The sequence below is a fragment of the Phocoena phocoena genome, chromosome 2 (genome assembly GCF_963924675.1).
Source record: "Phocoena phocoena chromosome 2, mPhoPho1.1, whole genome shotgun sequence".
Taxonomy (NCBI): domain Eukaryota; kingdom Metazoa; phylum Chordata; class Mammalia; order Artiodactyla; family Phocoenidae; genus Phocoena; species Phocoena phocoena.
Window position 1 is genome coordinate 45,714,026 of NC_089220.1, and position 288,358 is coordinate 46,002,383.

At 43.2% G+C, this 288,358-nt stretch overlaps 2 protein-coding genes across 4 annotated transcripts; both read right to left on the reverse strand.

Moving 5' to 3' along the window:
* Positions 1–2,102: 2,102 nt before the first annotated feature.
* On the reverse strand, positions 2,103–231,116 carry SAMD4A (sterile alpha motif domain containing 4A). Of its 3 annotated transcripts, XM_065871207.1 has the most exons (12): positions 230,921–231,116; positions 81,783–82,301; positions 51,576–51,839; positions 40,383–40,492; positions 37,214–37,300; positions 28,888–29,221; positions 26,559–26,644; positions 21,553–21,671; positions 17,025–17,226; positions 15,547–15,673; positions 7,788–7,871; positions 2,103–2,131 (listed from the first exon to the last, which is right to left on the reverse strand). In XM_065871207.1, the coding sequence occupies exons 1-12, from the start codon at positions 231,114–231,116 to the stop codon at positions 2,103–2,105; spliced, it is 2,157 nt and encodes a 718-aa protein (XP_065727279.1). The 3 variants fall into 3 exon arrangements, with proteins under 3 accessions (XP_065727279.1, XP_065727280.1, XP_065727282.1); XM_065871208.1 differs by lacking the exon at positions 51,576–51,839; XM_065871210.1 differs by lacking the exons at positions 37,214–37,300; positions 40,383–40,492; positions 51,576–51,839; positions 81,783–82,301; positions 230,921–231,116 and adding exons at positions 7,976–8,088; positions 9,128–9,137; positions 34,657–34,713.
* A 23,029-nt stretch (positions 231,117–254,145) lies between these two features.
* CGRRF1 (cell growth regulator with ring finger domain 1) lies at positions 254,146–282,828 on the reverse strand. Its single transcript, XM_065872466.1, has 6 exons — positions 282,636–282,828; positions 270,831–270,970; positions 261,633–261,810; positions 261,333–261,480; positions 255,039–255,146; positions 254,146–254,812 (listed from the first exon to the last, which is right to left on the reverse strand). The coding sequence occupies exons 1-6, from the start codon at positions 282,737–282,739 to the stop codon at positions 254,492–254,494; spliced, it is 999 nt and encodes a 332-aa protein (XP_065728538.1). The 5' UTR covers positions 282,740–282,828; the 3' UTR covers positions 254,146–254,491.
* Positions 282,829–288,358: the final 5,530 nt, after the last annotated feature.

Below are 288,358 nucleotides of genomic sequence, written 5' to 3' on the forward strand. Positions count from 1 at the left end.
AAAGTGCTGCCTCTTTCTGCAAATGAATTTGCATCTTTAGAACGTGGTCACCCATGGAGAGCCCCCCCCTTTTTATAAAATGCAGTGCAGGATGTTGTGGATTCAATGTTCTTTGCTTGCTAAAGGCTCTCTGTGGTTAAGATGTTCCCACATTTTAGACCTTAAGAAGACTTTGCAAGCTTCACAACATCCAAGGCTGTGCTGGGTGTACATTTTCAATCTTGAAGGTAGAAGAAAGCTGTTTGGATTTCATTAAGGCCTTTTAAATTGTATTTACTTCGTTATTTTAAAACATAACCCCAAGCAAACGCAGTGATTTTCATGGTCTGATCTCTTTAATTTCGACTCTGACTTTGCTAAAAAAACAAACCCCCAAAATGGTACCAGACACCCATTCAATAAACAGGCCTCCTACCATCTCCCTGATCTCGCCTCTGGCTGAGCTGTCACACTATCATTTACACAACCCAATTTTCCAGCGCAGAGCACAGCTCCTCTTGGATTTCCTCTAATACCCTCTATTGCATCAAATTCCAAACGTAGTCTTTCTTGCCCTTAAGAAATAGAGCTATTACTTTTTGGTAGCGTAGTTTGTTAATCTCTCACCATGTTAAGTAGTAGTTTTGTCTCCCTTCCATGCGGGTGGATAAATCAGCCGACAACACAGCAAATCCCTGACGTACGTGATAGAATCATCATTTCCATCATGAAATCGACCTTTCTCACATCTTCTTCCACTGCCCACCTGGGACGTCTCCCCGCAGCTCTCTCTGCCACTTGCTGACGGACCGTTTATACACTGTTGCCGGACCTTGCTCTTTTCCTCCTCTTCCTCAGCGGTGAGCGAGCCAAGGGGCTGCAGCCCCCAGGCTGGGGTTCCTGCCAGCAACCCCCCCAAAAGCGGCCTTTTGAGCTTATTATCTGGGTATTAAGGCCTCTTGCTAGGGAAAAATATCCATCCTTGCCTTTTCTCCTCCAGTGAAACTTGTACCCACGTGTGTGTGTGTGTGTGTGTGTGTGTGTGTGTGTGTGTGTGTGTGTGTGTGTGTGTGTGTGTAGCGAGGCCAGGAGTGATAGGATGACACCCTATGGTAGGGTGGGGAGAAAGAGGTTCTCCGGGTGAGAAGCAAATCCAGCGTAGAAAGGGCAGCAGGATTCCTTTAGACTCCCTAGGTGACTGCGCGCAATCCCATAACCGATCACATGGTGGCGCCCTGCCCAGTGCTCCGCCCACTCCAGCCACATCCTCAACTCCACCTACACACTTCTCCTACCCACAGGTGGGAGACACAACTCAGGCCTACGCGACAGCTCCGTCTTCCCGAGAAGCAGAGCTTGGCAGCCATTTAAAAAGACAACCCTGCTGCTATTATAAAAATAGAGGGAAAAAATGAATCCATAGCAACAAATCCTTTACAAAAACCATAGTATGAAGAAAAGTTCTATCCCAACTCTTTACACATTATGTACCCTTTAAAATTGTTATGTAAACAATACACAAATCAAAGTTTATCTGAAATTTTGTTGGAGGGAATTTCTCCCTTCCTGCCCCCGTTGCCATGTGGACTTCTTCTGCGGCTGGATTTCAAGCAGGGGCCTCAGGGAATCCAATCAGGGGAGACATAAAAGAGCGAGCCGCCGTTGTGCTTTGGTCGCAGGCATCCGTGCTTTCCTCCCGGGGCCTGACTCTGAAGGCAGGCTTCTGAGAAGGCTCCCAAGGGCTGGGGCTTCTGCCTCCCTCCCAAGTCTCTCATCTCTTTCCAAGCGGTACCCTCTTTTTTTTTCCCCCTCATTTCCATCCAAGAAGCCACTTGCATTCCCTCCACCCGTTCCCAGTCCTATGTTTCCCTTAGAGATCCCTCCCCGTGCCCCACACCAAGCCATCCCACGACAGAAACAAATGACGAAATAACCAGTCCCAGGTCTACTGATAAGTTTACAAGGACGACCTACGCTCTCACAAAATCAAAATGGGAGAGGGACCAGGGGAAAAGAAATGGCTGCAAAGTATCTTGGAGGATTCTGTGCAACCCTGAAGACGGCTGACACTGGACCCACAGCAGTCGGTTTCACGGCCAGCGCGGTCACTGTCATCTTCAACTCTAGATTGTGGAGGTCCGGTCAGCCCCGTCTGGGAGAGAAAGGAGGACACAATGGGCACAGGTGAGCAAAGCAATTCCATTCATGCCCGCCGATTCCAGCGTCATGCATGTCGGACCTCCCGGTCTCTGAGGACAGATAAGGGTTAAATTCATCCATCCATCCATTCACTCATTCTTCACATACCCACCCACTCAACATAGCTATTTTTGCCAGGAGCCATACTGAGCCTGGAAACCAAGATGAAAAGACCTAATCCTCACACTTAGTCCAAGTATATACATATCCTAGATAGGACACGGACATGTAAACTGACAATGACACATGAGGGATGGTTGCTGTAATGGAGTATGCACCAGGCACAGCAGGAACAAGGGGGAAGGAGTGTTTAGGTTGCCCTTGGAAGTCAAGGATGGTTTCACAGAGAAAGAAAATGACTTTGTAGATGGTCTGGTAGGAGAAGAAAGGAGGAGGCAGGAGAGTATTAGGGTGGGGAGGGCACACAGCTCATGTACAGGCGTGACGCTGCTCATCAAATGGTGGGCCTGGGGGCGGGCTGGAGGTTTAGGATGAAGGACAGGAGGAGAGGCAGGAGATACGGCAGAGAGCCAGCTAGGTTTTGCAATACACATGCAGGTGGACCTGTCCAGCTCATGTCCCTTTCTTTGGGAGCATCTCCCTTTCCCCCTGAGTCCCTGCTGAAAGGCCAGGGATGAGTGGTGGTGACTGTGATCTCTGATCACAGCTGAGCAGACCAGGGGGATGCAGCTGACCCAAACTGATCCAGATTCTCTGTCTCAAGAATCTGATCGGGGGCAGAGACACCAGGGTGAGATTTTTTTTTGGCACCTGGAACTGAAAGATCCAGTGGACATGGAAGAGTGCTGAGGCCAGCCAGCACATGCCATGTCGGTGTTATGGAGAATCGGTGAAACCAGGCTATAAAGAAAGTGGGGGACATGACTGTCAGAGAGGAGAGGCCATGAGTAAGCCAGACCACAGAGGGAGCCGACGGCTGCCCAACCCCTTTTCACATGGGACTGTGGGAGAGTCCCCAGAATCAGACCATAAGGGCCTTGTGTACTATTAACAGGAGCTTGGACATAAGTAACTGGGGAGTTATTAGTGGTAGAGTAACCAGATTTGACTTCAGAATGGTGAATCAGTTAAGAGGTCCCTACAATGGTCCATGCTAGAGTTTCTCCCGTGAGCAGAGAGAGGCATGGATTAGTCATAGGAGGTAGAAATGACTATGTTCAGTGACCCCTAAATGAAGGCCAGGATGGGATGCAGGATGCCTCCCTGGTTTCGCTGACGTCCACATGTCAGTAGATGTGTCTTGGTCTAAACCTCCACATCACAAGGCCCGTCTAGCAGAGGTGCGTCTAGATGCAGTGGGGCAGAGCTCAGGTGGCCAACTGTTCCAGGGAAAGCTGGAGGACCTAAGTGATACAGGGGAGCACTGAGCCCACTGCAGGGGTCTCCTGGCCACCTCGTGGGTGGTGCCAGGCTGGCATCTTGCCAGCAGGGACTTGGAGGGAGAATGTTTCTTTCATTCAGATTTTTAATGAGATCACTGTCGGTCCACATAAGAAAGAGCACCCTGTTTCTGAGTTTGCCCCTAAGGTAACATTTTGCAAAAGTATAGTATAGTATTACCACCAAGATAGTGACATTCATGTAATCTACCCATCTTACAGACTTTCCCAGTTTTACTTGTACTCGTGTGTGTGTGTGTGTGTGTGTGTGTGTGTAAAGTTCTACATGATTTTTTGAGAGATTTTATAGAAGGGAAGCAAATGGCCCCTGAGAGCATCTGTTGTTTCAGATTATCAATCCTAGAGGTCCCCAGATGTGAACGAATCACCTCTTCCCGCCTTCCACGCATGTCAACCGTAGCCTCTTGAGTGGTGGCTCAGCAGTGGTAACTGGCTGTGGGAGAACAGTGAGTGTGTGTATGTGTGCACACACACGTGTGGGTGGGGTGAGGGTGCAGAGGCCACCCCCTCGTCTGTAGAAGCGCAGTGCACACTCTTGCTGGGCCTCAACTCGTCCATTCATTAATGTCAACCTTTCATAGTTGTTGAAGTGAGGAGCTGAAAACAAGAAAATCTCAACTAACCCAAGCCCCAAGTTGCATTTTCACAGAATTCTCACCCTATACCTCATCCTCCAAGGGTGATGGTCGGTATTCACCTGCAGGGAAATGACCAGTAGGTTAAGTCCAGACGCACCATTTACCGTTGTGCGGGTCGTGCACTGCACAACTCAAAGGGGCACCATTCACCTGCAACCATCATAGGTTTTATAATTACTATGGCAAATTTCAAATGAAAGGCAGAATAATGTCTTGAGAAAGTGGAACCTTTTCCCGATTTGCACTTGTATCGGCTATAAGTGGAGCTTTAAGTCCCAAGAAGAAGTGAGGAGAGAAGGTGAGAAAGAATGACGACGGGATCAGGTGAAGCACAAACCCCAGAACATCCGAGGATGGACCGTGCATTCCTCTTTATGGTTTGATTCACTATGGACGCCATTCTGCTGGGCGGAGCCTCACAGACTCATTCTGCTGGCACTGAGTCTCCCTGAACACCTGGGGCCACCAGTCAGGAGAAAGCCCAGCAGAGCCGGATGAAAGTCTTAAATAAAGACTCACAAACCAAGATGGCAGAGGCGACCCACCCCCTGGGCTTCCTCACCGGTTCTGTCGGAGGGGCCTGGGGAGAGAAAAGAAGAGATGGATAGGGAAGGCTAGGATAGGAAGATGGATGGGAAAAGTAGCTTCGACCAACACCCAGAGGGTAGCAGTTACTGGAGGAGACTGAAAGAGCAGAGATGCCAGCACAAAAGGATGGGCCCCAAGGCTTGGGGCCCGGGGAGCAGCCCCTTTAGAATGGCCATCCTGGGATGTGGTGTCCTAGGAACTTGGACACCTCTCCCCCTCTTTTCTTTTTTTGTTTTTCGGTACACGGGCCTCTCACTGTTGTGGCCTCTCCCGTTGCGGAGCACAGGCTCTGGACGCGCAGGCTCAGCGGCCATGGCTCACGGGCCCAGCCGCTCCGCGGCATGTGGGATCCTCCCGGACCGGGGCACGAACCCGAGTCCCCTGCATCGGCAGGCGGACTCTCAACCACTGCACCACCAGGGAAGCCCTCCCCCTCTTTCCTTGAGATACAAGCAGAGGAGCATCTTTTCCTACTCTGCTTTCCTCTCCCTGGTCATTCGTCCTCGTGTAAGATAACTTCCCTCACTGGCAGAAGTTCTGTTCCCAGCAAAGTCATCTGGCACCTGGCGGGGGTCGGCCAGCAGAAAGGTCCTGTCACAGTGGGAGGGCACACCGCTGCCACCGCACCCAACTGGGCCACCCTGAACCTAATTTGCCTTCCCTGCTCAGGAAACTGCTTATGAGGCCTCCCACCAAAGAGGATTATTGAGAAAAAACACAGCAATAAAAAGGCTTAGGAGATTAACAAGATGAAAACATTAGCAAAAAAACCAGTTCACAGATGTTTCCTGTAAAAAATAGAAGAACAGGCTAAAAATGAAGTCTTTCAATGAAGACCTCCCTTTAATAAAGAGCATTTGGCATTACTGCTCTTAATGATGACGATGATGTTAGCACTTAGCAGGTTGATAAGAGCTTCCAACACACCAATTACCTGAGATCTGTCAAGCCCGGGGGGGAGGTCAGTCCTCCTGGCTGACTCTCACAGGCAATGCAGGACTCAGTGGAGTCACCCTGCAAGCCAGCGCCTGTCAGGTGTCAGGTGGGAGGGCACCTGGGCTGCCTACAGGGGGCTGAGCGCTCAGGTCCGGAGGCCTTCCATTTAGGACAAAATTGAGATATAATTTGCACACCACAAATGTCACCCTTTTAAAGTGTACAGTTCGGTGGTTTCGAGCATATTCACAAGGGCTGAGGAGCCATCACCACCATCGAGTTCCAGACTATTTTGTCACCCCCGAAAGGAATCTGGTGCCCATTAGCAGCCACTCTCCATTCCCACCGCCCTCCAAACCCTGGCAGCCGCTGATCTGCCTTCTGTCTCTGTAGGTTTGCCTATTCTGGACGTGTCACATTAAGGGAATCATACACGGTGTGGCGTTTTGTGTCTGGCTTTTTCACCCATTAGCATAATGCTTTCACAGATCAGCCATGTAACAGTACTTCATTCCTTTCCAAGGCTGAATGACATTCCACTGTGTGGCGATAGTGCATCTTGTCCATCCATATTCATCTGCTGATGGACCTTTGGGCTGTTTCCCATTACTCCTCAGGGGATGTCAGGGTGCTGACCCAATCGCCTCGGTTACCTGGAGAAGAGGAGCTGGTGGCACCACACGCGGAGGTACCAGGAGTGAACCAGTGGTGCTGCAAAGCTTCTAAGATCTGAACTGAATGCCCAAGGGAGAGAGTGGTGTTTGCAAATGGGGTTCCCCGGAACCCCCACGGGGGGTCACGGAGGGAGCTGTGCACCCCACCATCTGTCTGCTCAGCAGCCCTGGGAGGCCTTCAGCTAGCTCCCTTCTGATACGGAGCGGAGGCTTTCTCCAGGCTATGGAGAACCTTGCATGGGTGAGGTCAGGTGGGTGCAGTCCCGGCCTGTACTCTGCTCCACACAGAGCATTTACCTTTGTCCTATTTGGTTTCAGGATAAGCCTGTGTTTGTAGAGACTGAAAATCTAAACACCCCTGGTCAGGAGGACAAAGCTCTCTGGAGCAGTGGCTTATGACAGCATTTCTTTCTGCTGCTGCTGGGCTAGCACAAATTGTGCCTCTCCGTGTACCCGTCTCTGGCTCTGCGGTGGGTGAGCACGTCCAGACCGGACAGGGCTGTCGGGAAGGGTCACGGGAGGCCTGTCTCAATCTCCATGACTCACAGCCTCCCTGGAGGTTGGCAGGAAGGGGCGGACGTCTCTCCTCTGTCTGCCAAACATCCCCAGGGCTGGCAGTGAGTCCAGGCCAGAGGAAGGCACCCGCTTAGTACCAGGAGGGCACTGAAGGCCTCCCAGGGCTGTTGTGACGATGCAGGGCTGCAGACCAAACACACAGTGGGACGACCCAGCTGCTTCTGGGAGCTCCTCCAGGGGCTGCAGCCCTGCACACCACTGGCGCATCCAACTAGACCGTCCCTGTCACACTGCGAAGGACGCCTCGGACTGCTTGGGGCTCTGGGCGTCGTGGAAGCCATTGGAACGGGGAGATGTAAAAACAAGGAGGGATTTTGGTTTCAGAAATTCTATTTTTAGAGCAAGTTGGGATACGCTTGGACCGGACTGGGGGATCTAGTGCCGAGAAGGAAGGAATCCAGTGCTGTGGGGGAATGTTTCCACTAAAAGCCACGTCTTGTGTTCCTGGCTCCTCCAGCGCCCGCACTGGGCTAGGACAGCTGCGGGTCTGGGATTCCAGTGTGCCCTGGGGGGTGGAGCCTCTGGGGAAAGAGGGCAGCCTCAGTCTCCGGGGCCCCGAGGCACCTCCCAGAGAAGGAGGAGCAAGGGCGCTGGCGGACACTGTGTATGGCGAGGCTTGACGAGGGTTCGACAGCACCCTGCAGCCACTCTCCCTCTCCCTCCCTGTCCCCTGCCTCCTCGGCCTGCGCCCTTCCCTCTCTCCCGAGCTGTGGAGGATGGCACGTGGCTGGGGGTTCTCCCGGGTGTGCAGTGCCATGCGGGAAGGATGCACTCACCTCCCAGGGCGTGCTCGGTCATACTGAGGCACAAGGACTCCAGCCTGTTGTTGATGTCAGGTTCAGTCACGGGAAGCTGGAATTCTGCAAGGGACAAAGGGTTCCGTTGGTGACAGGGGCTCTGAGAGCAAGGAGGAAGTAGGCATGGTGTCGCTGGCTCCACCTGCCAGGGTGAGGGTTTGGAGTGCCTCCCTGGGAGGACTCGGGGAGCGGGAGAGACCAACAGGGCCGGCGTGGAGGGTGAGCTGGACTCGGGTTCAACCAACCTCTGAGTCTGTTAGACACACTGAGTCCACTGCAGCTGGAAAAAAATTGGTGACTAAAAATAGCTGTCATGGTCACAGTCTGCCAGGCCTCTGCTCAGACCCCTCCAGCGGCTTCCCATCGGAGTAAAAGCCAACCCCTTGCCATGGCCTGCAAGGCCCCGAAGACCTAGCCTCGTGTTACCTCTCTGCCTTCGTACAGCAACCCCTTCCTTCACTCCCTACCAGGCCCTTTTCTACCCCAGGGCCTTTGCACTGCTGTTCCCTCTGCCCAGAATGCTGGTCCCTGGACATTTCCATGGCTCACTCTCTGCCTGCTGTCACGTCTCTGGCTCTACCGTCTCCTTGGAAAGGACTTTCTGTTCATTGTATGTGAACAGAATTTTTCCACCCCATCCCTTTTCTCTGCTTTATTTTTCTTCATCGCCATCACCAACACCTGACATGTGTGTATTTGTCAGCTCCTCCCGGTTGAGTGTTTGCTTCATTGGAGCAGGACTTGGCTTTGCTCCCTGTGCCTAGAACTGGGGCCTGATGCATTTCTGCTTCATTACAAGGAGCAGGAAAGGGAAACCACAGCCTGGCAAGAGCCTCTTCTGAGTCCAAGACCCTGCTGGGTGTCCAGTTCTCAAGTGGGGCTCCCAGAGGCTAAGTGACTTGTCAAGTCTAGCCAGCTGACACGGAGCTGGGACAGGAAGCCACATGGGTCTCACCCAGAGCTGCTGCTCCACTGCATACTGCATGCCTGCCATGCCTGTCAACACTCTCCAACTCCAAGCACTGGGAAGCAAGGGCTGAGACGTCTGTTCTGAGGGTTCCCGCTACCCAGGACAAAACTGTGCATTCTAACCACAAAGCCCCCTCTACCATGTGGACCCTCCCAATCTCTCCTCCAAGGGGGAGGCACCCCTGAGCCTCCTCTGTCGTGCTAGGGCTCACCGTCAGCACCTCCCCCAACCTCCCTATCCCGTGGAACTCTTGAACATCCTTAACTAGTTTGGAAGTGCCTTGCAGACAGCGACGATGCTCTCAGATTTCTCTGACTCTCCCATGATACCCAGCCATGGCCTTCTGCACACCTCATTACCTGTCTATGGAGTGATGAAAAAGATGGAAATAGAAGGAAACTGACAGCTACTGTGAAACTCGGACAGAACTGTGAAATCCTATGGGAGAGGGCAGAAAAAATCAGCAGTGGGGTATGTTCTGAGTGCCTGGGGGAGTCTCAGCGTTGCCACTGCCTTCCTGTGTGACCCTGGGAAGCTGTTCCCTTCTTTGGGCCTTAGCTCTTCTATCTGTAAAGTGGGGAAAGGATCCTGAGGCCCAAAGTGCTGGCCATTTCCTGGCTCCTTCGCATCTCCACTAGGGGGCGCTTGGGGCCGGAGCGGGGGTAGGGAATGAAAAATGAGGTTGATGGTTTGGTGGGAGGGGAAGTTGAAACGAATGGCTGAACCAAAGTATTTGTTTTCCTCGAGGAGCTATATATTTCAGCCTTCCCTGCAATCTGTGTTCCCCATCACCAGCTAATTCTGAGGCAGATGTCGTTTCCGTTATTTAAAATTCTCAAAGAGAAGGCTGGCAAAAGAGATCGATATGAACACTGGGGAGCAGATAAGGTTCTTTCTGACACCAGTTCCAGCATCGCTGGGTCTGAAAGACAACTGTGCCAGTTCATGAGCAGACAGAGGACAACTGGGCTTCTAGGGAAGCTGGTTTCCCCACACCCCCATCCACCACTGCTCTGAGTAGGGTCGGGCAATTAAACAACCCAGAGGGAAGAGTATTTTAGTATTTTCATCCATTCATGTGAAAATCATATGCATGCAAAAATTAGCAGCCTTCAGGGTGTGAAATCTATAAAATAGAAACACAATTTTATATATAGCCAGTTAGCAAATAAAAAAAAAAAAAAACCCCAGCAGTTACAGCCATCCATATGCTCATTGTAAAATTTAGTTTACTCTCTAGCACTCCCCTTTAAACAAACACTGTGGAGAGATTTGGATAAATAAAGATGCTCGACATTTGGAGAGAAGTGTTTCAGCTGCAGGATTTCTTGCCAACACGCAGCAAAATGGCATTTTCCAAGCCTGGGATTGCGTGTTCCAAAAAAAGGGGGGCTGAGAAATGTGGGGCTCTCTGCTCCAGAATCTCCAAACCCTAGTGGCTGCTCTTTTAGGTTGAAAGTCGGCACGCTTGCTTTTTATCCTCCAGCTCTTCCCTCTGTTGCACGGGGGAGTCGTGACTCCTAACCACTCTCAGAGCAGCTTTGAAAAATTCTAAGTCTTGGGAGAAGCCCGTATGTTCACACTCCAGAGTTTCCTAATAGTGTGACTTTTTAATTGTGTATTTGATAAAAACAGGTCCGTGGCATCTCCCTGCACACAGGAGACAGAGGGACACCAGACGGGTGAAGAGCAGCTTCCATCTCAGCTGTAAGCCCTCAGCCACGGGTGGCTTGGTGGGCAGAGCTCTCCATGCCCCGACTAAGCGTGTGGGCAGCTCCTGCCCACAGGTCCACTTGGACCACAGACCAACTCTTGTCCTTGCTTCTGCTCAGCCTGGGGGCTCATCGCGTTTATCCTGGGCCCCCAGCTGTAACAGACCAGGCAGGTGTAGTTTCGAGTCTTCGGGAGGGCAAAAAGGATAGACTCTGAGCCTTCTGTCCTGTTGCCTGAGCAGGGCTGTTTCCTTAGCTCAGATGGCATCTCTGAGTACGAGGGATTCTTCCCCTCCCCATCAGACCCTTCCAGTATTTAGGATGTATTTGAGGATCCCCAGTTCTAGGATGCCCAAAGTCTAGGCTGATGTGGGACTTTCAAATTGTGCCTTTTCAGAAGTCCCACAAGAACAGGGACTGCTGTTCAGGCCCAGGGTCAAGAGGATTCCGGAAGGAAGCAGCGCCCATCCCTAAGGAGGTGTTGCTGCAGGGTCCACCTGGCCTGAAGTGTCCTTCTGCCTCTCTCTCCAAGTCCCTGAGGCTGAGGTAAAGAGGCCAGTGTTCTTAGGACTTTAGAATAAGCAGCAGGTTGGGGCATTCTAGGAAAAACCTTGAGAATCCCACTTTGCCAATGACAGCTGAGGCCACTCTGCTGAGTAAACCAGGAGGGCTTTGAGTCTGGTTGAGTGAGAAGTGGGTTGCTGGAAGGCGAGAAATGAGGAAAGTCAGTCTCTTGAGGAAGGGGCAGGGAATGCAGAAGTGGGAGCTACACAACTGTGATGAGGGGAGGAAGGAAGATAAAGGGAAGGCGGGAACCAAGAGGAAAGGGGGAGAATGGTGTCAAAAGGAAAAGAGATCAGTGCGGGCAGGGAAATGGGCCAATGCGGCCGTGCAGAGCTGGTAGTGGTGGGCAGGCGGCAGGGAACACAGGTACGCAGTCGCTCCCTGAATCTGCTGTGGGGAACGGAGCTCTTCTCTGGGGACCTCACTCCTAGACCTGCAGAACTAAGCGCTGCGGAAATCCTATGGGACCCACATTTTCACAAAAAATGATGAGCAGACTATGGTACACGACACTATTGTACCATCTTGCCTCAAGTCGGTCTCTCTGAATTTGGCTCTCAGAAGCAGTGGGGCACAGACCCAGCTGGGTTCTTGGCTGTGATAGAACTGATTCATTTGCCCATCTCCCTGCCCATCCTCTGTCAGTCCTGAGCAGGGCTGTTTGCCTTGGATTACTAGAAGGAGGGAGCAAATGTTGATCAGGTACTCTAAGTGGGTCCCTGCTCTGGCCTCTGCTTCTGCAGGGCAGCCCCTTCCGTCCCCTCAGCAGAGCCAGTGCACTGACGGCACTCCCCCTCTCCCCTCTTTCTAAAGGCAGTTCTCTGGAAGCAGTCTGAAACTCACTCACACTAAGGAGAAAGCAATGATAACAGCTTTGTGCACTATGCTCCCAGGTATTCTAATGATGGAAGGACAGTTATGAGCCGCTGCATAGGGGAGGTTTGCGATGGAGAACAGATATGTCACATCATGAAATGCTGCCAGGTAAGGCACTGCCTTACCCATCTCACATCTGGGTGGTCCAGCACCAAAGGTAGTTTGCACATGGTTTTGTGCATGGGAAGGATGAGGTCCCCTGTGAGGCTGCCCCATCTACCTTTCTCCATGCTTTTCCTTTGAAGTCAGCTGCTGGCCCCCTCTGCCCTTTCCCGTCAGGCCCTCTAGGTGGCGAGGAGCTTCCGTGGCCTCCTAGTGTCACGCCAGGGCTGCTCTGAGATCCTCTCTGATCCCAAGGGTGGCGGAGCCCAGGTCAGCAGGGTCTGCTTCCAAGATAAGGTGTCATTCTGCGAGCAGTTTCCAAACTAATTTTCCAGTTGGGAAAACACCCTACCTCTCGGAGAAACATGACCCCTCTCTCCAGGCGCCACCCTGATTTTGAGCTTGTCACTCCCTGGTGATGGTATCAGACCCTGTCCTCCTCTCCGGGAGGACCAGCTTCATGTTTCTTACTCATCCCACAGGCCAGCAAGAGGCAACAATCACCAATGGCTCTCCTGGCTTGTCCTGGGAAACATTTTAAATCTGTCCACATGGGAATGAAGTGGAGAACCACCCCTCCTGCCCTGGCCTCCAAGGGGCCCACGGATTCTGTAGGTCCAGGAAAGAAAGAAGTGTCTCGCAAATTCAAGCAAGGTGACTGATGAATTGATATACAACTTGGAGGCTGGTTCTAGCCCCCAGGCTTTTCTTTATTCTTTGGAGACATTCCATCATCTTGATGGGATTATTTGAAGTTTATAGAATCCAAACTTCCTTATTGTAGTCTTCAAGATTTGCTCAGATGGGTCAAAATGGGTGCTTTGAAGACATCTAATGGCCAGGAGGAAACCACTATGTTGGAATGTAGCACAGTTTTCTGAGTATCTAATTTTGGGTTGGTCGCACATCTCTATTCCGCTTTGCCTTCACAATTACTACTGCTTGTGTAAAGATGAAAGCCGCTTTCTGCCGTCCTGATTTCTGCCTACCTGATGTGAGGCTTATGGTCTAGTCCCAGCCCCTGGCCCTCAGGCCCTAGATGCAAAGGCTGAGGAGGAACTTTCTGCGCCCATGCGGGGACTTTCTGCAGCCTGCTTTCCCTTTAGCCAGGGATCCTGGGTCACAGCTATGCCCTGCCTTGCCCTTCATGGCCATGTCTCAGGAATAGCCACCCCACGTGGGCCAAGGGTGCCGGGCAGGACTTAGGAGTGGCTTCTGCTGAGCCCTAACCAGGGTATTTGCAGTCAGGAAATATGGAGCAGTCCTGTCCCCGGGCCGTGGTTACCAGAAATGCCTTGCCTCATCAGGGCCTTGCTGGAAGTGGGTTTGTCATGCTCGGGTGAGAGGTTAATTAAAACAGCAACAATAACCCAAGGGTTCTAAGTCCAGTATGTGAAGAACATTATTGAGAGACTTGCAGATAACTACCAGGAAAACTGAAAACAGTTGGAAGTGCTGCTTCTGGAGATGGGACTGTGGGCTGGGAGGGGAGGGCAAGGGGGAGTCATCTTCTCTTATAAGCTGTTTGGTAGTATTTGATTCTTTAACTATGGGAACAAGAGGCTTCACGGGAAGAGGGTAGAGACAATCTCAGGGTCATAGCTGACCTGAGCATAAGCCAACTGTTCAGCGTTGCTGTATAAGAGCAGAGGGGAAACAGTGCAGGTGGAGGATTCAGACCAACAGACCCAAATGGTTCTTCTCCCAGGGATGGCCCAGCTCTTCCTGGTGGGCCTGGTCTGCCCAATTAAGATGGGGGACAAAGAGGGTGACTGAGGACTTGGAAGAGAGCTGCAGGGAGGAAAAAAGAGGTAGGAAACAATGGAGAAGTCTACAGGTATGTTAGGATTGGAAGAGAGTGGTCGGCTACGCGAGGGCTCCCGTGAGGTTGCACGGTGGCTGGGCTGCAGTCCTGGGGCTGAGGTCAGGGTGAACTATTTATTTAAGGTGAAAGGTCTCGTGCCCAGGATGTCTTCAAGTCTTGTCCAGATTCTCTTTTTACTGGGAATGGATTATACATAATTCTACATGAAAACAGAGGCTGGGACTAAATGACCCAGGGAGAAGGCCTTCACAACCCCCGAATTTTTATCAAGTATTTCTTCCTGGGAAGAAAGACAGCAAGTATCAAAATGAAGAAAAGGAGCTTTAAAACAGAAGTGCCTCTCCCGTTGGGGAGCACAGGCTCCGGACGCACAGGCTCAGCGGCCATGGCTCACGGGCCCAGCCGCTCCGCGGCACGTGGGATCTTCCCGGACCGGGGCACGAACCCATGTCCGCTAGCATCGGCAGGTGGACTCTCAACCACTGCGTCACCAGGGAAGCCCGTCAAGAAGCAACTTTAAACCAGCATCTGGACTCTGTGGACGTCCCGTCCTTTCCTGACATACCTTATGCCCTGGTGGCTCCCTGCTATCGGCACCCGCCCTTCTCCTTGGTGGCCTCTCCTCCTCCAGCCTGCCTTCCCTTCACTCCTCCATGCTTAGCCCTGTCTGACGCCCCTGCTCAAAATCTTTTACCGATTCCTCACTGAGAGCAGCTGGAGTCTGAGCTCCTCGGCCTTGGATTCAGCATCCCACCTTTGGCTGCAGTCTTTCCAGCTCCCTTGGTCTACTTGCCGCTACTTCAGCCTAACCCCTCTGCCGAGCCGCCGTGGGACTCGATACCCTTGCAGTCTTGCTCTCTTAGCTCCTTCTGCTTGCAACTCCACGCTCCTCTTTCCATCTTTTCACCCTCTGCTCCCTGAAGCTCACCTATGACTCTAAGAAGCTTCCTTGCCCACCCAGGCCACAGTGACATTTCCCCTCAAACTCCTGTAAGACATGGTACAGAGCACGTCTACCCAGGGTGAGGACCTTCTTCCAGGTGCGACCCATGTAGTAATTGCTTGCGGGGCTTTGCATTACTCATGGAGTCTAAGAGGTCACTGTCTGCACAGAAGAAGGTGCAGGCATCTGTTGGCTGCATGTAATTCTGGCTACTCTGTTTGAGGAGGAGTGGGCAAAGGCGAAATTGACATGAGGTGCACCAAGCTGCTCTTTAACCAAGTAAAGGGAAGATGGCTGGATCAGCGGTCACGTGTGCAAGGAACTCCCAAACCAGGCGGAGGTCTCTCAGCATCTGCACTGTCAAGTTTTCTTTCTCTGTCTCACTATCTGCACATCCCCCCACGTATATACCAACGGCACACACACTACGCATGAAACCCCTCCCAACTCCCCCCTGAAAACCCCCCAGTAATATCCCCGGGTTCATCAATCTAGAAATATAACTAGGATCAAAAATACCCCCAACAGATCACAACCAACTCGAGCTCCGTGTGCTGGCTCCCCGCCAACCAGCCGCTATTCATGCTGGCAAGACACGGTTTAAAAAAGGAAAGGCTTCTATAAGCTCAAAAGAATGCACGGTGACAGTTGAGGCTAAGCACTTTCTGCCTGGGTTCACTGGGGCATCTATTTTGGCGACCTGACCTCCCCGAGAGGAGAGCGAGGGATGGAGGGCCGGGCCCTACCTGGCTGCTGGAACATCAGCATATTCTGTGGTGAAGTGTGCACAGGCAGCGAGCGGGTCCTTTGGACTGAGCTGTGGGTGCGGCTTGGCATGCTGTTGCTGCCCCCGGGGTTGGCGAACCAGAGGTTCTAGGGAGAAACACGAAAGCAGAACCCATTAGTCCGGACACCTGGGGTGGGGGGGCCCAGCCAGAATCCAGGAGGCAAGTACCCTGGGAGGACTCTCTGCTAACTTCTGGGAAAGGGCTTATAGGCCAGCGCAATCCATCTGCTTATTCAGAGAGAGGGGCTTTAGATTCCGTTCAGTCCCCCCCTTCCCCCCCACCCCCCGGCGAAACGTCCTCAGCCCCAGGCTCCTCTCTAAGCCTCAACTTAATCTGGACACCAATCTCCCTTGCTAGCTCCAAAACTCTTTTTATCCCTTCTGTTGCCTTTGCTTTTCCTATCACTTTTCTAGGAAATGGGGGGAGTTCTATAAATGTCTGCCACGAAGAGCACAAACTATTTCAGGGCTCTCAGTTGATTTTCTCTCTGAGATTCTTACAATTTACTACAAAGCAAGGAGGAGAAAAAAGAACCTCTCAGCTGGCAAAGAGCTGGCACAACTCAGCTTGTGTGTTTATTATTACGCGGGTGTCCTAGCAGTGATTTCCTCTTGCACCCATCTGGGGGCTTCCCACAATGGTCAGAGAGTGGGGCTTTTTCCTACCCTGTGCTGTTTCCCTAGGGGGAGTGAATCCTGCCTGTCTTGCCAGGAACTGTTTCCTGTTTTGTAAATCAAGCTCTCATCCCTTAGTTTCTCATGACAACCCAGAACCTCAGACTCACTTGGTGTCCCTCTAAACCCAGCCCCGACCTGCAGAGTCCCCACAAAGCAGGGGCTACACAGGTGGGAGGCGCTGGGTGGGAGGGTGGGAGTACTGGGACGAGGACCCAGGGGACAGAGGTTGTGGCTCTATATCCCACGGCGAGAATCTCTGGGCAGCCTGGCCTTGACCGCCTGAGAATGTTTCAATTCTCCCTCTGACAGCCTTTCTCAGGCTCCTTCCTGTGGGTTCTCCGCCACAGCTGGGACCACGACAAAGGAGCTATTTGCCTCAGATAAAAAGGCTAAGAAAGCCCTCAGATGCTCTGGAAGCCAAATTTGGAAGGCAGTGGGATCTGCTGGGGCAGGTCAAGGATCAAGGCAAAGAAGAAATAGGTCTTGCATTTCTTCCTAAAGGCCCCCCGTGTGCAGGGCCCCCAAGGTTAAAGCGGTCGTGGGGCAGCCTAAACAAAATCCCCACGGAGCCAGTTGCTGCCGTGGCCTCGCTTTGTCTTCCCGAGAAACAGTGCAAACAATCTCTGAGCCACGGGGACAACTGTCCTCAGTCTAGCCCCCCTGGGCCTCTCCTCTCGCCTTGGGGTTGTCTGGGGGGACGTCCGGAGCCTCAGGCCCCGAGCTGGGCCTGCCCACCCTCCTCCCCGGAGCCGAGCAGACCTGTCTTCCTTGTTTCATGATGGCGGGGTTGGCTGCGGTGTTGCGCTGGGTGGAGCTGACGAATCCGCTGGTGCCCAGGAGGCCAAGGCGGGCGGAAGGGACGTTCCGGGAGGGGATCTGGTACTGGCGTGGGTTCCGCCTGCCCATGCCACCGCCCACAGAGCTAGCCGTCGGGAGGGAGTTGGACTGCCCGAAGCCGCGGCTGTGAGAGCCAAGAGGGAAGAACAGAGGCCATCAGTCACCCTCAGTCCTTCCCAACCCCCGGGGCTGCCAGCAGGATGCCTCCTTGGGGTCTGCTCACATTTTGACCGTTATGAGATCTACGGGGGTCAGGGTTCTATGACTAAATGACAGCTAACATCTGAGAGCTAACATCACGTGCACCGCCCTGGGACTTTGATGTTGATTCTTCAATCCTCACGACAATCCTATGAGGTAGGCACTCTATCTCCATTTACAGCTGGAGAAGTAAAACAGAGAGCTTAATAATTTCTCAAAGGTCACACAGCCATTGGGGGGCAGTGCTGGACTCTGAGCCCAGGAGGTTAACCCGTGTGCTCTACAGCCTTCTTCCACTGTGTCACGGGCCCTAAGCACTCACGTTCCCGTCAAGAGGCCACACGGTAAGAAAGCGGCAGAGCCAGGATCTGTGCCCCTTCCTTCAGACCACAGTCCGGTTCTGATGTCTGTCTGTACAGCAGACTTGCAAGGAGTGGCCTCTGAGCCCCAATAGGACGTAAGCTCCATGAGAAAAAAGATGGTGTCTGTCCTCATCAACCCTGCAGGTCCCTCCTGCCTGGATCAGCCCCTGGCGGTAAATGCAGGCTGAGTGAACGAATGAGTGAGTCTCTGGCATTATAATCAACCTCTCCAAATAGGAGAGCTGACCCCATGTCTGGGGCTCTGACTCCAGGTGAAGAGGAGGGATATGAGAATGAAGATGATGATGTTTGCAATCGCTCTGGACCTAGGACACCGACTGTTCCCCACTCCTCAGGCCCTCCCCAGAGAAAGACCCGGAGGTCACAGGCTTCGCCTGGGTCCACGCAGGGAGGCAGCCGCGGACCCGTGGCATCCTGCTCGGACACCGTGCTCCCATTGGTCTGGTGACCTCAGTGCTGAAGAACTCGTCCTCTCCAGCAGGCCTCAAGTTCTGGGAGGGTGCACAGCAGCCAGCAGGGTTTCAGGAACCAGCACATTCTTTCCAAGAAGAGTCAGCTTTAGTCATTCACTGATGTTTCAGTCAAAATGCTTTACCTCCGATGGCCACAAGATGGAATAGACTTGCTTTCCCAGCCACACAGGGGAGGTTTATACCAAGCCTGTGTGGAGACTCCAGGAGACAGAGCTGACGTAGTTTAACCAGATGATGGGGAGGGGAGGTGCTGCAAAACAGTTATTTCCTGAGGGAGAGAGAGGGGTGTGTGTGTGTGTGTGTGTGTGTGTGTGTGTGTGTGTGTGTGTGTGTGTGTGTGTGTGGTGGGGTGGAGCATCTAAGTCATCAGCACAGTTGATCTCAGAAAGTGTTTCTTCCTTAGAATTCCTAAATTTCCTGGGGGTGGGGGGCGGGAGCAGGGAAGAGAATGCCATGGTGAGCTGGTGGCAACTGATTTCTGGGCTGTGTTTTTCCACTTCTAGGCTTTTGTGACCCAAAAGAATGGTTCCCGATTCCAGTCAGAGGCTCATGTACACGTGGTGAGAAGGACACTCACGGGTTCTAGGTCTCTTGGTTTATCTCATTCTTTCTCCCATTCTCCCCCTTTCTTCCTTCTTTTACTAAGGTTTAAAATGTTTGGTTTGAAAGAAGAAATTCAGGCCCAGAGGAGCAGAAGTCATCTCAAGTGATGGAAGAGACCTCCTCTGGAGTATGGACAACATGTGACAGGTGGAGACAAGGATCAAGTGGCTGTTTTTTTGGGGGGGGGGGGGGCGTTGTTTTCGTTTTTTAAACTATGAAAACTAGTCCTTTGGTTTTTGGAGCCAGAATTTTGGCCACCTGGTATGATGATTTAGTATTCTCCTAAGATTTTTCCTTATTTAGTGCAGACAGCTTTTTTGCTCATCTTCCTTTTTGGTTGGATTTTTAAAAAGTTATTTCATATGCAAAACAGAGCAGTCAGCGAGTGATGCTAAAATGATTTGTGCTTCCAGGCAGGCAAGACTGTATTCTTAAGCCATATATGTAGGCAGAGGATTCTGTAATGGGACATTTAGTCACGGGAGAAACGTGGACTCCTAAAGCTAGCATTCGCAGAGCTGGTAGAGCCCAGAACATTTTGGGGATAGGCTGGATGGAGGGGAGAATTTGGTTAGGCCGTCGAATGACGGTGGATCTCACCGTGGTGTCCTAAACTTGGTTATTACAAAGTCAGGCTTACTGAGGGTTGCCACTGCTGGTAACCAGAGTGAAAGCTTAAGTCACTTCAGATCACTAGGCTTAATGAAATAATCATTCTTTCTAGGGAGAGAACAAAGTGACAAACGTCAGTTTTCATTTCTCATTCTCTTGCTCTGCCCATCTGTGTCTTTCTGTGCTTTCCTACATCTAACCAACCGAGTTCATTTCCTTGAAATGCATGAAACGACTGATAAAATAACATTAATAAGAACCAATTAATTTGGGATTTGTGATCATTCAAGGAGGGGCTGGGCTGTAGTTACCTTTGTATTATGGGAAAAACAGGTCTTCAAAGCAAATTAATAGCATAAAAAGATCCCAGAGGTAATATTTACGAGAATGAATTATTTCTGGAGCTTCAGCAACTTCCAGTTGAACATCCATAACTGATGGGTGAATTCATTCTGATCTAATCAATAAAAGGAGGACCAATCTGGCAAACCTTGGGTTAGCCCAATTCAAGCGTCACTTAATAACACTGTAGAGGAGTCAAGGTTAAGGGGAACAGTGATGTGGACCAAGGACAGAGCAGGGCAGACGGAAGCAGCGGATGGCACTTTGGGGCGGAAGACAAAAGAGCTTGAAAGCTCTGTTTTCATCTTCAACTTCTGAATTCCTTCTTCCTCTTGGAACTTGTCTCCCAAGGGCCTGGTGTTGCAAGAGGGGTCCGGATCTTCCTCCCCTTTCTTGGGGGTCAAGAAGAGGGAGAGCCTGGGAAGGGGGCAGCCCCAGGGAAGAAGGCTAAGGAGCAGGCCTCGCCTTTCATCTGGGCCCCCAGGAATCCTCAGGGTGCACAGGTGGTCCAGCCCAGTCCACCAGGGAGGCTTGGGGCCAAGGAGCTGGCAATAGAGTATTGTTTTGTCTGACTCTCTTTTCTGCACATCATCCGGGGACCAGGAGAGCTGCCCGGCAACCGCAGTGGTTAAGAGCACTGACTCTGGAGCTGACGCTGGCCTGCCTGGTCCAAATCCCGGATGCCACTGCCCCCCAACTCTTCCGTAAATTGGGGTTGATAATAAGCACCTCTACCTCATATGGCTGTTGCAAGGATTAAATGTATTAATATTCTTAAGTGCTTGGATACCCACTTGGCACAAAGTACATGCTAAATGTTTGTTTAATAAATAACTGTGTTATCTATGCTGGAATATGATAACACTTCAATTTTTACATTAATCTTCAATGAAGACTTTTCGCAAGTTCCAACTGGCCTTATCTCCCTGAAGTAATTTATAAAACAGTGACGTTCCAAGGCACACTTATGCAAATAAAGGCCCAACATTTTAACCCAGACAGAGCTTCTACATATGCACTGAGAGATGAATTCAGAACTTGCTAGGTGCAAGTGAAAAAAATGAGTATTTATCTGCTCATGTTGAAAAAAGTAAAACAGAATGTTGATTTTTCAGCATATCTGCATAATCGTCATTCCCTTGTCTCCCCAAAACTCCCTGTCATTGTTCAAGGCTTCCCTCTACCCCTCCCCGTGATTCCTCCCCCAGATTGTCACTGTAATTCACCTTTAACATGCAACTAGATTCCTCAATTTAAAACCAGATTAAGGTAATGGGTTCTAAAGTACAACGAGGCTTATTTTTAACTGCATCCAAGAAGCTGAAGTACTATGAAAAATCAAGAATGGCACTGCTCCACTCTTAGATTGCAGCTCAGACCAAAATAGACTAGCACTGGGCTCTTCACCCTGCCACCAACTATAATTAGCTTGTCTGCAGCCAGAAGGGAGAAAAAATTACACTACCACTTAAGGTGTGGAGAGAACAACCCGTTTTTGTCCTTTCAGAGCCCCCCTGTTGTGGCTAAACCACCAAGTGTTTTGTGGACATTCCTTAAATCGTACCCACTCCCCACTTGATGCCCATCCAGACTAATACCGTCATTTTGACCATGTAAATTGAGTTGCCCAAGATCACATTCAGCTCTTCCTCTGGGAATTCTTTCCCTCTACAGCTTTTTCCCAACCCCACCTGTTTAAGGAATGCGATCTGGACTTGTCACAGGGCGCCCTGATAAACAAGGAATGATGCCCTGTGTAGTCCTGCCCCTGGAACCTAAGCAGACAGTGAGGTACTGGAACCACCATGCAGTACAAAGACTGAAATCCCAACATACTTTCTTTGCTGTCGATATCCTGATATGTCTAGAAGGGTTTTCCGAGGGAAAGACCGAAAGAGCTTCTGCACCTGCTGTTTCCATGACAACAATCGTTTTTTCTGTGTCTCTGTAAATGCCTGCAAAACAAACAGGACTTTTTAATGGGTGACGCAGCCTGGCATTAGAGGGAGAAACACGCGATTAATCGGGGAAACATCGGAGTCCTGCAGCTGCCTTTTCTTCACCTTGTTTCCAACCTGCTCCAAACAGCAGTCAGTTTTATTGGGGAGCTGCCTGTACTGAAAATTCAAGTTATTTGACATTGGAGGTGCCCGGTAAGGTACATGCATTAAGCTTTTGACAACCCTCGATTTTGGTTGCATTTCTGGCAGATCCATACCCTCTTTCCACTTTCCCCTGACTCCACTCTGGACTCTGTTTATTAACCAAGAATGAATTGCAAAATTGATTGTTGACTACTCGGGCTTTTACAGGCATTTTCATAATCCATGGAAATGCTAAACCACTCCAAAAAATCAATCTGCTTGACGGTGTGTGTTCACCCTGGAGTGGTCTGTGGGGCTTCAGAAAAGGGAATGTACTCTCGGCGTGTCTGGCCTCTGCTGAAAAATCTCCCGTTAAAGGGCCCCATGCTCTACACAACCCCAGTGCGCCATTCCTCACCTAAATTTTGTCTAAGGTTTAGGAAAATGGGTAGATCTGATGCCTTCTCAAGTCTTTTCTAGTAAAATTGGTGTTTGGGGATGCTTTGCCTACTGCCCCATACGTAACGCACTCTCACCTATATCATGTGTCTTTGTGTGTACAGCCTTATGTACTCAAGCGTAGCCCAGGGAAGGACTTCACAGGGGCTATGAGACCCCAAGGCAGGGACTCTCAAATTCATGATATATTAGGATCCCCCCAGGAGACTGTTAAAATGCAGATTTCTGAACCCCTTCTCCCCACCAGAGCCTGATTTCATAGATATGGAGAGGAGTCTAGGGGGTTTGTGTTTGCAGCAAGTGCCCTGGGAATTCTGCTGCAGATAAGCCATGGCCATGCAGTGTTCTAGACGGTGAGGACCACACATGCAATATAGGAAACCCCTGTCAAGTGCCTAGAACTGTGGTCCACGCACTGTCATAAATCCACTGGATCTGACTGACTAGCAGTAACAGTGATGGAGATACCATACCCAAGTAGTTTTGTCAATAAAGCATGAAATACTTTAAGTAGAAATAAATGAATACTTAGGGTAACAGACTATATGCCTGTTTCCCGTAAAGGAAACAGATTCCTTAAACAGACAGAAAAAAATGACAGTTTTATTTTCTTCCAATGACATTTCATCTTTAAGGACCTGAACACAGGAGAGCTATGTGAACAAAAGCAAGAAGACGTGAGTCATATTGTGGAAAAGGTACTGACGACTTGCAAACCCCTTCCTCCTGGCTGACCTTAGCCAGATGCCACTGAGCACAGTCATCAAGGTGGACTTCCCCAGCAGGCACTCAGTGCCCCGTTAGAGAAAAATGTGCTGACACGCCTTAAGGTGCATGGTGGATGGTCTCACGGCTAAAAGGTGAGGACGTGGTTCTCCTCTGTGGTCCCTCTCATTTGCTGGTGATGTTCAGCGAGTGTCCAGCTATACAGGAATAGCTTCAAAAACTGCAAAAGGCAAGCATTTCTGCTAGACTAATAAAGGGATGGGTAGGTTCTGCCTCTGACCAGCTTATTCAGCCAAATGTTGAGCGAGGACACAAGATGCAGGTGCGCTGGTCAAGATGACTTGGGGAGGAGAGGAGAGTCCAGCCCAGTGGGTCAGTGGAAGCCTCTGGATGCAAATGGGCAGGGCTTGAATCCCTGCACATCTTTATGCAAGTTCCTCTACCTGAGACTCAGCTCCTTCTAAAAACTCAGGTTAATAATACCTCATCAAAGGGATCTTGTAAGGATTAAATGAAATTCACACACGAAGGGCACTTAGGATACTCAGAACATGCCTGGCTCTTCGTCGTGGTTCACTGTGTGCTACCCACAGACCCTGACTAGGTTTTTCGGTTGCACGGACCAGCCCTTTGGTGGCAGCATATGAAAGTCCATCACATTCATAAGCTTTGGTATTCAACCCTGGCCTTAAACTCCAACCAATGTCTTCGAGGTCTCAAAACTACAACACCGAGCTGGTCTGGAGCCCACCTGAGTTTCCAAGCGACAAAGGAGTAAATGGCTCACTTTACAGACGTGCATTCAAAGTGCTTCCAGGGACACCGGTTCATATGTGACATCTCCCATGGCGGCAAGGAGCACCCAAGAAGGTGGAAATGTTTATGCCCCTCAGAGAGGTCAGCTCATCCACTCAGCAGCGGGGCAACAGGCTCACGAAGTTGGGGCTGCAGGTGGGAACGGGCCCCTCAGGAGTGCTCAGTGTGTAGCTGTTCTCAGTCCTGGGAGCTGCGGCTGGGAGGCTTGGAGAGGAGCTAGACCGTGGCTGGTAATGAGTGATTTCTGAGAGCTGCTTCCCGTGTGTGCCTGCAAATAGCACTCAGTTGTGGGAGCTCTGCTATCAGCTGGGATGCCAGCGCCTCATCTCAGCCGGCTCCAGACAGCTCTGGGTTGTGCTGGCAGCAGCCTCCTCGGGGGCTGGAGGGGAAGGAAGACTCCAGACTCCAGAATGCCCAGACGCAGCCGGTCAGCCACTTCTGAGTTCTCTGTCCCTGTCAGGCCCAGACCCGTATGTCTGTCTGGATGAAGATGTGTCCTACAGCTCTTGTGGCTGGATTACAAGGGTCATAAAGGGGGCAAGAGCTCGTCTTCCCAGAACCTTCTCAAGACGGAAAGGAGGCAAGAAGCCTGGGCTTATAATCCAGGAGATGAAGTGACTGGTCTCAGAAATAAGATTCAGAACTTTCCTGTCCTTTTACTCCTCTAGGGAGTTGGCTCCTTTGTCCCTGGGGAGGAAGGAAGGTGTCTCGGCAGTCAACACCCTCCCATCCACTGGCTAAAGAACAGCAAGATCGGGCTGTGAAAGGGAGCCCTGTGTCTCGGAGCCCCGGCGAGTCTTCAGCCCGGATGGAGACTGTGCCTTGACAGGGCCTCGCGGGGAGGGTGGGTTCTGCACACACAGAATAACCCGAGGCTGTGGAAAATTATTCAAACGTGTTCCTTCTACTCAAACTGAAATCATAAAAAGCCTCAAACACCATTTTCCCTCCCGAAGCAGAGAGCAGGCCCCTCCATCCTGACACGAATGCAGGCAAGCAGACAGGGCACAAGCTCCTTTCTGCCCGTGACTCCCGTCAGTGACGCGCCCCCCTCCACTGCAGTCAGGGGAGATGAGCCCACACGGGGCCACCCTGGCACCTGTCCCTTGGAGCTCCAGGGAGGAAAAGGGGAAAGACACAGAAAGGAGAGCTGGGATGCCCAGGGAGGGCATGCAGGATGGCAGGAAAGGGAGAAGCACCAGGCCACAGTGTCGGGGCTGGTGTGGACCAATTAGGAAGCTAGTGCACCATCCAACGGAGGCAGCTGGAGGACTGGTTACTTTGTCTCCTGGGCTCAGCAGACTGGAGGCGAGGTGGGAGGGAACTTATCCTGCAGTATCTTCAAGGCTCAGTGCTGAGTGTGGGCGTGGGAGAGGAAGCAGGGTTCTGGTTTGCTTTTTCAGAAATGTAAATGCTCCCCTGATCAGACCCCGCTGAAGCCTACTCCAAGCATCCTCCGCCCCTCCGAGCGCTGCTCCCTCTGCTGGACTGCTCTCTTCCGCTTCCTCACGGACCAAGACTTTCCCACTAAGATTCTGCTCGCCTTTCAGGTCTAGCTTGGACGGAGTGCCTCTGGGCTCTGGGTAGGTACCCGCCACACCTCCTGGGCTCCAGTTCCTCGGAGGTGGCCTTATTGTCATATGTGTGATGACCTGTTTTCCTTTTGTCTCACCCACTCCCCTCCCACAGGAAGCTCCCTAGCCAGGGGCAGGACCTAGGTACTTAATAAATATCTACAGAATGAATGAGCTCTAAAATCCATCCCCTGTTCTTGCCTTCTCTCCTTCCTATTGTTTTTTTGCTGGCCCAAATGAGAGCAGTGTGAGGATTGGACATTGAAAAGGGTGAGTGGGAGTTTGGGTGGAGGCTACCTAGAGATTGTCACACGGAGTGAAGTAAGTCAGAGAGAGAAAGACAAATATCATATGTTATCACTTATATGTGGAATCTAAAAAAATGGTACAGATGAACTTATTTACAAAACAGAAACAGTCACAGATGTAAAAAAAAACAAAAACTTACGGTTACCAAGGGGGAAAGCGGGGTGGGGGGAGGGATAAATTGGGAGATATTGGGATAGACATAGACACACTGCTTTATATAAAATAGATAACTAATAAGGACCTGCTGCATAGCACAGGGAACTCTACGCAAATGACCTCTATGGGAAAAGAATCTAAAAAAGAGTGGATATATGTATACATATAGCTGATTCACTTTGCTGTACAGCAGAAACTAATGCAACATTGCAAATCAGCTCTACTCCAATAAAAATTAAAAGAAAATAAAACCAATTCTTATAAGAATCACAAGTCAAAATACAGCAGAATAACCACCAAACAACATACACACAGACACACGTTATTTCTTCTGAACGCTCTCCTTTTCTCCCCGCCCTCCTCCAATTTTCCTGAGCTCAGAGGGGAAATGTTTCCACACCCCCAGGGCTAGGTGGCAGGACTGTGGTTGGCCTCCCCAGGCTCGGTCCCTCGGGCAGGCTTCCGGAGCCGGACGTTTCTCTCAGGCATTTGCCCCCAAGTCAGAGCTCAGTCCAGGTGAATCTTTGGACCCCAGAGTAATACGCAAGCTGCGTTTAGGTTTGAAGCCACCACAGCCAAGTTCTGCCCGAGCTATTATTAATGACCCCCCGACTCAAACACAAGGTGTTGGAGACCCAAATGATCACACCACAGAAACTCTGAGAACCACTTTTAAGCAATGAGAAAAAGCAGTTTTGTGAAACCTGTCACTACTCACCTCATGGATTAGACACTTGTCTATGAGCTGTAAATAGGAACTTATATTCTCCTCGTCGGGTCTGGAGACCAAGAGCTGTGTGCACACTGGGAATTAAAAAAATAAAAAAGGGAAGGTGAATGAGAGAAATGTACACCCATCCTAACCTCTGAGATCTGCCTCTGATTTCCTTTCAGGACCAATATTTTGAGAGGTATGTGTGACTGTGGCTTTATGTCACGTTCACAAAAAAAGGCCAGGAGGCTCCTCATTCCACTGAAGTCAAAGGCTTGGTTACCACAGGAGCCCTTGCCTCCAGAAGCCCCTTTGGTTAATTCCACGCATACCATTCTATATTAAGCCTTCTGCAACCCTGCCCACTCTGGGAGAGGAAGAATGCAGCAGCGTCAGGAGCCCTGTCTTTGAAAGAGGTTCCTTTTGAGAGGGAGTTCAAAGGCATTAAAGACCATCAGCCCTTATCAGAGAGCAAGAGCCATAATTTTATGAATGAGCCGCACATCTCATTTGGAGGAGCGAGGCTGGCACATCTTTTAGGATGTGAGGTGTGTGGGCACGCACATGAGCAGGGAGCCTGCTACTCAATCACAGGAGGGTGATTTTCTCAAAGCGATACCCACATTTATACATGCACAGGCTCACATTCACCGACACACTCAAGGAAGTTCTCGCAGAGACAGAGCAGACCTAGTCTGCAGGTGGAGGACACAACCCCCCTGGACAGGTCATGGCCACGCTAGTGTAGCCCATTCTATTCTCATCCTAGAGGTCCTGATGCTCTGGTTTTGATGGGAATGTTTAGAAGGCCAGGTGGAGATGGTTTGACAAAGACGTCAGTGAGAAGTAAAAATGCCTCGCCATGAAGCTTGAAACCGGGCGTCAGGATTCCTTTCTCTCCCTAATCCTGCATAACCAATCTGTCATAGAATCCCATTTATACCATTTCACGTAGATTTTCAGTATAGCACTGTTGGTAATAACAAAACATGGAAACCATCTCAATGCCCATTAATTGTGGCCCTGTTAAATTACGGTTTATGCACACAGGGGAATAGTATGCAGCCTTTAAAAAAGAATGGGGTGGTGCTTTTGTATTGCTAGAAATACTGAAAGCATATAATGTAAAAGAAACAAGCTGCAGAGAAACATGTAAGCAAGACCCGTGTGTGTGTAAAAAGGATGCTCATGAGCTTGTATATGATTATAATGTTTCTGAAGGGATATTCCGCACCGTTTAGAGCGGTAAGATGGCAGGGCCTGGGGTGGAGGTGGGCGTATTTTTCACCTTTCACTATTTTGTTTAGCTTTGATTTTTTTATGTAGAGCATGAATTAATTTTATAATTTATTTGAAAGTAGTTAAAATTTAAAAAGACACCACGTCAGAGGACTGTGAGTCCCCTGAGGGCAGAGCCCACATGGGTCTTGTCACAGGGAAGGGGGGTGATGTACCACACTCTCAGGTAACCACGCCCACCTGTACCTCCACCCATGGGGCCATCTGCTCTAATCCACACAGCAAAGAGCCCACTTGGGGGTGGGGGAGAGTGAGAAGGTGGTGGGACCTACCCTGACCAGGAAGCTACCAGCATTTCAGCTCCAAGGGATGCTACAAACCATCTCCTCTGAGCCAGATTTCTACAGATTTCAGTCTTTTTAAGGACGTGTACCATAGGGAGTGTCTCACTGCGCCTGTAAGATTCAGCTGTCCTTTTCGTTAGAACCCAGTTTTAAATGGTCTGAAATATTGCACAATGGAAGAGAAAAGACTTGTTTCCCCTTCCCAAAGGAAAGGTACTGGTATTCACTACATTTTTTAAATAATCGAGATTTTTTGAGAAATACCCCATCAAGCACGAATTATTCTAGTGTCAGACAGGGTCAAGGATATGTGCACAAGGGCCGGGCACAGGGCAGTCGCAGGCAGAAGGGGCGCTCTTACCCGAAGGACCACGTGGGAATTCTATGCTGCCCTACAGACACACACAGTGTGGCTGTGGTACCTTCTGTGGCCCGTGGGAACGCTGCCTTCCGCCTGAGCGTCCAAAGGCCCAATGAGCGCTCCGCCAGCAGGGCCCAGGAGGCCCTGGTCTGAGGAAGTGGGAGAGAAGGGAGCCAGGGTGAAGGAAGACGTCTTTGGGGATCAGAGAGCTTGAAGTTCAGATCCAAATACCTTAACCTCTCTGGGCCACACTTTCCTCATCTGTAAAATGGGCTAATGACATGTACTCTGGTAGTTCGCCTAGCACCCTGGGGAAGGTTCTCGGGAACTGGGAGCTCTGGTCAGTGGTGTCGAGAAGAGGAAAGGGGGAGGCGGGAGAATCGGGTCCTACCTTTCCCCATGACACGTGTGAACTGCCCAGGGAGATCCCCCTCTGGCAGGGGGGTGACAGCCAGCTCCCCGTCACAGCTGCTCAGCTGGTGCGGTTGGAGCCCGCCACTGGCCCCAGCCGAGGCAGTGGCCGTGGCTCCCACGGCCGTGGCGCTCTCCTTGCAGTCGGGGCTCTGGCTCTCCGGGCCCATCAGCGAAGGAGGGTGTGAGGCCTGGGACTCCCGGCGGCGAGCCTCGGGGGTGGCGCTTGGGGAGCTGTAGGCCTTGATGGGAGTCAGGATCATTTGGTGCAGCTCCTGGAGGGGGATGCGCAGGTTGCCCCCCTCGATGATGTCCTGGATGGTCGGAGGGAGAAGACCTCCATGAGGGTCAGGAACTGGGTGACCCTCCTCCATGCCACCCCACCTCTTCCCCGAGCTGTTCCCATGCAGGGCTCAGGGCTGCTGACCCCCTTCATTAGAATGTTCTTTGGAAGGGCAACCATTTAAAACTGAATCATTCTATTGTTAGCCCAGGCAGAAAACTTGGAAAATACATACAGGTATGGCAAGGAAAATATGATCACTTTAAAATCCCACTATCTAGTGATGATCACTAAGATGATTTTGGTACATTTCCTCCCCTGGCTTCCTTAATGCCTTTCTTTAAAATGCATTTGTTTAGTTTACATTCACACACTTTAGAAGCTGTACAACAAGTTATACAGGGTCACACGGCGGCGTCCTGACCTGCATGGGATTTGTTTTAGACGAAGGAACATATGCTCATCCACACCTTCATTCGGCACATGATACAGGCAACACAGGCAGTGGTTAAAAGCACAGACTCTAGGACAGATGCCTGGGTTTGAATTCTGACACTGCTGTGTGACCTTGGGTAAATGACTTAACCTCTCTGTACCTCAGTTTCCCTGTGGATAAAATGAAGGTAACAGTAGGACCTGCCTCATCAGGTGGTTGTGATGATGTTAATATTTGTAAAGCTGCAGGTTTCAGTGTTATGTGCTTCTTTGTTAAATCTCTAAGTATGTTTTGGGTGTTCTGACCTGCTGTGCACTGGGCTAGGCATGGGGATATGGCGAGAAAGCCAGTAGGATTCCCTCAGGGAGTTTACATCCTGCCATGAGATGAACATTCGTCATGCTAGAGACTAAGGCACAGGGGCAGGGCTGCTGGGAGGGGAGGCTCCGCGACGGGGTGACATTGGAGCAGGAACCCAGTTGAACCTGAGCTGCAGGTTCCCGGGAGTGCTCCAGGCAGAGGGCACAGGCACTGAGGTGGGAGCCTGGAGTGTGTGAGGAACAGCAAGGAGGGCTGGGGTAGAACAGGGTGGGGGAGGGGAGGGGGTGGAAAATGAGGTCCAAGGAGCCATGGGGGCCTGAGTGTAGGAGTCAGCAGTCTGGGGCAGGGATGCAAGAATTTCTTCTACATGAGATGAGAACTGTATATACTATACAGGCAGACCTTGGACATATTCCGGGTTTGGTTCCCAACCACCTCAATAAACCAGTTATCTCAATAAAGCAAGTCACACAAATGTTTTTTGTTTTCTGGTGTATATAAAAGTTATGTTTACACTACACTATAGTCTATTAAATATTCGATAGCATTATGTCTAAAAAAGACAATGTACATACCTTAATTAAAAAATACTTATTGGGGCGTCCCTGGTGGTACAGTGGTTAGGAATCTGCCTGCTAATGCAGGGGACACGGGTTCGAGCCCTGGTCCGGGAAGATCCCACATGCCGTGGAGCAACTAAGCCCGTGTGCCACAACTACTGAGCCTGCACTCTAGAGCCCACGAGCCACAACTACTGAGCCCGCGCGCCTAGAGCCCGTGCTCCGCAGCAAGAGAAGCCACCGCAATAAGAAGCCCGCGCACCACAACGAACAGTAGCCCCCGCTCACCGCGACTAGAGAAAGCCCGCGTGCAGCAACGAAGACCCAACGCAGCCAAAAGATAAATAAATAAAATAGAAGTCTTTTAAAAAAAAAAAAAAACTTCATTGCTAAATAATGCTAGTCATGACTGGAGCCTTTAATGAGTCATAATTTTTTTGCAATAGTAACATCAAAGATCACAGATCACCATAACAAATATAATAATAATGAAAAAGTTTGAAATATTGTGAGAATTACCAAAATGTGACATAGAGACATGAAGTAATAAGCAAATGCTGTTGGGAAAATGTCTCCAAAAGCCTTGTTCAACTCAGAGCTGCCACAAACCTTCAATTTGTTAAAAAGAAAAAAGAAAAAGGCAGTATGTGCGAAGTGCAATAAAGCGAGGTATGCCTGTAATGTATATAATCGTCTGTAATACATACGTGACTTTATATAATAAAACTAGATCCTCCTATACATAGAGTTTTATATCCTGGGCATTATTTATTAGAAAAAGGAGTGAAAGTTGATTCTGGTAGACATCTATCTGTTTGCCCGATGCTCGCAGAGGCACAGAACAGGCTCAGATGCTTGGGGCTGGAGGTCAGGGGTTGGGGGGTCTTCCGTGGTGTGGTGGGTGGACCTGCCCTGCCACAGTGCTGCCCAATGCTTAGGCAGGAGACCTCTGCCCGGGACCCAGGAAGGACCGTGACTACCAGGGCCCTGATTACTAATGAAGTATTTAATCTTCTGAGAGCCCAGAATAGCAAGGACATAATTTTAAAAGCCTGAAGTATGAGTACCAACCCATTCCTGGGATCCTCTCTTACCAAGAAAAATTGCTTGATGATGTCAAGGAACACAAGCTCATGGAACGTGATCATTTCTACACCCGGACCGCCCATCAATCAGTTAGAAAGAGGAAATCTGAGGACGTAGCCTTGGACAGGCATGTTTCAGTGCTGGGCAGCAAAACACTGACAGCCCGCCCCGTCGCTGGCGGGAACCTGCTTTGTTCGCGGGTTGGAAGCAGAGCCTGAACTGTGCCTGAGCCTAGTCGGCACCCAGGGATTCGGAGGGAAGTGAAATGTTAAGTAGCCACCAGAACTGTCTCAAACCTGGCCAGGGCCACTATCCCGCCTATTTCAGGGGAGAGAATCCCATTTTCCTTTTAAAGAGGCAGGCTTCAGAGAGTCTACCCTCTTCCTTCTAAACCTGGTGGAGAGGGCCGTGTGTGGTGAGACCAGCCTGCAGCCTGTGTCTGCCAGCCTGATGCGTGAGTCAGGACGCTCCTGGTCATTCCCAGTTTTCCCACTGCCCAGGCTGGACCAGCCCTTTCCCAGAGTCTGATGCTGTCACGTGACTGGTTCCTTGACTTTGGACCTGGTGATCTATCAGGGCGTGACACAGGGAGGCAAGCTAGCTGACCTATGCCAGAAGAGCCCCTGCCACCTTTTCTGACCAAACTGTGCGCCAAATGGGCAACCCCTGCCTCGAGGTCCTCCAGTTTCTGCCAACCGCCCAGCCAGCACCTGGGTGTGGAAGGTCAGCCCTGACTGAGGAGGGGAAGGGAGAGGAGAGAGAAGGGATGAGGCTTCCCCATGAAAGGGGGCTGGGCAGGCGGAGCTGGCAGGCCCCTCTGGGTGACCACATGTACCCCTGCTGTGCCATCCCGCGTGGCAGCTACCACTGAGGGGAGCTAAGGCACACTTGTGATACTCTGTCGACTGCCACTGAAACCTTGTCTGCTCTCGTCACGTGGCATGAAGGTTTCTGTAGTCACTCAGTGATGGGGAAGGAGATCTGGGTTATGCTAAGAGCTGAACTCCTTCAAACAGGGAGCATATACTTGTCCCAAGTTCAGATCTTATTCTACTGGGGACAACTACACCAACAAGGAAACCATAAACATAATGAATAATGTTGGACACTTTCTGAAAATACCACAATCAGGAATCATGCTTTGTTTGACTTCTGTTTTGACTTCAAAGCCACTGTCTCAAAGACAACACCTGACCAGCTGGCAATACTCCTGCTTATGCCAGCCTCCGTGGGGTGGCACTATGACCATCCGGTTACATTCCTGACTCTTCAGAGTGAAGTCCGGAACTTAGCACTGAGGGCCCAAGTTGAGAAGGAAGCTAGCTCAATCCTGTACCCTCGACTGGCTGTGGGAATGAATTCTCCATGTTGACAAAAACAGGGAATCAGCCCAAGTCTCTACTGATCCTTCATACCATAAATATAATCCTGTGTTATGAACACAAAAAGAAGCAAAGCTGCCCGTTAACTCCCGTGCAGAGCCAAGGAGCTCACGTGAGAACGGAAGTGGGAAGGCTGGTCCTTCCTGCACAGCAGTCCACTCAGGTAGGCACAGCTCAGGGCCGACAAGTGGGAAGGAGGCTACGATCTGACTATCCCAGCCTTCCTGGCCTGGCTTTCTTAGGTCTTGGAGGAAGACAGGTTCAGAGCCTCTCTAGGGGCATGTAACAGCCACAAGGGGCACATCATCTGGAAGCGAGAGCTTCCGCTGCCAGTGGCGGCCCTGGCACTTACGTAACTTCCCATGGCTCTATCCTTCTCTCTGTGTGAGAAGAACTGGATTCCTCACCCAACAGATAGCACTCCTGCATCTACTGAACTGTATTCTCCCTACGGGCCAGGCACTGTCAGACACTGGGGGTGTACAAACAAATATGAGAGAAGCTTTGCCCTAAGATGCTTACGGTTACCGGGACCCATGCAGCGTGAGGATACTGCCAGGACAGGGAGCAGTGGCAACACAAGTGTATGTGTGTGAGTGAGTGTGTGTGTGTGTGTGAGTGTGTGTGTGCGAGCGAGTGTGTGAGCGTGTATGCGAGTGTGTGTGTGTGTGTGTGAGTGTGTGTGAGTGTGTGTGTGGCCAGGTTCCCAGGCTCAGAGAATGGTTCAGCTTCATCATTTGGGAGTCAGTTGAAATAGGACAGTAAATAAAAGCACATGGAAAACATTTTCATTATTAAAGATAAATGCTGGAAAATCTGCCCTAGTGACCATTCTAATCTTCCCTTTTCCTTTTCTACCAAATACCTTGAGAAATCTACACTGCCTGACCCCCCAGCTTCGATATCCTTTCATGCTCGCCGGTTCTTGGGTTTCTGCTTCCCCTCCCATCTCTCTGAAACCCTACTCATCATGGCTACCAGTGAGCTGCTGGTGGCCACTTCCAGGGGGCAGTGACAGTCCTCATGGGATGTGACCCCTCCATGGTCCCTCCTTCGCTCTCTGACCCTCAGGGGTCTGTCGCTGTTTGGTCCCTCCATGTCCTCTGCTGCCCCCCACCCAGGGTCTCTTCTCGGCTCTCATCACTCGCCACACACTTCTGGGGGTACCAACCACCACTCACACACAAACGACCCACAGCTGAGCCTTTCAAAGCCTTGTGGACTCTAGACTTGTTCTCCTGGACACTGACTTGCTGTTTCTGCCTGGGTGTCCCACAGGCACCTCAGACTGCATCCGCCAGACTCAACTCCATTTCTCCCACGCTATAGCTCCTCCTCTATTTTCAGTTCCCAAATCGCATGACACCCAAGCCCACACCTCCTGCCAATGCCCGGACTCCCGCTAACTGACTCTCTCATCCTTCTCCACCGTCACGGCCCCCGCCCTGGCTCAGGGGCCCACCACTGGCCACGGGCTCCCAGCGAGTCCTCCCGCCAGCACTGGCTCCCCTCTGCTTTCCATCCTCATCGCAGTGGAGTGGCCTGTTTCATCCCAGGAAGACGTCCCCACCAGCCTCAGCGATGACGCGGATCACGCTGGATTCTGAGAGCACCACTACACATCTATCTGTGGTACCTCGTGTCCCGAGCTCCCCGAGGGTGGGAACCACCAGTTCCTCACGGTGAGCCTCCAGTGGACAGGGGAAATCTAGTCCAAGGCAGCTGCTTAGTAAGTGTTCAGTAACTGAGTGGAAGCGCTCTGGACCTAGAGCTTATCTGCAGCGGCTGCTGGTTATGAACTCAGCCACGGGCGGGGTCCCGGCCATCTCCTTAGAAATCTCTGGGTTCTATGTGACGTAAGAATGCCATAGGAGGCAAGGGCATGATGACAGCGTTTCCAACAGCATAATCAGCTGATGATGTCTGGGAATGTCAGAGAAATGGCTGATTGGAGCCTGTCGCTGGTGGCCTATGTGGGAACGGGTTACCGACAACCCTCTCCCTGGCAGAGCGGGACAGGCGCGGCTCCCAGAGAAGAGGGAACAGAGCCAGGGGCTGAGTCCTCAGTGGATGCTGAGGAGAGCTGCACTCCCACCCCCAGGCCATCAGCTCCCGAAGGGACAAGCTCGCAGGTGTCTGGACTCGGGTGTTCTCAAGCAAGCCCAACGTGGTTGTCCACAGCTTCCGTCCTCAAAGAAGTCACACCGAGTAAACTCATCATGCTTTCTGCTTGGCCAGTAGCTGCTTTCAGACTCTGTATTTTTTTTTTTTTTTTTTTTTTTTTTTGCGGTATGCGGGCCTCTCACTGTTGTGGCCTCTCCCACTGCGGAGCACAGGCTCCGGACGCGCAGCCTCAGCGGCCATGGCTCACGGGCCCAGCCATTCCGCGGCATGTGGGATCTTCTCGGACTGGGGCACGAACCCGTGTCCCCTGCATCGGCAGGCGGACGCTCAACCACTGTGCCACCAGGGAAGCCCTGTCATCTTTTTAACATTCCCAGTCCAGTGACCCAGGGAGAAGGTCTTTTTGTGGAGTCAACATTATTCTAGGTGTGAAATATAGGACACAGAAAGTGTCACCGACTTATGACAGGCTAGATAGAAAGTCAGTGGCACGTGAGGGCGGCCCAAGCCACCTTGCTGCCCTTGTGTTTCCACGTGCTGATTTGGTCCAGCGTTGCATGGAGTGGAGCCAACAGCAACTCCATCTCTCTGTCCCCCAGGTGGGTGCATATCCTCAGTGCCAAGAGGATATGAATGAGCTCTTGAAGGATGCTCCAGAAATAGTGCGGAAAACATCGCTCTTTTACCATAATGCTTAGCAATCTAATCCTTATGTAAAATGTTTTCTGTGCTTTTTAACAGATAAGGAGAAAACTGGCCTGTTGAATGTTCCCCCAAAAAGAACAGTTATATAAAAACGGCAGTAATCACTCTGTTAGGCGAACTGCCTGGTAAAGGAGTTGATATAAATTTAAGAACAACAAAAACAACTTCAAGTTCACTTGGATAGGTTACTTGTCATTTGGTGATTCACTTTAACTAAGAACAGGCCTTTCATCAAGGAGGTGCCTATGAGTAGCCTCTATCTATCCATCCAGAGGTTTAAAAACCCACCTTCCTTATAAAGATGTATATTCTGTAACTACATATTACTTTATATTTTATAAGATACGCATTAAGCATAATTTTATATGTTGTCACACATCTTTGTGAATAAGGTAATAAAAAATTCCCATGACATTAAAATGTTTATGTGCTTACAAAACTTGCTTTAGCCTCACCTACCTCAATACTTTGCTCCCTTCCAAAGGCACCCTGGGATTACTGGAAGAGATTACAACCCAAGCTCTGAAGGCAGCAAATATCAGTACCTTCCCACCCACCACTCCCAGCTGCCTCCCAGTTGCTGCCTCCCGACAGCAATATACAAGGATCTCCACACTGTGGCTGAGGCAGCACTGACTCACAGGGCCTGCTCTCTTTTGGACCTTAGATGAACTCATAAAGTCACCAAGCCCTAAAAATGACATCCTTACTGTGGTGACATCCAGATACAATGATAGGAAGAGAACAGGCTTAGGCAGCACACAGAAAGGGATGGTAGCAGCGAATAAACTGCTTTCAACAATGGAATAAACTCTTTTTCAGCACTGTGCACTTTTGAGATGGTTCCTATCAGAGTCACAGGGACCCATTCTGGTAAGTTAATGTCTGAAATTTTTCTCTGGAGAGCCTACCATGCCTGCCTGTCAAACGATTTTGATCCTCTCTGTTGGAGCCTGGGGTTTACTTGGTGTTTGCCACTCTGGGGGCAGCTTTTCTCAAAATAAGATCCTTCCCTGGGTGGACGGCAGGAATGAAGCACATCTGTATGTTCGCTACACTCATGTGTCAAGATTGCAGCCTCTGATTGTGGGCTGAACACTCCTACATCTCTACAAATGTATAAAAGGCAGAAGGGAATATATATAAAACATTTCCACAGAGCTCTGGGATGGCCAGTTGTGGGATGCCTGGATGCGGGGAATAAGTCCATTTCAGCGGCTAAATTACATAGAAGCATGTATAACCAGGAAACTTCACTTCAAAATCATTTCATGGCTTTCTGACTTGGGTAAGGAAACAGCATGATACTCTCTACAAGATCTGCCAATGACACTTTCAACTGGGAATCTCCCTTGGCCCATTTTCCCACGATGAAGGTGGAAGTGGCCCATCACCCGGTAATAACTTACCCTTTCCAAAGACTTCAGGAGGTTTTGTCTCTCTTTGAGCTTCTGAATACTGATGACAATTTTGTGTCTTGCACCTTTGGTAACATTCTGTAATGAAGTAAAAGTTATATTTAAAAACATAGTTTTAAGCATCAGCTTAGAGATTCTTGGAAACTATTTAGAACTTTGCTGTCTTCTTGGTCCCCACGTGTGTGCAGACTAGTAAATGTTCATTTGTCTCCCTCTTCAACATCCTGCCGTCAACCTCTTCTACTAAATATTGTAACTCCTCAATATCCATTGTCATCGACCTCTTCTACTAAATATTGTAACTCCTCAATATCCATTGTCATCGACCTCTTCTACTAAATATTGTAACTCCTCAATATCCATTGTCATCAACCTCTTCTACTAAATATTGTAACTCCTCAATATCCATTGTCATCGACCTCTTCTGACTAAATATTGTAACTCCTCAATATCCATTGTCATCAACCTCTTCTACTAAATATTGTAACTCCTCAATATCCATTGTCATCGACCTCTTCTACTAAATATTGTAACTCCTCAATATCCATTGTCATCGACCTCTTCTACTAAATATTGTAACTCCTCAATATCCATTGTCATCAACCTCTTCTACTAAATATTGTAACTCCTCAATATCCATTGTCATCGACCTCTTCTGACTAAATATTGTAACTCCTCAATATCCATTGTCATCGACCTCTTCTACTAAATATTGTAACTCCTCAATATCCATTGTCATCGACCTCTTCTACTAAATATTGTAACTCCTCAATATCCATTGTCATCGACCTCTTCTACTAAATATTGTAACTCCTCAATATCCATTGTCATCGACCTCTTCTACTAAATATTGTAACTCCTCAATATCCATTGTCATCGACCTCTTCTACTAAATATTGTAACTCCTCAATATCCATTGTCATCGACCTCTTCTGACTAAATATTGTAACTCCTCAATATCCATTGTCATCGACCTCTTCTGACTAAATATTGTAACTCCTCAATATCCATTGTCATCGACCTCTTCTACTAAATATTGTAACTCCTCAATATCCATTGTCATCGACCTCTTCTACTAAATATTGTAACTCCTCAATATCCATTGTCATCGACCTCTTCTACTAAATATTGTAACTCCTCAATATCCATTGTCATCGACCTCTTCTGACTAAATACTTTAACTCCGTCTGGCTACATATTTGCCTGTGTCTTTTGGCTGTGGCCTTTAGGAGAACGAGAAATAGCCAATTATCCCATCCAGCATGAAATTTCTTCATAGTCTTAAAAGATGACTTTTAGGTCATACACTCACTCCTTGTGTCCAGGTTTTATCATTTCGGTCCCTTCCAGTTTTCCTGAAGGTTCCAACCCCATACAGAGATACGCATTGCTTTCTCAAAGCTCTCCTATCTTTACCCATCTCGAGGAGACATGAAATCCAGTGCAGTTCTCACCTGGTGTCAGACAACACAGGCTGGTTTTTGTCAGTTTGCAGCCCCTCTTGGTTCTCCATAAGGAAAACTAGAATAGAGAACTTAAACCTATATTTCAGTCATCACTTCAGATAGTGGATTAGGATTCACAGTTAGGATTATGGATTTTATCTGCTTAACTGTGCATCAGTGGTGAGCCCAAGGATTCAGTTAAACATTTGTTGACTAGAGAGACTGCAAATTTCCAAATAGAAGGTTCTTTCTCAAATCAGCTGATATAAACTTCTGATGACTCTTGCAAATATTCATCAAATTTCTCTTAAAGATGGGAACACCAGAGGTATTGCCTTTACTGAGGAAAATTAAGACTCAAATCATGTCTAAACCCACTCTTTAAGATAAAGCACTGGGGGCATATTTCTGTTTAGCCTTGACTTTGGGTTCAAGTGAATTTTTACTCTGAAAAGTCTGTGCTGGCCTCTGGCTTTGCCCTCTGTGTCAATTATTTCTTGTTTTTTCTCAAGTCGAACAACTGATGACCGAGATTTTTTTCTCAACTCTGACCCAAACACAAGAATGCTCTTAGAAGAAGTTCTCATCAGTCCTGGGGATCTCAAGGAGTGATCGAGATAAAAAAGCAGTGGGAGAAGTGTTAGGAAGTTGAAATTAGGGCCTTTCATTCTCTGAGAATGTGCAGTGACTCTGGGCTTTGTCTTACAACTCAATACTGGTATTCAGCCAGGCCTGCAGAGGTTAACTGTGGATACTGAATACGCAGTGGGAAACCAGGATCTGCTGGGAGGTCCGCGTCCAGACCAGCCATGCCCCAAATGGTATAATCTCCTCTTCCTGCAGGGGAAATACTATTAGCCCATTCAGACCATTAATTCTCTCAAATCACCGCTCAAAGGAAACTGAGGTCAATTTGAAACATGCAAATAGCATTTTAAACAAGGGAAACAAAGACATTGGTCAGATCTATTTGCCCGAGCACAGCATGGTAGGAAACATGCTTAGTTTCAGGGGCTCTGCTGACTGGCCTGGGCATCGGTATCCACAGAGGGAAGGAGGAACTTTGTCCTTTTATGGCACACGGAGGGAACTGACATCTGAGACCTGGGGTAATCCCATGCTCGATGGCCGTCCTATGTTATTTAGGGTGGTTAGAAGAAAATATTTTGTACAACTTTCTCCATTCCAACTAAGATCAGTCTGAATGTGTTTTTGGACAAGTGTTGGGGAAGGTCTGAGACAGGAGCTGATGCTTCTACTTCCTAACTACTAGAAGTCAGGTGATTTATAACTGGACTGGACAATACACAACCAATCTGTCATCCTCCAAACCAGCCCTGGCTGGGCAGACAGAGGGAGGGGCCCAGGAAAACAAAAGCGGCGACACAGACTCTTTGAGGTCTTGGTCAATGTTACTTCTTCTGATTTCCCCCAGCAGCCCAGAAGTGTGCACCCAGGTTATTTCTTTTTCATAACACTCCTTCTCACCCTCATTTACTCTGTGGTTACCTGTTCGTCTTCCCATCTCCTACTGGACCCTGAAGGCAAGAACCCAGCCCTACTCACCATGGCATGCTGGCCAGCACCTGGCAGTTCCTAGAACAAGGCAAGCTACCAGGTGGGTACAGGTACGGGTTCAAACAAGGTCTGCCTTGGACTTGAACGTCCGATTCCACCCGGGGTACCTTCTCGGGGATAGCCAGCCAAGCACATACCTGAGCCTCCAGCTGGCACTCAGTGAGGGCCATCATCTCCTCGTAGGTCATCTGGGAGAAGAGCGCAGCATACTTGTGCAGGCGGAGGCTTTTTAACCAGGCTGGAACATCTGTGGTGCGAGATGCACAGGAGACGGGGAGAGAAATTCAGAGGGAAAGAGAAGAGATGACAAGAGATGTGGGAAGAGAGAAAGGAAAAGAAGGTGGTGGTCAGAGGGAAAAAAACGAAAGAAAAAAAAAAACCTTTATGTTACTACTTGTTTAATTTTGTCAGCAAATTACAGATTTTGAAGCCTTGATCTAGTTCTGATATTCCCACTGTTGGGCTCCCTTACTCTTTACACCAGGGGGTGGCTAACTTGGGGTCCGTGGGCTTCAGAGCATACAGCAATTCTCTAAAATTACATCCCAGTCTGTGAATATATGGGTGCTTTTCTGGGCAGAGGGTCATCCGCAGCTTCTATAAGATTCTCAAAGGGATTCATGGCCCCCAAAATGTCAGGGATTCACTGCTTTAGCCAGACGACTTCATTTTTGATTTCGAAAGAAATGACTTAGAACGTCAACTACATATGATGAGTCTTCATCCTCAAGATAATTTGTTTCTAGGTTTAGTGCAGATCCCCATATGCTGTTTCTGCCACTTCCACAGTGATAGGAAAAAATCCAGGCAGCGGCACTTTCCCCATGGGTGGAGCTGCTGTCATTCTTAGCCTGATTTTTCTTCTGACTTCCTATACCCCACTGGGAATAAGGGCATCCTGCACTCTAAAATTACCACATAGTGTGTGTGTGTGTGTGTGTGTGTGTGTGTGTGTGTGTGTCTGCCGACCATTTCCCCTAGCTAAGCCATGTATCTGGATGTGTCTTTGACCTTCTCCTCGAATGTCAACCACATATCAGGACTTGAAAGGTCCAAAGATTGCCCAGACTATGGGATAATGGGAATTCCAAAGCACATCTGAAATAATTCCTACATTTGGGATTCTAGACTTAGGAAAATTAAACAGTAACTGTATTGAAAATCCACAGGAGAATTATTACCTTGCTAAGTACAACCAAAACAAAGCACTTGCCCATGGTCTAAAGTCAGGGATTTTGAGCTGATAGGATCTTTGAGAAGCCTCTAGAATCATCTTCCCCCACCCCAGCTCATTCTACTGATGGCAAAATTAAGTCATTAAATCTAGATCACAGGGCAAGTATGTGGTGAAATAGGGACTAGAGACAGATTCCCAGATTTTTCCTACATTGTATCAACTTTTTGTAGAATGAGGACCAAATAGCCCATCAGTGGGAAGGCTGAATAAACAGTGACTGTAAAGTCTTTGAAATGCTGAAGCATTGGATGAACGTTATTCATGCTTTCTATGAATTATCCATTACTAACCATGTTGATTGCAAGATACTATCTACCGCTAAGTGCTTTATTCTGAGGTGCTGACAGACTCCACAAACACTACAAAATAAGTAGGAAACTTCTCATTTTTTAATGTTTAGAGTAGCTAACTGGGATTGATTACAGAGGCCTGGCCTACTCTGATATCAGGCCCTGCCACCTGGGTGAACCCAACCTAGTTTCAGGGAATGTGGGTATGGGATGATCACCTGAAACTCAAAGATATAGCAGGGGAGAGTGGGCCTGGTGAGGTTACTTCTTGATTTGCAGTAATGTGAAGACTGAAGAGGAGGAATTTCTGGAGAAACAGAATTGGACAGCCAATGGCATTTTAAGAACAGACTCAGTCATCTCAGGTGAGAAGTCACTTGACTCTGTGCTTTCCGGCCCTTCATTCTACTGTGACAAGTGGAGAGTCCTTCTGGAACCATTGTTAACCACAAGAGACAGGGCTTCCCCAGCCACATACTACCAATCCTCACATCCTCCCCAACTCAAGTTGTGGTTGGATCAAGAGTTCAGGACATCTGCTTCCCTCTGGTGACATCCTGGAACTATTCGACCAGACTTGATTCTCCGTCATGCTTTTGTTGCTGTTAAAACAATGCTAATACTTCCACAGAGTGAGAAGCAAATAGATATATCTCTGGCTTTTAGGCCACTGACATGTTACTGCTTTGTCACCAGGTTTCACGTTTGTTGTTTACATCTTTGAAAGGCCCCAGGTAGCTGCTCAGAAAACTCAGTGATAGTGATTCAGAGAAGTCTGGGTAACCCAATGCCATGCTTGGGTACAGTCTGTCATAAAAGAATATGGAGCAACTTCATGGGCTAAATTTTCACTGGGTGCCCTACAGCTTAATCATGCAAAATCCACTGATGATAAAACAAATAGAATCCCAAGCTACTAAATCATGATGCAAACTGGGTGCTTTATAAGCCGAGGCGACAATATGGTGTTTTAAGAGTCGGGGAGAGTGGGGTGCAAATCTTGGCTTGGCAAGTCTCAGTCCAATCAGTACTCATTCCTTTCTATAAAAGTATTTTGACAACTAGAATTTCCCTGGTTAGAGGGATGACGAGCCTGCCTCACTCATTTAATCAAAATGTAGGTCGCTGGGAGTCGTTTCCCCAGAAAGGGTTCCTACACAGCTTCAGAACATGGTGAGTTGGGCCTTCCTGAAGAGTTATTTCTGGCTATGTTCTGGGGAAATGCAAGCTCTTCTTGGCCATACGTGCCTTGGGTAGGCAGGTTGAACCTGCTCCTAGAGGGTCAGTTCCTAGCTCAGTGTCATGTGCCACCTCCTCCTGCAACGGGAACTGATGAACAGAGGAGAGGAAATCCCAGTTCTTAAGAACGTAGTTTACTAACCTTTCACCCCCTGGTTGGCGGTGAGGCACCTTCCTTTGCCAGGGATTAAAACAAAACTCCATTAAGAGGGAAACACACCAGAGAACTGAGTGCCTTGACCATTTCACTCCTCTGAAGCCAGGAACTCCAATGACTTGGAGGCTAGATTCTATAAGATGTTGGCCAGGGACAAACTCTAACTGAAAGCTCAGTTCCTTTCCCATGGTCCAGATACTACATGGTTGGATGCAAAGCTGAGAACCAGCTAACATAACCTCAGGTCTATGGTTGGAAGACACAGACCAACAGGGGTGTTTCCTGGAGTGGCTGATACGTGATTGAAAGCATGCATGCCGCCTGGGCTCCTGCCTCTGGTTGGTGCACAGCCATTTAACTTCATCTGGGCTGTTTCTGACGGACATGCCAATGGAGGTCCCAGACTAGAAAGTTATTCTCTTATGCAGTGTGAGACAGATAAAGATGATTTTACTACATGCTGGGACTGACTTCCTTGCCAAGTGTGGGAATCCTGATATTTGCTGACTCAACATTTGTTGAATGCCTATTATGGGGGCTAGGCATGTCCCTGCCATCAAGGAATTTTTAATACAAAAAAACAGGTAACACAAAAAAATGATAAAAGCTGCAGGACAAGTGCTAAGTCTACTCAAAGTTCTGCGGGGGGGTGGGGCGGGGGTGATGGGCACAGAACAATGGGCATTTGGGTTTGCCTTGGGGAGTGGGATAGCGTCACAGTAGCATTGGTCTGGGAGTCACTGGGCAGATCATAATGAGGAAGCCGTCTCAGGAAGCAGGAGCAGTGCATAAGCAAAGCAGAGATGCAAGAGAGCATTCCAGGCCAAGCAAAGGCTTGGGTGAATTCTAGAGAAGAGCTTAGACATAAGACGGGACAAACAGGCAAGGGTCAGATGATTGGGATTTCTAATACCGAACCAAGGAGAGTCAACCTTGGCTTGGGTGATGAGAAACTGTTGAAATCTGAGCAGTAGAGGCACAATCAGATGAGTACGTAAGAATGATGACGGCTGTCGATGTAAAGGCTGGGCTGGATGAAGTGGGAGTGGAGGCCAGGAGATGAATCCAAGCTCAGGAGGGCAGTGGCAGAGGAGAAGGAAAGTATGTAAATCCACAGCACTTGAAGATTAAGGAAGTACAGGGAATAAGGGAGAGAAAGGAGCCTGAGATGGTTCCTCTGAGTAGGTGTGGTAGGAAAGTACAGGGGAGCATCAGATTTGGGGTGAGAGGAGAGAGATGGTGAACTCCACTTTAGGTCAGCTGGGTGTCATCACCTTTGAGCCATCCAGGTGGAGAAGTCAACTGGTCAAGACCTCTGAAGAGGGGGCTGAGCTGGAGAAACACTTTCCTTGTCAGTAGTAGCACATGGTAGTTGTTTTAGCCACGGAAGTGGGTGAGATTACTCAGGGAAGAGGGGAGAGCCAAGGTGGAGCCCTGGGAGCACCAGGCTTTTAGGGGAAGGTGAGGGAAGAGAAGCCCATGAAGGAAACTGACAAGGGCAAAGGGTAGGAAGTTTCTGGGAGAAAGCACCATCCATGTGTGGACAGTGGGCTCCCATGCCACAGTGTCCATCCTTACGAAGCTCCTCTACATCTTGCCGCGGTCCACGGTGGTTTATCTTCTCATGGGCGTTTCTGATAACAGTGCTTCACCCATGTTTTATACGCTGGTACGTCTCCCTGTGGGTCTTTACCAATGGGTCAAGTTTCCAATTACGCTTTCTATGTACCTTTTAGAGTTCGGATAAATCAGCCACCGAGAGGCTTTGTGGTGCAAATTACAGCTCACACAGAAGCTGGGCTCCAGTTAGAACTTGGGCTGCTTTGCTCAAATGCCTGCTGCTGGAACGGCTGCAAATATCATTCAGGTCAACAGGCCATGCAGCACCTGCCCCCCGAACAAGGAGGCCCCACACGAGAGAAAGATGGAACCAATACTGCAGAAGAGCTCAATATGGGGAACGATGTAACGGGTAGGGAGTAAGGCATCCCTGGAAGACAGAACCACGAACAGCCGCCTTTTCCACAAGAGGCTTCACTGTGGTGGTCCTGGTACCTGCAAATGGAAGAGCAACTCCCATTCGCCACGGAGAGCCAGGCTAATCTCAAACAACTCCCTCTCTCTCTCCAAGACACGACTGCATCCTTGGTCTTGGAGGGAGAAGAGCCAACGTAGGAGCAAGAAGGGACTAACTCTTCAGGGTTGAAGCAAGAAGGAAAACATGTCTTTCGAAAATGAAGAAGTCTAGCAGCACCATTAAGATAACTGAAGCCTATTTTTGGCCAGAGCGGAACGAACAGCCCCATTCTGTACCAGCCTCTGAGCAAAAGAAAGAAGGTGCCTTGGTCTCGGGTCCCTGTGGGGTTGGAGCAGGCTCCGCCATCCTGGGACGTGTCCATGGTGGCCTCCAGCTTCCACGCTTGTGGGGAGCATGTGTGGGTCTTGGAAGGCACAGAGATGGTCGAGTTTGGGTAAAATACCCTCTCTGAAGTGTCTGATACAAACAGAAGGACTAAATTTCTCCCAGTTTCCATCGGCTATGACACCCGTAAGTGCTGTTCTACTCTTAGCCTGCTTTGCGTCAACAGCAGCTGGGCTCCACATTGACAGCTGTCCTTAAAGCACTTTAGCTGAAGACACACACTTTGTAAGAAATAGCAGCTGTAAGTCTCAGGACCTTTAGAATTTGGGGGAATCCTGGGGATTTACTTTTCAAAGATATCAGGGCCTCTCAGCCTATCTGAAAAGAGGGAGCACAAGTCTGGGCCCATTAGGACCTATCCACACAGGTCGTATGTTGGCATTTGGGAATAAAGAAAGTGAAGTAAGTTTACTAAATCCTGGCCTTTAAGTTAGATGAATTCGAGACAGCATCTAGAAAGTCAGCATTCAGAAAATAGGAACTTGTTCCCATGACAGCCATGCTGAAAAGTGTCCCAGCCACACAAGGGGCTGTGTCACTCCCTTTCCATCATTCACACCCTTACGACCCTCAGAAATGCTGTATTCACAACCTTTCTTACAAAGGTTTCTGATGGGTTCCTTTGTCTTACAAAAATAACACTTTTCAATATATTTTTTTCCTCATCTCATTCTAAGACAGGCAGAAGTTCAAAGGTCTACAACTCAAAACCCCAAACCAGCTATTTCAGAATAGGCAATATATTTCCTTTGCTATGGAGGAAAAAAGTTTACGTAAGTTTCATCTAAGGAAGATTCTTTAGAAAAGAAAACCTGAGCCTATTTTCATGGTTCCCTCCGCTCTTAATTGCTATGTTTCTATCAAGGTTACTGGACCCAAAGGTTTCTTTTTAACCTTTATCGTGTCTATATGCAAACCATGTAAGTTTAAATTACCCCTATATTTTTACACTAACATAGTGCCATACCTCATAAGTATACCAGCCAATGTTAATTCATAATGGTGAGGCCGAAGCTCATCTCAAGAGAAACAGACCCCACCCCCCATCTCTACCTCTCTCACACCGACAACTGCAATGAGAAAATCATGGAGCTTCTCAGTCTTAGGAGACTAAATCTATGGGCCTTACTAGCCAGAAGTCTAGTAAATGCCCCACATGAACTTCACCACAGGGAGGCAGAATGCTAGGGAGGCTGAGCCAGGGGAGAGCATGGTGCGCTGCGGGCCTGGCTGGCGCGCCTGCACTGGAATCTTCTACGGGTGCCCGCGCTCAGCCTGCCGCACGCTGTCCTCCCAGTCTGTTTCTTTTCCGATTTACTCTTTGCTGTCGATGACATCATGGGCTACCCAGATGTCCCAGGCAAAAGGCTGGGCATCGTCCTAAATTCCTCATGCTCCGTCCCTGTCTACATTCAATCAGTGCAATACAATTCAGAGCTCTCTCAGGTCTATCTTATGAAGACCCCACGAACACACTACCTTGTCTCCTTTGTTCGTCTTGGTCCAAATTCATTTTCCTCCTCAGGTACTGAAACATCCCCCACCGCCCAGCTGGCCTCCAAATCCAGAATCCCCTGCCCCTCTCCTACTCTGGTATGTCTCCCACTCTTCCGTTCAGGTCCTATTTCTGATATGTAAATCTAAGCAGGTCATTCTGCTGCTAAATTCCTTCCATGTCAGGATAAAAGCTCCAGTCTTTTGCAGTGCCTAGCATCCGGCTCGTCCCTCTCCAGACACTGCTCCCACGTGCCCCTAACACACAAGTCAGCGTATGATGCACTTGGTCAAGCTGTCTCATAACCACGCTTTCACGAATAACATTCCCTCTGCATAGAATGCCCTTCCCTCACCATATATATTTGGCTAAGCTGTAATCCTGCTCCGAGCTGAAGCTCCAGGCTTCTCCCCCTCCAGGAACTTTCCTTGACTTCCCTCCACTTTGAATTAGGGCCCTCCTTGCTGCCTGCCTCGATCCAGGGCAAGTCTCTGAGACAAGGTATTTCCACAGATGTGCACATGCGTCAGGTCTCTGTTTGTGGCTCGCATGATAGCGAGTCCCTTGAGGCAGGGACCATCTCCTTCACCTCTGTCTCCCCAGTAACCCCAGTCCAAAGCCTCTCTCAGCAAGCACTCAAGAAAGGCAGCTGACTTGCTGAGGACAAAAATGAAACCTGTTAATCAGTCTTTCTTCCCTCGTCTCTGTTCCCATAGAACAGTCATATCACTCACAAACAGCCCTTGCCTTCGGATAAGTCTTTAGGTGTTGGGTTTATACAAAATTTCTGAAGACGTGATGCTAATAGGAGGGGCAAAGGTACTTCTCCCACCAATGAAATTCTGTTCTCTATTTTCTTTTCCTTTCAGGAATTTATGGGAATGTCACTTTTTCCCCCCTTGGCCACCTGGAGGCTTTGTATGAGCGAAGGGGTAAGAGAGCACATTCTACTCATGTGATATGGAGGGGAGAAGAATAGAACTGAGTGTCAACTTAGAATCAAGAATCTTTCCCCTGGGATAAGTCACAGTGAAGCTTTTGCAAGGAAGAAGGACCACTGATTTTAGAAACCACAATCAGCCTATTCAGTCCAAACGTGTATAACCGGTAGCCTCCACAGGGCATGTTGAAGGGGAAGCTTCCATGTTACCATTCAGTGGCCCACTTCTGTTCATTAATTTCTAGTTGAGTAGCTGATCCCCTGCTTCCCTGAGCCTGAGATATTAGTTTGAGATCCCTGCTGCCAGGGACATCCACTCAGTGCTTCAGAGCTGACTTAAACCTTCAGGATGTGTGTTTACTATAAAAGGAAAAACACAGCAAAGCAGGCAGATGATGTTAATCCTCTGAGAGCAGGAGCTGGTCTACTTGGGAGGGAACTTAGTGACAATCCCTGGCAGGGAACGCTGACACCAAGACGAAAAGAGGGAGAGATGGATGTTTTTGAAAAAATAAAAAGGGCAAGAATGCTGGGCTGTGAGCTTTAGTTCCCACTCTGGACCCAAGAGGCACATTCCTAAGGGACGATGTGTAGCCAAACCTGGCTCATCTGTCTGGATGAAAAGGAAGCCTCGGATGAACACAGCGTTTCGGCAAAGTACACACAGCTGCTGTCAAGAAGGATGAATTCACACTAAATTAAGCTCAATTACGGGAATTTTTATTCTTTTCCCAAGGTGTGGGGTGAGGGCTGACATGCATCCCCTGGAGATTTGGAACTCCTCCAAATTCTACTACAGATTGCTTGTTGTTCTCGTAAACTGGGTGTCTAAAAAGTAGGAAAATAGCAATTAGATGATGGCATCCTGAAGTGGACCAGAAAGTAGCTTTAAAAGGCTGACACTCCTGCCAAAGGGCCAGGTCACAGAAAGGAAGAGACATGGATCCAAGAGGAAGAGCTAGCTCTCTTTAAAAGCACTTCATTTGATTTCAGATTTCATTTCTCAGAAAAATACAAATTAATTTGGAAATTTAAGCCGGTGCCTGCTCTTGGACAGGGGAATCGTATGACACACTCTTAGGACAGGCTTGTTAAGGGTTTTTTCTGCGCTCTCCTGGGAGGCCATCCTGAGCAGGGCTTGATGGTGGGAGTCCTCAGGGGTGGCCTTCGAGGGAAGCTGTTGCCAGGTGCAGCGGGGGAGGGGCATTCGTGTGGCATAAACACTGGCCCCGACACTCTGGAATGGTGCTGTTTTCAGGTGTGGATGTTCCTACGGCTCGACCTACCAGCTGAACTGCAAATATACTTTTCCCACACATAGAACCCTCATCGTCTATTATGTTCCTTCCTTCAAATAGGTTTTGCCATTTCATTCACTAAGGACTGTATACGTTGGGAGAAGGACCATTCAGTAGGTCAGCAGAAGGTGGATATACACAGAAGAGGGTCCTCTGTTTAGTCCTGCCACCAAAGAGCCTGTTTTCTGATCACATGCCTTGGGCCTATACAGAAAATCTTGGCTATCAGATCTTATCTGCATCATTTTCCGATCGAAGAAGCTCTGAGGGGACAATTCTCACCGATTCTAAAAGAAGGAATCGAAGAAGAGGATATATGGGATGTTCCTTGAACTTTGGAATATTTCGGCTTTTATTCTAAAACAGGGATAGGACATTTATTCCATTTTTCTCTCATTCATTTCTCTTTAAAAGCCTGCTCTCATTACTCATTTCTCACCTCGAAAGGCCAGCATGCAATGAACAAACATTTACCTGCTTTGGGAGAATGTCTAAGGTATACAGAGGGCTTCACAACCAAAGACAAAGAAAGAAAACCAAGAAAAGAAAGCAAAAGGAAAAAAGAAAGAAAAGGTAACGAAGCTCCTATAAGCAGACAGCAGACAGCAGACCCAGCATTCCTCTGGGCGAGGCCTGTGTCCTGGAGAACAACAGGCTTCCTGCAAGACCCTCCAAGCCCTTCAACGTAAAGGCCAGGCCTCCTTCCCACAGTTACCAATTAGAACCGCACGTAGCTTTCTTGGAAACCATCTGTCCAGACACTCCACTTGTCCAGATGCTCCACTTCACTCGGCAAGAAGCTAGTCCTGAGTAACCATGGCTTCTACCCGTCTTGGGCCAAGCATGGCTGAGCCTCCCCTGCTACTCATCCCCCGGGGCTCAGCTGCTTGAACACAGAACCATGTAGCATAAACTCAAAAATGGGTTTTGGTAGGTCTCCAAAATTATGACACATTTTCCCGAGAACTGTGAAAGAGAAAGAAAAGAGGACACACATCCCCACCGTGCCAAAAGGAGCCATTGTTTTTGCTGCCTGTTAAACACCTTTAATGACCCATTTGGATCACCAGAGAGAGGAAAACATCAAGATGTGTCCCACCCGCTCTGGGCACTCAGTACAGTATCCGCCACAGATTGTGGTGGGATTGGGAGGATGCTGGCCTGAGCAGCTGGGAGGGAGGAATGCTCCAGGGAAGTGTCTTTGTGTCAGATTCACGTCCCCTGGTGGGCAAGCTCCATTTTTCAGCCTGGCGCTCGCTTACAACCAGCACCTGGGCAATGGCGGGCATCTCCCTGTGCCACGCTTCTGTGGTGGGGAGGAAACTCAGTACACAGCCTCCTATGTCAACACTAGTTCTTCTCAAGGGTACGATCAGAAACAGCACAACCTCAGGACTACGCATGCCAGCAACGAGGGCAGCCTCAGAGCCTCCCCTCAGCATCGTAGTCCCAGGAGCACGACTAGCTCTTGTTTCTCCATCTAAAATTGTTATTAATGTGTCTCTGATGAGCATCTTTCCCTAAGGGCTTCCCGGCCCTTGAACAACTTGCATCTAAAAATACAGAACGTGCGTATCCTCTCTGAACCTACCATGGGCAATTTGGAAATCTCTATCTCCCGACGAGTATCTTTAGAAGAGGAGAGATTTACAGGGCAGTGTAGGAACATTTATTCATGCTGCACAAAGGCCGTTATCACCTGTATGCAAATCTGCTATCAGGCTGAAAACACTGTCAGAGAGTCTCAGTGGTAGTTTTTTCATGTCCCTTAAACAGATGCAGAGAAAAAGGGTTTGCAAGCTTCTTTGGATATCAAAGGAAAAGGGAGAGAGGAAAGAAAGCAACATGACGATTGTGCACTAAGAGAGATTTGAAAAAAGATCCTGCGGTTTGTTTTGCTAAATTATTGACGGTTCCCTGGCCAAAGCAGTGAGGTAGAAGGCTGGAGCAGCTTTACAAACAGGGCAGACCAGGAACGTACGTGCAAACAGTAGATGCTATCACCGCCAGCTGTGACACATTTTATTGTCTGCAAGTCACTGCATTCAAAAAAAAAAGAGGGTGTTGACCTCTCTTGCTCTTCCCAGGTTTTGGCAAGAAGCCCTGGAAGGGGAATCCGAGCCCTTTCCTCCACGGTCAACTCCATCAGCCTGGGGAGGGGCGGGCTCCTTCCTCCTCACTGCCTACCTGTCTTCTCACCCTCCTGATTCCAAATAAAGGGATGGACTCTGTTGCCAGTGGTAGTCACTCACCTTTCATACCACTACCTTCTTCTTGGAATGTGTTACGAGCAGTGGTCTGATCTTCTAAGTGTTCACTCCCACCACTTCCTGAAGAGGCTACACTGCTTTGTGGTGACAGGGGGGCATGATCGGATGGGAGGCACTGGGGTCCTCTAGCTCGTAAGTCCTCATGAGACATCCATCCATGTCCTAGAGGCTGGTTTGGCACATTCATGGGTGGGGTAAGGGACACAGATCGTTTCAAAGGGCTGTGGTGTGCCTGGCCTGAGAGAACTGGAAAAAAAAAATAAAATGAAATAGGTTATTCCCCCCCCTTTAGCCTGGGCCGCAGAAGAACCCACAGTACCTCTTCACCCTGAGAGATGGCGCTGTCTTATTACTGCATCAGTGGGCATGGGGTGGCCCTTCCCTTCGGGGTGATTAAAAAGGATGCTGTCTGTACCTCTGGGTGGGGTGGGCTTCTCCAGGGAGGCTACATCTATAGTGCCCAGACCTGTGCTTTTGTGGGTTGGGATCTGGGTTTAGTTCCAACTCTAGAAATCAGGATTTGGAGTAGTGGGCTACTACTACATAAATCAGGTGAGGCTTGACAGTCTGGCTAAGTGGCCATCTGCCAAGACTGAAAAGAACATGTCCTGGATAATTTTTTTTTGCAGGGGAGGAAACACACAAAACCCGACATTACCCATGTCATTAAGGGTGGACTTCTGGAAGGGCAGGCAGGCCGGTCATCATCGTTGGGGATCTTTGCTGGGCTGAGCTAGACGAAGTGGACTAGTCCTTCCAACCAGGAATCGGGGGAACCATCACCTCTGAAGGGGGTGCAGGCTCAGCGAGGGGCCCAACACTACCAGGGGTACGGGACACAGCAGCTGTGCGTGAAAGGGCCGATTCTTTCTCTTGACTTCACAGGTTAATTGCCAAACTTTATATTGAAAACACTTCCAGGTAACAAGGCGTTCATTCAGAAGCCAGTGGGGTGCTCTCAGTAAGCTGGGAATGGTTTCTACCAGCGTGCTCAGCCCTTCCGTGCAGTGGGCAACATCTGTGTAGCCCCCATTTTTAATTTCTTTTCCAGAAAACCAGGAAAAAGCAACAACTCACATATAACTAGCCAAATTAAATTGAGGTCATTCAAGGGAGGGATTTAACCAAAATCAACACCGAGGGAGCCGACGTTACCCTTGGTTGGTTTTTCTGGGCGTGTAAAGTGACAACCTTACAAAATAAGTCTATTCATAACTTTCTCTCTGCGCTGGCTACCGACAGGTCCAGTTTATTTTGACTGCTGCAGTGTTAACATGGAATTGAGCCACATGCATCTTTAAACATCTTTCAGGGAAGCCATTAAGTTCCATCTCAGGCTCTATCCCCTCCGATGAGGTATTTACTCTCCCAAGTCCGGACTAGCAATGCTTTGCTGACGTTCATCTTTGTGCGTTTTTTAGTCAGCAGACCTGACATCCCAATGTGAGAAGTTCTGCTTTCTGTTAAACCGCATTCTGGTGCGGCAGCACCCACATAGAGACCTGAACAGCAGGCTCCCTTGCCGCCCACTTAAAACGATAAAGACCAGAGCCAAAAGTCTGAGTGTTTGCAAAAAGTGTGTTTGGGGCAGTAGAGGTGAGGGCAGGCTGCTCCTGGTCAGCTGGCATTAACCAGGCCCTGAGAGCCATGGGGCTCACACCTCTGCTGTCAGTGTTTCCGTTTGGCTTCATGTGGCCAGAAGGGCAGTCTTGTGTGTGCAAGAGGGACAATCAGAAGGGCTAGAAACTTCCTTATTGACAAAAAAAGGGAGGGAAAAAGGGAGCTGCCGAGTTTAGTATCTGTAACCTGAGAAATATTTCTAATTTGGGTCGATTCTATCAAAGGCAAGGAATTATCATCTAATTTCAAAATATGCAAAGGGAACACTGTTAAAAATTTTTTTTGGATCCTAACAGGCTGAAACAGCTTGCATTTCCACTAAATAGACTATGGAAAAAACTATTTAAAAAGGCTCCCTGGAAAATGCATTGCTACCTGGTTGGATCCGAATTAGCAAGAGAAAAAGAAAAAGAAAAAAGAAAAAGCAGAAAAAGAAAAAGGAAGCAGCAGCAAAAATGAAGAGAGAAGCCAATAGGAAGAAAAGCCAGACATCCAGAAAATTCATTTCATGCCTGTCTAAGTATTTATACAAAATTGGTCAGACTTGTTCAGGGCTGCCCCAAGTGCTGGGACTTTCCAGGTTAGATGTCTTTGCTTCCTGGTACCTCTGCAACCATTTCAGAATATCTGGTAGATGATCTGAACGGTGCCAGCCAGGTGCGCCAAGAGTGGAAACGGGGGCTCCTCTTCACAGCCAGGATTAGAGTGAGCCCGAAACCATAAAAACAGGCCTTGCCAAAGAGAGACACACAGCTCAGAGCTGCTGGAACCCTTAGCATTCCACCTGGTTAGAGGCTATAACTGAATCCATAACCATGAGTGGTAACACTGCTAAGAGAGTCCCCGTTTTTGGATGTGGAGAACAATACCACACACAGGTAGCAGTTGAATTCTGTTATTAGATGAAGCCAATTTGCTTCTTTCCACCGAAAGTTTTCTTAAAATCCATGCTACCTCCCCACTGAGGGGTGTCCTTGGGGAGGCTGTCAGTGTCCAAGGAATCTACTAAATGTTTACCTAACTTCCCAGGACTTATAGGGATTTGTTCATAGAAACCTACATCCATTTCTTCATATATCCCTGAGCTTGACCGAAGCTACAGGGATTATGGCACAAACTTGGTTGGTCTCTGTCTCTAATAAAAATCAGTTATACCTGAGGTACCAGGACCTTTTCCCAGAGACTTTCTACCTAAGGCCCCACCCTGTCTGTATCATAGAGATTCCCACAGCTGGCACCAAACTCAGAAACGTCCCCTTAGGAGCGAACTTGCCATAGCAACCAAGCACAATGCCTCTCGTTAAGCTTCTGGTTTGGTTTGCAGAGAGGGCCGTGAACTGAGAGCCAGCGGGGGCCCACACCTACATGAAAGCCAAGTTGTGCGGGGCAAACACCTCATTTCTCCAAAGGGAACTGAGGCCTGGAGGCAATACAGGCTCACCTTCCTGTGGGAAGGAGACTGGAGCAGGTGACAGGTCACCTGCCAACAAGGCCACTTTGGCGTGAAGACAAATCTTCAGGTAGAGGTAATGGTGACCACGGAGCCGAATTTGGTATTGCTTCAGGTGCTGGAGTACTTTGTTCGGCATAAAACAGCAGAGGAAAGAATAAAACGCCATGGACAGAAAGAGTGTGAGAAAACAGGCCACACAGCGGTGGAATGAATGAGGTGGCCCGGGGCAAAGGGTGGATGGCTGTCCCTTGGCTCCTTTTTCTTTTCAACCAAAAGAACTCATCTGAAGTGGTGGTAAATAGAGGAAGAATGGATATTCAGGCAAAAATAAATAAATAAAATTCCTTTCCCTGTGAGTAGGGAGGGGAGAGCAGTGAAGTGAAGCTTCTGAGAAGCTCTTCACACTGCGTTAGCTGCCCCAGAATAACTCTAGCTAGAAGCAGACCTTTTGAATGTTCTCACTTGCTGACTGCTGCATGCCAGACAACAGCAGCGCTCCATTCAGACTTAAGCTGCCCCAGAGTAATATTCAAACGATGCAGAATTAAGCACACCTTGCAAAAAAATCTCACTATTGATTAGAAGTTGGCAAGTTCCAGCTGAACCGAGGTCCTGAATTTTGTGACTTTATAATAATGAGCGTTGGAGGGACAGCATATTTCAGGGGGGATTCATTCTAACAATTGCCCAGGGCGGCAAAATTGTGACTCTTGCTCTTGAAAAAACTGAAGCTAGAACTTAATACTGTGTAGAGTATAGAGCCCGTATCGCTTATATTTTTAGGAATAGGAAATCTCAGGTATGTACACATACATATGTATGTATGTGTACATATGACAGTAGAGTACTATAATAGTTGGAACATTTATAACTTCAAGTGAACTAAAAATAAATAATAAATATTGAGCAAGTCTAGTTGAAATATGGGAAAAGCAGCTAAAAGTAATCTTGCTTCAGCCGTGGAGCAGTATGAAGTGAGGACAGAGGGGCTTATAATCCGGCAATAAACTCTGTCATACCATTCGGGGCCAGCCGCTGTCTCTGACCTCCTTTAACCTTATGATTTCTTTTTCATCTCCAAGCATCTTTCATGAGACTACTTTCAACACATTTTTAGGGGAAAATACGATACCTGGTGCTGGGTTCTCTTCTTTTAAGTATTTTCTTGAAAGCCTGGAAATCAGATTTCTTTCCCCTTTCCTTTTCCAAACTTAACTTTGCCTTGATTTTTAGCTACTGAAATAAGGTTCAGGAAAAGACTTTTCCAGATAGACTCTTTTAAGAAAATTAGGTATAACTACTTCTCCTGCCTTCTAATATGACAAATGATGGGGTTTGTGGAAAGAGGAAGGTTTGGGATACAGGCCCAGCTTTTCCTTGGTCCACTGTTAGGTTAAGAATTGTACCCCACTGTCAAGGAGTGAAGTGATCCTCATACACAAACAGTTTGGACGACTGAAGCTCAACTCTTACACTGAAACTTTATCCTAACAAACGGTAATGGAGATCTTTCAAAGATACATTGCATACTTCTCTGTTCTCCTTAACTTTATACAGTGAATGCAAGTAATGCTTTAAAATTAGTATTATGAGCATAGATTAATAACATTTCAGAGCTGCAAGGCCCTGAAAGGCAATGTAATCCAATAATCCCTATGTTGTGAGCTGGGGGCCCCTGGGTAGTGGAAGGACCTGGGAATCCCTACGTGTACCGGTTAGTAGATGAGACGCTGTGCTATACGTGGTTTTTATACGTATGTAGAGAGTATTAAAATTAATAAAATATAAATTCATTTATATTTGCTGAATTCATAGCTCTTTTTGTCATTTTTTTCATCATCAGATTTGAAGTACAATTATCGTTTTACGGGGATCCCAGTTTTTTGTTGAAAACTGAGGCCCAAACTCAATAAATGACAGAGATGACTGCTATTCTCTGCTGTGTTTGCTGAGTTCCACGGGCACCTAGTGGCCTCGGGGACTCGTATGCTTAAAGTCCTCTGGTGCCTTGCACAGTTATACTACCTCCTCAAGTTCACTCCACCACCAGGTCTCATTGCTACCACTGTGAGTTTCCACCTATCTCCAGGCTCAGCATTTTGCCCTGGAGTCTAAAATCTAGACTGCTGAAGCTGATTTCCTTTTCAATAAGGGCATTAAGTACACCCATACTCCTAATGTCATTCTCTTTCATCAAACCCAATAACCTGTCTTCTCAACCCAAGGTTGGGCTCTGCAGCCTCACCAGGCCCTCATGAGTTCAGCCACATAGACATGATTTGCAATTTCACTCTTCTTTCTTCTTAAGCCAGTCTCTCCATTTCTAATTCAAGAAGTTGGCCTTCACAGAAAAACTTAATGCTTTGTTAATTTTTCAAATTCTAGACGCTCATGTGACAGAACTCAATCTAATTGCTAGTATGACTAAACTTTACAAAAACAACTCATTCTAATTTAGGGATTTTAAAAAGTAGAATGAGGAAATCAAACATTTGCGTATTATTTTTTAAATATTAACTTAGAATTTCTTTCCCGAACGAAAAGGTCCAGGTCAATTCCCTACTCGGGTGATACATGTTACGTGTGTCAACAGGCTATGAAAAAGCACGGGGAATATTCTACTTACGTGTTGTTAATGGTGTACTTTAACGATATTTTTTAGACCTACTCCCAAAAGAAATTCAGAAGTATCAGTAGAAGCTTTGCTGAATACACCGATTTGAGAGTTTTGCTGCAGGAGGTGGTTTGATACTTGTCAAGTTTAAAGGAGAAAAAGCTGAAGCCATCACTAGCTATAAAATAGCTATGGCTATTGTTTCAAAGTTACTGGGGAGAGTGTTTCTGTTCATTCCCTTAGTTCAGGCCTGCTTAACAGGCATCTTTCGGGTGCCATCCCAAGAGTTTCTTCTGAGAACACTGACTTCAGGGCATCTAAGGAACTGTTACTAAAGGCTTTCCATTTTCAAAGAGTAGAGTTCTGCTAACACCACTAACACCTATGCATAATTCTAGGCATTTGCTTTTTAAAAAAGCCAACATCTTTGAGTAAGGCTCAGTGGCGAAACGACATTAGACCCTGGATTCCTCTTCTTTAGTTGGTTTTGTGGTGCCACAACCAGTAATCTGAGGCCCTGTGGTGGGAATCTTGGGGGAAGAAAAGATTAATAGTACTGCAAGAATACATTAAAAAAAAAAAACCAAAAAACTTGGGTATTTAATCAGTGACATCATGCAAAAAAAAGACAACACCAGTCACATTCATGGCTAAGAACAGATTTGTGTCGGGGGTTGGAGGGGGAAGGGAGTATTAATTATTACGGTTAAAATTAACATGCTCCATCTCATTGCTTCAGGGAACAGATTAAAAGCAAATCTGAAAGGTTATATGCCTCAACTCTGCATGCTTGTGCTCTGCTTCTTGTCCAAAAGTTTAGAAAACCAGTGCTCACAACATCTGGACACCAGAAGATGATTCCCCCAAACAGCTTTAGACTCCACCTCATCCTGGGGGAAGAAGAAAGGGCATGCTACAAAGCAAAGACGTAGGGGGCGGACCGGGTGTTCCCGACAAGCCCAGGGAGGAAGCCACCCGCTCTCTGAAGAGAAAGCATACACTCGCCTACGCCACAAAACAAAACAAACGGAGACTCTAGAAGAAGACAGAGCCGCAAAGAACGTGCCAACAGGGCTGACAAATACACACTGCCCAATCTCTTTCTCCCCGTTCAGTCTCATTTTCATACCATATTGAAGTGAACACGTTCTGACGCAGGGAAAAGCACCTGGAGAGGTTTTTCCATGATGTGAGTCCTTGTCACTGGTGTCAGCCCTTATGACTCCACAGAAGGCTCGGCCTTTGGGCAGAGCAAAGATGTATGTTTCTGCCTTCACATTATCACTTAAACATTTAGGCTTTTAAGAAGTAAATTGGAATGTTTCTGGCAGACTTTTATTGCTGCATTAATCTTTTGTACATTTCATTTGTCCTCTTTTGTCAGTTTCTATAATGGCAAAACTGGGTGTCATCCAGTAGAAAATCTATTTTAGAAAACTGCTGTTTGACTTTACATCGTCATTCTTTATAAGTTAGACAAGAAGCCAATATATACATTTGATAGAAATCAGTAGAATCTTACAAGTAGAACTTCAAATCAATCAGTCCTAAAAGGAAACTGCCCAAATCCTCTCATTCCATTCTATCAAAACCAAGGACACCAACTATGGAAGTAACTTGACACCACTGAAGCGGATGTTTCAGCCAATTCGAGGGACTGTAGAATCAACCCAGCCATTTCTAAGGTTCCTGTATATTGGGTTCACTTCTACTTTCCTGAATTATGTTCCTTTTCATATCTATAGTTATACCTATATGTGCTTAACCCTTAGGCTTCTTAGACCTTAGGTTTGTCCGTGGAATTTCTACCCATGTGGTGAGTGAAGAGTTTAGACAGAGTTGCAGAATTTGAATCATTCTGATTATGACACCAAGTAAAGAAAATATTTGAGTCAAGCAAGTGGCCACGAGTGGACTGAAGCAGCTATTTCCTTTTTTCTTTACCAGTGTGTCCATAAAAATGCTCCAGTCACTGTGTTTAAGGAAGAGAGTGGAGAAACTCAGAAAGTTAGATGTTTGATGACAAAACTACCCTCCTACCCCTTTCTTAAAAGATAACTCTCAAATTGTAATCACTGTTAGCTCACATGTCTATCCAGGAAGTGCTTCTTAGGTTTACAAAATGCACTGTCCATCCTGTGTTTAGCACTCCCCGGCCGCTGACTGAATGCGGGTACCAGCAAAGCAATCCAAGTTTGGAACTGCAATAGCCAGGGTTTCATGATTGAGCAACCAAGCCCCGCCTCAGAGCATCAGTCCCAGGGCCACTACCAGAGTCACTGAACAAATCATCAGGGTATCCTTTTGCATCTTGACACCACCAGCAGCAGTTGTCCAGAGGAGAAGGGGGTCACACTTAAAAGGGGCTTACAAAGGATATTTTGGAGTCTTGTCTACTAACTCCTGTCTTGAGCTGAACTACTGGCAAAGTCTTCACTGCCACTGGAGCTTAAAAGGCTCCCAGATAAGAGGGCAAGGTGGCTCTTAAATGCAACAGCAGTGATTAGGCAAGGACTGGCATCATTAGAAGATGCCAAAATCCTACTGCCATCAGGGTCTCAACTCAGCACCAGCCAAACGCAGGACCGGTGCCAGGATTTCAGAGTGTGAAACTCTGAACTTGGCCTTGATTAAGCAGCAATCTTTTTTCTTTTCTTTCTAGTGTTAGGAGACGGGTTATAAATAATTAGAAATGTATTATGCAGTCCTGACTAATTCTTAACTTAGTTCCTTGATAGAAGAATGAGAACTGGAGATTCTCAGCATTTCGGCCGGCAATTTACTGATGAGGGAATTGGTTCTTGTTTTCATTAAAGCATTCAATCTAAATGTCAAGTGTAACAATACACATAAATGACCATTCAAAAAAAAAAAACCCACAATTTGAGCTTACACTGCTAATTAGATTATTGGGGGGGTGTTAATTAAGAGAAATTGGATGGTTTGGGTTCTCCTGGTTTCTTAATTATATTTGATTGAATCACCATGTGATTCAAGACAAGCTACTGAGGCTTCATGCATCCCAATTCCCACCTTCTCTTCACCTTCAGCCTCTTCTCAAATTTAAACTGTCACAACCTGACCCTGTGGGTGTTGGGACACAGTGAGATTGGTACTGTGTTTGTAAAATTGATTTACTGCGGTCTGTAATTACACATAACGATTTGAATTTTTCACTTGGCACTGCATTTTTCATTTAAACCGGACCGTTATTCTCTATCCCAGAGAAACAGCGTTTACATAATTGCTCTCAACTCATCGACTTGGGTATTATAAATCAGTCCTGCAATAAAAGACTTCCAGAGACACTGCAAGCATGAGGTTCCTGGCATAATTCAGGCCCCAGGACTGTTCTAGTTTAAGGACAGGAATTGAACAGCATTCATTTCTTATTGGATATGAGATGGGGAGGGCTGTCTGGAGCCTTAAGATCTGGGCAGCAAAGAGAACAGGCTGTAGGGCGATCAGGGGGGCTGGGCTGACCCCAGACAACCAGCTCAGATCCACAGGTCTCTTTGCTTGTCTACTTCTATGTCCACCTTGACCTGCATACAAACTATACAGTGTGTGTTCCTTTATTATGTCTTATATATCACTGATCCTCCGTATTCACAGATTCTGTATTTGCGAATTCACCTACTTGCTAAAAATTTCTTGTAACCAAAAATCAACGTTCGCAGCATTCTCATCGTCATTCACCGACCTGTGCAGACTGGCAAAAAATGAGTCCTTGGAGCACGTGTTCCTGGCTGGAGTCAAACAGGCCTTGTTGCTCAGCCTTCCCATGTCAGTTCTCATACTGTAAACCAGTGTCCCTTACAAGGTTGTTCAGCACCATGTTTTTCTAACTTCGGTGTTTTTCGTTGGTGATTGACTGTTTAAAATCGCCCCCAAGTGTAGGGCTGGTGTGCTGGCTAGTGTTGCTCAGTGCAAGAGGCTGTGATGTGCTTTAGGGGGAAAACACATGTGTTGGACAAGTTTTGTTCAGCATGAGTAAGAGTGCTGTTGGCCTTGAATGCAGATATTAATGAATCAACAATATGTATTAAATAAGATGTCTTTAAACATATATAAAATAATGTTATGTATTGATAGGTTAATGAAAATGTCATGAGGTTTGCAGGAACCTAGTCTAGTATTTCCCCTAGCAGCAGGGGGGTTCAGTGTTGGCTAATTCAGTGTTCACAGGGACTTCACAGAACATCGGCACTGCAAATAATGAGAACTGACTAATATAGTTATGGATACAATTCTTCATTCCGTCTTCCATCCTGAAGCCTTTTTTGTCTTAGGCTAGCAGTTCTCAACCTTGGCTGCACATTCAACCCCTCTGGAGCCTTAAAAATAATCCCAATGGGCTTCCCTGGTGGCGCAGTGGTTGAGAGTCCGCCTGCCGATGCAGGGGACACGGGTTCGTGCCCCGGTCCGGGAAGATCCCACATGCCGCGGAGCGGCTGGGCCCATGAGCCATGGCCGCTGAGCCTGCGCGTCCGGAGCCTGTGCTCCGCAACGGGAGACGCCACAACAGTGAGAGGCCCGCGTAGCTAAAAAAAAAAAAATAATAATAATCCCAACGCCCAGATCCCAGCCCAGACCAAGTAACTGAAAATCCCTGTAATGGAGTCAAAGCATTCATACTTTCTGATGCATGTGAGTGGTTTTAATGGCTAGCCAGGCTGAGAACCACCGTCCTGGGCTGTCTTCTTACCTCAGTGTTCCCCTCAAACTCTGCCCACATCCTGGACATTGCAAACCTCCCCAGGTTGGCCGCCTGGTCTTAATAAAATGCCCCCAAAGAATGGGCACTTTTTTACTCTTTAAGTCACTTCAAAAGAAAACATACACATCATCGCTTTGGCTTCACGTGCAGAATTCTGCTCAGGGTCTTCAGCCCAGGATTTTATCACTCTTGTCCTGCCCTCCAGGTAAAATAGATATTTTGGAACCAGAATTCCAATGTGAATGATATCTGGGCAGAAATTTCTAAAGACTCCCTATACAATGTTTTGACTCCTGGGCAATAGTGCCTGCCTCTTGCTGTGGCCATTTCATCCTTGCTAGGCAGGAAGAGAGGGTCAGGGGTCAGCCTCAGGCTCTCTCTGGACATGAATCAGCTGCAGAAAGCTCTGAGTACATTCTCTCCTGGTCTGGAAATTCGGTAGGTGAGAGCATAACTGATTCACAAGCAGCAAAAAATGTGTTCTAGATCCATGAACCGGCAGCATCAGCGACATCCGGGAACTTGTTAGAAAGGCTGGACTCTCAGGCCTCACCCCAGACCCAGAATTAGGACCTGCATTTTAAGATCCCAGGAGATTTGTGTGCACATTCAAGGTTAAGATGTACTGGCTACACACCCAGCTCTGACTTACTGCCTTGACACCTGTTCTGTTGACACTGGGGGAGGCATCATCTACAGGAAATGCAGCCTGCTGAATAAGAATTTGGGATTTGGGTTGGAAGACATGTGGCCATTCTGTGCCTCAGTTTTCTCCAGCAGTAGCTATCAAAGGCTCCATCATAAGATTGCTGAAAAATTAAATCATTTACTGTACATGAAAGTGTTTTTTAAACTGTGAAGTCCTACAGAAATATTAGTTATTAGTTGTCAGAGTAAGAATAACCCAATATAAACCAACACTGCTAACTGAAAGATCGACTCAAAGTACTAGCCAGTCTAATGACATTCACAGAGCATTTTCAGTGTATTATGTGCAGTATGAAAAATATCTCTGATTGCTGGATAGTGTTTCACAGATTTACAAGAGATGAATTTTCTACCATGGGCTGTCATACCAAAAGAAGTGTCTTCCTTGTTCTTTCAGAATTCTTATCTACAGACAATCTTTTCTCTGCCCCAATCAGAATAACGTTCCTTTGATTCAGACTCAACCTGGTCTTTCCTTTCCTCCCACTCATTTTAAGTGTTCGCGTTTCATTTCCATTTTGGAGGGTCAGGGCACGTGAATCACCTTCTTTTCCATTAATGAAAAGAACCCCTCGGCTTCCCTGGTGGCGCAGTGGTTGAGAGTCCGCCTGCCGATGCAGGGGACACGGGTTCGTGCCCCGGTCCGGGAAGATCCCACATGCCGCGGAGCGTCTGGGCCCGTGAACCATGGCCGCTGAGCCTGCGCTCCGCAACGGGAGAGGCCACAACAGTGAGAGGCCCGCGTACCACAAAAAAAAAAAAAAAAAAAAAAAAAGAAACCCTCTCGAGATCTTCTCTTTGTCCTGATAGTGGTAAGCAACACCGATTGCCAGAAGTCCTTATTGAAGATTCTAAGTACTTCCATTATATTTAGAAATTCAAGCTAAGAACGTATAACACAGCTAGGTGACACTGGGTTCCTCATATGCAAAACAAGGAGGCTGGACTAGATGAACTCCTTCCTTCATTCATTCCTCAGACATTTGTTGGGTGCCCGTGTGTCAAGCTCTACAAGCTGAGGGCACAACAATGAAAAAGCCATTACAGCCCAGAGGATGATCTCTCAGCCCCTCTCTAAGCCAATCGGCTATGATGCTATTAGCATATTTATGCAGTGCCATTCTCATTTGGACAAGACATTTTCCTCGCATTGTTTATTTCCCCATATTTTTAAAAAAGTCTGCCTTGTAATACTGATAGGACATCCGGCGAGGGTGTCAGGGTAAAGGAGCTGCCAGCTGCTCACCGCAGGCTACATTCTGCACCAGGGAAGGCACTAACTGATCTCATCCCTCCCCTTCCTGGCTCATCCCAATGCTCTCCTTTCTCCCGCACATTTTAGGCTTTCATGGAAGGGTGACTGAAGGAATGAATGCTCTGTCTCTTTAGTCTCTTTCTTTCTTCCCGGCCCTAGGCTGGGGATACTGTACTGTCCTTTCCCCAAACACAACCCAAAAGCACATCCTTAGGACCACCTTTCCCGAACCTTCTCCCTGAAGAGGAGGCCACACGAGGGTGAGCACAACCGCAGCACCAGCTACCATCACTAAGGCCGGCCGAGTGTCGGGCACTGCCAGATGCGCCCTCACATTGTTCCAGTCACTCCTCATTTAATGCCTTATGCGGTGGGTTCTATCATTACTCCTCCCCCACGTACAAACACACAAACACACGTTTCACCGGGAGGAAGCTGAGGTGCAGAGGGTAAGGGGCTTGGCAAAGATCACACAGCTAGGAAGGGGCGAGGGCCAGGTTTCAAAACCCAAGCTTCTCTGACTTGCAAGCTTCACTTGTGTTCTTCAGCCCAACTCCACACTGTTTCTCATGGAAGAAAGAACTCCAGCCCTGACACTGGGCCTTGACACTGAACACTCAATATCCAAAACCCCGGGCAGGTCCACTGCCTCCTCATTCAGGGTCTCATAGTACTCATCTGGAAAATAGTTAGAACAGTGATAATACCTCTCCTACATACCTCCCAGGGTTGCTGTGGGATCACATGCTGTCCGTATTATCCATCCATCCATCCATCCATCCATCCATCCATCCATCTATCCATCAATCCAATACTCGCTGAGCATCTGCTCTGTGTTAGGCATATGCTGGGTATTAGGAAGGATGAGGAAGGCCCTCTAAGATGATGTATGCAAGATCCTTTTGAAATACATTTTTTACCTTTAAGCTAACTGCCTTATTCACTCACTCATCCAACAAACACTTAGCTAACGTTTCTATGCACAGGGCACTATGCTAGTGACTAGGGCTACAGGTGCCAAAAAAGAGAATAATAAAACACAGGGCGGCACAGATGCAAACAGTATCTTCTATCACTTATTAAGCCATCACCTTCTATCATTCAGAAGCATACAGCTGCTACGAGCTGTAAGGCATTGTTAATATTTTAAGTAACACTTTGCATGAAGGTGAAGAATTGCTGAAGGAAGTAAAAATTTTAGGTGATTTCAATTTCAATTAATTTGCTACAGTATCTCAAGGACTAATCAGAGTTTTTGAGGAGGTGGTAATGCACCAGGACCAAGACGCCTCTCTGAATCCTGGCTCTCCATTTGAGAATGACAGTGTCAGGAGAAATGCATAAAAATCAGAAAAGCTCTCCTCTTCTCTCTTGCTTCTATGGTAAATGTGCATGTTGTTTCTTTGGCTATTCCATGCAGTCACTTAAAATCCGCGGCTCTGAGTAGCATGAAGATTCCCTATAACTGAATTAGAAATCACCTGCTCAGCTGCCTACGAAGCATCTCTTTTCCACTTGGGCTTTCCCTGACCGGCTCACAGAGCTTATGGTTTTGGTCTTGTGTGGGTGTTCTGAGGGCAGAGTCTGATGAGCATTTGCATCAAAAAGCCAAACCAAGATCCTTTCATTTTGAATTAAAGGCTAGAGGGAATTCCCTGGCAGTCCAGAGGTTAGGACTCCATGCTTCCACTGCAGGGGGCACATGTTCGACCCCTGGTCTGGGAACTAAGATCCTGCATGCTGCACAGCATGGCCAAAACAAACAAACAACAAAAAAAATTAAATGCTAGAGGAGCAGCAGACTTAAGAGAAACAACCTAGTTTTCATTCCCCCTTCAAAGATGTAAGATAACCATGAAGTTTCCCTAAACAGAAAGCTGTGATTCAAGAAGCATCCCCATAAAATGAACACTGACTCACCAGGTGCCCAACAGGGTGGGTACAGAGCTCCTCATTCCTGAGTCAAGCCCTTAAGAGAATTGGTTTTTAAAGTCTTTATTGAATCGGTTACAATATTGCTTCTGTCCTTTTATGTTTTGTTTTTTTGGCCATGAGGCATGTGGGATCTTAGCTCCCCGACCAGGGATCGAACCTGCACCCCCTGCATTGGAAGGCGAAGTCTTAACCACTGGACCGCCAGGGAAGTCCCCCTATGTTTTATTGAAAAGTCGTTGTTGTTGTTTAGATACCCAATGGAGTTGGTCCTGATGGGGTTTTAAAGATGGTGTTGCATTTATTAGGCCCTTCCTGAAAGAATATTATTTTCAGAAGACTGGAAGGTGTCAGGAGCACCACAATTTGTTTTCCTCATTTATTTAGTCCCCAACTATCTCAGAATTCCAGAACTTTAAAAGAGGAAAGGACTTCTTTAAGAATATGATTTAGAAATCATCTAGTCTACCCCCTTGCCATTTTATCACTTAAGGAACCAGAGGCTGAAAGAGATAACAGCAATTGCCAAGGTCACTCAACAAAATTGATATTGAAGCTAATACTAGAGCCCCTACGTTTTTGGTCTTTATCATTCAAGTTATATCAATGGTCATTAGTCTTTATATCAATGTCATTGATAGAGAGGGGGAGATTAATAGATCTGCGATTTAAAACAGATAATCCCTCGTTTAACAACCAGAGTAACACACTGCAGGACCCCAATGTTGAGGCCTATGTACAACGTCATAAACAATGTAACCCAAACACAGCAGGGTCTAGGGTCTCCAAAAACAACAGTATGCCATTGGGTTTTTCCAGAAGCAGAGCTGTTGCATCTTCACAGTGGGTTGGCATTTTCCAGTTCTGGGCACTCTGTGCACCTGTTTTTCTCATATTGGCTGCCCACCACTGTTCAGCCATCCGCCACTCAAGACCTGCTACAGGACGCTCTTGTTTTTGCCAAAGTGGTCAGAGAGATTGCCAGCACTGATGTGAAGTCAGGGATTGTCTGGAGATTGCAAAAAGCAACACCTTCTTCGGCCAGAATCTTCACCAGTGGAAGGCTGGTTTCTCTACTACAGTTAATCCTATTAATCAGTTTGGGTTGTATTTATTTAATTCTGTGGTTTTTATTGTGACAATATATTTATGCAGATGTTTAAAACTGGGATGTCTATATGTATACCTGGAAGCCATCATTTATATACCTATTTATCTAATGAGTTGACCAATCTGCCATTTGAAAAGACTGGGCAATTTCACAGGGATGTCACTATCGTAACACCTGGGCCCTAGAGATGGTTATTTATTGACACTTGGTAATTATCAGAACCACAGAATCTGTCATTTTAGAGCCTGCAAAAGCTTCAGGGATCATTTAATCAATCTTTCTGTTCTCCCCAGCCTACTTTCCAGATAAGACAATGGAAACTGAAGGAAGGTAGGTGACAGGCAGAAGGTCACATTATGAACGAGGGGAACTAGTTCCAGGAGTGCTTCTACTAGGAAATGGGATCTTCAGGCAGTCTCTTACCTTTCAAATGCAGACCTTAATTTAACCGAAACAGGTGACATCCTATTAGTAAAGAGAGTTATGGTGGGAAGATCACTATCAGGAAAAGTTTGGGCTTGAAGAAGGTGCTCTAGGGGAGGTAAGATATTTCAGATGCTTCTCATTAAAGATTTTAACTTAAGAGATAGATTTGTCCCCATTTAAAATCAATGGCTGTGAGTAGCATAAAGTTTGGTTTCAATACTTAATCTTCAAAGATAGAAATAATTATGCTTAAGATAGTTATCATTTATTGGGCTGTAAGCATTGTACAAAGAGATCTATATTACATGTCATTCATTCATGCATACATTCATTAAGTATTTATTCAACACCCATGATACGCCAGGGAGTGTTTTGGACAGTAGGCATACTATAGTGAACAAGGCCAGGTCCCTGGCCTCTTGGAATCTATAATCAAGTGGGAGAGATAGATAATAAACAAATCAACAAGTTAAAATAGACTTCCAACATATGGAGATGTTACCGTTCCTTCGGGAAACTCATTAAAAAGACAGCAAAGGCATAAATGCACAAGGAAAAGGACACAGAGAAATGACAGGAGATGACAATGGGTATCAGTAGACCACTGAAATCAACAAAATTTTGGAAGCTGGGAAACAGAAGGACACGAAGGTAACTGACTCAGTAGACCAAAGAAAGGGGACACATATGCCCACAGCAATGGAAGCATGACAGTTTACGCTGCAGAATTCCCAAGAAGATTAGGACTCCAAGATCAGGTACCTCTGAAGGCAGGGGTGCTGGGAGGGGCTGAAGACAGGAGGTTTGGTAGAAAGTATGTCTAAGGTACAGGGACAACCTCAGATACTCTCTCCCACCCCACAAAATCAGGCAACTATCCTATCTTCTTAGCATCTTTCTCCTGACAGCCCCCAGGACCCAGGCAGCCAGGCCTGTATCTTCCAGAAGGAGAAAAGGATTCCTCTAGGGGAAATGGACTAGTTCATGAGAAAAGAATTACAGCTGTGAGTCCCCAGGAAACAGCCTGGCCAGGCCCAAACAGATCTCTTCATGGTGAAATTCATACACACAAGTTCTAGTGCCTTCCTTTTAAATGAAAGGACATTTGCTTGAGATACAGGGTCCAAAACAAACAGAAAAATTAACTCAAGGAAGCACAGATAATGTTGGGAGCTGAAAAAGACTCCAAAACTCAACTGTAACATCTTTAGAGATATTAGAAAAGGTTTGCACTCATGAAACAAGAACATAATGCAATACGAAAAGGAACATTCAAAGAACAAGAACACTTGCCATTTGAAAATATAATAGCAAAAATTAAAAATTATATAGTAGGTGTAGAAGATAAAGATATCAACCAGAAAGTAGAACAGGAAGACTAAAAGTAGAGCAAAAAGATTGAAAACAAGAAAGGGAAAGTTAAGGAAATTAGATGATCAAAAGAGAAAAGCTATTATCTGATTAAAATCAGAGAGAATTATTTTTAAAATTTGAGAAAATTTCCTAGAACTGAAGGGGCACAAGTTTTAAGATCAGGAGGGTTGGTGTAAAATCTTTGTCTTCAAAAAAAAGGACTGTACTTAGGCTCAGAGAGGAATTTCACAATCACTCATGGGTGGGGATTATTATCCCCTTCTTAAATATGAGAAAATAAAGGCCAAGAGAGCTTAAGGCATCTCTCCAAGGTCACACAGCTAGTCAACAGTGGAACTGGGAATCAGTGGAATCAGTCAGACCCAGGTTGGTCTGACTCCAAAGCATGTGCTCTGAACCACAAGTGGATATTGCCTGAGACCTTTCTGGACTCTGATTCTGCCATCAGTGTAAATTAGCAACCCTGCCAGATCCATTCTACCAGAATGTGTTCTTGAATTAGCCAAAGTATAACAGAGGAGGGAACGTTGAGAAATATGGGATTATTTGCCCAAACTCTCCCTTCAATCGTAAAAACTAGGCCACCTCCATGGATAGATTTGGGTGGTGATGCAAACCGGGGCAATTCAGGAGAGTCAGACTCATATTTGAACTGTGGGACTTGAGGAAAAGCAAACTTCTCCAGCACCAAAGGAAGACCCAACTCTACTTGTGATGGGCTTAGAGATCAGGTTCCCAATGGGATCCTTATGACCATCACGGATTTGTTTGAGGTAGAAATTTCATCAAAGTCCCCATTGGAAAGATGTGGTGTTGGGAGTCTATAGATTTTTTTTTTAATTTTTAAATTTAATTTTATTTATTTTATACAGCAGGTTCTTATTAGTTATCCATTTTATACATATTAGTGTATACATGTCAATTCCAATCTCCCAGTTCATCCCACCACCATCACCACCCTTCCTGCCACTTCCCCCCCTTTGGTGCCCATATGTTTGTTCTCTACACTTGTGTCTCTATTTCTGCCCTGCAAACTGGTTCATCTGTACCATTTTTCTAGGTTCCGTTAATATACAATATTTGTTTTTCTCTTTCTGACTTACTTCACTCTGTATGACAGTCTCTAGGTCCATCCACGTCTCTACAAACAACCCAATTTCGTTCCTTTTTATGGCTGAGTAATATTCCATTGTACATATGTACCACATCTTCTTTATCCATTTGTCTGTCGATGGGCATTTAAGTTGCTTCCATGACCTGGCTATTGTGAATAGTGCTGCAGTGAACATTGCGGTGCATGTGTGTTTTTGAATTATGGTTTTCTCAGGGTATATGCCCAGTAGTGGGATTGCTGGGTCATATGGTAATTCTATTTTTAGTTTTTTAAGGAACCTCCATACTATTCTCCATAGTGGCTGTATCAATTTACATTCCCACCAACAGTGCAAGCCGGTTCCCTTTTCTCCACACCCTCTCCAGCGTTTGTTTTTTGTAGATTTTCTGACGATGCCCATTCTAACTGGTGTGAGGTGATAACCTCATTGTAGTTTTTTTTTTTTTTTTTTGCAGTACGCGGGCCCCTCACTGTTGTGGCCTCTCCCGTTGCGGAGCACAGGCTCCGGATGCACAGGCTCAGCGGCCATGGCTCACGGGCCCAGCTGCTCCACGGCATGTGGGATCTTCCCGGACCGGGGCACGAACCCATGTCCCCTGCATCGGCAGGTGGACTCTCAACCACTGCGCCACCAGGGAAGCCCCTCATTGTAGTTTTGATTTGCATTTCTCTAATAATTAGTGGGAGTCTATAGATTCTTTACATCGAAGACAAATCTGGCTTTCAAGCAGGCTTCTTCTAGAGTTCTAACCGCTCAACCAAGGGCCCCAAGTCTTTGCCAGTCTAGATGATTCCAACAGAATCTAAGCTGATTGATTTAAAAGAGGGAGGGGCAGAGGGGAAAGGTATTTCTCTGTACCCTCTTCCCAAAGTCAGGATTCTTAAGTGTTTTGTATCTCTCAGCCCATGTCATTTAGGTGGCAGAGAGGTCTCATAGGGTCAACATCTCCAGAAGTAAATCAGTTACCCGATATGATGAAGTGGAGTTGAAAAAACTGACCTGCGGGCAAAGCAATCTCCTGGGTCAAGGAATTTCAGCAGCCCTTTTGCTTGGAGTCACACCAGTTTGAGAGTTTGACCCCTGAGTGTATGAAGCGTCTTGCTCCTAAGCCAGTGCAGGGGCAGCCAAAAATACAAAACCTGTGTTAGGTATAGGAACATATCTTTGTTCTCAGCCACTTGGTGGCTATTTTTCCAGTGTGAAGACCTAAGAAGTAAGCATGAAATCCTTTACTTGCTCTGTCCTTTAAGAAAAAGCACTTGTTTCTCATGTTGACCTTTCTAAAAAGTTTGTTCACGCAACTGCAAAAGGATGGAAGGCAGCTCACAGGCAGACGTGTGGACGTGAATGAGGGGATGGTCACGAGCATGACCCTGGCGTTGAGCTACCCGAGTCGAGCACTTAAAGAGCTTTTCTCTGAGCAACTGCTTCTCCAGTACCCCATAATTAGCCTGCTCTCTGAACTGCATACAGATGGAGTGGCTGGGGAAGAGGATCAAGAGAATAACTCTAGAAGCAAATAAAAATTATGCAGCTGTCTCCAGCTAGAGAGAGATCATCACCAACAGAAAATTAGGGAAAGAACTGTGACCATACAAAGCTTTAAATTCTTTCTCACACATCGCACAGATTAAAAAGAAAGCATTCAAGCAACACATCTTTGCTTGCAAGACATCCACCCTCGCTGACTATTGACAAAACTCATTCCTGAACAGCCGTGAGCTATATGACAAGGCTTACCTTGAATTTAGGGTCTGCAGCTCAGATCCCGATTCAGGGACTGGCTGACCTCAGTCACACTGTCAGCCTTATAACCAAACTAGAGACACCCTTGGGAATCAAAACCTCTCAGGCTTTGTAGGGGAGCCCACAATGCTTTGAGATTCCAGGTGAATTTGGAGCTACCTTGCCAAAATGTAACAAACGGTCATTTTTAGCCAAAGATGCCGTTATTGTACTTGCAGTGAGCTCTGACTTTTACAACAATATTTATGTATAACATTCAGTCGGGATATTGAAATTATCCTGCTAAGCCTGTCCGAGTTAATAGCCATATTGCAGGCACCAATTTCTCGGATAACGATGAACATGGGTGAACAATCCCCTTTCTCACAAACTGTCTCCCTGAGGCCTAATGACTACTCCAAAATTCTTCCAACTTTCCGAACATGCTGCAGTCCTGAGCTCCCTCCCAATGCACCCAGTGGATGCAGACCAGGCGTCATTCTAGCCAGGCCCTCACGTCCACATCTTTTCTCAGCAAGTTCTTTCTCCAGCTCCTGAAAGTATTTGGGAAGGCTACATTCTCTGTGTTTAGAAATGCAGCTTGAGGTGGGAATTAGAGACACCTGCCCACTAAGTCTGGAAGCATAGAATGAAAGCACCATACAGGATCCTTAGGGGTCATCCAACCTCATGCCTTGATAAAGAAGAGTTCCTGACAGTGCAGGATCCCACACTGAGTTGGAGATGGAGTGACTTTCCTAGGCCACTACTCTTTCCTTCCAAACACTCTGCTCTCTCGGGACTGGCCACACTTCCCTAGCCCGCAGCTATATGCATAGCCTCATTTATCTCTATTAAATCTTATTCTGTTACTTAAGGATCATTTTAATAAATGTGAACAATATCCTTACACTTATCGCCAATTTAAAAAGTTATTCCTGTTAGCAGTGGATCCCAAAGAAGCAACAACAAAATTTTACCTATTCTTATTCTTTCTTTTGCTTCTGGCCCATTTTAAGCTATTTAGTAAGATACATCACTGCAAAATGGGGATATAGGTATTTGGGGAAGGCAGCTCTCTACAGAGCTGACTCAAAGTATCTTGATTTCAATTGAGCCTATTGGAAGAGCCGTGTCATAGAGCTGCCCTAGGAAGCCTATTCCACCCTAGTTTACCGCAGAGCCTGGGCTGGTGGATGAACCACCCCTTACTTGTATCAGCATTAACAACCAGTGCAGAAATAATAATAATGAGGGCTATTATCTGTTGAGTATATCCTATTGGCAAGTGCTTTACATGCATTTTTCATTTAATCCCCACAACCCTAAGAAGCTCTCTTAACTCATCTTCACTTAACCAACTTACTGGACCAACCGGTACTTTCCATTCCCTTCCAACTATTCACAGATGCCCGTGGCTCACGGACTCTTTACAAACTAGAATTTACTTGTGCACTTCTGCTCCCATCAGCTGACTTATTGGTGTACCAAGAGAAGGTTGAATTTGTCACCAAATCTATTTATGCCAGTTGTACTTACTATTGTAAATGTATCACTTTAAAAAGTATAACAAATAACATATGAATTATAAATAAAGTTAACTGCTTAAAAACTTTGTTACAAGCTTTAGAAATATCCATTGTTTTACTTAAAAAAAATCTACTGTTGAATTCAGTGTTAGTGAGGAAAGTATAAGCTAAATTATAAAAAGAGAAAAACCAGAATCTAGAAAGATTCTGTGCTCTGTTTTTGCAAATGTCTTCAAATTCCCGTTCCATTTTAAGGAAGACAGACAATAATGCAACAAGCGTGTGATTTATACAGGAAAAACAAATAGCAGCCTCAGTCAGGAACCCTATCCTCAAAGAAAGGACCATCTCACGATACAAAAGATGGCACATGAATGTATTTACACTTTAAGTTAAAACAATATGTTTAAGGTCTTACGCCTTTTTTATGATTTCCTGCTTTAAACAGCTATTGCAATTAACACATCAACCATCCACCCTATCAAGCCAATTAAGAGATCTCCTACCGAAATGTATTCCCATTTTATGGATGAGGAAAGGAGGTTTGGAGGTCAAGTAACTTGTCCATGGTCACATACCCAGTTATTGGTGGGGCTGGAATTTAAAACCAAGACATCTGACTTCAAAGCCAAGTTCTTGATTTTGATCAAGACTGCCTCATCAATTATACCCCAAACTTGAATATCTAAAATGCCACTTATAGCCTTATAATTCCCTTTGCATTGCAATGTCCTACTGTGCAAAGGAGAAGGCTAAAGTATAAAATAATCTGTTATAAATTTTTAGCTCCATATGGGTTTTGCTGGGCTTTTCCAAAAGGATACATCTCAGCAAGGCTGGCTGTGAAACAAATCTCTAAAGCAAACCCTGTGCTCTCATTGGCTCTACTCTCTAATTGTAGCCACGGAATTTGTCTATGGGAATGGTCCAGACTTTTGGCAAAGAATGATTATCCCAGGGTATGTTGGGAGTTTTAGCCTTTCTCCAATCCACAAAAATCCTTTATAGCACTTTCCAGATTTTGGAAGCCCCCTGCCTACCTCACTTCCCCATCTGCATATCCCTTCTCTTACTTGACTTACACCTGAGATTTTCTAAGACCGTATTTTACCTAACAGAATGTCGAGGACTGGGGTGGGGGTAGGTGATGGCAGGAATGATACCTACAGTGTTCAAGAGTTAGGAAATATACCTCAGATTAATAGTAATTGCTTCTACTAAAATTTACCCTCACCTGTCACCATGAAATTCAAGGGTTTAATTTGCTTAATGTTAACAACATCCAAGATAAGCTACACTCGTGATACATCTTTCCTCAGTGTAACCTGAGTTTGTCCCCAGAAGTCTTAAAAGTGAGAAAAGAAAAAAAATAAATAAATGCAAGATTAGAAGACTTTTTTGTCCCATTGTTCGTGGAGTAGCCACTGTTAGACTATAAATCTTGTGAAATAATAGAAATTCTAAGACTACAGGGCTCAGAAAAAGTCTTAAAGGAGCCAGGCTGTTCATCTTCTTCCTCCCCTCTTCCAGGCTAGTCCAATTTAAGCCATTTATTCCAGCCAGAATCCATCCTATTTTTGAAGTACAGTGGGGAATTAGAAACACTACTGCCTTCCTCTGGAGCTCATCTAGCGTTTAATAACCCTCACTGTCATTAGAGTCTAAAAAACTCCTCCTGGATAGGGGCCGGATGGTACAGCCTCATGACCCAAGGCATGTGTACCATGGAGGTCTTTGACTTTTCCCAAGCAGCGGGATTTCCGATGCATAATAAACTAGCAGGCTTCTTGCTTACTATAGTGTTTTTTCTGATTGTTCTTCCCCAAGCCCCAGAAAACAAACACTAGACACAGTGAGGAAAAGCACCGTCCTGTAAAACCTTTGGACTCTTGGAAACAGGAGAAGGATCAGGCAGTGGCAATATTGGGTCCTCTGAGATATCACTGAGCCATCTTCACAATGTCATATCAGGAAGGCCAGGGCCATATTTAAAAAAAGGTTCCCCCAAAGGGGAAGGAAGCTGAAGCTAAAAATATATCATGCCAGCTGTTATAAATGCTTCTCAAAGGAAGCAAAGCAACTAGAGTTACCTCTTTGAAGAGCAAATGAGGGGTTAAGGATCTAAGGGAGTTTTTCAGTTACATGCCAGGTTGGCTACGTTTTGGGGAGGAAGAAATTTTCCACCAAGAAAGAAAGTCTGTTGGTAAAAGACAAAATAATTCCATGAAAATTTTAAAGGAACTCCAAAGGACACCAGTGGCTCCTAAGGCTTAGGATGGGGATGACCTGCAGCCTGCAAGACAGAAGCAAGGTCTCCAAGCCTTGCCCCTCTTTTCAGTTTCCAGGAGACCACTTGCCAAGACCTCTTCTTATCAGGCCTGCCCAAAGTTGAGTGTTCTCTCTCCTCCCCTTGAATATTTGTGTTCTAATGGTTTTTTACAGGATGGCTGGAATGAGCTCGAAGTAGCTGGCAGCCTTGTAAGAAAATGTGAAGGGCAGAGAGAAAAGGACATCTTGCGCCAAACGGGTATCTTTGAAAGAGCTGGCCTTGGCTGCCTAAGGGGCTGATGGAATTGGTTTTTTTTTTTTTTCAGTTGCAGATTCAGGGTTCCCAAAGGAGCCCCATTTCCTGAGACCCACAATATTCCTCCTTTTCACCTTGCCCTGCTGAAGTAGTTTTGTTTCAGGTGTTGGCTCTCTGGGGCCTAGCAGCCATCCTTTCCATGAAGGGATGGACCCTCCACCCTGCAGGAAGGCTGAGAGACAAGGATCCAAGTCCAAGAAATATCAAGGTACAGGATGCCCCAGTAGTTTTTACATTTTAACTTTCAATTTGAAATAATTACAGATCTACAAGAAATTGCAAAAATACTACATAGAGAGGTCCCATGTACCCAACCCCCAGCATCGCCCAAGATGACATCTTACACAACTGTAGTGTATTACCAAAACTAGGAAACTGACATTAACACGACACCCTTAACAAGACTATAGACCTTACTCAGATCTCAGCAGTTTTTGTACACACTATTTTTTTGGTATATATTTGCACATCTTATTACCTATATAAATTCATATAACTACCTCCACAATCAAGATCACAGTATGTTACTAAAAGTCCGTTAGTATTGAGACCAAGTTGGTAACGTAGGTCAGGATGATGACAGAATGCTAAATGATCAATGTTATTGCCAAATATTTAGCGAATTCCCAAGGACACTTTCTTATTTATTTTGGAAATTCATTAATTTCGTGAACAACTGCCTAGTGAGCCCAGGAATTTATTAAGTCCCTACTGTTCAGCAGACGTTTCTGGCAGGGCGGGCAGACAGGCTTCAGCTCACATGCCATCTCTTATTGAATTATAGCGGCTGCCTTGAGGGGCATATTGAGGAAGACTCAGAGGCCACATCTGGGCTTAGCAGGAGACAGCCATTATCTAAGAGATGCTCTACCACAGGAGAGTGGCAGCTAAACACGTGCCAGGAATTTGCCATCTCCAACATTTCTGTGACTTTTTGAGGGTGTTCAAGGTGCTGGGAAAGAGGGATAAAGAAGACAAAACCCCTGTCCCCAAAGAGTTCATAATCAGGAAGGGGAGGCAAATATGTCAACCAAGAACTGGGACACAGAGTGCTCAGTATATGAGTCAGTGCAAAGCAAGCATACTTGGGGTACAAGACTTGGATGGTCTGTGACGTTGGTCAAGTTGCTTGGCCTCTCTGTGCCTCGGTTTCCTTATCTGTCAAATGGGAATAACAGTAATAGCCACATTGTGGGATTATAAGAATTAAATGAACTAATATTTATGTAAAGCGTTTTGAAGAGTACCCCATGTAGTAAGCACGATGCAGTGATTACTGTTAATTTACTTTTCATGATCTATGGTACCCCCCAAATTTTAATGTATTGCTTTTATCATCAGAAAAATCAATTTAGATTAATAAAAGAAATACTAAGGTTCCAAGCTACACCGTGAGACTGTAGAAGAACTGGGCAGTTCAAATGGAGCACTTTGGAATAATTTCTGTAACGCAAAGTCTCTGAGTTCTTGCCTCAGTCTAGGCTAGCAGAGGTTGGCACGTTTTCAAATCCAAATGTAAAGAATGCTAAGAAAAATCATGTATTGGCAATGATTTGAATAGAAACAAGTTCCTTTCACTTGTAACTGCAGCACATAGTTTTCTCCCAGGTCAAGTTCTGCCAGTGAAGAGTAGAAAACGGTTAGAAAGTCAGTCTGGGGCAATGGAGGTGGCACTGACCTCTCCACAGTGAAATTCTGTGGGCTCTTAAGAAAACCTGGATGGTTCTTTTCCTGGACAGTTTCCTTTCTCTATGGAACACTTGAGACAGAAAGCAAACCTAAAGGTGCTAAGCCAGGTTCTAGGCATGTTGTATTTGGAATTGCTTGTGATGGTCGATACAAAGGCCATGATTTATGACAGCCAATACCTTGGTCCTTTCTGGTCTCACAGGCTCATGATGAAGAACCTGCACATTCTTGCTGTCAGTCATCAGACCCCTGAGTGGCCTTAAAAGGAGGGCTAGGTACTGAAAATAGATTCTCCCCTCTCGTCTGGAACACCTTGACGCTCTCCAAAATGACGCTTCATAGACTCTCAATTGTCCCAACCCATTCTTCTCTTATCTCATGGAAGAAAAGCCCCAGCTCAAAGATCCTGTGAGCTCTCATTTGATTTAACTTCTGTAATCAATAAAAGGTACCCTCTCCTCTGTCTAAATGGATGAAAATTGGTTGATTCTTGTTAGATTAGGACATAGGTTTTGCCCTCTACTCTTAGCCTCATCTTAATCCCTTCCTTCAAAAAATCTGTGTGGTTCCATCATCTATTTTTTTTTCATCATCTATTTTTTAATGTATCATTTTCTCCATCTCAATGTGCCAGCACCTTCTCAAAGTCAATATACATCCAAAATCAAGCTTATAGCTAGTTTCTCTCCCTATCTTGTTTCTTATCTCTTTGGAATCACTAACTCAACTTTCTTCATCCCTTAAATGCCTATCATGTGTGAAGCACTTCCAACTGATCTCTAAGATCTCTCTTTGATAAATGCAATGGTCACTTCTTGTTCCTCATCTTATTGGACTTATCAGTAGCATTTGACTCAGTTGATCACCTTTTCCTTCTTGAAACCTTTTCTTCATTTGCCTTGACACACACACACATATATACACTTGAGTTTTCTCCAACTTCAATGGTTTCTCCTTGGTTTGCTGCTTCCTCTGCTTTTTCCCAGCCTTCATATTGATGTACTCAGACTCAGCCCTTGGTTCTCTTCTCTATCTGCATCTCTACTATGGTAATCTCATCTCATAGTTTCATAGCTTTAAATATCACCCATGTGCTGAACTCCCAGATGTCTATCTTAGGTCAGTCTTCTCTCCCAAACTGCATGCTCATATATCCAATTGCTTACTAGACATCTCTGATTGTCTAACAGATGTATAAACTCACCATATATGAAACTGAACTCCCAATCTTACCCCCAAACCTCCTCAATCATAGCGACTTCCTCATTTCAACCGATGGCAGTACCATCCTTCCAAGTTGTGTAAGCACAAACCCTGAAGTCATTCTTGAATTTTTCCCCTCACAACTCATTTATTCTGTCAGGAAATCCTTTTGGCTGTACTTTCAAAAATACACCTAGACTTGACCACTTCTCCCCCCTTCTACTGCAGCCATTCTGGTGCAAGTCATCAATGTCTTGCCTGGATTATTGCAATAGTCTCTTAACCAGTCTTCATGTTTCTGTCCTTGTCCTGGTACAATCTATTCTTACTCAACACAGCAGCCAAAACAGTCCCTTTAAAACATGAGTCAGATCACATCACTCGTTTGCCAAAAATCCTCCAATGGGATTGCTGAGAGCAAAAGTCAAAGTTCTTGCAATGGCCCACAATACCCTGTAGGATGTCTCCCTCCCTCTTACCTCTGCAACCTCTCCCACTGCTGTCTACCTCACTCACTCTTTTTCAGCCAGCAACCTTCTTTGCTTTTCCTCAAACAAGTTGGTACTCTTCTATCTTGGCATCTGAAGACAAGGCCAAACCATTTTCTATTGCAGTGAAATGGTCACAGCAGACTCAAGTCCCCCTAGACCATGCTGCATGATCTGGGCTCAAGAAAGATACAATGCAAATGAGGGCACAGAGTCTGGGGGTTAGTGCTAGCACTTCGCTTCTCACTGTCTTGCCCAGTCTCTCTCATTCATTTAGCAGACACTTACTGAGCGCTTACTGTTGCCAGCCCTGGCCAGGGCTGGGCATTTACGTACATAATCTCATTTACCCTCACCACAACCCTCGCGGGCAGGTATCATGAATGTTCCCATTTTACAAGTGGGGACCTTGCTCAGAGAGGTGAAGTAACTCAGCCAAGTTGCAGTTAGCTAATTTCAGGTCTGAGATTTGGATGCAGGAAGCAGTGACACCAAAGTCCCTGTCCTGCCCACTTTGTCAAGCTGCCTTCCAGGTGCTGAGGAGATATTTGATAGAAGCACAAGCGAATGAATGACCCAAGGGATTGCAGTTTTGATAAGCACAATTTAACCACCATCGACAATGCAGAGGGATAAAGCAATGACATTAATGTTTTGTTAAAGGGATGGTCTTGAAATACAAGTGCTGATATGACCTAAGTGTTTGAATGAAACTTTCTTGAGGAGAGATCTGAGCTCTTATCTTCTTTACTGATGCTCTGAAAAGGGGCTCTAACCCCTTTCTTCTCAAGATACGTAATATAGTTACCTTGTTAAACCTCCAAGTCCTTTTCAGCTCAAGTACTACACTGGGCTCAAAGGCCTAGGAGGCCATGACAATCATCTAAGCATTTCCTCCCCTCTGTTGGGTGAGGTAGCCACAGTGAAATATAAAAGGGCCTGTTGACTACAATCTGATAACCATCTCAAATTGTATTAATCTTATCAAGACCCCGGAATGTGTAAATCAGCAGAGATGGAAATGTGATGACCCAAGACTAATTTCAAGACAAATGACATAAAACTCAACCCCTTAAAATACAAAAGACCAAGTTTTGAGAGGGTAGGAAGCTCAGAGCCCGCATCTCTCCCAGCTATCGAAGAGTTTTGTAACAATTACTGGATTCTGTCACCGACCCAGGAAACTCCGGCCAAGAAGCTCTGTCATCCCAGCCTGCATGTGTCTGCTTGAATAGTTCAAGCCATCACTCTCTGTCACACAGAGGTTAGTGAAACTGTTCCCTGGATTACTAGTCTGTGAAAAAAACTGTCACCAGAACCTCTTACACAATAAACTAATGGTGCAATAATCACCTAATTCCCCAAATTTGAAAATTATCAAGATCTAAATATAAAAATGGACGAAAGAATTTTAAACTCTCACGTTGTGGCGTTATCAATGCGGTATCTTAAGTACTTCTTTGATTATTCCACTAAAGTACTGTTTCAATCAATGTAGTAAAAATTCAACACTCTTACGTATTTGAGAGAGCCATTTAAAAAGGCCCATTAGCCAAAAGATCCGAGTGGAGGTAGAGGCCAAGAAACTGTCACTGACAATCCTTAATCCTCTCAGATCTTTTAATTGGGGGTTCCTGCATGTTAACAGGCACATGAGGTCTAACCGCAAAAGCTTTTCCCCAAGAAAGTTATCTATGCACTGACGCTGTCTTCAGGGACACATGCAAACTAGCATCAGGGAACTCTGTTTAATGGCAGGCCACTCTCCCACATTGCCACTTTACAGAAGCACCAGTGGCATGTTTGTCACTTTGCTCAGCCTAAGTGGGGAGCCATAGAGAGGAGGACTCCTGGCCCTGGTCCCAGCTGTGGGCAGAGTACTTTGCTTTAGTGGTCAAAAGAGGAGGAGGGTGTCCTCTGCTCTCCACTCCTGCAAAGCCATTCCCGCCCCACCTCTCCTAAGGGGTTAGACTGAGCAAGAGAAGGCCACAGCATCCACACCAGGCCACAGCACAGAGCAGCATTCTCAGTTAGCAAACCTGCTCCCCCTGCTCAGGAGGAAAAGTGACCCTGACAACTGGGGATTAAAACCAGGAGATGCAAGGGAGGGAACATTCCAGGGTGAAATTTAAAAAAAAAAAAAAAAAGAAAGAAAGAAAGAAAAAAAGAAAGGAAAAGAAACAAAAGAAGTGAAAAGAAAGGAAAATGCACAAAGCCCATGAGGCTGTCTGGTTAACCATGGGTTAGAATCACGTTTAGAGAATCACACGGGAACTCAGTGTCTTGGCAAATCCAAAAACCCCAGGTGAAAGATAGCGGGTGAAAGGTGTTCTGTTTGTGGAAACAGGAAGTTTCCTTCTTTCACCACTTAATCTGTCTCATTTAATTTTTTCTTTTTTTTTTTGGTCTATTTGTAACCCGAATTTGGACCATCAATCATTTTTAGCTGCCCAGCATTTTTCTCTTTCCAGAGTTGAAAGAACAACAAACATGGGGTCCAAAGAGCCCTTTCCCACAGCCAATTCCAATCAGCCCTTCTCTCCCAGGGTTACAGGGTACTCAGAGCAGACATTCCCAGTGGGACACGCCACACACAGCAAGTCGCCAAACCAGACTGTGCTAAAGGGCTTCTCGGGGACTTACTTGTACTTGTGCTGGTTCCAATCGTATTGATTGTGGTGGGGACGGATGAAGAGGAGTAGAGGGGCACGTGGCCATTCTCACACCCCAGGCTTTTGTCCTGCCAGTTGGAGGCGTTGAGGCAAATCCCAGAATCCCGAGAGTTCTGCCACCCATTAAGCTTGTCGTCGGAGTTCTGTCTTTGGTGATAGTAGTGCGTCTGCCCATAATCCACAGAGTCCGAGCGGCCTCGGTTCTGGCCGCCGAAGCTGGTCGACGTGCGGTCCTCCAAGTGGTTCAGCCACATGGCCAAAGCACTGCGGTCTTCCAGCGAAGTGGCCGGATGGATCAAAGCATAGGACAGCAGCTGCCTGCTCTCCTCGATGTGCTGGTTGTGCTCGATGGAGTGTGCCAGGATCTGGGGCAGCAGCTTCATATACTCTACTTTCGCGTCGAGGTTTCCTGGCTTCAGCAAAGGCAGGTGAGTTAACAGGAGGGAAATCACTTTATCCTTGGATTCCTGTTGCCATTGGTTAATGATTCCTGAAAAGAAAATATGCAGGGCAAATAAGCAATTACACCCACAGCGGCACCAAGCACCACACTGTAAAGAAAATTCCTGGGGATTAGAGGCTCAATCTATGTACCCTGCATAAATTTTCTCCAAACAGCCTCTGCATTGAGTTGGATTACTGACCTCGGGTTGTCAGGGGACAATGACTTCAATGAAACATGAAACAAACGCTCTGAGATGTTTGGGTGCTCAATCTAATTCTCATGCAGGTCTCCAAAGAGGTTATGACCACTTCGGTACAAACAAATACAATTTACAGCCATTTTATTTCTTAGGGAAGTCTAGGCATACCCTCAGATAGGTGAAGAAGGAATAAGAAAACCTCCATGGAAAAGTGAGTATAATCAAGGGTTCATATAGTGGAGTCCGCGAAGGTATGGCTGCTTTCCCTTCCCCAGACATTTGTGGAAAGTGGCCGAAGCCCTGGCAAGGGCATTTGTTTGAAGTTGGTAAAACTTCCTAGATGGAGAAATCTGTCAGGGAAAAAAGGACACCCCTCAGCTCGGTGAAGTACGCCTGCACGTTCCTCATGAGAAACTGACCCAGAAAATGACTGTGATCTCAAAGCTAGAATGAACAATAGACCCAAGACCTAGCTCCAGTGGCACCTCTGATCACACATGCTAAGCAAGGTATTTTCCTTTAAATATAGAAGATCTGTTTGGTTATTTTTATTATGATAAAATATACATAATATTTGCCATCTTAACCGTGTTTAAGTGTACAGTTCTGTGGCATTAAGTACATTCCTATTGCTGTGCCGCCATCACCACCATCCACCTCCAGATCTTTATCTTCCCAAACTGAAACTCTGTACCCACGAAACACTGACTCCTCACTCTCTCTCCCATCCCCTGATGACCATCATTCTACTTTCTGTCTCTATATATTTGACTACTCTAGTTACTGTATTTAAGTGGAATTATATAGTATTTGCCCTTTGTTTGTTTGTTTTGGTTTTTTTGCAGTACGCGGGCCGCTCACTGTTGTGGCCTCTCCCGTTGCGGAGCACGGGCTCCGGACGCGCAGGCTCCGCGGCCATGGCTCTCGGGCCCAACCGCTCCGCGGCACGTGGGATCCTCCCGGACCGGGGCACGAACCCGTGTCCCCTGCATCGGCAGGCGGACTCTCAACCACTGCGCCACCAGGGAAGCCCTCTAGTATTTGCCCTTTTGTGACAAGCTTATTGCACTTAGCATAATGTCTTCAAGGTTCATCCATGAAAAGATTTGTTTTTGACACTCTCCCAAGGAACCCCTCCTATTCCCTACTATTCAAAACACAAATCTTTTGCCGTTAGGTAAACATGGATTAATTGCCTTAACTGGCCTTTGAAAAGTAGCTTGCTTTGGAGACTGTTAGTTATCCATGGGGCCTGGGATGATAGGAAAGAAAGCTCCCTCCAGAAAAGTCATTCCGAACACCTGAACACCTCAACTCTGGCCCAGTGATGACTGTAGAAGGGCTAGGGCTTTCACAAAGTATCTACAGGGTTGAAAAGGCATTTCTGGAATTTAGCAGAAGGACTTCACAATTCTAGTGACGCACAAACATACCAGAACAAGCTCCAGAGTCAGTGTTGACCATAAGCTACAAATGCACCAGCTGTGTAGGATAAGGCCTCTCAAGACGAAGGGGTGTATTCAATGAAAAGAAAGACATGGTAGGTCATGAAAGAATGTGGGCTTCAGACTCAGGCACACATGGGCATGAATCCCAGCTCTGGCACCTAATTGGCAACGGAACTTCGGTAAGTTACTCAACCTCTCTGAGCCTCAACTCCCTCATCAGTGAAGAGTGCTACCAAGAGCACCTGTCCCTCCTTGTGTTATAGGATTAAATGAGGTAATATATCAAAAGGACCAGTCAAGTACTTGATAGTGGAAATAATTCCTTCTATTTGTCTCTGCAGTAGTCAGGCCCATGTTAGAGCCATGCTGGGTGGTTTCAGATACCAAGTTTTAAAAATAATAGAGGCCAGATACTCCAATAAAGATCTATTAAAAAAAAACAGAGACCAGAGATGACCCAGGGAAGGTCATTAAAAATTATCAGAGTTGATACAAAGCTACAGTAATCAAGACAGCATGGTACTGACACAGAAACAGACACGTGGATCAGTGGAACAGAACAGAGACCCCAGAAATAAACCCACACACCTATGGTCAATTAATCTTCAAGGAAGGAGGTAAGAATATACAATGGAGAAAAGACAGTCTCTTCAGCAAGTGGTGTTGGGAAGTTGGATAGCCAGCCAGATGTAAATAAATCAATGAAGTTAGAACACAGCAGCACACCATACACAAAAATGAACTTAAAATGGCTTAAAGACTTAAATATAAAACATGATACCATAAAACTCCTAGAAGAGAACACAGGCAAAACATTCTCTGACATAAATCATACCAATGTTTTCTTAGGTCAGTCTCCCAAGGCAATAGAAATAAAAGCAAAAATAAACAAATGGAACCTAATCAAACTTGCAAGCTTTTGTACAGCAAAGGAAACCATAAACAAAACGAAAAGACAACCCACAGGCTGGGAGAAATATTTGCAAGTGATGTGACCGACAAGGGCTTAATTTCCAAAATATACAAGCAGCACATACAACTCAATTACGAAAAAAAACAACCCAATCGAAAAATGGGCAGAAGACCTAAATAGACATTTCTCCAAAGAAGACATACAGATGGCTAACAGGCACATGAAAAGATGTTCAACATCACTAATTATTAGAGAAATGTGAATCAAAACTACAATGAGGGGGCTTCCCTGGTGGTGCAGTGGTTAAGAATCTGCCTGACAATGCAAGGCACACAGGTTCAAGCCCTGGTCTGGGAAGATTCCACATGCCGTGGAGCAACTAAGCCTGTGTACCGTAACTACTGAGTCTGCGCTCGAGAGCCCGCAAGCCACAACTACTGAACCTGCATGCCACAACTACTGAAGCCCGTGCACCTAGAGCCCATGCTCCTCAACAAGAGAAGCCACTGCAATGAGAAGCCTGCATACCTCAATGAAGAGTAGCCCCCACTAGCCGCAACTAGAGAAAGCCTGTGCACAGCAACAAAGACCCAACACAGCCAAAAATAAATAGATAAAATAAATAAATTTTAAAAAAATTTAAAAACTACAAAGAGGTACCACCTCACACCAGTTAGAATCGTCATCATAAAAAAGTCTACAAATAACAAATGCTAGAGAGGGTGTAGAGAAAAGGGAACCCTCCTACACTGTTGGTGGGAATGTAAATTGGTGCAGCCACTATGGAAAACCATATGGAGGTTCCTCAGAAAACTAAAAATAGAGTTGCCATGTGATCCAGCAATCCCACTCCTGGGCATATATCTGGACAAAACTGTAATTCAAACAGATACATGCAACTCTATGCACAGCAGCACTATTCACAACAGCCAAGACAAGGAAACAACCTAAATGTCCATTGACAGATGAACGGATAAAGACGTGGTACATATATACAATAGAATACTACTCAGCCACAAAAAAGAATGAAATAATACCATTTGCAGCAACATGGATGGACCTAGAGATTATGATGCTAAGTGAAGTAAGTCAGAAAGAGAAAGACAAATACCATATGATATCACTTACATGTGGAATCTAAAATATGACACAAATGAACTTATCTACAAAACAGAAACAGGCTCACAGACATAGAGAACAGACTTGTGGTTGCCAAGGGTGGGGGGGGTGGACTGCGAGTTTGGGATTAGCAGATGCAAACTATTATATATAGAATGGATAAACAACAAGATCCTACTGTATAGCATAGGGAACTATATTCAATATCCTGTGATAAGCCATAATTGAAAAGAATATGAAAAAGTATATATATATATGTGCATGTGTGTGTGTGTGTGTATGTATAACTGAACACTTTGCTGTACAGTGGAAGTTAACACAACACTGCATTAATAAATCAACTATACTTCAATAAAATAAAATTTTAAAATATTATCAGAGTTGGAAAAGAGGTAGAAAGTCAAAGGTAAAAAATAATGGGCTTATAACTGAACAATATGAAGAGATACTTGACTTTTTTCAAGTAGGGATTTCATAAGGAGATGGACAGTCAACTACTTGAAGCAGAAGTGTTCAAATTGAAGCATGAGAGAGAGAATAAGATTGAGTGTGAAGTGCCAGAATGACAAAAGACTCAAAGGAGTCACCAAGGAAGTCTCTACAACCTCCAACCCCGGGGCTTGAAGAATAGAGATAGATGGTCCAGAGAAGCACTGTCAGATAGAAATATAATGTGAGCATACACAATTTAGAATTTTCTAGTATTAAAAGAAAAGTAAAAAGGAGGTAAAATTAATTTTAATGATATATTTTATTTAATCCATTATATCATTATATTATTTCAACTTGTAAGCAATAAAAATTACTGATGAAACATTTTACATTTTCTTTGTATTAAGTCTTCAAAATACAGGGTGCACTTCAGACTACCCGAGGCAAGCTACAGATTCAGTGTAATCTATATCAAAATACTAATGGCATTTTTCACAGAACTAGAACAAATAATTAAAAAATTTGTATGGAAACAAAGAAAACCCCAAATGGACAAATCAATCTTGAGAAAGAAGAACAGAGCTGGAGGAGTCATGCTCCCTGACTTCAGACTATACTACAAAGATACAGTAATCAAAACAGTATGGTACGGGCACAAAAATAGATGCATAGATCAATGGATCAGAATAGAGAGTCCAGAAATAAACCCACACACATATGGTCAATTAATATACAACAAAGGAGGCAAGAATATACAATGCAGAAAAGACAGTCTCTTCAATAAGTGGTGCTGGGAAAACTGGACAGCTACATGTGAAAGAATGAAATTAGAACATTCTTTAATGCCATATACAAAAATAAACTCAAAATGGATTAAAGACCAAATATAAGACCAGAGATGATAAAACTCTTAGAAGAAAACATAGGCAGGACACTCTTTGACATAAATCACAGCAATACTTTTTAGGATCCATCCCCCAAAGCAAAGGAAATAAAAGTGAAAATAAATAAATAGGACCTAATTAAACTTAAAAGATTTTGCAGAGCAAAGAAAACCACTGACAAAATGAAAAGACAACCTACTGAATGGGAGAAAATATTTGCAAATGATATGACCAATAAGGGGTTAATTTCCAACATATATAAACAGCTCATACAACTCAACATCAAAAGAACAATCTGATTAAAGAATTGGCAACATGTTTCCAAAGAGGAAATGCAGATGGCCAATGGGCACATGAAAAGATGCTCAACATTGCTAATCATCAGGGAAATGCAAATCAAAACCACAATGAGATATCACCTCACACCTGTCAGAATGGCTATCATCAAAAAGAACACAAATAACAAATGTTGGTGAAGATGTGGAGTAAAGGGAACCCTCTGTTGGTGGGAATGTAAATTCGTGCAGCCACTGTGGAAAACAGTATGGAGCTTTCTCAAAAACTAAAAATAGAACTACTATATCACCCAGAAATTCCACTGCTGGGTATATATCCAAAAAAAACAAAAATGCTAATTTGAAAAGATACATGCACCCCAATGTTCATAGAAGCATTATTTATGATTGCCAAGGTATGGAAGTAACCTAAGTGTTCATCAACAGAGGAATGGATAAAGAAGATGTAATACATATATACAATGGAATACTACTCAGCCATAAAAAAGAATGAAATTTTGCAACAACATGGATGGACTTGGAGGGTACTATGCTAAGTGAAATAAGTAAGAGAAAGACAAATACTATATGATATTACTTCTATGTGGAATCTAAAAAATACAACAAACGAGTGACTATAATAAAAAAGAAACAGGGCTTCCCTGGTGGTGCAGTGGTTAAGAGTCCACCTGCCAATGCAAGGGACACGAGTTCAAGCCCTGGTCCGGGAAGATCCCACATGCCGCGGAGCAACTAAGCCCATGCGCCACAACTACTGAGCCTGCGCTTTAGAGCCCATGAGCCACAACTACTGAAGCCCATGCGCCTAGAGCCCATGCTCCGCAACGAGAAGCCACCGCAATGAGAAGCCCGCGCATCGCAACGAAGAGTAGCCTGTGCTCGCTGCAACTAGAGAAAGCCTCCTTGCAGCAACGAAGACCCAACGCAGCCAAAAAATAATAATAAATAAATAAAATTTTAAAAAAGAAGCAGACTCAGATATGGGCAACAAACTAGTAGTTACCAGTGGGGAGAGGGAAGGAGAAGTGGCAGTACAGGGGTAAGGAATTAAGAGGTACAAACTGTTATGTATAAAATAAGCTACAAGAATATCTTGTACAACACATGGAATGTAGCCAATATTTTATAATAACTATAAATGGAGTATAACCTTTAAAAATTGTGAATCACTATACTGTACACCTGTAACGTACACAATATTATACATCAACTATACTTCAATAAATTTTTTTTTTTTTTTTAAATCCAGGGTGTACTTTACCACTGACAGCACATCTCAACTTGGACTAGCCACAGCTGAAATGCTCAGAGGCCATGTGTGGCTGGTGACTATTGAACTGGCTAGCACAGGGCTGGAGACATTCAGATGCCGAAGGTGGGTGGGAGGGCACAGATGACCTCAGCAGGTCCCTCCAAGCTCCCTATATTTAGCAAATTGCCACCTGACACAAGACAGCCCTCATGCATTCCACTAGGTATACAGCCTTTCTTTTAAAGTTGCTCTGGGAGATGAAGAAAGCACCAGTTCTAACTTTCTCATCAATACCTTTTCAGCAAACACCCGGCATGTTTTAAATTATGAACATGCTTAGGATGAAGATAAAATCTATTCATTAAGCCCAAGGAACTAAAGAGACACTGGCAAGAAGCAAAAGGGCCTGAAGTGAAGATGGATCTATGTCCAACGCCAACACTGATCACATGTAGCCAGCGTATACCCTGAAAAATGTATGTTTAAAAATAAAATTTGGGGGCTTCCCTGGTGGCGCAGTGGTTGAGAGTCCGCCTGCCGATGCAGGGGACACGGGTTCGTGCCCCGGTCCGGGAAGATCCCACATGCCGCGGAGCGGCTGGACCCGTGAGCCATAGCCATTGAGCCTGCGTGTCCGGAGCCTGTGCTCCGCAGCGGGAGAGGCCACAGCAGTGGGAAGCCCGTGTACCGCAAAAAAAAAAAAAAAAATTGGGAACAACCTTTAATACAAATCCTTGAGGCTGAGGAACTCCCTAGCTTTTTGCGAGGTTACTTCCCTGTTTGGATATTCTACCCTTCCACGAAAGGTCAGCCTAAAAAAAGCGTAGGAACAAAAACAAAATTTATCAATAAATAGGACTCAGAGTACAAACTAAACATGTTATCTCCAGGTAAGCCCTCTCTGGCAGGGATTAACCTGGGATCCAGAGGAGGAACAAGCACAGCAAAGAGGCTGCTGACCCTTGGTCCCTTCCAGGCCTGAAAAGGTTTTTTCTCTATCCTCGGAACAGGGCTTGGATGCTGTAGGGCTGTGGCATGGCCACAAAGACAGCTATGACTTTTGTTTACTGCCTCTGGGAACATGGAAATACGATGGCCTTCAGAGGGCTAACTACACCTACTGGATCAAACTGTTTCTCCCACTGCTCCAGCTGCCATGCTGAGAGCTAAGTGTACTGAATGTTTTCTGTGTGCCAGGGACTCTTCTAAGCTCTGTGCATGTAATTCCTCGTTTAATCCTCACATGAAGCTTATGACACAGGTTCTATTACAGCCCTACTTTACGGATGGGGACACAGAGGCACAGAGGGGTCAAGTAACTTGCCCCAGGTCCCCCAGCTAGGGAGGTGGCAGAATGGGGGTATGCAAATTAGCATAAAGATACACAATGACTATCATACTAGAAGAGCTTGGCTATAAGCTAAATATATTAATATTTATAATGCATACGTAATTATATACTACATATATAATTATATACTACACATGTAATTATATAATACATTAAAATATAATTATATAATATATAATTACACATACAATTAAAAAAATTTTTTTAATTAAAAAAGAAAAATTTTGGCTGCATCCCATGGCATGTGGGATCTTAGCTGCCCAACCAGGGATCCACCCCGCACCCCCTGCATTGGCAGGTGGAGTCTTAACCACTGGACTGCCGGAGAAGTCCCTAATATGTTTATATGTACATTATATTTACAAATATAATAATGTAAAAAATTTTAAGAATACATGGATCAGCAGAAGAGTTGGGTCGGCTATGGAAGTGTAGAAAAAAAGAAGGTACAGAGGATAATGTACCTTTTGTGGTTTTAAAATATGTCCACTATGTCTTTGTCAGTCCTCTCCAATCAACTCCCTCTGAGAGCAGGCTGGGGTTAATGAGTCACTTCTATCAAATAGAATGTAGCAGAAGTGACAGTGCGTAACTTCATGGATTAGAAGAGGCATTGCAGCTTTTATCTTGCTCTCTCTTGGGTTACTCACTCTGGGGGAAGCCAGCTGCCATGCTGCGAGGACTCTCAAGCCACCCAGTAGGGACAGTAAGGAACTAAGCCCTGCTGCCTGCAGCACCAACTTGGAAGCAGGACTCTCAGCCTCCGTGAAGCCTTCGGGTGACTACGCTCCAGAGAACATCTTGAGGGGCACTGCGTTGTATTCCTGAGCCCGAGAAACTGTGTGTGATAACATGTTTATTGTTGTATTAAGCTTCTACGTTTGGGGTAAAGATAACTGATACACCTATCTAAGTACCCCTCTAGGAAAAAGGAAGTTTTAGCCCTTTGGCTTCTAGTAATTCAGTCCTTAGTGCAAGGTCATTCCCATTCTGAGCTGGACTCATGAAGCTAACCTGTTGCCACTAAACATTCCCCTCACTTAGCTTCCCTCATCCTGGTTATCCACTCACCAAACAACCTTTGGACTATGATTTAGCTCCCCAGGTACCTTTAGGGAGAGGATGAACTGACCATACAGACAAGGGATTTCTAGATTCTGTGATGATGATTTTTCAGGACAACTTAATAAATGGTCTCTGATGATGGCTTCCTGTGGAGGCCTTCCTGTGCTGATTATATGGACTTTGAGAACATCTAGTCTCTCTGGCTCCTTTGAGTACAGAAGGTCCCTCCTTATGGCAAATTAATCAGCCAGCACTGATTGGCTGAATCAATCTCTCAGGGGGAGTATCCCCAGAGCACTGACAAGAGTGAGAATCTCCACGTTAAAACAGAAGCCAGGCCCTGCATGTAGGGACTTGGTATAGGAATGGCAGGTCCCGCCCAGCTGCCCACTGGCCTTCTTTGTGTCATCCACACCACCTTCCAGGCAGAAGGAGCCTTTACTGAGATGTGTATTCAAGGAATTCTCCTTACTGGGGAAGACCCAGGAATCCTCAAAACGGTCAACTAATCGATCACTTTTGTGATGTAGTTTCTATTATTATCCACCCCAATATCACTCTAGTCAGTAGACAGTCGAGAGAACGGAAGTCCAAGAACAATAAGGTTCAATGATGCCAACTCATCTCTATTACTTTCTCTGAATATTTTCTTTTTCTCTGGATAAGCAGCAGAAATAAGAGTTTTCTGGATGTTTTATGTGGGTAAAAGCTAATGATTTATAATTTATAAACCAGTGACATAGGAGTAGTAAAAAAAATCTTGAAAGAGCTATAATTAAAGACCATGAGGATTAGGAAGCTGTCCCAGTGATTCTTGGAGTGACAAAGAATGTGTTTAAATACCAAGTCCGGGGGCTTCCCTGGTGGCGCAGTGGTTGAGAGTCTGCCTGCCGATGCAGGGGACACGGGTTCGTGCCCCGGTCCGGGAAGATCCCACATGCCGCGGAGCGGCTGGGCCCGTGAGCCATGGCCGCTGGGCCTGCGCGTCCGGAGCCTGTGCTCCGCAACGGGAGAGGCCACAGCAGTGAGAGGCCCACGCACCGCAAAAAAACAAAACAACCCCCAAAAAACCAAAAAAACCCACCAAGTCTGGTACTAATACTACACAATGGTATGTCAATGTTTAAGCGCTCCAGTTGTTAGTAAATTACCTTTAAATTGTTATTTTATTATACCCTTGTTTTCAGTTTAATAACATTTACCATAAAAGAGTTTCTCACAAGTGTATTTAGGCAATTTGCTCATGCGAGAAATGGCTGGAAATTAAATGCACACGTACAAGAAGTACTGGTTAAATAAATGTGCTAAAAGGCAGGAATACAGTGGGTCTTAAATGGTCAAAAGCTCCCTGGAAGAATTTGCATTACAAACTCAATCCTAGACACGTCATGTAATAAAGGCTTCTAACTGTACTGCATCTTTGCACAAATCAGGGACCGAGGACAGTGGGAATACCACATGCCATGCATTTGGTAGGGATGGGAGCTGAGAGGGCACCTAAAGAGTAGGGGGAAAATAGCAAAAACCAACATGGCAAACAATGGGATTCCTGTGTTGGCACCTGCATTTGCCTACTGTCTCCCAAGGGATCCTCTTGAGCTAGAGATGGCTAAAGAAACATCCCAGTAATTTGGTGGAGCCCTGCAAGAGATGTGGATTAGACCAGTTGTGATGGGGGACCCCAGAGAACATGGAAGTGGTGCTGCAAGTGGTGCTTTGAGCAGATACAAAGGATTTAGAAGATAGAAACCTCCTCCCTATTTTCAAGGAGGGTGATTGCTGGCTGGCGGTGCCCACGGATCCTTGCCTCCTGGCCTTCATGCCCTTGTGTACTCTCCCCCAACACCGAATCTGAACAGTTGTATGTGACCAACAGAATGTGAGGGAGGTGTTCTGAGATTAGGTCATAAAAGGCACTGCAGCTTGCACCTCACTCTCTTGGTTCACTCCCTCTGGCGGAAGCTATAGCCACTCCAATTATGAAGACCCCAGGAGAGGCCGCCGTATGGGGAGGAACCCAGGCCGCCTGCTAACAGTCAGCACCAACTTGCCAGCCATGTGAGTAAGCCACCTTGGAAGTGGATTCTCCAGCTCTACTCAATACCTTGATTGCAACCTTGCCAGAGACTTTAAGCCAGAGCCACCCAGCAAGGCCATCTCAAATTTCTGACCCTCAGAAAACTGTGAGATAAACGTTATTATGTGAAGCCGTTAAGTTTTGGGGTAATTTGTCATATAGCAATAGTTAACTAGTACAGGGAGCTTCATGTTACTTGGTAAAAAGAATCACTCAAAAATGCTACTGCCCCTTGAATTCACTAGAAAAGGCAAGGATCTACGTAGTGGACTCCATAGACCATTATAACCACCAGCTTTCTCTGAATGTACGATGGTGGTTAGGGGCTGGTCATTCATAGGCACCTGACCGTCCTCAAAGAGCAAGAACCAGACACCTCTGACCCCAGCAGATACCTGTAATAATCCCTTACTGCTGCCAAGTGATCTTGTCGTCTCTTCAATGGGGACTTTCGTTTTGGTCCCTTTTCTCCTGGGTACCAGCATGGCTGGGCAATCCGGGAGGTCTCCTTTGCTCCTGAAGGACCCAGGTCAGCAGTAACTAGTCCTGAAATCTCAAGTTAGGGTTGGGATTCACCTTCAGGCTTCTGACCTCCTCCTGGCAATTACTAACTCTCATGGGTCTGAGGCTGCCCCACCCCTGAGGGCACATAAGACAGGCCAACTCCCCCTACCACTTGCCTCAGTTCTGACCTCTGGCCTGACGAGTATGCAGACAACTCCTACAGCTGTATCTCCAGCACAGGTTAACAAGTCCCAAACTGAACTCTTGCTTTCACTCTCACTAGACCTGCGCCTTTGGTCTTCTTTTCTATCTCAGCAAATGGCTTTTCCATCTTCCCAGTAGTTCAGGTGGAAACCTTGGAGTATCCTTGACTACTTTCATCTGTCAGCAAATCCTATGTGCTGGATCTTCAAAATATATCCAGAATCTAACTATCAATATAATAGGCAGAGTGATCTTTTTATACCAGAAGATAGGTCATGTCACTTCTCTGATCAAACATTCCAATGGTAAAAGTCATAGAACAGACTATTAGCCCCTCTGTGATCTAGCCCACCCCCTACTACTGTCCCTCATTCATGTCAGTCCATCCTGGCTCCCTTGCTGTTCCTTTACATGCCAGACCTGGGCCTACCTCCCAACATTTGCACCTGCCTGGAACGCTCTTCCCCCAGACCCACATCCAGCCTCCCTCAGTTCCGTCTTTGCTCACATGTTGCCTTCTTAGTGAGACCTTCTCTGTACACACTCTAAAACTGCCCACATCGCCCCCTCACCCTACACTCCCTATCCCCCTGTCCTTATTGTTCTCCACAGCACTTATCATGTGACCTGCTGTGTACCACACTCAGTTTCCATCTTTCTGTACTAGAATATAAGTTTCATGAGGGTAGTGATTTGTCTCCATTTTCCCTTGCATTACCATTTCCTTATTAATCACATTTTAAAATGGCTATATAAAATTGTCCCCAGGCATTTTGTTTGATAGTTTATTAGACTTCGGGATTTCTTACTCAAAATCTGAGGTTCTTCCTAGAAATTTCCTTTAAACAAAGACTGATGGACTGGGTGACCTGTAAGCAATAGAAGGTACCAACTGTCACCCCCAAACTGTTCAGTCACCTCTTTCTTGTTTGACTGTGGAATTCTGATTAATTTTAGCTTTAACGTCAAATAGAAACAGGAATATGTAAAAAAGGAAAATAAAATGATTAACTCAGTTTTCAAAATCTTTACTACATCCCCCATTTCAACATTCTATTTAGGATGGAAAATGTCCCCAAGTGCTAGAAAACAAAAGCTTAATGGGAGCTTTTCCTGCTTGTAACTGACACCAATTAAAGTAATCTTCATGATAAAGATTTGTTAGGCTGAGACAGCAGAATTAAATGCATTTAATACGACTCTTTCCCAAACATCTGTTGAAGAAAGAGACAAAACCAATGCCAATAGCGCTGTGTTAAGGCCGTGGCGTGTCCAAATTTTTTTGGCCATAAGTGATTATGTTCTAATAAAACCTCATAGGAATGGGCCTCCTAAGAGTCATATAAATTAGAGATGAAGAAAATGTTACCTTACTCTTGACAAATGCAAGACAAATCTTTGCAAACCACATTCGGCTAGTTTTTTTATACCCAAAACCCCTCCGAGGAGCGGCGTTAAATGTTCCCAAAGCAGGAAGCTTTCCCAGTCGCTAATCTTCAGTGCCCCTCTCGCCCTCCCAGACCACCACTGACAAACCCCACATACCACAAAATGACTCTCCAATCGTATTTCAAAATAATGAATAGCAATCCTCACGCTGACCTTGCAGAAGAGAAAAACAGGCTTTGCACTCCTGCGCTTAGATTCAGGCCTTGCTCTATAAGCAGCACTGGAAATGAGAGCGTGAAAAGAAGCGCACTGTGGTCCAGGGAGCCTAACTGCAATGAGATTTGTTACCGAAGAACTCCAGGACCAAAATCCCTGGCAACGTCCAGACAGAGTCAACCAAGAAGTGTCAGGAGGAATATAAACAAGGCCAAATCACCAAGGAATAGACTGTGCTCCATCCAGCAGACCCAACCGAACAACAGCACTTCACATAATAGGTTTGTAAACCTCACAAGTCTGGCAAGGGCCAGAGTGAACCACCTCGGACCACGTGGAGACGTACTATGTCTTGAAGAATGAGTCTGGACTATTGAATCACCAGGTCCCACACTTTCTAAAATAATGAGGAAGTTGCTCGACAAAATTTCCCATCTTGAGAGATGGGAATCCAAAGTGTGAGTGTGAATGTGAGAACCCTGGGATGCGCGTAAATATTGTCACCGAGGAACAGCACACACATATGTCCAAAATACCCATGTTGGAAAAGTTGATAGTAACATGTTTGCATCACTCCCTTAGGTAGGAATTCTTAAATACATGTACAAGTTATTTGGCAGAGGATACCACGGACAAATTTGTGAAAGCAGGATATTTGAATCCCTGGTCACAAATTAACTGTTAATGTATTTGAAAAGAAGGGCCTGGTTAACCGCCCAAGGACAGAGTTGGGCGACTAACCCTAGGACGGAGCCAATCCCACCCTCTGGTCCTCACTACCCACAGCCCTGCAGGGGGAGTTAGAAGCACACCTCCCTTACTGGGAGTTAGAAGCACACCTCCCTTGCTGGATCTCTTGAGCTATTAGCCAACTCCAGGAATTTATGCAAAGGCAAGCAGAAAAGGCAGGTTATTTCCCCTCTTACTTGTGCACTGAACTCATTTTCAGGTTAGTAGGTCTGTCGAGGCAATCACACAAGAATAAGACTTTTCAGATTTTTTGAGAAGGAGGGCTACTTTTTAATTTCTGAAGTTCTCCCGGGCAGTGGGGTCTGAAGGAGAAAAGGATGGTAAAGGATGTAATTCTCTAATCAGAAATGAGAGGCCGTTTCCCTCCTTCTGGGCAGCTCACTGTGAAATTAAACAGACCCACAGGCTAGAGGCTGGGCCAGAATCGGCAGGACTGACCGGGTGAGGGCACTCTGCTTGAGGAGACTTTGCAGGAATGCTGCAGGAGAAGACAAGAGCTCAGAGCCCACGGTTATAATGTCTGTGGACAAGGGCCTCTTGCTCACGCTTCCTGAGTCTCAAACACACCGTCTAGAATTCTAAACCAAAGGAAGACAAGAAAACAGTGAGAGGACTTAGGCCACACTAGTCTAGAGCAGGGAGTGACAGCAACAGCCTGTTTGGTTTTAATCTGGCTTTATGCTACCACCTTTGGAGGTGGATGTGTCTATCTATCCACTCGATATTTATCTTTGGTCCCTATCAATGTATATGGCCTGGTTCTAGGATCCCTCTTTTTCAATGGGGTGTGCAGGGTCAGAGATAGCCATGGGAAAAGTTTTGTACCCCATAGAGAAGTCTGTAATACAAAGAATGTGGAAAGAATCAGACCAGAGGGGTAGAGAAATACTTTAAAGAGCTCTCCATTTATAGAACAGGCAACTCTGTAAGGAGTAGAATCTATTTTCTAAAGTAACTCCAGAACCTCCAGCAGACCTCCAGCCAGCATCTGACACATTATTTACTAGAAAAACATGCAGAGCTTAATCAGTTACAACTATACCAATAGAGACTTAACCTTGACTGTTCAAATCCTAAGAGACTATTATTTATCATTAAATATTCTTTGCTGTAGATATGCCCTGTATACATCCACACTCGCTCCCTCCTGCCCCCGCCATTATCCATGGCATGGTTTAGGAATCTACCTCCTTCCTTGAATCCGGTTGATCTACTCTGGCCCTCACTGCTTCTCTACCACGCTGTCTACCTCAGTGACATATGATACTCTTTCTCCTCCATTAGACCGTGGCTCCTTGAGGGCAGGGCCAGTGCCTGCCACTTAAGTCTCTGCTGTTTGTTTGCCAAGGACAGTGTTGATCACACATGCTTGCTGGACCAGACTGGAGAAAAGACACACGCACTTTTCTATCACAGTGGATGACACAGATCTGTTCCTTCTTGGCTTCATCTGTCTCTGGTTAGGGTGCTAAGGGTCCATAGCAGAAATCTCCGGACCAAGGCAGAATGGTGAGGGGACACTGGGCCCCAACAGAAGGGGAGGTCTGGCCTCTCTTCACAAGTGGACGCCCCCCGGCGTCTTGACATCAGCCCCCTCCCGAGGTCCTATCCACTGAGAGCCCTTCCCACCCATCCACCTCCACACACACACATACATACACACACACACACACACACACACACACACACGTGGGGAAGCCGAGCTGCCTGGAGACTCGGACCTCAGGATGCAGATTACAAGTACCTAAGATGGGCTCAGTTGTCTTGGGGCTCCTTTTTGAGGTATTCACTTCCAAGAACTGTAGGAGTACCAGGTGCTCTAAGTAACTTGAGGAAAAGGAAAAGAAAGATAATAAAGCACTGAGAGCACAGATTCCAGCTCCAGCTGTATTTTTTCGGTCTGGATCTCGACCTTCCAATTAGTTAGCTGTGTGACCTTGGGCAATTGTGTACACTTCAGGGCCTCATCTGGAAGGTGGAACACTTCATAGGATTGCTGTGCTGTTTGAATTATTTAATCTGTGTAAAGCATGGAGACCACTGTCTGGCCCATCGTGAATGTTCTCTAATTGTTAGCAACCGTCCCCATTATCTGAGGAACGAGGCTAAGGCTCCATGGGCCCCTCCCCTACAGGCTGGGGAAGGAGGAGGAGGGGAGAACAGGAGAGCCAAAAAGCCCTAACACACTGGTTCTCCAAATGTAGGGGGCTGCACACCTGGGAACTTGTTAGAAATGCAAATTTGGGACCCCTCCCTAGATCTACTGAATCGAAAGCTTTGTGATTAAAAACCCCTCCGGGCTTAAGTTTGAGAACCCCTGGTCAAAGGAACTAAGAGAAAATCGTAGCCTCCTTGGTTAAGGCAGCTCCAATTAATTTCCAGCTCTGGGATGACCAACAAGTTAAGGCTGGTGTGAAACCAGGTGGGAAAACTAATTTCTTACCAGGAGGAGGGCTGAGAGGAATCAATTCAAAGGGCAAAAGGAATCTTTTTTTTTTTTTTTTTTTGCGGTACACGGGCATCTCGCTGTTGTGGCCTCTCCCGTTGCGGAGCACAGGCTCCGGAAGCGCAGGCTCAGCGGCCATGGCTCACGGGCCCAGCCGCTCCGCGGCATGTGGGATCTTCCCGGACCGGGGCAAGAACCCGTGTCCCCTGCATCGGCAGGCGGACTCTCAACCACTGCGCCACCAGGGAAGCCCAGGAATCTATTTTTAAGAGGAAGTTGCTGGATTAAAAAATTAACCAACAAATAAGCCAGCAAAATGCCATAATATTTCCAGGACAGGGCTGATCTCTCAAGTTTTCTATTCATAGCCATCTAGCCAGATAAAAGGAGTGATAGCGCCTTCTAAGGCTACACGGGGGAGCCACGATTTGGCCCATGCGGGTTTTAAAAGTGTTGTCAGAACAAGAAACAAAGTCTGACCAGGCCTGGGATGGCTCATGAATACAAAGAAGGTGAAAATTCCTGTTTTAAAGCATTGTTACCATAGAATCACGCCTTCACAAGCCACCCCCTCACCTTCCCAGAGTTCTGTGCAGTCCCAAGGAGTAGGGTGGAGAGGGGTCTGCAGGAGACCCAGAGGAGCCTGGACCACAAAGCCAGGGCATTACCTCTAAACGGTTGCTTACCGGAGAGCCGTTTAGTGAAGAAGTTATCAACTCACGGGTCTGACAATGAACCACGAGACACGTGCAGCAACAGGAGCAAAATTCTCTTGATTAGAGGACGATATTTTGCTGAGTTTGGGAGGGAGGGCGCAGACGCTGTACAGGTTGTATGGGGCTGAACACGTTTCACTTGGACCAGATGTTAGGTGAAAAAGTTGTGAGTTGATGGGATGATCACATAAGGGTTTGCTTCAACTCCTCCCTCTCTACTTTGTCCTCCGCCTTTTCTTTCCTCCTCTGGTGTCCACTGGGCACAGATCAGCACTATTGAGTGTCCAGCTGGGTATTGTGATGTCACCCAGAGTGGATGATGCCTGAGGAGACTAGCAGCCCCACCCTGTTTGGGGACACAGGCCTGATTTGAGCTCCCATGACACCAAGCTCCCTCCATCTACCTGATCACATCTCACATCTCCTACATCTCCGGAAGTCCTTACCCTCCCCTCCCAAAACCAATATGGTGCTTCAGGGAAACTGAGGCACAGAGAAGCTCACCCAAGGTCAGGCAGCCATACCCTAGTATGGCCATGAACAGTGCCAGAGCTTCCTGACCGCTTGTCCACACCAGTCCAGGGGACCCAGCTGCCTTTTATAGAAAGTTTCCACACACCTTCTATTCCTAACTCCGATCACAAGCATCGCCAGTCCGCATGCCTCTGAAGCACCAGCAGACTCTGTGTCACAGCCTTAGTAACGTGTCTCATTTAGGACCATGAGCACAGCTTGTTTGCACGGGACACTGAATTCCTGATATTCTTCCTGGGCTGCTTTTTTGTTTTTATTTCAAACACGGCTTACTACTCAGGCCTTTTATATATCAAGAACGCTGACTTAATTCTCCAAGAAAAATGAGCAGTATTACCACACACAACTGTTCTTGGTCATCCCCAAGGTGCCAAGAATGTCGAGAGTTTGCAGTTTGAGGGTAGGAAGAATACTTTGTTCCTAATGGCCCATGGTGAGGCAGGACCCAACTAACAAGTATTTTTTTTTTATTTTGCAAGCTAACAGTAACAGTACTGATAAAATGAAAGATAATCTAATAAATAGATAATCTAATAAATATATATGTACATATACACGCACACATAAACACACATATATGTATTTTAAAGTTACCAGAATGTCTTGATTGAGATCTAAAATGGGTAGAGCCTTTGGAAGAAAAGGAAGCAAGACCCTCAGAATAAGATCTGCATGTGAAGGTGAAGAACAGATATGTAACCTTCAGTACATGGCTTGCTCTACTCATCACTGAACAGATTCCAGTACCTAAATAAAGCCTCAGAAAGCACACATATGGGAAGAACTAGCTCATTTATAAAACAACTGATGGGCCAAGACAGGGAGCGCTCACCAGCCAATAAGGTGACTAGGTTTCTCAACACGACAGAAGTGCATTTTAACTGTGTAGTAAATAAAATAAAACTTCATTGTAAAAGAGCCCCAATGTTCCCCATGTGATCTGTCTTTGCTGCCTCCTCATGTGACCGGCCTCCCAATTTAGAGCGTAACCAACTCCCAATGACCTGTAATAACACCATTCCCAAATTAGAGCTCTCAATTTGACTTGGCCTCGGTCCCTCCCTCAAAGCAAAATAAAGCATCCGTTTTCTTTTTTTCACATTCATAATACTCTCCTTTTGGAGTTGCCAACTCAAACCCTGTTCCAGTCAGATTGAGCCCTTCCTCTATTTTTTTTTTTTTTTTTTTTCTGGTTAGCCAAAGAGCCTGATGGAAAAACACCAAGAGCAAAAACAAAAACAAAATCAGATGAAAATTCCAAGTAAGTGACATTCAGCTGGAAAAGCGATGATTCACATGCAAATAAAAATCTCCCTGAATTCACTGTTATATGACGCAAGCCCCTGGCTTCAACATAAAAAGGGCAGGATGAAATCACCCACAATTAAACTCACTGTGGAATACTGGAATTCTCTGGCTAGGCCTCCCCAATTAATGATAAGAAAACCCCCAACTGTAACAGAATGAAGCTAATTGTGCTGGATCCCAGGGCATCCCCACCTCAGCTGACATTCACTGTCGGATATTCCCCAATCCAGCTTTCTCCACCTTCCCTCAGCCCTGACCTGGACCAACATAGCCTACATGAAGATGGGGCTCCGGTCTCCCAGGGGCAGCCCTCCTTTCTGGGAAGACATCAGGGGATTGTGCTGAGAACCCTGGCCCTCTCACCCCCACGCACCACCCCCAGATGCTAGTGTGCTAGGGAGCTTTCTTAGGAGCTCTGGGGAGCTCTCCCCAAGACTAAACAGAGCCTTTGTCCGAGCGTCACAGCACCATCAACCTCTGATCTCAAGTCCAGCCAGAGATAGTTCAGCAAGTCACCTCCCCTGACTGATAAATAATTTACCATTTCACTTTCCCTTTTTTTCCAGGGGAAAGTTGGTCAGACACCACTTTCTTCTTCTCCAGATGGTTCCCTTAGGATGCACACGCCATCTGCCTGAGAATCACAGAATTCTGGAGATGGAAGGGCCCTCAGAGACGCTTTGGCCCTTCCTTTACTAGTTGTGGTCCTCCCACCTTTGTTCCTCCCTGATGGTCACCTGGGCTGAGCCTAGCCACGGGGAGCCCACTTCCACCATCAAAGAGAGCTAGAATTATCGAAGCCCTAATCCATCTCTCTGCAACTTCTTTCCATTCAACAAAGGTCAGTTTTTCTGAAACTACAGAGAATAAATCTACAGATACTTGTACGCTCGTGTTCATAGCAGCGTTATTCACAATGACCAAAAGCAACCCCAGAATCCATCAATAGAGAACGGATAAACAAAATGTGGGCCATACATACAATGGAATATCATTCAGCCTCTAAAAGGAAGAAAATTCTGACACATGCTACAACATGAATGAATCTTGAAAACATTACGCTAAGTGTAAGAAGCCCCATACAATAGACCAATATTGTATGATTCCACTGAGATGAGGTACCTAGAATAGGCAAATTCATAGAGACAGAAAGCAGAATAGTGGTTACCAGGGGTTCAGGGGAGGGAGGATGCTACTGTTTAAACTGTAAAGAGTTTCTGTTTGGGATGATGAAAAAGTTCTGGAAATGGAGAGTAGTGATGGTAGCACAATATTATACATATAATTCATGTAACAGAACGGCACACATAACTTTTAAAATGGCACATTTTATGTAATGTCTATTTTATTACAATGAAAAATATACAATAAAAAATCGACTTCCCCTTTCACAAGATAGCCATCCCCCTACATTTTCTTTTTCAGGCTAAAACTCCCCAGTTCCTTCTAATAAGCTTTTTTTGGGGGGGCCGCATGGCACGTGGGATCTTAGTTCCCCAACCAGGGATCGAACCCACGTCCCTGCTGTAGAAGTGCAGAGTCTCAGCCACTGGACTGCCGGGAAAGTCCCATCATCTTTAGATAATATGATTTCTAGACCCCACGGCCTCCTGGCCACCATCCTCTTGGTCCAGGGTCCTCAGGGTCTCCTTCAGAGGCACCCAGCTTAACCGCCAATCGAAAGGCTCACAGAACGGGCCCAAGGCCTGCCTGTTTTGGCTACCAGGACAGAAAGGTCTAGGTTCAAAACACATGACCTATCCCATCCCACCCACCTTGCGGCTGCTTCCCCAGGCCCAGATCCATTCAGACAGCTGTGGGCAGCTGCGGCTGAGAAGTGAAACCAGCAGAGGCAGCTGGCGGGGTGGGAGTGGGGGCAGTGTCCCAGCTGAGCAGGCTCTGGCCTTTACACAGATCCCCCTCGTTTCTGTGGGTGTCTGGCAGATGGAAACGGGGCAGGCACAGGAGGCATTTCTCTCCAGGCACTTGGGGATGCCTCTTGTCAGCCACCCACCAGAACACACCAGCAGCCTGTGGCCAGCCTCACGGGAGGCTCAGCCACCCCGGCTAGACCAGCCTCACTGGGCTTGAAGGACTCGCCCCTATCGGACCATCTGGAAAAGGTTTGAAAGTTTGAGGCAGGGAAAGTTCCCTTTTGCATTTTAAAGGATGTTGAAACTGAGCAGCCTGGGTGTTGGTCTGATTCCACAAGTGAGTAATCCATTTCCTGAAAGTAAACTGCTCACCCTTTGGAAGTGGACCAGAGATTTTGGGGTGCCATTTGAAGTGTCACTAGCTGGGTAAATATTTACTGGCACAAGCCATGGAGCTTTTCTAGGAATGTCAGTTAATTTACTAAATTAATGACCCTTAAGGTGGCACCCTTAAAAAAAGTTAATTTGTCTTTTATAATGGGTGAGCAGTTTATGCCTGGGACGGGGTATTGGGGGAAGGGTGCTTCTCTGACTGCTTAGAATAACCACCTATAAATTAAAACCAGGCCTGACTTTAAAGTCTCTACCTTCTAACTTTTCTCGACTCCTGATTTTCTATTAAAATCTGAGCCAGTGATGGGTTGACTTTGGAAAACTCTGTTTCCTCTGCCAATAATTTGCCTGGAGTTTCAAATGACAGGATTTGAAAAATCCCTTCTCTGTGAGTCTAGTGGCCTCGGGGATTCCATACAGATCTCCTACATCCCCACTTATTCAAAGACTGTGCGCCTCTGGATATACCTGGAGACATGCCTCCCATGCTCCTGTGTGGAAAAGCCTTTTGCGTTGAAGAATAAAAAAGGTGATTTCTTTTCGGCTCAAATGATCACTTAAACAGGCCTCTCAAAGACCCCTGTGCCTCATGTTTCATGAAACAGGCAACCTGCAGGAAGTAATCTAAAATTTCTGATTAAAACTATGCAGACAGGGGAGTGTTTTCGGAGCTCTGCTGGAAGACGAGTGTGTGTGTGGTGGTCTCTGAGGTAGGAGTAAAGCAAACTGAGAAGCGATTCTCAGTGGAAGAATCATAGAAGTTTACGAAGCTGATAGAGAAAAGGTCACTCTGGATTCCCATCTCGTGCTCAGCCTCCCGCCAGCACTCTTCAACCTCTCTCAGAATGAGCCCTTTTAGTAACGAATTTAGGATCCATATGTGACTGTGTTGGGCTCAGGCATCACCGCCGCCACCCTCAGGGGCCTTCCTAGACAGAAATGGGGGTTTCTGTGACCCTGCCTGAACCCTGGCGTGGTCCTGCGTCTCCGACTGTGTTCTACCTCACAACGACTTGTGCCCGGGTTTTACGCCAACCCTACAGTATCCTAGAATCAGATGCCATCTACCTGCTATTCCATCCCCATCAGGGGTACCCCGGGAGGGAGATGGCTGTGACTCCGAGAGATGACAGCTCTCCCCCAGTGTTCTGGAGTCTGAGCCTGTAAAGACCAGAGCATCAGCACATACTTCCATCCATGGAGAACCAGGCAGGGTGCTCGCTTGGGTACACAGCTTCCCCCAGCAGGGTCCACCTTTAACAGCAGTGCACAGCGGCTGGCGACGGAAGAAAACGATATGCTGGCTGCCAAGAACACAGGCTTGGTGATCCAGGTAGCCGGCAATGCTGAAAACGGGGTTTTTCCTTGTTCATTCGTTTCCTTCCTTTCCAACAGGCCTATGTACTAGGTAGCCTGGCTTAAACAGAAGTCACCGAATGCCTGAAAAATAGGGCTGGCCTATCCTGTGAGTAGAGTGGAAATTTGCTCTTCCTTTATTTCCTTTTATGCTTTAATTTGGCACACATCTATTCTCCATTGCATTATCTTTCGTATTTATCTTTTGAAGAATGCAGCCATAGTCAGAGTACAGATCCGGAACAGAACATCATGGGATGTTGTATGTGCTGAGAAACTCCATCTTCAATACTTTTTGGAACGAAAGTAAATGCTTAAAATACAAGTGATGATCAGTAAGCATTAATATCAGCAAGGTTACCAGGAGTTGGGAAATGTCAGAGAGATTCACAAGATGAGCCTTCAGTGGGATGTGTGCTGGGATGGGCACTGGATGAGAGTCAGGGGTCCACATATGGTGTGTGTCCCTTGGTTACCATGGGCACCAGCACTCAACAGCCCTCAGGAAACCACCTTATTCTATTTTTCTGTGACTCTCTCCTGTACAGACCTGGCCTGGGAAGTGAAGAGGTCACAGAAGAGAGCAAATGGACTGAAACAGTAGAGACAGGAGGCCGACAGGGAACTGAACAAGCCCCAGCTACTTCTGCTGCTTTCTGAGTCCTGGGAATAGGTAGAACTTACAGACGTATCTCCCTATAAACTCATACCTCAAGATTCTTCCATGCATGCAGTAGGCTCCCTACGACCTCGGACATTAAAGCCCATGTTGGGGGATGAGAACAGGGCTCCTTCTTCACCCAGGGATTCCTGAACCACACGCCCCTTTAACGGAATACCCACCTCAGGGGTATTCATAATATTCACCCCTGCACTCCCTGTAAGGCCAGTCCTGTGACCAACACTGGATGTCATGATAGCTCTCTTCAAGAGCTCTGCATTTCTTCTTACAGTGGGATATTGCATCAGTCGTAAATCTTTTTCCGTCATCTGGAGCAGTGGTCCGTCACAACTTACTTCTACTGCTTGTCGTTGGGGAGATTTCCAATTCCCACTTTGTTTAAACGTAAGGGAACTGCTGAACTGGTCTCCCTGAATATTTTTCACTTGGGGTTCCATCAAAAAGTGACAAAAAACTTTTCCAAAATTAGCGGTGCCCCACACACATAATGATCAACGTGTACACATAATTACATTTACCTCCTCAACCTCTGGTTATGAATATCTAACATCTGTGGAGGACTTTCTTTAAAAGTTGGAAAGATCTCTATCTAAACATTATCACATCTAATTTTCAAGACAAGTGTGACTAGGCAGGCGGTGAGAAGCTGAGGCTGGTGGAGGTGAAGCAATGCGCCCCAGGCCCTCTGTGCAGGCTTAATCCCCGCTCCCCGGCCCAGCGCTGCTGTCCTCTGGCCTCTCGCTGTGAGGCTAGGCTAAGGCTTGCTGGAAGAAGGTCTGCACCGCTAGGCCTGACCTGTTCACTGTTTTGTTAGTTCTTCTTACGAATGACTCTAAATGTCCTGGATGGACATCAGAAATTTAATAATAGTTTAAGCGCACATCCCAGCATGTCTCCAAAGCAATGCAGAATCAGATTCTAAAAGCAAATAAGACACTGCTTTATTCTCCTTTCTCTGGCTCTGCTGGCGGGGTGTGAGTGAGTTGGGTGTGTCGGGTGAGGGGAAAGAGCCTCCAGAACATACCATTATGATTATCTAACAATAACAACACCCTCACTGGCAACGTCCACTGAAAAGATTAAGAGTATAAGGTTTCTTTTACTCTACATGGCCACAAGCTTCTGAAGTAAAAAACATAAAGTAAAAATATAAACTACTTCATTAGGTCTCAGTGATGCTGGGTACTTTGATTGGGTTTTCTTCGAACTTTAACATGATGAACTGAAAAATGTGTTGGAACAGAAGTTCCTGGATCTTGTTTCAACTAAATCACTTTTCAATTTGCCAGAAAAGGATATTTAACAAATGTGGCTAAATTTAAGTAACTTAATTTAGTTAAGTTTCCCTTAAAATAACCCTATCAAAAAGTAATCATACACTAAAAAGGCCTCAATACCCGCATTACAACCCTAAATATCACCTCTGCTCACAGGCCGGGGACAAACACAATCCAAGTCTCTCAGCCACAGACCTCAAAATGACACCACCTTGGTAAGATGCAACTCCACGGCAGAAGCATTCAAAAGTGAGTGGTAGTCATTAAGGCCCAATTCTCTACGCATTGCCTTATTAAGTTTTATTTTCTCAGAAGTAACTATTTTTTGTCAAACTGAAGAGCTGGCAGTTGTATTAAGACTGTTACTCTTTCACTTGCACAGTTCTTATTCTACAGCTCCATAAAGCCTAAGAAAAGATTTCTGTCTAAAGAAATACACAGTGATGTCAGACATGCTGGTGAGGTTTCCCACCAAACAACATGGGAATGAGTGATGGTGAAGGACTGTGGAACCGTACACACACAAGGGAACGTGGCCCAGCGGGACTCTGAACACACACACACTGTATCTTCTCTGGACACACACACACCTGTCCCAGCATCTCTGCCTCCAAATCCTCCAGGTCATTATCCCATCCTGTCCTCTCTACCTCAGGTGGCAGACAAGATCCTCTTGTCAAATCCTGAAGGCTATCAAACAGAAAGCAGTACTTCCCCTCACACATTCTGAGAGATGGGTGGATCTGGTAAGGAGAAACAGGTGGAAGAGTTACCGTGTGGAAACCAGCAACACGAAACAGCTTGCTTGAAAGTTGTTTCCCAACTGCACACGGGGTCTCAGGGTCATAGCCTTAGGTATTCAGCCTAGGAATGTAATCTCTTGTGCCTCAGTTTCCTCATAAGGAAAAAAATACCCTTCCATCACCAGCCACTTCCAAAGAATGACACGGCAAACATGATTTGTACATCTAAAGTCAGCATGAAGTGTAATGATAAGGCATTTGCTCTGAAAGTCCTTGTCTAAAGATCTTTACTCCTATGAGCTAAAAGCTTCACTCAGGCTCAGGCCTCAGGGTATGCTCTGAAATGCAGCCTTTGCCTAGGACCCTGCATCATCTGGAAAGGGAAGAAAGTTTAAATGTTCTTCGTTGCACATTGGTATTTTTAGCACACTTAGAAAAGATTAGACTATAATTTTTCATGTAATTCATTTCTCATAATATTAGCACTTGTATTTTAAGAGCATATAGCAGGGACCTATTGTTAGAGGAGACAAGATTAGAATAAAATGGCTGAGTTATCAGGTATATTGCTCATATCTCCTCAATGTCTACTTTCCAATTAGCAGCGCCCAAATATTCCTGGTCCAATGGACTGTAGACATATAAGAATCACCAAAGGCCAACTTTAAATATTTGACCTTCAGGGCTTCCCTGGTGGCGCAGTGGTTGAGAGTCCGCCTGCCGATGCAGGGGACACGGGTTCGTGCCCCGGTCCGGGAAGATCCCACATGCCGCGGAGCGGCTGGGCCCGTGAGCCATGGCCGCGGAGCCTGCGCGTCCGGAGCCTGTGCTCCGCAACGGGAGAGGCCACAACAGTGAGAGGCCCGCGTACCGCCAAAAAAAAAAAAAAAAAATTGACCTTCAGTCCCAATCTCCAAGAATGATGGGCAGCTGGCTCATCTGTGAGTTTCCACGAAGTCCTACCAGTCTGTCAAACCCAAAATTCAAACCCAAGTCAGTAAAAAATAAGCGTTTGAATATCTGTCTTCCTTGTTTCCCCCACTTCTTCCTGCTGCCTATTTTTTTGTATTTTTAACTACTTTTAAATGTTACATAGCACAAAGAACGGGGAATGACACTTGAAAAATGTTTGGGGACAAGTTTGGGTCAAGCAGAAGGTAAAATAAAAGGTTGGGATTATCCAGGGTTTCAATCATCCATGCTCTCCCAATAGACTGTATATATATATATATATATATATGTAAATAAATGTACCACATGCACACACAATTATAGATAGGTAGGTAGACAGAGATAGAGGGATAGAGAGAATAAATGAATGATATTTGGCTGCAAGTCATTAGAGACAATTTAAAAAGAATTCAGATACTAGTATAAACCCCAGGAGACTAATTCAGTAGACAAAAATGCCCTTTCAACCAAATAGTTCCAACATATGAGAGAATTTCCTCCTTTCACCAGAGCCAAATATTTTACTGTGCTTTAAAAGACTAATTAAAACAACACTGAGGTATTCAAGCAAGCATGGGTTATGGAGAAGAACCTCCACTTCATGAGCAGACACTGAATCTATGGCAAGAGTTATGCAGTAGGACCAGAGACCTTGCTTTGTTTCATTAACATTCACACATCCACTTGGTAAGAACTGTGGCTTGGAGCTATGATTTCCATTACAAAGCCCCTGAAATGCCAGGAATGAGTCATGGCATTGTGCCTGGGCAGTGCACTGATTTTCTCCATTAACCAGGCGTACATACTGACAATTTCCAGGAGAAAAGCTGAATGAGTCAGTTTCAGGAATAAACCACATCAGAATGCTATGTGCGTGGGGGAGGTAGGGTAAGAAGAATGGCGTTTTTTGGTTATTGTTTTGTTCTCTTTAAATAGAAGCATTCATAAAATGTATTTCTCCAAAGATTGCCAAAAGCATAGATCCATCCTATTACAAGGATTCTAACACCATGACCCGTTAGTTACCCAAACACTACACAGTGTGGTAAAACTGCTAGGACCAGTAATAGCTTCTCAAGGACAATTCCACAGCCCCTTTCACACACACTGCACTACCTTTTGACCACTTCCAAACACCTTCTCTTGTCCTGACTTTTTCTTCTTCAGGTGTCTTCCACCAGCCGGCTTTCACAGAGAAATGGGAAGTTGCTAGAGGATAACAAGTTGGATAACAAAATGGCCAGAATTCAAGCAGGTCATGGGCAGTGTTTCAGCAGGTACACACAGGCCTCTGGCTTCAGTGGGAAGCAAAATGCATAACGCAAGACTCTAGACCACGGGGACCTCTTCTGCATCCTGGCATGCTCCCTCTTGCCATTCTAGCTAAGGAAATTGGAGTCCAGATGTCTTTAGCTGTCCTCTGTCTTAAGAATAGCTTCCTAGGTTTAAGAGATGAAGACCTAGAACACTGTCATCCTGGCTATCTATTAAGAAAATTTTTATTTGGGAAGCCCAGCAAGGTAGAAATATTGAAACTGAGAAGAATCACAATAAATGGAGAATTGTGAATACGCCAAAAGCACCTGTAAAGCCAAAATGAGCAGTTAACGAACAAGGGTGATTAAGAAGAGCCGGCCTATCTCTTTTCTAATAAGGACCTGCTGCAGTATTCAGGGGCTCCTTTGTCCAGGATTATACTCAGTTGTTCTACATCTTTCCTAGGACTGAGCCACAGGCTTGCTTTCTCTTTTTTTGGATTTGGCCTCCAATGTTTAGGCACGAGTCAGTACACAGATGAATAGATTAGCAGAGCTAATTTAAGGGAGCCCTACCATGGAAGGATTCTTTTTTAGCCCTCTATATTTAGGTTAAGGTTTGTGCCTGAGCAAGACGCTAACTGAAGGGCTGAATTTTCTAAACCATGCAAGGGAGGAAACGCTTTTATGAGACCTTCCTAATAGACTACTCGCTTATTCCCTGGGCTCTGATGTCCCCATAGCCACAGAGCCTTAAAACACGCCAATTAAGGTGACCTCACTGATATTACGGGGTGACTCTCGCCTCGTTTTCATAAATGCAGTGAGCACACACTGTGTTGGGGAACCCTGGCTGGTAAATATCCCTGCCAGACAAAACTTGATAAAACTTCATTTGATATGACAGCTTGATTGAATTGCTACCAGAAGCAATCACTGTGATTAAATCACAGAGTTCCTAAATCTTACAGTTGGTAACAAACTCAAGACTCTGAAGCTCTTCACTGCTGAAACACGAATTCGCATGTTCTCACCCTGTTGCTTAATCAGACCTAATGCGTGGCTATGGAATAAGTTTAAAGCTTGGCCCTCAAGCAAACACTTCAGAAAGATTCCGTGGCTTCCTGGGTATACAAGAAGCTGCTCTCCATGGTAGAGGACGCTGTGCCTTCTTTTAAAATCTCTTCCCATCCCATTGATTCGGGTGTCATTTGGGGCATGGCTACATCGATGCTAAGGGATATACCGCACTGTCACTATGACAATGTGTCAATGGACTTCCTTCTCATTTAAAGGTATCTGCAGAAAGGTAGACTCCATCTGTGTCCTCCTGCTGGCAGAGACTAAACACCTGTACGGTAGAAACCAAGCCAGGATCCAGTCAGTGTCAAACGGGCCTTTGGAGAGCAGAATCAATTACCCACTGCCTTTTCTTTTGTTTCTCAAGTTTTAAGCAAGCTGCTGTTGCATTCTTACTTGTTTAGAGAATTTATATCCAAAAAGCAACTTAGAAGAGCAGCAAAACTCCTGCCCTTCTCTCCCTAAACGTGGACTAGATTGACTTGGCAGCATCTTTGCTGCCACTGAATATATTAACTTCTTAAACGAGGCAAACCTCTTTCCAGGTTCTTCTCACTCATTCTGCAGGGACATAAGCTTCCTTTGCATAACCTCTTCTTCCCATTGAAAAGAATGAGAACGCCATGCTTTAACATTTTGGCATTTCTTTTTGGATGCAAGTGGAATGCTAAAATGGATTTAGGTCCCAGTGGGGAGAAGTGAACGAATTTTTCACACGCCTCCCCTCCTTAACTGCATGTGCCCTAAGCATGGCTTTTTAAGACTCAGAGAGTAGGTTGCCTGCTCAGATAGCATCGGAGGCTTCAGAACGCAGGGAAGAGTGGTCCCCGGAGTTAAGGTCTGAAAAAGAAAGCAATCCAGATCCATGGGCTGAGGTTTGAAGTTTAACAGTAATGGCTGTGACTGTTTACACAGACAGAAGACAGTTATTTAAGGGTGAAATTTGATCTACCTTAAGCCCAGCCAAAATGATGATCTGAGAGAAGCGTTACTCTATTTCTTCTTAGACTCAGCTGCTGAAGGGCCCGCACAGTGGCAGGGCTGCCAGGCGAGAGGCCGCTGCTTCTTCCCAAGGGCCACAGAGCCACCCACCCTCACCCCAGGGTCCAGGGCCCCACTGTAGAGCTTCCCCCAGTGATGCCTGGGCACCCTGACAGCAGGTGGGGATTCAATGGACTTCCCAAATGTTCCTTCTAAGCGGGCTGTGAGGGTTAATGAAACCAGTCCAAACTTCAAGTGCTAAAAGCAACAGGCAGCCTGCTTTGCTGACACCATCACAAAACCCACGGTCAAGAACAAGACAGCCATTATTTCTTCACGGATCCTGAGGGAGCGTCTATTGCCTGTATTGTTTTCTAACTTTGGAAGCACTAAATAAGGGTAACTTTTGGTTCAAGGTAGGAGACTGAATGTTTCTATGACCTCACTCTTTCTTACATAATATATTAATCAGGACCTTTAGGCCTAAGTTTGAAAGAGCCAAATTCTGCCTCTGGACATGTGTCACTCCCACTGAAGTTGATGTGACTTGGCCGTCAGACAGCTGGGGGCAAACTTCACTCTTCATCAAGGATGTGATGGATAAGGAGTGGTTTCCAAGAACAGAATACAATGCTCTGAAAAAGAGCCACCAGAGGAGGGTGGAAAAGATGCCTTTAAAGCTCATATCAGCAAACACTCCCCACCATTCCTGAATGTGCATGTCTACCTTCCTAGCTTGCAAGGGAACCTTTGAGCAACGGCCCCAGGCACCTCCCTGGAGATCATTCTAGATCTCAGATGCACCACGGCTGCAGGCACAATGCAGCCTGGGCCAGAAGATCTCTCTTCCAACCGTTAAGACGGTGATATTTCACTCTCAGTCACTTTGTGGGAAGATGCATAGCAGGTTTCAGAGCCACAGATGACTTTATAGTTGCACTTTATCATTTCACTGTTCCCACTGTTCCCACTATAAACAGACAGATTTTTATGGAAATTGATCTTGATTTGGTACATATATTTATCATGCTTTACCTTGTTCCAAAAAGAATTTTAAATGACTTACATGTGGTCTTAGGAACTGTTCCCACATCCCCATAACACTTAAAAAACAATACAGTCGGCCCCGCTATCCACAGGTTCTGCATCCTCAGATTGAAATCTGCAGTTCCGGGACCCGAGGACACAGAGGGCTAACCGTATTATCCTCTTGTAACTTGGACGATTCCTTAAAAATTGAATGTAGCCTTTACACAGCTAAAGTTGAAAGCAAATCAAACCTAAGGCATTCCAACCCTCCAATTTTTCACTTAAAAACAAATCCCAAGATGACAGGCATCCTCTCAGGGGCTCTGTGACTTTCTGCAGCCCTTTCTGAAGTCCTACTGACTCAGCTATGAGTGCGGAGAGGACGGGGCAGAGCGTGACAGATTCCATGCCCGCACAAAGCGAAACACCCACAGATGACTGAAAACAAAGTCCCCTGTGATTGGTTTTGATCATTCCCACCTCCCCGCCACCCTAGCAAAGAGAGTAAAGATGACTGTGTGCATCCTGAGGCTTAAAAGAAACAGAACAACAACGAAACAGCTGACTACACGCTAAAGAAAAAAAAATCTGTAATCCGAAAAGGAAGCAATAGTTGGGGGCAACGTGTAATGTTTCCTGCCCTCACCCCCTCCCCAACCCTGCCATGCCTCTGCACCTCCCACCTCTTTGTCCCTGACTTTCAACTTCCTGCTGGGGCTCTGCTACACATCTTCCCTGAGGTGTCAATTCAGGCCTGATAATCCAAGCTTCGATTTCACGGCCACTGGCATCTGGTTCATCGCCAGGTTCACTGGAACTGAGATGCGGAGACCTACCCTCAGACAGGTTCAGATTCTGGCTTTCACGCACACTGAATTCTGGAAGACTGAGTACATTTCACATTTTCGGTAAAGTCCGAGGTTCCTGGCCTGACACTCAAGAGCCCCCAGGGTCTCATCCCAAGCTGCCTTCCCCGTCTCTCACCCTCCCCAAGCCCGTGCCTCAGTGTGGACTCTGCCTTGGCTCATGCAACCCTCCATGTGGAAGAACACCACCCACCTTCCCTTGAAGGGTAAATCCACAGCTGTCCTTCGGCAAATTCATTTAACAAATACTAACAGGGGACTCACCGTGTGCCAGGCGCTGTGCTAAGCACTTGACCTATCTCACTTAATCCTTGCCACAACCCTGAGAGGTAGGTACCATCGTTATCCCCATTTTAAAGATGAGGAGGCAGAAGCACAGAGATGTGACCTAGCCAAGCACTCAAGGAGCCGCAACCACGTAGCAAAATGCCAAGGTTCAAACCTGGTGATCCAACTCCAGAATCTGCGTTCTTAATGATGATGCTAGGCTGCCTCTTTCATAAAACCTGCATGTCCCAACTCCAGCTAAAATTTCTCTCTCCTCCTAAATTCCATAGCCCTTTAGTGCTATCTCTCTTATGGTCCTACCATTTTCTTCCTAACTTTCAAGATGTTTATGGGCGTTTCCTCTTTCCTGGTAGCAGGTAAGCTCCTTGAGGACAGAATCCATGTCTGATTCAACGTTGGCCCCTACAGTTCGCCCCCAAACCCTGCACATGCTCCGTGGGTGCCTGTCAACACGTGCGTGTTTGTAGGTAGAAGAGAGCAGACAAGGAGGGAAGAAGGGACCCACTCGGCTAAGGGATCCCCTGCTAGAGTGAGGAAACACCTCATTCTTTGTTTTCATCCCTACGTGGCTGTGATTTTTATGTTTACTTTGGTGGTTCTTTTTTCTCCTTTTTGGCCGCACCGCGCAGCACGTGGGATTTTAGTTCCCTGACCAGGAATCGAACTCGCGCCCCCTGCATTGGAAGTGTGGAGTCTTAACCACTGGACCACCAGGGAAGTCCCGCCTTTGGTTGTTTTTGGAGCAACTTCAGCTGCTGCAGTAGGGAAGCCAGGTAGCTTTGAAGACTAAAGCTGTGCGCTATGGGCACGCGCGGCATCAGCAGTCAAGTTCCCCTTTGTTCTTCCCAAACGCACGAGCTGCTGATAGAGGCAGTGGTAATGACAGTGATGGCAAGATCAGCAACAGCAACAACAAAAACTCCTATCAATTATCGTATACCCGTGCTAGGAACTTGCTATCCAGTGTTTGCAATCCTTTCAATAACCCTGCATCTAGGCCTTAGCATCCTTATTTTACAGATGGGAACCGAGATTCAGAAAGGCTCACTCTTTTGGCCAAGGTTACAGGCTGGTAAACCATAGAGTACAGAGTCGTAAACCCAGCTCTGCTTCCCTCAGGGTTGATCTGGGCTCCTGCAGAAGCTAAGAAGAGCAAGTCACCTGGCCTGTTCATTCCCTGCTTCCTGGACTCTCTCTGTGTTTTAGTCTTTTAGGTGAAAAGCTACCCTCACACATGCGCAGTTCTTGCAAGAAACCGGATGAACAGTAACCTACCTTCACATTGCTCAGAGAGCCCTTAATTATTAGGAACAGACAGGATCAGAGTCACGAAAATGTACCATGACATCTACAAGAGGGGGGTGCAGGTGGGGACGGGGGGCAAGGGGTGGGACCAGACAGATTTGTTTGGAGTCAAAGAGGCAGAGAGAGAACTAAATGTTTTGTTCAGAAGAAAGAATACACCACTTTTCATTAATCTATAAAGTTGTCTTAGTTGGGCCACAACAAACACTCAATGCGTTCAGAACTTTGCCACAAAATCATGTTACTGGTCTGGGGCATAAACAACTATTTTTCCTCATATAGGAAGAGCAGTGCTTTACATCTCGCAGGGGCGGGGCAGGAGGGAATCCCTCAAAATACAGCACACACTTAAACATGGTTCTGCTCTGATTCATCACATCTGCAATAGTATTCAATTCACTTTAGGATTCTTGGTGCAAAATGTTCTTTAAACGCTTGCGAAATCAGCTTTCCAATCTCCTAAGTGATAGGCTACTTCCCCTAATGTGCTCTTAAGCTCGTGACAAGTTTAAGTTAGACTTTTCTGTGTGCGAGAAAAAAGTGGTGCTATCACAAGCAGAAATACTAACAGCTACTGGGGGTCGAGTTAAAAACCAACCATGTTGCAGCTCAGTATCAAAAAAAAAACAAACAAGCCAATCCAAAAATGGGCAGAAGACCTAAATAGACATTTCTCCAAAGAAGATATACAGATTGCCAACAACACATGAAATGATGCTCAACATCACTAATCATTAGAGAAATGCAAATCAAAACTACAATGAGGTATCACCTCATACCAGTCAAAATGGCCATCATCAAAAAAATCTACAAACAATAAATGCTGGAGAGGGTGTGGAGAAAAGGGAACCCTCTTGCACTGTTGGTGGGAATGTATATTTATACAACCACTGTGGAGAACAGTATGAAGGTTCCTTAAGAAACTAAAAATAGAACTACCATATTACCCAGCAATCCCACTACTGGGCATATACCCTGAGAAAACCATAATTCAAAGAGAGTCATGTACCACAATGTTCATTGCAGCTCTATTTAAAATAGCCAGGACATGGAAGCAACCTAAGTGTCCATCAACAGATGAATGGATAAAGAAGATGTGGCACATATATACAATGGAATATTACTCAGCCATAAACAGAAACGAAATTGAGTTATTTGTAGTGAGGTGGATGGACCTAGAGTCTGTCATACAGAGTGAAGCAAGTCAGAAAGAGAAAAACAAATACCGTATGCTAACATATATATGGAATCTAAAGAAAAAAATATGGTTCTGACGAACTTAGGGGCAGGACAGGAATAAAGACGCAGATGTAGAGAATGGACTTGAGGACACGGGGAGGGGGAAGGGTAAGCTGGAACGAAGTGAGAGAGTGGCATGGACATATATACACTACCAGATGTAAAATAGATAGCTAGTGGGAAGCAGCCGCATAGCACAGGGAGATCAGCTCTGTGCTTTGTGACCACCTAGAGGGGTGGGATAGGAAGGGTGGGAGGGAGAAGCAAGAGGGAGGGGATATGGGGATATAAGCGTATGTATAGCTGATTCACTTTGTTATACAGCAGAAACTAACACCCCATTGTAAAGCAATTATACTCCAATAAAGATGTTAAAAAAAAAAAACCAAAAACCAACCACATTAACAGTGGGCTTAAATAAAAGAGTCAAGGTCGCTTCTAACGATAAAAGCCTCCATTAAATATTCTTCATCTGCTTGTTTCGCTGAATTTGACATATAAGCTACTCATTTCTAGTCGCGGTGATTTCAAGTCTATGACTTTTTCTTTAAGAAAGCATTCCACGGAAAGCACACGTTCTAGAGCAGCGGTCCCCAACCTTTTTGGCAGCGGGGACCAGTTTCAGGGAAGACAATTTTTCCACGGACTGGAGGGGTGAGGGATGGTTCAGGCTGTAATGTGAGCGATGGGGAGCAGCCCAGGACCCAGGGGTTGGGGACCCCTGTTCTAGAAGGAGCCTCAGAGGAGAAAGTGGCAACCTTCCCCTCTCTAAGGGACTCTGAGTTGGGGCCATGTAGACTCCTTAACAGACCCTGGACTAAGTCTCCTATAATGAAGAGACTATAAGGAAGAAGATGTGGAGTTGTGTTTGGGGAGTTTCACAGTAATTACCTTGCAACAGGGATCCAGGCAGCAGCTAGACTCAGCAGCCTGGCCACCGCCCTGGCTTGTAAGTGGTGCCTCTTTTCAGTTTAAATTAAAGGAAGATGAAACACAGCAGCCTAATCTAAATCTCCTCTGCTCAGTCATCTTGGACACTGAACTGAGCTCCCTGCTTCTTTCTGTATCCTTCCCTGTCTGTCAGTCCTCCCTGACCCTACAGGGGAACATGGTAGAGGCGCACAGACTCGGGGGCCAGACTCCCTGGGTTCAGGCCCTGGTAAGTGTCACTCACCAGCTCTGTGACCTTGGGCAAGTTACTTACCTCTCTTGCCTGTAAAATGGGGCTGATGATAACAGTACCTATTTCATAGGGATGTTATAGGGAGTAAACTAGAAAAGAGATTGAATTAAAATAAAATACCTGTATATGTATAACTGATTCACTTTGCTGTGTACCTGAAACTAACACAACATTGTAAATCACCTATAACTATACTCCAATAAAAATTTTAGAAAAGAAAACAGAAGAGGGCTTCCCTGGTGGCGCAGTGGTTGAGAGTCCGCCTGCCGATGCAGGGGACGCGGGTTCGTGCCCCGGTCCAGGAAGATCCCACGTGCCACGGAGCGGCTGGGCCCGTGAGTCATGGCCGCTGAGCCTGCGCGTCCGGAGCCTGTGCTCCACAACAGGAGAGGCCACAACAGTGAGAGGCCCACGTACCGCAAAAAACAAACAAACAAGAAAAAGAAAACAAAAGAAAAATAAATAAAGTTAAAATAGAAGTGCATGTCAGTGTTAGCTATTATTTTTTTCTTCCTATCTTCTTTCATTTGCTTTCTTTCAACAAATAGTTACTGACTATCCCCTAGATACAAGCCTCTACACTGGACACTACATGAACTTTAAATATAGACAGGATAAAGTCTGTGCCCTGCAAGGAAGGATAGAAGGTAAAAAGTTATCACATCACCGGTCTGGGATTTGGGGAAACTGAACTCCAGCCCTAACACTGCCAGTAACTTCTTTATGGCTTTCTCGCCTGTGGACAAGATCCTTCTAGGGATCTTGACCAGAGAAAGGAATAGTATGCAGCCAGGCCTCATGTCATCTGAGTGATAACACAGCCATTACCACAAAAACTCAGAAGTAAGAGAAACGGTTTCTTGTCCAGCCAGTCACAGAAGGCAACACAGGCTGCCAATCCGTGCTCGGCCCTGAAGGATGGGGCGGAAGTAGGGAGATGGAGATGAGGGCAGGCTGTTTCCGGTGGAGGAAGGCACACGTGCCGGCGCACAGGAGTATTTAGGAACTAGGAAAGAGAATATTTCGGCTGTTGCTGAGAACTGGTCTGGGGAAAGCAGGAGCGAAGACACGCGAGGTCAGCTTTTGAAGGGCTGGTGCGTGAAAAAACAAGTGGCAGTTTTTGAAGAGCACGGCATGGTATGGGGAGATCCATCTGCTGGTGGCCACAGGAGGGAGCCGGGTGGAGAGAGAACAGTTGGAGGAAAACTGCACCAAGAAGGCACAAGGACACAGGGTGAGGGATGTCTGCAGCCTCGGGAGAGAGGGGGTCCCCATGGAGCAGCTGTCAGGTCCGGGGGGCTCTCTTAACCTCTTTTATCCACAGTTCTCTCATGTTAACAAAATGATAACACAGTGACGTGTAAGCACAGTGCCTACACGTGGTAAGGACTCAGTAAACGTTACCTAGAAAATAAAGTGATGGATGTGAGAAAAACTGTCAGTGCAGAATTACTATTCACCTGAAGTCACAGTTATTGGTGAAACAAATAGCAGGTGACAGCAAGAAAGAGGGGGACCATGGAGACTTCCTCCACGTCACCAGCACAGTGGGCTGGGAGAAGATGACCAAGAGAGCAGGTCATCCAGCAGAATGTCAGGATGTGGAGGCGCGGCATGCACCTTTCCTTGACTCTTCAATCAGATGACCTGGGGTAGCAATACTGCAGTTGCCATGGAGACTAGGGAGAGGATAAAAGCCAATGCCCTTCCTGGCCCTGGAGCCCTGATCTCCACACATGGTCCCTGAGGAAGAGATGAGGGGTTCTACCCTCATCACTCAGCACAAAGCCACTAATGATGCCAGTCACAGATATCACTGCATCCCATAAGAAGACAGTAAGCATTATTGTTTCCATGTTCAAGGTGAGGAAATTGGGCTGAGGTCACTTGGTGAGCTGGTAACAGCTGAACCCAGAGCCTGGACTTTGTCTTGGACTTGAAAGCCTGTTCCCCTCCCAGCTGTTTCTCAGGCTGTTTTTACCCCATTCAGCCTTCACAAACAGATCTAAAACCATACTGCAAAATACAAGAGCATGAAATTGGAAATAAAATAGGTGCTTCTACATCTATTTAAAATCCCATTTATTTTTAATAACTACTGAGGTTAAGCTTTGCGTGATAGGTGAGAAGTTGGTTTAAATCTTGATTTATCTCTTGGTTGACTAGTAAAATATTGTCATTCTGCCCAAGTGAAGAGAAGGTCCATTGAAAATGTCACACTTATTTAACTTTTCTTAAAACCAAGTGTATACCTCTGGGGCACTTTCTTCCAGGGTCTTAAGCACCTGTGATTTGCCAGCTTTTAGTCTGCTGGTATATTCCATTCCTCCACCATGTGGGGGCACATATGTGTCCGCAGGCCTATGGCAACCAAAAGGCTAGTGCTCACTCTGTCAGTCACACAGAAGTTCTCATCTTAAGTGGGAATCATTTGTCCTTCTAGTTAAGTGCCTTTGACAATATACGCTATTTATAAATCAAAGGCATCTAGCTCTGAATGGAGGCTAATTACAACCACAGGAAAAGTAATAAATACAAACGGGTTAGCAGGACAGTCTCCAGTATGAGCAAGAACAATTACGTCAATTAGGCCTACCTTAACACGGAAGTTAATGAGAATATCAGGCCATCGATCAAGGACCTCACAAAGACATTTTTTAATTAAATCCACAAAGCATCGCTGTCCCTAGTACTTCCCATAGGTCCCTCCTTCCATTGATCTTGAGGGGCCCCTCTTGACCTCAGTGGCCCAGAACAACACTTCTGGGGTTTTCCCACAAGCATCTGTTGCTTCTTATGCCTTATTCCACAGCTGGGGTAACCTCTAACTCTCTGTCTTGCTTAGTTATGGGGGACCTCGAGTCTCTCACCAGACTTAATCTAAGAGCCCAAAAGTCTCTCTTTCACTAGGTTTTACCTGAACAACAGTGGAAGCAATTTGTCTCTTAAACTCACTCCCTGAGCTTTAGGGTTCACACCCTGCCCAATTGTGTCTTCTTATTGCAAGGAAAGAAAATCCACTATTACTCGAAGTAAGGAAAACAAGATTCCAGGTTGAGACAGTCCCTTTCTTCCAAAAGCCTGAAATGTCAGGTGAGGAGTTCTTTCAATCTGTTCAGAGTTTAGTCAGCACATCTTCATTATTCTGGACACAGAAAATCCTCAGAAACCAGGGTCCATTATGTAGGGTCAGAGAGATGGACATGGATGATGATCAAACAGGAATTACTGAGGATTGAGGAAATCCAACCAATTTCACCTGGAGATCTCTGTGGCCATCCATCTTTTCCGCCATCTGCTCCAAATTTGCTGAGAGGCAAAAGAAAACTCCATCCATCTTAAAAGTCCACTCAGGTGAAATGCCGTTAAATTGCATTATTGTCCAGAACTGCAGAGAGAAACATTTCTTTTCTAGTTTATCTGGCAGCCATCAGTTGTTCCTCATTACCTTGAGAGAAGCATCTGGTTTATGCTCTAGAATAAAATACCTCACAATCTATCAAAATCAAACCCCTAAGAGCTAATACTGAAAGGAAGGACGGCCTCTTACTTGTTGGAAGTGAGTGGATTCATGCTTTCCCATGAAGTTCATATTCTGGCGTACTTATCTTTGGGAGCCGTATTCCCTGGGTGAACAGGAACCCAATCGTCATACCCGTTTTATTATTTTAAGCATTCCACATTAGCATAAATTAAAGCACATTCATATGGCTTCTATTGTTCAAGACGACAACCACCTCACTGTAAAATATTATTCTTCCTGAGGTTCTCAGATACCTCTGTTAACATGTCCGGAATCCACAGGCATTCTCACATTTTTCCTGCAGTTGTTTGCGCTCTGATACAGAGTCTAGACACAGCACAGAAATAGAGGGAGGTCTTTCCACAATGTTTTTAGACCAAAGAGGATAAAAAATGTTTTAAAACACACTGGATTTTAGGACACTTCAAATAAGGTTTCTTTCGCTATATCCTGATCTCACTTCATGAGAAATAGGTATATTCCTAAACCATCTAACGTAAGCTACATTGTAATAAATCAAAGCTCGTTATTTAAAGGAATTCCCTCTCCTTCTCTCTCTCTCTCTCTCTCTCTCTCTGCTGAGTTCACATAAATAAACATATATTCAAACCGTTTTAAGCCAAAGATCCTATCTTTCTTGGAACAGTGCTTTGAAATATATTGTTGTTCAACTCCAAATGGTTTCTCCCCTATTTATTTCAGAGTTCTTTGACCTCAACTACATTTGTGTAGGGAGAGAGAAGTAGAAAGAAGAACAGGAGGTGGTAGAGAGGGGAGAGAGGAAGAAGGGGAGAGAGGATGGGAGACAGAAAGTGAGTGTGCTCCAGAGAGCTTGCACAAAGGGTTCAGCCTACAGTTTCCCTCAATTAGCATGTGTCCTTGGATGAGGGCGCTAAAGGAGGTGTGTCTGCTCTCTCCTCAGCCTGGCTCAGCTCTCTTGCAAATCACATAGTGTAAGCATCTTGATACGCTCAGTAGACATGTATATTTTACACAACATGCCGCAACTAAAAAAGAAACTCTCTAATCCAACACATATAGTAACTTGGATTGGGTTGACAATCTAAAAAAAAAAACTGGTTAAAGCATGGAATCATAAAAATGATACTCTTGTTATATGTATCAACTGACATTTATTCATAGATATTTAAATATATGAGCATACACTCATTCACAAATTTGGTACAGGAGCAATGCCTTGTCTTTGATGATGGGTCCAACTGTCTGGAATTCCCAATTGTCTTTCCTGTATAAACCAGAGATCTACTATGATTTTCAGGTTTAGTTTCTTAAAGAAGAAAACAACCCCCAAACAACTGAAAAGCAATCTGACGGGGGAAGCTGCCTAGATTTCTATAAATTTTCCCCTAATCTTTTAGAATTACCTTGTTTACACTTAATTTGGCTACAGTTTTTGGTTTTTTTTTAAATCAAATTCATCATTGACAAGTCTGTCCAAGACAACAGTATAGTTTTCGTAGAAACACCTCTCCTTTTCACACTCATATATATCTGCTTACATAATATTTAGCTACATGTCCTCAATGGAAAAAGTACAACTGGCATAAACAGGTTTGGCAACAAGCAACTCTCAACTGGCTTCCAACTGAACTGACTGGAGGAGGAGGAGGGCCCACAAGAGAGCAGCTGACTACCCCAGCATGCCACAGACATCTGGCACTTGTCAGAGGGAAAAGAGCACAGCTTGATGGCCGAGTGGATCCAATAGGCTTCTCTGTACCTCATCAGAGGCTCAACCAAAGAAACAGCTAATGATCTATTCCAATAATGGAGGGGGGGAAATGACCAAGTTGGACCTAGGGAGGAACTGTAGGTCGGTCTCTAACTTGATGCCTTCCTAAGACTTTGAAGGATAATTTGGGCTTAATTTTTTTTTTTTTTTGCCATTTAGAAGATGTATTTTTTTTTTTGGTCTGCTTAATTTTTATCTTACAGACTATTGGATAAGCCTCCTCATAAGATGCAATGAGTAACACTGCTGCAAACAGGACAGAAAGAAAAAGTAGCTGTGCTTTTGGCTAAACAGAAAGAAAAATTAAAAGACAGGATATATATTATATAAGTACATAAATACATAAGTCTATACTATACAGGTATGTATATACTTTTAAATATATAGTATATTATATGTAAAAGTACATATACTATGTATTTTAAAGTATATGTATACTATATACTTTCTATACTATATACTTAAAAGTAACTATTGTATTTATATAAAAGTATATATGCTATATATTTTAAATACATAGAATCTATTATATAAAATATATACACTTTAAAATATCTAGTATGTTATATATAAAAGTATATATGTTATATATTTTAAAGTATATATACCTGTCTATATATTATATATAATATACTGCCTTTTTGTTATATATGTGTATATGTTATATATATATAAGTGCATATACAGATGTCTATGGCATATACATTATGTGTGTGTGTGTATATTTATCTGATGGTGCTTTATGAGGTGTGGAGGTTCACACTGTATCTTAAGATCCTTTGACTGAAAACTTGAATCCCTAAAATTCCAGCTGGATTGAAAAATCGACTTTGTTGCCTTGGTTCAGTACTTCAGATCTCAGTCTATCATTTTACTCATCATTGCTACTATACAGGGTTTGGATAAAAATATTCTGGATGAAAAGTATCTGAGGCTGAATCCTGTCTCAGTGTTGAGGAGTGAAAGCCCTTAATCGTCCATCCTGGCTAATTCCACTTTGCAATACTTGCAGCTGTGAGGGATGGTATATTTAAAGGGGTTTTATTTAGCTCTGGAGTTTTATTTATTTATGATTTATTATTTACATCCTGCCTACTTCCATGAAGGATTTGAGGCAGCGTGGCTCTTCAGTTAAGCCCGTCCTAAATCAGTTCAGTCACTTCTCCGTCACACTGCTACGTCCAACTTCAATGAGTAGTTTTCCCAGTGTGATCAATTAACTCGGACCCCTGTGGTCCGGGCCTTCCACTGAGCAACAAAGGCGGTGCATTTGCAGAGTCTGTGACCTTTGGTTTGCTGCCCAGTGCAGGAAGCCGCCCCAGCAGCACAGGAAATCCTGGACGAACTTCCCAGGGCATCCCCTTTGGTGGCCAAACCTCTCTGGGGGATGCATGGAGTGTGGAGACCCACAGGGTTGTCAGCAGCTCCACATCCTGTGTGGAGGGAGCAGAAAAGTGGTCTCAGGATCCTCCCTGGTGAGAATGTAGGGTATCAGTAAGTGTCCCAACCAGTAGGGGTCTCCACCGATATGTTCTATGATCACACACCCTTCTGTGTGAAGCAAGAGAATGGGTAAAGCCTTGACCCTGGCTCCACTCTGTCACGTCTCTGACTAAATGGAATAAACGCTTACACAAAAATTTTTAAATAGCCATGATAAAAATGGATACCGCCAGGGAAGGTGGCAGGTCTCTTGTGAACTGTGAGACAGTTCTCAACCATGACATGTCTCAAAAGCATCTCCATAGGCTGTGGAGATACTGATCCCCTCAGCCCTCGAGCAGTCAGGGACGGCCCAGGGTAGCTGGGTGACCCCAGCGTGCTGAACAAATGTTAGCACTTTTTCACATGCCTGGGCACATAAGGGATTGAGAACCAGCCACAGCCATGTGGAACTGCAATCCTAAACATCTCTCTTTTGTACAGAGCCAGAGATAAGATGGATGCTACATTCCCAAGTGTCATTAATACTTCCTTGCCCGATTCCTCACCTATGATATCAGGCCTTCACAAGCACCCATCTATGAGCAAGGCATCCCCAATTTACAGGTATGCAAACTGAGCCTCAGAAAAGCCAAGCAACTTGCCCAGAGTCATCGTTTTCAAAGCATCAGACTGGCCCAGTTCTGCTCATTCTCTACTTCCTGCACAGTGTGTAGGACATGCCCAGCCACGAGTTGCACCTAATTCCCCAATCTGACCTCTCTTCTAACGAATAATCTTAAAACATTATTCGTTAAGATTAATCTTAACGAATAAAATTAAGAGTGGGAATCAAAAATGAAAAGTAAGGACATTATGCTGGGAAGAGTTCCTTGGAGGAAGCCTGTGAAGATGGACTGACCCTCATTTGGAGACTGAGTGGACACCACAGTGGGAGCATCACAAATGGCGGAGAGGGCAGGCAATACTGGGTGAGGAGGAGATTCTTCTTGTTGGGCAGGCTGTGATAGGGCCATGGCAACCCAGAGCAGGATGTCATACAAGTTTTTGGAAATGTGGGTCTGAGGCTTGGGATAGGGGGTATCTAAAGATGGGACTTGGCAGTCATTTGCTCAGAGAAGAAAGGCTGAAACTTTGGGGCTGGCTAAGGCCTGGCAGGAGAATATAGCCCAGATCCAGACCATGTGGGGGTGTCGCTGAGTCTCTGTGAGAGGTCTGGAAGCTCTGCAGCTCCAGGTTAAAATTTCTAATGAATTAGAAAACAGATAGTTACACCTTCCCTTTCAGCACCTTTCACATCTATTTCGTGGGATTCAATGTAAGAAAATTCTTGACCTCAAGATCCTAGAACCTAAAGCTCAGCTGGGCTGTTAAGGGTATCTTTACCCCGCAGAGCCTCAGCTCCTGGGATGAACAGAACAATCTTCAGACTATCCACGTCTACCAAATTGCAAAATAGAACCCAAAGAGGACATTCTCATGCCCAAGGTATAGATGGGAAAAAGGCTGGCTCTTCATTGGCTGATTTCAAGTCTTCATATGAAGTTTCTTGACATTGTCACTTACTGCACATGGCTGACCTGGCCTACAGGTGCAGCTGGCCCCTAGGAAGGAGCTGGTGGTCATTTTACATGACTGCACCACTGCGGAGGACAGACAGGTGCCCATGCCTTAGTAGAGAATCCAGCACAACTTTGACAGCAAGATCGCAACACTCTCTACAAAATATCTTGACCACAAAACTAGAAATAGTACTTCCAGCTGACCTCAACTCTTCCCCTCTGAAAACCTAGCATCTGACTTCTCAACTGGCAATGAACAAGCAAGACCAACAGCCCAATCGCATCGCTAATTCTAGCTGCCTTGGAAAATACGGAAGGGGTCGGGGAGGAAATCTGTGCTTACAGGGATGGGAACACAACAGAGTAGTGAGGAAAAGTATCTATGTGAACTGATGGTGTTACTTACAGAAGGGAAGTTTTACAAACTTATGGTTACCAAAGGGGAAAGGGGTGGGGGACGGATAAATTAGCAGGTTGGGATTAACGTATATACACTACTGTATATAAAATAGATAACCACGGGCTTCCCTGGTGGCGCAGTGGTTGAGAGTCCGCCTGCCGATGCAGGGGACACGGGTTCGTGCCCCGGTCTGGGAGGATCCCACGTGCCGCGGAGCGGCTGGGCCCGTGAGCCATGGCCGCTGAGCCTGCGCGTCCGGAGCCTGTGCTCCGCAACGGGAGAGGCCGCAACAGTGAGAGGCCCGCGTACCGCAGAAAAGAAAAAAAAAAGATAACCATCAAGGACCTACTGTATAGCACAGGGAACTATACTCAATATTTTGTAATAACCTATAAGGGAAAAGAATCTGAAAAAGAATATATACAACTGAATCACTGTGCCGTACACCCGAAACTAACACAGCATTGTGACTCAACTATACTTCAAAAAAAAAAAAAAAAGAGAAGGATTAGCTGATTATCAGTTTTAGTTTCTCATGACACCACAGATAGGTGGTAAGTGGATTAGTTTGCTTCAGTGGCCAATGTACCTGGAATATTTTATAGTAAAATATTTTAATGGCTAAAACTTGTAATTTATCACCACTAAGTTTAGTGAGGAAATTGAAAAATGATCACACTACAGGTGCTAAACACATCTATAGATTAGACGGAATGCATGCATTCCTATAAAAGGCATCCTGAATACCAGTCAATCTGGCACTGACTCCCCCTGGAAAATAGTTGTTAAGTTTCTCCAGGGGATGGAGAAATGGAATATAATCAGGTTATTTGTCACCTTGCCCTGTGGGCTTAGCAAAATATGAGGAAGCACATGAAAAGCTAGTCACAGAATCAGCTTTACAATTATTTTTGCTACTTATTTTAAAGCACATCTACACAAGTGTCTCAGCATCACTCGCTATCTTAGCAGACAGGTTCATGCCCATCTGGTATGTCAAGAGCTACCACCTCCAGATAAGGCAAGTTCAAACTCAAGGGGGAAAGTCCGGGAAACAGTGATCTATGGAAGAGACCCAGACAGGAGTCCACCGCACTGAGAACAGAAGCCTCTCCAAAAGTGCATGCTGGGAAGAGAAGACTTGACAGCTTCAGATCAGAGTACCTCTCCATGTCAGCAGGGAACAGTACACAGTGGAAAACAATCTAGACAGCGTGACATGATATGAAAATCTACTGAAATGGTGAAGGGTAAAAACTGAAACCAAAGGTTGCCAGAGTTGAATTCTACAGTAAGGAAAGTTAAAGGGTAAGAATCTAACCAATTCTGCCCATCTAATTTGTATTCATTTTTCCATGTCCACCAGCTTCCTCAATAATATTCATTATAATAATAATACGTATGTATTGATCATTTATTATATGCCAAACAGTCCTAAGCACTTTCCATGTATCAACTCCTTTCCTCATCAAAGCAAACCTATGAGGCAAATGCTATTAATATCTCCATTTTACAGATGACAACACTGAAGCAGAGAGGTCATATAAATTACCCAATGTCACACACCTAGTAAGAGGTAAAGCCTGGATTTCCAGACATTTTGGCTCCAGAGCCTTTGCACTTAACCGCTCTGCTTTACTGTCTCTCAACGAGGAGGAATGTCCAAAGGAGAGAAAAAAAAAAAAAAAACAATGGCAGTGAATACAATGGGCTCCCTAAATTGATGGAATAAATTCAGTCTACCAGTTCCTGCTACTCTGAGTCTGTTGTCCCCGAGGAAAGTGGACGCCGTGATTGCCCTCTCCCACACCAGCATCCATCCCCCCTCACCCCCACTGTAGGGAGGACATGGGATCTGGGCAGACTGATTCATTGATGTGGTCTCTGAAAAAGCATATCTTCTACATGTAAAGCAACAAGCCGGCATTTTTGTTTATGGATTAGCCTCCTCTGAATTTGGGAAGTGTAAGTCTTCCCAGATCATCCATGAGGTAACTGATCAAATCAACCTTCAGATCTACAAAGCTGAAGATCAGACCTCAGTCTACAAAAAGAAGCAAAGAAAAGCAGTGTCCCTTGAAGCCCAACGTGAAATAGTCATTCTAGTGAATAGCCTAATTCACTTCTCCAAGAGAGAATAAAAATAAACACCATTTACTGAACACTTCCTATTACTGAGGCGCTATTTCATAGGCCATCTTCCTCGTGCATTCTTCTGTTCTCTCCCCGGAGAGGGGGCAGGGGTCTACTAGCCATGGAGTGAAGGCTGGCGGTTCCCAAGTATCACAGGTCAACACTGCTTCTAGGACAAAATTTATACTGGCCTGTGGTTTAAGAAGAAAAACCTGGACAACCCAATATGAGTTTATCTGGAAGCTCTATGTGTGTGGTATAGAAGACTCTCCTTTATTCTGAGAGTATATTCTTCCTACTTCTGGTGCTGAAATATCTTTTCTTTTATGAAAAGATTATAACATTATATGACAATTTTTCTACTGCTGTTTTTAATATCCTTACTTCCCAAGATGAAAGCTAACAACCCTATACTGAGCCCCCTGAATTTTTTTTTAAAAAATTGTTGCTAGATCATAAAATACCCAAGTGTAGGGTTGCTAGCCCGGGGGCTGACATCCTGGGTTTTGCTTGACCTCAACCACAGAGAAAATTTAGAAGACCAGGAGACAATTGGGTGGCTGGAATGTCCCCTGTGCTGATGTCTTCCCTGCTAAGCTCCTAGCTGACTTCCAGTTACTCCCTTAGTCCCCCGTGGCTGCTACCAATAGGGTTTCCCTATCCTTCCTGGCCAAGCTGATGTGCTGGGCAGAGTTCAGGACACAGCTTTAAGTGTGGTTTCCTGATTAGCAGAGAGACTCCAGTCAGGCAGGAAGGAGTTCAGGCTTGAATGTTATATGTCATAGTCATCTACCAGTTCTTAGGAATGAATACATCAACAGAAATGACCTGGGGCAAAAGAGTATTCCTGAGAAAATCCCCAACAACTCAGAGAGAGACACTTGTCACTGCACTTCATCTTTTGTGTCTTATTTTGACAAGAAAGTGACACATTTAAGACTCAGTTACTCTAAAATGTCATTTAAGCCAAACAATATTTGAGAAGGTTAACGGTGATTGAGAGAAATGAGTGCTAACAGGAACCAGACAAAACATCTACACGACTTCCTGGCTAAGGAAGAGCGTGATGAGAAGAGACCCCAAAACAGGAATCAGGAAATGGGGTAGTTGAGTGGTTCTGCCATTAGATTGCCTTAGAATCTTAGGAGAAACCATTCTCAGGTCTTCTACTTCCTCACCTGCGAAATAAGATGGCTGGTCACTCTGCATCCTAAAATTCCCTGATTCTGTTCATTGTCTGGAGAAAAGAACAAAGTACCTTCATGTGTCAAGAAGCATTGTGAGAAATGATACTGAAAAAAAACCTTGAAGGTAAAGTGGAAAGTTCCTCAGGGGTCTCAAGGCCCTGATCAGACACCGATGAGAGATAAGCCCCAGGATCGGAGCCCCAGGAACACCTCCAGACGGGTTCTCCCCGGAACAAGCTTCCAGCCAGAGCTGAGAAATGAAGAATAGGGCCTGTATTGCTGAGACCAAGAGAGAGAAGGTAAGGAAGAAAGCAGGAAGCAAATAGGAGGCAAAGAAACATAGAAAAGGCAAAGGCCTAAAATAAGTGGGATCCTATGAGTATCAAAGAGCATGTGAGGAGAGAGCACAGATGAGTAGAACTCTGTAAGAGGTTGATAGCATATGGGGGAGGAGTGGAGAGGAAAGAAGAGAAAGCTGAAAATACAGACAGGGCAGAAGAGCAGAGGGACAGCAAAGAAAGAAGGAAAAAAGATAATCAAGACCTCTGCCTCTCGTTTTGAATACAAGTAGAATTTCTTAACTCTCCCATCACCCATTCATCAAAAAAAGTCACCAGATGTGAGGTCCCAGGGCATCCTGCCAAATTAAATAGAGAAAAGCTGCACCCTTAAAGAGAACAAGATAGTATCATTTTCTGTAATTCAGTGCACGCAGAGGCAGCCCATCTACACACAGATATGGAAGAAAAAGTCCACAAAGGGTCCATAGCCTTAAAAAAGAAAAAAAAAGATTCTGGCCTAAGCTATCCAGAAATAGAACATTTTGATTACAAAATAAAAACTAGGTCAATAAGATAATGGACATGATTTAAATGAAAATCACAGCATTTGTAATGGGCTAAAAATGGTATCAATATTACTGCAGAGAAGGAATATAATTAGATGTATTTTTAAACAGCAGCTCCCCGACCCAGCCCTACAAATCCCAGACCGCCACCAGTATTTCTCCACCTCATCACAGAGGAATGTGCTGGCATGCCACAAGTTGGTCTGAAGAATGCAGAGTTTCCTACTACTTTAGAAGATCCCAAATGACACTGGTGAGCTACATTCTTTCACTCGTAGATCACTGTGATTCATTTATAAAGCAAAGAAATGGAAAGGTTAGAGATCTGACGATTTCATTCTTTTACCATTTTGACTATATGGCCAGGAAATATGCAATGGAGGTCTGACTGCCACAGTTCTCTCTGGTCCACTGAAGCCAGGAGAATTCCAGACCATCATATGAGGTGGTTATAGAGCCTAAGCGTTTAGCACAGGCTAGGAATTAAGATAAAGGGTAGAAGTGTAAATTTCTGGTTTTCTTTCTACAATTTGTGGTGTGAACTTGCAGAGAACTTTAACCCCGGAGTATAATTTATCTTCTAAACCCGCACATGGAAGGAAGGAGGCAAAAAGGAGCAAGATGAATTAGCCGGAAGGAATAATGTTCTGGACAGTGAGGACAATTACTACAATAAGCACACAAAAGTCCTTGGGCATTTCCTCCGATGTCTATACAGAAGCCAAGTCCTAGGACTCTGTTTATGAGGAAATATCAATGGCCCTTCCAAATTTGGGAGGCCTTCAGAGGTCAAATAAAGATTAAGTTGAATATATTACCACTCTGGAATATATATGTATACACATATAATGTATAGTATTCCTTATTTAAGGATATTGCATCAGTATTTATATCATGGATATCTCAAATAAGCTATCAGCATGACTACATATACATATTAATCATCCAGAAGAGATTATTTACAAAATCTCTTTGTGGGTAGTGCATTTCTACTAGGAAGTTTTGAAAAAGAATCAACTCTTTAATATGCTTAAACTCCAACATACCAATTTAGTTGCAAGGCATCCATTCATCCTTAGAAAGCATAAGCTTACCTTCCATAAGGAAAATCTGTTAAATGACAACTGAACTTGTCAAACAAAAGAAGAGTAGAGAACTTAGTCATTTTATGTTACAACTCATGTAACTGAACTTCCTCGGGGCAATTAAGTATGTGTGTAAAATATCATTAAGGTCGTGTCCACTTCACCCCCTCTTTACTTTGAGCCGTACAATAAAAGGCATTTCAATAAGCAGTGAGTTGACAGATATCACAGCCATGATGTGTCACTTTCTGTAAGTGACGTAGGAGCTCTAAAGGGGATTCTGAGTCAAGTGAAATAAGTCACTATAATAGGTCTTAAGGAATTCTAAACCAAGAGAAAGGCCAAAAATTTAAGGATCATCTGAGCTCATCCTATCACTCTCAGGGTTGTTCTTATTTATAGTTCCTCCCTATCACCAGGGCCTCTAAACCTTGAAACGGAAATAGTGAAGCAAAAGTATGGCAAGGGTTGCTGCAGACAGGGGAAACTTCTGCGATATCCAGAAAGCACGGAGCTCAGTTTTTCAGATGAAAAGCACTTGGTATCGGTTTAAACTCTGACCTTCCACGACCTCAGTCTGGAGATCCTGATAGGGATGAAAGAAAAGAACTAAAAGGTCAAGCAAGTAAAAACTACAGAAAGAATGCTCAGTGCAGGCATATGACATGGGCATGCCTCTCTCTGTTCCGTGAGTCTGGTGGGGGGAAAATGGATTATTTATAGGGGAAGGGAAGGAGGATGACAAAATAAACTCTTGACAAAGAGGATACAAGCTTATGCTGGGAAAAGGCATCGCAGTCATTTGCACTCTCATGGGATGAACTTGGTCTAGCAGTGACATGGGCATATTCTGGCTTCCCAGCGGGGAGGAACCAGCTGGGGCCTGGGGAAACTGGTGTTTTGGGAGAAACAGCTGCTTGAGCGTGAGTGTCGGAAGGAAGTCCTCTTCCCTACTGCCAACCCACAAGACACAGAACTGTAATCCAGTTGCAGGAGCTACTATAATGAGACAAAGGGGGACAAGATTGAGTCAGTTCTGATTAGTGCCCCAAGAGTTTGACAATGGGACCGTGCCAACAAATGCAAGAAGGGAAAACACCAGCCAGCAACAGGGGGATCCTCATCTAACAATAGGACTTGGGGAAGGAATTCTAATTTTTATCTATTTAAGCAACTATTAATTACTTATACAGGTTTAGGAACAGGATGGACTGGTGAGTCAATAAGGGATGTAAAGGTTTCTCTATAAACAATATGTAAACCCTCTATTCCAAGTCTTTTATCTGATAAAAGTTGTGAGTCTGACGGATTTAATTCACTTTCATTCACTTCTGTCAACTTGTCAGTGAACTACTAGAGAGGAGGTAAGTGGGAAGACAAGAAACCTCTCTCTAGAACAATCATCCCCTTAGTAAGGGTTCTCGATAACCCCTCCCATTACCCTATTTGTACGTTATAAGCCAGTAAGCATAATAGAAAACCTTCTCCTCCTTTTTAATAGCTATTCTTTCCAATGGCTAAAAGCCTGAATGGACTAGGAACTAATACCGAGTATATCAACACTGGCCATTTTAATGGGAAAAAATATGAAATATATATATTCAGGTACATGGAAATCCTACATTATAAAAGCAGGCAAGATGATTATGTGTGACAAATACTCACAGTCAAACGAGAAAAAGTAGAAAAAAGTTCCCCTTTCTAAACTAATCTTTTGCCAGCGTACAATTCCCCTAAATTCTGACATTTATGCTTGCTTCAAAAAACAATTTAAGTCAACACTTCCCACTCTGTTATTCTACCCTGAGGCATAAAAATTTTATTCAATAGCCTAAAAATGCTCTCATGCACAAGGAGCAGGCAAAAACTGACTTGCACCATGACAAAGTCAAACTATAGCCTGATTTCTACCCCGTCCTTGTGCTAGCACCAAACTAACCTTGAGTTCTGCTTGCCCACTCTCTCTCCCTCCCTTCCCCCTTCTCTGAGAACCATACCAAAGCCTCCCAGCGGTGATCACCACCACACTACACCAGTGTCTTCAAAACACCTTCTCTGTTTCAACAACATCACAGTCAGAATTACATGTTCCTCTCCTGCTCAACACCTCCATCCCAAAACAGGACCCTACGAATTCCTAAAACCTCTGTCCCACTCTTCTTTTACTCGTTGATTCTTTTTTTTTTAAACATCTTTATTGGAGTATAATTGCTTTACTTTGTCGTGTTCGTTTCTGCTTTATAACAAAGTGAATCAGCTATACATATACATATATCCCCATATCTCTTCCCTCTTGCGTCTCCCTCCCACCCTCCCTATCCCACCCCTCTAGGTGGTCACAAAGCACCAAGCTGATCTCCCTGTGCTATGTGGCTGCTTCCCACTAGCTATCTATTTTACATTTGGTAGTGTATATATGTCCATGCCACTCTCTCACTTCGTCCCAGCTTACCCTTCCCCCGCTGTGTCATCAAGTCCATTCTCTACGTCTGTGTCTTTATTCCTGTCCTGCCCCTAGGTTCGTCAGAACCATTTATTGTTTTAGATTCCATATATATGTGTTAGCGTACGGTATTTATTTTTCTCTTTCTGACTTACTTCACTCTGTATGACAGTCTCTAGGTCCATCCACCTCACGACAAATAACTCAGTTTCATTTCTTTTTATGACTAATATTCCATTGTATATACGTGCCACATCTTCTTTATCCGTTCATCTGTTGATGGACACTTAGGTTGCTTCCATGTCCTGGCTATTGTAAACAGAGCTGCAATGAACATTGTGGTACATGACTCTTCTTGAATTATGGTTTTCTCAGGGTATATGCCCAGTAGTGGGATTGCTACATCGTATGGTTAGTTATATTTTTAGTTTCTTAAGGAACCTCCATGCTGTTCTCCATAGTGGTTGTATCAATTTACATTCCCACCAACAGTGTAAGAGGGTTCCCTTTTCTCCATACCCTCTCCAGCGTTTATGGTTTGTAGATTTTTTTGATGATAACCATTCTGACCGGTGTGTTGTGATACCTCATTGTAGTATTGATTTGCATTTCTCTAATGATTAGTGATGTTGGGCATCCTTTCATGTGTTTGTTGACAATCGGTATACCTACTTTGGAGAAATGTCTATTTAGGTCTTCTGCCCAGTTTTGGATTGGGTTGTTTGTTTTTTTCATATTGAGCTGCATGAGCTGTTTGTATATTTTGGAGATTAATCCTTTGTCAGTTGCTTTGTTTGAAAATATTTTCTCCCCTTCTGAGGGTTGTTTTTTCATCTTGTTTATGGTTTCCTTTGCTGTGCAAAAGCTTTTAAGTTTCATTAGGTCCCATTTGTTTATTTTTGTTTTTATTTCCATTTCTCTAGGAGGTGGGTCAAAAAGGATCTTGCAGGCTTCCCTGGTGGTGCAGTGGTTGAGAGTCCACCTGCCGATGCAGGGGGGTGCCCTGGTCCGGGAAGATCCCACATGCCGCGGAGAGGCTGGGCCTGTGAGCCATGGCCGCTGAGCCTGCGCGTCCGGAGCCTATGCTCCTTAAAGGGAGAGGACACAAGAGTGAGAGGCCTGCATACCGCAAAAAAAAAAAAGGATCTTGCTATGATTTATGTCATAGAGTGTTCTGCCTATGTTTTCCTCTAGGAGTTTGATAGTGTCTGGCCTTACAGTTACGTCTTTAATCCATTTTGAGTTTACTTTTGTGTATGGTGTTAGAGAGTGTTCTAATTTCACTCTTTTACATGTAGCTGTCCAGTTTTCCCAGCACCACTTCTTGAAGAGGCTGTTTTTTCTCCACTGTACATTCTTTTCTTTTTTTAAAATAATTTTATTTATTTTTGGCTGCGTTGGGTCTTCATTGCTGTGTGCAGGCCTTCTCCAGTTGCATGAGCAGGGGGCTACTCTTTGTTGCAGTGCGTGGGCTTCTCATTGCAGTGGCTTCTCTTGCTGTGGAGCACCGGCTCTAGTCGTGTGGGCTTCAGCAGTTTTGGCTCGCGGGCTCAGTAGTTGTGGCACATGGTCTCCAGAGTGCAGGCCCAGTAGCTGTGGCGGACGGGCCCAGCTGCTGCGAGGCATGTGGGATCTTCCCGGGTCAGTGCTCGAACCAGTGTCCCCTGCATTGGCAGGCGGACCCTCAACCACTGAACCACCAGGGAAGCCTCTCCACTGTATACTCTTGCCTCCTTTATCAAAGGTAAGGTGACTGGACTTCCCTGGTGGCGCAGTGGTTGAGAGTCTGCCTGCCGATGCAGGGGACACAGGTTCGTGCCCCAGTCCGGGAAGATCCCACATGCCGCAGAGTGGCTTGGCCCATGAGCCATGGCCACTGAGCCTGCGTGTCCGGAGCCTGTGCTCTGCAATGGGAGAGACCACAACAGTGAGAGGCCCGTGTGCCGTTAAAAAAAAAAAAAAAAAAAAAAGATAAGGTGACCATATATGCGTGGGTTTATCTCTGGGCTTTCTATCCTGTTCCATTGATCTATATTTCTGGTTTTGTGCCAGTACCATACTGTCTTGATTACTGTAGCTTTGTAGTATAGTCTGAAGTCAGGGAGCCTGATTCCTCCAGCTGTTTTTCTTTCTCAAGATTGCTTTGGCTATTCAGGGTCTTCTGTGTTTCCATACAAATTGTGAAATTTTTTGTTCCAGTTCTGTGAAAAATGCCAGTGGTAGTTTGATAGGGATTGCTCTGTATCTGTAGATTGCTTTGGGTAGTACAGTTATTTTCACAATGTTGATTTTCCCAATCCAAGAACATCGTATATCTCTCCATCTCTGTGTATCAACTTTAATTTCTTTCATCAGTCTCTTATAGTTTTCTGCATACAGGTCTTTTATCTCCTTAGGTAGGTTTATTCCTAGGTATTGTATTCTTTTTGTTGCAGTGGTAAATGGGAGTGTTTCCTTAATTTCTCTTTCAGATTTTTCATCATTAGTTTATAGGAATGCAAGAGATTTCTGTGCATTAATTTTGTATCCTGCTACTTTATCAACTTCATTGATTAGCTCTAGTAGTTTTCTGGTAGCATCTTTAGGATTCTCTATGTATAATATCATGTCATCTTCAAACATTGACAGTTTTACCTCTTCTTTTCCGATTTGGATTCCTTTTATTTCTTTTTCTTCTCTGATTACTGTGGCTAACTTCCAAAACTATATTGAATAAGAGTGGTGAGAGTGGGCAACCTTCTCTTGTTCCTGATCTTAGTGGAAATGGTTTCAATTTTTCACCATTGAGAATGATGTTGGCTGTGGGTTTGTCATATATGGCCTTTATTATGTTGAGGTAAGTTCCTTCTATGCCTACTTTCTGGAGAGTTTTTATCATAAATGGGTGTTCAGTTTTTTCAAAAGCTTTTCTGTGTCTATTGAGATGATCATATGGTTTTTCTCCTTCCATTTGTTAATACGGTGTATCACATTTATTAATTTGCGTATATTAAAGAATCCTTGCGTTCCTGGGATAAACCTCACTTGATCAGGGTGTATGATCCTTTTAATGTGCTGTTGGATTCCGGTTGCTAGTATTTTGTGGAGGATTTTTGCATCTATGTTCATCAGTGATATTGGCCTGTAGTTCTCATTTTTTGTGACATCTTTGTCTGGTTTTGGTATCAGGGTGATGGTGGCCTCGTAGAATGAGTTTGAGAGTGTTCCTCCCTCTGCTGGTGTTAGCTCTTCTGTAAATGTGTGATAGAATTCGCCTGTGAAGCCATCTGGTCCTGGCCTTTTGTTTGTTGGAAGATTTTAAATCACAGTTTCAATTTCAGTGCTTGTGATTGGTCTGTTTATATTTTCTATTTCTTCCTGGTTCAGTCTCAGAAGGTTGTGCTTTTCTAAGAATTTGTCCATTTCTTCCAGGTTGTCTATTTTATTGGCATATAGTTGCTTGTAGTAATCGCTCATGATCCTTTGTATTTCTGCAGTGTCAGTTGTTACTTCTCCTTTTTCATTTCTAATTCTGTTGATTTGAGTCTTCTCCCTCATTTTCTTGATGAGTCTGGCTAATGGTTTATCCATTTTGTTTATCTTCTCAAAGAACAAGCTTTCAGTTTTATTGATATTTGCTATCATTTCCTTCATTTCTCTTTCATTTATTTCTGACCTGATCTTTATGATTTGTTTCCTTCTGCTAACATTGGATTTTTTTGTTCTTCTTTCTCTAATTTATTTAGGTGTAAGGTTAGATTGTTTATTTGCGATGTTTCTTGTTTCTTGAGGTAGGATTTTATTGGTATAAACTTCCCTTTTAGAACTGCTTTGGCTGCATCCCATAGGTTTTGGGTTGTTGTGTTTTCATTGTCATTTTTTTCTAGGTATTTTTTGATTTCCTCTTTGATTTCTTCAGTGATCTCTTAGTTATTTAGTAGTGCATTGTTTAGCCTCCATGTGTTTGTATTTTTTACAGTTTTTTTCCTGTGATTGATACCTAGTCTCATGGCGTTGAGGTGGGAAAGGATACCTGATATGATTTCAATTTTCTTAAATTTACCAAGGCTTGATTTGTGACCCAAGATATGATCTATCCTGGAGAATGTTCCATGAGCACTTGAGAAGAAAGTGTATTCTGTTGTTTTTGGATGGAATGTCCTATAAATATCAGGTAAATCCATCTTGTTGAATGTGCCATTTAAAGGTTGTGTTTCCTTATTTAACTTCACTTTGGATGATCTGTCCATTGGTGAAAGTGGGGTGTTAAAGTCCCCTACTACGATTGTGTTACTGTCAATTTCCCCTTTTATGGCTGTTAACCTTATGTATTGAGGTCCTCCTATGTTGGGTGCATAAATATTTACAATTGTTATATCTTCTTCTTGGACTGACCCCTTGATCATTATGTAGTGTCCTTCTTTGTCTCTTGTAACAGTCTCTATTTTAAAGTCTATTTTTTCTGATATGAGAATTGCTACTCCAGCTTTCTTTTGATTTGCATTTGCATGGAATATCTTTTTCCATCCCCTCACTTTCAGTCTGTATGTGTCTCTAGGTCTGAAGTGGGTGCCTTGTAGACAGCATATATACAGATCTTGCTTTTGTATCCATTCAGCCTGTCTATGTCTTTTGGTTGGACCATTTAATCCATTTACATTTAAGGTAATTATTGATATGTATGTTCCTATTCCCATTTTCTTAATTGTTTTGGGTTTGTTATTGTAGGTCTTTTCCTTCTCTTGTGTTTCCTGCCTAGAGAAGCTCCTTTAGCATTTGTTGTAAAGCTGGTTTGGTGGTGCTGAATTCTCTTAGCTTTTGGTTGTCTGTAAAGGTTTTAATTTCTCCATCGAATCTGAATGAGATCCTTGCTGGGCAGAGTAATCTTGGTTGTAGGTTTTTCCCATTCATCATATAAAATATGTCCTGCCCCTCCCTTCTGGCTTGTAGAGTTTCTGCTGAAAGATCAGCTGTTAACCTTATGGGGATTTCCTTGTATGTTATTTGTTGCTTTCCCCTTGCTGCTTTCAGTATTTTTTCTTTGTATTTAATTTTTGATAGTTTGATTAATTTGTGTCTTGGTGTTTTTCTCCTTGGATTTATCCTGTATGGGACTCTCTGTTCTTCCTGGACTTGATTCACTATCTCCTTTCCCATATTAGGGAACTTTTCAACTATAGTCTCTTCAAATATTTTCTTCATCTTCATTTTCTTTCTTTTTCTCTTCTTCTTCTGGGACCCCTATAATTTGAATGTTCATGCATTTAATGTTGTCCCAAAGGTCTCTGTGACTGTCCTCAACTCTTTTCATCCTTTTTTCTTTATTTTGCTCTGTGGTAGTTATTTCCACTATTTTATCTTCCAGGTCAATTATCCGTCCTTCTGCCTCAGTTATTCTGCTATTAATTCCTTCTAGAGAAATTTTAATTTCATTTATTGTGTTGTTCATCATTGTTTGTTTGCTCTTTAGTTGTTCTAGGTCCTTGTTAAACATTTCTTGTATTTTCTCCATTCTATTTCCAAGATTTTGGATTACCTTTACTATCATTACTCTGAATTCCTTTTCAGGTAGACTGCCTATTTCTTCTTCATTTGTTTAGTCTGCTGGGTTTTTACCTTGCTCCTTCATCTGCTGCGTATTTCTCTGTCTTCCCATTTTGCTTAACTTACTGTGTGTGGGGTCTCCTTTTTGCAGGCTGCAGGTTCGTAGTTCCTGTTGTTTTTGGTGTCTGCTCCCAGTGGATAAGGTTGGTTCAGTGGGTTGTGTAGGCTTCCTGGTGGAAGGGACTGGTGCCTGTGTTCTGGTGGATGAGACTGGATCTTGTCTTTCTGGTGGGCAGGACCACATCCGCTGGCGTGTTTTGGGGTGTCTGTGATATTAGCCTGATTTTAGGTAGCTTCTCTGCTAATGGGTGGGGTTGTGTTCCTGTCTTGCTAGTTATTTGGAATGCAGTGTCCAGCACTGGAGCTTGCTGCTTGTTGAGTGGAGCTGGGTCTTAGTGTTGAGACAGAGTTGTCTGGGAAAGCTCTCACTGATTGATATTATGTGGGGCTGGGAGGACTCTGGTGGTCCAGTGTCCTGAACTCGGCTCTCCCACCTCAGAGGCTCAGGCCTGACAGCTGGCCGGAGCACCAAGACACTTTTGGGAAGTCTGCGGTCTTCTGTCAGTGTTTAGTAGGTGTTCTGTAGGAGTTGTTCCACATGTAGATGTATTTTTCATGTATTTGCGGGGAGGAAGGTGATCTCCACATCTTACTCCTCCACCATCTGGAAGGTCCTCCTGGTTAAGTCTTAAAATGTGTGGGCTTCTAGCCTCCAAAGAAACTTTTAAAATTCTCGGGCAGCCATCCTGTCACGGAGTCACCTGAGGGCCAGGCGTCCTGTCAGGGGCTCCTCTCCTTGGTCCCAGAGACGCCTGAGGGGCGGCCTCCTGTCAGGGGCTTCCCTGTCAGGTGCAGTCGCCTGAGGTCCGGGTGTCGGGTCTGAGTCATGCGGGATGCTGGGGTACTCACCTCCTCTGCTCCACAGCTCAGCATCAGGGGCTTTGGCCAGCATCTGAGGCCCAGCTTACAGCTTCCACCCAGATTTACATCTGGGACCCAGGTTTACAACTTGGGCGGGGGGATATTTACGTCTCCCACTCTTGAATACTCTTGTCAGTCAGCTTCTCTTCCTCTCTTCTGGCTCCTCCCTTCCCCTAAAAACCTTAATAAACCACAACTCATCAAATCATGAGACAACTCCAGGATCACATGTTCAACTGCCCACTTGACAGCCCCACTAGGATGTCTCATAGGCATCTCTAGCTTAGTATGTCCAGAACTGAATTCTTGATTTTGGTTGTAAACCCCCAGTATTCCTTCCATGGTCCCCATCTCAATAAACGGTACCACTCACTTAGCACAAAAGCTTAGAATCACCCCCAACTCCTCTCTGTCTCTCACACGACATATTTCCTCTAGCAACAAATTCTGTTGATTCTGCCTTGAAAAATTACCTCCGGAACCCACCCACTTGTCTCCACATCCACCATTGTTATGCTGGTCCAAGACATCAGCATCCCTCACCTGGAATACTGGAGTAACCTACCTGAGATCCCTGGTTCCACACTTACTCTTTCACTAAAGTCTATTCTCTGTACCACATTCAGAGTGGTCATTTACAAAGTCCAATGAAATCATTGTTATCAAACTTTTCCAAAGGCTTCCCTTCACACTTAGAATAGAATACAATCCAAAGTTTTACATGGACCATACGGCTCCTGGTAGCCCCATAGCCTATAAGGCTATGCCTGTAACTTCATTTCCTACCACACTTTGCCTCACTCACTCCACTCCAGTCACTGATTTTGCTACTATTTTTTAAACGCTGTACAATAACTCTGAATGTTTTCTATGCACATGGATTAAATATTATCACTATGCAAATGTTAAATCTATTTATCCATCTACCAACCTGCTTCTCAGATATAGCCTCAGGATACATACTCTGTTTATAAGGCATCTCAAGCTAGATGTCCCTCTGCCAACAGAAATTAGTGCAGAAAGGAGCTGTTTTTCCATCACCAGGCTGGAAGCCTTGAAGTAGCTGCCAGCCTCCACTGTACTTCAACCCACAATCAGTCAGCTGCCAAATCCTGCCACGTTCCCCACCACAGAAGTCCCGGTTGGCCCGTCCCTCTTGTTCCGTCTATTCAGTCTTGTGCCTGCCCCACTCATCTCATGTCTGAAATCCCACACCTCCTCCAGTTGCCCCTTTGCTTCCTCATATTGCTGTAACAAGTGTCCTTCCAGAGGGCTGACAAGGGCTTCTCTCTACACTCAAGTTTAGGTCCATGCATCTCAGCCTCCATTCCTGCCTCCTATGACTTAATCCTTCTACTGCCTTCTACTGTCCCTATGCTCTCCAGTATGATAGCCACTAGCCACATGTGGCTATTTATGTTTCAATTAATTCAAATTTAATAAAACTAAAAATTCAACTCCTCAGCTGAGCTAGTCACAGTTCAGGTGCTCAGTGGCCACATGTGACTGGTGGGTACCCTGTCAAACAGCACAGTTATTCAATTAATTGAATATTAATTCAGTTTATATCTTTTTCAATGCTTGCTCAGCTGTTACGCCCTTACTATCTGCTCAATAAGGTTTACTATTTTAGACTGAATGCTCTTGGGGGCAGGGCCAATATTTAATGATGCCAAGCATAGAGAGCTCTTTAAAAAGTACGTTTTAATAAGGGTAATAGCATAGTGGGAAAGCACTTAGGCTTTGGAATTACCCTGCATCTGAGTTCCTTTTCTGACACTTGCTAGCCAGGGACCCTGGGTAAGTTATTTAATCCCTCATCACTCTTGGTTTAAGCATCTGTAAAACAGAGGAAATAATAACTGTCTTCCTCATAGGGTTGTTGTGATAATCAAATGAGACCAGACCTGTTCATCTCTTAGCAATGTTTGATACATGACGACCACTCACTTGTGTCAGCTGCTGCTGCTGATATCAGTTATTTTCAATAGTTGTAAACAAAATAAACTTCAATACTTGAGGAAGTTGGAAGAAAGATGAAAGAGAAATCCTGAATACAACTGCTCTTCTTAGAGAGTCAAATGAATATCTTCACATACAATGTGATGGATATTACTTAAATATCTAACTGTGGAAAATATGTATCAGAGTAACATAAATTTGAACATTTCCATTCTGCTTCTTGTATAAAAGCTGCATAGAGTTTCCAGTTCTTTGGAAAATTTATTTCAGGGACAGTGGAACCCTGCTTGGCAAGTGAAACAACTTTCCATTAGTTAAATGCAAGAAGGATGATTTCATTTTAAAAGTGAAATGTGGAAAGTGGTTAAATGGGCAGGATATAACTAATCATACTAGTCTTTTTAAAAATCTGAAAAACAAAACAATAATAGAGAGAAGAGAGACTTACAATTGAAAGCACATGTGGGTATTATTTTATACTGAGTGCTTAAAGGTTCATCGTCCCAGTGAACAAATAAAGTGAGTACACACATTCCATGCATTTGGAGCTTTAAGATCTCTCTCCCTGTCTTCAGTAGCTGAAATTCAGATGTGGGCCCTGAATGTGGGGTAGCTCAAGCAGAGAAGCCTTTCATTAGGCCTCCTCTTGGACAGGTAGTATTAAAAGATCTTCAACTAGATCTCCCCTGTATAATTGCAGGATTTGGATTCAGCCTCCCTCACTAAAACTTGACTCTCTGATGTGAAAATTAATGAAGTCATTAATGATACTGAACAGAACCCAGGAAGCAGGGACTCCTGTGGCTCTAAGGCACCAGCAAGCTAAGCTGGGTCATGTAGAGGAAGCTAACCCTGGAACCATGCATTCTATCTACACAGAGAATGGAGTCAAAATCATACAGCCCAAAATCACACGATTCAATTTACTTGGACTTTAGAGGAAGAGTTACTGATTTACAATGAGACACAGAGTAACAATACAAACGATGGAGTACTACAAGTAATTTAGGAAAGCCCCCAACACTTCTTTACTTTTGATCATTGTGAAAAACAAAAGAATCACAGAATTATATAACAAAATCCTACCAGCTATACGAAAAACAAAAAAGATACAGGAAATCCTCTCCAGAGGTTTCTCAAAACATAATACTTCTTAACAGTCAAAACTCATTTAGAGGGAAATGGAGAAGTATCCTGGATTCTCAAAACTTGAATCACCATGAGAAAGTTTTTTTAAGTAAGAATGCCTTAAATGACTTTTGTTGTCATTTTTTAAAAGACCTAAAACAAAAGGAAAGCTTATTTTAATACTTTGATGCTTCCATAATGTTGACAGTTATATTTTCTCAATTCTAATATAATATATTTTCCAGCAGAGTGCCTTATTCTTTTCAGTGGAAGGAAATAAAATTCAATATGCATAAATTTAAAGTCTTGTGCTTTTTTACAAACAAACAGGTTTTGTTTGAAATTTTTTTTTTACCAAGTGCATACAGTCACATATTGTTTTTATAATTAAGATAATTTAAAGAAACTAGCAGAGTCTTTTATAAATTCACATAAAAGAATATAGTTGTATTCTTTTATATGCAATATAGTTGCATAGTTGTATATATAGAGCTAATTTCTAACGCTAGTTTTGTCTGGGCAGTGGAACTGGGGGTTCCACTGGGGGTTGGGAGGCAGAGAAATAAGACTATTACTTTTTCTTATATTTCTTTTTAACATCTTTATTGGAGTAAAATTGCTTTACTTTGTTGTGTTAGTTTCTGCTTTATAACAAAGTGAATCAGCTATATGTATATATATATCCCCATATCTCCTCCCTCTTGCGTCTCCCTCCCACCCTCCCTATCCCACCCCTCTAGGTGGTCACAAAGCACGGAGCTGATCTCCCTGTGCTATGCGGCTGCTTCCCACTAGCTATCTATTTTACATTTGGTAAAGACTATTACTTTTTCACTTTAAATCCTTGAGGCCTATTCAGATTTATTTTTGTACCTATTTTGTATAATTCTTTTAATTGTACTAGTTAGAAATCAAATAAGTTAACTTGAAAATAATTAATCCATATTATTGGACCATTAACCTTTTGTATCCATTTCGCTGACTGTTACTTAATAACTCTAGGTAGCATTTTCAGCTAACGTTTCCTACAATTTGAGTATGGGATCACCAGATGACAGAGGCTCTCAACTGGTACAACTCAGTCAAGTTGCAAATGAAGAAGCTGAGATCCAGAGAGGTTAAAGGATTTGCCCATTGCTTCAAACTGCCTGACTCTGGAGGCAAGGCTCACCCTCAGCTCTTGGGCTTTTTGGTTTATGCTCCTTCTTTATCATATCGTGTTGCCCATCGCAGGTTCTACAGCACCACTCATGGGTTAATCGAAGGTCTGAATCATAATCATGAAGTTACTACAGTGTTACAAAAACATAACTCCTCTACAACTAAAGTTGTACACTGTAATTAAACCCTGAGCTTAAGGATGGCTTTGTGCAGAGGACCTGTATGCAGGCAGTGATGGGAGGACTTAAGATCAGGGATTCAGCAGTTTTCTGCCTGAATCTGACCCCTCCACTTCCTAACTGTGTGACTAACTGCATGTAACCTCTTTTTTTTTTTTTTTTTTAATGAATGGTTCTTTTGTTTATTTATTTATTTTTTGGCCGCTCCACGCAGCATGAGGGCGCTTAGTTCCCTGACCAGGAATCGAACCCGTGCCCCCTGCAGTGGAAGCATGGAGTCTTAACCACTGGACTGCCAGGGAAGTCCCTGCATGCCACCTCTTATGCCTTCTTTTTCTTATCTGTAATATCGTAATAAAAAACAGTATCTACCGGGCTTCCCTGGTGGCACAGTGGTTAAGAGTCCGCCTGGCAATGCAGGGGACACGGGTTCGTGCCCCGGTCCGGGAAGAGCCCACATGCCACGGAGCTGCTGGGCCCGTGAGCCATGGCCGCTGAGCCTGCGCATCCAGAGCCTGTGCTCCGCAACGGGAGAGGCCACAACAGTGAGAGGCCCGCGTACCGCAAAAAAAACCCAAAAAACAAAAAACAATATCTGCCTACTTAATGGAATTGTGAGGACTAAATGCAATCATTTATGTCAAGTACCTAGCCAAATGCCTGGTATATAATAGGTGCTCAATAAAAGTTAATCATCACTCAAAATTTAAATTCATAAACTAGGTATAATTTAGAACCTTCCACACTAATTCCTGTTTTCAATCTATTACAACCATAGCCTCTTCCCCCAAATTTGATTATAAGTGCTCATCTTTGAGAAGATCTGCATTTCCCACAAGTTAGTAACCTCAGAAAAGGCACACCTCCCTGTCTCATTCTTCCCAGCAGTGGGACAGAGAAGCTTGAATTTAAGAAATATGTGTGAAAACTCTACAGAATGGTAAATTTTTCTAAACAGAAGATATACTTTGTTTTTAGCCATCCCCGCATCATGGCTGGTCATTATGGTTTGCTCTCAAGTCTCCAGATCACCCAACTGACCTCTGACTGTGTCCCCAGCTCGCCACCAAAATGAGAGCTTGTCCTAATAGGTCTCTCGTGGGCCTGCCTGCCTTCCCAGTGCTGTGTGAAGCCTCTTCCCTGGGCACCCTCCACCCCATCCATTAGAGCTCTTCTTTTCTCCTTCCCACTGGTGGAGAGGGCTCTCTTCTCTAAGCCAAAAGTGAAAAACAAAAAACAAACAAACAAAAAACCTGTGACTCATTTCTTTTCAATTCTGGAGAAGGCAGTTTTCGATTATTCTCTTCAGTAAAGAAGAAGTCAAATCCCTGTGACCTCCTTAACAAAAACACTCTTTGAAGGCACAACAGAATAAGCAATAACTGACAATTTAAACATACCTGGAATACTTTGCCACACATACTTCTCTGAGTGTCTTATAACACCACAAAACTTCAAACAGCATACCAATCCCTGCCTACCGGCTTAAAGGGAAATTAAACTTTCTAAGCCCATTGTCAAGGCATTTCAGGGATATTTTAAAATGCTTTCTGGATATGATAACAACAACCTATTGAGAGCTCCGGCTGTAAATCTTCGGGCCTAAGGAGACTTCTTAGCTCCAGGCTGGTGCTTCCATTAAAGGGCAGACATTTGCCAACGTCTGGTTTAGCAACAAAGACAAAGGAGCAGCTTTGGGTTTTGAAACCAAACAATCATGGGTGTGAGGCATGCACTTGCTGTGACCAACAACTGGGTTGAGAAGAAGGTTCACAGCCAATTCATTTGCGTGGAGTTAGACCAATAACGAGCTTACTCAGTGAGTTTCACAATTAGGGCAAACAATTCTGAAGGGTGTATTCCTTTTTTCCCTTTCCTATTGTTCTTCTTTTTCAAAATCAGATTTGTTGAAGAGGAGTAGAAGTAAAGTCAACAGAGCAGGGGATGCAGTTCTTTTTTTATAAATTAAGATATAACGGACATATAACATTTTATTCGTTTCAGTTATACTACATAATGATTTAGTATGTAGTATAACTGACATACACACACAGGGAAATGGTCACCACAATAAGTTAGTTAATATCCATCACCACACATAGTAACAAATTTTTTCTTGCTCTGAGAACTTTTAAGATCCACTCTCTTAGCATCTTTCTGATATACAATACAATATTGTTAACTATAGTCACCATGCTGTACACTACACCCCCCTTAAATCCATAGTAAAGACATTTATCTCGTAACTGGAAGCTTGTAACTTTTGACCACCTTCACCCATTTTACCCACTCCTCCCACCTCACCCCCGCCTCTGGTAACCACAAATCTGATCTCATTTTCTATGAGTTTGGTTGTTTTTTCTTTGGTTGGTTGTTTGATTTTAGATTCCACATATAAATGAGATCATACTGTATTTGTCTCTCTCTCACTTATCTCACTTAGCATAATGCCCTCAATATCTATCCATGTTGTTGCAAATGGCAGGCTTTCCTTTCTTAAGGTTGAATAACACTCCATTTTAATATGTACATCTTCCTTAAGGGATGGAGATCTTGGAGCGAGGTTCTAACTAACTCCCCTGCTCTTGCCTGTTGTCTACATGATTTTTACCAAGTTGCTTGCTGATTCGATGCCTTATTCTTACTGAACATATGCCTTCCTACCCAGATATTAGAGGAACTAAAGATACAGTTGAATCAGTAAATTGCCTTGAGACCTTTGAGGAAAGGAAGTTATTTTCCTTTACAGTTCAGGGCTTTCCAACTGCATGTTGGATTCACTGCTGGGTTCTCCATCATTCAGAGGTTCTGGCGGGCCAATCACACTGTATGATGTATCTCCTAGTATTTATTAGTGCTCACCGGCATATGACACCTCGTTCAGAAATGCAGGGTTTGCAGGTATGGTTACAGCAGACTTGCCTCCCCCTTGATTCAGAAAGCTTTTCTCTTCATCTGACTCTCGGCCCTTCCTCCGCCCCTTCTCCCCCAACCCCCCACCCAGGAACCAGGAAGCTGGATCGTCCACTCCACAGGATCTTTCATCCCTGTTATTTCAGGGACTAACACAGCACCAGGCACACAGGTGGTACTGAGTGAATGTCTGCTGAATGAATGAATGAACTTGGTACCTATTGCTGCCCAGGTAGCGAAGCAAAGATCTTCCTGGATTTGGGGCCAGATCAGCACCAGATGAATTAGAAAAGGATTCTTCTACAGCCAATGCCAGGCCAATTTGAGGGCAGCACTTACGTCAGGTTTGCAGACATCTTGTTTTTGTGTCACCTATATCCACCTCCAATTCTCAGAGTATACCTGGTGCCACTCTTGTTGAATGGAGAGCCCTTGTATCATACTCCACTAAGACTAGACTACTTTTCCAGCCTAGACAAAGTCTCATCCCTAGTGTCATGACCTCAGTCCTCAGTGTGATGCCAGGAAAGAAACCTGGTAAGTAAGTTCAAGGCGTAGTGCTGGGAGAAGACTAGATATATGCATTTTAGAAAGAGACTTAGAACTAACAGCTACCTTCCAACAACTTAAAATTTACTGACTTTTTAGCTAAAGCCTAGATAGAAAATTAAATGTCCTTGCTCCTCCACACACAATAAATGGCTCCATGCGGAAACTACACTGGACTTGGAGTCAGAAGGTGTGGGTTTGCATCTTGGGTCTGCCTTTTACTGGCTGGTTATCGTAAGCAAAAGATGTACTCTCTCTGATCTGAAATGTTATCACATGTAAAATGGAGAGGGTAATGCCCTCATCTCATAGTGCTGTTATATTGATTAAACGCAGTTTAATCTATAGAACAGCTTTGTTAAATCTGATGTAGTAAATGAATGAGTGAGGTGAAAACAGTACAGAAAGGAAGGGTCAAGAAGACTAGTCCTTGAAAATCCAAAATATAAGATAGAAGGGATAATTAGTACCACATGAAATGAGTTCCAGAGGAGACTTGGGTTGTGATCTGTACGGCCTAACACATAATCATAATATCAAAGTTACAAGGGGTCCCTGCCTATAGACCCAGAGTTGTTGGTGAGGTTGGTGATGAAGAAGAGATGATGACGATACTGATGGCTTCACTGAGTGAAGACCACGTTCAGCAGTATTCTGAGCACTTTATATGTTTTATCTTGTTCACACTGACAATAACCCTAAGAAGCAAGTAATACTATTATCTCCATTTTACAGATGAGAAAAGAAACAAAGGCCCAGAGAGTTTAATTCATCACACAGCGCAATTCTCTCCGAGCACACGTGTTGCTTTTCAATAGACGGCTGAATGAGAGGAGAAAAGCATCAGGAAGTAAGAGCAGACTTTTATTCATCAGGACTGAAAGGTTGAAACCCAGAGTGGTGAAGTTCAAGAGCAGGGGTGGAATGAAGTTATAGACCCTGAGAAGAAACCTGGGAGGAACCTAGTGGAAAAGACCAAAAGGAAATTCTTTATGATGGAAGACAAAACCTAGTCTGCCTGGAAGGCAAAGGCCAGTAGGAAGCAAGGAGAATGTAACTGTTGGGAAACAGAGATCAGACTGTGGCATTTCCCCCACAGCCTGCCCAATGCACCAGGCACACTAATTAACAGGTGTTATTCTCCGAGGCACGACCTGCTGCTGTGACAACTGAGGACTGGGGTGAGGGCACACTGATGAAGCTGCTGCCATCCCAAAGCCTAGTGCCACCTCTGAGTATTCAGTACCATTCCTGTGAGCAATGACAAGGGGAAACAGCTAGAGCTAGCTGTCACCACCAGACTGCTAAGGAAACCAGAAAGTCTGCAAACAAAACCTCCAGCTTCTTCACGACCACCCGGAACAGTCTAAATTCGGAAAAGGAGCCCCTTCTGCTGGGAACAGTTTCGCTCAGTGGAGTCCCCAAACAGGCTTGTCTTAGAGACCATCAACCAAAATGAGATCTATAAATCCTGACGATGTCTTTGCTCTTCTGTATTTCTCTCCTAAATCAATAAATAATTGATTCTGTGTCAGTTGGGACCTCTTACATCCCAAACACAGGTTAAGAGATTTCAGGGATTAGCTACAGATCTTTATGGCCATGAAACAAATTTACAAACCAGAGTAACACGTGGAAACCCATGGCACAAAAACTGCCAGATACTGTTATGAGAAAGAGAGAGAGAGATAGAGAGGGAGGGAGAAAAGAAGAGAAGGAAAGAGAAAACACTTCTGAGGAAAGGGTATTTGGTCTTGTTTAACTGGGGGAAGGAGACAGAAGCCACTCTCTGCTGTGACTTGCTTGGGTAAAAGGCTTGCACTGGTGATTTGAAGGCACACGGAAAACAAAATACCAAGGTTATTTTTTTTTTTATCAAACACAAGTACTTTACTCTAATGAGCCAATTTACGCAGACTTTTTGGCCAAACAGATCCAATGAAAATAAACACCATCGCGAGGAACTAGCACTTTCAACAGGGAGTAGTTTGTCAATAGAAGAATGTTAGACCTCTTTACATCCTCATCAGTGAGTCAGATGTATTAGAACTAGAAAGTGGGAGCATGTAAGCGTGTGTGTGTGAGTGTGTGTGTGCGTGTGCGTGTGTGTTCTAATCAACGCCGACTTGACGTTCAAAACATCTAATCAACGTAGGCAAGTAGCAGGCACCACTAGCATCCTGAGGAAATGGATGCAGTGATATGAGCTGGCCTGTCTGAAATCCCAAGGCAAAGGACAAACAGCCTAAACACCGCGGGGTTGAACATGGGGAAGCAGGCTCTGCAGAGAAATGCTGAGAGATTCTGAGAGCGAGAGGAGCCTGTCTGAGGGCCAAGGAAGGAGCCACTGACACCACCAGTGACACAGGTCACCCTGGCTGCTGCTGCTTCGTGTGGCCCAGCTGGTAGTGGCTGCGAGGGGCGGCCGCCACTTGTGAGGCTGGCCGCCCCCCACCTCATCCTCTGTCCCCTCACTCCCGACCCTGACGCCTCCATTGGACGAGAAGGTGGGGCTAGATGAGAGCAAGGTGTTTTAGACAAGCATGTAACACACACGGGAGAAACAAAGATGCTGAAATAGTTCACCAAGGCTCAACCACCATGTTTCTTTTCTTACATCTTCAAGACTGCAGGGTAGAGGAGATCACAACAATAATAATAGTTGCCATGTATTCCATGCCCCTACGCACCAGGCACTGTGCTAAGAACTCCACATAAAGTATTTAATCCAGTTCTCACGGTAACTCTGTGAGGCAGATTATCTACCCCACAACAGAGATGAAGAAACAGGCTTAGAGAGGTTAAAGTCACTGCTGGGATCAATAAGGACCAAGTGGCACAGTCCACAGAGCTGCTAAGCCATGTCCCTTCCTCTAGCGTGCCAACCTTGCTCAGCCATTTAGAGAGATAAATGGGATTCTGTGCCCTAAGGTTAATAAACCTCAACTTGGTCAGATTTTAACAAATAATAAATGCCAAAAGGCAAAATCAACCCTGTCTAATATAAGGAGGAATGTTTTTCAACGACAGCATTTATAATAGAACTGGCTACATGTCCATTCTCCTAGAACATCAGTAGACACTGGATCCAGATAATAAAGCTAACTTTTCAATTTCGAGCTTAGCTAGAAATTATTACAAACAGTTTTCATGATAACAGAAATTAATTTCAGGATTCTATTATAACTCAAAGTATAATCTATGCTGAAACAGTAAGTGACTAGCTTAATCTCCTAGAGAAATCTTTCTTGCTGCTCAAAGATAGTAACGGAAACTGGTTTTTTGTTGTTGTTGATGTTGTTTTCTATTGGAGTACAGCTGATTTACAATGTCGTGTTAGTTTCAGGTGTACAGCACAGTGATTCAGTTGTATATATAGTTATAGTTAGCTATAGTTATATATAGTAATATATATATATATTCTTTTTCAGATTCTTTTCACTTATAGGTTAATACAAAATATTGAGTATAGTTCCCTGTGCTATATAGTAGGTCCTTGTTGGTAGAAACTGTTTTACTTATAGACGAATCTGCTTTTAAATCAGGAAACTTAAAAAATAGCTTATTTGATAATTTATTATAACTCCTCTTCTTCTTTCACGTTTATTCTGCTTAAGAGGGAATATCCATAAGACTGAAAGTTTATAATGTCCATCACTAAATATTCAGCCTTCAGAATGGCAATATTCTAGAATTCTATTACTTAGGTTCAAGGTAAAATATTAATGTACACAGAAATTTGGGTAGGATTAACAGCCATCTTAGCATGACAAATGGGGCAAATTCCATGCACAACATTATGGGAAACATCAGGTTAGAATGCTCCTCAGACCAGCTGCTCTGTGATGTGGCTCCCTGGTACAGTCACCCATGAGTCACGAGGATCGCAGTTGCCCTAAGCCTGTGGCATTCACCAAGTGGCCTGCTTAAGCAAAGACAAGACTTTGCTTCTGCTTTGCTTCTGCTCCTGGAGAGTGAAGACTCCATATGTTGTGCCATATTTTCCTTGTAGCAAAAATAACCTTGAGGATTTATATCCCTTCAGGAAGGAACAATGTATGGATGGTGACCATTTGGCAAAAAGCTACCAACGTTAGGTCTCTGTGCAATAACTGAGCTGTTCTGTTGCCCAAGACCTTCCTTAAACATAAGCGCAATGTGTTAGCAGAGAGGCTATTGAGTCTGGGCATTGTTTACTGGTGTATGAGGAATTCTTAATAAAAATTTCAAGAATTCAAGAGATCCTCAGTGGCACATGAAACAAAAGGGGAATAAATTTCATCTGCTGGGGATTCTAAAGGGCCATTTAGAACCAATTTAAGACAACCAGTGTCAAAAAAGGGTCAAGAAGTCATCACTGTATCACTAACCTACCTTCCATCCCTGCTCATTTCCCTTCTTCTTGAGAAGCCAGAACTGCTGGAGGAAGATGCTTGCTTCCCTTTTCTCCTGAGGATGCTGTTGACAGCTCTGCACCCACCAGGTCTCTTCCCAGTCTCCTCTATGCTGACACACAGTGCTGACTGCTAGATCTCTACTCCATGTGGAAGAAGGGAAGACTCTCACTTGACCTATGAGCAGCTCTGGACACAGCACATCATTCTCTCTTCCTTGATGATCCTTCTTCATTTGGCTTCTAGGGTTCCACGCTCTCCTGGCTTTCAGCCAACCTCGCTGTTGACTCCAATTCATCCTCCTTGGCTTCCTACACTTCTCTCTGACTCTTTTTTTTTTTTTTTTTTTTTTTTGCTGTACGCGGGCCTCTCACTGTTGCGGCCTCTCCCGTTGCGGAGCACAGGCTCCAGACGCACAGGCCCAGCGGCCATGGCTCACGGGCCCAGCCGCTCCGCGGCACATGGGATCTTCCCGGACCGGGGCACGAACCCGCGTCCCCTGCATCGGCAGGCGGACTCTCAACCACTGCGCCACCAGGGAAGCCCCCTCTCTGACTCTTGATACTGAAATGACTCAATTCTTAGTCCCTGTCTCTCCTCTATCTTCCCTCTCTCCCTTGGTGATCTCATGCAGTCTCATGCCCTATAGATGATATTTAAGGCAAACAACTTCCAAATTTATATCCCCACCCTTAACCACTCTCTTGAATTCTAGACTTGTATATCCAACTGCTTATTCAACACTGGACTTGGAGATATAATAAACAACTCAAATTCAATATGTCCCAAACTGAAAGCATTTTACACATATTGTCATTTATTCATAACCACCAGATGAGAATGCTGAAATTACTCTCATTGTATAAAGAACAGTGAAGTACAGAGAGGTGAGATTACCTCCCCAAGGTCATACCTTTAGTGAGTGACAGAACCAAGAAGCCACCATCATCCTGAGTCTTCTCTCTCCCTGTCTTCCTCCCCTCTGCCCCCCACATCCAGGCCCTTAGTCCTTTGTGTCCAATCCATTAGCAAAGCTCGCAGGCTCCACCACCCCCATCTCTACCACCACCCCAGGCATCCAAGCACCATGCTCTCTCTTACATGGGTCACTGCAGTAGCTCCTAAGTAATATCCCTGCCTCCCTCCACTTGCCCCCAACTGTCTACTTTCAACCCCACAACCAGAGTGATCTTATAAAACCAAACTTTATTCCCTCTACTGGCTTCCCTTGCATGTATCAATAGAACACACTCCTGAGTAGAGTCTATGTGAACCTTGTCTTCCTGTCCAACTCACAGCCTGGTACCCTCCTCCTCCCCTGCCAGCCTTCAGCCACACTGGTCTGCTTTCATGCCCTTGGACACACCAGGGCCACTTCTGCCTTGTAACTTAGCCCCAGCTGTTGTGACCCTAGATCTTCCATGGATGGCTCTGTCTTATCATCTAAGATTTAATCTCAATGTCACATCCAAGGAGTGACCTTCCTTAACCACTCCATTTAAAGTAACCCCTCCCTCTACCCCACATACTTTCCCTTATATACTCTAATTAGGACTGTGGATTGATACAATCTCTTCAGACAGACAGCTGGCAATATCCATCAATACCTAAAGGCACATACATGGCCATTTGACCCAGCAATTCTACTTCTAAGAATTCATTCTAAATATAAACTTGTACATGTGTGAAATGATATATATTGCAAGGTTATGTACTGCTGTGCTGCTTCTTATAGACAAACACTGCCAACAACCTTAATGTCCATCCATAGGAGCTCCTTAAACAAGCCTATTACAAAAAATGGGCAAAGGACTTGAATAGACATTTCTCCAAAGACATGCAAATGGCTAATATGCACATGAAAATATGCCCAACATCACTAATCATTAGGGAAATGTAAATCAAAACTACAATGAGGTGTCATCTCATACCCATTAAGACGGCGACTATAAAAAAAACCCCAAGTGTTGGCAAGGATGTGAAGATATTGGAATCCTTGTAGACTGCTGGTGGGAATGTAAAATGATGCAGCTGCTATGGAAAACAGTATGGCAAGGCCTCAAAAAATTAAAAATAGAATTACCATATGATCTAGCAATTCCACTTCTGGGTATACACCCAAAAGAACTGAAAGCAGTATCTCAGAGAGATATTTGTATACCCATGTTCATAGCAACATTATTCACAATAGCCAAAAGGTGGAAGGAACCCAAGTGTCCGTTGACAGATGAATGGATAAACAAAATGTGGTATACACATACAATGGAATATTATTCAGCCTTAAAAGGAAGAAAATTCTGACGCATGCTACAACATGGATGAAACCTGAGTAGACGTCAAGTGAAATAAGCCAGACACAAAAAGACAAATACTGTATGATTGCACTTATATGAGGTACCTAAAGTAGTAAAATTCCTAGAGACAGAAAGTAGAATGGTAGTTGCCCAGCAATAGGAGTTAGGGGAAGATGGGGAGTTTTTGTTTAATGGATACAGAGTTTCAGTTTTATAAGATGAAAAGAGCACTGCAGAGGGCTAGTGGTGATAGTTACACAACAATGTGAGTGTACTTAATACCACAGAACTGCACACTTAAAAATGGTAAATTTTATGCTACATGTATTTTACAATTAAATAAAAAAGCTAAAGACTTAGAGATGTCTAAGATACATGTGTAAGCTTTAAAAAGAAAAAGTTGCAGTAAAATGCATACAATACAGTCCCATTATATAAAAATGAACATAAATATACATGCATAGAAAGGAGACAAATTGTCATCAGCAGTTGTCAGTAAGATGGGGAGGGGGAGATGAAGCCGAATGGGAATGTTCGTGCATCACTGTGTGTGTGTGTGTGTGTGTGTGTGTGTGTGCCTCTGTATTGACTGAACATGGTACAATAAGAACATATTTGTATTAGCTTCCTGGGGCAGCAGTAATGAACTGAGTGGCTTAAATAACAAATTTATTCTCTCCCAGTTCTGGAGGCTAGCAGTTTGAGATCAATGTGTCAGCAGGGCCACACTCCCTCTGAGACTCTGGGTGGAGTCCTTCCTTGTCCCTTCCCAGTTTCTAGTGGTGGCTGTCTATCCTTCCCTGGTGTTCCTTGGCTTGCAGCCTCAATCACTCCAACCCCGCTGCTGTCATCATACGGCGTTCACCCTGTGTGTCTCTCTTTACTTGGCATTTTCCCTTCTGATAAGGACACCAGTCATATTGGATTAGGGCCCACCTTAAGGACCTCATCTTAACTTGATTCCATCTGCAAAGACCCTATTTCCAAACAAGTTCACATTCATAGCCACTGGGGGTTAGGACTTCAATGTTTTTGAGGGGACACAATTCAAACTATAATAATATTTGTGTTTAAAAAAACTATATTGTGTGTGTATGTATGTATATATATATATATATATACCACATCTTCTTTATCCATTCATCTGTCAATGGACATTTAGGTTGTTTCCATGTCTTGGCTATTGTAAATAGTGCTGCTATGAACATTGAGGTGCATGTATTTTTTCTAATTAGAGTTTTCTCCAGATATATGCCCAGGAGTGGGATTGTTGGGTCATATGGCAACTCTATTTTTAGTTTTTAAGGAACCTCCATACTGTTTTCCATAGTGGCTACACCAATTTACATTCTCACCAACAGTGTCGGAGGGTTCCCTTTCCTCCACACCCTCTCCAGCATTTATTGTTTGTGGACTTTTTGATGATGGCCATTCTGACCAGTGTGAGGTGATACTTCACTGGAGTTTTGATTTGCATTTCTCTGATAATTAGCGATGTTGAGAATCTTTTCATGTATCTATCTGCCATCTGTATGTCTTTTTTTGGGAAATGTCTCTTTAGGTCTTCTGCTCATTTTTCAACAAGACACGGAAGCAACCTAAATGTCCATCGACAGATGAATGGATAAAGAAGATGTGGTATACACACACACACACACACACACACACACACACACACAATGGAATACAACTCAGCCATAAAAAACAGTGAAATAACGCGATTTGTAGCAACATGGATGGACCTAGAGATTATCATACTAAGTGAAGTAAGCCAGATAGAGAAAGACAAATATCATATGATATCACTTATATGTGGAATCTAAAATATGACACAAATGGACTTATTTACAAAACAGAAAGAGATTCACAGACATAGAAAACAAATTTATGGTTACCAAAGGGGAAGTGGGTGCAGGAGGGATAAATTAGGAGTTTGGGATTAACAGATACGAATTACTGTATATAAAATGGATAAACAACAAGGTCTTACTGTATAGCACAGGGAACTATATTCAATATCCTGTAATAAACCATAATGGAAAAGAATATGTATATATATGTATAACTGAATCACTTTGCTATATACCAGTATCTAATACAACACTGTAAATTAATTATACTTCAATTAAAAAAAGACTTTTTAAAAAACTAATTTAAAAAAAACTACAGTTAAGCTCCCTTGAACACTCTACCTGTGAGCCTTCAAGAGGATAAGTAAAGATCCTTTAGGGCAGCAGTCCCCAACTTCTTGGCACCGGGGACCTGTTTCATGGAAGACAATTCTTCCACGGACCAGCGGTGGCGGGGGGTGGGGGGGATGGCTCAGGCGGTAATGCGAGCGATGGGGCCAGCAGATGAAGCTGCGCTGGCCAGCCCGCCGCTCACCTCCTGCTGCTAGCCCACTTCCTAACATGGGTCCCCGGGGCTTGGGGACCCCTACTTTAGAGGCAGTATTTCAAGAATTAAGAGCCTGGATTCAGGAGTCACACGGCAAAGGCTCGAATCCCAGTCAGTCATTTACAAACTGCATAACCTTGGGGAAGTTTATTAACTTCTCCTTGCCTCAGTTTCCTTATTTTAAAATAACAGCATCTAGTTCAGATTGTCAGAAGGATTAAACGAGGTACAAAGTGTTTAGGGCATCCTAAGTGCTCAATCAATGTGAGCAATTGTTGTCATGGTTATCACCATTTATAGGATCTCGAAGACCCCTAGAAAGCATTCCTGGGCACAGAGTGCCTTTATTTTTGCAGCACCTACTGAATGCCCTTCTCCATCATTCCTTGCCCAAGAGTGTCATGCCTGACTTCACAGCTCCAGCAATTTCGTTTGATATAGGGTTACACTACTGCACTAAATACTCCTCCACACAGCTATCCAACTTTCATCCTGGGTGTGATCCCATCTGCAGTGTGGCAGTTGAGCTCTCCGTGGCTGACAGGGTCTCTGAGCAGTGCCACCTAAGCCATCAGCGCAGAACGCCCATCACATCACGTGCAGCCCACAGAGGGATGCAGAGTGGTCCTTGGCCTCAGACCTCCCACTTTCTGTGAGCAGTGCCCTAAATTTGGATTTTGATCTTGGCCTCACTTGCTGCTAAATCTGTATCCAGTTAATCTTACAGGGTTGTGGGGGAGGAGTCATGTTGCTATGGCAACCCAACAACTCTGGCCAGAAGAAGAGAAGAAATGGAATCTCAGGATGGAGACCACCAAAGGTTCAGAAACTGCCATTTCTGCCTTTGTTTCACAGAAATGAATCTTGATATGCTAAAATAAACAGATCTCTCTTTTCTTTCTTTCTTTTTTTTTTTTTTTACAAGTTTCCAGCCATTGACAAAAATAAAAGCCTGCTCATACAAGTATTCTATTCACATGTCATTTCCTAACAGGATAGAAACTAAAACTCACACTTCATTCAGCAAGTCAGGAAGTCAGCTGATTTCCTTTAAAGCTCTCTCTCTGCATGAAACAAGCAATTGTCCAGCCTGGATTTTATACATAATATTACTTTTTGACCTGCAGTTTACAAATAAACTAACAGAGGGACACAAATAGAACTTGGGCCCTCTCGTCTCCCAGTGGTTTAGAGGAGTTGGGGGAGGGCAGAGAAAGATGAAAGAAACTGCCTTGGGATGCTGAGACCTCATCTTCCAGCAACTTCTATGCTATGTCCACGCTGTGACAGAGCCGCTCACATACAGCAGAGCTGACTCACTAGACTTTCCTGTCTTTGTTTTCCTGTCTACATTCTGGTGGAACTTCTAAGGAATAGTAAACGATTGAAAAGGTAAATCTCAGTCAAACAAACACATGAACGCAAACCACAGATTGTGTACCAGATATGCAGGCACTAAGTAATCGAAATTTGACCAAAGTGACTTCCCTGGTGGTCCAGTGGTAAAGAATCTGCCTTACAATGCAGGAGACATGGGTTCGATCCCTAGTCAGGGAACTAAGATCCCACATATCGTGGGGCAACTAAGCCTGCGCGCTACAACTACTGAGCTCGCGTGCCTCAACTAGAGCCCACATGCCGCAAACTACAGAGCCCATGCGCTCTGGAGGCTGTGCGCCACAACGAGAGAAGAGAAAACCCACAGGCCACAACTAGAGAGAGGCCCGCTCACCCCCAACAAAGAGTCTGAGTGCCCCAACGAAAGATCCCGCGTGCTGCAACTAAGACCCGATGCGGCCAAAAATAAATAAATAATAAATAAATCTTTATAAGTAAATAAATAAATAAAATTTAAAGACCGACCAAATAAAGTTCTGGTACACTAGCTCAGGCTAGGACCAGCCAGAGGACAGCAAATGTAACTAACACGTTTTGTCTTTGAAAAACTACTCTGGGTTAAACTGAGAACTGACATCTTAGGCAGCAGTTAAAATTTTCTTTAAAAGAAAAAAGGGTCAGAAGCACCCCTTGACCTGATTTCCTTTACTTTCTATCATTTTTACCTCCTTTTCAAAGACAGGTTTTTTTTGAGCTTGAGTGAGGAACAGAGTCAGTACTGGAGTAGAATTTGTTAACTCAGGGGTCTGGGAGTGGGAAGGTAAAAAGATGATGAGTTAGCTTGGTTATGATTAAGTAACTTCTCTGAATTTCTAAGGGAATGGCGATTGCTTAGAATTACACAATAAGATTTTATGCGTAAACAGCTGAGAAAAGCAGGATGTGATCAGGAAAAAAACTCTGGAGCAGAAGTCACAGACTCAAGTCCCTGGCGTGGCTCTATCACTTAACAACAGCCACATAATCACAGACAAGTTAGTTAAACTTCTGGAACCTTGGCTGTTTTAACTATAAAATGGGTACAAAAATACCTGCCTTGACCTCAATAATTCAAATTGGGGAGCAAATGAAACCACATACATGAAATCCTTTTATAAACTATTAGGTACTGCTCAGTGAATGTATGATTATTTCGACTCGAATCTAGATTTACTGGATGTTCCCCTGCTTTGTGCATCCTTCAGCCTCCGCAGGAGTTCCTTATATCTAGCGGGGACAAAAATGCAATTGAAAACAAAAATATGCCAACCAAGTATGCATATAGTTTTTTAGACCAACTTCCCCAAAGTTGGTTTAAAGGTAAGCTGTTCTACTTAGAAAGTCAAAGGAGTCAGCCATCACCCAGAAATCAGCGATGCAGCCACAAGGTACAGAACACCCGTAGGCAAAGCAGTTTCTCTTCCTGAATGGCACTTCCATAATGAGTCCACTCACTGTTGTGCAAGAGATAAAAAGTTTTAGTTCATAAAATTCTAGTTGGTAGCCTGCCATGTCAATTAGCTTCTTACTCTATGTTCATAGCATTAACACTAGATTAGAACTAATTACCCTCCAATTAACAATTTAGAGGCCATTAAAATATAGATTAGCATGAAAGAAATATAGTATCCTGTGGAAAGTTAAATTCTGATGGAAAGGAGATGAACTCTAACATTTAGTGTGTTAATGACCCTGTATCAGGTGCTGAAAGAGGACGTTAATTAAAGTAGAGCTACTACCTTTCCTGAGTTCCTGAAACTTGTGTTTAAAAGGACAAAGTAACTCAGACATGCGCACACACACACACACACGTATGTGTACAAACACCTAGCAGTAGAGCTGCTATCCAGTATGACAATACCAAACCTTGGTATTGTTTGAAACAGACTTTGCTTAGCATGTTTCAGAAACAACTAGAAGTTATTAAGCAGAACTCAAAGAGAGATCAAATCAGAGTGGGATCATTTAGAGGTGCGATGTATAGAGAAATGATGCAGGAAAGAAAATGAAGAAAGGAAGGCCAGGGAGACCGTTAGTCATGATCTGAACAGGCCCAATGAACAACGCAGCACAGCGGAATTCAGCAAGTTTATGTTTTAAATTGTTTTATTATAAAGTTCTATTCCTTAAGTACTTCTTGAGTACTTTACATTTCAAACTGGCAACCACCTAACTATGGGGTCCTTTCTCCAAGAACACTTGCAAATGTGGAAACAGATTTTTAAAGAGGTGTGAAGGGATTTAACATCTCATTGTGTAAACATCACCTGGTGATCAGAAGAGTAAGTCTGTCAATAAACGAGCCCCACCTGGATTCACACACAAATCAAAATGGCTTTTGCAGGTTCTAGAAGGAAACCGCATTCTTGCTATTTTTGCCACTGAACTCCACGCCAGCTAATTACAGGAGGCAGTGTTTACCTTATTTTCCCTACAATCTCACACCTAGCGTAGGGAAGACTAATGACAGTGTGGGGAGGCAGAAACGTGGGAGTAATTGCTCAGCAAGTTGGAGCACTTGCACTCTGGTTGCAACAGCAGGAAAGCCCATTATTCCAGTTGCCGAATTATGTCTCACTGGAGTCAGGTTTACAGAAATATTTATAGGATTAGCAGAACACTATCATTGGCAGTTTCTTTGGGTTGCCTGAAAGCTTTTCTTTCTTTTTTCTTTTTTTTTTTTTGCAAGGGATGGAGGGTTGGGGAAGGAGGAACAAGGGAAGCCACCCACCAAAAAATGCTGTGTTAAAAATGAAATGATTGGGCTTTTTGCCGCAGCACTGTAGTGTTCAGAAAAAGCATGGGGACCCAAACTCACGTCACTATTCATCCTAAAGAACAAACAGACTGACGATGGCTGTCAACTCCAGATATGTGTTCCAAAGACTTCAATTAGCCAACAAAATCCTTACATTTGGAATGCCCTCTGAAAAGCTGTATTTATTTTTCTGATACTTTTTAAAAAATTATTTATTTTTGGCTGCCTTGGGTCTTTGTTGCTGTGTGCGGGCTTTCTCTAGTTGCGGCGAGCAGGGGCTACTCCTCGTCGCGATGCGTGGGCTTCTCATTGCGGTGGCCTCTCCCATTGTGGAGCACGGGCTCCAGGTGTGTGGGCTTCAGTAGCTGTGGCACGCGGGCTCAGCAGTTGTGGCTCACGGGCCTAGCTGCTCCGCGGCATGTGGGATCCTCCCAGACCAGGGCTCGAACCCGTGTCCCCTGCACTGGCAGGCGGGTTCTCAACCACTGTGCCACCAGGGAAGCCCGATTTTTCTGATACTTTTTAAGAAAAACTACTGCATATCTTTCTGTATGCTTCAAGTTTTAGTCATTTGTGGTCACTTTCCCCCACAAAAATAAAATCTCTTTTCCCAGGTTGTCCTACATATTACAAAGTAATTGTGGTGCTCATCAATTGGATGCAGTAATTGAGAGGAATTGTACAGTCATATGAATAAAACTATTTGCTTTCCTAGCAGTTCTGTCAGTTCTCAGTCTATTAAAAGTCACAAGTGACTCAGAAGGAAAATAGCATTTACTTTCTAGGTCTCAACTGTAGGCTTTTTATCAAACCTCAGTGAGCACATCATTTGCGCTCAGTTAAATTGGCTGTTTCTGAAATTTCCTGCTAGCACTGAAATAGATGTCAAAGCAGGCGGTCTCCAAAAGGTCTTAGATCAGTAATGCTTGGGATCCCTGGCTCAGTGAGGGTTTGTGTAGTAAGAGTCAATGGAAGTGGTTCTGGAAGAGAAGTATGGAGTCATTCAGTAATATTTGATGTCTTTGTCCTTCTCACATTGCACAGTGATGTGTAAGTTACCATAAGACTAGAGAAGACATCATAGAAATTAAATAGGAGTGGATGAAATCAAACCAGTTCCACTAGACTGTCTCTTCACACTAAGTTCTTATGAAGACAGAAATATCCTTCTCATATTTTTCCTGGTTGCAAACTTAGAGGAGAAGGGCCCTGGTCAGCCATAGTCCATTTCCTTCCAACGGTTCAGGGAGAGTAGAAAGAATGAGAATATTCCAGGCCAAGAGATTCTAAAGGAGGTAATGCAGTAACAACTGGGAGCTTCCATATGTTGTCTCCAACTGTGTTCATGACATTTCCACATTGATACCCTCCCTTAACTCAACAAGTTAAGTTGAGCTTAACTTGAACTCAAATTGAACAAGTTGAACTCAAATTCAAATTGAACTTGTTGAACTCAAATTCAACAAGTCCAAATCAAGTTCATCCTTGTTCCCTTCAAAACAGATCCCTACCTTGATTTCTCTATTTCCACCAATGAAATTAGCCATCATTTTCCCAGTGTCCAGTGATTAATACTTTGGAACCATCTTTTACACATTTCCTCCCTTTTCACCAATGGCCAAGCTATTTCTGAACAAAGTTGCCATCATAGTTAACAGTTAATATCAACAGATTTGGGCCCCCTGCCCCATGCTCCAATATTCACTGATATGGACTTGACTTAGCTGTGAATGTAAATGTTCTCCCACCTGCTCAGGGTATTTAAAAAATGGAAGTGGGCTTTATGATACTAAAAACAATTTGGAAAGTACACAAGGACTACACTGAGGTCCTGCTGAGAAGCTAGAAACAGGAGAAGTAAGATAGCCTCTGAGAGACAAAACATGGGAGCAATACCTGGGACAGGCGTGTAGGTGAACAAAGACACCTAATGGGACTAAAGAGCAACCAGGCCATCAAGACATCAAAAGAAAAGAAGCTGGCCAGCCACGGGGTCAGAGCGTATGGAAAGTCACTGGGGGAAGCACTGGCGGAAGCCATGCAAGGCCAGCACGCTCCTGGGAGCTGGGAGAACAGCAGTGAACAGAACAAGTCTCTGCGTTCACAGGGCTGTCAGTCTAGTGGCGGGGACAGAAAACAACCAAACTTAGAACATAATCCTTTCCATCCACCCAATTTCCCTGTTCTGATCCCCTACTCACCAAGCAACCTTCTGGTATGATCTGCCTTTTCATCTAGGTCTGCTTGCAAGGAGAAAAAGCACTGCCCTGTGGCAGTCATACTTCTCACTGTAAATTCTCCATGGCCTGTTTTCACACTTTACTCTCATGAGTTTGGAGACCGAGTCTGCCCCTAGAGATGGATCTCCTCCAGGTATGTTGACACATCAGACCAAGGACTGGACCCAGGAGTGTGGTTCATTCATGGCAATATCTTGACATATTTTCACTTAACTTTGCCAAGTTCTCAGTCTACAGTAGAATCATGTGACTCCCAATGATCCCAACTGTACTCAACAAAGTCTGCCTTTATAGAAATGGTCTCAGCAGCAGTGATGTTTCTGTTTTCAAAACAACAAAATCTATTCTAGACACTATCCAATGGGTTCCAACAGTTTCTAAATCAATTCATTATTCAGCTACAGAACTAAACCACTTCCATTTGCAGCTGCCATTCAGACCCATCAGCCTAGGAGGGCTGTAAAAAGTGCTCCTCAGACTTGACGGTACATACCTGGGATGCGGGCTCTGATTCTGTAGTGCTGGCGTTGGGCCTGAGATTCTGATTTGTAATAAGCTCCCAGGTGATGAGATGCTGCTGATCTATGAACCCCGCTTTGAGGAGCAAAAATCCCAATACCCAGGCTGCATAACAGACCAATGAAATCAGAGTCTCAGGGACTGAGACCAGGAATAGTAATGCTGAAAGCTCCAGGATGATCCCACGGGCAGCCCAGGCTGAGGCAGACCGGCCTACATGCCAGTCCAGGGCCAGGAGCCTTCCCACAGTCTGACACTCAAGAGCAAATCAGCAAAGCCCTGTCTGCAGAGGCCTGAGCTGATTCCATTGTTTGAAGTTCCTAATGCCAAGGCAGAATTACCCAAATTGTGGCCTATTGTGAGTGTTTACATTTATCACGCCAAAGCCTTTACACAAAGTACAACTTTATGTGTAAGTTCATTTGAAGATAACATCACGGTACATACCTAAGTGCACATCTGAGGCCCATCATAATCCTACATCCTACCTCCCCTGGCAGACCCTGAACAGTGCCTCTACCAGTTGCCTGGTTATTTGAGAAAATTTTTCCCTGAGAACTAGACAATGAGAAGGCAAAGTGGAAGAGAGACATTATAACTATTCCTTTCTCAGTAAAACATCAAAATTGATGTAACAAAATAACTAACCCTAAATGATTAACTTCTAATTTAAACAAAAACAACAGAATATTAATATAAAGAAATAAGCTTTTTTTGCCCACTAACAAGCTGTATCCTAGTGTCACTACCACAAAACTATTCCCATTAAGGAAAATTAGTTTTCTAAGTCAAAATCACAAAGATTGTACACAGGTAGCACATTCTTATACATGAAAAATCAATGAAATATTTCTCTTCCTCCAGAGGAAAATTTTCATAAAAGAAATACTCATCATTCTATTCCTAAATTTCATGGATTATGAGTAACACAGAAGAACTAAATGAATGAATAAAAATAATTCTTAAAAGATTAATTGCTGCAGAATTCCCTCCAAAATATTGCTCTCCTCTGCTTCACTGACATATCAAAAGTGAGTCTGATTGTATTTGGGCACTTTCAAAATCAGAAGATTTCCCCTTTTTTTTTTTTGGACAATGGGTTAGAAAGCATCAATGTTCTGTACGTTTTAGGGAATAGATTTGTTTTTTGTTTTTGTTTGTTTTGGGTTTTTTGGGTAGAGGAAACTAGAAAGAAAGAATCTGATCTGGAATCTAGGGGATGCTTCTGTCTCTCAAAAAGGAGATCTGAAAATAAACACAAATTGAACAGCCTTCAGGCATTTCTAACCCTGAGGGTCTTGCTTGGTGATAGCCTTCTTGGGTTCTCTGCGTTGGTGAGTGCTAGCAAGTGGAGGCTATTCTGTGATTGTGCCATTTGGGTTCAAGAGTTGCTATTTTAAAAATTCAAACAGGAAATCTGAGAGTTGAAATGCACCAAACCTTTCCCTAGAGGTCACACCTTCAAAATAGCTCTCAAATTCAGCTCTTCCTTTCTCCCTTTGTCACCTGATCTCATATGAAACTTCAGTTGAACATAAGGAAAAAGAAAGGGAACACTGATTTTCCCCCCTAGGTTCAATTCCTACGTTTGCTCATAAAACCCCATAGCTTTAGCCCGTATTCCTCGAGACTTCTTTCCTACCTGGTTTAATTCCAATTAAAAAAACAAAACAAAACACAAGCTCAGATCTAAAAACAGTCAAAATCACTCCACCTTATATCAAGAGAAGCTGTTCCTAAACTGGGAAGGCAGGGCCAATGCCATACAAATCTGCATTACTTATCCGTTGCCTCATTTGGGAATCCTCTGGGTAGACCACAGCCACCATAGCAGAGAGAATGCCACTGACTATTCTATTCACTTGGCACTTTAGGCAGGGCTGTTAGCCCCAATTTGGGGATCAGATTGACCTAGTTTTGATGATGATGATGATGAAGGAGGCGGCACTTAACCAGTGCCTATTCTTGTTTCAGGCACTGTTCTCAGCAGTTTCCATTTGCTAATTATTTTAATCCTCAAACAACCCTATGGGATGGGCACTGATGTGAGGTCCCTTTACAGATAAGTTTGGGTTTGATAGCTGCTAACTGTGACTCCTAGGATGAGTCAGTTAAACTCCCAAACCCTTCATTTCAACATCTGTAAAGCGAGGGTTATAATATTGTCAACCTCGTGAGATGATGTATGGAAGGCTCTCCACACTGGCCTGGAGTATATATGGTACCCACTGAATGGTAGCCATCTATATTAGTTGGATGCCTGGAGCAAGAGGTGTTCACCACCGTCTCATGGCTATGCATCACCTCACATCACAGGTGAGGCTGAATTAGGGAGATGCTGTCAGTGGTTAGTGTGGCTAAACTTAAGGTCATCCACATGACAGTTCTCCTGAGATCAATGAAAAAAGACAAACATCTCCCAAGTCCAAAGGAGAACCATCTTTTTTAAAAGTGATTGACTTGCCTACCTTTGTTTTTGTCTTCCAGCTGAATCAAAAAAGGTTATCCCTAGCCACAAGCATGATCTCCTTCCCGATTTCTTAACATGTTCTAGATTAAATTAGTTCGAGTCATTTCTCCAAGTATATGTTATGTAGGGAAAGAACACCTGTTATGTTAAATGCACTGAGGGCTAAGGTGTGTCTTACAGACACAACCAGAAAAGAAAAATGTAAATGAGAAGGCAGGATCTCAAGATTCTCTCCCCTGCCTTCAAGGAATTAAATAATTTTAAATATAATTTAGAATGCAGTGGTAAGAAAGTTGTTATCATTTTCAAAGTCTTGATAACAACTATATCTGAATACCAGAAACTGATCTTGGCTAATTAACATTCTGACTTGAAATAATTACCTATTAATTATATCAATAAGTGGATTATCATTCTTAGCAATTTTTCCATTTATAATTCATGCTATTTTAAATCATTAACAGATGATGGCAGTTGTATTCACGTTGGAAAATATTATACAAACCTACTCTCAAAATATACTTAGTGACATATCGATCCATAAAGGGGTGCTTTCTTATCTTCCTATATGAAAACTAAATATTTTTTCAGCATTTAAAAAAAGACATGATTTTTTATAGAATGCTAGCCCTATTGTATAGTTAGCCTTAGGAAAAAGTACATTACTCTATATAGGTCCAATAAATAGTGAAATGAAACATTTTTCTTTCCTGCCCAAGACACCTCTAAGAAATCTTCCAAAGGACAAGTGTGAGCTTAAAAATAAAACAGGGCTTCCCTGGTGGCGCAGTGGTTGAGAGTCCGTCTGCCAATGCAGGGCACACGGATTCGTGCCCCGGTCCTGGAGGATCCCACGTGCCGTGGAGCGGCTGGGCCCGTGAGCCATGGCTGCTGAGCCTGCGCGTCCGGAGCCTGTGCTCCGCAACGGAAGAGGCCACAACAGTGAGAGGCCCGCGTACCGCAAAATAAATAAATAAATAAAAATAAAACAAACAAAAGAAAAGGGGAAAAAAAGGAAAGGAAAGCATCTTAGTGATTGGCCAACTTCTGTGAGTACCAGTCAAATTAGCAGCCCTGAGGGAATATACCTTAGTAACTGTACCTGGCTCTCTCCACACTAGAGAGAGATCCCGGAAAGATCTATTAAATCAAATTAACATTTAAAAATATATTTGAAGACATATTTATCTATCCTAACATAGGCTTAAAATCTCTAGATCATTTTCAAGTTTGAAGGGAGATAAATCTGATAAATGCTTGGGTGGAGGTAGTTTGGCTAAATTTGTGATTTCTCAATGTCAAAAGACTTATTTGATATTTCCTTTATGATTGATTCTTGGTAGATATTGTTTAAAACCTCAAAAATGCAAAATGTACTATCTCTTGGTTTTGAAGCAGTAGTATGTTAGTAAATGTTTTAACAACTGATTCTCTGTAGGGTGAAAGGCAGGATTTATAGCATGTGCCAATTTCCCTGGTATTAAGACTACCAACATGGTTGATTTCAGACTACCTAGGTGATGTCATTGAAAGTGCAGTTGGGAAGAGCTGTTCTCAATCAGCTCGTGGGAGCTGGTGTGAGCTGACTCTAGTACACCACTGGAAATAAAGTACATCAGCGATACCATATAGCTGTAGGCCAAGTTTACTCGGAGTTGTACCAGAAGCCACCTCATCCGAATTGAAAGCACTGAATTGCTTATTCTTATGATGTCTGTCACCAAAAGACTAATAGTTTGGGGGCACAATCAATTGCACACCCTTGAAAAAAACCAGGGTAATGAATGGAATGGCTCCTTAGGGGACAAATCCTCTCATATTAATCTCCTCCAATAACCCAGGGCCAGGCCTAAAAGGTATCATCTATCTTGATGTCAGGAAGGCTTTATGTCTTTCCCACACAATGCAGTCATCAATAAACTTGTGAAAACATAGTTTACATGGTGCTTAAAATCAGGTACCCCCCCCCCAAAAATCAGGTACCCAATTTTCAAGAAGTTTCTAAGCGAGGCATAGTTATGAGTTGCAGAGAAAAGAATTGTTTTGGGTACACTCACTGAATGGTGATCCAGGTCCAGTTTAAAGTTACCGTCATTAATGCCTGACTATTAATTCTATAGATAATGTGCAAGTAGTGGTAGTTACAACTCTGATGGAAAAAGAGGTAGGATGACTTCTTAAAACTAATCATGAAATCCAACGGCTCATCAGAACGACTACACGCAGTACGGGATACCAGACATTTGCTCATTTTCTCAACTTCAAAGAAGACCAAAATGTGAATCCACCAGGGAACAGGCTACACCTAAATTATCTTCCTATACCACTTTTCTCTGAATTGTGAGGTTCTTCTTCCTCACATAATTTTAACAAACCAAGCCTGAGCTCATGTCTTTAAGAAAATGGTTTATTGCTTTCAGTAATATTACTGATATAGTAATTCGTATTTGCATGTTCTTATATTATAACTTACTGATCATTTATGTATTTTAATGCACGGTTTTATTTCTTTCCGATTAAAAGAGCCTACTGTGTTTGGGGAGCCACAATCTTTTCATGTACAATTGAGAAAGAAATACCTATGGAGAAATATCTTATGGAATATATTACCTCAAGGAAATGAATGACCTTTTCACCTTCCCTCCTTTATTCTCAGAGAATTGCAACAAATGGTACCATATTTAAACGCCTCCACTTTATTAAATACATAACTTCAGTACCTTTAAAAAACCCTTTGGTTTGTAAATATATATTTTGTTACTCACCAGGGTTTTGAATAACTTGTTTGACACATAAGTAAATCAAGGATAAATTTTACTCAAGGGTAAGTTGACTGGAAACAAATTCCAGTTCTGTCTTCAGCTTCCACTAGCTCACATTCAAAATTCTCCTTTCTCAGTTAAAGAGAATTATTTCTTTATTGCTACCTTATAAAATACAATTTTACATTTTTTTTGACAATTCAGAATTCTTGAAGTGTGCATTGTCACTTCAGGGAAAATAAACAAGGTCGGTGACAAGATAGGCATTAAAAGGCTCTGAGTTTGTCAAAACAAAATAATTACATCAATTTAGCAATAATAAATCAACAATAGGAAGTTTAATTCTATAAAAGCTTAGTTTCATCAAAGGAATTCACAAGTCAAGTTTCCATATTATTAAATTCTGGAATAAGCCAATGAGAGAGATCATGCTGACTATATCCAGTTATGTAAGGATGGGGCGATTTGTTTTGGATGATTTGAGATATCACCTTGCCTCAATCAGCAAGCTTGGGACCTCAACCAGAGCCTTCCCACCCACAGATCCTACGCTTTGAAGAGTACTGACACAACCACCAAGACATATGCAGCTTTCTACAATGGCACAAAGCTCTAACCAGCAGAATAGGCTTCTAATGGGATAAGAAGAGCAAAACAGCATGACAGATTAGCATGGAATCTTTCTGGGAGATGGGTCTGTTCATGAAAGACTTAAGTTCTAAAGAGTCAAAAACAAAAACTAGGCCTTGCCACATAATTCAATAGAGTTATGGAAAAAATTTTTCCCCAGAATATAAGAAAGTGTGGAGTAACTCTGAATAGTTTTAAAGAGAACAATAAAGACAGGTATAAAATGTGCACGAGCAGAGGGAGCAAGGCAATTTATAACCTTTCCTATGGGAAGGTTTATATTTTCATTCTCTACACTTAAATAGAGGCAGCTATTTAATGGTAGTTATCTTCTCTAGAAATAATGTGTGGTTGATACAGAGTCTCACGGGACATACTGTAAATTGTATAGCCAACTCTAAATACAAGTAAATTTTATTTGAAAGAGGATGGAGTACAATGAAATTTTATTCTTACACAGGAAATTTCTGATGAGAGAATTTTTTCCCCACTCACTTCTATTATATAATTAAATCTGCCTTCCATGTGGGCAAAAAAGTTCCTGTAATTATTAATATTGTTTTATGTGATATTACATAATAATGTAATATAATAAAATAATGGAGTAAAGCTTTTTGAAATAGTATATTTTTAACACTATCACTTTCAGGTAAAATATTCTTACTTATTAGTAATACCATATTGTGAGTTCAAATAAGTCACAAAATAAAAATGATAAACATTAAAATAGAGAACAGACAGTACCTAGCTGCAGAATTTTTTTGAATTCTAAAAGCTTATTTATATACAGGTTATACAGAACTTGCAACACCTTTTTCAAGAAACAATGCTATAAGAGGTGATGAAGGTCCTAGGTCAACCCACAAATATCTATGTAGCCCAGGATGTCCCTGAAATGTAGTACTTAAAGTATCCAGTCCTGAAGAACCACAGGTAACAATATTTCTATATGAAATAATTCAGAGTTCCAACTTGAAAAGTCAAATACATCTCCTGTGCTCTGAACAGGTGTTTCTCAAGGGTCAAGAGACTGGTTCATGTTTTTGTATTGTTAGGAAAAGGAATAAAGTGTCATCATTTACTAATCACATAACCTCAGGTATTTCCTCAACTGCAAAATGAAAGTAATGACACCTGCCCTAGTTACTTCAGAGGTTTGCTGTGAGCATTCAATGAGATAGAAAATTACATTCTACCAGAAAATTACATTCTAAAACTACCTCCCTTCTCTCCTGGCAGGTAAGTCCTCATTTGACAGATGACCCAGAGCACACGGGAGGCTGGGTGACTTGTCCAAGGTTGCAAGGTGAGCTTGTGAGAAGCCTAGAGAAGCAGCCAGGGCCCTTGACTTCTGGGCCATCTCCCTCTGCACTAGATGTGGCATCTAACTTACACTTTTGGCAGTTAATCTTTAGGGAACACACACTGGGCAGAGTACCAAAGAAAGGTGACAGTAATAATGGTACATTTTGAGATGACTGAGCTGAACTCCGGAGAACCACGTCCCGACCCTGGCCTCACCTCTGACTCTAGGACTTAATTAGACAATCACACAGCCACTTCCCACTTCACAAGCTCTCTCTCTTTAAATTGGGGGAAATAATGTGGCTTCTCCAGTCTTCCTCTTAGGAGGCTGTTCTCTGGCTCTTATTTTAACGGGTAAATAACTGAAAAATCAATGAAGTTTTGTTGTAAAGCTCTGTGTCCCTTAGGCAAAAAGGGTAAAAACTGCTTGTTTTTATTAAAGTATTACTTGCAACTAGAAACATTTTATGAAAAGAGAATAAATAGTAACTGTTTCCCACGTATTTATACAAGGCCTACATCAGGTTTTACAGCTAAGGGGATTCAGTTGGTGTGTAAGGGGAAGAATGAAGAGGGAAACACACTAACCACTGGCACAGAAGACAAGAGAGATCCAGACCAAGTGCCTCTTAAAAGGCACTTCTATTATCAATATCTGATTTTATGGTATATATTTATGTCATTTAACAACAAAATTTTTGCATTATCCATAAAATGCTTATTTTAAAGCTGAGGTTCTCAAACTTTTTAGTCTTAGGATCCAGCTCCACTCTTAAAAATTATTGAAAACCCCAAAGAACTTTTGTTTATATAGATTATATTTTTCCAGATATACTATATTATAAATCCAGATTAACTATATTATAAATTTAAATGAAGAAACTTTAAAAATATTTATTAATTTATTTTAAAATAAGTAAACCCATTATACATTAAAGTAAATAACATCTTTTTATGAAAAATGACTGATTTCCAGAAAAAAAATTTAGTGAGAAAGGCCACAGTATTTACATTTTTGCAAATCTCTTTGATGTCTGTCTTAACTGAAGTCAGCTAGATTTTCATATCTCTTTCTGCACTCAATCTGTTGTGATGTTCTTTCAGTTAAAGTATATGAAGAAAATCTAGCCTCACAGAAATGTAGCTGGAAAAGGAAGGAGTATTTTAATAACCTTTTCAGATAACTGTGATATTCTTCTTTGATAAAGACTAAAACGTCACAACTGGTCATTTCCTTAAAGGTTACTTGCAACATGGAATCTGAATCTTCATTGATGAACTTGTACTCTAAATAGTCATGAGATAATGAGAGCAAAAAGGCAAATAATGTCTTAGTATTATTGCAAAAATGTGTTTGACCTTGCAGATCCTCTGAAAAGGTCTTAGGGATCTTAGGGTTCCCCAGACCACATTTTGAGAACCTCTGCTTTAAAGATACAAACTGTCTTATGATGTGTAACTGGTAGAATGAAGGATATACTATATGAAACTCAAGGAACACGGTGTGGAAAAAAGATCAAGTGCAAACAAATCAGTCACCCTCTGGTCCACCTTCATGTGGATGTGGGAACTGCAAAGCAGGCGTTATAAGGCAGGAGCCCCAGCTGGAACCCAGCAACAGCAGTTGCACCATAATGGTCCAAACATCTCAGACAGGGTGACCTCTTCAACAATATGTGAGAACCCTTGGGCACATTGTAAAGACATTTTTATTGCATCATGACAGCTCACAACCAGCCACAGACCTTTAAACCAGCCTAGCATACATATACCATAACCTACTACCAACAGAGGCAAACCAGAAACACCCAGTCCTGGTCATAGCAATGCCTGCTACCTGCTTCATGTCATCCCAACCTGTTCCCACCTCCCTCCAATCTCCACCCGGCTCCCAAGCCAAACCTTCTGCCCCTGGTATGCATCCTGTTCTTGCTGTTAGAATCAGCGAGTATATTTGCTTTCCTTGGCTCTTCCTCTTTAGGAGGACTGTGTCGCTTTCCACTACTGACTGTCTCAGGTAGCACCCCATTCCAACCTCCACACTGGTTTTAGCCCCTCACACTCAAGTCCTGATACCCAGGTAGATGAGTGGGTGCAGCTCCCTCAAAAGGGCCATTCAAGAAAAGAGATATTTTTCAGTCTTCTTGTACAAATTTTTCTTTTTGTCTGTTTCTTAGCATGGTGTGACAAAGAACACGGAAATAAGTCATTTTCATGCTATTAGCACATTTAGGAAACAGGCTTCCACAGTAATTAATCTAATGAAGATGACCCTAGACTGAAGAAACAGCAATTAGAGTTGCCGGAATAGACATTAGGGAAAATGAAGACATTTACATTCAAAGAAAGATAAGATTTTTAAATAAGAGGTAAAATTAATAACAGCCCAAATTCTATGGAGCAGGAAAGAGCTTCTAATGACTCAAAGAAGGCTGGGAGACATGCAGATTACACTGTCATATTCAAGTGAATACAAAAGTGATGGTATCCTATCATGAAAATATGGACATTAAGGGATAGGCTAAAAGAAAAGGAAAATTAGAAGAAACTGACTAGCTACATGCAATCTAATGGAAAAGATTTTCTCTGAATAAAAATTTTTTCCAGGTAAATTTTCAGTTGTTATTTTCCAAACATAAATAACCAATTGTTTAAGTAATAATTCAAATTCTGTGCTATTCAGAGATGCAATTTGGAAACCAACAGAAACCCTGTTCCTGTGGTGTAAGGAACCCACTACTACCTACCCAGCTGACCTCAGCAAGGGGTCTGCACATCTGGGGGGTCGACCAAGGGAAGGCCCGTCTGGGGGTTTCCATCCAGATTGAGGAGATCTGTTGACACTAATTATTAGCCGTAACAACAGCTCTTGCTGGTTTATTTCCCATCAAATTCAGTATGTTACTAGAATCTAGTATGTCAGGCTCTCTTTTTGACCTTATAGGAAGCCAAGGGACAAAACCAGAGGGGAAAAGCCTAACATAAGGAAGAGCTACTTCAAATGCCTTCTCTATGCTGATTTCCATGTAAAGCTTGATCAAATGGTTTGCTGGGACCTGGGGCTACCTAGGGAATTTCGGCCCACTCTGGAAGGCAACCAGTGTTCTGAGCACTGCACACTCAGCGAGCAGAATGAAGAGCTCTGTGAAACCTCGAAGGCCACTTGTAGGGCAGAGAAGGAATATGCTCATTATTGTTGATGCTGTTACTATTAATAAATGGGGCTTTATGAATAAAAAGGGAAGTGAGCTATGACATTATTAACATCAATTTTCCCTTATTACTTTTTTAGTTTTTAGGTTTTTTAGGTTTTTTTTCTTCTTTAAGACCCATACGCCCAGCCAAGAGTCAAAGGCTTCCTTTCGGCTAAAGTAGTATATTTCTATGCCATTATTATATATAGCCTTGAGTAATCACAATTAATATGGTTTTTAATGCACAAATTAAACGTGCTATAAATTCTAGATATCATCATGCTGGTTTTTAATCATTATTATTAGGTGAAACCTTAGAAAAAATTTAAGCCTATCATGGGCCCTATCAGCTTCTTATTTTAATTCTGAATATTTGGGCATATCTGCTGCTCAGAGAGAGAAAGAATCAAAACTTCCTCTTTTTCCATCTGGCTACAAGTGCTTTTCATAGCTTATTTTTTCCACACTCGTTCCTAAAAAATGCACTAGAGCTGAGCTATCGTGAGATTGTGTCAGAGTCAAACTATTATATCATTGACTATCAGCTATTTCACAGGAGAATCAAACTGCCTGACTTTTTTAAAAAATCAGAATGGACTTTTATAGTAGTAAGACTTTGTCAACAGAGACTGAGTGCTACATGCTACTTGGCTCAAAAAAAATTGAAAGCTTCAGAAATTAACTTTATCACAGAAAACATTTAGCTGTAAGCAATATCCAGCTGTAGAGGCACAGAACCAAAGGTCAGAGAAATGTACTAAAAAAAATAAATACTTTTCAGACACCGAGTGGAGAGAATAGTAAGAGCTAGTGTCAGCCTGTTGCTGTGCCAGGCTGAGCTAGCTGGTAAGTTCTCCGGTAAAGAAAACGCTTTTCTGGAATGATTATAATGGGTACTCTGTGAGCTCTGGGGCCTGGACTTGCTTTTCTATAGATGACTTTGTTCCTTCTTTACATTGTAAAGTTCAGTTTATATTTTTGTAGAAATACATTCTCATCATTTCAAATGACGATGCTGATTCGGCCACATTTAAGTTTCATTCTCACTTGAAGAACTGAGCCCTAGCTTGTTTGGAAGAGAAAATGCTACAAAAACTCTTGCTTCCTTTTGAAACTTTTATTAAATATTCAGAACTGAATGAAAGTAATCTAGCTCTGGAAGGGATGGGTCATATTTATAGAGAAAAACAAAAACCAGGTTGTGGAAAGATGGAAAGACAAAAGGAATTCACTAACCAGCTGAAAGTTAGAAACACACCATATGTAGTCGAATCACCTGTGATACTCCAACTAAATATCAGCAGTGCCAATAAAAGAGGTTTCTAAAAGTCATAATAGGCTCCCATTTTTCAGAGAGTAAATAAATTCCTTACTGGGGAAAGAAATCCACAAAGAGATGGTAATTTTACTTTTATTCCAAAGACTAAACAATACAAGATCCCACAAGCAAGTTTAAACACTCCAAGAAGATATTCTGAATGATTTTGCTAACTTTTGCTGCCAGTCTGACTCACGAAGGACTTAACTAACCGCACTTTCTTTGATAGCCAAGAAAGGTCCACTCAGAATAATCATGTGGCAGAAAAAAAGAAGTGCAGTGTGGCCAAGAGGAACCTGTGATGATTTATTAGTCAATTACAGCTATTTCTTTCAAACTGTGTCCTATTAAATTCACCTTCCTCTCCAGATGCATAAATTAACCCTGCACAAAAGCATCTGAATACCAAAAAGCACATTATTCTCCAGAGGTGAAACATCAGGGGCAGACCATATTGGGACTGTATTAGTTTCTGGTTGGCTACTGTAACAAATCATCATAAACTTAGTGGCTTAAAAAAAATGATACTTTTACTATCTTATAGTCCTGCAGGTCAGAAGTCCAAAATGGGTCTCACTGGGCTAAAATCAAGGTGTCAGCAGGGCTGTGTTCCTTCTGAAGGTTCTGGGGGAGAATCCATTTCCTTGCCTTTTCCACCTTCCAGAGGCCGCCCACATTCCTGGGTTCACGGCCCCCTTCCATCCACAAGGTCAGCGGCGGCTGATCAAGTTTTTCCTCCCATCACATCTCTCTGGCATTGACTCTTCTTCCACCCCTCACTTCCCCTTAAGGACCCTTGTGATTACATGGAGCCCACTCGGATAGTCCAAAAGAATCTTCCAGTTTTAAGGTTAAACTAAGAACCTTAATTCCATCTGCATGTGTGCCACGTAACATGAGATTTTCGCGCGTCCCTGGGATTAAGACGCAGACCTTTTCTGGAGGCCGTTATTCTGCCTCCTACGGGTACAAAGAATAAGACAAACATTTTACCTTCCTCTGCCTCTCTTCTGTTACAAACTGTCCAGTCAGAGTTACTCTACAGGCACCTCACCTTTAAAAAAGCGGTAATAATAAATCTTGCTTCTCCTGCTGTCCCCTCTACCTCTAAATCTGTGACTCTATGACTAACAATTCTTTCCACGTTTTCATCTAATAAAATATAGCCTTCACCTCCCACTAAAAAGACAACGTCGGGTGGCTCTGAGTACGACTCTCTTCTTACAGCTAGCTTAAATGCAAAATTCACAGCTCAAAGAATTTGGCAAGACATTTGTTCATTCATTCACATATATTAACTCAACACCTACTGTGTGCCAGGCACAGCAATTCCAGTATTAAACAAAAGAGACATACTCCGTGCCCTACCTGGGCTTAGCTTAGCATTTTCCTATATTTGCTGGCAGGATATAGAGGAAAGCTATTTTCTACTATTTATGCCCCACTTCTTTTCAATACATATCTGAGAACATATGATAAAAACACAGGTGCAATGCTAATCTATAAAATCAGGCAGGGTGTAACAAAAATTAATAGTTATCATGACAGGTGAAGGTCTGGATTGAGACACTGGGACTCAAAGCAGATTTTCTAAGTTTTGTATGAGACACCTCAGTATACTAAGTGCTTTCCAATACATTATCTCCTCTGATCCACACTACGACTTGGTCAGGTATGGAAAGTGTTCTAATCATCCCCAATTGGCTGGTGTGAAATTCCCCAGAAAGCTTTAGTAACTTGACTAAGGCCACACAGTAAATGGCAAAGTCTAGGACTCAGATTCAGGTTTTAATTCAAATGATTTGCTCTCTGTCATTTTTATGCTATTAACTGAGAGCCCTTCTCCTTGCCTGGCTTGCAGGATGCCCTGCTGCTTCTCGTAACTTCGAAGCCCTCCTTCTTCCTACACACTTCTTACCATCTCCTACCATGGGCACTGCCTAATACTCCTTTCTCTTCTCAGAGCTTGAACCAGCCCCTCTTCGTAAATGGAAACTATGTCTACCTCCCATGACTGCCTATCCCCGTGAGGAACTTCCCTCTGACACAGAGCTCTCCGAGCTCCACCACCAGCTCTCTCCACCTGCCCATCAGGAATGTCCACTGGGATGACATAACCCAGGCCCTCTGCTCCATTCCCCGGCCTTAGCTCTATTCCCTATTTCCACCACTGACATCACTAAACTCCTGTCTCTCCTTTATATCTTGTTCTGTCAAGGCCTCGTGTTCTCATGACTCCAATGGTAACCCAGCTTGGGTAAGAGTCATCCCCTCAGACTCTGTGGAATCTCCACTGGCCAGGCTACCCTCTGACCCCCACATCCCACCAGGCAAGAAGGAATATACAGCCCAGAGAGGAATTTCCCCCGAAAGTAGGCTCAAATGTTCTCTCTTCTTGGGTAGCACCAAAGACAACGTTGGCAAATACATGAAGATGTGTCAATCACCCTTACAACTTCTTCAGCATTTCCACAGTGTGGAAGAAACCCAACTGAAGATTCTCTTCAGCCACCAAACTAAAGGACTACAAGAGGAGGGTATCAAAAACATGGTGCCAGGTATCATGAAGCTTGCTGAATGAAGAACTTGCTGAGTCACTAAATCTCTCTGGACTTTGAAAACAGCCTTTCAAACAGACATTATGAAAAGACATTGTACAGAAAACCCTCAAGAAATGTGCTGAATGAATGCTGACGGTCTAATGATGATTTCTAGAGGACGGAGACCAAACCGGGCCTGTGCCCTTCACCTTTCCGAGGTTACCGTGCCTGCCTCAGAGCAGCAGCCTTGCGCCAGCCTGACCGCGCAAGGGCCATACTCCCTGCCAGGGCTCAGCTCTGCCTCCCACAAAGGGACACGTTAGAAGCAGACACGTGCCACGGGTTAAGGAGCACCAAGCAACATTCCGCCAGCAGCTTGTAAACAGTAATGTTCTATCCATCTGTGATGGGCAACCAGGACCGCAAGGTGCTCTCCAGTCTTGAGCTCTCACTATTGGAAACTACATGTGAGCCTGCCTGAGGCATGGAAGCAATGTTGCAAAAGCATGTGCGAACACACACACACACACACACACACACAGCCCAGAACTAAGCCATGTAGAGATCTGAGCTCTTTTCCTTACAGTAGAAAGGACACGCTTTCTAGTTCCTAAAAGGTGGGGCTGATTCTTAAACTTATCTTTACAATTTCCTCTCCCTCCTAGTACTGGGCTGGCCAAAAAGTTCGTTCGGAATTTTGTAATCTCTTATGGAAAAACCCGAATGAACTTTTGGGCCAACCCAGTACTTAGAACAGTCCTAAGGTAAAAATGGGCACCTAGGGATTAAGATGGAGGCTTCCGGGAAGATGGCGTAAGAGTAATAGGCGGAGATCACCTCCCTCCCCACAGATGCACCAGAAATACATCTACACGTGGAACAACTCCTACAGAACACCTACTGAACGCTGGCAGAAGACTTCAGACCTCCCAAAAGGCAAGAACCCCCCCCACGTACCTGGGTAGGGCAAAATAAAAAAGAATAAGCAGAGACAAAAGAATACGGACGGGACCTGCACCAGTGGGAGGGAGCTGTGAAGGAGGCAACGTTTCCACACACTAGGAAGCCCCTTGGAGGGCAGAGACTGCGGGTGGCGGAGGGGGAAAGCTTCGGAACCGCGGAGGAGACAACAGCAACAGGGGTGCGGAGGGCAAAGCGGAGAAATTCCCGCACAGAGGATCAGGGCCGACCAGCACTCACCAGCCCGAGAGGCTTGTCTGCTCACCCGCCAAGGCGGGCGGGGCTGGAAGTTGAGGCTTGGGCTTCCTTCGGAGCACCGGGAGAGGACTGGGGTAGGCTGCGTGAACACAGCCTGCAGGGGGTTACTGCACCACGGTCAGCCGGGAGGGAGTCCGGGGAAAAGTCTGGAGAGGCCGAAGAGGCAAGAGACTTTTTCTTCTCTGTTTCCTGGTGCGCGAGGAGAGGGGATTTAAGAGCGCTGCTTAAAGGAGCTCCAGAGACGGGCGCGAGCCGCAGCTAAAAGCGCAGACTCCAGAGACGGGCATGAGACGCTAAGGCTGCTGCTGTCGCCACCAAAAAGCCTGGGTGCGAGCACAGGTCACTATACACACAAGCCTTCCGGGGAGCCTGTGCAGCCCGCCACTGCCAGGGTCCCGGGACCCAGGGACCACTACCCCGGGAGAACGCACGGCGCGCCTCAGGCTGCTGCAACGTCAGGCTGGCCTCTGCCGCCCGCAGGCTCGCCCCGCACTCCGTACCCCTCCCTACCCCCGGCCTGAGTGAGCCAGAGCCCCCGAATCAGCGGCTCCTTTAACCCCGTCCTGTCGGAGCGAAGAACAGACGCCCTCCTGTGACGTACACGCAGAGGCGGGGCCAAATCCAAAGCTGAGCCTCTGGGAGCTGTGAGAACAAAGAAGAGAAAGGGAAATCTCTCCCAGCAGCCTCACAAGCAGTGGCTTAAAGCTCCACAATCAACTCGATGTACCCTGCATCTGTGGAATACATGAACAGACAACGAATCATCCCAAATTGAGGAGGTGGACTTTGAGAGCAAGATTTCTTATTTTTTCCCCTTTTCCTCTTTTTGTGAGTGTGTATGTGTATGCTTCTGTGTGAGATTTTGTCTGTATAGCTTTGCTTCCACCATTTGTCCTACGGTTCTATGCTTCCTTTATTTTTTTAAATTTTTTTCTTAATAATTATTTTTATTATTTTTATTTTACTTTATCTTCTTTCTTTCTTTCTTTCTTTCCTTCCTTCCTTCCCTCCTTTAGACAATGAATCATCCCAAATTGAGGAGGTGGACTTTGAGAGCAAGATTTATGATTTTTTTCCCCTTTTCCTCTTTTTCTGAGTGTGTATGTGTATGCTTCTGTGTGAGATTTTGTCTGTATAGCTTTGCTTCCACCACTTGTCCTAGGGTTCTATCCGTCCGTTTTTTTTTAATAATTATTTTTTTATTTTAATGACTTCATTATATTTTATCTTACTTTATTTTATTTTACTTTATCATCTTTTTTCTTCCTTCCCTCCTTCCTTCCTGCCTTCCTCCCTCCCTTTCTTTCTTTCTTTCCTTCTTTCTTTCTTTCTTCTACTAATTCTTTCTTTCTACTTTTCCTCCCTTTTATTCTGAGCCATGTGGATGAAAGGCTCTTGGTGCTGCAGCCAGGAGTCAGTGCTGTGCCTCTGAGGTGGGAGAGGCAACTTCAGGACACTGGTCCACAGGAGACCTCCCAGCTCCACATAATATCAAATGGCGAAAATCTCCCAGAGATCTCCATCTCAATACCAGCACCCAGCTTCACTCAATGACCAGCAAGCTACAGTGCTGGACACCCTATGCCAAACAACTAGCAAGAGAGGAATACAACCCCACCCATTAGCTGAGAGGCTGCCTAAAATCATAATAAGTCCACAGACACCCCAAAACACACCACCAGACGTGGACCTGCCCACCAGAAAGACAAGATCCAGCCTCATCCACCAGAACACAGGCACTAGTCCCCCCCACCAGGAAGCGTACACAACCCACTGAACCAACCTTAATCACTGGGGACAGACACCAAAAACAACGGGAACTATGAACCTGCAGCCTGCAAAAAGGAGACCCCAAACACAGTAAGATAAGCAAAATGAGAGACAGAAAAACACACAGCAGATGAAGGAGCAAGATAAAAACCCACCAGACTGAACAAATGAAGAGGAAATAGGCAGTCTACCTGAAAAAGAATTCAGAATGATAGTAAAGATGATCCAAAATCTTGGAAATAGAATGGACAAAATGCAAGAAACATTTAACAAGGACCTAGAAGAACTAAAGATGAAACAAACAACGATGAATAACACAATAAATGAAATTAAAAATACTCTAGATGGGATCAATAGCAGAATAACTGAGGCAGAAGAATGGATAAGTGACCTAGAAGATAAAATAGTGGAAATAACCACTGCAGAGCAGAATAAAGAAAGAAAAAACAATGAAAAGAACTGAGGACAGTCTCAGAGACCTCTGGGACAACATTAAACGGACCAACATTCGAATTATAGGGCTTCCAGAAGAAGAGAAAAAGAAAGGGACTGAGAAAATATTTGAAGAGATTATAGTTGAAAACTTCCCTAATATGGGAAAGGAAATAGTTAATCAAGTCCATGAAGCACAGAGAGTCCCATACAGGATAAATCCAAGGAGAAACACACCAAGACACATATTAATCAAACTGTCAAAAATTAAATACAAAGAAAAAATATTAAAAGCAGCAAGGGGAAAACAACAAATAACACACAAGGGAATCCCCATAAGGTTAACAGCTGATCTTTCAGCAGAAACTCTGCAAGCCAGAAGGGACTGGCAGGACATATTTAAAGTGATGAAGGAGAAAAACCTACAACCAAGATTACTCTACCCAGCAAGGATCTCATTCAGATTTGATGGAGAAATTAAAACCTGTACAGACAAGCAAAAGCTGAGAGAGTTCAGCACCACCAAACCAGCTTTACAAAAACTGCTAAAGGAACTTCTCTAGGCAAGAAACACAAGAGAAGGAAAAGACCTACAATAATGAACCCAAAACAATTAAGAAAATGGGAATAGGAACATACATATCGATAATTACCTTAAATGTAAATGGACTAAATGCTCCCACCAAAAGACACAGATTGCCTGAATGGATACAAAAACAAGACTCATATATGTGCTGTCTGCAAGAGACCCACTTCAGACCTAGAGACACATACAGACTAAAATTAAGGGGATGGAAAAAGATAGTTCATGCAAATGGAAACCAAAAGAAAGCTGGAGTAGCAATTCTCATATCAGACATAATAGACTTTAAAATAAAGACTATTAGAAGAGACAAAGAAGGACACTACATAATGATCAAGGGATCGATCCAAGAAGAAGATATAACAATTGTAAATATTTATGCACCCAACATAGGAGCACCTCAATACATAAGGCAAAAACTAACAGCCATAAAAGGGGAAATCGACAGTAACACATTCATAGTAGGGGACTTTGACACCCCACTTTCACCAATGGACAGATCATCCAAAATGAAAATAAATAAGGAAACACAAGCTTTAAATGATACATTAAACAAGATGGACTTAATTGATATTTATAGGACATTCCATCCAAAAACAACAGAATACACATTTTTCTCAAGTGCTCATGGAACATTCTCCAGGATAGATCATATCTTGGGTCACAAGTCAACCCTTGTTAAATTTAAGAAAATTGAAATTGTTTCAAGTATCTTTTCCAACCACAATGCTATGAGACTAGATACCAATTACAGGAAAAGATCTGTAAAAAATACAAACACATGGAGGCTAAACAATACACTACTAAATAACGAAGTGATCACTGAAGAGATCAAAGAGGAAATCAAAAAATACCTAGAAACAAATGACAATGGAGACATGATGACCCAAAATCTATGGGATGCAGCAAAAGCAGTTCTAAGAGGGAAGTTTATAGCAATACAATCCTACCTTAAGAAACAGGAAACATCTCGAATAAACAACCTAACCTTGCACCTAAAGCAATTAGAGAAAGAAGAACAAAAAAACCCCAAAGTTTGCAGAATGAATGAAATCATAAAAATCAGATCAGAAATAAATGAAAAAGAAATGAAGGAAATGATAGCAAAGATCAATAAAACTAAAAGTTGGTTCTTTGAGAAGATAAACAAAATTGATAAACCATTAGCTAGACTCATCAAGAAAAAAAGGGAGAAGACTCAAATCAATAGAATTAGAAATGAAAAAGGAGAAGTAACAACTGACACTGCAGAAATACAAAACATCATGAGAGCTTACTACAAGCAACTCTATGCCACTAAAATGGACAACCTGGAAGAAATGGACAAATTCTTAGAAATGCACAACCTGCCAAGACTGAATCAGGAAGAAGTAGAAAATATGAACAGACCAATCACAAGCACTGAAATTGAAACTGCGATTAAAAATCTTCCAACAAACAAAAGCCCAGGACCAGATGGCTTTACAGGCGAATTCTATCAAACATTTAGAGAAGAGCTAACACCTACCCTTCTCAAACTCTTCCAAAATGTAGCAGAGGGAGAAACACTCCCAAACTCATTCTACGAAGCCACCATCACCTTGATACCAAAACCAGACAAGGATGTCACAAAGAAAGGAAACTACAGGTCAATATGACTGATTAACATAGATGCAAAATCCTCAACAAAATACTAGCAAACAGAATCCAACAGCACATTAAAGGGATCATACACCATGATCAAGTGGGGTTTATTCCAGGAATGCAAGGATACTTCAGTATACGCAAAACAATCAATGTGATAAACCATATTAACAAGTTGAAGGAGAAAAACCATATGATCATCTCAGTAGATGCAGAGAAAGCTTTTGACAAAATTCAGCACCCATTTATGATAAAAACCCTGCAGAAAGTAGGCATAGAGGGAACTTTCCTCAACATAATAAAGGCCATATGACAAATGCACAGCCAACATCGTTCTCAATGGTGAAAAAGTGAAAGCGTTTCCACTAAGATCAGGAACAAGAGAAGGTTGCCCACTCTCACCACTCTTATTCAACATAGTTTTGGAAGCTTTAGCCACAGCAATCAGAGAAGAAAAGGAAATAAAAGGAATCCAAATCAGAAAAGAAGAAGTAAAGCTGTCACTGTTTGCAGATGACATGATACTATACATAGAGAATCCTAAAGATGCTACCAGAAAACTACTAGAGCTAATTAATGAATTTGGTAAAGTAGCAGGATACAAAATTAATGCATAGAAATCTCTGGCATTCCTATACACTAATGATGAAAAATCTGAAAGTGAAATCAAGAAAACACTCCCATTTACCATTGCAACAAAAAGAATAAAATATCTAGGAATAAACCTACCTAAGGAGACGAAAGACCTGTATGCAGAAAATTATAAGACACTGATGAAAGAAATTAAAGATGATACAAATAGATGGAGAGATATACCATGTTCTTGGATTGGAAGAATCAACATTGTGAAAATGACTATACTACCCAAAGCAACCTACAGATTCAATGCAATCCCTATCAAACTACCACTGGCATTTTTCATAGAACTAGAACAAAAAATTTCATAATTTGTATGGAAACACCGAAGACCCCAAATAGCCAAAGCAATCTTGAGAATGAAAAATGGAGCTGGAGGAATCAGGCTCCCTGACTTCAGACTATACTACAAAGCTACAGTAATCAAGACAGTATGGTACTGGCACAAAAACAGAAAGATAGATCAATGGAACAGGATAGAAAGTCCAGAGATAAACCCACGCACATATGGTCACCTTATCTTTGATAAAGGAGGCAGGAATGTACAGTGGAGAAAGGACAGCCTCTTCAATAAGTGGTGCTGGGAAAACTGGACAGGTACATATAAAAGTATTAGATTAGATCACTCCCTAACACCATACACAAAAATAAGCTCAAAATGGATTAAAGACCTAAATGTAAGGCAAGAAACTATCAAACTCTTAGAGGAAAACATAGGCAGAACACTCTATGACATAAATCACAGCAAGATCCTTTTTGACCCACCTCCTAGAGAAATGGAAATAAAAACAAAAATAAACACATGGGACCTAATGAAACTTCAAAGCTTTTGCACAGCAAAGGAAACCATAAACAAAACCAAAAGACAACCCTCCGAATGGGAAAAAATATTTGCAAATGAAGCAACTGACAAAGGATTAATCTCCAAACTTTATAAGCAGCTCATGCAGCTCAATAACAAACTTTATAAGCAGCTCAGGCAGCTCAATAACAAAAAAACAAACCCAATCCAAAAATGGACAGAAGACCTAAATAGACATTTCTCCAAAGAAGATATACAGATGGCCAACAAACACATGAAAGAATGCTCAACTTCATTAATCATTAGAGAAATGCAAATCAAAACTACAATGAGATATCATCTCTCACCTGTCAGAATGGCCATCTCAAAAAATCTAGAAACAATAAATGCTGGAGAGGGTGTGGAGAAAAGGGAACCCTCTTGCACTGTTGGTGGGAATGTAAATTGATACAGCCACTGTGGAGAATAGTATGGAGGTTCCTTAAAAAACTACAAATAGAACTACCATATGACCCAGCAATCCCACTACTGGGCATATACCCTGAGAAAACCATAATTCAAAAGGAGTCATGTACCAAAATGTTCATTGCAGCTCTATTTACAGTGGCCCGGAGATGGAAACAAGCTAAGTTTCCATCATTGGATGAATGGATAAAGAAGATGTGGCACATATATACAATGGAATATTACTCAGCCATAAAAAGAAACGAAATTGAGCTATTTGTAATGAGGTGAATAGACCTAGAGTCTGTCATACAGAGTGAAGTAAGTCAGAAAGAAAAAGACAAATACCGTATGCTAACACATATATATGGAATTTAAGGGAAACAAAATGTCATGAAGAACCTAGGGGTAAGACAGGAATAAAGACACAGACCTACTAGAGAATGGACTTGAGGATATGGGGAGGGGGAAGGGTAAGCTGTGACAAAGCGAGAGAGAGGCATGGACATATATATACTACCAAACGTAAGGTAGATAGCTAGTGGGAAGCAGCCGCAAAACACAGGGAGATCAGCTCGGTGCTTTGTGACCACCTGTAGGGGTGGGATAGGGAGGGTGGGAGGGAGGGAGACGCAAGAGGGAAGAGATATGGGAACATATGTATATGTATAACTGATTCATTTTGTTATAAAGCAGAAACTAACACAGCATTGTAAAGCAATTATACTCCAATAAAGATGTTAAAAAAAAAATGGGCACCTAGTAAACACTGAATTGAGTTCATTATTGCTTTATTCTAAGTTAAGCTCTACTCTTTCTCTACCAGAGAGTTAGAAGAATGAGGATAACTTGCTTTTAACTATTTAACAAGGATGTTTTAAAGACACGAATTCCTTAAGAAGTCTACTTGTAAAGTCAGTCATGGTGGAAAGTGATTACTGTGAAAATTAGATTTTTTAAGTTATATATATATATAGTGTTCTTAATGACCCAATCTATTTTTTAACCATTTTTTTCTGAAGTGTAGTTATTTTAGGAAAATACAGTTTATTCACAAAGATTTTATGAAAAAAATTAATTATAATAGTCAAATACCAAGCAATGGAACAGTATAGAAGTTACAGAGCCATTAAAATTAGATTTGTAAAGATATTACAATGATAATATCATCATGTTATCATTTTAAATGTAAAAGGGTGAAAATTGTTTATAGAGTATGATTATGATCACAACGATATTAAAAACCGCACAGAAGAAAACAGAGCGAAGTATTAACAGAAGTTGTGTTTGGATAGTGGTATAAAGTGTTTTCCCTATTTTATTTCTACATATTTTCTAACCTTTCTATTATAAACATTATTGCTTATAATAAAAAGTGAGTTATTTTCTAAAATGTTAAAATATCTGAATAGTCTCAGGCTTCAAGAAGTGCTCAACACTGACTCTCCATGTTCTGCAAATTAGCTCTTCTTTCCTAAGCATGCGCTATATGCCAGGCCTGACCAAGTGCTTTACAGTCTTTACTTCTTAGTCCTAAGCACCACCCTAGGAGGAAGGAAAGGCTATTATCCCTGTTTTACAGATGAGGAAATTGAGGTACACAGCAGTTAAATGAACTTGCCCAAGGTCAGAGAGCTAGTAAGTGGCTGAGTGCAGTGTGAGCCCATATGGTCTGCCCCAGAACTCATCCTTGTAACCCCGTGCAATGCTCTCTCTACAAGACTCTAGCAGAGACACTGATTAAAGTAATGCAACCCTGGCAGGCGCTGCAGCTTCTCTGGGCCTCAATTTCCTCATTTATAATGACACCTACTCAATAGAGTTGTTGTGAGATGATACATGTAAACACAGTGCTGAACAAGATGCCTGGCACATGGCAAGCACTCACACGCTAAGCTCACTTAGTGTCAGCTCTGGTCATTTCTAAAAAAGAACCAGGGGCTTCCCTGGTGGCGCAGTGGTTAAAGAATTTGCCTGCCAACGCAGGGGACACAGGTTCGAGCCCTGGTCCCGGAAGATCCCATATGCCGCGGAGCAACTAAGCCCGTGCGCCACAACTACTGAGCCTACGCTCTAGAGCCCGCAAGCCACAACTACTGAAGCCCATGCACCTAGAGCTCGTACTCTGCAACAAGAGAAGCCACCGCAATGAGAAACCCACGTACCACAACAGAGTAGCCCTCGCTCGCTGCAACTAGAGAAAGGCCACACGCAGCAACAAAGACCCAACGCAGCCGAAAATAAATAAAATAAGTTAAAAAAAAAAAAAAAAAAAAAAGAACCAGCACGTTTGGCCATGGGCCCAAACCTGCAGCAGGATGGGCAATCCACAGGGCCTCCTGAGAACTGTCCTGTGAGACATCTGCATCACTGTGGGGCTTTCGTTCCTATTTTAAGTGACGCAATGTAATAGCAACGTGATAGCTACTTCACTGCAATGTAATAATATCCTTCACTCTCCTTTTTTCAAAACTCTGCTTTTCACCAAAGCACATATTTTTTAAAATATATGCATCCAATCTTGCCTCCTTGGAATTATAGATGGCAAAGAAAATCCAGGTCACAAATGAAAGCGTGACTGGCTTCAATGCCCCAAGCATGCACCTAGGAAATAATGCCAACTTATCTGGATTTAATGTTGATGAGTTAAAGATAGTTCCCATTAGATATGCTCTCCTGGTCTTTTGCTTTCTCCGGGGTGGATTTTCAGCATCCCGGCTCCTTGCTTTCTTTGCAGCAGAACCTCAAGCTGACAGATATTCATCCTGTGCTCAGGGAAGCTACCGCCACTGTAACTGTCGTGTGAGCAGGAAAATTAAAATCGCAAACAATGCTATTATTTTTCAGCAGGCTACTTAGCTTACTAAAGATCAGTTTCTAAGTGGTAAAACCTAACTGTTCTTAAGTCCAGAATCAGACAGATTGCAAACCTGAAAAGGTCTGGGCATGAGGAAAAATGGCTGGGCCACTGTCACGGGGTACCCACTGATGCTACTGCTGCTCACAGATAAGACACTGCAGAACACGGGTCTGAGACAGTAAAGCGGCCTAGAAATGCCCGTTAGCAGAGACAGCTTCAAAGACTGTGATGCTCTATTTCTCAGTTGAGGAGCAGGGGCGGTTATTAATGTTTAATGGCACATAAATATGATATACTCTTTTGTATGAGTGATAGATTTCATGATTTAAAAGAAGATCGGAAGTGCAATGGAAACTCAAACTTTAAAAGTGCATATTAGATAGAATATAAATTTAAGGCAGGGAGCTCTTTTTCTCTTCATTTAGGATTGATAAACAACGTTTGTAAGAGTTCATAAAATTTCAGACTACAAGATATGGAAGACCACCTAATCTAATGGGTTCCCAACGGTGTTCCCAAAATAAAATTCCATCTTGCACAGACACACCATAAACTCCTTACTCAGAACTGGGAGGTTTCTTTAAGAAAAATGATTTTTATTAATAGTTTACTATATTTTCAGAGAACTGGGAGTTTTCTTAGCACTGGAACTTCACTTTGTACATCAGAAGAGGGGCCTAAGTCTCTCCATTACCTGCCACCAGCCCTGGTTCTTCCTTTGCTTCCTGATTCAGGAGACTCTTTCCCACCATCTGAATTGCTTCAATAAAGATACAGATTTAATTTATGTGTCTTCAAGAAGTTCAGAGAGAAATGTACCATGTGCCTTACAGAGACACATTCTATTTAAAAGGCATTACGGAAATCTGCCATTCTTGCTGAAACAGTTACTAAAGAGGGAGAAATCAGCAACTTCAAGTACCAAAAACTGGAACAGCCAAGCAAGGAGCAAACAGCTAACCATACCTTAAACAACTGTGGTCAGCAAGGGTGAGTTAAGGGAATAAAGCACTCAAAAAAAAAAAATAATAATAATAGTATATATGGGCAGGGGGCCTACAGAAAACCTTTGTACCATCCGCTCAATTTTCCTGAGAACCTTAAAGTGCTCTTAAAAAATAGTCTTAATAAAAAATTAAAACGGGAGGGGCAGTGACAGTGAGAGGCCTGCGTACTGCAAAAAAAAAAAAAAAAAACAAATTAAAATTAATTTTTAAGAAAGCAAAAAATTCTTTAAAATAATGGAAGTAGAAAAGATCTCCCTTTTTAAAAGATGCCTTCTATGTACCAAATGTACCAAATTACAAAAGAATTCTGTGTCCCTAGGAATGACTAATCCACATACACCAGTCCTTGAAGAGTCCAACTACTTACTCATAGAGTAATACTAAAACAGGACACACTTGCTCCATCATACAGTTGGCTATAGGCCAAATGCCCATACAACTATTAAAAAAAATCAATTTCACAGGCTAATGGGCATTATGGGAGCCAAGCTATGCACATTGGACTCCAGACAGAGCTAGGCATCACCAGCTTTGTAAACACTAGCACTGATTAGTTTCTGCTAGCTCAAAGCAAAAGGTAGCTATTGTTAAATTACCCAAGAGCTCATTTATGTCAGAGTTCAAAACTCATATTCGTACAACTAAATTATAGGTATTCCACAGTGTTCTCAGGTTTAATTATCTTTGGGCTAATGAAAGTAAGATAAATAAAACAATGACACTTTAAAGTAGTAATGGCACTATAACCAGTTTTATTTCTTTTTCAGTAAATCACTAGATTTCTCTGTCAACTTTGTCTTAGCAGTTGGGAACCACCATGGCCCTGACAGAGATGCTACAAGTTAAAGGAAAGTCCAAGAGTCTTGGGCACTGTATACAACGTGCCTGGCCTGGCCTCTCCCTCCTACAAGCCCCGGTGGTGTTCATGCTTGTCACATGGCCCTGCCCCGCCCCTCATCTGGGATGTTGACATTAGGGTGGGCACTCGATGAAAAGAAACTACTCTGTAAGTAGCCAGTGACCTACGCCAGTGTTCCTCAAACTCTAATGGGCAACGAATCACCCGGGGGTCTTGTTAAAATGCATATTCAGATGGGGAGGGTTGCACTTCTGTCAAGATCACAGATGAGGTCCATGCTGCTGGTCCCCAGTCTGCACTTGAAGTAACAAGGACCTAGACATTTGAACTGACAGACAATGATGCACTGAGACAGAAATCCATCAAGTAGCTGTCTTGAGGGCCCAGGTCATCTCAATTCTAGCCCCTCTGAGGCTGGAAAGGTTCCTGTTCATGGAGTCTCGTGCCACTCCCCTGAGAACTTATCTGTATGCTTGCGATAGAGCCCCATTTCCTCAAGCCAGCTCACGCTGGCTTCTGTTTCGTGTAACCAGAGGAGCCTTGACTAGGACAGACACAAAGGGATGTACCTTCATCCCTGAAGCCACTGTTGGTGCCATTCTGGTTTAAAAGGGCGGGGGGTGTTGTGGGGTGGGCATCTTCTAGCAATAGGTAAATACATTATTCCAGTTGAAAATAACGCAGCAGTACATGGATGTGCTTCCCCTTTGAACAGCGATTTTCCACTTATTCCTAAGGGAATGGTCCAGACCTGGAAAGATGTTCCAAGTAAAGGGGTTGCTGATTCCATGGTTACCTAAGCTATGACCACTCACTCTCACGTCCCCCTTCTAAACCACAAGCCTCCCTGGGTCCAGCTGAGACTTTGAAGGAAGAAGTTTCTGGTACCACCGGGATCCCCAGGATCCTGCTGTCTTTGTCTTGTTTCCCCTTTGTTTTTATATTGTTTTCCTTGATATTCTCTCCATCATTCTTGCCAGATGCCTTTGGAGTTTTCTCCTTTTTCCAATGACCTAGAATCATCATCTTATCCTAAAGTCTTTAAGTCACTCTAGCCAGACTGTAGCCTTATAACCCCAGCACCCATATCAGTTCTTATGGAAAGTGACATATGGGTGTCTGAGTTTTTTCTCCAAGTCATCAGCGTTGGTTTCTGCTTAAAACAACAACTCTGCACCCAGACATGCGATTCAACTAAAAAATGCTTTATAAATTCTAACCCTAAAGACTCCAGGGGAGCCCTGGGCTGTGAAATCCACTATTTAACCTCAACAAAATCTACCAGCCAATTACTCTAACCCTTATACTGTACCTAAGACAAGTGATGGCTCTTTGATTTACATGAAAATAAAAATATTTGCACAGTAGCCTTTATAACTTTATACTTTAAACTATAAAAATGTTGCCCAGCTTCAGTTGAGGATTGTATTCCTTTTTTGCCCCTATTCCTGTTTTTCATCTCTATCCAAATGTGAATGAATCAAAAAGGATAAAGAAGTTCAGAGGGAAGCAGGAGACTAACACCAAAGACCAATCAATGATGTGACTGTGACAATAATGCAAGCGATGCTATTTTATTTATAATCTGAACTACCTACTTCCATAAAGGATTTTAAATGCCTTAAAATAAACACATGTGCAGGATAACTGGAGCAAAGGAAAGAAGAGCTAATCCACATGGAAGAAAGGGGAGATAACTACCAGGAAATAGAGATGAGAGTTATTGTAACGAAGCACTAATTTTGGCTCTCAGCTTAGGAAATCACAGCTAAAAAGGAAACATGATAGGTTAGGAATTCTCCATTTCGTAAACGTGGAAGCAGATGGATTTGTTAGAAGGGACAGTCCATTTTCTACTGCTGAGCTCAAAGAGGAATTTATGGCATAGTCCCTCCATAAAATAAGGAAGGGGGACTTCAGCTGAAGCCAGGTGGCCATGTCCTCCTTGAACTGTTGGAAGAAGCCAAGGCCCAGATGCTGAAACCCAGATCTGTGCACAGCTGAGTTAGCATAGTCTGAGCAAGCTGGTCTCTGGTGCTAACATGGTAAAACGGTAGCTCTTGGAGAACTGGAGTAACTGATGACCAACCTGCCCTGCAGACTGTTTCCTCAAGGAAGGATTAATGTTGTGACGAGCATTTCAAGTGCAGTGTGTGGATACTGATGGCTGATGTTCTGCTAAGAAAATGAAGGACACTGCCTTGAAATCTTACCAGGAAAAGGGCTCTACAATAGCTCCTCCAGGCAAGACCCATATTATCTGTCAGTAGCATGCTTTTAATAAGCTTCACATGCTAAACCAGTCACTTGAGTGATACCAGCCCAAAGTTCTGGGCAACAGAGAGAAATCACATTAGTCTAGAAAGTAAAGAGCAGGGGTTCTCTGGTGGCTAACTCAAGTCACAAGAACACCACAGCACAGTTCCAGCAGAATAACAAATTCTGAGAGAAATCACATCCTGTAGATAGTTCACCAGATTCCAAGCAGCTAGGTCAATGTAAGTACTGGGTGAACTTAATAAAGAGTTTTTTAGGAACAAACAGAAAAACGAAACCCGTAACAAGAGCGACAACATCCTGGAAAATGTCTTCCAAAGATCCTAATTTCAGGTGTGGGCAATATTATTCCATAAGTAGCTGCTTCACCAGTCTGCCTGGGTTTATGACGGTGATGTGTACAGAGGAGGGGCCTGGCTCCCCTTTGGTCTGGCAGAAACCAGGCATCTCACTTGCCTAAAAACAGAAAAGGAACATTTGGCTATAATTTAAAAAGAAGAAAGGCCCAGGACAAGGCTTTGCTTCCTGGATTTTAAAATTGAAATCTGATCTGCCAAAAGGTTGTTATTACTCACTCCAGTCTGGCATTAGGAAATGATGTGGTACAAGGTTTGGAGTAGAATAAAAGTAGAATTAATGATCTGGGAGTATGCAGGAGTACATGTCTCTTCTCTCCAAGATCTAAGACTACAAGTCTGTAAATTCTCCTGAAATTTTTAGTTCGAATGGAGAAACCCCAGTGTTTTAAGAAGAAAAGAGGCACAGAGTGTTAATGGGATGTCCACTGAACTAATTAACCTGTAATTTGAGAACTAATCAGAAGGAACGCTACCTAGAAAATTTAGGAATAGTATTACTGCTGTTATTGATGATATCGGTATATTTGTATATTGCTTTGTAGTTTACAAAGTACTCTATATTTTCATCTAGGTATTAACTCATCTAATTTTTATGATAATACTGGGAGTCAATTATGGCATTCTTCATCATCGAATAGAGCAGAAAATTAAGACAAGCCAAGTAACCTGTCCAACATCATATAAACAGAGAAATACCTGGTCCAGAATTAGAACTCAATCTTCTAACTCTAAATCTTTTATCATAGAAATTGGAGCCCGTTTCTCTTGATACAACCCAAGCACTACAATGTTTTTTAAAAATCTGCTCGTACTACAAAGAAAAAAAATTTTTTATGCAAAAATTTTGGGCCCCACATCAACTGATGAATGGATAAACAAGAGGTGATATTTCCATACAACGGGATATTATTCAGCCATTAAAAAAAGAATGGAGTGCTGATACATGCTACAACATGGGTGAACCTTGAAAACATTACGCTAAGTGAAACAAACCAGACCACATATTGTAGGATTCCATTTATATTAAAAACAGAACAGGGCTTCCCTGGTGGCGCCGTGGTTGACAGCCTGCCTGCCGATGCAGGGGACACGGGTTCGTGCCCTGGTCCAGGAAGATCCCACATGCCCCGGAGCGGCTAAGCCCGTGCGTCACAACTACTGAGCCCATATGCCACAACTACTGAAGGCCGCACACCTAGAGCTCGTGATCTGCAACGAGAAGCCACAACGATGAAAAGCACGTGCACTGCAACAAAGAGTAGCCCCCGCTCACCACAACTAGAGAAAGCCTGCACGCAGGAAAGAAGACCCAACACAGTCAAAAATAAATAAATAAAATTTTTTAAATGTGCATTACCCCAGCAATTCCTCTCCCAGGAATTTATGCTAAAGAAATCAGGGTAAGTACACAAAAGTGTGAGTAACAGGATGTTCCTGACAGTATTGTTTATATTAATATACAGGTTGTTTATCTTCTTCTCTGCTTTGTCTTGATTTACTTATTTTTTGCCGTGAGTTTGTGTTTCTTTTAAAATCAGAAAAATAAAGCAATTTTTATAAAGAGAGAGGGATAAAAAATAAGTTTTGACACAGTAAAACTTTTCCTAAGGAAAAGATTAGGATCAGTGTTTGAAAATATGTGCATAAAAAAAGTACAGCACAGTATTTTATAATAGTGAAAAACTGAGACAAAACTAAATTTTTTTCTATCATAACAATATTTAACAATCATGATATCTTCATAAGATTGGCCATTACATAGTCATTAAAGATGTTGACGTTTGCTTTTATTACTGAATACAGAAAGCCAATTATAAAAGAGGATGTATACAGTGTTACCTCGTTGTGTGTATGGACAAGGCTATATGCATATATTTGCAGAGGAAAACTTTAGAAGGCTGTGGCTATGTTGCAATTAGCCTCGGTGGACAGGATAACACAATGGTTATATTAGGCAAAGACTCCAGAACCAAACTGCCTGAGTTTGAATACTGGATGTGCCATTTTCCGTGTATAACCTTAAACATTTTAACCTTCTTTGTGCTTCACTTTTCTCATTTGTGATGAGAAGAACAATCATGACTACCTCACAAGCCATTATGAGGAATAAAAAAGTAAAGCACTTGTTCAGCAGAGTGCCTTGCACACAGTGAGGGTCACACACATGCTATCATCGTCATCCTTGATGATGCTGGGGTCATCCATGGTTGCTTTTGTATTTTATCTGTATCTTCCAAGTTTTCTACAGTTTGTGTGGGTTTTACATGGATTACTTATGTAATGTTTAAAATAACAAATAGTTGGGGTTTCCCTGGCAGTCCAGCGGTTAAGACTCCATGCTTCCACTGGAGGGGGCACGTGTTCGATCCCTGGTCATGGAACTAAGATCCCGCACGCTGCATGGCGTGGCCAAATAAATAAATTAATTTAATTAAATTTTTTAAAAGATAAAATAACTGATGGCAGGGATTTGAACAGATGTATGTACACCTCTGTTCATAGCAACATTATTCACAATAGCCAAAGGTAGAAACAACTTAAATGCCCATCAACAGATGGGTGGATAAACAAACTGTGCTATGTACATACAAATGGAATGTTATTCAGCCTTAAAAAGGAAGGAAATCCTGATACATGTATACATCTTGAAAATATCGTGCTAAATAAAATAAGCCAGACACAAAAGAACAAATATTGGATGATTCAACTTATATGAGGTACTTAGAGTAATCAAATTCATAGAGACAAAAGTAGGATGCTGGTTGCCAGGGGCTGGGGGAGGAGGGATTGGGGAGTTAGGGTTTCATGCACACAGAGTTTCCCTTTGGGAAAGACAAAGAGTTCTGGAGATGGCTGGTGGTGATGGTTGTACAACAACGTGAATGTACTTAATTCCATAGAACTACATACTTAAAAATGGTTAAAATGGTAAATTTTATGTTATGTATATTTTACCACAATTTAAAAAATTACATAGACAATCTTTAGGCTTAAGGAGAGGGGAACTCTGAGTCCATTCATTCGGGCCCCAGCATGTTCCCAGCTCTCGTGAAGGGACAGAGCAACAGTTAGGAGAAAAGAATGGACCAAAGAGCAAAAAGGCTCCTCTCCCCATTTCCAGAGTCTCCTCATCTTCCCTCTGGTTCAAGGTCCCCTGGGCCCCACCTCAGCCTTTCTCTTTCCCTAGCATGCTCTTGTTCTGAAATAAGGGATGAGCTGGGAACACATGCCATTCAACAACAGTTGCTCTATGGAAAAGAATGAAAAGTTTAAAAGAAAACTTAGAGACTGACCTAAAAGAGTAAAACTGAACTTCATTCATCTATGAAAAACCTTCTCCTAGTTAGTCTAACACTCAGACTGTGTCTCTAGGGACAAGATTGCTCTCCCTGTCTCTCTATTTCCTTTGTAGAGAAGTATGTCTTCCAAGACAGAGTTCATTCTCTTTCTAGATTGTGTGACTCATCTGTCCTTCCTTCTCTAAATTGCTTTGTTGAAGCCAGGTTCATGAACTCACATGTCTACAGGGACCAGGCAGAAGCAATGTGGGTTTAAGACCACAATAGGGAATGGTGGGGATTGAGGCAAAGTGAAGAGTTCCTACCTGTCTAAAGGGGTAGCTACTACTAGGCTTAGCAGATTGTTTCCATACAGGACTGCATGTTCAATGCTCCCAAATTTTCCACTTGCCAAAAGAAGTACAAAACTCAGATTTTGATGTGGATCTCCCCAAAGACAATATAGATTTTTTTTTTTTTTAAAGAAAATACTGTGACCCAAACAAAACTCTTCCACATGGGGCTCCCTTTCATGACATCTGATTTAGAGGTTAGTCTGCAAGCAATAAAATCCTAACAAATGAAGCACACCAGTTAACCCTTCAAATGAACACAGGAATGCTATGAACAGGGAAGGCTACTTTTTATAACTTAAAGACTTTCCTCTCCGGCTGGATATTCTCCATTTGCCCCTCCAGATCCACGCCCCCCTCCTTCTTACCTTGCTCTGTGACCGAGGAGGCCACCCTCCTCAGACTACACCTCTTGGCTCCCTGATCTCTGGGGTTTACTTGGGTCATCCAGTGGAATGGCCACCAGGAAACCAAAGGGAGGGAAGAGAGAAAGGCTGGGGTGTTTATCCCCCAGTTCCTGCTGCTGCAATCTTCCCCTGAAAGCCCACAGCTCCCGTCAGGCAGCACTCGCCTACAGCTAAACCACTTACAAGTTACAAGAGATTCTCTCTGTCCTTGTCTCCTTAGGACCAAGGAGCAGCAATGGCTTTCTATTGTTAACTCTAGGATGCTTGGCCAATTTTTGTTGATCTCCCTGACCTCTGCCTAGATTTTGTTAGGAGTCCCTCTCTTTCCTCCATTACCCTTTTTGAGGGAGCCAATCTCTTTCCTGCCAGGACCTGACCGGCACATCTTCCCATATCACATGCCACGACGTACTTATGATGTTAAGCAGACAAGATCAAGATCCCTCCCTTCCACACCTACGAGTCTGATTCCACAGGGGAAAGAGGTGAGGCTACCTTGACTCTATTTTTTCTAGCTTTAAAAGATATTAATTCTTGAACCTTACATGAACTCTAATTTCTAAATCACAGTCCTGAATTACTAAAATCCTTAGATTACCAGTCCCACTCTGGAACAGGTAACAGGAAAGGCAAAAAATGGTATCCTCCCACTAAAAATAAAGTTTAGAAATCATATATGCTCCATAGGGCAAAGATCTTTTTCTGATATTTTCTTGAAATGCCCACATAAGATGGTTAATAATTTTTAAATAATTTTGAAAGAGATGTGTCATTAAGACATGTTATATTGAACCTTTTCTTCCCATTTAACCCTATTAAACACTTTTAGGAGCAGGGAATTCCCCGGTGGTCCAGTGGTTAGGACTCCACGCTTCCACTGCAGGGGGCGCAGTTTGATCCCTGGTCGGGCAACCAAGATCCCCCCCAAAAACACTTTTACGAGCAATGCTTAATCCAATTATCTTAATATTCAAGTATCAATATCATACACTAAAGAACAAATGTATGGGTGGGGGGAGGAATTGGGAGATTGGGATTGACACATATACACTATTGATGCTATGTATAAAATAGACAACTTATGAGAATACACTGTATAGCACAAGGAACTCTACTTAATGCACTGTGGTGACCTAAATGGGAAGGAAATCCAAAAAAGAGGGCATATATGTATACGTATAGCTGATTCATTTTGCCGTACAGCAGAAACACAACATTGTAAAGCAATTATACTCCAATAAAAATTAATTTAAAAAAGTATCATACACTAAAGATCTGCATTAAGAGGGACACTACTCCTCTACTCCTCTCAAGACTGTTTCTTGACTCCTTATATTGTAGTTAGGAATGTAAAGATTTTAGTCAACATTACTAGATTTTTCATTTCATTTTTAGAGAACTTTTCAGTCATTTATTCAGTAACTATGTATTAATCTATATACATTTAGCACCAACTATGTATCCATTCTGACTCTGAGGCTATGAGATATGAGGTCCCTGACCTCAGAGAACTCAGTATCTATGTTATTTACAAGACAATGAGATAATGCTTTAGTAGGATGTGTCCAAATGTGAGAACATCAATGAGGAATCTGCTAAGTCAGTCTGTAGAGCTAAAAGGGCTGGACATCATAGGTGACCTCTGTGTTGGGACATGAAGGATGAGGGAGATGTTGCCAGATGGAAGAGAGGAAGGTTTTTGGATGGGAAAGCATGTGCAAGACACCAAAGAGTGATGGGGGCAAGTCTTACAAGTTTCTTTCTCTAATACTGAGTACAGCTTATGGCACAGAGTAGGCTTTTTTTTAAATGAATGAACAAAGCGGTATTTCACATACAGAAATTCTACTGTTTTCATCATTTAAACACCTGTTAGAGTAGCAACATAATCATTCATGGTTGGCCCTAAACTGGAAATAGACCTTGTGAAATTCATTATTTGCAGTGTTGCCAAAATTAAAAGTCCTAATGTTGGCAATGTACATTCCTGTCACTTAAATTGCAATGCAAAAATTAAGCTCCAACAAGTTGCTGATATGTTAGTATGACTGAGACTAGCTTAATATTTTCAATTCATTCATGATTTAGTCATCTTGTCATAGTGACTATTTTAATGTGTTCCCAAGGGAAAAAGTACAACCACCAATTAAATCTGATTCAGCAATAAAAATCTAACCTCTGAATAATAATATTGGGCTCTTAACTCCTTCCTTTTCTTAAGTTCTCCCTTCTGCTATAGTTTTCTATACCTAACAAGTTCTGTCCTGTTATTTTATTTTATTTTTTTTTTGCGGTATGTGGGCCTCTCACTGTTGTGGCCTCTCCCGTTGTGGAGCACAGTCTCCAGATGCGCAGGCTCAGCGGCCATGGCTCACGGGCCCAGCCGCTCCGCGGCATGTGGGATCTTCCCGGACCGGGGCACGAACCCGTGTCCCCTAGCATCGGCAGGCGGACTCTCAACCTCTGCGCCACCAGGGAAGCCCCTGTCCTGTTATTTGAACTTAGTATCTTACCTCTAACCAGGAGAAACTGCATGTGGTCTCTATACGTCAAAGGTCTGGACAGTTACTGATTACCAAATTAACACAAGCATTTTAAAAGGTAGCATTTCTTTTCTGTACATCATTCATACAATATATGCTAATATGGGCATGGAGAAATCAAGATGAGCATACTCAGTACTGCTAACACGGTCATTCAGTGGCAAGACGTATGGGTTATGGGAGACTTTTGCTTTCTATGTCATACATATCTATTATAAAAATCTGAAAATCTACTTTTTGTTTTACAGCAACCGTATTTTAATTTGTAATACAAGAAACAGTCATCTTCTTAGAGTAGGTAGGTACATAAGTCATCTTCCTGTATATGATCTGGTCTAGAAATTTCAGCAGATACTGCAGAAGAAATCCCATCAGAACTAGGGCAACAGTAATCCTTCCTTCATTTTCACAGGGAACTAGTAATCCTACCACCCATCCAATTGTCTCCCACTTGCTCCCTCTCCCACAGCTCACAATGGGCCAGATCTAAGAAAACCATCTCTCTCCACTGCCTGAGAAACTACTTTTTTAAAGAGAAGCTGTATGTAGGTCCTCTCCATTTAAAGATGCTGGGTTTTTTAATTAATACCAAATATACTTGTTAAAATACAAACTTAAATCAGCTGGATAAAAACACTTATACATACTGGTTCAAGTGCACCTTAGTTTAGGTAGATGGTCACTATTCCAGCCTATAAGAGGGGGCCATTTTTCAATCAAAATTAAGCAAAATTAAGTATTTGTAAAATAAATTTCCATTGGGCAAAGACTACAGTTTACCAGATATTGTTTCTCCTGAAACCATTCTCTCCTTCTTGCGATTGTCTCTTAAATTATCTAGAAAGTAAATACCATTCTTTTACATTGCCAGTTTTCAGGAGTTTTTTTTCTCTAAAAAAAAAATGAATAGAGAAACATAACTTGTTACTGTAATTCATTTTAGACTCATTCTGGCTAGAACAAGAAATATTTGATGGATGGAGAAAAGAAAAATGACAATGAAACCAGCCACAGATATGAAATATAATACAAATCCCAGAATACAAAACTAATAATAATCATAGTTACTTAATCATGAAGAAATTAATTAGGTTAACCAGGAAGCACGAATAATAATTATGACAAGAAGAATAAAAACGTAAGCCTCTATAATTATAGAAAACTAGAAATCATCTAAATTTACAATAACAGAGAAATGCTTAAATAAATTATGTATCATGCAAACAATGGATGGTATGCATCCATTAAAAACCACATATTCAGAATGGCAGAATGCTGATGTTACTGATGCTGAGTGCTGGGTATCTAGGAATTTATCATACTGTTCTATTTTTTGTATGTCTAAAATTTTCAGTAAAACCTGTTTTATATAAATATGTTTCCTAAGACTATTTAGTAACGAAGGAAAATTCTCGTGATACAGCATTAAGTGAAGTAAGCAGGGGGTAAGCCAAATACAAACCATATAAAGTACGTGGCTCTAATTTTGTTAAAAACATAGATATACACAGAGAAAACAGCTTGAAAGGAAATGCTCTAAAATGATAGGCAGTGAGTGGCTCTGGGTGGCAGATTAGCAATGATGATTATTTTCTTCTTTTACTTTTCCATAAATGTCTTAACAATGAACGTGCTTCACTTTTGTAACGAGCAAAATGACAGACAGGAAAGAATTCATATTTGGGAAAGGAAAGAAGACGAGAGAGTGCAGCCCATGAGCGAGGGCTGGCGAAACATCAAGCATTCCTAGGCACTGCATGGGACAAAAAGACTGAGTCAAGTGGGCCATCTGAAGCTTGTGAGCTATTCAAGGAGATAACTTAAACATAAAAAGATATCTGATGCCACTGGGCTGCAGACAAGTGTTGAATGAGGAGTTCTTACAAGTGCTACAGTAGTTAAGAAAAATAGAAAGTCACTGAGCTGTGGTAGTTGAGGAATGATGACTTCCCAAGGCTGCCCAGGGAACTGGGCTCTGATGGGTGGGTACGGTTTATAGAGGGGGAGATGGAAGGAACTTGGAGGAGAAGGGGTGGTTTGAGGCACACGTGGAGGGAAAGAAAAGGTGGGGCTCAGAGCAAATAACTTTGCCTGAAACAGGGTTCATGTAGAGGAGTAGTAAGAAATATAACCTCTGTCAGGTTAGAGTGAAGGTTTTCAAGCTCATCAGACTCCATGCCCCCTTTATAATCTGTAATGAAAATCACAGGTAATATAATGTAACCCACAGGCAATTCTAATAAATCAATGTTACGACCTAGCTGCAATATAAAGGAGAAATAAAAGGAAAATAATTTATAATGGTATAATATACATTACAATATGTACATTTTCAGACACGAGATCTCCAGAAGACAAAATGAAGTGGTCAGATCCTCGCCCCTATCCTACAACCACTATGAATGCAACAGCTATGCACACCAACTGATAGCCAGTTACAAACCACAAGTAATGGTGCCAGTGTGGAAGGTGACTCTAGGTAAAGTCCAGAAGAAAAAGAAATACAGACCTCCAGCCAATTTGTGCAAAAGTACCTTTTGCTTATAGAGTTGGTTGTAGGCTCTGATAATTATCAGTAGGGTTTTTCACTTCCCTGTTGCCTGGTGGACATTGGAAAGTCAAGTGGGAAGCAGGGAAATTCTCCAAGGTGGACATCTGACCCATGCATTGCAGGACTTCTAGCCTCCTTGGCCACGCCCATTAAATGTCAGTAGTGTACCACCCCCTAATGTTGTGAAAACCAACACCATCTCACAGGTTTCTAAAGTACCCCATAGAGGCCATGACCACCCTTGTTGAGAAGGACTGGGAAAGAATCAGCATTTATGCTAGGGGCACCTGGGCAGGACATTTTTCTCATGGGCACAACTGTCTCCTGTCTCATGTCTTGCAGGATGTTGGGTAACCCTATCATGGGTGCTAAAATCCTGTCATGGTGATAACCAAAGAACAGCCCTCATCCATCCTCTTTGGGTGCTACCACTGCGCCTTTGAGAGACACTAGCTGAGATCTTAGAAGGTTTGAATGACAAGCCACAGAAGCAACTGGGGAAAGGGAAGGTCTGAGATAAGGAACTCTGACTTAAAACTTGCAAGTCTTTCTATTATGCATCTCTCAAAGACCTTAAGTTCAGAATCACATGATTATTATGCAAAAAATGAAGACTATAATAAAAGCACCCTTGAACACTTACTAACATTTAACTTTCTCTCAAATCCTAAGGCAACCTTTGGCTATTTCTAAGCTAGCTGCTGGAAAGCACGTCACCTGAGGGTCTGGGAAATACAAACTCAAGAGCTGACCACATTTGGGTTTTCATGTTACTCAAGTGGGAAGGCCCACTTGGAATGAGGCATGAAAAGAATGTAACGTCACGCCTTAGAGAGACTCGGCGCAACTAACAGAGTGGCCAAGACACAGCTGGGAGAGGGGAGGACGCAAAGACACTCAGGAGAAAGAAAAGGGAAGAGAAGGCTGTCTAATCAGTGTCTTCCTACCTTATAACCCAGACGCTTTTAAGATAGACATTTTTAAGATCTCTCTGTCTCTTTACACTGCTTTATTTTTCTTCATAGCATTTATCACCACTTACAGTGCCAGCACATCACAGGCATACAAATATTCAGTGAATTAATTTATTCAACACATATTTATTGAGCGCCTGCTATATTCCACGTTCTGTTTCTGATGCTGGAGTGGGAAAGCAGTCAACAAAACTGACAACACCCTTCTTTCATGGACTTTACATTCTAGAGGGGGGTTTGGATGATAAACAGATACATAATTTAATATGTCATATGGTGATGAACATGGTGAATAAAAGAAACCAGGGTGAGAGATTTAGAGAAGGTGGTCAGGAAGGTTTCTCTGAGAAGGAGACATATGAGCAGAGACCTGAAGGCAATGAAGAAATGAGCCACACAGACATCTAGGGAAAGAGGGAATCCCTGCCTTTGAAAATGAAAATGAAGCTATCATGACTGAAACAAATCAAAGCAATGGACTTTGCTTTGAAATTAAGGAAAGGGCTATGTCTCGTACACTGCGGGATCGCAGCTTCTAACACCACAGGTGTCGCCTCTTACCAAAAATACAGTTTTGAATAGGCACAAAATAAAATTAGTGAATGAATGAACGACACAAGTCACCTGATTACCTTCTGGAAGGACACGCATACTCCCCACATTGAGAATCACTGGCTTAACTGATGTGAATATCGCTTGGCTTCTGAAATAATTTCACATAGAGTTGAGTCTTGCTACTTATGTGGCAGCACAAATCTGATTCAGAATGGACAGAAAAATATCGACGTGGAAAATCTAACCAAAGTATTCATACCACATATGGCTACAAAATTCCATCCCTGGAGTGAAAAGCATGAGGCTTTTTGACCCAGTAGGTGTCTATGAATCAGAAAGTCATCAGCTGTGACAGGCCTATAGCAGTCATTGTTACCATCCCCAAGTCTGGGCATTCCTGATAGATGAGTATGTAAATTACTCTGTCTTCAGAAAATTTCACACACAATGAATCACTTATCCATTTTAACTCTTGTCCCACCTCTAATGTGCCTTGATATAAAATGTACCAAACTCCAAAATGAGAACTTTCTAGGATGAAAGTACTAATTTGAGCTTTTGGGTATACTATTCAAACAATGCAAATACAGACATATCTTGATTCTTAATATACAAGTTGTATACATTTTAGTAACTTAAAACTCTTCTGAAGGAATTAAACTAAAACTGAGCAGCTACCTCTTCCTTCCTTCTGGAAAACTAAATGATACCACACAGGAGGAGAAAATAAGCTTTTGATAGAAATATCACTTGCTCTCAAAAATCCTTTTCCTACCAATAGACTGACTGCATCAAAATCTTAAACTTCCAGACATCAAATCACGTTATACAAACTGGAAAGAAAAAAAAAAATGTGATAGTGATCATAAATTAGTAAGTAAAAACAAATGCCCTGATGGAAAAAGAGACAGAAAGAAAGGATAAAAACTATAATTGAACCATAAATATTAAAAAAATCATCAAAGAAATGTACCTGAAAATAAGAACCTAACAAAAATAGGTTCCTTTTGCTTGCTTTTAATTATATCCATTGTAGAAAAAAGTGTACAAGAATTAAATAATTAAATGTTCACAGGAACAGTCATTTGCCCAAACTTTCAGAAGGACAATATGGTTAATATACTATAAACAAAATTGTAAGGATGTGTGACCCAGAACTTGCATTTCTGGGCATGGCTCCCAAAGTAATAACCATGCTTTAAAGGCTGCTTATCACAGCATTGTAAAAAACTGGAAATAACCTACATGACCAAGTATAAGGCTTTGGTTTAATAAATTATGGCACAGCCATACAATGAAATCCTACAGTCATTAAAAATACTGCTGTAAAAAAACTAATGGTGATGCATTAAAATATGAATGGTATATTAAGTTTTAAAAGGCCGTTTAAATATATTTTTTCAGAGAACAGCACATAAACACATGTATACACTACATATAAACACTACAATATGTTTACATGGTCCTAATTTTGTGTATGTGTGTAAAAAAACTGTGTACTGATGGTAGGAAAGAAGACTCAAATATATTCGATAAAACGAGAAATAAGATTACAGGGGTTATTTATGCGATCTCTCTTTTTCAGTTTTTCCCCATAGAAATGTAATTCTTCTTATAAGAATGTTGTTTTGTTAAAAAAAAAAAAAAACCCTTCTACCCAATTTGCTAGGACCTGATTTGCACAAAGTGATACATCTTTTCAGACACAGGAGAAAGTACGCTTACTAAAATAGACTTCTCAGAAATAGCTTTTGTGACAAATTCCATTTCATCCATTTAATGCCTCTAATTCCTTGTAATATTATCTAGAATAAACTTAGATTGGAACATTTATTTTAATCAGAAAACATGTTAACAAGTGTGTTGCCACGCACTTGAGTAAAGGGCAGTAACAGAAAGAGTAATTCAAGTAATTAAATCATATAAAAAGTTAAATAATAACCTAAACATAACTATCTATTTCATTCTGTTGAACAAATTTTACTGTGAGTGCCTACTATGTGCTAAGCACTGCTCTGATAATTAATTTGACAGAGCCCTCTCCTAAGACCAAAGAACATTTAAGTCTAAAGGGTTCACCTGAACAGTTGCCCCTACATCCCGGTAGAACAACAGCTCCTCTGGTAAAAATTCCTCTGCTTCATAAAGAAGATCCTGGATATTTCATCCCTCATCTGCAAAGCTCTCCCTTTCCTGCACACGCAAGACAGCCTACCCTAAACCCAAACCTCAACACTGACATGCGATTTGCCAAAAATGAAGTCAGTCTAGCACATAATCACAATTCCAATGGTAAAATAATGCAATGCTTTATTTGAATCACATTTCAGTGAACGCAGGCCAACTGAAGCCACCTGTTACTTGCATAGATCCCTCTTTTAGCAGCTCAACAAGAAAATACTATAAATATTCATTCTTTATGAATTGCTCAAAGGTCACTTTTAAAGGGAAGGTTATCAATGGGACAGCTGGCAATAGACTAGCTGTATTTTAAGACTCTACACCTGCATTTTAAAAGGCACTGATAATAGAGATCATTGTAAAGTACTATTACTACATTGGTGGGGAAAATTAATGGAAAATATTACTACGTGTATAATCCCTAGGAGCATTATATTTGATAATTTAACCGTGAACATCAAAATCATTTAAATTCTATAAAATACTATTTGCCTTAACAGGGTGCACATCTTTTCAAAAGGTTCACTGAATAATACCAGTGCTACAATCATACCAGTGTTACAAATAACCTCTTTAACCTGCTGTAGCAACAGTCTAGGTTTTCAACAGCTGTCAAAACAGATTCCAGCATCCATTCTACTCAAGTGTGTTAGAAGAAGATCTTAAAGCTGTCAGGAGTGTCAGGATGTGGGTAACTTAGTATAAAATGGAACCCAGCTGACTCCACCAACTAATGGAGAAAGCTGATGAGAAAGCTCGATGCGAGAAAGCTCGCATCAGCTCAAAGAGAAAAGATCCATCAAAGGGAGTAGGAAGGGAGGAGATCAAGTCCAAACAGGTAAAGTCCCAGCTCCGTGCTCAGACATGATGGGTTTTACCTCATAGGAGCCTTCAGATCAGGATTCTGAAAAGCCATGTCATTCATTCCCCGTAACAGGGGGGACATTTCCTAGATACATCCCTGTCGCTACCGGGGGCACTGCTGGTTCAGGACAGGGTTTCCAGAATCAGCAAACAAAAATACAGGAACCCCAGTTAGCTCGGAATTGCAGATACACCAAACAGTTTTTTTTTGTTCTTTGGTTTTCTGTATAAGTGCTATAAGTATGTCCCATTATTCATGGTGCATCTGCACGTCAGATTTACCTGGGTATCCTGTATTTTATCTGGCAACCTACACGAGGGTGATAAAAAAACACAGGCCTTTCCTTCCCGGAGCCAGCATTTCAGTGGAGGATATCAAGAACTAAGAAAGGTAAACATGTTGAACTTTTTATTTTAAAAAATGTGTTCTTTATACATTTCACCAAGACTCACCAGTTCTTAACCTTTGTCACCTTACATATGACAACCATTTGAGAATAAGTTGCAGACATCATGTCCCTTCACCCCTAAAGACTTCAGCATGCATCTCTTAATAATAAGGACATTTTCTGATGTGACCAAGGCATAAGGATAATATTAAGAAGATTTAAAATTGATATAGTATTATCCTCTATAGTAGATAGAGCCCACATTTAAATTTCACCAATTGTCCTAATACTGTCCTTCACGGCAATATTTATTTTCCCAATCCAGAGCCCCACGTTGCATTTCGTTGTCATCTCTTTGTAGCTTCCTTTACCCTGGAACTGTTCCTTAGCTAACACAGTAATCGCAACCCAATGTGCTAAGTGCCAAGCCGGTCGTGTGCAGAGGGGGATGTGGGAGCACCGGGGACGGCAAGTCACCTCCTGATTTGTCTTCACACAGACACACACATCTGCTCTATCCAAGGACTGAGAAGCTCATGAACACCACTCACCATTTGACTTCCTGTGGAGTTCAACAAAACACTCCAGCATTTCCTATTTTAACTCTGGGAATCCTTCTCTCTCAATGAAAAGGGGGGAGCATCTTAAAGAAAACCAGCAGCAGCGCCAGTAGCGGCAATTCTTGTCCAGATTATTCCTACCGAAAATACTGCCAACTAAACCTATATGCACCGCGGTGATTTTCGTGTAACTCATCAACACCTTAATATCAGAATCACACACGAAATCCAACTTTGATCTAACAGCTCACAGTTTCAATATTTTAACTGTGCTCAGATCATCTGCAACTACCACAATAATCTGGAAAATTTGCTAACACTGAAATTCTACCACTAAAAAAAAATGTGAGAATAGCAAGTTTTGTTTAAAAAAAAACAAGAACAACGGCAAAAGACTGTTCTCCTTTTCCAACTAACGCTTGTTCAGTGAAAGGTAAAGGTGAAGATAATATTAAAGAATAAAAAGCAGAGTGTAATTATTTTCTTGTTTCGCTGAGGTATACAAAAATACTCAACGGTTTCCCACTGCATGTTTTAAGTTGGATAATAACTTTTATGGAAAAGTTACCTCTTTAATAATAAAGCTTAAATAAAAACTTAACTATCACGAGTTTTTAAAAAATCCAGACCTGCCAATTAACGTACAGAATCCCTGTGGCAGCTTTCAATGGCTCTATGAACTCTCATACCAGAATATTTGCAGGCAGGGATATAGTGGTCACCACACAGCATTTCATGTAACTTTCCCCAAAAGAAATTCTTTAGCACTGACGTCTGAAGTCCTTCAAACTGGAAGAGAGTGCACTCAATTAAAAGGATAAAAGTGGACACAAATCGAACTTTGACAAGTTACAGCCAGGCCAGCCTGTGGGGACTCCGGGCCATTAGCTACAAGTCCCAGTTGAATCATCAGATCCAGACCTTGGTCCAGGCCCAGAGGTGGCTGGTATTCATTACTAGAACTGTGCGTTTATTTCAGCTCTTGCTAACAAGCAGAAGTTCTGAAAAAGAACCCATGGTTATCTTTTCCTGGACCTCTTAAACACCCACATTCCCGAACTTTTTATCCCATTGTTTCAGTTGGTCATTTGAAAATAATGTCATCCCACATTTATACAACATGATTCAGCTTACAAAGTACTTTACACATAGGTGATCTCACTTCATCCTGGTAACAGCCCTGTGACTCTTGTAGAGGTAACTCCATTTCACAGATGAGGAAACTGAGGCTCAGAGAGTTTAAATCATTTTCACACAGTGATACATTTCTAAGTGATGATGCTAAGCTAACCCACGTCTTCTGTAAGGGACTGAAAAGTAACACATCTATTTCTCTCATCTGGCCTTTATCACATACCTGTTGGTAACAGCACTAGGATTATTATCTTGTCCTGTTTTATTACTCAGTCTTTATGCAGTTAGGTTTTTCTCACATCCAAGATGTAAGCCCCGTCTGGACAAGAGCCATGAGTTAAATATCTTTGTATTCACTCATCCATTCTTTCAACAAAAATGTACCAAAACCACTTGAGTCCAGGCACAATATTCAGTGCTGGAGGACAAAAGTGACTAAGACACAGGCTAGTCTGGAAGATGAACAATGACAAGGTCTTGCAACAGATGCTGTAAAGGAGGTGCCTGCAGGGTGCCAGCAAGCCCTGAGGGGTCAGGGGACGTTCTCAGGAGGAGTCTCAGCTGCTCCACCACACCGCCATGCAAAGGAACTGCTTCACCAACCAGTGAATGAAATCCCTCCCGTAGGGGCCATAGGGGCAGTCATGAACGACACCCAGTTCTCTGCTGGGATTGAGGGTAACTCCAGTGGCTGAGTCAGATCCTGCGTAAACCAAGAGGACATTACTGGAACTGTGATTAAAACATGCCAAAATAAAGCCAAACCTTCCCATGCTATAGCTCTCTGTCATTTCAGAATATGAGTGCTAATCATTCTCCAGTGAAAACAAATCTGTGCTTTATTGTGGGTAAAGAAACAAAAAAGGGGGGAGGGGGGTTCTGGAAACAACTTCGAGGAAGGAGACCATCCTGATGAACGCTTTGATAATCAGGTAAACAGAACATCTCCCATGCCCAGCACAGTCATTCAATGTGGTGACCATGGTGGCCGAGTCAACCATGCGAAAGTTGTGGGAGATCAAGGTCTAGGACATAGATGGCCGAGAAGCAACTGGGTGTAACACCAGCCCTTCCCTACTAGCAGGTACCCTTAGTGGATCTCAGTCTTCTCAAATCTTCAAAAGAGGGGCTGGAGTAGACAAGGCCTCTTCCACCTCCTTAATTGTTATGCTGCTAGAAAATGAAATAAGTAGAATTCACTCTTAGACCAACTATATGTTTTCCTAAACTAATCTTCAGAAATTTTCCACCATTTACAAACAACGGGAGAGCTTGTTTTAATTTACAGCCCTCAGGTTGGTGCTTTGCCCAATTCCAAATCCTAAGGAGATCCTGACCCAGGATCATCAATTGCTAGTTTGTCAAAGTCAAGGATACCACGAGCTATTAGATAACGCACTCCTCATTCTTTCCTCTCTGCAGCTTGCTCGAGCCTGTTTCCTTCACCAAGTCCTGCCTGTTCAGGCAGAGGCGGCAGAAGCCTCCTGTCCCATGAATCTCCCTAATAGGAAGGGAAATGTTTAAATCAATGCTTTTCACTTAATTTTTTTTTAATGCCAGAGGAAAAAAGAAGCCAAGCCATGTCAATACATAGGATTAAAATGTGATCAATAAGAGGGACATTAAAATAGACAAGCTGAAAAGAATTCTTCCAAGATTGAATTTATAAAATGTTATTCAAACTACCATTAAATATCCTTAAGTGCTTTTCTTTTAAACACCAACATTTTATTTACCCAAGAACTGGAAGAGATCTGCGGCATTCTACAGTGACGAAGATTCAATATGGGCTTTTAGATCACAAACACCTCGGTGACCTCAGCACATTTACAACCACTCTCAACCTAAGTTTCCTCATCTGTAAAATGGAGACAATATATAGTTTCTATTATATACACAGTATTTATTATACTACTTTGTATTATGCACATACTATTATACTATTTGTATTATCTACATAGTATTATGCTACCTTACTTTATATACACATATATAATATATACACACAAAATACATAATTCAGAAACCAGTTATTAATAACGTACTATGTGCTAGACTCTAGGTAATAATAAGCACATTATCTAATTATTGCAATATATTGCATTAACTTTTACAACCATTAGTTCTGCCTCTTCGTATCACTCATCTATTCAATAATTGAAGATAGTTGTGTGTGTGTAGCTATCTGCACAGTGCCCGACGCTACAAAATGCTAAAAAAGCGGGGAGGGGAGAAAAGGTATCTATTACCATATATAAAGAAGATCCTATAGTCACTTTTATTTATTTATTTTTTTGGCTGTGCCCCGTGGCTGGCGGGATCTCGGTTCCCCGACCAGGGATTGAACCAGGGCCAAGGCAGTGAAAACCCAGAATCCTAACCACTAGGACACCAGGGAACTCCCCTATAGTCACTTTTAGAACTACACAGAGGGAACAAAAAAGATTTGGAGACACAGATAGCAATTATGATTTACCTTTGCTAATAAATGACTGATACACTCAGAGATTATCACTGCTATTGTGTGACTCAAAAGAAACAAGATTGCATTCGGTTCGTTACATCTCTTCTTAAATGTGGTGGCCCTAGTCTTCATGGTGACTTAGCCTCACCACACTGCCTACTTCAAAAAAAGCACAGAAAATCACTCTACTTTGTATTTCCTAAACAAAGTGCCACAAATCTGTAGCCCAAACAGGCTAAGAAGCACAGGAAGAATATGCTGGAAATAATTTGAAGAAGACTTTTAAGACCCGCCCTTATGCATTCACTCCTTCATTCATTTATTCATATTCTCTCTCTCGTTCTTTCTCCTCTGCTCTGGACAGTTCTGGGTAAGTTTTATCTTTATTCCTGATTCACAGAAATCATAGAATCTTAAGGTTAGAAGGGACTTTGGAGGTCACTAAGAGGTCACGCTTCTTTCCTAGAGAAATACATACTGTCTCCCTGCAGTGGAGAAGCACATGGAGGTGTTCTGAGGCCGAGCTGCTTGTTTCCTCCCTGACCAACAGAAAAATGACAGCTCCTACCTCATCTCAAAGGGGTGCTGGGATGAATATATACAAATGATAATGTATGCAAAGAATTCAGTAAGGTGCCTGGCACAGAGCAGATGCTCAAGAAATAGGGGCCAACCTTAATTTAGAAGTTATTCTGTGCCCTGCATGATGTTGAATGCTTGTCCACCTCTGGTGAAACTCAAGCCTCTGCCTCCTAAAGCAGCTTGTGCCGTTGTTTGGGAGCTCTCACCATTGCCAGGTTTTTCTTTTCTTTTTTTTTTTTTTTTTTTTTTTTTTTTGCGGTACGCGGGCCTCTCACTGTTGTGGCCTCTCCCGTTGCGGAGCACAGGCTCTGGACACGCAGGCTCAGCGGCCATGGCTCACGGGCCCAGCCGCTCCGCGGCATGTGGGATCCTCCCGGACCGGGGCACGAACCCGTGTCCCCTAGCATCGGCAGGCAGACTCTCAACCACTGCGCCAACAGGGAAGGGAAGCCCGCCAGGTTTTTCTTTACTTTGAGCTAAATGAGCTTTGGCTTCCACACACTGCCCTCTACACAGATATGGAATGGAACCCCTCAACTCCAAGCTAACTTTTCAGGGAACCAATGACAGTTGTCCTGTCCTCTGCTCATTTATTTTTCCAGCCTGAATGTTCCCCCTGGTTCTCAAGTGCCTCACCATCCTCCTCCTGCCAGCCACATCCTGACTCATTCATCTTCCTCAAAGTGTGCAGCTCCTCAGAACCGCACCCCACACTCCAGGTACAGGCTGGCTTGCCGAGAAGACCTGTTCTGAATAAAATATTATTATACATTGCATTGTATATACAATGTATTGTTAAAAGCTTAGCGGCTTTGGGAGGCAACCCCCTTGTGACATTATTCATACTGAGTTCTAAGTCCACTAAAAGCCCGAAGTCCTTTCCGTGCATACTACTAATAAGCCATGTCTCCCCCAGAGGAGGTCTAGGGGATGCAAGTGTAGAGGCTACACGTTTAGTGGTTTAACAGTCATCTTGTTACATTGAAATATTTTGGATCATGATTCTGTCATCAAGCTCTCAGCTGTCCCTCTGGGTTCACCCACAGATTTGATAATTACACCTTCTCAGTCCAGTTTACACTCCATTCCTTGCCGTGGCCACCAGCTTCAGGCAGGGGAAACCTGACAGCACCCCACCTCCATCACGCCACTTCTCTCTAGCTCTCTGCCTTGGGGCTTCTCCAACACCATGCCTGGGACACTGTGGAAAGGAGCAGCATGTGCACATGTGCAAACCTGGAAGTACGGGGACTTAGCACCCTGGGGCAACCCTAGACTAAGAGGAGAGGGGAACCTGTGGATAAATGCCCAGCGTGTCTGTCCCTTCTGAGGCACAGTCTGCATGGCCCCTCAGAGGGTCCCATGGGACTGAGCCCCAGTGCCCATGACAGTGACCAGTTCAACCACATCAGCTTGTGTTGGCCTCCCCTCCTTCCCTGTTTCTCTCCTCCCCAGCCCCCTTTCCTGTTCCTCAGGATCACTGCCAAAAATAAACCGCCTGCACGCCAGCCCTTGCCTCACACTCTGCTTTCTTGGGGACCCCAGGCTAAGTCACAGTCAACATGAATAATGATGTAGGACGTGTGAGCCCCAAGGCACAGTACCAAAGACCTCCCTTAAGGCTGACAGCGGCAGAAGTCACTCTAACGCCACCCAGCCCTCTTACGGGTGGGTGACTCTCACCCAGCCCTCCCATGTCTCCATTTTACTCATTAAGAAATAAGAGGCTGGGCTTCCCTGGTGGTGCAGTGGTTGAGAGTCCGCCTGCCGATGCAGGGGACACGGGTTCGTGCCCCGGTCCGGGAAGATCCCACATGCCGCAGAGCGGCTGGGCCTGTGAGCCATGGCCGCTGAGCCTGCGCGTCCGGAGCCTGTGCTCCACAACGGGAGAGGCCACAACAGTGAGAGGCCCGCGTACCGCAAAAAAAAAAAAAAGAAAGAAATAAGAGGCTTTGTCAAATGCTGTGCTGAAACTTAGATATGGAATGCCTACCAGAATTCCTGTAATCTGCCCAGAATACAGAAGACTCTCCGTAAATGTCAATGCTATCTCCCTTGCTTTCCTATTCCCCCATCAAAAGGGAAATGACATTGGTTCTCCACGACCCAGTCTTCCCATTCTTAGGAAAACCAGGCTGCTTCCTACTTCCTCATCCAAATGCTCACATATCAAGTTTCAGATACCCTTCTGGTGTCTTGCACGAGATCACTGTTGATCTCACATATCCTTACAAGGCACAGAACTTACTTTTTCCCTCCTTTTTGCCTTCTCAGAGACATCATTACTTATGGAGGCTTCTGATGATTCCTCTATTATTCCTTCACAACTCTTGAGAAATTCAAAAGTGGTTTCGCATCGCCATTCTAGTCACGTATTTAAATCACATATTTGGTGCACATACTCAGATATAAACGTATACAATGAAAGTACTATTCTATATGTATTTATGCTGCATACACACACTTGAATTCTACTGACAAATCAGGATAAGCTGCTTCAGAAGTTCCTGTTGCATTTTATGGGAGGACGCTGGGGAAGTAGGAAGAGATCTCTCCCATCCGGTCTCTGGAGTTAACATTCCTGCTCTTACCAGCTCAACTTTACAGTCCATAGCGTCAGCACACCACACACACACACACACAGAAATCTTTCCTGGAACCGCATTTTCCACGGGACACCGATCATTAGAATGCCTGGAAATTCCAGCAGGGGCAAGGCCAAAAAGCTTGGGAAATGCTACAACATAGCCCAGATCTGCCTTCCTCAATCCCAGCCTCCATTCAGGCTGTGACGATCTCCAAGCCTGGGGAAATCACAGCGATTTCAAACTGCTCTCCTTGGAAAGTTAGTGTTGGGGGGTGGAGATGGGGTTTGGGGGGAGGGGGACCATCTACCTACCATAAGCTTTCATCTAAGTTTTCATTTGCAAACAAAAACCTTGCAATACTCATCCATAAAACTTGAAAGCCAATGCACCAATTACCTCTAAATTACCTTCCACCTCTAATAGCCTATGATCTTTCTACTCAAAGTGTGGTCCACAGACCTGCAGCAGCAGCATCACCTGGGAGTTTATTAGAAATGCAGGAACTCTGGGCCCCCCACAGGCCTCCTCAATAAGAATTTTCGGTTTAACAAGATCCCCAAGCGATCTGTATGCATATTAAATTTTGAAAACTAGTTTAAGACGCTTTTATCTTTTTCTGTAAGTCAGTGGTCCCCAACCTTTTTGGCACCAGGGACCGGTTTCGTGGAAGATCCACAGACGGGGTTGGGGGAGGGGAGGTGGGGGGGATGGCTCAGGCGGTAATGCGAGCGATGGGGAGCGGCAGATGAAGCTTCGCTGGCTCGCCCTCCGCTCACCTCCCGCTGTGCAGCCCGGTTCCTAACAGACCTCAGACTGGTATCAGTCCGCGGCCCAGGGGTTGGGGATCCCTGCTGTAAGTGTTTAACGTGTTTCTTCTTAACACTAGTTCTAATCAAAGTAACATATGAAAGTATTCTACTAAAAGGAACCAAGAGAGAGAACTACTACTAAGTCTCATAATTTTTTTTTTTTTTTTTTTCGGTACGCGGGCCTCTCACTGTTGCGGCCTCTCCCATTGCGGAGCACAGGCTCCGGACACACAGGCTCAGCGGCCATGGCTCACGGGCCCAGCCGCTCCACGGCATGTGGGATCTTCCCGGACCGGGGCACGAACCCATGTCCCCTGCATCGGCAGGCGGACTCTCAACCACTGCGCCACCAGGGAAGCCCTAAGTCTCATAATTTTAATGGGTAATTTTTAGGGAAAAAAATTTGGCGTGAGCTGATATGCTGTTTTCCTCCTTTAAACATGTTAGAAATCAGAGGAGTGTTTGGATTGCTCCTTCTTCCATTCAAGAATTCATTTCTGAAGGACAATATGCACCATGCTCCCCTCTTTCTAATGTACTCATACTCATCTTTCAAAGACCCAGCAAGAACTTCCCTGGTGGCGCACTGGTTAAGAATCCGCCTGCTAATGCAGGGGACACGGGTTCGAGCCCTGGTCCGCGAAGATCCCACATGCCCTGGAGCAACTAAGCCCGTGCACCACAACTACAACTACCGAGCCTGCGCTCTGGAGCCCGCGAGCCACAACTACTGAAGCCCACGGGCCTAGAGCCCGTGCTCCACAATGAAGAGTAGCCACCCCTCGCCACGACTAGAGAAAGTCTGCACACAGCAACTAAGACCCAACGCAGCCAAAAATAAATAAATATATTTTTAAAAGGGGGGGGGCCTGGAAGTCTGCCCCTTACGTGGTCCAACAGACTCCCCCCATATGTGTGGTTTTCTTGACAAAACTTTCATTAAAGGTACTAAAAAGGCAAGAATCTTGTAAGCTCTAAAGCACTTGTTGCAAATGACCCACTCAAGTTTACTTCTTCCATTCGTTACTTCTTGGACAACCCAACCCATCCTGTTCTCTCCCCTTCACTCAAGTCCAGTTTTGTTCTCTCACTGGAAACACAGCATTTAGCAACTTTCTACAGTCTAATTATTACACATACAGATCATCCTTAGCTTACAACGGGGTTGCCTCCTGATAAACCCATTATGAGTTGAAAATGCATTTAATACACTTAACCCACCTAGCTTAGCCTTGCCCACTTAAATGTGCTCAAACACTTTCATTAGCCTACAATTGGGCAAAACCATCCAACACAAAGCCTGTTTTATAATAAAGTGTTGAATATCTCATGTAATTTATTGAATACTGTACTGAAAGTGAAAAACAGAATGGTTATATGGGTCCCGAATGCTTCTAAGAGTATCAGTTGTTTTCCCTCGTGATTGTGTGGCTGACTGGGGGCTGCCACTGCCCAGCATCACAAGAGAGGACCGTGGGGCAGATTGCTAACCTGGGAGAAGATCAAAATTCAGAATTCCAGGAACAACTTCTACAGCATACATATCACTTTTGGAATCGTAAAGTCAAAAAACTGTCTAATGCAAACTGCCGTAAGTCAGGGATCACCTGTATATATGTTGTTTTAACTCCACAACTCGAGTGTAAGCTCCTTGAGGGGAATCATCGCACCTCCTTTGCCTTTGGACACAGCTCCCAGCTCTCGGCTGCAGGACTTGGTGAATTAATAAGTAGTGAGGAACTTGATCCCACAGTTTCTTACCAGATACTCTTCTCCAGGTACCACTTAACAGTCTTACCTATTGCATAAAAGAAACCACTGAATCGTTTGATTTTTTTCTCCCTGCTAAACCAAGACAAGGAAAACTGTATTAAAATGATGATACCTAGGTGAGAACAAAACCCTAGAACTAGCTTATGAGTCCCAAGGAGTGAAATGCTCCTACATATAATAAAAGCAGCAGGTTCCTCTGAACTCCGGCTGGCTCCTGGAGTGCAGGCTTCAGAGCAAAGCCCAAGCCTTGACTAGCTAACCTTGAGAGAAAGCTTCGCTCCTCTTCTGAAAGTTCTGCTTTCCTTGGGAGATTCCTGCCTCAGGCGGCTTCCACAGAAGCAAAAAATAGCTCAGAGGAGACGTCTGATTCTGCATCTTAATCTATGTGAACCGGATGAACTCAGTAATGCCTTGGAAAGAATGATTAGAAAAGATGGAAAGAAAGGAACAGGCTAAAAATTCAAAGTAGTAATTATATTTTTAAAAGAAAAACAGGATTTTTATGAGCACCACAGCTTTCCTAGCAAATGACTTATGTAAGGCACTTCCCTCGTGGATGAAAACCTCCAAATTTTCCTCAGGTCAAGGAGGAGAGTATTTTCTCTTCCGTGCTGTTGTCAATTCTTATTAGAATTAAGCTTCTGCAGGATATACTGGGGAGCTTTCAGTTACTTCTCAGTCCTTCTGACCCTCATTTCACTCTCAGTTTGTTTATTTATACATAAACAAACCAATTTGACTGCTATGTTTGTCTGCCTTCTACTTGCTTTGATGGGACCTATTTATAACACGTACTCAGTTGCTAAAGCCTTTGAGCATCCGAGCTAAACAACCAAATGCAATTTATTTGCAACAAAGATCACAAATGTGTGTGACCTGCTCCCTGTCATCCCAGACCAACCCAAAGAAAATTACAACACCCAAAGTGAAAAGTGTTTCAGATATGAAGTCCCTAGATATTTCATTCCTCCAAATGATTTCTTTTTTTCACATTCACCAACTAAAGGTAAAAAGTGTTGACAAGTTATTTGGGAAAACTGGGTCAGGGCTGTGTTTTTTAGGACTGAACATGATATAAAATAGAGCAATACAGCTAAAATATAGAAGGTGGAGCAAAGTAGACTCATATCTTTTCAGGTTCCAAGTCACCTTCAATCTCTTCCAGATAATCCTTTAAATAAAAGATGCCCTATCAGGACTTCCCTGGTGGCGCAGTGGTTAAGAATCCGCCTGCCAATGCAGGGGACGTGGGTTCGAGCTCTGGTCCACAACATGCCGTGGAGCAAGTAAGCCCGTACGCCACAACTACTGAGCCTGTGCTCTAGAGCCCAAGAGCCACAACTACTGAGCCCGCGTGCCACAACTACTGAAGCCCACGTGCCTAGAGCCCATGCTCCACAAGAGAAGCCACCGCAATGAGAAGCCTGAGCACCGCAATGAAGAGTAGCCCCCACTCACCGCAGCTAGAGAAAGCCCACCCACAGCAATGAAGACCCAACGCAACCAAAAATAAATAAATAAATTTTTTTTTAAAAGATGCCCTACCATTTAGGAAAACATTATTTATATAAATTTAATATTAATTAGAGGCAAATTTAAACCTGGGGGACAGAATATGTCCTCATTGGATTGTTAACAAATAGCTTCCAGCCAATAACAAGGTTTCATTAGTCCCATTCTACAGATGAGAAAACTAAGGCTCAAAAATTAAGTGACTAGCCCAATTCAAAATCCATACTCTAAGAATCCTCTACACATATCCCCTCCTATGGATATAAATAAATGGTCACCTGATAATACCTTCTTTTCCTATCTCAGTCCTTCCTTCTCCCCCATACAGCAATGCTGAGAGCAACAAAGCTGCCTTTCGCTGATTATGCCACCATGTGGCCAAAATGGAAATTGTCTGAACCAAACTGCCTCACTTCTCCCATTTTTGCCTCTCGGAGAATCATGCATATATTACAAAGCTTTCCCAAAAGTGTACACAGACACACAGACACACACCCTTTTCATCTTTTAACTTCCTTCTTCTTCCCTCGTCATTCTCAGCACACCCCTGCCTAAAAGTCTTCTTGGGTTCTCTATCATCTCTGCAGGATTAAGTCCAATTCCTTAGCTGGCAAAGTCCTGCACACACATGACTTCTGTTTTAACTTCTCTCTCTTAGATCCCAGCATTCTACACCCTTTGAGCCACTCTGAACTCATTATTTCTTGCACACAACAAGGCCCTTTCATAAGACAACGTTTTTATAAATGCTATCTCTTCTGCTTGGAAAACACCTTCGAGCCCGCTCTCTACAATCCTTTTTACATACTGAACCAACTCCTATTCACCCTTCAAAACTCAAACATATCTCCTCTGCAGTGGAGGCTTCCCTGATTCCTCCAGGCAATTAGCTGTACATTCACAATGCTCCCAGAACCTCACCCCTACCCTTTTTATTCCTATATCTATGCTTCTGTACCTGTGATATGGTATTTGTCATTTACTCAACACTCGGTATCTATGCACCAGGCATTGGAATACAGTAAATTACCTTTGTATTCCCACTGCATAACACAGGACCAGGAAAGTAGTAGGCAGTCAGTAAATGTTTGTTGAATGAAAAAGTGAAAGGAGACTGGGCCGGACTGAAGCTAGACTGGGCCCAGCGTGAGGCATCAGGTGAACAAATTTCGTTTTAAGGCCGAACAAGTGGGTTAACCTTACCCAAGATAATCGTGAATTACAGTGGCCACTGCAAGAACTTTTAACCTGGATAAGCTTTTCCATTTATGAGGTGCCCTGGAGAAAAACTGTTCTTAGCCAAGCACTCACTAAAAATAGAAGAAGGAAAACTACTTTTCTGCCTATTCATGACCTTCTGGTGGCCAGGATAAGACCAGCTGGGACATCCCACTCGCTCCAGAGCCTGCAGAATCCTGGGGAAAACTGGCAGAAGAAAGCAAAGGCCATGTGGCTGACAGGGTCTTGGTGCTCCGGCTGGGTGTCAGGCCTGAGCCTCTCAGATTGGAGAGCCGAGTACAGGTCCCACAGAGACCTCCCAGCTCCACGTAATATCAAGTGGCGAAGGCTCTCCCAGAGACCTCCATCTCAACACAAAAACCCAGCTCCACTCAACGACCAGCAAGCTACAGTGCTGAGCACCCTAGGCCAAACAACTAGCAAGACAGGAACACAACCCTACCCATTAGCAGAGAGGCTGCCTAAAATCATAATAAGGTCACAGACACCCCAAAACACACCACTGGATGCAGTCCTGCCCACCAGAAAGACAAGATCCAGCCTCATCCACCAGAACACAGACACTAGTCCACTCCACCAGGAAGGCTACACAACTCACTGAACCAACCTTAGCCACTGGGGGCAGACACCAAAAACAATGGGAACTATGAACCTGCAGCCTGTGAAAAGGAGACCCCAAACACAGTAAGTAAAGCAAAATGATAAGACAGAGAAACACACAGCAGATGAAGGAGCAAGGTAAAAAGCCACCAGACCAAACAAATGAAGAGGAAATAGACAGTCTACCTGAAAAGGAATTCTGAGTAATGATAGTAAAGATGATCCAAAACCTTGCAAACACAATGGAGAAAATACAAGAAACGTTTAACAAGGACCTAGAAGAACTAAAGAGCAAACAAACAATGATGAACAGCACAATATATGAAATTTAAAATTCTCTAGAAGGAATCAATAACAGAATAACTGATGCAGAAGAATGGATAAGTGACCTGGAGGATAAAATAGTGGAAATAATGACTGCAGAGCAGAATAAAGAAAAAAGAATGAAAAAACTGAGGACAGTCTCAGAGACCTCTGGGACAACATTAAACACACTAACATTCTAATTATGGAGGTCCCAGAAGAAGAAGAGAAAAAGAAAGGGACTGAGAAAATATTTGAAGAGATTATAGTTGAAAACTTCCCTAATATGGGAAAGGAAATAGTTAATCAAGTCCAGGAAGCACAGAGAGTCCCATACAGGATAAATCCAAGGAGAAACACACCAAGACACATACCAAACTATCAAAAATTAAAGAAAAAAGATTAAAAGCAGCAATGGAAAAACAATAAATAACATACCAGGGAATCCCCATAAGGTTAACAGCTGATCTTTCAGAGAAACTCTGCAAGCCAAAAGGGAGTGGCAGAACATATTTAAAGTGATGAAAGGGAAAAACCTACAGCCAAGATTACTGTACCCAGCAAGGATCTCATTCAGATTTGATGGAGGAATTAAAACCTTTACAGACAAGCAAAAGCTAAGAGAATTCAGCACCACCAAACCAGCTTTACGACAAAGGCTAAAGGAGCTTCTCTAGGCTGGAAACACAAGAGAAGGAAAAGACCTACAATAACAAACCCAAAGACTCATATATATGCTGTCTACAAGAGACTCACTTCAGACTTAGGGACACATACAGATTGAACGTGAGGGGATGGAAAAAGATATTCCATGCAAATTGAAATCAAAAGAAAGCTGGAGTAGCAATTCTCATATCAGACAAAATAAACTTTAAAATAAAGACTATTACAAGAGACAAAGAAGAACACTACATAATGATCAAGGGGTCAATCCAAGAAGATATAACAATAGTAAATATTTATGCACCCAACATAGGAGCACCTCATTACATAAGGCAAATACTAACAGCCATAAAAGAGGAAATCGACAGTAACACAATCATAGTAGGGGACTTTAATCCCCCCACTTTCACCAATGGACACATCATCCAAAATGAATATAAATAAGGAAACACAAACTTTAAATGAAAAATAAAACAAGATGGACTTCATTGATATTTATAGGACATTCCATCCAAAAACAACAGAATACACTTTCTTCTCAACTGCTCATGGAACATTCTCCAGGATAGATCATATCTTGGGTCACAAATCAAGCCTTGGTAAATTTAAGAATATTGAAATCGTATCAAGTATGTTTTCTGGCCACAATGCTATGAGACTAGATATCAATTACAGGAAAAAATCTATAAAAAATACAAACACATGGAGGCTAAACAATATACTACTAAATAACCAAGAGATCACTAAGGAAATCAAAGAGGAAATCAAAAAATACCTAGAAACAAACGACAATGAAAACACGAGGACCAAAAACCCACAGGATGCAGCAAAAGCAGTTCTAAGAGGGAAGTTTATAGCAATACAATCCTACCTCACGAAACAAGAAACATCTGAAATAAACAACCTAATCTTACACCTAAAGCAACTAGAGAAAGAAGAACAAAACCCCCCAAAGTTAGCTGAATGAAAGAAACCATAAAGATCAGACCAGAAATAAGTGAAAAAGAAATGAAGGAAACAATAGCAAAGATCAATAAAACTGAAAGCTTGTTCTTTGATAAGATAAACAAAATTGATAAACCATTACCAGGCTCATCAGGAAAACAAGGAAGAAGACTCAAATCAATAGAATTAGAAATAAAAGCGGAGAAGTAACAACTGACACTGCAGAAATACCAAAGATCATGAGAGATTACTACAAGCAACTATATGCCAATAAAATGGACAACCAAGAAGAAATGGACAAATTCTTAGAAAAGCACAACCTTCTGAGACTGAACCAGGAAGAAATAGAATATATAAACAGACCAATCACAAGCACTGAAATTGAGACTGTGATTAAAAATCTTCCAACAAACAAAAGCCCAGGAACAGATGGCTTCACAGGCGAATTCTATCAAACATTCAGAGAAGAACTAACACCTATCCTTCTCAAACTCTTCCAAAATATAGCAGAGGAAAGAACACTTCCAAACTCATTCTATGAGGCCACAATCACCCTGATACCAAAACCAGACAAAGATGTCACAAAGAAAGAAAACTAAATGCTAATATCACTGATGAACATAGATGAAAATATCCTCAACAAAATACTAGCAACACAATCCAACAGCACAGTAAAAGGATCATACACCATGATCAAGTGGAGTTTATCCCAGGAATGCAAGGATTCTTCAATATATGCAAATCAATCAATGGGATAAACCATATTAACAAATTGAAGGAGAAAAACCATATGATCATCTCAACAGATGCAGAAAACGCTTCTGACAAAATTCAACACCCATTTATGATTTAAAAAAAAACCCTCCAGAAAGTAGGCATAGAGGGAACTTACCTCAAAATAATAAAGGCCATATATGACAAACCCATGGCCAACATCATTCTCAATGATGAAAAATTGGAAACATTTCCTCTAAGATCAGGAACAAGACAAGGTTGTCCACTCTCACCACTATTATTCAATATAGTTTTGGAAGTTTTATCCACAGCAATCAGAGAAGAAAAAGAAATAAAAGGAATCCTAATTGGAAAAGAAGAAGTAAAGCTGTCACTGTTTGCAGATGACATGATACTATACATAGAGAATTCTAAAGATGCTACCAGAAAACTACTGGAGCTAATCAAAGAATTTGGTAAAGTAGCAGGATACAAAATTAATGCACAGAAATCTCTTGCATTCCTATACACTAACGATGAAAAATGTGAAAGAGAAATTAATGAAACACTGCCATTTACCATTGCAACAAAAAGAATAAAATATCTATAAATAAACCTACCTAAGGAGACAAAAGACCTGTATGCAGAAAACTATAAGACACTGATGAAAGAAATTAAAGATTATACAAATAGATGGAGAGATATACCATGTTGTTAGATTGGAAGAATCAACATTGTGAAAATGACTATATTACCCAAAGCAATCTACAGATACAGAGCCATCCCTATCAAACTACCAATAGCATTTTGCACAGAACTAGAACAAAAAATTGCACAATTTGTAAGGACACAAAAGACACCGAATAGCCAAAGCAATCCTGAGAAAGAAAAATGGAGCGGGAGGAATCAGGCTTCCTGACTTCAGACTATACTACAAAGCTACAGTAATCAAGACAGTATGGTACTGGCACATAAACAGAAATATAGATCAATGGAACAGGATAGGAAGCTCAGAGATAAACCCACACACATATGGTCACCTTATCTTTGATAAAGGAGGCAAGAATATAAAATGGAGAAAAGACAGCCTCTTCAATAAGTGGTGCTGGAAAAACTGGACAGCTACATGTAAAAGAAAGAAATTAGAACACTCCCTAACACCATACACAAAAATAAACCCAAAATGGATTAAAGACCTAACTGTAAGGCCAGACACTATAAAACTCTTAGAGGAAAACATAGGCAGAACACTTTATGACATAAATCACAGCAAGATCCTTTTTGACCCACCTCCTAGAGAAATGGAAATAAAAACAAAAATAAACAAATGGGGCCTACGTCGACAGACGAATGGATAAAGAAGATGTGATACATATATACAATGGAATATTACTCAGCCATAAAAAGGAACGAAATTGGGTCATTTGTAGAGACGAGGATGGATCTAGAGACTGTCGTATGAAGTGAAGTAAGTCAGAAAGAGAAAAACAAATATCAGATATTAACGCGTATATGTGGAACCTATAAAAAAGGTACAGATGAACCAGTATGCAGGACAGAAACTGAGACAGAAATGTAGAGAACAAATGTATGGACACTAAATGGGGAAAGCAGCAGGGGGTGGTGGTGATGGTGTGATGAATTGGGAGACTGGAATTGACATGTATACACTGATGTGTATAAAATGGATGACAGGATAGGAACCTGCTGTACAAATAAATAAATAAAATTAAATTCAAAAGCAAAACAAAACAAAAAAAAAACAAATGGGGCCTCATGAAACTTAAAAGCTTTTGCACAGCAAAGGAAAACATAAACAAGATGAAAAGACAGCCCTCAGAATGGGAGAAAATGTTTGCAAATGAAGCACTGACAAAGGATTAATCTCCAAAATTTACAAAGAGCTCATGCAGTTCAATATCAAAAAAATGAACAACCCAATCCAAAAATGGGCAGAAGACCTAAACAGACATTTCTCCAAAGAAGATATACAGATTGCCAACAAACACATGAAAGAATGCTCAACATCATTAATCATTAGAGAAATGCAAATCAAAACTACAATGAGGTATCATCTCACACCAGTCAGAATGGCCATCATCAAAAAACCTACAAACCATAAATGCTGGAGAGGGTGTGGAGAAAAGGGAACTTTCTTGCACTGTTGGTGGGAATGTAAATTGATACAGCCACTATGGAGAACAGTATGGAGGTTCCTTAAGAAACTAAAAATAGAACTACCATACGATCCAGCAATCCCACTACCGGGCATATACCGTAAGAAAACCATAATTCAAAAAGAGTCATGGACCACAATGTTCACTGCAGCTCTATTTACAACAGCCAGGACATGGAAGCAACCTAGATGTCCACTGACAGATGAATGGATAAAGAAGATGTGGCACATATATACAATGGAATATTACCCAGCCATAAAAAGAAACAAAATTGAGTTATTTGTAGTGAAGTGGATGGACCTGGAGTCTGTCAGACAGAGTGAAGTATGTCAGAAAGAGAAAAACAAATACAGTATGCTAACACATACATATGGAATCTAGGGGGAAAAAATGCTTCTGTAGAACCTAGGGGCAGGAGAGGAATAAAGATGCAGACATAGAGAATGGACGTGAGGACACAGGGAGGGGGAAGGGTAAGGTGGGACAAAGTGAGAGAGTGGCATAGACATATATACTACCAAGTGTAAAGTAGATAGCTAGTGGGAAGCAGCCACATAGCATAGGGAGATCAGCTCGGTGCTTTGTGACCACCTAGAGGGGTGGGATAGTGAGGGTAGGAGGGAGACACAAGAGGGAGGAGATATGGGGATATATGTATATGTATAGCTGATTCACTTTGTTATAAAGCAGAAACTACCACACCATTGTAAAGCAATTATACTACAATAAGGATGTTAAAAAAAAAAAAGAAAAAGAAAAAGCGAAAGAAAGAACTACAAACAAGATCTTATCCAGGAAATATCATCAGGAAAGCCTATACTCTTCTGCTTTCCTTTTACTCAATTTATGATTTAAAAATCAACTAAGGTATGGCATACCTATACCATGGAAACCAAAAACCATAAAAACATAGGACCCACATCTTTGCCCTCTAATGAGAGTAAATACACCCACAAGCCCTTTTCAATCTCCACAATTAATTTTGTCTTTAACACTACCATTTCAGATAATCCTTTCTCTTGTATTTAATTATAAGTAGAGTAACAATCTCTTTGCCATTTATTTACTACAAACATACGCAATTTCCCCACAAAATATGCACTGTTTTGTGAATTAATAAACTTGTGGATTCACTTGTGAATCTCCATTTATTACACTATCTCCATTGGAAAAAATATTTCAAGTTCAAATGACAAAAGTCCTAAACTAGTGCCACACAATCCATTTTTCTTTGAAGATTTCCAAGTAAACTCAGCGGGTTCCATCTTTAGGTATCAAATGACATTTTAGCACCAAAAACACACAGCTACAAACTGAGACTGGCCAGAAATCTCAATGTTAACCTGGGCTGGTGGCTGAAGGGCACGTACCTAAGGTTATGAGTGTTCTAGAAACAAGCCTCTACTTTACAGAGCTGAGCATGACCAGTACCCACTGACCAAATCTGGAATGAAACACACACACACACAACACACAAACAAATCCACAAGGACTAACTCAACCATGTTCTTTGGATCTCAGATGACCACGAACCTGAGGCAAAGGATGAACCAGTGAACCACTAGAATCTCAGTAAATGCTAAATTTAAGAGAACAAAAAGTTAGTATCAAAATACATCCCATGGATCTCAAATAAACCATGTTTAATGTGAAGGATTATCTATTTAAAGTTAGTCCTGTAGAAAACAGAGCCAAGTTTGCACTATTAGTAATTTTTTTGTTGTTATACTGAGGTCAAGCCCCAGATATGAATTTCGTTCTCATGCACCAAGTTTTAAAATCTCTGAACACCAGAAGAAATACATGTTCGTTTAATTGATGATTACAAAATAAAGTAAGTCACACATGATGATTTTGGTATAGGAAACCTCAGCCAGCCAATAAATGAGTCATTCTAAACAGCCTAGTTTTCTGAATGGGTAATAGCTTCACATGCCAAAAGAGCTCTGGAGGTTAATTACCTTGAGTGTTAATATTTCCAACGTTTATGGCATATTTCCCTCTCTTCTCAAAGAGTGTATTTAAAAATTTATCTTTTTTGGTATTTCACTCTCATTAATGGTAAACAGCAATTATGGATTTATGTTATTACAAAGTAATGTCCGCAAGTCCGATTGAGGGTTCCTACCTTAATGTTCCCAAACCTTCAGGGCTTCTGTTCCCAACTCTCGTATCTAAAGTTATAATTTTTCTGTTTCTTTCCTAGTTGTCAAGCTGTCAGGGGTCACTTTTCACCATTGGTTACAGCAACTCCTCACCCCATTCTAAATGTGCTACCCCATATATTCTATGGATCATTTTTCAAATAAAATAAAGTTAGGATTGTTATCTAAAATAAGAGTAAGTTCTGAAAGAGCATCTGAAGCATTCTCCCAGACTTTACGCCATCTATTCCAATGCTGAGTAGGCATTTTTGCCCCTTGCCTGGTTCTTGGCTAGGTTCCAGATACGTAAGAGAGCTGTGCTCCAGACAGGCATTCTACGACAAATCTTGATGTTCCTTGTGACCCCTTAATGCAGAAGTAAACCAAACCATCACATGACCTCACTAATAAACTTCTGTCCTGGCCACATAACAAAAAGTGCAAAGTTTCCCAGGAAGCAAAATATCCAGGTTGAAAGATTAATCCAGAAACTGGAAAATGGTCCCTATCTTACGTAATGGTTATGGTTTCACATATCTACAGCATTTAGCATCATGAATAGGTAGGCAGCTTACACAAATAAGTACGGTTAAAAAAGATTTTTTGAGGGGAAAAATAACCAAATTATGAACTCATAGAAGTTCAATTTTTTTATTGGTTTATTAAAGTAAAAGACTTTTAAGCTAAGCAACTTCTTTTTAATTCCATACATCTAATGGCTTCACTTACTAAACGGATGGCTGCTATGTTGGGAAAAGTCTTCTCCTTTACTCAAAGGGAAAAAATGTTCCTCTAACATTTGAGTAACCTAAGGATTAATTATCATTGTTTTAAACAGCCCCTACAGGCAATGAGGTCAAGCATTCAACATAAATCACTGTACTTAAATTCTGTGCATTCTATAAAACGCAAAAGTTTATATAACCTTGCTTGTCAAACCTGAAAAAGCAAAATCAAGCAGGTGATCCAGGCTACCCTGTCACATTAAGGATGGAAGTACGGAAGTAGGGCTTCCCTGGTGGCGCAGTGGTTGAGAGTCCACCTGCCGATGCAGGGGACACGGGTTCGTGCCCTGGTCCAGGAAGATCCCACATGTCGCAGAGCGGCTGGGCCCGTGAGCCATGGCCGCTGAGCCTGCGCGTCCGGAGCCTGTGCTCAGCAATGCGAGAGGCCACAATGGTGAGAAGCCCGCGTACCGCAAAAAAAAAAAAAAAAAGAATGGAAAAAAAGAGGGACTTCCTGATGGTCCAGGAGTTAAGACTCCAAGCTTCCAGTGCAGGGCGCCGGGGTTCGATCCCTGGTCAGGGAACTAGATCCCGCATGCCACAACTAAATAAGATCCGGCACACGGCAACTAAGATCCCCCGTGAAGCAACTAAGACCGGCGCAGCCAAATAAATAAATAAATATTTTTTTTAAAAAAAAGAATGGAAGTAAAGAGAGCAGGTCATCAGTTATCCTAGTTACGTTTCCACACCCTTATGAAGGAGACTGGCCCTTCAGCTATTTATAAACACAGAACTGAAAGGGAAGGGGGTCCTGCCACTGCCACCCTTGTGAGTAACCAACAGGGTGGGCTGTTCGGCTCAGGCTGAATCCCAGTGGGACCTGTGGGATCTCCCTCAGGATGGCCCACCACACTAGGCAGCACCGGATCCTCTGGGTGCAGTCCTGTCTGGTCAGGAAAAGGGCTGTGAGGATTTCCAGCAGTCACTGCCAGCCTATGATTCTATATATGGAAACATCCCATCCTAGTGTTTCCAGCACCACGGGCACCACACCAGGGAGGAGGAGGGAGGAGCAGGCCAGCCCTCCTCTTGCTGTGCTGCCGGCACACTCACTTTCGTGTCACCCAGGCCCTGCTGCCCTGGACTGGACCCTGTCATCAAATGGCAGCCCAGCCCTCTGCTGAGTCTTGCAGGCTGGCGGCTCTAACATGGAACAGCTGGAAGAGGACCCTGCATTCTTTTCTCTGTGTAAACACTGGGGGCTCTGTTCACCCTCCTGCTGCAGCATGAACTAAAGAATTTTCCCCATGCAACATTACCACAAACAAACCTTTCCCCATCCCCCATCCTCACCTCCCACCCCCAGGCCCGGATATAATTTCAGTCTGTCACCACCCATGCTAGCAAACAGCAAACTGCTGAACCTTTCAGTACATTCACTCTCTATGCTAGTCGAGGTGTCTGTAAATACACTAGCAGGGTAATAGGAAACAATTCTGTTATGCTCAGTAAAGTTTCCTGACAAAAGCATTAATGACCCTGATTCATGCCTGCTCCCTATGAGACCCTTTCTACAAGATGTATATCAATATAAATAATGTCGTGATAGTTAAGTATAACCACATAGTATACGAACTGCAAATATTTTAATAGTCTATAGCATCACCTACAAATTATTCTGAAGACAGAGCTCTAAAATTGGAATATCCGTGGGGAAAAATGAATAACAAAATTGGATTTTCATGTATTCCTCATACAGCCTCATCAAAGCTTGTCTTCTGAAGGGCAGTCCCAGGCTTCTTCATGTGTTGCTGAAATCCAAAGAGCCACGTTGCCCAAAAGAAGAAAGGGGGGGGGGGGGGAAGAGCCCAGAAAATCCAGACTCTACGTGACCTGACTTACTTATTTCCCAGGAAACTGCATGAGAGAAAAATCAATCATTCATGCTACCGTAGCTATCACATGGAATGGACTGAGGGAGTTGACAGTGGGCAAAAAAACGAAGCGGCCAGCGGAGGTTAGTGGGTGGCAGGGCCTGGGGCGGGGGCCGGTGGCGGGAGACGCCAAGGACCCGGGGGCCTCGAGGTTCTGTCGCCACGGACCAGCGGTCGGGGGGCGGGGCCAGGCCCGAGGCTGGGAAGGCGGGGGCGTGGACAGGACAGCGGGACGGCGGCTGCCGCGCACTTACCGGGACTGTTGGCCTCGCCTTCGAGGACGTGCAGCTCGGTGCAGTCGGCCAGCGAGTGCTCCAGGCAGAGCTGGAGGAAGCGGGCCTGGGTCTGGCTCACGCGCTTGAGCAGCGACAACAGTGCAACAGTCTGCTCGCACTCGTTCCAGCCCTTAAACCAGCCCGCCAGCACCCCGACCTGGTCGCGAAACATCATGGTTAGGGGGCGGCCCTCGGTCTACAAAGCCCCCTCCGAGCCCCAGCCCGCCCCGCCCGCCCCAAAGTTTGGCGGAGCCGCAGCCCAGCGGCCGCCGGAGACGCGTTCCCGTTCCAAGGTGGCTCTGGTGCCCGGACGCTGCAGGTACTGCCTCGGCTCCTGCCTCTCTCGTCTGGTTTCAGTTACGTTCTGGTGGTTCTGGCTGATTTCCTCAGAGATGATAACAGACAGTAGCACGGAAATGTTTGTTGTTTTTTTTTTTAAATAACGATTAAAAAAAAAATTTTCCCCACAAGGCACACAAACTGAAGAATGCTCTCTTCCCCCCTCCCCCGCCTTCTTCTCGCAGCTTCGGGATGGTGATTTCCGGCGTCCCGGGGTCTCTCCCCCGCTGGGCGGCAGCTCGGACCCTTCACACCCGCATTCCCGAGTGGCGATCACCACTGGAAGGAGAGAAAAGGCTGCAGTGAGACCTCGGCCGGCGAGGGAGCGCGCGCGGGAAACGAGTGCATTAGAGGGGGTGGAGGGGGGCGCCCCGCGGGGGGTTTGGTCCCCCAAATTCCGGCCGCCCCCTCCGCGCCCGGATGCTGGAGAGGAGCTATTCCCGTTCTGGGAAAGGCAAGAAGCTTCCTTCCCAGGTGCGTGAGGAGACCGCCCGGCTTCCTGTTGCTGCCGCTGCGAACGGCTAGTGCTCCCCACACACCCCACCCGGGGTGGCCTGGGGGACTGTGCCTGCAAACGCCAGCACCAGCAACAGATCTTTCTCGCGCAGAAAACTTGCAATGCGGCTGCGGAGGGGCGCGGGGGTGGGGGTGGGGGCTAATGCAAAGCAGAGGCGGAGGCAGCAGCAGCCCGAGTTCCTTCCTCCTCCTCCTCCTCCTCCTCCTCTCCCGCCTCCTCCTCCGCCACCTCCTCCTCCCGGAGAAGCAGCCGAACGGCTGCAGCTCCATCTACAGCAACAGCCAGCATCTCCACCGCCAGGCGCCCCTCTGGATTTAGGCCGTGAGCAGCCGCGGCAACAGCTCGAGACAAAAATAAACTCTCCCCACCCAAAGCTCAGCGTCCAGCGGGCGGAGGCGCAGCCGGAGCCCCGGCTACCCCACGCCGCGCCGCTCCAGCCCACCCGGGAGGTCTCCGAGGGCCTGCTTCGTCCTGAGCGATCAGATGTGTGCGTGCGTGTGCGTCTGTGTGTATGCGAGTGTGTACGCGTGTGTGTGCTGTAGGCATCCTGCCCCCGCTGCCGCCGCCTACGGGCGGGTCTGTCCGGCCCACCGCCTTGCCTGCGCGTCCCAGGCCGAAGGCAGCACGGCTACGGGCGAACGCCGAGCGCGGAGACAGCCGAGCCTACAGCACTGCCTCCCCCGGCGGGCAGGGCGGCTCCGCGGGAACTGCGGCTCCGCGCCGCCCGCACACGCCCCCGAAGGACCGCAAAGAAGAAAAGTTCGGTTTCGGGGGCTCCCCCAGTCCTAACCCTGTTCGGGTGGCAGCCAGCGGACGGCGAAGAGAGCCCAGCGACTCAGCCAGCCCTCGAGGGGCGGCTCGCTCCCAGCACCCCGTTTCCCGGCTCCCAGAACTTCGCGGTTCCCAGAACTTCTCCCCTCCGGGAAGGGGACCCAGTGACCCACTGGGGCAAAAGAGAGAGAGGGTGCTCACCTGGGAGCGGCTCATCCTGGCTGCTCGCGGCCCCAAGCACGGGTCCGGGACCGCAGCGGCTCTCAGCGAGGTTGGGGGCGCCCGGAGCGCGGGCTGCGGGCCATGCCGTCGGGGCGGGCGGCGCTGAGAGAGTGCGGCGCTGCGGGTCCGGGCTGCCGCCGCCGCCGCTCCTGCCGCCTCCAGTGTCGGCTCGCGGAGGACTGAGCCGCCCGAGCCGGAGCTCCCCACATGCTACTGATTAACATACACCATTACATCATGGGCTTGGCAGGGAGCGCCCGAGAGGGGGGGAGAGGAACCCGGGCGGCGGCGGCAGCGGCGGCAAGCGGGGGGAGTCGGGGGAGGATCCCCGGGCCCGGCCTGAGGCCGGGGTGTGGGGGGGGGCGGATTCCTAAGTGGGGACCAGAAAAGGGGAGGGGAGTGGAGAGGGAGGAGCCGGATGGCGCAAAGGGGTCGGGTTGGAGGAACGGCCTGGCGGAGGGAAGAAGTTTGGGGAAGGGGAGGGTCCAAGTGAATGCCTGCCTTCTGCTGCTTGCGTGTTCCGGAGGGGCCGGGGCGCTCGAGACGCCGGCGTGCGGGCCGGAGGGGACCCAGAGGGCTCTTGAGCGGGGACGGTGCTGCCACCGGCTGCTCGTCCTTGGGAATGTGGTTCGCCAACTCGGGTGACCACGCGGCCCAACTGGGGCCCGGGGGTGACAGAGACCTGGGGTCAAGGGCGCTGCAGGCGTGGACGGGTTCCGGGGGTCAAGGACGCGAAGGGCGGAGGAGGCCGAGGGGCGGTACGCAGTGCTGGAAGAGCCTGGACGCCGGACGGCCCGGGTCCGAGGAGCGCGAGAAGTTCCCGGGTTGCTCACCCCTCGCCCGGGTGGGACCTTGGATGCCCTTTGCTCCTGTGGGCGGCCTCGCGGCTAGCCCCACACCCCTCCCCGGCCTTGCTCCCCCCTGGGGAAGCCGCCTGATTTCTGGGGCCAGCCGGGGAGTTACACCTGGCGCGCGGGCTGCGGCTGCGGCTCCGGCTGCGGGCCTGGAGCGGAGAGGAGCGCCGCCCCAGGCGGCTGGGAGGCGGGCGAGGCCACCTGTCAGCTCGTCTGAGTCGCCGGGCTGGGCAGATTTTATCTGGCCCTGCAGAGTGCACGAGGCCGAGGCCGGGCAGGGAGCTTCAGAGGTCCTCGCCGCGCACAAGAGGATGGGGGTAGAGGTGCAGCGCCGAGGCCATGCAGTTCAGGGAGGGCTGGGAAAGTGCCCTCGGGTAGTCTCGAAAGTACAGGATTGGTTTAAAATCCCCTAAAACCTAACAATCGCTGTGCCTTCCAATAGTAATCGAATATTCACAGGAGAACTTGATGACCAAATCCAGGCTGTCTGTGTTTTCAGTGAAAACAGTGAGCCCTGGAACATTTCTCCAGCAACTTGAGGCTTTCTTTATAAGAGTACTTCTGATAAATTAGTGAAGCCTGTGCTTCAAGTCCTGCCTCCCCTACTCTGGCTAATACAGGATTTCTGAAGATAAAGTATCTGAGATATTATTCCACTGATTTACCACTTCCTTCTTTAACTCCAGCGTATGTTCCTGGATTTTCAATCATTTCTTCCTTCCGTCCTAAGTTACTGCACCGCTTAGTTCCTGTGAAACATGTGACAGCACCTAACCATCTGTTGGGGTATTGAAGGGTCTTGTGGAGCTGCAAAAATATAGGTGTTACCATTAAAATAGACGGTGTGTGGATAATTTTCTTAAGCTCATCATTAACCAGCCAGGAAAGGTATCTGCATAATTTAATGAATATTTTGCCCTAAAAACAATTCTAGAGTCAGTGTTTTGATTTTGTTTTGTTTTATTATTACAGAGGCAAGAAATCTTGAAATATTTTCTCCAAAACATTATTATCATTAGCTAGTACTTAGTAATAACTTCTATCAAGAAATGGGGAGAAGGTTTAGAGCATGGTCTATCTCAATATATACCTTGCTATCAACTGCAGCCAAAGCAGAAGTTCCCCACCTGGGGATTCTAGAAGCCTCCAAGAGTGATTTTTTAAAAGAAAGTGGGGAAAAAATCAGTTTCATTAACTTATTTATTGTCACCTGCAGTTTACTAAGCGAATAGTAAAACTAAGAAACAAAAACAACAAAACCTTGAGGCAAATTGAATTCTGCTTAAGCTGAAGAAAGAAAATACTGCCACCTACTGGATAAGTGTACCTCTTACAGCAGCCTGTGACCTAAGAAAAGATCTTGATTTAGCTAATTTTTGAGCTATTTTTTTAAAAATACAAAGAGGAGCATGACTCATGAGTTGCCAGCCTGCCTTGCTTTTGTGGGTTCACAATACTTGTGATTTCCCTCACCTCTGGGCCTTTTCCCTGACTGGAAAGGGAGTGGAGATAAAACCCAGTGATGCTGCTTCACTATTCCTCACAGAGTGAAGTCAGGACTGAAGGAAGGAAAGTAATACTATCAACTAAATATATCTTTTTGTCTAAATATGGACTTTCCTATTCGAACCTTTACCCAGTTTTTATGGATAATTAAGAAGTGGCTTTGGGAGTGACATGTACACACTGCTATACTTTAAATGGATAACCAATAAATTTTTTTGTAAAATAAAGTGGCTAACAAGTACTAAATATCCACATGACTTGGAGTTTTAAAGCAAATTCTAACTTCCAAAGAACAGTTGATTAGGCAGTAATCTGGGAGGAATGGGATTTAGGTGAGCTAGAAACATGGCTGGCAGGCAGGGAAACCATTTCTTGGTTAATGGAGGCAAGCCCAGGTGCTTCTCCGTACTCTGTACACAGGAAAGGTGCAAAACCACTGATGAGCATGGAGGCAAGAGTAGGCTACTCAGGCCAAGATGTAGAGAAGGAATTGACTATGAAAAGATTATACTTCGGGGCTTCCCTGGTGGCGCAGTGGTTAAGAATCCGCCTGCCAATGCAGGGCACACGGGTTCGAGCCCTGGTCCGGGAAGATACTATATTTTGCGGAGCAACTAAGCCCGTGCACCCCACAACTACTGAGCCTGCGCCCCAGAGCCCACGAGCCACAACTACTAAAGCCTGCGCGCCTAGAGCCCGTGCTCTGCAACAAGAGAAGCCACCGCAATGAGAAGCCTGCGCACCGCAACGAAGAGTAGCCCCCGCTCACCGTGACTAGAGAAAGCCCACGTGCAGCAATGGAGACCCAACGCAGCTATTAATTAATTAATTATTTTTAAAACAGAAAAGATTAGACTTGGGTGACTGAACAGAAGTGCCCAGGAGTGAGGAAATTTGAAGACTGATTGAAAGTGAGCCAAACTGGCATCTGCATCAGATAGACCTCTATCTGTGTAATATTTGCCACTGGGATCTAGTGGCTTCCTGAAGAGCAGGCACAGCTCCAGTAAAGTAGTTTCTGTGTTAAGAATATCATTTAAAAATAATTGTAATGCCTGCCCTCATAAGGTCTGAAAATAACTGGCACATTACTTGGCACATAGGAGGTACCTGATAAGTATTAGTTTTCCTTCTTTGTAGGTACAAATTAGAGTATGTTAATTTGCCTACTTTACATCTTGGGTCTGCCTCACATAGAAGCATGCTTTTTCATTCTTCAAAGACATGCCCTCTCAAAAGCCAGGTAATAAGGCCGAGGACAGGATTGCCAGGGCTTGAATCAGGATTCAAGGGGATGAAGAGAGAGATGTGGAGGAAGAAACTGCAGAACTGGTGACAGATGGAATGTGGGAAGGCTAAATCAGGAGTCAGGTCTGCTAAGATAGCAACAGTGAAAGGCAAGCTGGGTGAGGCCCAGGAGCCATGCCTTAGGGAGACTAAACTTGAGTTCAGATCTCATTAGAAGAAGTTCAGAAATATCTCAGTGTTGGGAGGGGCACACATTCAGATAGGAAGCTGGTGTTCCGTTAGCCCAGGGCAGAGTGCTAATGGCTAGCACCAATTTCCTACACCCCTAGCACGTTTTTATACTGACGGGATCGTGACTGATAACTGGTCCAGGGTAAACCTGGCTGGGCAAGCCTCAGGGAAAGCACTGGGACTCCTGAGGAATCTGCTTTCACTTTTCACTGAAGTTCTTACCACTCTAAGGATAGTTTTCAAATTTTCTTCAGTTCCTCAATTTAGAGAATTTTTCCAGAAAAGAAAGACTTCTTAAGCCCAGTTTTAGGTAAATAGAATGCCACTACCCAAAGGCCATAACAGGTGTGATTAGTTACTCTTCAGGAGTGAAACAAGAATATGAATTGGATGGACATGTTGAATCCATAGGGAAAAGGTCTTTTTTTTAAATTTTGGTAAAATATGTATAACATAAAGTTTACTCTTTTCACCACTCTTAAGTCTAAAATTCAGTTGCATTAAGTACATTCACATTGTTGGTGCAACCATCACTAACTATCCATTTCCAGATCTTTTCCATCTTCCCAAACTGAACTTCTGGGCTTGTTAAACAATAAATCCCCATTCTTCCCTCCCCTCAGTCTCTGCTAACCACTATTCTACGTTTTGTCTCTATGAATGTGTCTGTTCTAGGTACCTCATATAAGTGGACTCATACAGTATTCATTGTCCTTTTGCATCTAGCTTCTTTCACTTAGCATAACGTTTTCAAGGTTCATCCATATTACAGCATGTATCGGAATTTTATTCCTTTTTAAGGCTGATTAATATTACACGAAGAAAACTTTTGAGACAGCTTTCTCTAGCATGGAGTTAGATAAGAAAGGTGAACTCCAGTTTTTAGAACATTTAGTCAGGTACACTGTCTTTTTGACTGATTTCTAAAGAGTATAATCCAAACCAATTAACTGGTACTTAAATAAAGTATAAATTCAAGCAGTTGAACCACAATTTCAAACACAAATGCAGATGGGTTCACACTTTTTAAAAATAAGCAAATGTGTGAAATATTAAATTATAGTTTTTTACAGTAAAACAACTTATAAGGCGTCATAGATAAATTTTCAAATAAATACAGTCAAAAGGTTAAATGTAAGTGCTGCAAAACTACTCCTATTTATAGGATTTGTATAGGTCAGGATTACAAAAGTAGGAGCTTAGACCTTTTAGAGGGATAAGTTGTCCCAGATTGGCATGAGAGAAAGAAAGTAAAAATTACTCATTGTAGAAATCATCAAATCCTAATTCTGATCCTTGTTGTTGATTAAAGGATTGCCAGTATCTTTTCCAGATGAAAGTGCAATTGAAATGTGTCCACAGTTTTCAATAGCTGAAATTTTTAAATGTACAAGTCTAAAGTCATATTTCTGTAATCTAAACAAAGATCAGACTCCCCTTCTCCAGTATTCTTTAAAGCAACCTCTGTGATGAGACTATTCCAAGACTGCTGGCACCAACTTTCTCTTTACCAGGTACTATTGTTGCATAGGATACATTAAATATTGATTCATCCCACATTTTTCCACATCCTTGGAATATCCCCATTCAGAAAGCTTATGAGAAACTGCCTGGTTATACATTGAAATTTTATTGCAAGATTTCTCAGAGCCTTCATTATGCTAACGTTCATTCTGCTCTCCTGGAGAGTACAGTATATGGCAGGTTCTAAAGTTACTTGAGCCCAAAACACATTCTTCCTAGGTCTTGTAGTATAGTGTTGCCTGGGATATGTTTTGGGAAATGCTGGGTGTGATAATGGGTTCAAGAAAAGCAATAAAAATGATGAAAGAATTTAAAATTGTACCCACAGTTCAATGTTGAAAAACCATGTGCTTTTCGTACAATGTAGGAAGGTGACTAGTGATTAAGAGCACAAGCTTCAGGCGAAACAAAACAAAGCAGAACTGGATTCAAATCCTAACTCTACCACGAAGTAGATGTGTGAATATGGGCTATTTAACCTCAGTTGGTCTCAGTTTTCTGTCTACCATAGTAAATTGAGCCAGGTATATAGGAGATAAGATCTAATTGCTATCAATTAGAGTAGCCAGGAGAGAGACAACACCAATTATTTTATCAGAGGTCATGAATATAAAGAGTTGGTAACTGAAGAGTCGAAAGGAAAACATTAAGGTATCTCACAGGTGGCAACTGCAGGAAGCAGCTACCATCCACAGGGCTAGGGAAACAAAATGAAGTTGGAATTATAAAAACTTAGAAGTTTGGAGGACGGGCCCTCAGAGCTGGAACGCTCAGCCCTCTGAGGAGGGGGTGTTGCTAGGCTGGGGCTGGCGTCCTGAGGTGGGGATGAGGAGGCAGGTTTGGCAAATGTTGGGAGAACTGCAATCTGGATTCAACTGCTGCTCCTGGAATTAACCACCATTACCAAGGTAAAGAAGCGAGGCTCCGGTGGTGCTCACAGGAACAGGAAGCCAACATGAAGCCCACAGGAAACAGACAGGAAGGAGCAAATCCCTCCTTCCTCCTGTCTTCCAGTTTCCCTCTATTGCTCCAGTTTGCAAAGCCTCATAGGGAGCCCACTGGCAAAGCATAAATGTGGTTTGCGGAGTGTTACCCCAGCATCACAAAGCCGGTTGTAGAAGGGTGGGTTTGCAGCTGAGACGCAATAGCTTAACTGTTGGCACAAATACAAAGCGCTCAGAGCAAGGAAAGTATCTGACAGCTATTCCTCCTCCCCCAACCTAACTGACTCAGTCCTATGCCTGGGGCGGATTTGCAGAATTTCCATAGGACCTAGCTACAGTAAAGAGAGAGGAGAGTAAATGCCTGGAGGTTCAACTAAATAAATAAAACAAATAAGGTAGGCTTAACATCACAGCTCAAACTTGTAACAACTAAAACTGAACTCCTGGTTCTGCCCCCTTCCTCCCTCCCCAAGATGCATTCCCCCTCAGTCTTTGAAAATTGCAACATGGACAAGGTTACCTCCCTTCTTTGGCTCTCCAAGGTCTTCCCACTGCACAAAAGACTATCCTGACTCCTGCCCATGACAACACTTGCCCTCTCTCCAACCCCATCCACATTGCTCCTTCGCGTTTCTTCACTTCAAGTCACATAGGCTTTTTCTCTCCCTCTACTACACAAGCTCTTTTTCACTTTGTGCTTTTTGTTCCTTCCATCCAATATGCTGTGCCCAGCCTCTTTTTTTTTTTTAACATCTTTATTGGAGTATAATTGCTTTACAATGGTGTGTTAGTTTCTGCTTTATAACAAAGTGAATCAGCTATACATATACATATATCCCCATATCTCCTCCCTCTTACATCTCCCTCCCACCCTCCCTATCCCACCCTTCTAGGTGGTCACAAAGCATCGAGCTGATCTCCCTGGGCTATGCGGCTGCTTCCCACAAGATATCTGTTTTACATTTGGTAGTGTATATATGTCCATGCCACTCTCTCACTTAATCCCAGCTTACCCTTCCCCCTCCCGGTGTCCCAAAAGTTCATTCTCTACTTCTGCGTCTTTATTCCTGTCCTGCCCCTAGGTTCTTCAGAACCATATTTTTTTTCTTTTTTTAGATTCTGTATATATGTGTCAGCATACAGTATTTTTCTCTTTCTGACTTACTTCACTCTGTATGACAGTCTCTAGGTCCATCCACCTCACTACAAATAACTCAATTTCGTTTCTTTTTATGGCTGAGTAATATTCCATTGTATATATGTGCCACATCTTCTTTATCCATTCATCTGTCAGTGGACACTTAGGTTGCTTCCATGTCCTGGCTATTGTAAATAGAGCTGCAGTGAACACTGTGGTACATGACTCTTTTTGAATTATGGTTTTCTCAGGGTATATGCCCAGTAGTGGGATTGCTGGGTCGTATGGTAGTTCTATTTTTAGTTTCTTAAGGACTCTCCATACTGTTCTCCATAGTGGCTGTATCAATTTACATTCCCACCAACAGTGCAAGAGGGTTCCTTTTTCTCCACACTCTCTCCAAAATTTATGTTTTGTAGATTTTTTGATGATGGCCATTCTGACTGGTGTGAGGTGATACTTCATTATAGTTTTGATTTGCATTTCTGTAATGATTAGTGATGTTGAGCATTCTTTCATGTGTTTGTTGGCAAACTGTATATCTTCTTTGGAGAAATGTCTATTTAGGTCTTCTGCCCATTTTTGGATTGGGTTGTTTGTTTTTTTGATATTGAGCTGCATGAGCTGCTTGTAAATTTTGGAGGTTGATCCTTTGTCAGTTGCTTCATTTGTAAATATTTTCTTCCATTCTGAGGTTGTCTTTTTGTCTTGTTTATGTTTGCTTTGCTGTGCAAAAGCTTTTAAGTTTCATTAGGTCCCATTTGTTTATTTTTGTTTTTATTTCCATTTCTCTAGGAGGTGGGTCAAAAAGGATCTTGCTGTGATTTACGTCATAAAGTGTTCTGCCTATGTTTTCCTCTAAGAGTTTTATAGTGTCTGGCCTTACAGTTAGGTCTTTAATCCATTTTGAGTTTATTATTGTGTATGGTGTTAGGAAGTGTTCTAATTTCTTTCCTTTACATGTAGCTGTCCAGTTTACCCAGCACCACTTATTGAAGAGACTGTCTTTGCTCCATTGTATATTCTTGCCACCTTTATCAAAAATGAGGTGACCATATGTGTGTGGGTTTATCCCTGGGCTTTCTATCCTGCTCCATTTATCTATATTTCTGTTTTTGTGCCAGGACCATACTGTTTTGATTACTGCAGCTTTGTCGTATAGTCTGAAGTCAGGGAGCCTGATTCCTCCAGCTCCGTTTTTCTTTCTCAAGATTGCTTTGGCTATTCGGGGTCTTTTGTTTTTCCATACAAATAGTGAAATTTTTTGTTCTAGTTCTGTGAAAAATGCCATTGGTAGTTTGATACGGATTGCATTGAATCTGTAGATTGCTTTGGGTAGTATAGTCATTTTCACAATGTCGATTCTTCCAATCCAAGAACATGGTATATCTCTCCATCTCTTTGTATCATCTTTAATTTCTTTCATCAGTGTCTATAGTTTTCTACACACAGGTCTTTTGTCTCCTTATGTAGGTTTATTCCTAGGTACTTATTCTTTTTGTTGCAGTGGTGTTTAAGGAGTATTTCCTTAATTTCACTGTCAGATTTTTCATCATTAGTGTATAGGAATGCAAGTGATTTCTGTGCATTAATTTTGTATCCTGCTACTTTACCAAATTCATTGATTATCTCTAGTAGTTTTCTGGTAGCATCTTTAGGATTCTCTGTGTATAATATCATGTCATTTGCAAACAGTGACAGCTTTACTTCTTCTTTTCCAATTAGCATTCCTTTTATTTCTTTCTTTTTTTTTTTTTTTCTTTTTATTTCTTTTTCTTCTCTAATTGCTGTGGCTAAAACTTCCAAAACTATATTGAATAATTGTGGTGAGAGTGGGCATCCTTGTCTTGTTCCTGATCTTAGAGGAAAAGGTTTCCGCTTTTCACCATTGAGAATGATGTTGGCTGTGGGTTTGTCATATATGGCCTTTATTATGTTGAGGTAAATTCCCTCTATGCCTACTTTCTGGAGGGTTTTTATCATAAATGGGTGTTGAATTTTGTCAAAAGCTTTTTCTGCATCTGTTGAGATGATCATATGGTTTTTCTCCTTCATTTGTTAATGTGGTTTATCACATTGATTGATTTGCATATATTGAAGAATCCTTGCATTCCTGGGATAAACTCCACTTGATCATGGTGTATGATCCTTTTAATGTGCTGTTGGATTCCGTTTGCTACTATTTTGTTAGGGATTTTTGCATCTATGTTCATCAGTGATATTGGTCCATAGTTTTCTTTGTGACATCTTTGTCTGGTTTTGGTATCAGGGTGATTGTGGTCTCATAGAATGAGTTTGGGAGTGATCCTCCCTCTGCTATATTTTGGAAGAGTTTGAGAAGGATAGGTGTTAGCTCTTCTCTAAATGCTTGATATAATTCGCCTGTGAAGTCATCTGGTCCTGGTCTTTTGTTTGTTGGAAGATTTTTAATCACAGTCTCAATTTCAGTGCTTGTGATTCGTCTGTTTATATTTTCTATTTCTTCCTGGTTCAGTCTCAGAAGGTTGTGCTTTTCTAAGAATTTGTCCATTTCTTCCAGGTTGTCCATTTTATTGGCATATAGTTGCTTGTAGTAATCTCTCATGATCCTTTGTATTTCTGCAGTGTCTGTTGATACTTCTCCTTTTTCATTTCTAATTCTATTGATTTGAGTCCTCTCCCTTTTTTTCTTGATGAGTCTGGCTAATGGTTTATCAATTTTGTTTACCTTATCAAAGAACAAGCTTTTAGTTTTATTGATATTTGCTATCATTTCCTTCATTTCTTTTTCATTTCTTTCTCATCTGATCTTTATGATTCCTTTCCTCCGGCTAACTTTGGGTGTTTTTTGTTCTTCTTTCTCTAATTTATTTAGGTGTAAGTTTAGGTTGTTTATTTGAGATGTTTCTTGTCTCTTGAGGTAGGATTGTATTGCTATAAACTTCCCTCTTAGAACTGCTTTTGCTGCATCCCATGGGCTTTGGGTCATCGTGTTTTCATTGTCATTTTTTTCTAGGTATTTTTTGATTTCCTCTTTGATTTCTTCAGTGATCTCTTGGTTATTAAGTAGTGTATTTTTTATGCTCCATGTTTTTGTATTTTTTACAGATTCTTTCCTGTAATTGATATCTAGTCTGATAGCATTGTGGTCGGAAAAGATACTTGATATGATTTCAATTTTCTTAAATTTACGCAGGCTTGATTTGTGACCCAAGATATGATCTATCCTGGAGAATGTTCCATGAGCAGTTGAGAAGAAAGTGTATTCTGTTGTTTTTGGATGGAATGGGCTATAAATATCAATTAAATCCATCTTGTTTAATGTATCATTTAAAGCATTTGTCCTTATTTATATTCATTTTGGATGATCTGTCCATTGGTGAAAGTGGGGTGTTAAAGTCCCCTACTATGATTGTGTTACTGTCCATTTCCCCTTTTATGGCTGTTAGCATTTGCCTTATGTATTGATGTTCTCCTATGTTGGGTGCATAAATATTTACAATTCTTGTATCTTCTTCTTGGATTGATCCCTTGATCATTATGTAGTGTCCTTCTTTGTCTCTTGTAATAGTCTTTATTTTAAAGTCTATTTTGTGTGATATGAGAATTGCTACTCCAGCTTTCTTTTGATTTCCATTTGCAAGGAATCTTTTTTTCCATCCCCTCACTTTCAGTCTGTATGTGTCCCTAGGTCTGAAGTGGGTCCTTTGTAGACAGCATAGATACGGGTCTTGTTTCTGTATCCATTCAGCCAGTTTATATATTTTGGTTAGAGCATTTAATCCACTTACATTTAAGGTAATTATTGATATTTATGTTCCTATTACCATTTTCTTAATTGTTTTGGGTTTGTTAAAGTAGGTCTTTTCTTTCTCTTGTGTTTCTTGCCTAGAGAAGTTCATTTAGCAGTTGTTGTAAAGCTGGTTTGGTGGTGCTGAATTCTCTTAGCTTTTGCTTGTCTGTAAAGGTTTTAATTCCTCCGTCGAATCTGAATGAGATCCTTGCTCAGTAGAGTAATCTTGGTTGTAGGTTTTTCCCTTTCATCACTTTAAAAAATGTCCTGCCACTCCCTTCTGGCTTGCAGAGTTTCTGCTGCAAGATCAGCTGTTAACCTTATGGGGATTCCCTTGTGTGTTATTTGTTGCTTTTCCCTTGCTGCTTTTAATATATTTTCTTTGTATTTAATTTTGATAGTTTGATTAATATGTGTCTTGGCGTGTTTCTCCTTGGATTTATCATGTATGGGACTCTCTGTGCTTCCTGGACTTGATTAACTACTTCCTTTCCCATATTAGGGAAGTTTTCAACTATAATCTCTTCAAATATTTTCTCAGTCCCTTTCTTTTTCTCTTCTTCTTCTGGCACCCCTATAATTCAGATGTTCGTGCATTTAGTGTTGTCCCAGAGGTCTCTGAGACTGTCCTCAATTCTTTTCATTCTTTTTTCTTTATTCTGCTCTGCAGTAGTGATTTCCACTGTTTTGTCTTCCTGGTCATGTATCCATTCTTCTGCCTCAGTTATTCTGGTACTGATTCCTTCTAGAGAATTTTTAATTTCATTTATTGTGTTGTTCATCGTTGTTTGTTTGCTCTTTAGTTCTTCTAGGTCCTTGTTAAACGTTTCTTGTATTTTCTCCATTCTATTTCCAAGTTTTGGATCATCTTTACTATCATTACTCAGAATTCCTTTTCAGGTAGACTGCCTATTTCCTCTTCTTTTGTTTGGTCTGCTGGGTTTTTACATTGCTCTTTCATCTGCTGTGTGTTTCTCTGTCTTCTCATTTTGCTTCACTTACTGTGTTTGGGGTCTCCTTTTCACAGGCTGCAGGTTCATAGTTCTCATTGTTTTTGGTGTCTGCCCCCAGTGGCTAAGGTTGCTTCAGTGGGTTGTGTAGGCTTCCTGGTGGAGGGGACTGGTGCCTGTGTTCTGGTGGATGAGGCTGGATCTTGTCTTTCTGGTGGGCAGGACCATATCTGGTGTTGTGTTTTGGGGTGTCTGTGACCATATTATGATTTCAGGCAGCCTGTCTGCTAATGAGCGGGTTGTGTTCCTGTCTTGCTAGTTGTTTGGCATAGGGTGTTCAGTACTGTAGCTTGCTGGTAATTGAGTGGAGCTGGGTCTTAGTGTTGAGATGTAGATCTCTGGGAGAGCTTTTGCCATTTGATATTACATGGAGCCAGGAGGTCTCTGGTGGACCATTATCCTGAACTCAGCTCTCTCACCTCAGAGGCACAGGATGACACCCGGCTAAGCACCAAGACCCGGAAATCCACACGACTTAGAAGAAAAGGGAGAAATAAATACATAAATAAATAAAATAAAAGTTATTTTAAAAATAATTATTAAAAATTTTTTTAATTAAAAAGTAATAAAAAAATAAAAGAAAAAAGTGAGCAACCAAACCAAAAAACAAATCCACCAATGATAACAGGTGCTAAAAACTATACTAAAACAAACAAAAAATGGACAGACAGAATCCTATGACAAATGGTAAAAGCAAAGCTATACAGACAAAATCACATAAAGAAGCATAAACATACACACTCACAAAAAGAGAAAAAGGAAAAATATATATTTATCTACATATTAAAAAAAAAAAGGAGAAAGAGAGCAACCAAATCAATAAACAAATCTACCAATGATAATAAACTCTAAATACTAAACTAAGATAAACATAAAGCCAGTAACAAGTTAGACGCAGAAAGCAAACCCCAAGTCTACATTTGCTCCCAAAGTCCACTGCCTCAATTTTGGGATGATTCGTTGTCTATTCAGGTATTCCACAGATGCAGGGTACATCATGTTGATTGTGGAGATTTAATCTGCTACTCCTGGGGCTGCTGGGAGAGATTTCCCTTTCTCTTCTTTGTTCTCACAGCTCCTGGGGTTCAGCATTGGATTTGGCCCCACCTCTGCATGTAGGTCACCTGAGGGCATCTGTTCCCCGCCCAGACAGGACGGGGTTAAAGAAGCAGCTGATTCGGGGGCTCTGGCTCAGTCAGGTCGGGGGGAGGGAGGGGTACGGAATGTGGGGCGAGCCTGCGGCAGCAGAGGTCAGCATGACATTACACCAGCCTGAGGCCGCCGTGTGTTCTCCCAGGGAAGTTGTCCCTGGATCACGGGACCCTGGCAGTGGCAGGCTGCACAGGCTCCCGGGAGGGGTGGTGTGGAGAGTGACCTGTGCTCACACACAGGCTTCTTGGTGGCGGCAGCAGCAGCCTTAGCGTTTCATGCCCGTCTCTGATGTCCGTGCTGATAGCCGCGGCTTGCGCCCGTCTCTGGAGCTCGTTTAGATGGTGCTCTTAATCCCCTCTCCTCACGCACCCCAAAACAACGGTTTCTTGCCTCTTAGGCAGGTCCAGACTTTTCCCCGGACTCCCTCCCGGCTAGCTGTGGCGCACTAGCCCCCTTCAGGCTGTGTTCACGCAGCCAACCCCAGCCCTCTCCCTGCGCTCCGACGGAAGCCTGAGCCTCAGCTCCCAGCCCCCGCCTGCCGCAGCGGGTGAGCCGACAAGCGTCTTGGGCTGGTGAGCGCTGGTCGGCACCGATCCTCTGTGCGGGAATCTCTCTGCTTTGCCCTCTGCACCCCTGTTGCTGCGCTCTCCTCCGTGGCTCCGAAGCTTCCCCCCTCCGCCACCCACAGTCTCCGCCCGTGAAGGGGCTTCCTAGTGTGTGGAAATCTTTCCTCCTTCACAGCTCCCTCCCCGAGGTGCAGGTCCCGTCCCTATTCTTTTGTCTCTGCTTTTTCTTTTTTCTTTCGTCCTACCCAGGTACGTGGGGAGTTTCTTGCCTTTTGGGAGGTCTGAGGTCTTATGCCAGTGTTCAGTGTGTTCCGTAGGAGTTGTTCCACATGTAGATGTATTTCTGACGTATTTGTGGGGAGGAAGGTGATCTCCACGTCTTACTCCTCCGCCATCTTGAAGGTCTCCCTGTGCCCAGGCTTTTGACAAGGCTTTTTTCCTCAACCCTCAGGGCTCAGCTCAATTGTAGGCTCTTCAGAGAGACCTCCACAGACACCGTCCTATCTAGTTACCTGCTAACTTGCTTTTTCCCTTCAGAGTATGCAGCATAAGCAGTATCATCTTATTTTTTTAATTTACTATTTATTGTTAGTCTCCTCCAGTCATCCAAGTGAGTTCCACAAGCGCAAAGATCTCACATGCCTTGTTCATCCTCTACCTCTAGCACCAAGCACAGCAGCTGATCCATGTAAGACCTTCTAAGTATTTGTTGAATGAATGGATGGTGTCCTGGGGGTACAAACATGAATAAGACAGAGTCTTCCCAGTTTTCCTGACTCACTTTACCCAAGCCAGAAGCCTAAGAGATATCCTGGACTCCTCCTCTCCATGATCCAATTTGATGAAGTCCTTTGGTCCTTATTGTTTCTCAGCTGGATTACTGTAATAGTATCTCGATCCTGATTTTTCCACATTTAGTCTTCCCCACATTTCAAACTCCAGACCATCTTCCAAACTTACATATCTATTTATAAGTGATAGGCATGTTCTCCAGCTAATCCAAGATTAGTAAAATGTGATTTCTCATGCAGATAAAAATAAACATGAGTTCCAATATTTTCCCCACATTCCACTTTGTAGACTGCTACATTCAAAGCACCTCCAACACTGACATTTACAAAATGCATATCTGATTATATTGCTCTGTTTTAAATTACTGCAGCAATTCTTCAGTACCTTTAAGATTTGATTGTATGAATTTTACCCTTTGTTTTGTTAATATGGTGTGGCACATTGATAGATGTACATCTGTTGAACCATCCTTGCATCCCTGGAAAAATTCCACTTGATCATGGTGTATGATTCTTTTAATGTATTGTTGAATTTGGTTTGCTAATATTTTGTTGAGGATTTCCACATGTAAAAGAATGAAGTTGAACCCCCTTCCTCACACCATATACAACATTTGACTCAAAATTGACTATAGACCTAAATGATAAAACCCTTAGAAAAAACATAAGAGTAAATCTTTGTGACCTTGAGTTAGGCAAAGCCTTCTTACGCATGACAACAAAAGTGCAGTAACCGAAGAAAAAATAGGTAAGTTGGACTTCGTCAATATTAAAAACTTTTATGCTTCAAAGTCACCACCAAGAAAGTGAAAAGACAGCCCGCAGAATGGGAGCAAATATTTGTAAATCATATATCTGCTAAAGGCTCTGTATCTAGAATACAAACACTTACAAATCAATAACAAAAAGTCTACTCAATTTTAAAATGGGTCAAAGATCTGAATAAATATACAAATGGCTAATAAGCACATGAAAAGATGCTCCACATCATTAGCCATTAGGCAAGTGCAAATTAAAACCACGGTTACACTGTAGAATGGTAGTTGCCAGGGACTGGGGTGAGGGGGAAATAGGGAGTTGTTATTTAATGAGAGTAGAGTTTCAGTTTTGCAAGATGAAAAATTCTGGAGATCTATTTTGCGACAGTGTGATGTACTTAATGCTACTAAACTATACATTTTTAAAGAGTTAGGATGGTAAATTTTATGTTATGTATTTTTTACCCAGTTAAAAAATTTTGATACCACTTCACACCCACTAGGATGGCAATAATAAAAAACATAATAACAAGTGTTGGTGAGGATGTGGGAAAATTGGAACACTATACATTGCTGGTAAGAACATAAAATGGTGCAGCTGCTTTGAAAACAGTTGGGAAGTTCCTCAAAATGTTCATTGTAGAATTTTGATATGAACCAGCACTTCCACTTGTAGGTATATACCCAAGATTAATGAAAACATATGTCCATGTGAAAACTTGTAGCCAATGTCCACAGCAGCATTTTTCATAAGAGCCAAAAAGTGAAAAAAATCTAAATGTCCATAAATTGATGAATGGATAAACACAGTGTGGTATACCTATGCAATGGAATATTATTTGGCAATAAAAAGAAATAAAATACTGATTTATGCTGTAACATGGATGAACCTTAAAAACATTATGCTAAGTAATGTTCTGTGGCCAGTCAAAAAAGGCCACATATTGTGTGTAATTCTACATGTGATCCCATTCCATGTAATGTCCAGGACAGGCAAATCTATACTATAAAGAAAGTAAATCGGTGGTTGCATAGGGTTGGGGAAACATGGCAGGGATTGGGGGTGATGGCTAATGCACACAGGGTTTTTCGTGTGGTTAATCAAAATGTTCTAATATTGACTGTAGGGGTGGTTGGAAAGCTTTGTGAGTACATTAAACCCTTGAATGGGGCAACTGTATTGATATGGCATTTAAACTATATCTCTATTAAGCTGTTAAAAAGAAAAAAATGGCAAAAACAAAAAAGGCCATGCAGCTTTTGCCTTGTTCACTAAAAACACTTACTCTTGGAATCCTGAGCCCCCATTTAAGGAATGACTACCCTGAGGCCACCTGGCCGTGACAAAGTCCAAGCCACATGGAGAGGCCACAAGTTGTCCTAGCTTGGCCCGGCTTTCAAGTCATCATAGCCCAGGCACCAAATATGTAAATGAAGAGCCTTCAGATGATTTTAGTCCTCTGGACTTTGAGTCACTTTAGTCATTTGGGTCTTCCCAACTAAGGTCCCAGACAGGCCCATCCCTGCCATACCCGGTCCCAATACCTGACTACACAATCTGTGAGTATAATAAAATGGTGATGCTTTTATACAACTCCATTTTGGGATGGTTTGTAAAGCCCACGCTTCTGGTTTTCCTCCTACCTAACCGTCTACTTCTCAGTGTACTTGTTCCTCCCAATCTCCCTGAATGCTGGAGTATCCCCTCAGTCCATGGACCACTTCTATTCCTGTGCTCACGTCGTCGGTGATCTCATGCAGACTCATGGCTTTAAATGCCATGCTGATGACATCGCATCAAGAAAAGATGAAATCTATCAGCCAGATCTTTCCCCTGAACTTCAGAGTACTATATTCACCTGCTTAGTTGAGATCCCTACTTGGATTTCCAACTGGCATCCAAAATGGAACAAAAACAAAATTGCTCTTTTCCTCCAAACCTACCTTTTCCCAATTGTTTCCATCTCAGTAAATTGCACCTCTCAGCCTTGCAGTGGTTAAGGCGTCTTTGTCTAGATATACATGCTCACTTCCTGGCCTTCTACAGGTCTCTATTATCCTGGTGAGGCCTTCCTTGACCATCGTATTTGAAGTAGAATCCTCACTTCCATCCTTCACATTCCCGACTCATTCATCCCAGCTTTGATTTTCTCCATAGCACTTAATCTCCACCTGATATATGGTATTGCTTACTAATTTCTCTCTCTCTCTACTAGAATGTAAGGCCTATGAAGGCACGGGTTTTTGCCTATTTTTTTTTTACTGCCGTATTCTCATGCCCACACAACGTGTAATGTCTTTGGCACTCGTTAATTTTTCAATTACTGAATGAATAATTAAATGAGTTCAGGGAGCAAACAGAGATGAGATCAATAACACAAGCAGTGTCGGCCTCAGAAGTATCAATCTATGTAATATACCTCCTCTTTGGAGGAAGAGAGAAAAGAATGTCTACTGGCTTTGAACATCTAAACAAAGCAGTAATGGTAATACCTGTCACACATAGAGCTTACTATGTGCTATGCCCAGGTCTAAGCACTTCACATGTATTAACTGGTATAAAACTCAACAGCCTATAGTTAGGTTCTATTATCACTATTTTTCTAGATGAGGAAACTGATCAGAGTGAGTGAGGTTAAATAATTTGTCCAAGGGACAAGTGGCAGAGCTGGGAAAAAAACCAAGATATATGACTTTGGGGGTCTATCATCTTCACCTACCTTTTTTTTGTGTGTGTGTGCGGTACGCGGGACTCACTGTTGCGGCCTCTCCCGTTGCGAAGCACAGGCTCCAGATGCGCAGGCTCAGCGGTCACGGCTCACGGGCCCAGCCGCTCCGCGGCACGTGAGATCTTCCCGAACCGGGGCACGAACCCGTGTCCCCTGCATTGGCAGGCGGACTCTCAACCGCTGCGCCACCAGGGAAGCCCTTCACCTACCTTTTGAAGGTTGTTTTCTGAAAGTGAGACAGCAGTGGTGGGGTACAAAACTTGACAAGAGTGGAAGAGAAATAGCTATTGGGAGTTCGGTAGGGGGTCCATTAGGAAAACAATAAAAGGATTGTTGAGCAGCAGTGAAGACCTGGAAGCAACTAAGCAGAGAGGCTTCATGGTGGACTCCATAAATTGGTTAGACCACTTGACCTTCTGTGGTAACAGCAGGAAAGAAACATAGTTGAGGTAAGCCAAGCGTGTGGGTTGCTGGGGCAGGTAGAGTGGAGAGGCCAAGAAAGCAAGGCAACATGGTAACACATTTGAAACAGCTGAGCCAGCAACCCAGGAGCAAGTTTATGAATTATTAGAATAGACTCAGGGACCCAGGAACTAGAGGTCATGATGACGAGAGAGAAACAATTCAGGAGAAATATAATATAGGGAGATATGAAAAGAGAGGGGAATTCAGTGTTCAAAATCTAGGTAATGGAGTTAGGGAATTATCCAGTGGAATAAGGGCCATCTGAGGCAGGAATGAGTAGAAGAGGCTGAAATCACCTCCACCGACCCTTCCTAAACCCCAGATTACCTATATTGATGCTACAAATTCCCACAAGCCAAGACAAAATTTCATTCCACAATTAATGAGGCTTAAAAAATACAATAGTCTCAGTGGGAGGTAATTCACGATTATCTGTGATGTGATGAGACGATTTGTGTTGTGTCCTTAAGCAACAGTTTTTAAGTTCCTCCCCTAGAGCTGGTTTCGACATTAAGAACCCTCATAGGTACCAAGTTGGGAAGAAAGGGTCACTGAAGGAGGAGGTGGCTACTCACCTATCAGGTCTGCTTAATGTATCCCTGGTTGAGATTTTTGGAAAGTACCAACTACTCTACATAAAGCAAATGTTTTATCTAATGATCCATAAAATAAATAAAATGCTTTTGTAGATGTTCTCACAAGATGTCCCTTATACACTGCTATTGGCAAATTCTGCCATAAGCCTCTAAGAGACACTGTACTTGTTTTTACTTGATTACTTACCAAATTCCTCATATTTATTACTACTGAGGTCAGGAAAAACAATTCCTTTAGTTGCAGCAAGGGGAGCTGAGGGCAAATCATCTTTAAGAGTTATGAAAAATAATGGGTGAATGGATAAATGAAATGTGGTATATACATATAATGGAATATTATTCAGTCTTAAAAAGGCAGGAAATTCTGATACATGCTGCAACATAGAGGAACCTTGAAAACACTGTACTCAATGAAATAAGCCAGACATTGAAATGAAATAAGCCAGACAATGAAATAAGCCAATCAATATTGTATGATTCCATGTATATGAAGTACTTAGAATAGTCAAATTCATAGAGACAGAAAGTAGAATGGTGGTTGCCCAGGAGCTGAAGGGAGGGGTAATGGGGAGTTACTGTTTGATGGGTATAGAGTTTCAGTCTGGGATGATGGAAAAATTCTGAAGATGGATACTGGTAGTGGTCACATAACAATGTGAAAGTACTTAATGCCACCAAATTGTATGCTTAAGAATGGTTAAAATGATAAATTTTATGTTATGTATATTTTACTACAATTTAAAAAAAGTTATGAAAAACGGAATAAGATTGCAGGTGGAAGCTATCTCAGATGAGAAAGCAACTATGTATCTAGGACAGTTTAGGTACACATAGATCTGTAAAGGGAAGCAGGATGGATAGGATGGGCAAAATGATCCCTGAGTATTCCCCCAACTGAACTACAAAGTGAATTTCCCAGATGAACTGCTATACAGCTAGCCAACTGCAGCAGGGACTGTAGCATTTGACCACCCTGCTTCCAGGGATAGAATTAGAACAGGGCCTTAGGAATTACTAAGATAGGGATGTGCTTCTAATAAGCCATCAATGCTTCTGTTAGGGACAAATACTTGGAGGTCAGGAGCCTTGTCTGATTCTTTGTAGCCCAGACTCCCAAAAGGTATCTGGCCCCTAGAAGGTATTTAGTACATAGCTATTGAACATAGATGAAATTTGATTTGGTTTATAAAACGGAGAATAGGTAATATCTTTTTGAGAGTGTTATATTTGATGGGAATGAAATAATAGTACATAAACACACTGATACAAAGATAAGGCATTATTCTTAATACAAACAGGACAAATGAGGCTTGGAAATCTCCCTGCATGTCACAGTTTATTTGCCATGATCTAATTTCTTAGTGAGTTAGAGGTAATTTCCACTGAAGAAACAGGAAGCTCTGATTTACTTTTTTCTTCTTACTCATCTTGAGAAAAGTGGGGAATGGGGCTTTTTTGACTATCAGGTTACTCAACTCTTAAGAGGATGTAACAAAGGATGAACAAAGTGATTTACTATTCAGAAGGACATGGGGTTTACTTAGAATAAAAAACACCCTAGAAAAAAAGAGTCACTTGTTTCTTTTAGTGATTTTTCTGGCTCTAAACCCCTTCAGTTTTGATGGGTTCGTGTGCAGGAGGAACTCTAAGGTAAGGCATTGAGAGCCTTGCAGATCTTCCCTGGTAGGTCACATCCAGCTACTCTAATCATATTGGACAATACATTTAATTATCCAATAAATTTTATTATCCATGTTTTATATATCTGCTTCCTATAAATGAGTATCATTTAAGTCTATGATACACTGAGAACAGTCAAGAATTGTTTCTTGCATTTATGTTTAAGAAGCTATATTTAAAAATTAAGACTTGTGTTTATGTGACTATAATTATAAGGAAAATTAGAAACCGAACAGCTGGATATTTATAAAAACGGATATTTCAGGAAAGGATTTAAAGTTAGAAGCCCTTTCCAACTCTTTTGTAAACCAGAGAACATACAATTATTTTAAGAAGGATTTCATTTTTACCCAACTGCATTCTAGATTTCGTCAAAGGAAAAACATTCAGAAATCTTAAGACTTTTACTTCCTTGAATTTTAGATGGATTGCTTTTCAGAATTTTTCTAATCAACATTACGTGAAATCCTCTAGCTGATAAAAGGCCAAATGTTTACATTCTTCTCAAGAGGTTGAATGAATTTTTATGCACTGACCCAGAATGGGATTCCAGTATTTGCCATACTGAACAGCAAGGAATAATTAATTTTCACCATCCATGTACCGTACAAATATGAAGTTAAAATAGAATTTTCACTGACGGTTAACACTGTAGATTCCATGTTATGATTAGTTCCAAGAACACAAGAACACTGCATCTTCAGTGGGAAGTGTACTTCTCAGTTGTAACAACATCCTCAGAGACTTTTCAGTTTGTCTTTACCTTGCTCTTTTTGACTGCAAAGTGCAAAAGATTCTCGAACGAACTGCCTGCACATTGGGCACTGCTGAAAATACTTAACGCAGCCATCACACAAGCACGTGTGTCTACATGGCAAGAGCACCCAGTTCACGGTCCCATTCTGGCAAACCACGCAGTCCTTGCTATTCTCTTCTGGAGGCTCCATCTCACTTTCAGATAGTCCAGCCTTTTCCAGCAAACTTCGGTCTGTGTTTTTTTCCTCTGGAGAGGAACTGCTGGAGGGAGTGGAGTTATTATTTGCCGACATGAAAAGTTGCTGAAAATCAAAGAAACACATGTAAAGATATTACAAATGACAATTATGCTTCAAATCTGGGGGTCATAAGACGTGCTAAAAATTCATGAGCTAGCAAATCCAATAACAAATAATAGCTAACTTCTATGATAACTAACTGAAAAATATTATCCCTTTATAGATAGTCATTCTTTGAAACTCTGCAAACAAAAAAGACAGAGGATAAAGACTAGAGGGTACAACTTACCTTAAGATCATGAAATTGACCTTGAGCCAGGAGTAAATATTGATACAATATTCTACAGGAGAGTTTATAAGTCTCATCAGGAATATGAATTACTGACACCATGGAAATCTAAGATAAAAATTGAACACCAGTCAGTACATACCTCCTTATATTATTTAACAGATATGTGAAAAATACTTCTCAAATAAAAATAAGAGGTTGATAAATTAGAAAACTTACAATAAGTTCCTTAAATCACAGTCACAAAAGAGGACCCAGTTACATATTTTTGCCAGAATTATTTTATTTATACTCAAATTTACAAATTCAATGTTATTTCAGCAAAAATAGCAATTAGTTTTTATACAGCTGTATAAGTTGACTAAAATTTTCATATGGAAAAATAAAACATAAGAACAGCTAGGAAAGGGGCTTCCCTGGTGGCGCAGTGGTTAAGAATCCTCCTGCTAATGCGGGACATGGGTTCGAGCCCTGGTCCAGGAAGATCCCACATGCCACAGAGCAGCTAAGCCCGTGCGCCACAACTACTGAGCCCGCGAGCCACAACTACTGAGCCTGCACACCACAACTACTGCAGCCCACGCGCCTAGAGACTGTGCTCCGCAACAAGAGAAGCCACCGCGATGAAAAGCCCGCGCACCGCAATGAAGAGTAGCCCCTGCTCGTTTCAACGAGAGAAAGCCCATGTGGAAGAACAAAGACCCAATGCAGCCAAAAATGAATAAATAAATTAAAAAAAAAGAATAGCTAGGGAAATATTGAAAAGAAAGCTATGAGAGGGACTAAGCTCAGTCAGATATTAAAGCACACTACAAAGCCTCTAAAATTAAAACAGTGTGGTACTGGCACATGAATAGACAGATGGATGGAACAGAATAAACAGTCCAGAAACAGACATAACTATATATACAAATATGACAAAGGTAGCATCTCAAATCATTAAACAAAGAGAGCCTTCTTAATAAAAAGTATTGGGGCAACTGGATAGCTGTTTGGAAAAATATAAAATTAGATGCATTCCTCATTCCATACATAAGAATAAACTCCAAAAGCATAAGAAATCTAATTGTGAAAAATAAAACTACACAAGTACTAGGAAAAACATGTGAATTTCTTTTTAGTTTCAGTGTAGAAAAAGACTTTCCAACTATGACCCAAACCCAGAGGCAGATAAATCTGACAAACCTAACTACATAAAAATATAAAATTTGCATGACAAAAAGCACTATAAGCAAAGTCAAAAGACATATGACAAGCTGAAATATATATTCACAACGTATATCACAGACTTGGGGTTAATATCTCTAATTTATAAAGAACTTTTAAAAATTGAAGAAAAAGTGAATAAAAATCCTATAGAGAAATGGGCAAAAGACATGAACAGATAATATACAAAAAGATAAAAACATGGTCCTTAGCCATATTAAAAGATGTTCATTTCACTCACAATATGATAAATGAAAATTAAAACTTGACTGAGATATAATTTCTTTCTCATCAGGTTAACGAAAATTGAAAAGCTTGTCAGTACACTCTATGGAGAAGTCATCACTCACATATATTGCTGGTGGAAATGTGTTAAAAAAAAAAAATACAACTCCAAAGGTACAATTCCAATGGAGGGGAATTTGGCAGTATGTAACAGAAAGAAATGTATTTACTTAGCCTTCAACCACATAACCTCAACAATGTTAAAATACGGACACACAGGTTATTCAGTGCAAGATTATCTGTTATTGCAGAATACTGGAAACTACCTGAATGTCCAACCGCAGGAGACTGGCTGAATAACTGTCATACATGGATACCCTACATACAATAAAGTGCTAGGCAGCTGTAAGTGAAAAAAGCAAGAACATGTATAGTATATATAGGGTGCTACCTTTTGTGTAAGAAAGAAGGAAAAATAAGAAGAAACAGAAAGATATCTGTATTTTCTTATCATTACAATAAGAAACATAGGAAGGATAAACCAGAAAACAATGAACTTGATTATCTGTACAAGAATTGGGGTGTATGAGAATGGGGGTAAGGGATAAAAGCAACATCTGAGTATACCACTTTATATAGTTTTTTGACTTTTGAGAGAACTAATCTGAGTAATTTATGGACACAGCTTTTGACTATAAATCCTCAGTTTGGGGCAGGAAATAAGGAAAGGGCAGTTTGAGGACCAAAATAATCATATTCAGTAATGAATTATAAACCACTGGGGGAAAAAGGAATTCATGAGGCCATGAGGATAACAAATAGATAAACAAAGAGGTAAATCGGAGGACTCTTGCTTGTAATAGAATGCCGAGGGCTGACTGGAGGGCTGGAGTTGGAAAATAATCTTTTTTTTTTTTTTTTTTTTTTTTTTGCGGTACGCGGGCCTCTCACTGTTGTGGCCTCTCCCGTTGGGCCTCTCACTGTTGTGGCCTCTCCCGTTGTGGAGCACAGATTCCGGACGCACAGGCTCAGCGGCCATGGCTCACGGGCCCAGCCGCTCCACGGCATGTGGGATCTTCCCGGACCGGGGCACGAACCCATGTCCCCTGCATCGGCAGGCAGACTCTCAACCACTGCGCCACTAGGGAAGCCCTGGAAAACAATCATTTTGCAACCATCATGGTAAAGATGAAATCTGGTAAGAATCATTAATGGATATTAAATCCAGGGGGAAATTTTACTAAAGAACAGGATATTTGTATGGTCTTAAAGCGCCTCCCCACACACTGCTTATTACTTGCAAGGGAGGGAAAAAAAAGGAAACAGTGGAAAATTGGATAACACCTTGACTGAGAGATCAAAATTTACATCACCAATGAGGGAAAAGAACCTCCCATTCTTCTACAGGTGATGCCCTGAAACGCACACATCATCACCTGCGTGGTACACTGGCTGAGAATGCTCAACTCCAATCTAATCATGATGAAACATCAGACAAAATGAGAAATGTTCTATTTTACAAAAACAGTGTGTGCATGTGACTCTATTCTTCAAAAATGCTGATGTCATAAAAGACAAAAGAAAGGCTATGGAAATGTTTCAGATTAAAGGAGGTCAAAGATACGTGACAAATACGACATCTGACTCTAGACTAGAATCTGTACTGGAGGGGAAAACATGTTGTAAAGAATACTGTTAGACAGACTGACAACTTGGAATATATATTATAATAGATTAGATAAAATATTATATCAATGTTAGATTTATAAAGTAGATAACCATATTGTAGTTATACAAGAGAATATCCCCATTATTAGGAAAACACACTGAAGTATTTGGGTGTTAAGAATCATCATGTATACAACTTATTCTCAATTCATTAAAAATATATATATACACATACACCCATAAATACGTATGTGGGCAAATAGTGAAAATGGTGCAAATGTTAACAATTAACAATAGGAGATCAGGGTAAAGGGTATATGGATGTTCTTCTACTTTTTTATTTTTGCAAGTTTTTGAAATTATGTCCATAAAGAAAGTTAAAAAACAACAACAACCCTATTATGGTTGTAAACATACAATATCCTTTACAGCCTTATAAGGATTTATTAATTTGGCAGTGACTTCAGAGGCTTTTAATACTAAATCAAAATGACAGGATTGGTAAAAGATAGTAATGTTATCACCTACTACTAACAATCCTGCCATTTAATTTAACATTAAAAGCCTCTGAAGCTACTATCATGCTAGTTATGAATATATATATAGTTGTAGATTTATATTTGATATGGAAAAGATGTTTAAAACATACTATTAAATGAAAGCAGATCCCAAAATAGTATGGACAATTTGATCCCATTTTTGTTTTAAAATTACATACATAAAGGTCTAGAAAGATACAAATATTCACAGTGGTTATCTTTGGATGACAGAATACAGGTGATTTTCTTTTTTTCCCTTTTGGCTTATCTAGATTTTCTACTTCTATCTCCTGCCACAAACATGTATCATTTGAGTAGTACAGAAAACAAACTAGTATAATTTAGTAAAAATGAAAAAAAAATTTAAGTCAAGGTCTTGCAGTGACAATCCCTACTTTCCTTATCTACCTAAAATACAAACTGGTTCCTAACTACACAATCTGAATGTAATTTATTACTGTTACAATAGGAGTGAGAGAGTTAAAAAATTTCTTTTTTAGATTTAGAATTTCTGACCCCAGATAAAATACTGAAAAACCAAATGCCCAATTTGCTTTTAAAATTAAGAACAGAGAACATTCATACAAAATATACTAATATGCTTTAGTGCCAGTGTTAGGCCCCACCTGAGAGATAAGAAAGCGAGAAGCAAGGATTAACAGGAAAAAAAGAAGGGAACCTACTGATAAGAACAGAAGATACAGAGAAGGACCCAGGCAGGGAGGTGTATACAAAGGACCTGAGAGCCAGGTACTTTGTCTGCCCTGTGGGAATAAGCCTCCCCCAACCACAGCCGGGCCAGTAGACTTCATTTCAGTTGCATCAGGGACCTGAGAGCAAATCTTTCCCTGTTTAGAATGCCACTGAACTGTACACTGAAAAGTGGTTAAAATGGTCAACTTTATGTTATATGTATTTTACACCTCCCAACACCAAACACACACACACACACACACACACACACACACACACACACACACACTCACTCTCTCTCTCTCTCTCTCTCTCTCTCTCTCTCTCCTTCTCTGTTTAGACTGAGGAGGAAAGTTAGAAAATAAGGAAGAGTCTGAGTACTCACGTTGACAAAGAGCACCAGCAGCGAGAGGGAAAGGAACCACAGGGGAAGCTGAGAGGAAGGTGACAGATCTGACCCTTTCTGTTTCGAATGAAAGGAAAGAAGTAGGGGAGCTTAGAAGAGATGGGGGACACAGTGGTGAGAGAAGGGCTATCTTGCCCAGGTAGGCAGAGTGAAGGACGGAAAGGCTGGACATATCAAACACCAACTTAATAGGTCTTATTTATCTTCAGTTGAAAAGAGTGGGAGGGCCAAAGGGAGGGAGAGGGGAGACAACCAGAAGAGCTCTCCTATGGACTATTCAGGAGCTTGGCTGTGAGGCTCTATGTGGCTCACTAACATTGCTTGGTATGACTTTTTTTTTTCACTTATCAAATTTACTGAGCACCTATTGTGTTTCAGGCACTCTGTTAGGTTCTGGAAATACACTGCTGTTAGTATGACTTTTATTTGGAAAAAACAAACTGACTTCAGCTCAATGGAACTTCAATTTGATAAAATTAACCCCGTTCCCCAAAAAACTACAGAGGCATAACTTATTGAGCAGGGTCTAGATCTCCCAGTTAGGGTGTGTACCTTCCAAAGCTCAATGTGTGCTGGTTTTGGTGAGATACTCCTGTTAAAAACAAAGCATACTGCCACAGGACTACAAAGGCTCAGAATCGAGCCCTGCTTCCATCTCTTATTTCCTGAATGCCTGGGAGTTTTCTTTAGTCTCTTTCAGTGTCTATAAGACAGATGCCCTAACACACAAAGTTGTTGGAAGGAATAAATATGTTAATGGTAGCGAATGTACTTTGTATATTACAAAGTGTCATAAAAATGTTACCATATCTTTATTCACCAACATATCTATTTCATGCACTTCAGAAAAGTAGTAAATTGTGTATAAAGCCATTCTAATCATGATAGGATTTCACCAAAAGTTTATTTCACGTACAAGCTTCTACCATACTTATAGAAATGTCAGGCTCAGGACCTTTTAGACCTCTAACATGCTTTTATCTTCCTAATTGGGATAAACTACCAGACTAAAGAAATAATTAGCACATAATGAGAAAAGGAGATTAAAATAATTACTGAAAATATAGGGACCAAACACATATAAGATGTAGGTGCAGCAGGGGCTATGATGGAACCAAGATGACTGCAAACATGCAAAGAAAAGAGTGGATACTGTCTTAAAATCAAGCCCTTCAGATCATTACAATGCTTATTTATTCAGTGCTAAAAATGCTAGGAATAAACATGCTTCCTAACAGACCTTTTTCTATGTGGCAAAAATGACAGAATATAGGATGATGAAATTAATGTAATTCAAGTCTATCTTTCATTTTCTAAATAAAATCATATTCTTGCAATCCATATGGAAAAAAACAAGTCATGCTCTGAAGGAGCATTACACATATAAAACACATACAAGTGTACTTGCCCTGTATTCATTTTCCAAAAAAAATGTGTCCAGGCCAAATATATATCCTCAGAAATTAAAATAAACCTTTTTCTATTTCACCAAATAATTAAGAACCATCATCCAAATCACTTAAAAGTTAATGTTTCCACAATTTTAAAATTACTTACAATATCATAAATTTCTCGGTTATCTTCATCAGCTAGGGTCAACAGTGCTACCAATGGATAGCGAGATCTGGGCACTGTACCAAAGTCTTCAATTTTAGTATCTTTTGGTAACTGGCAATATATTTCTTCTTTGCTGTCCTTTTTAATACTTTTTGAAGATGTAAAGAGAAATTGCCACTATAAGCAAAAATACAATATACCAAAGGGGATAAATAATAACTTAGCAACACTATTTTATCCATAAAAAGTCTAATGTCTAAAATCTTCATGTGCTAATGGATATATCAGATAAAAGGATACAAATACTGCTCTTGATAGAGATATTCACTATACAGAGCATCTTCTAATGCTTGAGGAGTGTTTATTCGGAAGCAATAAAAGTGCTTCTGCAGAGCTTCATATAATTTTTGAACACTGCACCCCCAGTAGCAAGTAAGGAGGCTATCTTCAAGGCAATCTGTTGTCAAAGTTATGCCAGCTGTGGAAAACAAACGAGACAAAGAGAAGAAAATTACCTAATGCTATGTCTACTACAATTATACATAGCCAGTAACAAAAAGCTTCCTTTTGGTTGCTGGCCAGGCTGACGGCAGTTAAAGGAACTCATTAAAGGGTATGTGCCTATAAATGAAGGAAATGGTCTCTAAAACAAAAGATATAAAAACTTCAATGTCTACACAATTTTAAAGCGCTGTCAGTAAACTCTAATTTACATTATTTTATATTTATTCTTGGAAGTTATAAAGATTTTTTTTGATGACTTCAAGACTCTTCCCACATAAATTTCAAAAACTGAAATACAGTTCACTATTGATAACCTACCACTCTAATAGTGTATGTAATCCTAACTACAAGAAGTAATAGAGCTGTCTCTAAAAGTGGATGCATACAACCCATGCGGTCCAGAAGATGATCAGTGGAGTAGGAAAAACATTAAGAAGAAATTGAGCCTTACTAACGTTAACATACTCATTGACAACACTGATATACTCCTGTCACACAGTTAATGTCCCATGTAATATGCAAAATATCCTAAGGAAAGAGTGGAGATTCCAAAACATGGAGGGTTTAATAGTGTTGCCCTCATTCATTTGTTTGCTTTCAGCATAGTAAAATATATTACAACTTAAGTAAACCCGATTAAGTGGATATATAAGTTATAAGTGGACATTCAAATTATCTTATATAGTTTTACCTATTTACCTAACACTTACATAGGACTTACTATGCGGCACCTATATGATTTTTTCCCTTGCTCATTGCAGTTGTAGCAATATTAAGTTCAAGGGCAGCAGCATCCAATGTCTCATACTGCTGGCAGTGCAAGCTGCAATATCTAGTGCTCAGTGGCCATGGCATACTTACCAGAGCAAAAGGGCATGGTTTTGGTCATTGTTCCTGGCTGAACAGCCTTGGTCTCTGATTATGGCTCTCCAAACCTACGGGCAATTCTGTAAGCTACTCAATGTCCTTGGAGTCATTTCTGTTGTTTGCAAATAGGAATTTTTATTGATACATTATGTATTTTTTAAAAGGTGATCAAGAGTATGAGTTGGAAGGAGATACACAAACACAAGCAGATGCTCTACAGCAGGGGTCCCCAACCCTGGGCCATGGATGGGCAGCCGTCTGCCGTAGCCTATTAGGAACCAGGCCGCACAGCCGGAGATGAGCAGCAGGCGAGAGACAGAAGCTTCATCTGCCACCCCCCATCGCTCACGTTACCGCCTGAGCCATCCCCCCAACCCTGTCCCGTGGAAAAACTGTCTTCCATGAAACGGGTCCCTGGTGCCAAAAGGGTTGGGGACCGCTGCTCTACAGGACACCAAAATCGAGCTTTACACTTTTCTTCTCACTATTCAGTAGTATGTATACAGAGTCTCAGGTTCTGAACATGTACAGTAGCAGCAACATAGAGCAATTTCTAATCATCGTTAAGCAAAAATCTTAATTGGCAGGAATTTCACATAGGTAATTGGAACAGAATTTGATTTCAAATTTTTAAATGATGCCCAACATCAGGTATTAATTCAAGAATGGAAAATTCAGTTAGTTATTCTTCTTGATTAACTATTGAATAGCTGAAGAGGAACACTCTATTAATACAAATTATATATATGTGTATATGTATACATATATATTAAAATCACACATACTTTCCTCTATGTCACTAAAGAACCACAAAACGTGAGGAAAGGAAAAAAAGTTGGACGTAGACAGGACAGGAAAAAATATAAAAGGCATATAAAAAAAAAGTAGAAAAAGAAAAAAAAAAAGGAACCCAGAAAATGATTTCTTAATATTATTGTATTACTGGCAAAAATGCAAAAAAATGTGAAAAGATCTATGTTTAGAGCACTAGTTATAGCAAAATGCTGGAACCCACCCAAATATCTATCAATAAGGGATTAAATGAATAAAATATGGAATACTTTATTTTTGTTTAACATCTTTATTGGAGAATAACTGCTTTACAATGGTGTGTTAGTTTCTGCTTTATAAGAAAGTGAATCAGCTATACATATACATATATCCCCATATCTCCTCCCTCTTGCATCTCCCTCCCATCCTCCCTATCCCACCCCTCTAGGTGGCCACAAAGCACCGAGCTGATCTCTCTGTGCTATGCGGCTGCTTCCCAATAGCTATCTATTTTACATTTGGTAGTGTATATCTGTCCATGCTACTCTCTCACTTCGTCCCAGCTTACCCTTCCCCTTCCCCGTGTCCTCAAGCACATTCTCTATGTCTGCATCTTTATTCCTGTCCTGCTCCTAGGTTCTTCAGAACCATTTTTTTTTTTAGATTCTGTATATATGTGTTAGCATACAGTATTTGTTTTTCTCTTTCTGACTTATTTCACTCTGTATGACAGTCTCTAGGTCCATCCACCTCACTACAAATAACTCAATTTCGTTTCTTTTTATGGCTGAGTAATATTCCATTGTATGTATGTGCCACATCTTCTTTATGAATTCATCTGTCGATGGACGCTTAGGTTGCTTCCATCTCCTGGCTACTGTAAATAGAGCTGCAATGAACTTTGTGGTACATGACTCTTTTTGAATTGTGGTTTTCTCAGGGTATATGCCCAGTAGTGGGATTGCTGCGTCGTATGGTAGTCCTATTTGTAGTTTTTTAAGGAACCTCCGTACTGTTCTCCATAGTGGCTGTATCAATTTACATTCCCACCAACAGTGCAAGAGTGTTCCCTTTTCTCCACACCCTCTCCAGCATTTACTGTTTGTAGATTTTTTGATGATGGCCATTCTGGAATACTTTATAATGAAGTACTGTAACTCTTAAAAAAGAATTGAGCCATATCAAAATATCTGCATGTACTATCGTGGAACAATCTTCGGAATATATTGTTAAATGAAAAAAACAAGGTGAAGGGAAGTATATATATGTTACTGTTTATCTCACAGGAGAGAATATCTATATATATGGTTTCACTTACACTAAAAAAAGAACAATGGAAGGATAAACGTTAAAAAAAATATATAAAAACTCAACTTACAGAACATAGAAACCTACCCAGTGTGTTTGCTTTGTAAAAAGAATCAGAGTTCCAGCGGTTCAGAGCTGCATACAAGACTTGTGTACAGAATTTGTACATCTGACTACAATAGGGAGTGTCAGAGTCTACTCACCACTGGATATTACTCATACTTTAACATAATATGTCTCTGAAATTAATAGGTTAACAAAAAGAACTACAGAATCTATAAAATTCTACTCCGTACAATCTTTCATAAACTTTTCCATTAACAGACTGACAAGAGAATGTCTCCCTTTAGTTCTTCCCACTTCTTTGCAAATAGAATTCCCATTCTTACATTTTCTTAATCTTCTATAATTCAGTGTGGACACAACGGCATCTTAGATCTGTTGATCTAACAGATCAATAACAGATCATTAACAATACTGGGGCACAGCCATAAACCAGAAAATTCAGAAGCCAAATTAGGTGAGGCAGCATGGATGTGACCTCTCTCAACCTGCCCTTACGTGCCTAGCTGTAACAGCCAAGTAAAGCACAGCACAAAAGATAGCCTTGCAAAAAACTGGAAGAAAAAAAGGACTACAGTCAAATGAGTTGAGCCATTAAAAAAGGAGAAACCCTAGGGCAGAAAAGCCACAAACCTTGAAGAAGAAGCCCTGAGAAAGAAGAACTATATACGAGGAGATCATGCATGAGGATAATAAAACCGGAGGGAGTACTGGGAGCTGAAAATTTTAGGTTGTAGGGAAGAGAGGTTCACAAATTCCTCCAAAAATGCTATGTGTGTCATCTTGCACAAGGGAGCTGTTTACAAAAGGACAGCAGAATTCCTGAACCACCACAGTTCTGCACATTTTAATCAGGAATGTTTTCTAAACAAGTTAGTTTTCTCTGTCCTATCTTGAAATTTGTTCTTCCTAAGTGCAAAATGTCAGAATGAACCCCTCATCTACCACTGGGGGAAAAAAAGGTCCTTAGCTCCCTTTAAGTCAATTCAACTCAACTAATATACCCTGAGTACTTACTTTTTTTAAAAATAAATTTATTTATTTTATTTATTTATTTGGCTGTGTGGGGCATTTGTTGCTGTGCACAGGCTTTCTGTAGTTGCGGTGAGCGGGGGCTAGTCTTCATTGCGGTGCGCGGGCTTCTCACTGTGGCGGCTTCTCTTGTTGCAGAGCACAGGCTCTAGGCATGCGGGCCTCAGTAGTTGTGGCACATGGCACAAGCTAGTTGTGGCTCGCATGCCTAGAGCACAGGCTCAGTAGTTGTGGCACACAGGCTTAGGTGCTCCGCGCCATGTTAGATCTTCCCAGACCAGGGCTCGAACCCGTGTCCCCTGCATTGGCAGGTTCTTTTTCTTTTCTTTTTGCTGTTTTGTTTTTGTTTTTCAGCAGCTTTATTATGATGTGCTTATAATGATTTTCTTTGTATTTATTCTACTTGGGGTTTGTAGTGTTTCTTGAGTCTGTGGCATCAAATCCTTTATCTGTTTTAGAAAATTCTTGGTTATTGTATTACTTTTACAACATTCTCTCTCAGCTTTCCTTCTGTAATTAATGGTGTGTGTGTGTGTGTGTGTGTAATGCTCTTTTTTATCATTATTCCTGAAGTATAGTTCTTCAGAAATCCCTAACAAAAATCATCTGATACTTGTCAAATTCTCTATTCTTTGGAAGAATGGGACTCAGTATTTTGGTTCCACCTGTCCTAAGAAATTTCAAAAGCTCTGTTCAACTTCACAGCCTCTCAGCTACTGTTTTCTACTCAGCTTCTCAGTCTCTTAATTACTCAATTATAAACAAAGAAAAACACCAAGCGTCAGGCTAATGGCAGGTGGACTCTTAACCACTGAGCCAACAGGGAAGTCCCTGAGTACTTACTTTTAATGTCATTAAAGCTTCTACCCTAGGGACATGGAAGCATCATAAACCCACATATATTAAATAATAACAAAGCAATCCCAACAACCCACGCCTAGTAAACAGAGCTAAACAACTAAGATTAAAACTGATTCTCTGCTTTGTTTTCAAGTAAATCAGGTCTCCAGATGTTCACCCTTCCTTCTCTATGTGCCAGGCATCTTAGGTACAGCAGTGAAAATAAAGACTTGCATTTTTAAACTACCTATCTACACATCAAATGAAATAACCTCTTACAATCTCACAATTATTGCTCAGAATATTATTTCAATGTTCTGGTTAGACACCTTCAATAACATCCACTATTCCACAGTTTAAACAAATGAATTTTATTCTACTGAGTATAATTCCCAGCAAAACGTTCTTCTTATTTCCCCACAGAACATAGATAAAGAATGACATGCATTGCAAAACTACAATGAGGTACCACCTCACACCAGTCAGAATGGGCATCATTAAAAAGTCTACAAATAACAAATGCTAGAGAGGGTGTGGAGAAAAGGAAACCCTCCTACACTGTTGGTGGGAATGTAAGTTGCTGCAAGCACCATGGAAAACAGTATGGAGGCTCCTCAGAAAACTAAAAACAGAATTACCATATGATCCAGCAATCCCACTCCTGGGCATATCCAGACAAACCTATAATTCAAAAAGATACATGCACCCTTATGTTCACAGCAGCACTATTCACAATAGCTAAGACATGGAAACAACCTAAATGTCCATCAACAGATGAATGGATAACGAAGATGTACATATATAGGATGGAATACTACTCAGCCATAAAAAAGAATGAAATAATGCCATTTGCAGCAACATGGATGGACCTAGAGATTATGATACTAAGTAAAGTCAGTCAGAAAGAGAAAGACAAATACCATATGATATCACTTATATGTGGAATCTAAAATACGACACAAATGAACCTATCAATGAAACAGAAACAGAATCACGGACATAGAGAACAGACTGGTGATTGCCAAGGGGGAGGGGGTTGGGGGAGGGATGGAGTGGGAGGTTGCAGTTAGCAGAAGTACGCTTTTATACATAGAATGGATAAACCTACTGTGTAGCACAGAGAACTATATTCAATATCCTATGATAAACCATAATGGAAAAATATATTTTTAAAAATGTATATATATGTATAACTGAATCACCTTGCTGTACAGTCGTAATTAATACAACATGGTAAATCAACTATACTTCAATTTTAAAAAGAGGGACTTCTATGGTGGTGTAGTGGTTAAGAATCCGCCTGCCAATGCAGGGGACACGGGTTCAATCCCTGGTCTGGGAAGATCCCACATGCCGCGGAGCAACTAAGCCACAAGCCACAACTACTGAGCCCGTGTGCTGCAACTACTGAAGCCCTCATGCTTAGAGCCTGTGCTCCGCAACAAGAGAAGCCACCACAACGAGAAGCCCGTGCACCACAACAAAGAGTAGCCCCCGCTCACCGCAATGAGAGAAAGCCCGTGTGCAGCAACGAAGACCCAACACAGCCAAAAATAAATAAATAAACAATTTTTTTTAAAGGAATGATATGCATTAGTATTTGAAAAATTAAAATACTTCAGTAAGCATGCAACAAGTCTGCACACTTAAAATTTTTTTCACATACTTCACTAATGCTACTGTTAGCATCTAGTGTGTTGGACATAGCAGAGAGGTCTTCTACTTACTGGGTATCTTTTCATTTGCTTCTAACATTTACAGGGTGGGCTCTATTTGAGACTTTTTCTGCGTGAAAGACAGACTGATGGATTTCCTCACACATTCTAGCTCACAAGTGGCCTGTATTTATTTGCTCATGATGTGACAGTTCTTCTTTTTCAGGGTTTCCAGGATTGTGGAACTGTGCTACAGGAAGGACAGTTTTGTGCTGGTGGATTTTTTTTATTGGCAGTCCTGCTCAAAAGCCAGATGTGTGACATTATAGCAGGTCTAAGTACGTGTCCATAGAGGTTAGCGATCAGGAAACCACCACAGTTCTGCACATCTTAATCAGGCATGTTTTCTAAACAAGTTAGTTTTCTCTGTCCTATCTTGAAATTTGTTATTCCTAAGTGCAAATTGTCAGAATGAACTGCTTATCCACCATGAGGGGGAAAAGAGGTCCTTAGTTTCCTTTAAGTCATAGGGTAATCATACAATATTTATAGGTAAGGAATAGGAAAAAGAAATTTTGTACTTTTTCAACGTAAATCAAGATTTACTTAAGGTTGGACTTCCCTGGTGGCACAGTGGTTAAGAATCCGCCTGCCAATGCAGGGGACACGGGTTAAAGCCCTGGTCTGGGAAGATCCCGTATGCCGTGGAGCAACTAAGTCCATGTGCCACAACTACTGAGCCTGCGCTCTACAGCACGTGAGCCACAACTACTGAGTCTGCGTGTCACAACTCTGAAGCCTGCACGCCTAGAGCCTGTGCTCCGCAGCAAGAGAAGCCACAGCAATGAGAAGCCCACGCACCAAAACGAAGAGTAGCCCCCGCTCACTGCAACTAGAGAAAGGCCCCTCACAGCAATGAAGACCCAACGCAGCCAAAAAAAAACCACAAATAAATGAATGAATTAATTAAAAAAAAGATTTACTTAAGGTTGATAATCCCTGTTGACTATGTACACTGATGACAACTGATTCTAGAAGTTAGAGGCTGGAAGATGACTAGACAAGAAGGTCACAGGTGCCAAGGGAGAGGATGTCAAGAAGGAAGGCCTGGCCAACTCTGCTAAACACTGCAGAGAGAGCACTAACTCAGGCCGGAAATGCATCCCCTGGATTTTACGACGGTGGGGGGACCAGAGGTGGGGGCTGAAGCAGTAATTAGTGACCTTGGAGAAGGCCATCTCAGTACAGGGATACAGGCAAAAATCAGACCGCAATCATCTGAGGCGTAAAAGGGAATGAGCTAAGAGGAGAAGGCAAATGCAAACCACTTTTAAGAAGCTTGGCTGCAAAGGGAGGAAGAGAAAGAGGACAGTGGCTAGAATAAGATGACAAGTTGAAGAAGTTTGGGGTTGTTTGTTTAGAAGGTACCAGAAATGTGAGCAAGTGTGAAAAATGATAGGGTCTTAGCCCAGAAATTCTTGTAGAGCTACAGAACTGTGTGAGAACTGCCTACTCTATATCTCTACTTAACTGTCACAGAAGCATTTCAAAGTCACAATTTCAAAACTGAATTCATTACCTTTCTTCCAAAACCTGTTGCTCCTCCTGCACTCCTTACCTTGGCGATAGGATCTGTCTATGGAGGACCCACACAAAGAACTTGAATTTTCCTTGACTATTCTCTCTTACCTGTCCCACCCTATGTTTTATACATAACAAACTACTTATTGTTTCTCTAATGTATTATTCTGTTTATATCTCATTGCTGTGCTCGTGCTTCTCTCTCTACCTAGAATTTTCCCCAATCCCCAAAGATAAACACCTACTTATCTCAAAACTCTACTCACCAAAAAAGAAAAAGGGGGGGTGAGAAAAATAAGACAGAGGGAGACACACACACAGCACACTCCTCTTTATGAAGCTTTTCTGATATATGCTTCCCCAAACTTAACCCTTTTCCTTCTTTCTTTTACTCCAGTGCTTCCTAGATGATCTTGCAGACAATTTATTTCCCCAAGTACAGAAATAAACAACCACCATTTATTATTACCATTTAATACCAAAATACCATAATTTCAGATGAAAAGATGGCTGTTCTTCAGAAGGGTAGCAACCTTACATTAGCTATACTTATACTACACTGCCTTACTTTTCTCACTGCACTGAAGAACAATGAAAATGGCACAGTGTCCTAACAGACTTCTCTTATTAACACCTGTGATACTTTATTTTTCTCATACAAATGCCTCTGTTTACTAGTTGATAAGCTCCTTAGGAGCAAGGTTTGTAAATTATTAGTCTTTGTATCTCTGGTATATAGCATAGCTCCTGGAACAGAATAGGGGCTCAATAAATGTTTGTTAAATCTGAGGAAGAGAAAGCAGTAGAGAAAGAAAATTAAAGGGCTAATTAAAAGGCTATAGAAAGAGAGAAAAATCTTTGGAAAATAGCCACCAACTTGTAATTGAAGCTGAAGATGGACTGGTGATCTCTAAGCCAAAAGGATTCTTGACTTGTCTCATTTGCTTTTTGAAAACTCTTGTGTTGAACTGGGTCTCTTCCGAATTTCTCAGAATTACTGGAACATCCCAACCAAACCTGAAGAAAGGTAAAAATAAAATAAGACATAATTTTAATAAATATTGAAACTTTATATGTAAAGAATGCTGTGCTTTATTAGTTATTCCTCTTAACATAAGTATCAGAAAAATAGATTCAGTTACTCAAAATTTTATATTATATTGCAGAATTAATCCAAAACTAAGAGATATTAGAGGCCCCATAGAATTGCAATATATTGTTTGGCTGGCTGAATCAACATACTCTTGAAAACAGAGAGTTCTACTGTTAATTATTGTTGATTACAAAGGAGTGCCATGATTATAGATAAAATGAACCTAACACAGTAGCAAAAAGAATTATTGAATTTTTTAAATGAAATGAAAAGCAAATACATATTTAATATGCAGACTATTTGATATTATTTATGGGACAAGAGAACTTTTAAACACCAAATATAGCCCTTCATTAATATAACATATTCTCTACTTTTAAATTTCATGTAAAAATGTGATAATGAACAGACTTAGAGGGAAAATGGACGGGATAAACTCAATTCCTTATAAAAGTAGAAAGCAGCTGAGTTTACTCAGTTTAAACAAAACAACTTAAAATGAAAACACATTAGTTAAACCAGGGGACTTTAGGTTAAGATAGCACAGTTAGATTCATACTTTAATGCACTCTTTTCTCTCCACACACTTAGCAGTGATAGATGAAAAAAAAATAAAAAGAGAAATCAGAAGGACCGCACTGAAATGAGTAAACAAACAGCAGGTGTGTTTAAACAAAGCAATAGTACTGCTCAGCAATGAGGAGTAAATTATTACCACAACCACATGGCTAAATCTCAAAAACAACATACTGTGCAAAAGAAGCCTTACATAAAAGAGTACATGCTCTATGACTCCACAATAGGAAATTCTAGAGCAAGCAAAACTAATTTATGGTAGAAATAAAATACAGAACAATGGTTCTTCTAGGGGTGCAGGAGTATGGACTGACTGGGAAAGGGCACAAAGAAACTTTCTCTGGTGATGGTAATGCTCTTACCTTGACTGAGGTTTGAGTTGTATAGATGATATGTTGGTAACACTTAAGATTTGTACATTTCACTGTATATAAATCTTACTTCAAAAGAAAAATACAAAGAAAAACAAATATTCAACTCTAGCTAAAAATATGCAATGCTTTAGTACTTATGGATAAAGAGTATAACTTACTTTGAAGTAATCAAGAAATTAACATGGATTGATGGGTAGATAGAGGAATGGATGGATGGACAGATATGTAATGAAGACATTATAGTGAAATGTTGATTGTAGAACTTAAGTGATGGGCATATGTGTGTTCACTATGTAATTCTTTTAAGTTTTCTGTATGTTTGAAAATTTTAATAATAAATTGTAATAAAAAAGAGACAGCTGGGTTAAAAGACAAATCTTTACGGATCTGAAAAGGAAAAGAAATACAAAGTAATGAGTAAGGCTGATGCCATGGTTTGATGGGTTCTGAGTCTGGCAGCAGGCAGTGGCAACTAAGCCTTCACACGGTAAGAGGGCTTACAGGTTGTCCACTCAAGACAAGGGCCAGAGCCAGGTTCACAACTTGAATCCAGGAGCTGGGTTAGGCTTATATCAATATGGGACAGAACTTTCATTACAAGACCTACTCCCTGATGAGGGGGTCTAGAAGTCTGGTTAAACAAGCAAGGATGAAGACAAAGGAGGGGGACAGGGGACTTCCACTAAAATTTAGGTTGCAAACTAAAATTTCAAAACACATGAATAAATCTAATGCCAAGAGAAAGCCAATAAAATTAACAAATGAAATACAATTTCACTCTAAATGATTTTAATTTTATAGAACAGTTGGATAAGCCTGTTCTGTTCCTGCTTTAAAAAGCTGAAAAGCAAGCCTCTAACAGATCAAAGCATTCCAGGTAAGTTAACTGAATCCCAAAACAAAGTTCAGGAATATTTGTATGAATACAAAAACATCCAGCACCCAATAAGGTAAAATTCACAATGTTTAGCATCCAATAAAAAATTAACAGGCATGCAAAGAAGCAGGAAAATATAACCCATAATAAGCAGAGAAATGGTACAGATACTAGAATTAGTAAATAAGGATATCAAAATAATTTTTATAACTATATTCCATATGTCAAAAAAATAAGTAAAGATCAAGCATATAATATAGAGACATGGATGATATAAAAAAGATCCCAATCCATTTCTGAAGATGAAAAATACAATGTTTTGGGTGAGAAATACACTGGATGGGATTAGCAGCAGGTTAGATATTACAGAACAAAAGATTAGTAAATTTGAAGACATAGCAGCAGAAAGTATCCAATATGAAACACAAAGGAAAAAAAGGCTGCACAAAAGAACAAAACATCAGTGAGCTGAGGGACAAGTTCAAGCAGTCTAACATAGGTGTGACTGAAGTCTGCAGCGGAGGGGAAGAGACAATACAGGAAAATTACAATACCACTCAGGAACATAAATATAAAAATTCTTAACAAAATTTTGGCAAATTAAATCCAACAGTATATAAAAATATGTCGAGACCCAGCAAAGTTTATCTCGGGAATGCAAGGCTGGCTTAACATTACATTAAAAATGTAATGTAATTCACCATATTAACAAACTAAAAAAGAAAAACCATACAATCTTCTCAATACATGCAGAAAAACTGCTTGCTAAAATCCAATGTCTGGTCCTGATAAAAACTGTCGGCAAACCAGGAATGTAAAAAAAGAACTTACTCAACCTGATAAAGAGAGGCAAAAAAAAAAAAAAGTATAGCTAACATCATACTTAATTAAAAACTGCTTTCTTCCTAAAGTGAGAAACAAGATACTTAATAGCCATGTATCCTTAAGCAATCACTCAACCTCTGTGTAACTGTTTCCCCACCTGTAAATGTCTGTAACAGGGCTTGACACTATGTAAGTGATGATGATGATGGAGTGGACTCAGGGGTTGGAAGAGAGAAAACAGAAATCCAGTAACTTCTCCTCTTTGATTCTCATAATCAATTACCCCACAGCTTTTGTCTCCACTGCTCACCATTGCCCCAGTGCCCTTTAGAGGTCAAGTCAGGCATACAGGAGTGGTAGGACACAAGATATAACTTTCCTGTTACAGCCATGACACCTTCCCCTTCTTTCCTTCATCCCTTGGAGTGAAAAAAAGCAAAGAAAAAAACACCACTCTATGCATACTCCTCATTATATTCTATTCCCTGGCCCTTTCCTCATTATTTAATTCTCCCTACCTCTCCCCACCCTTTTCTTTCTTTACCCATACTGCCTTACTCTTTATACCCACTGTACCAGCAGTAAAAGCTAGAAGTTAGAGCTCATGGTATTCATTTCTACTGTAGGTTCAAGTACTGTATTTCAGGTACTTTATAATGTTGTACCTAAAAATTTCAATTAAAGAATCCTTTAAGGCAGTGGTCCCCAACCCCTGGTACCAGTCAGAGGCCTGTTAGGAACTGGGCCGCACAGCAGGAGGTGAGCTGCGGGTGAGCGAAAGAAGCTTCATCTGCCGCTCCCCAGCGCTCACATTACCGCCTGAGTCATCCCCCCACCCCTCCCTGTCCGTGGAAAAATTGTCTTCCACAAAACCCGTCCCTGGTGCCAAAAAGGTTGGGGACTGCTGCTTTAAGGTACAGAAGCCAGAAACCACAAAAGGCAAGGCTTTGGGGAAATTTCTGGACGCGGTCCATCGTGAGCATAAAATTCCTTTGTAAAATGCTTTTTATACTCCATAATATATTTGGTTTTAATATAAAAATATTATTTCTCCAAATCCTTACATAAAATCAATATTGTAGGAGGATATAACATAGCTGCTCTGTGGCTTTGGATACACCTCAGAGTGAAACAAATAATTTGACATGTGCAGTGCTGCTTCTCTTTAAGCGTGCTTATCCAATACTGCTTGGCCCAGCATCACATCAACAGTTGGCAAAGTATATCTATTATTAAAAGAAATTCCTCTCTCTCGATTTTTTTTTTTTTTTTTTTTTTTTTTTGCGGTATGCGGGCATCTCACTGTTGTGGCCTCTCCCGTTGCGGAGCACAGGCTCCGGATGCGCAGGCTCAGCGGTCACAGCTCACGGGCCCAGCCGCTCCGTGGCATGTGGGATCCTCCCAGACAGGGGCACGAACCCGTGTCCCCTGCATCGGCAGGCGGACTCTCAACCACTGCGCCACCAGGGAAGTCCTCTCTCGATTTTTAATTTCTCTGCCTCATGCTTAATCTTGGGTCTACATTTTCTAATATCCTAAGGTCCTTGATTTAACATCTTTTAAAGTTGTTATGAATCTTGCTCAATCTTTGGCCTTTTAATATTATATAACCTTTTTACTGTGAAGGATAACACACATATAAAAAAGTACACAAGTACTTTTCTGAATAACAAAATAATTGTTATTCAGGTTAAGAACCAAAATAATATCCTCAGAAAGTCTCCTTGTGTCACCTCCCACGTACTACCCCTTCCTTCTCTATCTTGATTTCAATGACTATAATTTAGTTTACCTGTTTTTGAACTTTCATATAAGTGGAAGCATGCTGTGTATACTTTTATTTCCTATTTTATCACATTATGTTGAAGATTCATTCTTGTATCTATACTTAGAGCATTTTTGTGGCTGTATAGTATTCTATTGTACAAACATGCCATAATGTGCTTACTCATTCTACTCTTAATGGACATTTAAGTTGTCCCCACATCTTGGCCATTATGAATAATGTTTATATGAACATTTTGTTCATATGCATTTGTTAGGAATGGAAATTCTCGGCCATAATGAATAATGTTTATATGAACATTTTCATAAGAGGCTCTCAATGCACATACATGTACATGCACTTCCGTTAGGAATGGAATTTCTCGGCCATAAGGTCTGTGCTTCTTCAACTTTGGTGGATAATCTTAACAACTGCTCTATGTGGTAGTATCAATTTACACTCCACCAGCAATGAATGAGGGTTCCCCTTGCTCCATATCCTTGTCAAAACATTATTAGATATCCTGGTAGGTGTGTGGTGGCACTGCATTATGGTTCTAATTTCTACTTTCCTGAATATTAATGAGGTTGAGCACTTTTTATGTTTATTGCTACTTGGATATCCTCTTTTGTGAAAGCCCTTTGAAATCCCTTCCCTGTTTTTCTACTGGTCTATTTTTCTTATTTATAGGAAATTCTTTATATGTTCTGAATACAAGCCCTTTATTGGATGTATGTTCAGCTCTTCTACACCTTGCCTTTTCACGTACATAATAGTATGTTTTTGTTTTTTTGTTTGTTTTTTTACATAAATGGAGAATGCTTTTTGTGTGTGATTTATTTTTGGCTGTGTTGGGTCTTCGCTGCGGTGCGCGGGCTTCTTGTTGCAGTGGCTTCTCTTTGTTTCGGAGCATGGGCTCTAGGCACACGGGCTTCAGTAGTTGTGGCACGAGGGCTCAGTAGTTGTGGCTTGCAGGCTCTAGAGCATAGGCTCAGTAGTTGTGGCACACGGGCTTAGTTGCTCCGAGGCATGTGGGCTCTTCCCAGACCAGGGCTCGAACCTGTGTCCCCCGCATTGGCAGGCAGATTCTTAACCACTGCGCCACCAGGGAAGTCCCATAATGGTATCTCTTGATTCTCAATTTTAACACAAAAGTTATTAACCTTTTCCTTTAAGGTTAATGTTTTTGCTCTTTGACTTTTCATTACTGCCTTATGTGAATTATGGCCTAACACTGCTACACTTCTGAATTACCATCTCAGACATTTTTGTATTCTTGTCCTCTTAGAGGAGTCAGCCAAGCATGGCTAGTGCAGCCAGCACTCAGTCAAGGCTCTGGGTCCTTATTTGACTTTGCCAGCCTTGCTCCCTTGATATCCTCATGCTTTCAAGGGAAAACAGGGGGTGAGGGGGATAGAGTTCACTGTGTAGCAGAGTGACATCGTAGCCTGACAACACCTCTTGTCCTAAACATCACACTTAATGTAGTCTAAGACCATGTCAGCTGACACACTGATGACTCACGTTGAGCTTTCAGCCTAGAATAACCCTAAACCTTTTCACATACCTGACCCATCGTGAACTTGCTCTTTTGCACAAAAATCCACAACTTTCACAGTTTAAACATATTTGATGTGGACCAATATTTCTATCTTTAATGTATTACTCAAAAGCCAATATGCAGAAATGATTTGGAATAAGGTTAAATGCTAGAGACTGTCTAAAGAGCAATCCATAATTGGTGCTGCCAAATGGTTCTATAAAATGTTAATAAGTAGACTCTGTGATGTGTTTCTGGCCACCATTCTACATCTGGCCTTTTTCACATTTTTAGTCAAAAGCGTGAATAAAGACACTGATGCCCTGTGTATCAGATCATGGCTGATATGACATTAGAACAGTAAAATAGAAAATTGAGCAATTTTCTTTTCAATCAAATTCCATTTTTATCTTTTTCCACTCAAAGTCATTTTGGCAACTGTTAGCAATAGAATACCAACTAAATAAACGTTTCTTAACATTCATTACTTTCTCTTTTATATAAACTCAGCCTCCCACCCTTTTCTTTTCCATTAAGAGAATTTTCCATTCTCTTTACTGTTAAAATTTCATGCTTAATCCTCCTGGAATTTTCTATAATTCTGTTTTTTTCCCATTTCTAAAGTGTTTGTTGCACTTGTTCATACTGCTTAAACTTCCACCACAGCAGTAACCTGGGGACTTCCAATTCTGTCCAGACTTTTTTACATTGCCTGTACACTGTCTTACCCTGCACACACTTCCTAAGCTTCCACCCAGCAGCTGAATCAGAACTGACCTCCTTTCCTTGCTGGAGTCTCACCGAGTCCCTCCTGAAAAAAATTTACTTTGAGGCTAAAGTGTCAAGCTCAGCAGTAAACAACTTTTATCACCCCTTCAGCCTTGAGTTCTCAAGTCAATTAGAAAACACACAGGCAGCTGTTAATCTGGGCGAGGGCGGCGATGGGGGGGAAGCTTCTCTCCTGTGCAATCTCCCAAAGGTGGCCTCACTTGACTAGTTGGATACTGAGATTGGATCAGGATATAAAAAACATTCTTTGGGGAATCCTTGGTAGAGGAGGAGGGTTGTTTCTGTGCAAACTGATGTGCTAACAGACTTCGAGTAAATTACTCAATCTCTAAAATTCTGTGCCTTTAATTGTAAAAAGAAGGGTTAGAATAAGTTATCTTAAGGCCCTATTAAGGTTTGAAATGCCATTTCTAAGAGCTTTGTGTTTTCTTCTAGATTGTTCCAAGAAATTTCTTGCCAATAGAAGGGTCATATATTTTGTACCCTAAGCAAATACAAAATAACGCTATATTCTTTCCCTAAGAAGGAATCTGTACCTCATCACACATACACAACCTACTGCATTCGACAAGTAAGATGAGAAACAGTCAAGGTCAGTTTATCAGGAAGGGTTGGCAGGAGACAGCTATTTCGACACAAAGATTTTAATATACAGAACTATTAAAGTACTGGAGGACTGAAAAGCCAAGAAGGGGACACTGAGGTACCCTAGCAAGAAGCAGTTATCCTTCCGAAGGCTAAGGAAACAAAAGAGTGGGGATTATTACAGTTTAGAAGCTGGGAGAAGGAATCCCCCAGAGCTGGACCCAGACTTTTCCAGTAGGAGTGCTGGCCAGCTGGTGCTCATATTTCTGAAGGAGTGCAATAAGGCTGTTTCTAGGTATGAGGGAAAACTGTAAACTAAAATAAACTGCTGCTACTCAGCCTACTGTCACTGCCAGCGTGATGCCAGGGCTGCAGGAATGTAGACCAGGAAAAGGAAGCAAACGGTTAACAGAAGTCCAACCTTATTAAACATAGAGCACCTCTGAGTCCAAGTTTCAGTCAACCAAGTATGAGTTAACACTTTAGAGTTAGAAATTTTTTTAGAATACACCCAGATAAATAAATGTAATCTGCTCTATTGTTACATTCTATCCTCCTTGGCCTAACCTACTTACGCTCCATTCTCACACATACTACCCAAATTCGCAATGATATAAATTAGCAGACTTTTGTAATTCTTTTAGAGGCTAGGCTATTTCTGACTAGGTCAGATTTTTATCCCTGTCCTGAGGAACATGAAGAGATCTCGGCCTCGTGGCAAAAGGTAATAGAGGTACGTCTTGAGTATAAACACCCTTTGCAAAGCAACTGCCCTGGGAGAGGTTATTACAAGATCTTCAAGCAAGAGAAGCCTAGTTTTCTCAGACACGGAAAGCAGGCTGCTTCCACCAAGAAGGAAAGCTCAGAATGACTGGGGTTTCAAGATTCTCAGCTCTGTCCATTTAGATGTTGCCATTCCTAGTTTCAGGGAGCTACTCTTTTCTAGTCAGTGTCCTAAATGAGACATTGACAAGGCTATGTAATTCTAATACCAGCACAAATAAATCTGTGTTCAATTTTTAGTTTTGTGGCATGAAGTAAAGTGCTATAAAACCATAACAACTCTTGATTCTCTAAGACTTGATCTGAGAGTTTAAAGACATGAGCTTGTCATTTCCTTTCTGTTAAGTGTTAAGGCGCTTGGTCCCCCAAGGCACTTACTTCAGAAATCGTTTAATCACAATCACACAAAGGTAGTAAGTTGATTAATTATGAGGCCAACACATGCCATGGATTACTAGAATCTTATTTCCCATTGGCAAGGAGCTAAAGAAATGACCAAACCCAAATCCCATCTTTGAAGGTCCTCCCGCCAACCCAGGATCCCATTCTGAGTAACGATTTCTTATATATCAGTCCAGTCAAGAGACCAAAACCACACCAGTATTTTAACAGATAATTTAATGCAAAAAAATTGCTAACCAGATGTTGAAGAACTGAAAAGGCAAAAAGGGGACACTAAGCATCAAAGAAGTAGTAACAGTGGGAAGCACCTATCACACCTAGGACAAGGAATAGAGCAAAGAGGATTACCACAGCTTAGAAATTTGGAGGAAAGACCCCCATGCACGTGGGACTCGGATCCGAGGAAGGGATATTGAAATCTTTGAGGGGGTTCAATGTGGCTGGTTCTAAGAGAGTGGAAAACTATAAACTGCAACCAACTGTTAATGCCAGGGTGAGGCACCATCACTATGGTGAGACAGAGGAGGACAAGAATCAAACAGGAAGCAGCAAGTCCTTTTGCCCTCCTCTAGCCTTCCACTCCCCTTCCCCTATAGGCAAAGCCTCATTGAGGCAGCGAGCTAGTAAAGAAGAAACGTGGTTTAGAGGTTCTGCCCCAGATTCACAGAGCAGAGTATATAAGGGTGGTATGAAGCCTAGAGATGACACTTTAATAATCTGCAGTCCAGAGGAAGCAGAGAGTAGCTGCAGAGTTAGGTTCACTGATTATTTGAAACTATTAAAGGATGTATACGGCATTTTGGTCTCCTTTCTGCACAGTGCCTGGTAAATAGCAAGAGCTTAATAAATGTAGCTTTAGAGCTCACAGAAACCATCACACAGTTAAATAGAGATACCATACTTCCAGTTGCATGATTCTCTGCTATGGCCACTGGGATTCCAACAACCAGGTGCTCCTGTCTTTCTCCATTCCCACACAGTGCAAGTGGACAAGGGAAAAGTGGAAAGAAACGCAGAGCAGTACCGAGGTAAGAACTATGACAGAGAAAACAGATGACCAACTGAAATTATATTTGGGGAGCTTAAAAAAAATGACAAGCATAGTGAAAAAGCATAGTGGATTAATGGGTTTACCTTCTGCCTAGAGAACTATCAGATAGTTGATTTGATGAGATCTAGATGGTTTTCATTGTTTCTACTCAATGAATCTGTAGCCGTGGCTTAGGGCAGCAAATAAACACTAGTAAAAAGGTTATCTAGATGGGCAAAGCTAACCCAGATGGAGAGAATGGCTGGGTTAGGCTCAAGATAACTGGTTAGGCCCAAATCAGGATGGAAGTGAGTGGCACTTACATGGTCTTGTGTCCTCAGCAGTGCTTAGTTCAGACTTTTGAAAGTTCTACAATTACCTGGGTTTCCACCCCTTGTAAAAGTCATACTTAAATGGAGTGTTTAGATAATCATTAAGTTTTCAAACCAAGCCAAATTTGGCAGAGCCAGGATTTGAGCCTAAGTCTGTCTGACCCCAAAGTCTGTTTCTTAACCACCACAAACATGAGGTTCCTAACTACCCTTCACCCACAGATGCCACCATCATTATCAGTATGGTCTTCACTTATTTTCCTCTTACCAGTACTAAAGACGGACATCTGAGATACCTAATTAGTTGAATTAGGCCGACTGAAAATTAGTTTTAAAATAATTAGGCCTATTGAAAATTAAAATTTAAGGATATAATGTAATTATCAACTAGTTACTTATTTTCCTTAATGGAGGAAAATTACACTCTTGAAGACAATAACACTAACATTATAGTCAATAAAAGTCCTGTGTTAAGACAGCTTTTCTCACTTAGGCAACATCTTCCTAACTCCAATTACAAACTTTCTTGAAATGAACAATAGCAAGAAAGTCTGATGGGTCAAGAATAACAAATTGTGTAATACTGGTCTTATTCTTCCCCCACCAACCAACAAGGAATTTTATGATCTACTGCTGATAGGGTGGAAAGCAGTGTGAAAACATTAAAACTTTACTTAGTTCCTAAAGATGGCATATTTTTCAGAAATTGACCAGGGCTTGTGTCCTTTCTTTAACCTAATCACATATATGTGCTCAAAGGGTATTTTAAAACTCATTTTACACAGCCTGCTCTATTCGCTAGCATGTCTTCTCTGACCCTCTGCTCATGTATTCTCTGAAATGCTTTCTATTCTCTACTATACACCTTTAACTCCATTTATTTTTCAAAATACTCATTCTTCAAATTCCAGCTCATGTCTCTCTCCTCAATGGATGAGGCCTGTAAGATGGTTTCAAATAGCTGTTATTTTTAAGGCTTCCCTAAACATGATACAATGGCATCTCCTCAAGAGAGAAATTTTAGAATTTCTGAGCTAGAATTGCTCAGGGATGAGCTAACAGTCTACTCTCCTTGTCTCCAATAGGTAAAGTGCCCTTACCCCTTACTGTAACTTATCTCTAAGGTCTCTTCCAGCTCTAAAATTATGTCTTTATGGTTCTATCGATCTAAATACGCCTTCAAAAGGTGTGAAATATGTGTAGAAACCATTAAATTCTCAAACGGTAACAGAGTTCTGTCAGTTATAACTTATACTGTAAGATCTGAGGCCAAGTGCTCAGTTCAGGTCAGAACACGTCTGTGGACAGCACCGCGGATGACGGGTTCACTCGGGCACACAGTAGGCCCCAATTCCGGACAAAAGCCTGTTGTACAACATCTCTATCCTAACACCAAGACCTGGCCCTTACTGGTTCCTTTATCGTCTAGAAACAAAGCTGGGTAAAATATCTCAATCCGGCACCACCCTCAGATGCGCGCAGCGACGGGGACCGGACGATGATGCGGAGCAGTGATGCAGGTGCGGTGTCCACCTTGTTTTCCTCCCGGAGCCAGTCGGAGCTAGTCGGAGTCCTCGGCACCGGCTCTCCGACAGCCCCAGGTGCCCCAATCCAGCAGCCACCCAGCTCCTCTGCCCCCAGTTGCCCGCCGCGACCCCACTCCCTGGCTGTCCGCCCCGCCGTCCCTTGCCCCTGGCCCTGGGGCACTTACCATCCCAACACCAGGCCGGTGGTCACGATGAAGCAGGTAAAGACAACCGCAATGTAGAAAAGCGGCGAGTACTCGTAGAGCGTTACTAGAAACACCGCAGCCATCAGGGTCTCCTAAGCTGAGCCGGGTTCCGGCCGCTGAGCCCAGTCTAGCCCAGCCGGGCCCTCTCGGCCAAGGTAAAAGCCACTACGGTGCCCCGGAGCGGACAAACTTTGTAGATCCGCACTAGCCTGGAGCTCCGGCAGACTAGTTAGGGGTAGCCTCGCGGGCTGCGGAAGCCTGCGTGCCAATCACGAGGCGGCCTACAGGGCTCGCCCCGCCCCTCCAGCTCCCGTCCAGGGTTATTGGCTTCGCAGAGGGGCGGGGCCGCGAGTCGCACCGCCCCCGACTCTTGGGCTTGGTGTCCAGCGAGCGTCTTATTTCGTGGTCTGCCCCAGCGGACCGCGCTTGTCTGCGGCAAAATCTGAATAGATGTTGGTGCCAACCCCGCCCAAGACTCAGGTAGTGTTTTCTGATGCCAGAGAGAGGAGGCACAGTCCGAAATCCACGTCACAGAGTCAAAATCCTGAGATCCTGCCTATTAGATCTGAGGCGGTTGTGGGAGGAAGAGGGCAGCTGTATCTACAAAGTAAAATAACCCCACACCTACTCTTGTTTTATGTACAAAACTTACAAATAGGCACTGTACGAAACACCAAAAAGAGTCTCACAAGCAGTTTATAGGAGCCTTGTCAGCCTTTTCAAGTTGGATTTAATGCTAGAGGAAAATTAGCATTGGGTGTCAAGATTCTCAGAAATAAATCAACTGTCCTCCCATATCCCTTTCTTTTTTTCCTCCCCTATACCCCTCCAATTAGAATTAGATGTTTGAATATTTTTTGCATTAATTTTCACTTTAATAATAATTTTAAATATGTATTATGTGTATATATGTGCATATATATACATATACATATATACAGTTGACCCTTGAACAAACGCAGGTTTGAACTGCACAAGGTCCATTTATAGGTGAATATTTTTCAATAGTAAGTACTATAGTACTACACAGTCTGTGGTTGGTTGAATCCGTGGTTGAGGTATCGCAGATACCAACTAAAGTTATACCCGTCTCTCTCAACACTTCCACTGAGATCTCATGGGTTTGCGTTTGGTCCCAAGGCCACACCTAGCGGCCACGGAGTCAGGGAAACACAGCATCCCTGCTACAGGTCAGGGATTTGTTACCACGGAAGAAAGGGACAAAGGACCTAGAGATAGATAACTAGTAGTCCCTCCACACTCCCAAATCACCAGTAAAATTACTGCTGGAGGAAGATGAGCTAAATTTGTCCAGTGGCTTCACCTATCCTTTGGTGAATGACAACGTATTGGGTATTCTCTGGAGTAGTGCTGTGTGAGAAGCTTGGTTCAACAGCATAATTTTTTAAATTAATTAATTAATTTGTTTCTTTTTGGCTGCATTGGGTCTTCGTTGCTGCGCACGGGCTTTCTCTAGTTGCGGCGAGTGGGGGCTACTCTTCGTTGCGGTGTGTGGGCTTCTCATTGCGGAGGCTTCTCTTGTCCAACAACGTAATTTTTTTTTTTTTTGCTGTACGCGGGCCTCTCACTGTTGTGGCCTCTCCCGTTGCGGAGCACAGGCTCCGGACGCGCAGGCTCAGCGGCCATGGCTCACGGGCCCAGCCGCTCCGCGGCATGTGGGATCTTCCCGGACCAGGGCACGAACCCGTGTCCCCTGCATCAGCAGGAGGACTCTCAACCACTGCGCCACCAGGGAAGCCCTGGACATTTTTTATTATTATTATTAAAAACAACACTGCAGTGATATTCTTAAAGCTAAATCATTTCCTTGGGATAAATTTCTAGAGGTGGAACTTTCGGTTCAAAAAGTATGTATGTCTTAAGCCTTTGAAGAAACACCGTTCTCCAGAAATGTTGTACCAATTTATGTTCCCTCCCTTTTATCCTCGGTTTTGTCATCATTTGATATTGTCACTTAACAAAATCTTGGCTAATGTGAAAGGCAATTTTATTTCAATAATGAAGAATTTTCATAATGGAAACAAAAATGTAAGGAGTTCCAAGTGAAAGTGGTATATTAAACATATGCCTATAAGTTTGCTCTCTCCCAAAACTCCACTAAAACTACATCAAAGGGATTTTAAAAATAAATCAACAAAAACAAGAACAGGAAATAAAATAACAGCAGCAACATATTGGAAGATGGAAAACAGCTGAACAAGGATAATTCACTAGCCAGGCTATTAAAGCCAAATCCCAAACCAGCAGTGGAGAAATAGACCCAATCTGACTCACACCAAAGAATTCTCAGAAAAAAGAACAGGAACTGACACAAATTTAAGACAAGCCCTAATTTTCCACTTGGATAACTGCTACAACCATTGAAATTTGTAACTTTATTTCCAACATAGATTCTTTCTAGTACACTCTACACAGTGCTGGCAAACATTTTTTTTTAACACACATATATATTTTTAAACACGTCTTATTTCACTCCACTGCCAAAACTTCTTAGTTGTCATGCTATATGTCCTTGAAAATGAAGTTCCAAGTTCCTTATTTAGCATACCCATCTCTCCATGACCCAGCTCCCACTTACCTCTTACTTATTCATTCATAAAATGTTTATTGAGGGTCAGTATGTGCCAGACACTGTAGAAAACAATAGGGATACAATAATAAGCAAAAAGTGACACATCTCTGTTCTCATGGAGTTTATCATCTAATGGAAAAGACAAACATTAACCAAAGAGTCTTGAACAAAATATAAAGGCAAAATTATAACTGCTACTAAAAATAGGTACATGGAGCTATGAGAGTAAATAATGGGGAAATGGGGAATATAAGGAAGATCAAGGAAGGCTTCCCTAAAGAACAGATGGTTGACCTGAGAGCTGATGGAAAGAGGTTTACCAGGCAAAGGGACAGGATGGGACAAAAAGCATTTAGGTCAGAAGCTACAGCATGTGCAAAGGCCCTGTGGTGGGAAAATCATAGCATACCTGAGAGAATGAAAGGCCAGCATGGAGAGGGAGGAGGAACATGCTATGAGATGAAAATGGAGACATAGGTAGGGCCCAGATCATACATGAGTCTTGCCATTTTAACTACTCAAATAACCTAAGAGCAATGAGAAGCCTCTGATATGACTAAAGAAGAGAGTTTTATGGACTGAATTGTGTCCCCTCCTCAAAATTCGTATGTTGAGGCCTTAACCCCGCAATGTGACTGTATTTGAAGATAGGGCCTTTAACTAAGTAATGAAGGTTAAGTGAAGTCATAAGGGTGGGATCCTAATCTAATTGGACTGGTGTACTTATTTAAAAAAAAAAAAAAAAGACAAGACACCAGAGATTGCTCTCTGTTTACACGTGTGTACAGAGAAAAGGCCATATGAGAACACAGCAAGAAAGCAGCTGTCTAAAAACCATGGAAGAGAATTCTCTCCCGAAAGACTGCTGGCACCTTGATGTTGGGCTTCTGGCCTCCAGAACTATGAGAAAATTTCTATTGTTTTAGCCACCCAGTCTGTGGTATTCTATTATGGCAGCCCAGGCAAACTAATATAGGGAATGACATTCTATTTGCATTTTATTTTATTTTATTTATTTAGTTTTTTTGCGGTACGCGGGCCTCTCATTGCTGTGGCCTCTCCCACTGCGGAGCACAGGCTCTGGACGCGCAGGATCAGTGGCCATGGCTTACGGGCCCAGCCGCTCCGCGGCATGTGGGATCTTCCCGGACCATGGCACGTACCCGTCCCCTGCATCGGCAGGCGGACTGTCAACCACTGCGCCAACAGGGAAGCCCCTATTTGCATTTTAAATAAATTACTTTAGCTATTGTGTAGAAAACTTATTGGAAGGAGGCTGGGATGGATATAAGTGAATATGGAGATACCAATTAATAGATTCTTTCAAAAGTCCAGAGAAGAAATATTGGTAACTCTGATTAGGAAAGTGATGAGGACTTGCAGCGAAGTGGATTATTAGTTAGAAGTGATTTCAACTGTGAGTGACTAAATAACTAAATAAAAACAGTATCTTACTTGAGATAGAAGTTTATTTCTCTTTCAGGTGAAAGTCCAGAAGTAGGTAATGCAGGACTGATACAATGCTTCACAGTGCAAGGGACCCAGGCTTCTATTTTGCTCCACTATGTGTAGCCCCCATTCCTAAGGTCACCTCATGGTCCAAGATACCTGCTGCAGCTCCAGCCACCATGTCCAGATTCCTGCTAGCAAGAGGGAGGAAAAAGAGGAAGAATGAGACACCATTTCAATTTAAGGAAACTCTAAGGATATACGACACATTCTGTTGGCCAAAATTTAACTGGAAGGGAGGCTGGAAAATACAGTCTTTGTTCAGGGTGGCTGTGTGTCCAGCTAAAACTAGAAGGCTCTATTACTTACAGAAGGAGGAAACAGTTTGAAGGAGAGAACTCTTGTCACAGAAGAAGTATACAGGACCTAATGATGCATTGGACATGGGGCATGAGAGTAGCAGGAGTTGAAGTTTCTGGCTTCTTCTACCAGTTGAGTGGATGTAGCTGTCATTCACTGAAATTAGACCCTAAATCTCCAGTCTCTCACCACTCATCCCTGTTCCCCTTCTCTCATTCCCTCCAAATACAAATCTCAGACCTATTGAATTACCAGTCTTCTAAAATACATTAGAGATGCAGGTATGTGAGGCCTGAAGCACATACCATTTGGGGGGCCCATTCTAGGAGGGTGAATACAAAATCACAAATACAGAATTAACTGTAAGGCCTTGGAAAGGGCCTATGCAAGCAAGTGGCCCCCAAACTTAAACTTCATTCACTTTAGGGTGCTTTAAGCCTCACCTTTACTTTATGTATCACCAAGAAAAAAATTGTAAGATGCCACAATTGCTAGGTGCATCCTGATTTCAGAGAAGTTAAAGTGTTGGGAGGAAATGAATTTTGAAATCAGTGAAAGAAAATATTTGCAAATTTCAGAATTGGCCATTGTATTAGTCAGGGTTCTCCAGAGAGGGAGGGAGAGAAGGAGAGGGAGAGAGGGATTCCCACAGTCAGTTCAGCCGTCTATAAGCTGGAGGGCCAGCGAAGCTGGTGGAGTAATTCCTGTCCAAGTCTGAAGGCCTGAGAACCAGGGGAGTCAATGGTATAAATCCTGGTGCAAGGGCAGAAGACCACTGTGCCAGCTCAAGCAGTCAATCAGGAAGAAAAAGGGGGCGGGATGGGGGGCAATATCCTTCCTCTGCCTTTTGTTCTCTTCAGGCCCTCAACGGATTGGATGATGCCCACCCACATTGGGGAGGGATATCTACTTTGCCAAGTGCACTGATTCAGTGCTCTTCTCATTCAGAGACACCCTCACAGACACACTCAGAAGTAACGTTTAATCTGAGCAATACGTGGAGAAGTCAGCACATCAAATTAGTCATCACAGCTCTGTACATATGCTCTTCCCTTTGCCTGAAAAGCCCTTCTTCTTTCCTCTTCCCTCTCCTGGCGAACTTTTAACCATTCTTTTTTTTCTTTTTTTTTTTTGCGGCATGCAAGCCTCTCACTCTTGTGGCCTCTCCCGTTGTGGAGCACAGGCTCCGGACGCGCAGGCTCAGCGGCCATGGTTCACGGGTCCAGCCGCTCCGCGGCATATGGGATCCTCCTGGACCGGGGCACGGACCCGTGTCGCCTGCATTGGCAGGCAGACTCTC

Excerpts from the sequence above, each read along its gene's own strand:
- SAMD4A (XM_065871207.1), bottom strand. The coding sequence starts at position 231,116 with ATGATGTTTCGCGACCAGGTCGGGGTGCTGGCGGGCTGGTTTAAGGGC. Across the intron at positions 21,672-26,558 it reads ACAAGTGTCTAATCCATGAG|GCATTTACAGAGACACAGAA; the intron begins GTGAGTAGTGAC and ends TTTGTTTTGCAG. Across the intron at positions 2,132-7,787 it reads GACCGAGCACGCCCTGGGAG|ACGGGGCTGACCGGACCTCC; the intron begins GTGAGTGCATCC and ends TTTCTCTCCCAG.
- CGRRF1 (XM_065872466.1), bottom strand. The coding sequence starts at position 282,739 with ATGGCTGCGGTGTTTCTAGTAACGCTCTACGAGTACTCGCCGCTTTTC. Across the intron at positions 261,481-261,632 it reads CTCTATCAAGAGCAGTATTT|TATTAAAAAGGACAGCAAAG; the intron begins GTATCCTTTTAT and ends ATCTTCAAAAAG. Across the intron at positions 254,813-255,038 it reads GTCAATTTCATGATCTTAAG|CAACTTTTCATGTCGGCAAA; the intron begins GTAAGTTGTACC and ends TTTGATTTTCAG.